Source organism: Mustela lutreola, chromosome 4, assembly GCF_030435805.1.
Source record: "Mustela lutreola isolate mMusLut2 chromosome 4, mMusLut2.pri, whole genome shotgun sequence".
NCBI classification, from domain to species: Eukaryota; Metazoa; Chordata; class Mammalia; order Carnivora; family Mustelidae; genus Mustela; species Mustela lutreola.
This window is the reverse complement of record NC_081293.1, coordinates 184,930,574-185,218,931: the sequence shown is the minus strand read 5'-3', so window position 1 is coordinate 185,218,931 and position 288,358 is coordinate 184,930,574. Positions and strand designations below refer to the sequence as shown.

Below are 288,358 nucleotides of genomic sequence, written 5' to 3'. Positions count from 1 at the left end.
CAAACCAGTTTCTGAGGAGGAAAACAAAGAGACCTCACTACTTCATGAGTAAAGACCCACTGCCTCGGTCTGAGAGAGAGGGGAAACGTTCCACTGAAGGTGTCCCCCCCAGAAAGCAGCAAGGTGTGTTGAGAGGAAGGAGGTGGGGACCAGGGGCTGCTGCACCAACAGAGTCCCCAGTGTCCCTGCCTTCAGTCCAGAATGACTGTATACATTATCAGGATTACTAGCTAACTCTAAAAGATAAGAAAAAAAGTTTCAGTTTGGAAATAGGTCAGGCATTTACTGAGAAAAAAATTATGTCCCTTCTCATACAGTTTTGATGCCCAAATAATTTGAGAATCAGCAAACAGTTCCTATATTGAAAGATTCTCTTAAAGGTCACCATTCAAATTCCCACTGTGATTTCCATTAAGGATACAAGAACAAAGGGAAAGCAGTTTGGCTCGATTGTTGATCAACTTCACCAAGCGCCGTCTTGCTAGAACATATTTCTGGGCAGTGGAGATCTTCTCAACACCAACAGGCATCACAGACTGACACAACTGAGGACCAGAAGCAAAAGCAGCATTAGCGAGAACATAAACTGTAACAAAAACTTCATCAAACTCTATAGATTGGGTCCCTATGACAGACAAGGCGACTAACATTCAAAGAAGTTTAAACATCCTTGCAGACAAGGGTTATTATCTAGTTAGGAAGCTGGTAACTTTAAAAAACTGAGAGCTAAAGTAGTGGAATTCACAAATGCAGATTCATCTGCTGCTTTCTGGAAAAGGTCTTATCTCTGAAACTGACATTTCCAATCTGCTGATGGGCCGACCCACCCTGAATTTCCTGTCAAACTAAAACAAAACACAACAGTAGGTTTTTCAAGCTGCAGGTCTAACAGTGCCATGGAGAATTTCTGTAACAGCTGTCATGTGTCTTCTGAAGAAAATGTAAAGCAGATTTCTACAGCATAAACTAAAATAGGCTCATCAACCCAGAACTGCCCTTCATCACACCTCTGCTTGGCATAAGCACCGTGGGCCGCCTCAAAATTTAGCTGTGGCTTTGACAGAAGGCACCCTGAAGTGCGGCTGGGGGAGCACCATGTCCTTGACGGGAAGGCTGCAGTCCCTCTGACAAGAACCGGCATCGCTCACAAGCTGCATGTGAGGGGGAAGGGCTGCCAGAGGTAAATCACCCGATTTCAGGGATTATCTGAACATCGTCACAGTTACTCCTGCCTCGGGACTCGCTAGCTGTGTGGCTCTGGATAAGTCATTCAACCCTCCAGGACCACCATTTCCTCATCCGAGAAAGCAGGTGTAGTGACAGTCCTCAGTCCTCAAGGACTGAGATAGAACTTGCAGCTGGGGCCCAGCACATCGTCACCACCCACCACAGGTGCCCTGTCATCCTGAGGAGTGGCAAGAGGAAGGAGCTCTGACTGCTCTGTAAAGTGACATGGAGTTTTCCAGGACAGTTGGTGCAAACGAGGAATGGCAACATGGTTCCACCTCCAGACCACCACAGGCCACCAGGAAGCTTCGGCACGTGCCAAGGGATACCTGGCGTGGTTCAGCTGTGCCAAACGGGAAAGACAGCAGCTGCTCAGGAAGCAGGCCTAGCAACTCAGCATCGTTAGCTACAGTAAATATCAGTGAGTGATTCTGGGTCACTGAGGGCAGGCAGTCAGGTCTGAGGTGCCATCCCATTTGTCTGAAAAATTCACCTGAAACCGAAGATGCTGAAGGCACAGAGACATACTTAAGGGATCACTTCTATTGAATAAGCCTTTGCGACAGAAACCCAAGTTTCTCAGCACAGATTTTAAAAGAGCATAAATTACCAAAGCTCTTCTTCACAAGCTAGCTGCCGTCCTACTGGAGGGCAGGTGGTGTTCCTGAACAGGTGTGACTTGCCTGTCTCCCATTCAAGTGTTCCCCTGCTTACCAGGCGTGGTACTCCTGTGAGGGACTCTTCTTCAGGCCACACAGAGCCATCATCTCAAACCCTTTCATCTCACTGCACACGTCATCTTTACGCACAAGTCAAACACCAGGACTGTGGCCCTATCAGGAAAAACAATGGCTTCTCAAAACTCTCCACAGCTCGTTATAAGATTCATACCTCTTTGATCTCATCTGGTGGAAGTTGCTCTACGTTCTGTAGTTTGTTGACACTCCGTCGATGACTGTCGTAATAACTGAAGAAATCATTAGCACTCTGTTTCAGCAGGTAGACAATAATACCCAAACCAGGCAGGCGCCAGTACGGAATCACTGGAGCTTGAGTATCTAACACAGTTGAAAAAAAAAACCACAATGTTCCACCTATAAGACCTGTTTTAAATGAAGGATGGCCGGTAATTGAAGGGCATTTAAGCTATTATTAAAACCAACCCAAGGGACGCCTGGGTGGCTCAGTGGGTTAAAACCAACCCAAGACTACTGGTGTGTACTTCTTACAGTTCAGAGGAACGGCGAGCTACCATGATCAGGAGCTTCTATGCACAAAGCTGGAGCCTAAAGAATATGGCAATCTGGCTGGTGGACTCTGACAGAACTCTCCCTTTATGGGGGGGGAGGGAGACCTCTTTGAGAAATCTGGCACACACCTTTGCATCCAGCTCCCCACCCACATCCCAAACACACACACATACACGCACACACGTGCAAGCCGTACATACGAGTTGGAGTTTCCAGAGCCCAGGGGAAGAAATCCTGCCTCACCTACAGCCCTAGTTATATCGATTCATTTCTGGTCTGCACCTCTCTGGTTGCTGAATTCCCAGCTCACAGTCATTCTCCCAAGAGAAGGAGAACACTGAGATATTGAAAAAATACAATTAAATTTAAACTTCAACAACTCTCTTACCACCATAAGTCCATTTGGGTAGGAAAACAAAATGTGCTACCTTTTACTCAACTAGCTTCTGATGAAGGTGCAAAGGAACCATGAGAAGTTGGGAAAGTAGTTCATGAAGGGAAGAAATGGACGGATTGGTGCAAACACAGCAATTTCCTCTTACAACCGAGTGACCCCTTGGGAAATACCTTAGTAATTTCAAGTATAATTTGGAGATAATCTTTGTTTAATGGCTCTAACTGCCAAGAATACTGTAGGAGAAATGTGCATTTGCTTCCTTCCCCACTATCTCCCTTAACTTGGCTTCAAAGTCAGATTTCATAGGTCTTCATGAGGAGAGGAAGAGAGAGAACAGTTTCTTGTCAGTGGATGCTGCCACCAACCAGGACACCCTAGACTCATCTAAGTTGCCGGGTTTCCCTTTCCCATCTTCAGTGAAGATGTGACAGTCTCTACAATATAGGGCCTTCTTCCTAGGGATCCTGGTGCCCAGGCAACATTTAAATGATCCCTACTCTGGTAGGAAAACATCCAAAAAGAGAATAGTCTAATGCTGACAGGAGTACTTCAAAGCCTATCAGAAGTTCTCACATACTGACATGCTCATAGCCAGAAAATATTAAGGTGTGCAGAAGCCAGCAGACTTAAACAGCAGATGAGGACGGCTCCCGACAAAGCTGACTGCAGAAACAGATTCTGCAGGAAAGAGCGTGAGGTCCAGGCAACAGAAGTGCTACAGGAGAGCACCCTCAACCACAAGTAATAGCACATATACTAAATAGTAATAGTGATGACCCGCAGGAATGAAAATAATTCTACGTCACACTTAGGCAGTGCTAAGGGTCAGACACTGCTCTAAAGCACTTCACATTTGAGTAACATGATAATCCTTCCAGTAATTCACTGGAGAAGAGCCTGCTGTTACTCCCATTTTACAGATGAGGAGGGTGAGGCACAAAGAGACTAAGTTGCTTTTCTAAAGTCCTATCAACAGTCTTTCACAGAACGGGGACTCGAATCTAGGCAGCTCGTCATGAGTCTATGTTCTTCTCCGCTAGGTTAGACCGCCCTCTACAACTGAATGTTCTTGAACCTACCAAACACCTATGCACTCCTGTGTCTACAACTGGCAAAGGTAAGTAGGCTTTTTAAATCTTTAAAAAGTCTGAGGAAAAATGAAGACCAATATGTAAGGCTTCATAAAGTTCATCAAGTATTAAAGATCTAAGAATGACTTCGTATGTGAAAGACTGGCTCAAAGTGGGAAGAAACCGAATGAACTGTTAATAATTACTACTGATACATTATTAGCATATAATTAATGTTTTTGAAGAATAGATAACAAAACTACAATTTCATTTGAAAATGTTAGAGGTTAAATTTGTTTTAAAATTTTGTAAGATTCAAGGGAGAAGAAAAGGGCCTCCTTCGACACTTTATAATGGGAGTCACACAAACAGTTTTTGGCACCATTTACACGAGACAGTGGTTATAAGCTGTTAAGCTAATATGTTTTTCATAACATCATTCTGTTAAATATTTTATGTGATTAAGTAATTTTCAGAGAAAATAAGATCTTAAAGAAGATGAAAATGTGACAAAATGATGTTCAGAAACCTCACACAAAAAGCTTCTGGAAATGAGTAGCAGTGCATTCCATTACCAAGAACCACTAAGATCCGAATGGGCTTTGTCTTCTGAGTCTCCCATGGGATAACAGCTTTCATCAGCCCATAGCCGTCACTTTCCAGATCTCGCCTATTATGTCCTTAGGAAGTCATAGACTGTGTCATCTACATTTACTTAGCATCTACTTAGCACCTACATTTTACTTTGCTGTGGTATAGAAATTTGGGGCTATACTACAGAACCCAATTTAGACACTGCATTCAGCTCAACATGATTTCACACATAAACCGTCTGTTACATTTGTACATTTCTCACCCAGCTAGCTTACTCACCAATCTTAGAGCCTCTTTGGGGTCTCAAATACTATTCAAAACCATACTCTCCCCACAAAGCTTTTCTAAACTTATCCTCAGAAAATCTTGACTTTCTGTCCTCTCGGGCTCTCTAGCTTATGCACGGGACTGACAACACTACCGCCTTACTGAGCCTTCTTAAAGTCATTTACAAATTTTCCCACTAATTACATATAAAGAAAAAAACCTGTGTCTCACTGGAGCCAACTAGATTTTGTCTTAATTACAGAATACAGAAATACAGAAAAAATACAGAATACAGAAGAAAACTTAATCCTCAAATACATAAAGAAAGAAACAGGCCCACCTTGCCGGGGTCCATCTCTGTTAATGGTTTCTGACAGGCTGGGGGTGAAGAGACACACAGCATGTTGAAATGTGGGGGAGATCTGTAGCATGAGTGACTGGCAATATTCCATGACATTGGCACAGATCTACAAAGGAAGAATAACAGTAACAAAAATATTAGTTCTCCAAATGCCCAAATATCATCGAACTCCAGATTTGGAGGAGAACAAAGTTACTGATCATTTTGTAAAATTATAACAAAGTTCTAAATCAATTTGCAAAATTACTCCCATCTACCCATCTGTTATTTTGCTTCTGAAAACACACAAATGTTCAAGAACAGATACACGATGCCCACCCTACTTTCTTACCTGCTGCATGGCCAGTTCGAGCTCATCTTTCTTGCTCACTCGATCTCCTTCCACATTATCATCTTGAAATTTAAACTGACGCAGTCTGTCAGATCCCCCAAAGCGGCTTAGAAGTCCTAAACACTGGCGCTGAGAAAGAGAAAGAGATTTTATTCATATATAATGGGGTATGTCTAAAATTAGTGACCTCTCTTTGAGGGATATAAAAAAGAAAAACTCATCAGGGAGTAAAAATTGCTCTTTAAGGAGTCTGATTTCTTACTTCCAACTGAGGCAACTGAAGTTAGCCCTATTAAAATTAGCCTTTTTGCAGCCTGTATGTGTATCCTTGGACCCAGCGAGACCAGTTAGGTTTATCTAATCTATAGCTCAAAAATTTGTACACAAAAATGCTGACAGCAACTGTTTTCTTTTAGAAACCTGAAAAAAGTTCACGAGAAGAGAACTGGTCAAGAAAATTACCGTATCAAAAACAATGAAACATGAATTCTAATATATAAATACAATTATTCTGAAGCCAATCAAAAGTGAAGCTATTCAGATCAAAGCAGGCCAGGAGGCTCCCACAAAGACAATACATATTTAGTTGACAATATGTTCAAATATATTAAAGGGAGATTATATAACTGGAAGACAGCCTGTGAATAAATTAGAATGAACTATATAAAAACCAAGCAAATAGGGTCGCTGAAGTGGCTCAGTCAGTTAAGTATCTGCCTTCAGCTCAGGTCATGATCCCAGGGTCCTTCCTGGGATGGAGCCCGCATCATCAGGCTCCCTGCTCGGTGGGGAGTCTGCTTCTGCTGCTCCCCCTGCTTGTGCATGCTTGCTCTCTCTTTCTCTGTCAAATAAGTAAATGAAATCTTAAAAAAAAAAAAAAAAAGCCAAGCAAACAAACAAACAAAAAAACCCAACTACTCACTCTAGGGAAAATATAATGTTGCACTTAAAAGTAAACATGGGTGATAACCCATTCTTTTTTTTTTTTTTAAGATTTATTTATTTATTTATTTATTTGACAGAGATTGCAAGTAGGCAGAGAGGCAGGCAGAGAGAGCGGAGGAAGCAGGCTCCCTGCCAAGCAGAGAGCCTATGCGGGGCTCAATTCCAGGACCCTGGGATCATGACCCGAGCTAAAGGGAGAGGCTTTAACCCACTGAGCCACCCAGGCGCCACTTATCACCCATTCTTAATCATAAATGACAAGTGCTGATCTAATTAAAATTATGATATAATTATGTTGCGTTTCAGTGGGGGTGGGGGGACAGTGTTTTGAGAAACGTCCATATTATACAGTGGAAGAAAAGGACAAAAGGGATCTAAGGTCTCATCCTCCTCAATGGAAAATCAACAGATGATTCCTAAAATTGGAAAATAAACACATTATTTTGATACACCACAAAATCAATTAAAACTCATCAAGAGGGTTTGCCCAAATCCAGGAAGCAGAACAGGGAGGATGGATGAGAGGACTGCTGTATTTTACTGTAAGTCTTTTAGGAATTACTCTTTAAAGAAGTCAGAATCAGTTACCTGGAATCTTCCAATATGTCCCTGTAGCTCCATTAGAGATCCTTCATTTACATCAACATCAAGTTCATTTAATATACCTATAAAATTTGGAATGCTTTTAAATACAGTTTTATAATCAACAAAATAAAAACATTAAAAGACCGGGAAGAGTGGTTCTAGCATTTTATATTCCCTATGTATAAGAACAGACAGAGACTTGCCATGAAGGAGCTCTGGGAAATACAACTTCACAAAGACTGGAAGTTCACCACTTGTTCATTTACATGCAACTTAAATCTAGATTGAATTCATAATTTTAAAAGGTACTTTTTAAAGGTTTTGGCATAAATTTCACTTTTTATTTATAACCACAAAAGTTAAAATTTTCTAAACTCAGCAGTAAATTACTTTGTCATGAAATAGTTTAGGACATAAAACGCTGATAATGAAATACATTTCCTTTTTCATTTAACTCTCCTAGGTACTGTATTATTTAATTTTTTTCATTTCCCTTAAACAAAGTACAGTTTGCATATACATAAAAAAGTTCCCATTCAGCTTCTGTTTAGACTTACTACAAAATTCTTTTTTTTTTTTTTTTAAAGATTCTATTTATTTCTTTGACAGACAGAGATCACAAGCAGGCAGAGAGGCAGGCAGAGAGAGGAGGAAGCAGTCTCCCCACCAAGCAGAGAGCCCGATGTGGGGCTCGATCCCAGGACCCTGAGATCATGACCTGAGCTGAAGGCAGAGGCTTCAGGCGCCCCAGTTACTACAAAATTCTTAAATCAGAGTGATCAACCTCTCATAGGAAAAAAACTATGAGAAAAAAAAAAGCTATCAGGAAAAATCCCTTTATTTCTATCAAGGCCTCCGAGCAAAGCCACACTGGCTTCTTCTTTGTTGAGGATCTCTGCTTCTCTGCTGAGGATCACCTGCACCTGTCTCAGTCACCCTAACTTTCTGTTTGCACAATCTCTTTAACTCAGGCCTAACTTCCAAGCATCCACTCCAGAGTATATAACCCAGAACCTTATCCTTTGCTACTCACGATGATAAGACCTCCTCTTTCTAGATTTTTCAGCCCATGACCTCACCGAAACCTACAGAAAATACACATGCCGGCTGGTAATACCTCACCTGTGCCTCATTCTCTGTCCCTTCCTGCCTTTACCTCCTCCGCGAGTCTGCTCCCAGAATCCCCTTCTTTCCCAGCTTACCAAAATCTAGCCTGCCACAGAGGACTTTTCCTCACTATTTGAAAATATGTCCAGGTCTCCTTTGTACTCCAAAACAAAACAAAGACAAGCAAAAACCTCTTTAATATAAAATTCTTGAAATATTTTTGCCACATTTGCTGCTTACAACTCTAAGCCCTTCTCTTCCCATCCTACCCCTTGAAAGCCGGATTGTGTATCTAACCCTGTCATGGAATGCAGGCTTTTTTCTCTTTGTCCTCAAACTTTCTGATCTCTGCAGCATGTGTTGCTATTCCCCAGTTCTTTTTTTCCACCTGCTGCCTCTGTTTAAAAAGACTACTTAGGGCGCCTGGCTGGCTCAGTCAGTGGAACACGCAACTCTTGATCTTGAGGTTGTGAGTTCAAGCCCCACACTGGGTATAGAGATTACTTAAAAGTCAAATCTTAGGGGCACCTGCCTGGGTGGCTCAGTGGGTTAAAGCCTCTGCCTTCGGCTCAGGCCATAATCTCAGGGTTCTGGGATCAAGCCCCGCATCAGGCTCTCTGCTCAGTGGGGAGCCTGCTTCCTCTCACTTTCTGCCTGCCTCTCTGCCTTACTTGTCATCTCGGCTGTCAAATGAATAAATAAACTCTTAAAAAAAAAAAAATCAAATCTTAGGGCACTTGGGTGGCTCAGTCAGTTAAATGTCTGCCTTCCATTCAGGTCATGACCCTGAGTCCCAGGATCAAGTCCCACATCATGCTCCCCACTTGGTGGGTAGCCTCCTTCTCCCTCTGACCCTCCCCGCTCTGGTGCTCTCTCTCTCAAATAAATAAAGTCTTTTAAAAAAATAAGTAAAAATGAAATAAAATAAAAATCTTAAAAAAAAAAAAGACTACCAATTCTCAGTTTCCATAAGACCATTCTACTAAATATCAGTTGAGTCCTCTATGTACCGTTTATATCCGTCTCTACTCCAAAACACTTTTTAGAATATTTGTGGGTCATAGAAAAAAATTAACCTGCTGACAAGTATTTGAGGAGGTATGAAACACCCAGGATAAGGGGACACAGTTATAAATGGGCTTATAATTTAATGGGAGCATTTAAGATAAAAAATATATATAGCAAAATTATGGGAGAATACAAAATAATACATCAAGGGTTAAACTACAGTATAGGGTTGATAGGAGTTAAAATTGTTAGAAGTTTGTTGAAAAAAATTTGGGAGGGTATTTGGCATTATCTTCAAAAAAGTTTTAAGCATATATATTTTCAGACCAAACACTATCGAAATTTTTCAAGCCTACCACCTCAAATCTACAAAAACACATATGTGTACAAAGACACACACACAGTTATTAAATGCCACACTTCTGGAAATTAAAAAAAAAGACTGGCAACAGTCAACATGTTACAGGGATATGCTTAAACAATAAAGATCTGATTAGCTCTCATAACTGGAGAATCATGCAGCCAATTTTTAAAAATGAGGTAGGAACTCTATGTGATGATGAGAAAAGATCTGGAAAAAAGTTACACAGCAGTGTGTATAGTATGATTTCATTTGTGTAGGGAGGTGACAGTTTTATATCATATGCATAGAAATGTCTAGAAAAATAAATTGATTACTGATTCCTTTTAGAGAACAGGAACTGCCAGTCATGGTATTTTCACTCTATTCTTTTATTTTGTTTGAATTTATCATCAGCATGTTAAAAAAAAAAACCTGTTTTTCCAAATACAATCTTAATACCCTAACAGGGTCAAATGATGCTAGTAAGCAAAATACAAAAATTTTAGGCATTTAAAAAAATTAATGACAGGAGAGTTCATGAATATAACGATCTTACCAGAGGATATGATAAATTCTCTCTATCCTATCTCAGCACTTTTGGTGCTGAATGAAGTTGCATCATAGAATGAAGCAGCATCATAGAATGTCCCTTCTGTTGGGGCACCTGGGTGGCTCAGTCAGTTAAGTGTCTGCCTTTGGCTCAGGTCATGATCCCAGGATCCTGGGATCAAGTCCCGCATCAGGCTGCCTGCTCAGCGAGGAATCTGCTTCTCCCTCTCTACCTCTCCCTACTGCTCGCTCTCTCTCTCTCAAATAAATAAAATGTAAAAAAAAAAAAAAAAGAATGTCTCCCCTGTCATCAACCTACAAAATGAATGAAATTCGCCAAAAAGGGGGTGGCGGTGGGGGGACTTATGCCGTAAACACTAAAAAATGGTGATGGCAAAGGACAAAAATAAGAGAAAATTCTGGTGAAGTAAGTAGCATTATTCAGCTTCATGACCCTTATTCCACTCCTCAGATGCAGTGAAGGAAAGAAGATAAACCAAAAACTCTTGCAAATTCTTATGAAGACTCTTCAGTTTGCAGAGAAATCTTTTAGAGTAATTAGGCAAGGCCTAGAGAAATCAAGGGAAACCCGTTAGGAGGAGAACCATTACAAAGCACCGTGGGACCTCAGCAGAGGTAAGAAGGATGACCTGACTGGTTTCATCTGAAGACACTGGGATGATCTGGGGAAATGAGCCTAACAAGCACACAGGACTGAGATACACCACGACTGCGAGGAGTGGAAGCTGCACTCTCATCCGAATAAGCAGGGGCTCCCAGTGCTTCCCCAGGCACCGTACTCTGCCCTGCCAAACACTCTTTCTCTCCCAGTACAAAAGGGCCCAAGCACCGATACCCCATGGAGAGAAAAACATATTGGGGTTGTGGGGAGCAGAATCATGGGCTGGCCTCGGACTTGGCAGCAGGTTAAAAATGGAGGTAGTGTAGCCTACGAGTTCACTGCACGGGCTCAGAAGCCATACTGGCTGGGAAACCACAACACCAGTATTATCCATGTGACTTTGGACAAGGCAACCTCTCTGTGCCTCTCTGTGCCAGGCACCCCAAAACTAAATAGCTTTCTTAAACTGCACGTAAGAGGTAATCTTGTTCTTGTTAGTTGTAAAATGTAGAAAATAAGGCATGTTCTCATAAGCTCTTGTTCTCTTAAGTTGTAAAACGTAGAAAATAATCTCGTCAGGCCGTTGTGAGGAATAAATAAATATACTAAATGTTTAAAATAAGTACTTGGCAGGGGGAGGAGTCAAGATGGCGGAGAAGTAGCAAGCTGAGACTGCTTCAGCTAGCCGGAGATCAGCTAGATAGCTTATCTAAAGATTGCAAACACCTGAAAATCCATCGGCAGATCGAAGAGAAGAAGAACAGCAATTCTGGAAACAGAAAAACAACCACTTTCTGAAAGGTAGGACCGGCGGAGAAGATAGACCAAAGCGACGGGAAGATAGACCCCGGGGGGAGGGGCCGGCTCCCGGCAAGCAGCGGAGCAACCGTGCACAAAATCAGGACTTTTAAAAGTCTGTTCCGCTGAGGGACATCGCTCCAGAGGCTAAACCGGGGCGAAGCCCACGCGGGGTCAGCGTGGCCTCAGGTCCCGCAGGGTCACAGAAGGATCGGGGGTGTCTGAGTGTCGCAGAGCTTGCAGCTATTGGAACGGGAAAGCCGGCTACAGAGACAGAGCCGACAGTAAGCTCACAGGTCGGTGTTACCTTGAACCGGTCGCAGGCTCGGTGAGCTCGGAGCGCGGCCGGAGGTCAGGCAGACGGGAGTAACTGGGCGCTGTTCTCTGAGGGCGCACTGAGGAGTGGGGCCCTGGGCTCTCGGCTCCTCCGGGCCGGAGACCAGGAGGCCGCCATTTGTATTCCCGTCCTCCGGAACTCTACGGAAAGCGCTCAGGGAACAAAAGCTCCTGAAAGCAAACCCGAGCGGATTACTCACCCCGGCCCCGGGTAAGGGCGGTGTAATTCCGCCTGGGGCAAAGACACTTGAGAATCACTACACCAGGCCCCTCCCCCAGAAGATCAACAAGAAATCCAGCCGAGACCAAGTTCACCTACCAAGGAGTGCGGTTTCAATACCAAGGAGAGCAGCAGAATTCCAGAGGAGGAGAAAGCCAAGCACGGAACTCATGGCTTTTTTCCTGTGATTTTTTTTAGTCTTGCAGTTAATTTAATTTTTTCTTTTTCATTTTTTTTTTTTTCTCGCCTTCAGGTAAAATTTTTTTTTTTTAACTGTTACCTTTTTCTTTTTTAACGATTTTTTACTAGTTTATCTAATATATATATTTTTTCTTTTTTACATTTTTCTTAGGTGTTTTCTTTTTTTAAAAATTCTTTTCTTTTCTTTTCTTTTCTTTTTTTTCTTTTCTTTTTGTTTTTTTTTTTTCTTTCTTCCTTTTTGAACCTCTTTTTATCCCCTTTCTCCCCACTCACGATTTTGGATCTCTTCTAATTTGGTTAAAGCATATTTTCCTGGGGTTGTTGCCACCCTTTTAGTATTTTACTTGCCCCTTCATTTACTCTTATCTGGACAAAATGACAAGACATAAAAATTCAACACAAAAAAAAGAACAAGAGGCAGTACCGAAGGCTAGGGACCTAATCAATACAGACATCGGTAATATGTCAGATCTAGAGTTCAGAATGACAATTCTCAAGGTTCTAGCCGGGCTCGAAAAAGGCATGGAAGATATTAGAGAAACCCTCTCGAGAGATATAAAAGCCCTTTCTGGAGAAATAAAAGAACTAAAATCTAACCAAGGTGAAATCAAAAAAGCTATTAATGAGGTGCAATCAAAAATGGAGGCTCTAACTGCTAGGATAAATGAGGCAGAAGAAAGAATTAGTGATATAGAAGACCAAATGACAGAGAATAAAGAAGCTGAGCAAAAGAGGGACAAACAGCTACTGGACCACGAGGGGAGAATTCGAGAGATAAGTGACACCATAAGACGAAACAACATTAGAATAATTGGGATTCCAGAAGAAGAAGAAAATGAGAGGGGAGCAGAAGGTATACTGGAGAGAATTATTGGGGAGAATTTCCCCAATATGGCAAAGGGAACGAGCATCAAAATTCAGGAGGTTCAGAGAACGCCCCTCAAAATCAATAAGAATAGGCCCACACCCCGTCACCTAATAGTAAAATTTACAAGTCTCAATGACAAAGAGAAAATCCTGAAAGCAGCCCGGGAAAAGAAGTCTGTAACATACAATGGTAAAAATATTAGATTGGCAGCTGACTTATCCACAGAGACCTGGCAGGCCAGAAAGAGCTGGCATGATATTTTCAGAGCACTAAACGAGAAAAACATGCAGCCAAGAATACTATATCCAGCTAGGCTATCATTGAAAATAGAAGGAGAGATTAAAAGCTTCCAGGACAAACAACAACTGAAAGAATTTGCAAATACCAAACCAGCTCTACAGGAAATATTGAAAGGGGTCCTCTAAGCAAAGAGAGAGCCTACAAGTGGTAGATCAGAAAGGAACAGAGACCATATACAGTAACAGTCACCTTACAGGCAATACAATGGCACTAAATTCATATCTCTCAATACTTACCCTGAATGTGAATGGGCTAAATGCCCCTGTCAAAAGACACAGGGTATCAGAATGGATTAAAAAACAAAACCCATCTATATGTTGCCTCCAAGAAACACATTTTAAGCCCGAAGACACCTCCAGATTTAAAGTGAGGGGGTGGAAAAGAATTTACCATGCTAATGGACATCAGAAGAAAGCAAGAGTGGCAATCCTTATATCAGATCAATTAGATTTTAAGCCAAAGACTATAATAAGAGATGAGGAAGGACACTATATCATACTCAAAGGGTCTGTCCAACAAGAAGATTTAACAATTTTAAATATCTATGCCCCCAATGTGGGAGCAGCCAACTATATAAACCAATTAATAACAAAATCAAAGAAACACATCAACAATAATACAATAATAGTAGGGGACTTTGCACTCCCCTCACTGAAATAGACAGGTCATCCAAGCAAAAGATCAGCAAGGAAATAAAGGCCTTAAACGACACACTGGACCAGATGGACATCACAGATATATTCAGAGCATTTCATCCCAAAGCAACAGAATACACATTCTTCTCTAGTGCACATGGAACATTCTCCAGAATAGATCACATCCTCGGTCCCAAATCAGGACTCAACCGGTATCAAAAGATTGGGATCATTCCCTGCATATTTTCAGACCACAATGCTCTAAAGCTAGAACTCAACCACAAAAGGAAGTTTGGAAAGAACCCAAATACATGGAGACTAAACAGTATCCTTCTAAAGAATGAATGGGTCAACCGGGAAATTAAAGAAGAATTGAAAAAAATCATGGAAACAAATGATAATGAAAATACAACGGTTCAAAATCTGTGGGACACAACAAAGGCAGTCCTGAGAGGAAAATATATAGCGGTACAAGCCTTTCTCAAGAAACAAGAAAGGTCTCAGGTACACAACCTAACCCTACACCTAAAGGAGCTGGAGAAAGAACAAGAAAGAAACCCTAAGCCCAGCAGGAGAAGAGAAATCATAAAGATCAGAGCAGAAATCAATGAAATAGAAACAAAAAAAACAATAGAACAAATCAACGAAACTAGGAGCTGGTTCTTTGAAAGAATTAATAAAATTGATAAACCCCTGGCCCGACTTATCAAAAAGAAAAGAGAAAGGACCCAAATAAATAAAATCATGAATGAAAGAGGAGAGATCACAACTAACACCAAAGAAATACAAACTATTATAAGAACATACTATGAGCAACTCTACGGCAATAAATTTGACAATCTGGAAGAAATGGATGCATTCCTAGAAACATATAAACTACCACAACTGAACCAGGAAGAAATAGAAAGCCTGAACAGACCCATAACCAGTAAGGAGATTGAAACAGTCATTAAAAATCTCCAAACAAACAAAAGCCCAGGGCCAGACGGCTTCCCGGGGGAATTCTACCAAACATTTAAAGAAGAACTAATTCCTATTCTCCTGAAACTGTTCCAAAAAATAGAAATGGAAGGAAAACTTCCAAACTCATTTTATGAAGCCAGCATCACCTTGATCCCAAAACCAGACAAGGATCCCACCAAAAAAGAGAGCTATAGACCGATATCCTTGATGAACACAGATGCGAAAATACTCAACAAAATACTAGCCAATAGGATTCAACAGTACATTAAAAAGATTATTCACCACGACCAAGTGGGATTTATTCCAGGGCTGCAAGGTTGGTTCAACATCCGCAAATCAGTCAATGTGATACAACACATCAATAAAAGAAAGAACAAGAACCATATGATACTCTCAATAGATGCTGAAAAAGCATTTGACAAAGTACAACATCCCTTCCTGATCAAAACTCTTCAAAGTGTAGGGATAGAGGGCACATACCTCAATATCATCAAAGCCATCTACGAAAAACCCACCGCAAATATCATTCTCAATGGAGAAAAACTGAAAGCTTTTCCGCTAAGGTCAGGAACACGGCAGGGATGTCCATTATCACCACTGCTATTCAACATCGTACTAGAGGTCCTAGCCTCAGCAATCAGACAACAAAAGGAAATTAAAGGCATCCAAATCGGCAAAGAAGAAGTCAAATTATCACTCTTCGCAGATGATATGATACTATATGTGGAAAACCCAAAAGACTCCACTCCAAAACTGCTAGAACTTATACAGGAATTCAGTAAAGTGTCAGGATATAAAATCAATGCACAGAAATCAGTTGCATTTCTCTACACCAACAGCAAGACAGAAGAAAGAGATATTAAGGAGTCAATCCCATTTACAATTGCATCCAAAACCATAAGATACCTAGGAATAAACCTAACCAAAGAGACACAGAATCTATACTCAGAAAACTATAAAGTACTCATGAAAGAAATTGAGGAAGACACAAAGAAATGGAAAAATGTTCCATGCTCCTGGATTGGAAGAATAAATATTGTGAAAATGTCTATGCTACCTAAAGCAATCTACACATTTAATGCAATTCCTATCAAAGTACCATCCATCTTTTTCAAAGAAATGGAACAAATAATGCTAAAATTTATATGGAACCAGAAAAGACCTCGAATAGCCAAAGGGATATTGAAAAAGAAAGCCAACGTTGGTGGCATCACAATTCCAGACTTCAAGCTCTATTACAAAGCTGTCATCATCAAGACAGCATGGTACTGGCACAAAAACAGACACATAGATCAATGGAACAGAATAGAGAGCCCAGAAATAGACCCTCAAATCTATGGTCAACTAATCTTCGACAAAGCAGGAAAGAATGTCCAATGGAAAAAAGACAGCCTTTTCAATAAATGGTGCTGGGAAAATTGGACAGCCACATGCAGAAAAATGAAATTGGACCATTCCCTTACACCACACACAAAAATAGACTCAAAATGGATGAAGGACCTCAATGTACGAAAGGAATCCATCAAAATCCTTGAGGAGAACACGGGCAGCAACCTCTTCGACCTCTGCCGCAGCAACATCTTCCTAGGAACAACGCAAAAGGCAAGGGAAGCAAGGGAAAAAATGAACTACTGGGATTTCATCAAGATCAAAAGCTTTTGCACAGCAAAGGAAACAGTTAACAAAATCAAAAGACAACTGACAGAATGGGAGAAGATATTTGCAAACGACATATCAGATAAAGGACTAGTGTCCAGAATCTATAAAGAACTTAGCAAACTCAACACCCAAAGAACAAATAATCCAATCAAGAAATGGGCAGAGGACATGAACAGACATTTCTGCAAAGAAGACATCCAGATGGCGAACAGACACATGAAAAAGTGCTCCATATCACTCGGCATCAGGGAAATACAAATCAAAACCACAATGAGATATCACCTCACACCAGTCAGAATGGCTAAAATCAACAAGTCAGGAAATGACAGATGCTGGCGAGGATGCGGAGAAAGGGGAACCCTCCTACACTGTTGGTGGGAATGCAAGCTGGTGCAGCCACTCTGGAAAACAGCATGGAGGTTCCTCAAAATGTTGAAAATAGAACTGCCCTATGACCCAGCAATTGCACTATTGGGTATTTACCCTAAAGATACAACTGTAGTGATCCAAAGGGGCACATGCACCCGAATGTTTATAGCAGCAATGTCCACAATAGCCAAACTATGGAAAGAACCTAGATGTCCATCAACAGATGAATGGATCAAGAAGATGTGGTATATATACACAATGGAATACTATGCAGCCATCAAAAGAAATGAAATCTTGCCATTTGCAACAACATGGATGGAACTAGAGCGTATCATGCTTAGCGAAATAAGTCAAGCAGAGAAAGACAACTATCATATAATCTCCCTGATATGAGGAAGTGGTGATGCAACATGGAGGCTTAAGTGGGTAGAAGAAGAATAAATTAAACAAGATGGGATTGGGAGGGAGACAAACCATAAGTGACTCTTAATCTCACAAAACAAACTGAGGGTTGCCGGGGGGAGGGGGTTTGGGAGAAGGGGTTGGGATTATGGACATTGGGGAGGGCATGTGATTTGGTGAGTGCTGTGAAGTGTGTAAACCTGGTGATTCACAGACCTGTACCCCTGGGGATAAAAATATATGTTTATAAAAAAAAAAAAAAAAAAAAAGTACTTGGCACATTATGCTTAGTAAATAAGAGCTACAAGTTCTGAGGTAAATAAAATCATAATCAGCCATGCCATCATTCATGAATAAAGGCAACTTTTAGACATTCATCAACATTAGAGTATTTAGGGAGCATAATATACTTTTCCTTGGGAAAAGGGACCTCAGTACAAATTAAAAATACCAAGAGATAGGGACGCCCGTGTAGCTCAGCCGGTTAAGCGTTCGACTTAGGGTCCTGAGATCTAGCCCAGGCATTGGGCTCCAGCACCAGCTCCGTGCTTAGTGCAGTCGCCTTGCCCCTCCCCCTGCTCACAAGCACTCCCTACCTCTCCCTCACTCTAATTCTTTCTCCAATAAATAAAATCTTTAACAAAAAACAAAACAAAACAAAAAAAGAGCTAATAGCTCTTAGGCTCTCAGAGTGAAGAAACACTTGTCTGGAATTCAGCAATGTTTTCAGAGTCTCTTCAATTAATTCTTTAATCAGTTAAGTTCATGTAAAAATAAATAGTTTCTTGTTTTTTAAAGATTTTATGTATTTATCTGACAGCAAGAGAGAGAGAGCCTGACCTGGGGCTCAATCCCAGGACCTCAGGACCACGTCCTAAGCTGAATGCAAATGCTTAACGACTGAGCCACCCAGGCACCCCAAAACTAAATAGCTTTCTTAAACTGCACATAAGAGGTAATCTTGTTCTCTTAAGTCACCTCAGGATATCCCAGTCTCTCCTGTACGTGCATAATCAAAAAACAATGTCTGAGAAGCCACTCACCAAATGTTAACATGTGGTGATTCTGTGCTTGCTTCAGCAGCACAAGGATTGAAAAAAAACACTTGCTAATTTCCAGGCAGTGAGGTTTTGAGTATTAATTATTTTCTTTAACTTTCTGAATTTTTTGGTATGATCATATATCATCTTATACATATAAACTTACTAATTAAAAAAGAAAAAGAGGCTGGGCGCCTGGGTGACTCGGTTGAGCAACTGCCTTTGGCTCAGGTCATGATCCCAGACTTCCAGGATCAAGTCCTGCATCGGGCTCCACGCTCCTTGGGGAGTCTGCTTCTCCCTCCGACCTTCTCTCTCATGCTCTCTCTCACTCATTCTTCCTCAAATAAATAAATAAAATCTTTAAAAAAAAAAAAAAAAGGCAGTTAACTCCGTTAGTACCAATTTCAATAAGTCCTATGTACTGCAAAGCCATAAAAACCTCATTCTATGAAGTGTACGTCAGTCTGTAGAGAATTATTCAAAGTCCGTTCAACATACTCAACTCACCAGGAAGGGCTGCTTTACTTATAATTCCTGTCAGCAGAGCCAGTTCCTGCAAGGAGCCGGCGCTCACGTCCTGACAGCGCAGGATCGCTTGGATGGTATCCGAATGGGAAATGAGAAACTGCAGCACCTGAGCCGGGCCAAGGGAGGAGAAACAGAAAAAAGGGAGGTCAAGACGAGCACATTTTTTCTACATCTGTAATTCATCTTTTTAATAAAGCCAAAGCACCAAATGTGATGTCATGAATCACAGTGAACGTAATTTAAGTGACTGTCTTCTGCATTTATTGTTTATTTCCTCAAGAAGCAAACATTTACCTAAAATGCAAAAGAAAACCAAAGATGATTTCAGCTTTTAGAAATTACTGTACTCAGAGGCTAGGGTAGAAAAGTATAATATAACTTACAACTACTACATGAAAACTATTACTTGACCCTTATTTTGTTTATTTTTATCTAAATGGAACTAGAATAGGAATTTAGAATGAGTGGGGATAAAAATCCCTGAATTTAAGTTGCTCTGTGAAAATCTGACTAGCCTGACATGGAAACAATCACATAAAAGCTTTTGTTAAATTCTCCATTTGATATAATACAAATACGATAAAAATCCTGACCTCTAAACTCTGCCCTTCCACTGTGGCATTTTCAAGTGAACTTTCATGGAGGAATCCAATTATTTTTACATGTAATGTCTTCTCAACTAGATCATAAATGCCTCGAAGGCTGAACTATGTTAAAACAAGCCAAACATCTGAATCACTCAGGAACTGTGCCCCCTTTTATTTTTTATTCAGATTCCTGGCCTTAGCCTGTAACTATTGGATATAGAACTCTGCAATCTTATTTTTTTTTTTTTTTTTAATGAGGGTTCCATGCTGGGTCCCAATGTGGGGCTTGAACTCACAACAGTGAGATCAAGACCAGAGCTGAGATCAAGAGTTGGATGCTTAGAGAAAGGGGAACCCTCCTACACTGTTGGTGGGAATGCAGGCTGGTGCAGCCACTCTGGAAAACAGTGTAGAGGTTCCTCAAAAAAGTCGAAAATAGAGCTACCCTAGGACCCAGCAATCTCACTACTGGGTATTTACCCCAAAGATACAAATGTATTGATCCAAAGGGGCACGTGCACCGGAATGTTTATAGCAGCAGTGTCCACAATAGCCAAACTATGGAAGGAACCTAGATGTCCATCAACAGATGAATGGATAAAGATGTGGTGTATATATATAATGGCATACTATGCAGCCATCAAAAAACCGAAATCTTGCCATTTGCAACAACATGGATGGAACTAGAGGGTATTAATGCTAAGTGAAGTATGTCAATCAGAGAAAGACAATTATCATATGATCTCTCTGATAGGAGGAATTTGAGAGGCAGGGCAGGGGGTCATGTGGGGAAGGGAGGGAAAAAAATAAAACAAAATGAGATCAGGAGAAAGACAAACCATTAAGAGACTGTTAATCTCATGAAACCAACTGAAGGTTGCTAGGGGGTGGTGGGATAGGGATAGGGTGGCTGGGTTATGGACACTGGGGAGGATATATGCTACAGTTTAAGTGCTGTGAAGTGTGTAAGCCTGATGATTCACAGACCTGTACCCCTGAAGCAAATAATACATTATACGTTAATTAAAAAAAAAAAAAAAGTTGGACACTTAACTGACTGGGCCACCCAGACACTCCTCAGTAATTTCTATTTTTAAAACAAGCTCCTCAGGGGATTCTGCCACAGCCAGTACAAGAGTGCTATTAGAGAATCTTGTATCATCAGAATGTCCCACTTCTAATTAAAAAAAAAAATCTTAATCTCAATAAAGGAGAAGACAAGGAAAGTCTTTTGAGTTTTAAAGAACTGACTCCAAGGCCACATACAGAAGTGGCAGGACGTACTAAAGCAGCATAAAACAAGGGGCCATGCTGGAAAGAGCAGCATTCTACCTCAGTGACATAAGCCTAAAGACTGATGGCAGGGAGGGGCACCTGGGTGGCTCAGTGGGTTAAAGCCTCTGCCTTCGACTCAGGTCATGATCTCAGGGTCCTGGGATCGAGCCCTGCATCGGGCTCTCTGCTCAGCAGGGAGCCTGCTTCCTCCTCTCTCTCTCTGTCTACTTGAGATCTCTGCCTATCAAATAAATAAATAAAATCTTTAAAAAAAAAAAAAAAAAAGACTGATGGCAGGGAGAACACCTAAAATTACCATAAAGTATGACACAGTTCCTGGGGGTGTCACAATAATAGAGCAGTATAATCAAAATCTGCTAGTCATAATGGTAAGTCTCATCAGTGAATGGCTAAACTATACACAGATTATTAGTTTAAAGAAACAAAGTGGGTTTTTTTTTGAAGGTTTCATTGAAAAGGGATGAAAATAAAACTGATTTCTGGTGCTCAATGAAAAAGATTTTTATTAGTTAGAAAATTCACTTATCTCAATTCATTCTCTAAATATCACAACCCAATGGGCCATAATCATCTATCTTCCATATTTTCTGCAAGGCCTAAAATGGTGTACGGCCTCTCAATAAATCTCTGGTTAAATTACATTTTAGAAGCCAGTTTATTCCTATTACAATAACCACTTTCTTTTACAGAAGAACAAATTTAGAGATCTTGCTTTCCATCTCACTATTCTATTCTTCGCTGTGGGGTTTCATTCAAATAAGAGCGGGTCAATGAAGTTCACAGCAAAGTACTAGGGGCTGGCTTTCGACGCCTAGGGCTGTCACAGATAGTATGGTCAAATCACGGATGTGGTCTATGCCTCGGGTTTGTGCAGTGGTAAAATGAGGACCGACACCGTCTATACCAAGGGCTCTTCTCACCTGCCCCGCTGCCTGCAAGTGCTGGGCCGTGCTGGACGTGAGGATGACCTGGCACAAGCGGAGCGCTGGAAGCAGAATCTGCCGGTAGCGGTCCACCGGGGCGGGGATGAACACTGGCGGGTCTCTCATGCCGAACATGCTTCATTCATTTCCACCCAACAAGGAGAGAGCGACAGTCCAAGAGTTAAGGGATGCTAACAGTTCCTGCCCATCTCCATGGCAAGCAATCACAGGTGCCTGATTAAGGTGTGAGGCTACTAAGGAGAACTCGGCATCCCGTATCAACAGTAAAAACGGAGTTATTTCAATTCTGAAAAATCGTGGTAAAGAAAATCTGTATAATTTGAAGACAATGCTTAGAACTTCAATATATTTATTCTACTCTAAATGCTTCTGTGGGCCACAAAAACTACAAACAAGAAACAGATAAAAAACTTTATTTTCTCCACATTTCCTTCTCCTGTACGCAGAGCCACAAATGAGTCCACATTGTCCATTACACTAATAAATCAAGATTTGAAAAAGTTAAAATGAGGGGCACCTTGGTGGCTTAGTTGGTTAAGCAACTGCCTTCGGCTCAGGTCATGATCCTGGAGTCCCGGGATCGAGTCCCACATCGGGTTCCCAGCACCACGGGGAGTCTGCTTCTCCCTCTGACCTCCTCCCCTCTCATGCTCTCTGTCTCACTCTCTCTCTCGCTCAAATAAATAAATGAAATCTTTAAAAAAAAAACTTTAAAAAGTTAAAATGAGGCTGTAAAATTTCACTTTTAAAATAAAGTATTAATAAGCTATCATTTATTATAAATGTTTACATTTAAATTTTTAAACAAAAGAAAATGGTTGCCTGTTGAAGAGAAGGGAATGGAAGCAAAATACAGAAATAAGAAAAAGGCTTTGCACAGACAAGTGATTAGATGCCAATAGCTAAAGAATGTAATTAACTCAATCCTCTTTACATAAAGGGGAAAATAATAATTCTCATGTTTAAGATTTCAGAAAGCAATATAAAAAGAAAAAAAAACATTTCTTTGCTGGAGGTAAAATAGTTCTACAGTTAATCCTGAAATACTCAAATATTCAATTTGGCAATTGATCTTTTGACAAAAATTAGTAAAACTGACCTAAGTGTTATTTACTGCTAAGAGGGTATGCTAACAATATTGTAGCCAGGTAGACAAAAATGAGGGAAAAAAAAAAAACCCATATTCAAAGTGAACTGAGATATCTGTTAAAAAGCTTGAAACCTAAAAATAGTTTGACTAAAAGATTTCAAATGTGCAAAGAGTTGGTAAAATGATACAAGAAAAATATAAAATACTATTCAAATCATCAGGAATAGGAAATCTACAACAAATTATAATTTCACTATAATACTTTAAAGAATCACACTACAACTAAAACTAAATGTTTTTTTTTTTTGAAGACTTTATTTAGAGAAAGAGAGCAAGCACAAGTGGGAGGGGTAGACAGAGAGAGAAAATCTCAAGGAGGTATCGAACTGACCTCTGGGGCCAATGCAGGGCTTGATCTCAGGACCCTGAGATCATGACCCAAGCCAAAATCAAGAGTCAGATACTCAGTCACCTGGGCTACCCAGGCACCCCTAAAAATATATGTTCTATTGAACAGAACACTAAAGTTGGGAAGAAAAACATTTACTAATAAAATCCTCTATTTTCCCCTTAACATTACTGCTCTAAAATGGAAAGGATTAGGTCCCTCCTACTTTTATCCTCACTAGCAACTTCCATTTATTAGTAAATGGCAGGACAGAGGACCCAAAAAGCGTCATCAAGATGAAAGAATACTGCTCAAACAGAATGATAAACCAATGGCAAAATAATGTTTGGAATATTTTTTTTCCTCACTGATCCTTTACAGTGAAGAATTAGTAAGGAAACAGCACCAACGTGTAGGGACACTTACCTCTGTGGGTCCATCTCTGGGCGCATGTCATAGACCTGGCACTGTGCCAGTCTCACTATCACCCCAGACCTCAGCAGCTCTAAAGCACCCTGCTGTATCTTAGCCACTCTTGTAAGAAATGCCTAAGAAGTTACAAAGGGAAAAACATCAGTACAGAAATCATTTCCAAGGGCCTCAGATAAAAATAAGACTCTCTCCCAGCACATTTCTGATCTTCGATCACACTGAAGAGAAACTCTGAGCTACCTATGCAGGGGTACATTAGACTACATTTCTCAGGATTCTGTGAGGACTGAATGGCACCACACATCTCAAGTGCTGCCTCCAGTGCCTTGCATGAAAATAAGTACTCAACTCCACAGGAGTTTCTCTTACCATCATGTGGGCATAGGGAGGGCAGGGAAGACTGTTTTGCCCACAGCTCTATCTCTAGTACCTAGTGCCACACCTGACATGTAATGGGTATTTAATAAATACTTACTGAATAACCAAAGGAAGGGAAAGAACTTCATAAGGAATCTAAACTTCAGTGCTCCTATTATTATGACACGGTAGTGTTTTCAACCAGGAGGGAACAGAGAAAAAAAATTTGGAGGAAAGGAAATGATGGATTATAGGCTGTCCTGAAAATCCTGTGTTAAACTAGAACTAGCACATCAATACTAGAATGTTCACCAGGCAGCTAATGGTCTGAATTTTATTGTGAAGAGAAAATTTTGCTCAGGGCTCTCCTCAGAGGTCTGAGTGTCCAATCATTTGCCATCATCAGCAACCTGACTGAGTAGCGCTTCCATGACCCAACCAACCCCCTCAGGATCACTTCAACTCAACTTCAGCAGCCTAGAAGACGCATTTCTAACACAGTTCCAAATTTCAAACTCCTTAAAATGATTACAGCTTACATGACAGAAATATTCGAAATGGTGGTCACATTAATGTTCTTTAATCTATTTACAGCTCTAAGAGGCAGTGAGCTGTTGACCTAACTTCAAATGAACATAAAGCCTTACCATTTTGGATTCGTAAGTATAAAGCGCTTTTAAAAGGGGAGGTTGTGGAGTTAGTAAGCTTTGCAAAGTATGGTCATCTTCTACCAAGCTGTCCACAAGCACCTTCAAATAGCCACTGTTAGAAAGATACAAAAGCCACTGCTGCTGCTTGTCTACGGAGACAATCCGATCAAGAAGAGCCAGCGCCAGCATCTGAGGGAAGAACAAATCACAGTCTGGCCACCAGAATCATCAACAGAAACTGCCTTCATGTGAAAATACTTAGCACTTTTCTTACAACGGGAATGGTAGCTAACAATAATATTTTCTTATTTTGTGGGTTTGTTTGTTTTTTTTTGAGAAACTGAAAGCTATGCATACAGAATCTCAGTTTATTAATAAAAGGAGGAAAGGGACTTTTTAAAATAGCTTTTTTTTTTTCCTAACTGTGAAGTTTTAATTGCTCATTACAGGAAACCTAGAAAATATAGAAAAGAATATAGAAATACATGGTCTGTTAATCCATTTTTGGTCTCTCTCTCCTCCCAGTCTTTTTTCTTTTCTTTTCCTTGTTTTGTGTGTGTGTGTTTTTTTTTTAAAGATTTTATTTATTTGAGATAGAGAGCGAGCGAGAAAGAGAACACGAGTAGGGACGGGGAGAGAGAGAAGCAGGCTCCCCGCTGAGCAAGTGTCCCAATGCAGGGCTCGATCCCAGGACCCTGGCATCATGACGCAAGTGGAAGGCAGACACCCACCTAACTGAGTCACCCAGGCACCCCAGTCTTTTTTCAATGCATAAGAACACTTACACTTTTTCAACATAATTGAGAACTTACTATATAGTTTATATCTTATCCTATTTCTTAAAATCTCATTTCCCACAGTCTTCAAACACAGTTGACCCTTGAACAACACAGGGGTTAGGAGCACAGTGGAAAATCCACGTATAACTTAAGAATCCCCACTGCCTTACTTACTAACAGTCTACTGTTGACCAGAAGCCTTGCTGGTAATATAAACAGTAGATTAAAACAAAAAACAAAAAACAAAAAAGAGTAGATTAACATATGTTTTCTATGTTCTATGTACCATATACTGTATTATTCCAATAAAGTAAAGCTAGACAAGAGAAAATGTTATTAAGGAAATCATATGAAGGGGGAGCCTGGGTGGCTCAGTCAGTTAAGCGTCTGCCTTCAGCTCAGGTCATGACCCCAGGGTCCTGGGATCAAGCCCAGCATTAGGATCCCTGCTCAGCAGGGAGTCTGCGTCTCCCTCTCTCTCTGCCTCTCCCTCCCTCTGCCTCCTTGTTCCTGCTCATGTGCTCTCTCTGTCTCTCACTCTCTCTGTTAAGATAAATAAATAAAATCTTTTTTAAAAAAATCTTAAAAAGAGAAAATACATTTTCAGTGCTGTACTCTATTTGTCAAAACAAATCTGTGTGTAAGGATGGCCGGGTGGCTCTGGTGGTTAAGCGACTGCCTTCAGCTCAGGTCATGATCCTGGAGTCCAGGATTGAGTCCCCTATCGGGCTCCCTGCTCAGTGGAGAGTCTGCTTCGCCCTCTGACCTCCCCTCTCGCATGCTCTCTGTCTCTCTCAAATAAATGAAATCTTTAAAACAAACAAACAAATCTGTATATAAGTGGACCCATGCAGTTCAAATCCATTGTTGTTCAAGGATCACTTGTATATGATTCAGAGGCTATGAAATTCTCCACTAGCAGGAAGTCATTTTCTCACTGCATTATCACCAGTATGACACAATATTTTAAAAGAACTATAAATGTAAGAAAGACATATTCAGTATAAAAGCTGTGCCTCCAGCATTCTCTTAACCAAAATCTTCCTTAAGCAGCATTTCTAACAGTGTAGGGCCAATCTCACAATCAGCAAAAAGATTATTCTGAGGGAAAATTCTAAAAAAAACTGAGATTCTGAACAGAATTAAAACATACGAATAAACAACAGAAATTCCAAATCATAGCAAGTAAGAAAATTCACTAAAATATATTATAGAAAACAATTCTCAATATGCAACACGCATTTGAAAAGTTGATTCAGTTTATACCTTAGTAAGTCAAAACACTTATTCAATCATTCTGCTAAATAGAGAGTTACTATACCCTTCCAATCTCATGACCATCACAGGCATCTCGACAGACCACTTCCATGAGCGCAGCACCGTAGCTCTCAATGATGGCTATGTTTTCTCGCTGTAATTTACTAAATACATCTTCAGGGGCTGTCAGCCTTTCCCACATGGTTTTCTTGGCTAATAGGGTTATAAAAGAAAACATCGAAAATACTCCAATAAAAAACAGTTTGGTAACTGAGTACACCTCATACAGACGAGAAAAAAATCCCTTCATTATCGCATGTACCCATAGGCCCACCAACCAAAGGGTCCACGCAGGCGAATGTCAAGGACCCAACGCACACATTCCATGTATGTACACTAAGATAACAATGGTATTAGGAGAAGGATAGACTAGTTATTCTTAAAGAAATCAAGATGAATTATAAGAGTACAAGAGAACCAATACCCTGTGTTTATTCTGCTAACCAACCTATTTTCATCCCTTATTGAGATCTATGAGAAATGTGGCTAAAAAAATCAGGTACAACGTAGACCAGTATCTGCTTCCCAAAAAATTAAGATAATTTTATTCTTTTATATTGTGTAATTGAAATACTTATTAAAAGAAAGAGTATACCCTGTATCTTAAAGATATGATCATACATCATATATCTTAAACATGAGATTCACGTAACCTTCCAGAAAAATTTCAAAAGTATATTACATAAAGCCATGACCTGTATTTGAAACCAATCTTGTGATTTTTTTTCCACCTACTACACAGCAGCTGTTTTAAAATTAAAGAAAAGTTCTCGAGATTAACTGATCAGAATAGAGAGTAAAAATGAAGCAGGATTAATCATGAAAAATAAAAAAGCTAACCCTCATTGGGCCTACATTCCATTATAAAGTTTGCAGCAGGCAAACTTTCAGTTTTAATATTTTTTCCCTAAAATATTTTTAGCACTACTATGAATTTTATTTGTTATAGTTATTTTTAATTTCAAATAGTGTCAAAGGAGGGTATGTTTTGACGTTTCTCAATGTCACTCCCTTCGGTCATATGGTCCCATCTTCTCAGCCTCACTTTCCACTCTTTGCCTCTCCCACTAGCTGCCACCACACGAGCCTTTATGTTTCTGAAATTTACCACTTTGGCCTCAGGATCTCGTGCACTTTGATTTCTCATGGTTTTCCTCAGGTCTCAGCATGGCTGCCTCCTCTTCATCATTCCAGCCTCTAATGTCACTTCTCAACTACCTCCAACACTCCCTCCACTACTACACACAGACACATCACAAACTGTCCCTTCTTCAAACATACCTTATAAATTACTGCCATACAAACTTTTCTAAATACCAACTTCGTATAACTTTTCTAAATAATTTAAAATGCCTGGGGCACCTGGGTGGCTCAGTCAGTTAAGCAGGTGCCTTTGGCTCAGGTCATGATCTCAGGGTCCCAGGATTGAGTCCCCATCAGGCTCCCTGCTCAGTGGGAAGTCTGCTTCGAACCTCTGCCTCTGCCGCTGTTCATTGTCTCTCTCTCAAATAAATAAATAAAATCTTCTAAAAAACAAAAAACCACTGTATAGTTTTGGGGCACCTGGGTGGCTCAGCTGTTAAGTGTCTACCTTCGGCTCATTCATGATCCCAGGGATCAAGCCCCACATGGAAATCCCTGCTCAGCAGGGAGTCTGCTTCTCCCTCACTCACTCCCCCTGCTTGTGTTCCCTCTCTGGCCGTCTCTCTTTCTGTCAAATAAATAAATAAAATCTTATAAATAAATAAATAAATAATGAAATAGCTGTCAATGCTTAATCCAACCATCTCTAACACTGCAATTTCATTGTCAAGGTCATTAATAATACGGTCCTACCCTCTCTACTTGACTTTATTTGCCATCAACCTTCTCCCCTACTTATAGGCCACTCTCCTTAGTCTTTACTCCCTCCTAGTCTGGGCTTTGCCTGAAAAGCCCTCCGCCATTTATTCCTGTGTAAATACATCTTTACCTGCAAAGAACAGTGAAAGTCTTGATCTTTTCTTTTATCTCTTACCTCTTATAGATTCATACTTGGGGTTTGAAAACTAAGGACTGTGGGCAAAATCTGACCTGTTTTTAAAAAGCTTAATGAAAATGCAACAAACTCACGGTCCTTCATTTGCAGTCTCTCTGGCTGCTATCACACTATAATGGCAGGGTTGAGTAGCTGCAACACACAGCATATGGCTTGCAAGCCTAAAATACTTACTATCTGGCCCTTTACAGAAAAAGTTTGCTGGCATCTGGACCATATCATCCAATTTAACACTTCCTCTTTTATAAGTACATATATTGTCATTTCTACTAGAATATAATCCTTATGAAAACAAGAACCCAATTAGTATTTTCTGCTTCTTAGATTAAAAATAACCAACCCCACCAAACGATTACTGATTTTTATTTGTATTACAAAAAACTGGAAATGATCCTAATGTCCAAACATGGGTAAGCTAAATAAATTACAGTATTTTCTAAGTGATAAAATGTACAGAGCTATTAAAAACATTACTTAAGAAAAAAGTTCATAAAATATTGAGTGGAGAGAAAAGGGAAATTATAAATAAGTACAAAATGATGGCTGACTCTAACCAAAATCTTGTGGTAGTTCTTAGCAGGGTAAAATGTGTGACCTCTTCTTCCTCTTATTTATTAGTATGTTCTAAACTTCCTACATTCAGTATGTATTTTGAAATAAAAACTAAAAGCTAAAAATGGTTTCTAAATGCCTGATTATTAACTTTTAGTCAGGTTCTCAGGTTTGATTTTTTTGGTTTTTTTTTTGAGAGACAGAGAGAGAATGCATGCCCATGTGTGTGAATTATGGGGGCAGAAGAAAAGGGAGAGAATCTTAAGAAGGCTCCATGCCCAGCTTAGAGCACAAAACAGGGCTCCATCTCACAACCCTGAGATCATGACCTGAGTCAAAATCAAGAGCCAGTCACTTAACAAACTGAGCCACCCAGGCAGCCCAGGTTCTAAACGAACAAATGAGAAATGGACATCTAAATTCACATCAAGCAAAGAGCCTACACGTAACTACAATACATACACATATAGCTACAGCTAGTGTTTTTAAGTCTCTTATTGGAATCAGACTCAAAAGAACAGAGTCAATAGCAGGTACGATTCTCTATGAAATCCTTTTAGTCCCACTATTTTATGAATTATACATGTATTTATACTATAATACCAGATCCCACTAATGCCTAGATCATAAAAACTGAGAATCTCACCAAAGGAGTCTAAAAAATTTAATAATGGCAATAGATTGTCTTTTCTAAACCCTTTTTTACAAAAGATGAATTGATATTATGGTTTCACAAAGAATAATATTCTTGCTCAAAAGTTACAAAAGCCCCCAAAGAATTATGAGCAGAACAGAAAATTCCTTATTCTTATGAAAATTTCTAATGATTACTTATAAATAAAGTATAAAACTGAGTATCATTAACTTGTCAAAATTAAGAGAAAAGAAAAGCCAATTTAAAACTATGAGAACATGGGGTGCCTGGGGGGCTCAGTCAGTTGAGTGTCCAATTCTTGATTTCGGCTCAGGTCATGATTTCATGGCTTATGAGATCAAGCCTTGTGTTGGGCTCTGCACTCAGTGGGGAGTCTGCTTGAAGATTCTCTCTCTCTGCCACCACCCCCCCACACATGAGCATGCATGCACGTGCTCTTTCTCAAATAAATAAATCTTTAAAAAATAAAGAACACATGAGAAAAGCTTATAATAAAGTGTTTAAGATTGCAACAATTTAAACACTTTCAAAATTAAGTAACTGAACCAACATCTTCCATATAGCTGTACCAATCAGCTTATCAAGTTGAATGATAAGCTCCTAGAAAATGAAAAGTTATTAACTTGTTTTAAAAGCAATATAATCCATTTTACTGAGATTACAATAGAACATTCAAACAGGGCTAATCTCATGGAGATAAAACTAAGGCAGATATACTACACTCTCTACGCTGAAGTGTTAGCATAATTTTATAAATAAACTTCTACTGAAAACATTAACCTGATAAAAAAAAAAGTGCTAAAAATGTGTTATCTTTGTAATTATCAATCTGTATTTAAATGGAAAGTATTTTTATAACACTAGAGTTTAGGAAACAAACCAAAAAAGAAATTAGAAATATAACAATGGTGCCTCCTATTAAACATTTAGGCTCTGGTCAAATTATCCATATTTTCTCCTAGTGGTCACTGGTAAAAAAAGAACATAAAAGGTGAAAAGAATACAAAGAGAGATAGTCACGATGTCAACTCTTGTCAACTAACCCCTAGGGATTACACATGCAAAAGCAATGTCATATTTTCACTACCATGTTCTTAACTGGAAAAACATCTAAGAATCTTCCATATAAGAAGACATGTAAGAATTCACTCAGAGAACTTGTGGTTTTGTTCCTCCCCAGATCTGCACTGACAGCTCGAGGTGATGAAATCTACCTGTAGGGATTTTCAGAAAGCTAACTATACACTTAAGAGCCATCTGAATTCCTTTTTCCCTAAACTATATGTTCCTATCCCTTGTCCATTTTTTCTACTGGGTTATTGATTTATAGGTGCTCTTTACACACTAGAAATTAGTCACTTAAAACGTGAGCTACAGGGGCACCTGGGTGGCTCAGTGGGTTAAAGCCTCTGCCTTCAGCTCAGGTCATGAACCCAGGGTCCTGGGATGGAGTCCCACATCAGGCTCTCTGCTCAGCGGGGAGCCTGCTTCCTCCTCTGTCTCTGCCTGCCTGCCTTTCTGCCTACTTGTGATCTCTGTCAAATAAATAAAATCTTTAAAAAAAAAAAAAAAAGTGAGCTACAAATACATTGCTGGCAGATATTATCTATCAAATTAAAAGGAAAAAATTACAAATTGCAAAAAGACAACAACAACAAAAAAGATGAAGATGTGAGATGCTCTGGTCGGGAGAAGGAACATTCTATTACAGATTGAGAAAGCCGAATTCTAATTTCAGATCTATTACAGACAAACAAGTCATTTAGTCTATGTAAATAAGATTCCTTTTACACAAAACAGGGAAAATAACTGCCCAGTATCCTGTATATATAGCTATGTTAAAAATAAAGTAAGGGCACCTGAGTGCTCATTCAGTTAACTGTCCAACCCTCCAGTTTCAACTCAGGTCACGATCGCCATGCTGGGCTAGGTGCTCAGTGTAGAGTGTGCTAGAGATTCTCTCTCTCCCTCTCCCTGCACCCCTTCTTCTGCTTGCAGGTGTGCTATCTCTCTCTAAAATAAATAAACTCTTTAAACAATCAATCGATAAATAAGTAAAGTGAAAATGGTATGGAAAAATAAGTATACAGATATTAAAACATCAGTTTCTGGAAGATGCCTGGGTGGCTCAGTTGGTTAAGCATCTGCCTTTGACTCAGGTCGTGATCCCAGGATCCTGGGATAGAGCCCCACATTGGGCCCCCTACTCAACAGGGAGCCTGCTTTTCCCTCTCCCTCTGCTGCTCTCCCTGCTTGTGTTCTCTCTCTCTCTCTCACAAATAAATAAAATCTTTTTTTTTTTAATCAGTTTTTGTTTTAAAACAAAATAGAAAATAGATACAGTGTCAAAATATATGTATACACACATGTCCTCAATAAATATTTATTGAATTTAATTCTTCTTTTTCTTTTTTTAGTAGGCTCCATGCTCAGAATGGAGCCCAATGTGGGGCTTAAAATGAAGACCCTGAGATCAAGACCTCAGCTAAATCAAGAGTTGGATGCTCAACCGACTGAGCTAATCAGGCACCCCTGAATTTAATATACCTAATTTGAAACTTTAAAACTCTAGTATCTACGGAATAAAATATTCTGCTATTTAAAATAAGTCAAAATAGGGCTGCCTCAGTGGCTCAGTCATTAAGCATCTGCCTTCAGCTCATGATCCCAGGGTCATGATCCCAGGGTCCTAGGATAAAGCCCCACATTGGGCTCCCTGTTCACCGGCAAGCCTGCTTCTCCTCTCCCACTCGCTCTGCTTATATTCCCTCTCTCACTTTCTCTCTCTCTCTCTCTCTGACAAATAAATAAATAAAATATTAAAAAAAAGAAATAAAAATAAAAAATAAAAATAAAATAAGTCAAAATTAGCAGCAATTAAGTGGTTAAAAAAAAAACTAAGGGATGAAATTAAAAACAGATCATTTGAAAATTAAAAACAAAGGAGAATTTTCTTTTGTGGCCACACTACTTTTAACATCTTGATAATCATGCCTTTTATAAAAAGCAAGTTGGCGTGCCACCTAGTGGTTATGTGGGGATTTCGCCATAGTTCTACTAAATAGAATATTAAAAAATTTTAGACAAGAGAAACATGGGGGTGACGTGCTGGGGGAGAGGAGTAGGGAGTAGAAGCTCCATCATTACTGTCTCTCTTTATAAAAGTTCCTATTTGCTTAAAAAACTTCTCTGAACTATTATTTAATGACTTTAAAAATATTTTTGTGCATTTTTTGAGTAAGGCATTTCCATAAACACATCATTTGGTTATTATCTATCTTTCTAAGAAAGATATGTAAAAATATATAGCCAGTAAAGAGTAATATGAGATAATCTGGGTCTTACACACAAAGTGGCTTTTAAAAATCTGTGTACAAAATAGCAAATACTTATAACCATTCTTAGCAGGGTACCAGGAGTCCATTATCAAAAGGTGCTTATGGCAAGTTCTTAAATAGCAGGATAACCCTGGTATAGAGTATTATATACTCATCTGCTGAATTGTTAAAAACATTTTTCATATTCGGAGATCGAAGAATCCACGTTATTACTCTTAATTAAAAATGCTAATATTTTAGAAAGTGGAATTTATCAATATTTGAAACAGGCATTACATTTGACCAAGAAATGCTACTTCTTGGTCACATTAGTACAAAGACACATGTGCACTCCATGTGTCACATGGTCACATTAATACAAAGACACATGTGCACTACTGATGAGACTTCATATAGGAAAAGGCCATTTGGTAGAATCTACTAAAATAAATATGTGCACACTCTTTCACATGGAAATTTTACCATGAAGGATTCTTCGAGAAAAATACATAGGCATATAAAAGAATATCTGATGTAGCACTTTTGTGACAGTAAAAAATCAGAAACAACAGAAGTTTCATAATCCAAGTAGGGAAATAAATGTTTCCATATTACAGAACAACATAGTCATTTGAAAAGACTTCAACTACAGGCACCTGGGTAGCTCAGTCAGTTAAGCAGCTGCCTTCAGCTCAGGTCATGATCCCGGGGTCCTGTCAGGCTCCCTGCTCAGCGGGGAGTCTGCTTCTCCCTCTGCCTGCCACTCCCCCTGCTTGTGCATTTGTGCGCTCTCTCTGTCAAATAAATAATCTTTAAAAAAAAAGAAAAGATTCGACTAGATGTGCACTGTGATGTACTGCAAAAGGAAGAAAGACATGGATACACTAAGTATCACGTATTGTTCAGTGGGACCAGAGACAATAGAGGGAGTTAAAAATATATATAAGCTAAAGTGGTATCTGAGAGTTTGTTTGTTTGTTTTTTATAAAGATTTCTTTTATAATTTATTTGACAGACAGAGATCACAAGGAGGCAGAGAGAGAGAGAGAGAGAAAGAGAGAGAGGAGGAAGCAGGCTCCCCACTGAGCAGAGAGCACGATGCAGGGCTTGATCCCAGGACCCCGGGATCACGACCTGAGCCGAAAGCAGAGGCTTTAACCCACTGAGCCACCCAGGCTATTATGAGAAGATAGTACTCATGTACTATCTTCTTAATTTTAGAAAATTAAACATTCTTCCTTGACTTTAGCGCAGACCTTTAATGATTCCATAAAGACTCATTAAAGATTTGCTTCGCCAAGGGATGGAAAAGGGATTTTTTTTTTAAATTTAAGGTAACCAATCACTAAAACAGAAAAGATGAGAAATCTATCCAGTTCTACCTGCTTCTAATGTGTCTGGTTCATCTGGTCTTTGGGCGATCTGCAAGTAATACAACAGAGAGCCATAGAGGTGTGTCCTCACTCGCTGGAATCCGCCACCTAAGGAGATATATAGTAAAAACCTTTCTTCAGATTAAAGTTAAAACAAACATAAAAATATAATTTATAAGAACTTTAGACGAAAAAAACCTGTCTTCAAAATGAAGTCCAAGAGCTTCTTCAATATGATGTGAAGCGAAGAATCTCCAATAGAAGCAAAACCCACCACTGGGTTCTCTGCTGGAGGAGGGGAGGCGAAAGAACTATCAAGCATAAAAGCACAATGAGTCTCTCCGGATCCCAAGACTAATGGTTGTTTCTGTTCCGTGCGAACGGCTTGGCTTAGGTGAGCAGTCAGGGTGAACACAGCACCTGCCACCACGGGCATTAACTCCTGGGCTGCTTCGTCATCCAGTATCTTAAAGCAGAAAAACAAATCAGAGTGAGGACTCTGCTTTTAGCTACAGTCATTAGCAGGCTTTACATGCATTTAGCTTTTCAACTACCATAAGAATGTAAGAATGGAATGGCACTGTTCAAAGAAAACAAAAACTAAAATACAGAAAGAAATTGAAACACGAAGCTGGTAAACACGTGTTCCTAACCAGAAGGGATTCCTATCAACATTCCTTGGGTTTTTTAATGTACATTCACGTAAATGGCCTCATAACCAGTGACCCATCCAGAATGTCCGGGGTGGGATCTATCCCTGTGTTTCTTTAAAAAGCTCCCTAGATAACTCTGATACACACTTGGGTTGAGAGCCACGACTGTACAGAAGCCTTTTTCAAGGGAAGTCTTAGCAATGGCGGTGTGCGACTCTATTCATTCCTAATAGAAAAGGAGGCAGAAAAGGATGGTGGCAAACTGTGTTCAGATGGTGTACAAATATTTGTTCAGCAATATAGGAAGTAATTATGAAGTAAGAAAGTTTAGGAAGCAATTTAGGAAGTATGTTACCTTGTCATGCACGTCTTGTAAAATATCACGAATAATCAGTTGTCGATCCTCTGCCTGAATGAGGTCCTGGGGACAAGCTGTCAGTATGATTTCTACCAGCTGCCTCCATGACTCTAACACATGCCGTTTTGCATGAAGACACTGCAGCAATTTGTTTCTTCCTACCACATACTGAAGTATAGTGCTGATTTCCTAAAGCCACAGAAATTGAATCACAAGGTTACTGCATGGGCAAATGATACTTTTACCAACCAGAGTCCTTTTTTCTTTTCTTTTCTTTTTTTTTTCTTATTGGGGCACCTGGGTGGCTCAGTTGGTTAAATGTCTAATTTCAGCTCAGGTCATGATCTTGGGGTCCTGGGATCAGGCCCCACATCAAAGTCCTCACGCGGAGGGGAGTCTGCTTCTCCTTCTTCCTCTCCCTCTGCCTCGCCCCCACTCATGCTTGAGGGTGTTTCTCAAATAAATAAAGTCTTTTAAAAAAATAAAATTTATTTATCTTTTTAAAATTATTTTATTTTAAATATTTTTGTAATTTAAATTCAATTAATTCACATACAGTGTATTACTGGTTTCATAGGTACAGGTCTGTGATTCATCAGCCTTATGTGATACCCAGGGCTCATTACAACCCATATCCTCCTTAATGTCCATCACGCAGTTACCCCATCCTTCCTCCCCTCTACCCTCCAGCAACCCTCAGTTCATTTATCTTTTTTAGTAATCTCTATACCCAACATGGGGCCCAAACTTCATGACCCTGAGACCAAGTTGTACACTCCTCCAGCTGAGCTAGGCTGAGTCTCAGTGGAGTCCTATTTTTAACTCTGTCTGTTCCTCTGAATACACTTACAGTATACTTGGGAAACCTTCCACGTACACGTCAAAAAGCTGAGGCAGTATGGGTAGAAATGAGCTTTTTTAACTCCATCTTCTCTTTGTATTATCTACTTACACTTACTGTGGAGCACCAGAGTTGCCTATAACTCAAGGTCAAGGGCATGTTTCCCTGACACGTATTTTATTTCTTTGCCTCTTGCTTTGGCCTAACCAGCAGTGTGTCCATATACATGATTCTTCCCACCTGACCTCTTACCCATTCCTCCCCACCTGTGATGACAAATGACTTTCTCTTCCCTAAATGACAGAGAGCAAGGGAAGTCTAATACGCAATATGGACAGGCTGCAAATCCTTAACTAGTATAGCAGAAAAAGATGTTATTCCCTCTGGCATCCAGATGTTAACTTCAGTTTAGAGTATCAAAGTTTTAAAATCAAAATGAAAGATTCCATGAATGTTTAATTTTAAATAGTTTACTTATTAATCAACTACAAGTCAATTTACTGTTTTGTTTTCAAACTGGCAATTAAGTCATTAAAAAAGGTTAAAACTAACAAATACTCAACAAGGCTTACCTCCATTAGCAGAGGTCGCTGGCCTATGGCTGCCATACCCTGAAGGGCATTTACTTCCGCTACCAGAACCCTATGGAGAAGCTATAGAATTGAGAAAAGAGAAAAATCAGACCACTGCAGACACTGACAGAACAATACCTTTAGCAATTACTATAAACAGCCCTAGAGGGAAAAGTTTTGGATACCATCTTCAAGTGGCACTGTCTAGTTTCTAGTTACAAACTTTAGATATCCCTTACATTACTAAGTGCTACCAAAGAGCCTCTGTAGCAGATCAGTTCATGCAAATGCCCTTGGATATCTTCTTCCTACTAGTGAGGCCATTACCATTCACCTGGTAGAGAATTAAATAGCTAAAACCATTTCACAGCTGGGCAGCATGACTGCTCTCAGGAAGGTGATGGGAAACCTTTTGAAGAGGTCAAGTTAGGGGGCGCCTGGGTGGCTCAGTGGGTTAAGCCTCTGCCCTCAGCTCAGATCGTGATCTCAGGGTCCTGGGATCAAGCCCCGCATTGGACTCTCTGCTCAGCGGGGAGCCTGCTTCTCCCCTCCCTCTCCCTCTGCCTGCATCTCTGCCTGCATCTCTGCCTACTTGTGATCTCTCTCTGTCAAATAAATAAATAAAATCTTAAAAAAAAAAAAAAAAAAGAGGTAAAGTTAGTGTGGCTTATTCAGTTTCATTTCTCAGCTATTTGAAAAATGAAAACCGCAGCCCAATGAACCAAAATCCTTATCAGAAAACAACTATAGCTCTATTTTTCTCCGATGACTCAAAGTCAGAAGCACTTGATACTGCACACACTTCAGACTAATCCTCACCTTGACATTGCAGACTGTCTGTCCCCGTAAATTCTTGTGTTCACAGTTAGCAATAACTTGTTCGATCTGGGCCCGATCAAAGAAATCTAACTGCAAAGGTTCAGGGATCTCCTGACTGAAGTCAATCGAGTCAAGAATACTTAAAATTTTTCGACGTACTAGAAAAAAAATAAAAGTAGTTCAGTTTTACTTGGGACCATCAGGAGAAGAACAAACCATTGTACTCAGCTCACGCACAAAGGCTGTGCTATGTTCAAGCAAGTCCAGCAACAGAAGACAGGGTTGAAATCTAAATTTGACTTTATTTCTAATATACCCATTTACAAGAACATTTTTTCCATTCATTCATCCTAGTTTTAAAAAAAATATTTCTGAATGGCAAATAATCCTTTCCACTTTTCTGTGGCAAATAATCCACTCTTCTATACCAGTTCAGAATTTGCAGATACAGGAGTAATAATTACCTTCTAAATTTTTAAGCAATTTAATATATACCTATAAAGTTGTTACAGATTCAAAGGGCTTTACCTTTTGTAGCAGTGTCAAAGTGAAGGAACCCAGAGACAGACCTATTTTCATCTTCTATTCCTCCTTCACCATCTGTTAGAGCATCAATAATAGCAGATTAGGAAAAGAACAACACACTTGTAACATTTATTTGGAAATAACAAACAAAGTATTTCTTTTCTAGGTCACTGCTGCTAGGTCAAAGAGTCCTCTGCAAAAGGATAATTGAAATGCAGAGATAATGAGAACTTACCAACAACATTCATCTAATTCTTTCCGTTCCTAGGAGATCCACTTCACAATTGTAAAGAGGATAATCAGAACTCCCAAAGAGGCAGGACCCAATCATGCCAGTGAGATGATTAGAAAAGCTTATGCTTAATTTGCATGCATAAGACACATTAAAATATCATGGGTCATGCTGGCTCAGTGTGACACACTCCACTGAATATTTGTGGATATGAATATAGCAGAAAATACATGCTTCAAACAATAATAAAATGACAATTATGGGATGACTTAAAAATTCTGTGTTTTAAGGAAGAAAATTCTAAAGACAGAAGAACTTATTTGGTCTACAATTACATGCTAAGCACAAGACTGTTGTGCTCACATTCACACAGACCAGTCAGCAGCACAATAAAACAAATGCCAACGCATACACACTGACCTGAGTACGGTTTCACGGGCATGTCATCCAGTAAGAGGTGCAAGAGCCTCTGGGTATGTGACCGTTGACGATTCAGAGAAGTTACCCTTAGTTCTATGGAGGCAGTTTTCATTAGCCATGACATCTGGTTCAGCATAGACATTTCATACTCTGCAAGTTACATAGAGATTTGGTTTCAGAGTAGTAACACAGGATTGTAACAGACCTAAATTCTGTAACTCATCAGGTATGTTTCGACGTAACACAGTCAGTAACTTCTGAAACCTGCCATCATAATAATTTATCACTCTAAGGAAATTAAAAAAGCAAAAACAGATGGCTAAGAGAGAAAAAATAAACAAGTATATGTCTATAAAAGATAAGCCAAAGCAAATGAAGAATACAAGATAATCAAGCTTCCATTACCAGAACTTTACAGAGATCTACAGAATTATAAGTCTGTCCTATTTGGACATTAATATGGAACTTCATACTTGAAAAAAATTAATTCTCAAATATATAACTTATTAAAAAAAAGCCCTAACATACAGTTTGACTTTTATTTTCTAAAACAAATATATAACTCATAATTTTATATCTCTTGATATAATCAAGGCCACCTGATTTAACACAGAATTAGCATTCATCTTTACACCATAGCAGTGACTCAAGAGCTACAGCCATGGCCCTGAGCCATCCTATGGCTGTGGGCCTCAATCGGGGCCACAGGGTGACCAAGAACATGAGAAAGCTGAGGCCCAGCCATGACAGGCACCTCATCAAGAACACCAAGTTCATGTAGACACTATCCAAGATATGCTGTGGAGCCACTCAAGGTCTCCAAGAGCAAGGGGCTCTCAAGTTCATCAAGAAAAGGGGGGGGGGCCTTTTTCTTGACACCAAGAAGATGAGACAAATTTCGCAATGTCCTGCCAGCCACGAGGAAAGCTGCTATCAAGAAGGACTGAGCCCCTCCCTACTCTGGGCATACTAAAACCTTTCCAGAAACAAGAACAAAAATGAAACTATATAATTAGGATTGGGAATCACTTAAAGCTTTTGAATCCAATATTCTTAATATGCCTGATCTAAAGTCTTAATTTCTAAAAGTATAAATATAAAATACACCAGGGGCACCTGGGTGACTCAGTGGGTTAAGCCTCTGCCTTCAGCTCAGGTCATGATCTAAGGTCCTGGGATCGAGCCTCGCATTGGGCTCTCTGCTCGGCAGGGAGCCTGCTTCCCCCTCTCTCTGCCTGCCTCTCTGTCCACTTGTGATCTCTCTCTCTCTCCCTCAAATAAATAAATAAAATCTTTAAAATACACCAAATACTACTACTGCCACCAGCTCTACTGCCAACAGGCAAAACTAGATTCACTTTTTAAAAGACAGATACAGTAATAGATAAGACATTAATTTTCTTCCTAATTAGATAGAAAAGAGGGCTTCTTAAAAAGCTTGTTATATAAACAAAATCTTAGGACTAAAAATAAGACATGCTTAATAGGAAAATGAAGTGAAAAATATTTTGCTACTAGGTAATTCCCCAGGGCCTCTCGAACCATCACTCTAAAAAGTAGATTAGTAGCTGATAATTCCTAGTAATAAGAATTTATTATCCAATCTGTGAGCTTGTATTTCCCAAAACATAAAGATGATGCTAAATAATCTTAAAAAAAACTCCACAGACTACACTATCTAGATATAATATGAATTAAGAAAATTGTTACAAAATGATCAAAAAGAAAATTATATAAAGTAGAATCCTATAAAACACAGGTAGCCTGGGATTGTGTTGGCCCCATCAATAAACTCCCCTATGGTTTTCCACCATACTGAGTTTTCCATTTCTCATGTCAAGACCTGAATTGGTTTCAATATATACACAAGAAACAAAAGTAAAACAATAGATTGTAATTAAACACCTTCACTCAGAAAAATCTGAATTTCCAGAATCATCTTATATAAGTACTTTCTTATCTCTTCAACAAAAAAAATTTTTATTTGGTAGAACAAGGATAAACTCTATCCCTGGCAAGCTATTTTTAAATAATTTTATGCCAGCAGCTAGAACATGAGGCTTCTCGAGAACAATTACAGAAGCAATCCAAAGTAACAAAGAAGCAAAGTAACAAAATGAAAGCAGAATTCCACAAATACTGTAACAGCTACCCCCCACCACCAACACTGTACAAACAAAACCAGGCAACAAGGGCTTGACAAATTAGATATTAATGGTATGGGAAAATAATGTCCTACCTTTGTTAGAGAAAGGTAAATGTTGCAACTGAGAAAATAAAAAGTCCTGGCTGGTTCTCAAGTACCTCATGGTGGGACCGGAAGTGTCCGAGCAGGCGCACAACTGATAGATCACCTGAAGGGTTAGAGATGCGCAAAGCCCCAGGTCATTTTCTGTGTGTTCAATATTTTAAGGTAAAAGGTGAACCAGAAACTAACACCCATCGGTAACTCAAGCAAAATAGATAAATACACATAAAACACATGCTCAGGTACAAGCAGTTGTAGGGAAGCCGATGCAAGACAACATACTGGAATATAACTGAGAGTGCTGATGACATCACTACAGAGCTAATCTTGGAGTCAGCCTAAGTGTTTGTTAATACACACAGTTAAGTTTAGTATTTTAGTTATTATTTTTAAAATATTTTTATTTTTTTATTTGAAAGAGAGAGAGAGATCACAAGTAGGCAGAGCAGCAGGCAGAGAGAGAAGGGGAAGCAGGCTCCTCGCCGAACAGAGGGCCCGATGTGGGGCTCGATCCCAGGACCCCGAGACCACGACCTTAGCCAAAGGCAGAGGCTTAAACCACTGAGCCACCCAGGCACCCCTTCAATTATTATTAATAGCAAAATACTCGAAGTAACTTCTAAAAACTGTACTAAATTTATCTGACTCTCAGGAAGATAAAAAATTTACCAGAATTGAAGCAATTTAAAAAAAAATAGAAAGAAGATGCAGATTAAATAACACCTTGCACAGTCTCAGCTGAGGCCGAAGAAGGCAATGCTCTGTCCTGATTTCAGCTTTAATGTTGTAACAGCTGTCCTTTCTATATATTGTATGTGATCTGTTTTTCCTATTTTGTGCCTGTTTTTCATATTTTGTGATTTCGCTATTTAAAATAGCCCCCAAGCATAGGGCTGAAGTAAGTGTTCCTAAGTACAAGAAGGCTAGGACGTGCCTTACAGAGAAAATACAGGGGTTAGGTAAGCTTCATTCAGGCATGAGCTGTAGTGCTACTCGCCTTGAGTTCAATGCTAACGAATCAATGATATGTATTAAGTAAAGTGTCTTTTAACAGAAACACATATCTAACCAGGTTATTGAATTATTGGTTGCCGGGATCCAAGGCTTACAGGCTTAACACTAAGTTTTCCCTAGGAGCAATGACTCAATATTCACCAATTCGGTGTTCATTGTGAATTTATAAAACCAGTAATGACAATCAACTATAAATCCATGTCTGTCCTTATATTCTTAAGAAAAATACAGAAGAGGGGGCACCTAGGTGGCTCAGTGGGTTAAGCCTCTGCCTTCGGCTCAGGTCATGATCTCAGGGTCCTGGGATCGAGCCTCACATCGGGCTCTCTGCTCAGCAGGGAGCCTGCTTCCTCCTCTCTCTCTGCCTGCCTCTCTGCCTACTTGTGATCTCTGTCTGTCAAATAAATAAATAAAACCTTTTAAAAAAATAAATAAATAAATAATTTTAGAAGTAAATAAATAAATAAAAAGAAAAATACAGAAGAACAGGGACACCTGCATGGCTCAGTCAAGCATCTACCTTCGGTTCAGGTCCTGATCCCAGGGTCCTGAAATCGAGCCCACACTGGGCTCCCTGGTCAGCAGGAAGCCTGCTTCTTCCTCTCCCACTCCCCCTGCTTGTGTTCCCTCTCTCTGTCAAATACATAAATAAAATCTTAAAAAAAAAAGAGAGAGAGAAATACAAAAAGTTCTGAAGGTGCCGGCTAGAGCAAAGAACCCGGCAACAGTCTACAGGTAATTTACACTGCAGCAGTGCAGGAAGCTGTCAGCAGAAAGAACTACACAAACCATGTCTACACAAGGAAAAAAACTAAAAATAACACAAGGTAAAACTTGAATTGTGCGGTTGCAGATGTACACTGGTCTTCCAGATAGCTGTGATGTTATTTTTGGTACTCTATAAACAAATAAGCATTTGAGAAGCTAATACTGAACTTCTCCAAACAAAACAAAATCAGTTATCCATATTATGTGGCCACTTGAGAAGATGATCTCAGGGTTCTGGGATTGAGACCCTGCAGCAGGCTCTCTGCTCAGCAGGGAAGATACAAGATCTTCTCTACTAAGAAGATACAAGAACAGATGCTCAAAGATGTGGGAGAGGTCACACTGTCGGAGGAAGGACACAGCAAGTGAGTTCCCGAAACACTACAAGCCATTCTACAAGCGTGTGCCCAATAACCTCCCCAGTTCCCAAGACAAGGCAGGAAAAATCTCCATCCTCAGAGGGAGCACAAAGGAACAGGCTCAGTCTCAACTTCTTCATCCAGAAGGCCTTGTACTGCTAGATGACGAAGATATCAGGAAGGTCCAAACTCTTCCCTTTGCTACAAGGGAAGCAGGATAAAGTATAAACCTATGGGGGAAGGAAGCATCTTCCATTAAAAATGGAGCAGTGCTCCTTGGTTCAGTGCAGATTCTGACTCAGCAGTCTGGAGCAGGACCCGAGCTTCGGCACTAACAAGCTCCTGAGCGGGGCCGGCTGATGAGGCTGGACCCCAGTTTGAGTAGTGAAGTCACAGAGCAGCTGTAAGAAGCTGGCAGACCGCTGGGATAGACACGTTTTCGTTGGTCAGGACGGTGGATACAAACCAGAGCATCTGGGTGAACCAGGGCCCGCACTCTGATGTGGTGAAAATCAGCGGAGCTGAGTAGCAGCGCTTCTGCTTTCCGGTCTGTCAGACTTTCCCCCACTGCCCTCTCCCCACCTCTGTCTTAAATCTGGCTCTGTTCACTTACTTCACCTGCCTAACTCCTCTAGCCTCCTTTAACCTTTAGCCTAACTCCTTTAGATCGAGCCTATCAACTACTTCTACATAAATATGTCGAATTCTAGAGCACTGCTAAAATGCACATCAAGTTCGTTCCCCCATTTTGATTCTGAGGGAGACCAAGCTTACAGGTCTTCCTCACAGGACTCACAGTGAAGGACTATTTGGATAGCTAGAGGACAGAAGAAAATTGTAAAGAACTACAAAAAGAAAAATGGGAGCATAATGAAGAAAAATCTCCAGGTCACTAGAAGCCAACAATGCCTTTCTTACTCTGAAAACGTGAATCAAGGGTGCTACTGAAATTAAGAAACGAGTCACACCTTAAAGAGCCTAGTTTTTCAAACACAAAATGAGTAAGATGAGAAATAATCGTAAGTGAACAAAGGCAAAACAGAAGCTCTCAGGACAGTTTCAACTTGGCACTAATGTGACTTTCCACCACCTTACGTTTGGCTCCAGTGCTGGAGTCACGCGGTTCTTAAACAGCGCTTTCACCCACAGTCCTACATTCTCAGCTAAGTCCCACAATAGCCCACCGCACACACAGACACACACAGACAAGTTCCGCGCCACGCCCAAGCTGACGTAGCTCGTTAAGGGACAGAGATGAGAATCAGAGGTCTTCTGACCCAAATCCACTACTGTCTTCACCAAAAAGAAACAATTTGAAACAGCACCACTGGATACTTTCTACACTACCGGGTCAAAATCCATCTCGAAAATCTAATTTCCCTCATTTCTCAAGGGAGCAACATGTAAGATCTATACATCTATAGGTTCTTGGGGTTTGTGCTCCACGGATTTTATCTATAAATGAAAGACAAGCCAAACTCACAACTCAAGTCTTACTGTTATACTTCCAGATCTGTGATATACTCAAGCATTTCTTAAATCTCTCCTACTAATTGCTATTAAATACAGCCTTCTGTATACCTGGTAACACAGTTCAGCGAGTTGAGGAGATTCTCTCACTGCTACTGGGCCTGTTCTCCCTTCAGTTCCCTTCTCCAAGATGTTTAAAATGGCGTGAAGGCACGTCCGAGGGCAACCCAACACTCCTATGAGAAACCAAGAAGAAACTCAGCTTTTCAAATTTTTGCATTAAAAGCCTAAAAATCCTTTTATAAATATTAAACTCCACAAATATATGCTCCACTGTAAACACATTTTCAAATAATGCCGTAGAAAATTAAATTCTCCAAGGCTTAATTTGTTGACTTAGATCTAATTTCTAAAGACTTATCTACCATCTGACCTCTCACTGCCAGTGAATTATCCCATGAGCCCAGAATTCAACGAGTGACCACTTAGCTACATAAAGATGAACAGAAATCAATGTCTACGTGTCCTCTGGCTATACCTGGATCTTGCAGGTTTGTAGTACTGACAGGTTTCTTCAGTTCAAAGCCCAGAAGGTAGAGAGCAAGGTTGGGGGGGTTACGTTCCAGAGAGGTGATGAGAAGATTCAAGATGTGGATTCTTGTTTCATGACGGATTCCAGCTAATTTCTTTTCAAGTTCTGATCCTTAATGTGGAAATTCATGACACAAAGTTACAAAACAATAAAAAGGTCAAGATAAGTTTAAATATATAAAGCTTGTATTCCAAACCTCCATGTTCTCTTTAAGTTCACTTCATCTGCCATTAGAATGCAGATTTGTTTAAAGCCTTACATGTTTGTGCTAGCAAATTCTCAAACTTCTCTTTTATCACCAACAGACAGTTAACAGTTTTCTTTATATTTATACAGAGTGAAAAAACAATACATGTTAGTAGAAGACATACCCTCTTCTAGACGTACAAATTCTTCTGTGTCTTCACTATCCAAACACTCCACAAATCCAGCCATCAGCTTCTGACTTACACCCTGGGATCATATAAAGATTTTTTTAAAAGACAAGTTATAAACTTCTTAAATATCAGAGAAACTATGATACATTTCTTTATAGACACTTGTTTATAAAGAAAAAAGGCAAATCTCTAAAGTATTTAGGTTTCAATTTCATTTTTAATAGGAAATGCAATTCCTTAAATTGCCATAAGTTAGCTCTCTATAGAAACAAAGAAACAAATATTTCTTATTGGTTTCAAAACTCGCTTCCCTAATTTCCTTTCCCAAAATATCAAACCAGTTTTAAAAAATAACATTAAATTGCCATCTGATGACCTCCTCATTGTATACCCAAGACTATGAGATCTTAACTAAAATATAAAATAAAATTCTCACCTTCTCTCTTTAGAATTTGTTTCTGGGCTGGGCTGAGAGATTAGACATTACCCAGTCTCCTCGAGGACTTAAGCAGGATATTAAAATTGGTAATAATAATTCATACTCAAATGTATATGAATGAGCTAAGAACCCTCACATTCCACATCTCCTCTCATATAGTTTTTGTGGGGTTTGTTACAATTGATTAATGGAACTTTAGTTCAGTATGTGGGTTATACACTGATTATTAGCCCAACAAAGGAGGATTCTGACAACAATACAATCCTCCCTATCATGTAGTTTTCAAGAACCTTATCCAAAAGCTAGATCAGACAGTGGTTCTCAACCTGGGTGGCACTGCCACTCCAGATGGCACTTCGAAATATATGGGGGCATTCTGAGTTGTCACAACTAGAGATTATTACTGACAGACAGTGGCAGGGGACCAGGGATGCTAAGAGTCTTGCAGTATGAGGAAGAGTGATACAAAATGAATATCTGTCCCATCCAAAAGGCCCGAGGAGTCTCAGTTTTGTTTTTTAACAATTTTATTTATTTGAGAGAAAAAGAGAGAGTGAATGAGCAGCGGAGGGACAGAGGGAGAAGGAGAAAGAGAATCTCCCCACTGAGCACAGAGTCTGACATGGGGCTTGATCTCAGGACTGTGAAATCATGACCTGAGCCAAAACGAACACTCAGACACCCAACCAACTGAGCCACTCTGTCACCCCAAGAGTTCCTCTTTTAAAACACTGTACAGGGCACCTGGGTGGCTCAGTGGGTTAAGCCTCTGCCTTTGGCTCAGGTCATGATCTCAGGGTCCTGGGATCAAGTCAAGCATCGGGCTCTCCATTTGGCGGGGAGCCTGCTTCCTCCTCTCTCTCTCTGCTGCCTCTCTGCCTACTTGTGATCTCGTTCTGTCAAATAAATAAATAAAATCTTTAAAAAAAAAAAAACTGTACATAACAAAATTCAGCTACCAAGGAGTACACAACAAAATTCAACTAGCTAAAGTAGTGCTTTCTAATGTGAAGATACAAGGGGACAAATGCTTATAAAGAGGGGAAAAAAGCAGCAAATTCCCCAAAGGTAGCTATTCAGCATAGAAACGAGTTATCCAGGACAGAAAGAGATTATAAATCAGTTTAACAGAATAGCATCTGAAAACTGTCTAAAGTGCAATATCAGATGAAGTGACACAAATGGAAGTTACCAGAAAACCACAACAGTAGACAACTCAATAGTGAGACACATTCACAACTGCACAAGCTCAGACTACAGTCAGAGTGACCGACAGAGTGATACAAAGGATGCAAACACAAGCAGAAGCTACACTAGAAACCTTATCCCCTTAATGTACTCAGAGGAGCAAGAGTCTCACTCCGCCTGCCAGGCACACACCACAGCGTCTGCAGCATCACTGTGGATGGTACACTCTTCAAACACAAATCACAGCCTAGGACACGGATAGGTTTTCACCATCATATACACATACACTTACTTTCAAAGAATTTTTTCATAAACACGAGTAAGAGTCCTCCACAGACACTGTGACTTCCATATGCACTCAGAATGTACCAAAAGAAGTAACAACAACAAAAGCAGTTACCTGGTCATGTGTGAAATCTCCAACCAATTTTATCTGAATATTGGAGTTGCAAGAGATACAGCAGAGGATCTTGGCACTTTCAAAAGCCAATTCCGGATTAGTATTGCCATGATACAGGTATCTTTAAAGCAAAAAAACATTTGAGGAACAATGTGACGAAACTTTTGGCTTTTCACACCTCTCAACAAGGAACATGTAGAACCGGGGCATAGAGCACTCCTGGGTAAATGAGATAAAGGTTTCGGTTCTAACTAGATGCAGTCTGTTGTGGGTTGAATGGCATTCCTCCAAAATTCAATCACGATATCCAAATCCACAGTGACCTTATTTGGAAACAGGGTCTTTGCAGACATAGTCAATCAAGTTAAGGTGAAGTCATTACAGACTACATGCAGCCCTAGTCCAATGATGGCTTATTAAAATTAGGGGGGGGATTCAAAACAGACACACACACAGGGAGAACATCATGTGAAGCTGAAGACAGCAATCAGGGTGATGCCTCTACAAGTCACAGAACAACAAACACTGCCAAGAAAACCACTGGAAGCTAGGATGTATACGTGAGAAGTTTTCTTCCTAGCTCCTAACCGCCAAACTTCCAACTTCCCTAAAGGAAAAAAACTATATATTTATAGTGATATATAGTATATATAATATAATATGTAATATTATATTGTTTCCTGGAGTTGAGCATCTCTCGTGGTTTGCCTCCCTCTTCATTTTCATCTTGTTTTATTTTTCCTTCCCTTCCCCTACACTTATCTGTTTTGTTTCAGCCCTTCTACTGTTCAGCTATTATGGACAATGCAATTATAAAGATTGGGGTTCATGTGCCCCTTCGAGTCACTGAATTTGTATCCTTTGAATAAATACCTACTAGTTCAATTGCTGGGTCATAGGGTAGCTCTATTTTTTAACTTTTTGAGGAAGCTCCATACTGTTTCCCAGAGTGGCTGCATCAGTTTGTATTCCCACCAACAGTGTGAGAGGGTTCCCCTCAAGGAGACAAACAATATTAAGATAATGTCATTTTATACTCAGAAATGTTTAGGATGTGGAACCCATTAGAAAGAAAAAAAGAAACCATAAAGGTCAGAGTAATTAAAATAAGAAGGACTAAAGAAAGCAAGAACAAAATGAGCCCCCCTCCCACCAAGTAATGAATGAAGGAGCTTACCAGATTTGGAAATCAAAGATAGAATGCCCACGTGATTTATTTCATCATTTTTCTACCTACAATTGTAACTTACCTGGCAATATTCACCACATTATCGGCCTTCTTAGTTCTGGGATTGATTCCCTGTAACAGTTGTTCTAAAGGAGAGACGATTAGAGCCAGCTGACTCTCTCTTAGAAGATCCATAAAGAGATTTTCCTTTTGCAGAGTCAGATTGAGAAGTGCAAGGCAATGCTGTACTGCCTTCTCCAAGTGTTTCTTCCCTACAAAAAAACACAAACTGAAGTTAGAAAGTTCTACATGAACCTTAGAAATGCACAGTTCTTAGGAAAACAAGCTAAGGGACAAGTTCTGGACTTAAAAAGCCCTCAAATGTTCACTTGCAACAGCAACTTCATACAACTACTCACCCATGCCAATTCACAGTAATTACCGTTAACTTAAGAATCCCCGTATGCAGTGGCTTCTCAGTCACTTTCCCTTAGTTCTTCCTTAACTATTTGGAGAAATGGTTCCGAGACTGGGGGGTGATTTAGGCCCAAGGGGACACGTAGCAAGACCTAGAGATACTTTTCGTTGTCACAACTGGGAAAGTTCTACAGGCATCTAGTGGTTAGAGGCCTACAGTGCACAGGACAATCCCCACAACAAAGAATTTCATGGCCCAAGATGTCAATGGCACCAAGACTGAGAAACTGATTCGAGTAATACATACTCACTGCAGAAAATGTGTAAATAAATAAACAGAATTTGAACAGGATCATCTGCAATCCCACCATTCAAATTTAAAATACATGGACTCTGGAGCCAAACTGCCTAGGTTCAAATCAGAGTCACAACTTACTGTGGAAAGATACGAAACCACTTTGTTGCATCAATTTCCTTATTTGCAAACCGGAAATAACAGTATCTAGTAAGAGGGCTTTTGTACAGATTAAATGTGTTAAATGTGCTTTTAAAAGCACCAAATGAATATTAAGCACTCAATAAATCATGATAATTAGCAGCAGTAATGATTTTGAATAAAACTTACTGAACACTATGAACCACCAATTACAAAAACTATATGGACAAGAAAACAAAAAGTACATTAGATTTATATTTAGGCATGTTACAGATATTAAAGTGAAAGAAACATGATTCTAACTACTGATTAAAAAAACCATGCAATGAGACACAGTGATAGTGTACTGTACTTTCACTTTTATTTTTTTTTTTTTTTAAAGATTTTATTTATTTATTTGACAGACAGAGATCACAAGTAGGCAGAGAAGCAGGCAGAGAGAGATGAGGAAGCAGGCTACCCGCTGAGCAGAGAGCCCGATGCGGGGCTCGATCCCATGACCCTGGGATCATGACCTGAGCCGAAGGCAGAGGCTTTAACCCACTGAGCCACCCAGGCGCCCCTGTACTTTCACTTTTAGTATGCTTTCATTGCATGACTCACTGGAAACACCTATGAATAATCTCACAGTGAAAAAGAACTTCAGAAATCATCTCTTTCAAACCCTCTGCTTACAAAAAAATAAAAATATGAGAACTGTTTTCATGACATTAAGACATTCAGGCACATACCAGGGAAAGGGGCATAGGTATCCAGCTGCTTAACACCTTCTTCCAGTAAACTAAGGGCAAGCTCCAACATTGGTGACTCATTCAGAAGATGATACATGAGACTAAATCCTGGTGGCTTATAGGCTATGATTTCTTCTCCTAAATAGAACACAACACAATCCAAAAGACGAACAGTTAGTATTTTTGTCAGACCCTTGGTTTATATGAAATGTATGAAACTTGTAAATTAAATGGCATCTAAACAGGCAAGGTTCAATATAGAGACAAGGACACAAACTATATACAGCTATAATTTCCAAAAGGGCTGTTTTGCTCAGAGCAGTTAGTTACCTATAACATGTTAACTATCCAAGAATCTGTAAGGCAGTGTTATCTTTCATTCAGCAAAATTTTACTTTATTTTCTCTTGCTCAGAACAATGAAAATAACTAAAGTAATGTAACAAAAAAGATTACATTCTAACCTAATTCACAAACTTAGAAATAATTTGTATCTTATAATTTATAAATTACAAATAGCTTTACAAATAGCTGACAGCTTATTGGAAAGTGACAGAATTAAATTACCTTGTAATTCCACAAACTGGTCTACAAAATCTTCCAGTTGAGGCTCATAATCTCTGAGCAATTTATAAAACACCTCCAAAACAACCTCAGCAACTTCCCACTACAGAAAGAAATAAACGTGACAGTAACAATAAAACAGTCCAAGGTGATAGCCTTGCTAGGCTTTCCATTCCTCCCACTTTTCTCCAGAACATGAAGAAGCCCCTTCTCTGACGTGTCAAATACTTCCTATTTTCTCTAAAAATCCCAGCTGTAAAGGTTCTGAGACATCATCTAATCACCCTTATTTCACAGAGGAAACAAATGAAGCTCAAAGCATGAGTAACTTCCCCAAAACCATAAAACTTGGTAGCAAAGGTACTGGAAATACAAGGCCTGGACTTCTATTCCCAGACCAGTATTCTACCTTACGGCCCTAGCCAAAAAAGTGAAGAGGACTCAGTCACTGCTGGGCTTGCCCCCTAATGGCCCCATTAACACCTTTCTGTTAAAAAATGTTTTTTAAAGCCGTGTAACAAGTAAAAATATTTATGCCAAAGGAAAAATATACACAACAGTATAGACAGTAAAATTAAAACTTTATTTTAAAAAATCCATCATATAGAATTTATGAAGGCGGAGTTTGCTAAATATAGATAGGGTGTTTTTTTTAATCATCATTTTAAAACCATTTCCACTGCATATAATTTTATCAAGACGGAGTTTGGGAATTGCGACTATACAGTGATTTTTAAAAAATTATTATTTTAAAATTGTCCACTTAGCTATATTTTCCAAAAATTTCAAGATCATTTATTTAAATAAAAAAGGCTTATCACCACATAAGAATGGATTTTAGGATTGAGAAATACACAAACACTGTCTCTAATAATCTATGCTATTTAGATTGAGATCTAAAGCTGTTTTTGTGAGAAGCTAGTGTTCTAAAATAAAAGAAGTTCAACCTGAAGACTTTCAAATCAAAAAATTCACGAAGTTGAGGAACAAAAGTCTGAGGGTTAGTATGCTGGGCCGGAAACACAATCAATGGTAGCTTGGGAAAAGTGTAGGACTGGAAATGTCCATACGTGTGAATGAAAAACAGTAACCTGGAAAGAACGTGGCTGCCTGAAGCTCTAAACACTTAGGGTCATAATGACCTTTTTAAGAAAAGGCAAATAAGCTACCTAAGCCAAGTGCAAAAATGTATCAGAACATCTTGTCGAAGAGACAGCCATTCTTAGCATCCATTATTTGGTTGCTGAGATAATTTGAGGACTTAAATGTAAACCCCTCTCAGTGTTTATTTTTACTATGTGAGAAGGAAAAATTATAAAGCAACTGACAAAAAAATGAATTTCCGGTACTTGAAACTAAATACTAGAAACAAACTGTCCAGTGAAAGGGGAATGAATACATGAATCATGCTAAAAACAAGTAAGGCTCGTGCAGTCGTTAGACTATTTTCAAAGAATCTTTGACGGCATGAAGAAGTGCTCATGATACCGTATTTAGTGGCCAAAAAGAGATGCAAACTAAACTAATTATTTCAATTAAAATATATATGTATAGGAAAAAGTTATCTTCCTTTGGCAGGATTACGGACAATATTACTTCTTATATTGTTCTCTATTTTCCTAACTGTCCCAAATCAGCATAAAAATTTTATAATCCTCATACAATAACAAATAAACCCAACAGGTTAAAAAACAAGAAAATTATACAAATAAAGCAGAAATGTCCCTACAAGATATATTCAAGTGTATTCTGTGAGGTGATAAACAGTATTTATAGACTAAGTGAATTACATCAGAACCTGGAAGGGTCTCTTATATAGCTTAGAGGTTATAAGCTTGAATCTGGAATCACAGTCCTAGGTTCAAATCCTGATCCTGGACCTTAGGCAAGTTCCTTAACCTTGCTAAGCCTCCATCTGTAAAATGGGAATGTTAATAGTACCTGCCTCAGGGTAATATTAGAATTACATAAGATGAAATATATATACGTTCAGTTCTGAGTGTGTTGCAACCAGAGCAAATATGTATGTTAACGTCAATGCTCCCTGAGCCTCCATCACAAACATACCTGACAAACCATAATACGCCTTCCCACTAAGCCAAGACTTCACAACCCAAAAGCACTACTAAATCTATAGAAATTGGTGTGCAAGTTAGGGTTAATTTATTTTAACCCTAAAAGGGACAAATGTGTTTCCAACGGACAATGGTATGACATTTTTGGTTCAATTTTGGCCCAAATTTGTTCAGTGAAGGATCTGAATGACTACGAATTCATATCAACTAAACTACTGATCACTAAAAAGTCAGTGCTTTGGTTTTAATGCCCAGATTTGTTGTTGGGTTTGTTTTTTTTTTTTTAATTTATTTGAGAGAGAGACAGAGAGAGAGCATGAGCGAGGAGAAGGTCAGAGGGAGAAGCAGACTCCCCATGGAGCTGGGAGCCCGATGTGGGACTCGATCCCGAGACTCCGGGATCAGGACCTGAGCCGAAAGCAGTCATCCAACCAACTGAGCCACCCAGGCGTCCCTTGGGGGATTTTTTTAAATGCATATAAACTAATCAGATCATGGATGACACAGTATTAAAGACTATGAATTTTACTGAGTGCCAAAAGCTAATATGAATCTATAGCACCTTATACCTTTCATAAAAGAAAAAGCAGCAATAAATGAGTAAGGACAAAAAACATTTTCTCTGAACATTACCTTTTCAGCAGCTCTCCGGTAAGCTCTTGTACGGAATCGGAGAAACACAGAATCTCTAAGAAACTGCAAATAAGGGTCAAAGCCAGGGGGCCGCAGGCCAGCACCCAAATTAGAAGGAAATGAGCTCTCCACCAGGGTACTAATAAGCTGGCAAAAAGCCCGAGTCAATGGGTATTCTTCACACCGGGATTCTATTTCATTTAGTTCAACCTACCAAAGAAAAATAAAGACATTTAGTAATATAAAACAATCAGCTATAAAGTACAAAACATTTGCAGATATTGACTCATTAATATTGAGCTTATCATCATCACAGCAAAAGAAACCTAACGCATATCACCATTTTTCACTTAGAGGAAAAGACACAAAGTAGTATATAAATCTAGATCAATCAGATGGAAGAATTTTAAATTCCCACATACTGTTCCCAACTGCGAATTAAAAATAGAAATCTTACATGTTTCCTTATGAAAAAGAGAGGGCGAGTGTAGACAGAGAGAAGACAAAAAACTAAAACAAGTAAATTCTCATTTCAGGTTGACTCAAGTAACCTAATTAAATCGAATTTAAAGCAAACTTTCAGCTTGGATGGCTGCCATGTAACATCCTTTACCAACTCTGAAATCTGAAGTATTTTGGTTCCTCTCACGAAAAATTTCATCTCCATTTCAACATGGACTGGACATTTCAAATGAAATATATTAAGTTTGAAAATTATAGGAACCTAACAGGGTAGGAACAATTTTGTTAATTTTCATCATGTGACTGTATGAATAGAGAACATTTAAACAAAAAGGAAAACTTTACCTCAATACCAATAGCTTGCCTCTGGCTTGGAACCCTCACGGTCTGCAGAATCTTAAAATATTAAGAAACAGATGTTAGGAACACTCCCCCCCCACTCCTCGATGAAAAATAGTGGCTCTGCAATATAATAGTCCTATTCCTCCCACACCACATGCGTATATCTTATGCTGATCAGAAAGCACAATTGAAAAGTTTCTGATAGCACTTTCATTAGCAATCATGTGGGATTCAGGTAAAACCTCTGATTATCTGGGCTTCAGAAAACTGGTAGTTTCTAAGAGCACACAAGAAGTATGACAGAAAATTTCCTCTGAGATATTCTAGGAATCATCTTAAGAGGATTTATGGGACGAAATCTCACCAATGCTCAAGACCAGCCCTACAATTAGAACCAGAAAACTAATAATTAAATTTGTTAAGAACAGGTTTGAAAAGGTTTCTTGTGTGGGCAAAAGTTCTGAGTTAAGACGTTCTGACCTGACCTTGCTAGGGACATAAGCAATAAATGGTATAATTAATTTCACTTAATTTTATGTTACTTACCTCTCTTACAAGCTGAAAATATACTATCAGGTAGGATCCTTTAAAAACAAGTCTTGCTCTAAGGGTATCTAAAATGTCTAAACCTAATCATATTTCATTTTCGGTATAAAGCAGCACTAAGCACTTCGAACACTAAGTATGATATATTCACAAATGAAAAAAACTGAAGTATTAATACTAAATCCAAAGTGATTCAGCCTCTCAGCACACACCAGCTCCCTTCATTTTGCTCTTATAAAGTAGCATTACATCTTCAGGACACACGTTAGAAAATAACTAGAATATTTTACTCCTTCAAAATAGTGTTAGAATCACAGACACCTATATGCTTTATTGTTTTTTAGACAAACAAATATTCCACCTAACTATTTTCACAGAGGTATTTCTGTAAAGCACATCCTTACTCTCCTTTTTAATCTTAATGTGTGTGTGTGTGTATATATAGAATAACTATACCTTCACAAAACAATTCCAATAGGCCTTATATCTAAAGAAATAAGTGTTAACAGAGATACTTCGTTCTTCTGGTATGGGATAGGAGGCCAGGGAAGGAAGCAACAGAAAAGAAAAACAGGTATTCCCCACATTTAATGAGTACAAATAATATCTGAAGGCTTCTATCAGCCTGGTCTTAAAGACAGAGTTGAGGAATTCTGTCCATTTATTAATATCTCACAGACACTGAAAAACAAAGTCTTAGGAGAAGAACCCATCTCCAGTAACCTACTGAAGCTGTCAGCTGATCTAAGAGAAAAACCTAAGCCTGTTAATTTCTGATGCTATGCTCGGTACTCAAACCATAACTAACTGGGAAGCTGCAAATTGGATGCCCCTGCTTCTACCATATTATCGAGCCTCACTTTCCAAACTATTACATCAGAGAGCTGATAATACTACCTGAGTGTATTCCAACGACTGCCAGAGGGAAGCAGCAATTTCAGGGGATTTTCCAAAAGCTGCAAGGGTCTTCAGCAGCTCTGCTTTGAGAACGGGGGGAATACTGCATTGCAGGAGTCCCAGAATCACCACAACCGGGGTCCACTGAGGATGTTCACAGAGTGCCAGACGAGCATTTTCACTCTGGGGATCAAACACAAAAGATGAGAGAGACTTTCCCATCTTCAAAACCTAAGAAAAATGACCAGGAATCATCTAAATTGCTAGCACTTATACTGAGTATTCAAGGGCTTAATACATATTAAAACAAAGATAAGCCTATGGCTGATGTTTGAGGGATCAAATCAGATTACAGCTCAGTCAGTGTAAAGAAGGGAGTAGAAACAGCATTTTAGAATTACTTTCAGAGCTCTAAGTTTGGAAAATAATCCATATGAGGGTCACATAAATCTTACCTAAGCATTTTCAATCTTAAACAAATGTAGACTGTTTTTTATTATAATATATGAATGAATACCTTTTAGTTTTTTGAGAAAAAAAAATGAAGATATATATGGTAAAATATACCACTTTCCTTTTTCAGTAGACTCTACACACAGCATAGAGCCCAATGCAGGGCCTGAACTCACAACCCTGAGATAAAAGTTGGATGCTTAGCTGACTAAGCCACCCAGGCACGCCAATACCATTCCATTTTAATTCAACAAGTAATAACTACTAACTTTATGGGGGTTTTTTGTTTTGTTTTGCTTAATATTTTATTTATTTGACAGAGAGAGAGAGGGAACGTGCACAAGTAGAGGGAGCAGCAAAGGGAGAAACAGGCTCACTGCTGACCAGGAACCCCTATATGGGGCTCAATCCCAAGACCACGGGATCATGACCTGTGCAGAAGGCAGATGTTTAACCGACTGAGTCACCTAAGCACCCCCTAACTTTATGTTTTAATGTTTAATAACAAGCATTACTAGAAAAGCCAGAAAGTTAGAAGTCACTATTCCTGTCCTCAAGACAGAATGTCTCACTAAGCAATTTTGTTCTAGGAAATAACAGAACAAGTAGAAGAGGTTTCTGAGTAGAAAGATTATGTAATGAAGCTTGTGTTTTCTTTTTTTTTTTCTTTTTAAAGATTTTATTTATTTACTTGAGAGAGAGACAGTGAGAGAGACCATGAACGAGGAGAAGGTCAGAGAGAGAAGCAGACTCCCTGTGGAGCTGGGAGCCCAATGCGGTCCTCGATCCCAGGACTCCAAGATCATGACCTGAGCCGAAGGCAGTCATCCAACCAACTGAGCCTCCCAGGTGTCCCTTTCTTTTTTTTTTTTTAAAGATTTTATTTATTTATTTGACACACAGAGATCACAAGTAGGCAGAGAGGCAGACAGAGAGAGAGGGGGAAGCAGGCTCCCTGCTGAGCAGAGAGCCTGATGCGGGGCTCGATCCCAGGACTGAGATCATGACCTGAGCTGAAGGCACAGGCTTAACCCACTGAGCCACCCAGGCGCCCCTGAAGCTTGTGATTCTTATAAAGACTAATTTGATAGTGGGGGGTAAGATGGTTTGGTGTAAGGAGAGACTAAAAGAGGATTCAGTAAATAACTTCTCTTAGGTTTTTTTCTTTCTTTCTTAGTAAAAAATATTTCTTTTTAGCTAAAAATATTCTTGGGGTTCCTGGATGTCTCAGTCGGTTAAGAATCCAACTCTTGATCTCAGAGTCAAGAGACTGAGCCCCACTTTGGGCTCTGCACTTGGCATGGAGCCTGCTTGAGTCTCTCCCTTTGTCCCTCTCACGTCCCCTGCACATGCTCTATAATAAAAAAATAAATTTTAAAATAAATTTTAAAAATAACAAATAAAAAAATATATTCTTTATGTATACATAACACCAACACACACACATCCAAACCTATGCTAGGAACTTTCTAAAAGGATGTGCATCTACAACTGATTCTTATTTGCCCTTCTATTTTCTTCTAGGCATATGCTATTACTTTCCCACTAGCTGACAGCAATAAGCTGGGCTACCATTACTACACCCTCTGAAGGTAAAGAAACAGAGCTTAAAAACAGAATTCCATATATGCAGAATTCTATATGTGCAAAACTCATCACTCATAAACTTCAAGCATTTCGTGAAAATTTGCAAGTTCCTTAAAATGCCCCGTGCATTAAAATACACCCTCACATGCTGTGGATAATAATTACCCAAGTAATGATGGTGGAGGTGAGCTGTAAAAAAGCAATCAATCCATCCTGCTCCTTCTGGGTGATGCCGCGTGAAGGGAGGTGACGGTACTGGACACTATCTGCACTCGGAAGATCCTTCCGGAGGTGCTCATGGTAAAGCATTAAGGAGTGAAAGAAATGTTCCCAGGAAACAGGACTGCCACCTGTTCCCTGAATATTTTCAACTGTAAAGAAAGACAGCACAGAATTTCGTTTCAAAAATGTCTAAGCATCTGCTTGGAAATGGAGGGAGAAAATAAATTTAAAGCAATAAACTTTGTCTTTGTCCTAGTTAAGTAGAGTGTGTTGTCTTGTCCAGATTAAGTAGTGTGTTGAAAAAGGGTTAGAATTCCTCTATAAACTAAAACTCTGGATTAATTTTTCCTCGGCTAAGAATGGAAGAATGGGTGGTGCCCATCTAAGCGCAAAGGTAAATTACTTTTGATTTCAGTTATCTACTTTATATCCATAAGAGTTCTCTGTGTTGTGCTATAATTAGGTAAGGCTACTATATACTCCGTTATATACTAACCACTGGGCAAGGCAAGCAGGCCTTGACAGAGTAGCCAGAAAAATGGCCTTGGAGCTGGGCAGATCTCAGTTCCAATCCTGCTCCTCCTCGTGACCTTGGATAAGTTACTTCTCTAAACCTCAGTTTCCTCCCATGTAAAAATGAAAGTAATAATATCTACCTAACTAAACAGGTGCTTAATAACTATTTCTTTCTCTTCTCTTTTGCAGTGTTGCAATGTAACCAGACTCAAGTCTGAAAATTAAATGCGGAAATTGGGAGGATTGACAGAGAAACTGTAAGTACAGAAATTTAGAAAACAAGTACTTACAAACATGAATTGAGAAAATCAAACTCATGTGGCAAGGGAATATATTTTGAGTACCAGATGTGTTCTTGAAAGTTTTTATGTATCAATTCTGATTTCTTAAACCGAATTTTATTGTATATATATATATATATATATATATATATATATATATATATATTTTTTTTTTTTTTTTTTTTTTTTTTAAGATTTTATTTATTGGGGCACCTGGGTGTCTCAGTGGGTTAAAGCCTTGCCTTCGGTTTGGGTCATGATCCCAGGGTCCTGGGATCGAGCCGTACATGGGGCTCTCTGCTCAGTAGGGAGTCTGCTTCCCCCTCTCTCTCTGCCTACCTCTCTGCCTACTTGTGGTCTCTGTCACATAAATAAATAAAATCTTTGAAAAAAAAAAAGATTTTATTTATTTATGACAGAAAGAGATAGCAAGAGAGGAAACACAAGCATGGGGGAGCTGGAAAGGGAGAAGCAGGCTCCCCGCTGAGTGGGGAGCCCAATATGGGATTTGATCCCTGGATGCTGGGATCATGATACAAGCTGAGGGCAGCCACCTAACGACTGAGCCACCCAGGGGCCCCTGAATTCTATTTTATAAAGCAAATAGTAGAGCTGCCCAATCTGTGAGACCATCACTAATGCATGAAGCTACCAATGCACTTCTTTCCCATTATTATAAAAATAATTTATACACTTGGTAGAACCAAGAATATAATCAATATTCTTTAATAGGCAGGGGGATAATGAACTCAAGAATGTCACAACAAACTTAGACAATATCCAGATTTTTCTCACCATGACTACTACCATTGACTTTAAGCAGGCTGAAACAGTAGTGGGCACACTGGGGCCCATTGGCCAATCCCTGGAGCATTTTCAAATAAGGAATGTAAATCGTTGGAGGCAATAGGTCACCCATTTGCCTAACAAACTTTGACAACACAACCTGAAATAGGGAAAAATCAATAGTTTACATAAAGCTTATCTTAATTTTAAGGTAGCATGGACTAGCTAATAAAGACTACATATGAACTAAAACTAAGTGCTCTGATTTAATAATCTGGTATTCTACTTATGAAACATTATTTTTCAAGATCATTAGCAATTTAATGCAATTATAGAATACTTTTGTGAACATGAAGTACAATGTTTTTAAATCATCTCAGTGTCACAGAATATAAGACTACTTACACTTTTCTCTTTTTTTTTTTAAATCAACATATAATGTATTATTTGTCCCAGGGGTACAGGTCTGTGATGCATCAGTCTTATACAATTCACAACACTCACTAGCACCTACCCTCCCCAATGTCCATCACCCAGACACGCCATTCATCCCAGCCCCTGCCCCTCCAGCAACCCTGTGTTTGTTTCCTGAGGTTACAAGTCTCTTATGGTTTGCCCCCCTCTCTGGTTTCGTCTTGTTTCATTGTTCCCTCCCTTCCCCTATGATCTTGTCTTGTTTCTCAAATTCCTCCTATCAGTGAGAATGCGGTAATTGTCTTTCTGATAGACTTTTTCACTTAGCCTAATACCCTTTAGTTCCATCCACATTGTTGCAAATGGCAAGATTTGTTTTTCTGATGGCTGCATAATATTCCATTGTGTGTGTATATATACCACATCTGCTTTATACATTCATCTGCTGATGGACATTTAGGTTCTTTCCATAGTTTGGTTACTGTGGACAAGACTACTTACATGTTAAACAGTAAAGCAATGGAAGAAACTGACTCCTCTAAAATTAACCAGCAAAGTCAGATATACTTGGAAACCAAGGTTCCTGAAACCCAGTCAAATTTAGTATGAAGACCTAGGAACCTGAAAGAATTTTGGATGCTAACCTAAACATACTGTTTTGTGTTCAGCCAATGCCACATTCTTACATTCCTGTTCTGTAAATCTACCTCTTAGTTTTTTCTTTTATCTTGCTTACTCCTTAAATCTAATAACAAACAAAAATACTATTCAGACATTGAGGCTCATTGGCTGGAATTCAGAACTGAAAATGTTACAGATCTCTGGAAATCACTGTAAAATCTATTAGGTATAAGTCATTTTCTAATTAGTTAGAAAAATACCCTTATTTTTACGAGATACTATTTACCCAGGAAAATGGGAAATGCCATGTTGTCTGTAAGTTTAATGTACTCCAGCAAAATCAAAGTAGTAAAAATAGCGGTAGTAGATGAAGCAAACAGGGCAAATGTTAATAGCTATTAAAATGCTGGGTGTTCATTATAATTATTCTCTCTTCCATATGTTTGAAATATTTCATAATATATTTTTTTAATCTTCAAAAAACTTTAATAAGCCCTTCTCAAAAACATTTTTATAAATGGGGAGAAAAACAATAAATGTAAGAAATGCAGTAAAAAGAAAAGGTACCTGATCCCAGACTCTAGCATAACTGAAAATTATTCAACATGAAAGCTTCTAGAAGAGCAAATCCCATATTTGCTACTGCCTATCATACTTAACATAGAATAGAAAATGGGTTTTTTCCATATCATCTTTTGATATGGATGGATCAATATGATATTGATCATAGGCATTTTGTCATCAATTCTAACTTCTAAGCCTTTCCTTCTATTACGTATACCTCTCCTATCTTACCTAACTTGTTAATAATGGTGTATTGATGGCACCCGGCTGGCTCAGTCTGTGGAGCATGAGACTCTTGATCTCAGGGTTGTCAGTTCGAGCCCCACACTGAGTGTAGAGTTTACTTAAAAATAAAATCTTAAAAAATAAAAATAAAAAAAGGAATGATGTATACTGGTTATTGTCATGCCTGCTGAGGAAAGACTAATATTAATACCAAGATTACCAAATAAGTGACACATAGAAAGACTATAGACACCTGTCTACAACTGGACACATACCTAGTATGTTACAAAAGGCTAACTACATAAATGATCAGAACTTAGAGTTTCAAATTTCCTTAAGAAAACAGTGTACATTTTTAAGTTACACAAGTGGTCACTTGTGTTAATGGCAATAACATCAGGAAATAACACTTGTTCATGGTTCAACACTCCCAATTATCATACCAAGGCAGAAAAGCAAGAAAACTAAGAGCTCACCTGGCGTTGAGGGGGTCGCTGATGAGCTACACCAAGGTAAGAACCCATGATCGTGGAAGTCTGAAGAGGCTCTGAGGGACACCAATATTCGAGAGCAAGCTCCAAATTAAAAGGGTTCTTTTTATATAGCTCACCGATCTGCAAAATGTAAGTAAAACTGAGTGAAAATGCCTTTAATTCAACAATTACTTTTAAGTAAAAATTTACATTTTTATGGAATTCACTTGTATATTTAAGACATTAAAACCGAAACTTTTACTTTTTGTATATTTAAGACATTAAAACTGAAACTTTCCACAATTACGGAGTAAGTAATGGAAGGAGGGAGAGATGACCGTTCATCCAGAGTAATGGCTTACCAAGAGCATTAAGTGTTCCAGATCTCTTCTAAGTGAAATGGGAGGTTCATTACCCATCTGCATACTCATATGAATTATTCGAGCATCTTCATCTGCCCGATTCCTCAACTGTTTCACCTATTAAATACATTACAGACAGCTTCATATGGAAATTTAGTATATAGGTCAATAATACTGAAATCCAGCAACTAAGAGTAGTTACGTAATAGAAAAACTGTTTAAACATCTACTCCACTTTAATGACATGAAGAAATATACCAGGAATTGTATGATACCACTATCCATAATTTATAAGATCTTAAAACGTCAAAGCATTTTCCATTACAGAGAGGTCGAGTTTTAAAACTATAGTGTTGCTTGAAAGGAACATTACTGACATTTTGGGCAAGACATTTCCTCCCTGCTTTGGATCATCCTGAATACTGCAGGACAGTTTAGCATCTCTGGACTACCTACTAGCTACCAATAACCCCACCAAAGATATTATAACAAGGAAAAGTGGTGCCACTAATTTCCCAAACATTTTCTGGTGGACATTACTGCACTGGCTAAGAACCATTACCCTGTAACATTTGTGTGAACTAAATGTCAACTGATATAAGAAAATACTCCCTTTTATTTATTTATTTTTTAAGATTTTATTTATTTATTTGAGAGAGAGACAGTGAGAGAGAGCAAGAGAGGAGAGAAGGTCAGAGGGAGAAGCAGACTCCCCATGGAGCTGGGAGCCGGATACAGGACTAGATCCCTGGACTCCGGGATCATGACCTGAGCGGAAGGCAGTTGCTTAATCAACTGAGCCACCAAGGTGCCCAATACTCCCTTTTAAAAACAAAACAAAAAGAGCTAGACAAACCCACAATTAAAGATTTTAATACTCCTCTCTCAAAACTTAATAGAACAAGTATACAAAATCTATAAGGACATGGAAGACTTAACACTATCAACCAAATTTACCTACTGGCATTTACAGAATACTCCACAGAACAGCAGCAGAATATAGATTCCTTTTATGTGTGCACAGAACCTTTCCAAGATATGTCATATTCTAAATCATAAAACAAACCTCAACCAATTTAAAATAAACTGAAATCCTATAAAGTATGTTCTCTGACCATAACAAAAATAAACTAGAAATCAGTTATACTGAGATACCTGGAAAACCCCAAATATCTAGAAATTAAACAATACTTCTAAATAACCCACTGATCAGAGAAGTCTCAAGGAAAATTACAAAATATTAAATTGAACGAAAAAGAAAACACAACGTATCAAAATCTATGTGACACAGCTAAAGCAATAAAGATAAGTGTGTAACATTAAATATTTGCATTTGAAAAAAAGTTTCAAATCAATAATCTAAGCTTCTACCTTAATAAACTGAAATGAGAAATGCAAATGAAGCCCAAAGCAAAAGAAAGAAAATAATGTAGTGCAAGAATCAGTAACAGTGAAACAAAGTATAAGAAAATCAATGAGGCCAGGGGCGCCTGGGTGGCTCAGTGGGTTAATGCCTCTGCCTTCGGCTCGGGTCATGATCTCAGGGTCCTGGGATCGAGCCCCACGTCGGGCTCTCTGCTCAGCTGGGAGCCTGCTCCCCCCCCCTCTCTGCCTGCCTCTCTGCTTCCTTGTGATTTGTCTGTCAAATAAATAAATAAAATCTTTAAAAAAAAAAAAAAAAGAAAAAAGAAAATCAATGAGGCCAAAATCTAGTTGTTTAGAAAGTTCAATAAAATTGATAAACTTCTAGCCAGGTTAATTAAGAAACAAAAAGAGAAGATGCAAAAAAATAAAGAGAGAGAGAGAGAGAGAGCAAGAAGATGCAAATTCCAAAATTAAGAATGAAAAAGGAAACATCATTACAGATCCTACATGCACAAACAATATAAAAAAGGAATATTAGCAATAACTTTATGTTAATCAATCTGAATAAAAAGGACAAATACACTGACACACACAAACCAAAGCTCATTCAAGAAGAGACAGATCACCTAAATAAATAAAATTTAAAAAATCAAAATAAATATTGCTTAAAATCTTATAATTTTAAAATTAAAATATAAATACTAAACATTTAATTTTAATTTTATTAAATTTTTATTAGGTTTATAAGTAAATCTATATCTTATATATTTATATTATATTAGGTATATTATATATTTATAATGTTTTTATTATATTTTTATATTTTATACATTCATTATATAATCAATATATAGTATATATTTTATATAATTAACATATAACACATTATATAATTAAGAAAATTAAATTTTATTAAATTTAATTAAAAATTTAATTTAAAAACTATATATATTGGGGCGCCTGGGTGGCTCAGTGGGTTAAAGCCTCTGCCTTCGGCTTGGGTCATGATCCCGGGGTCCTGGGATCGAGACCCACATCGGGCTCTCTGCTCAGCAGGAAGTCTGCTTCCTCCTCTCTCTGCCTGCCTGCCTCTCTGCCTGGTTGGACGACTGCCTTCGGCTCAGGTCATGATCCCTGAGTCCCGGGATTGAGTCCCACATGAGGCTCCCAGCTCCATGGGGAGTCTGCTTCGCTCTCTGACCTTCTCCTCGCTCATGCTCTCTCTCACTGTCTCTCTCTCAAATAAATAAATAAATAAATCTTTTTTTAAAAAAAATTTTAATATATATTAAAAATGAAAAATTATAAATTTTTTAAAAAATAAAAATATTGGGGGGATGCCTGGGTGGCTCAGTTGGTTAAGCGGCTGCCTTCGACTTGGGTCATGATCCTAGCGTCCTGAGATCAAGTCCTGCGTCGGGCTCCTTGCTCAGCAGGAAGCCTGCTTCTGCCTCTGCCTGCCACTCTGTCTGCCTGTGCTCACTCTCTCTGACAAAAGAAAAAAAAATGTTTAAAAAAATAAATAAATAAAATAAAAATAAAAATATTGGGGTGCCTGGGTGGCTCTCTCTGCTTCAGCAGAGAGCCTGCTTCCCCCACTCTCTCTCTCTCTGCCTGCTTCTCTGCCTACTTGTGATCTCTGTCTGTCAAATAAATAAAATCTTAAAAATAAAAATATTTAAAGTATTTTAAAATAAATAAATAAAATAAATTTTAAAAAAAGAGACAGATAACCTAAATGCTCCTATATCTATCAAAGAAATTCCAGTATCCCCAATTGTGTGAATTCACTCTTTACACGATTCAAGCCATTTATGATCATCTTTCCATAATCAAAGTCCCATCTGGACTACTGATTAGGAAACACTTAAGTCTTAACCTTTCTACAGCCTCGTTTCTGCAAATGTAAAATGAAAGGATTAACACACTTCTACCTATTCCAAAATTCTGTGATGTTACTCTACCAAGTCCTTCTAGGAAGGGTTCAAGTTATCTGTTAAAGTATTCCTCGACTATTCTAATCCAGAGAGAACTATTCTTAGCCTATATAAATCCATAAGTTTACTGTCTATACTTCTCATTTACTTACTGTTACTACCTAATCTCCCCAACTAGATTATAAATTCTTTTTTTTTTTAAGATTTTATTTATTTATTTGACAGAGATCACAAGTAGGCAGAGAGAGAGAGAGAGAGAGAGAAGCAGGCTCCCTGCTGAGCAGAGAGCCCAATGTGGGGCTCAATGCCAGGACCCTGAGATCACAACCTGGGCCAAAGGCAGAGGCTTTAAACCCACTGAGCCACCCAGGTGCCCCTAGATTATAAATTCTTTACTGGTAAAAAATGAGTCTCCTATTTGTCTTCTTCACAACTCCTAGTATAGTACCTGGCACATGGGAGAAACTCAACAAACACTTAATTTATTAAAAAATAAATAAGGGGCGCCTGGGTGGCTCAGTGGGTTAAGTCACTGCCTTCGGCTCAGGTCATGATCTCAGGATCCTGGGATCGAGTCCCGCATCGGGCTCTCTGCTTAGCGGGGAGCCTGCTTCCTCCTCTCTCTCTCTCTCTCTCTGCCTGCCTCTCTGCCTACTTGTGATCTCTGTCTGTCAAATAAAATAAATAAAATCTTTAAAATAAATAAATAAATAAATAAAAATAAAAAATAAATAAGCACTTCACACCTTGATTGTTTGTTGCCACTTGAGGTAATCTTTCCATTTACCTTATGTGCTTCAGGGGAGAGGGTATGAGAGCTTAACTGTACAACAGCATTATTATAAGCATAGATTCTTTAGGGGGGCGTTTTAAAAATATACATACGTAAAAAGTGAGTTCATAGGGATTTTCTCCCTCATTTATTTTCTGACCCCATTTTCATGGCTTCCTTGGCACAAAGCTGCACAAAAAGTATATATTCTGAAGAAACTGTCTGAAATGGCTCTAAGAATTCTTTTTCGATCAAAGTTACAGCTCAAACTTTTAATTCGAAAGTAGTCTTTTCCTGGGGCACCTGGGTGGCTCAGTGGGTTAAAGCCTCTGCCTTCGGCTCAGGTCATGATCCCAGGGTCCTGGGATCGAGCCCCACATTGGGCTCTCTGCTCCACGGAGAGCCTGCTTCCTCCTCTCTCTCTCTTCGCCTGCCTCTCTGCCTACTTGTGATCTGTCAAATAAATAAATTTAAAAATCTTTAAAAAAAAAAAAAAAAGAAAAGAAAGTAGTCTTTTCCTTTGTTTCTTAAATCCATTACATTACCTGTAGCCAATGCAGAAGTCCACTTATACACTGTAATTAAGAGTCTATACAATTATCTATAAAACTGAGATTTTCCACTATGCCTCTTCCAAATCATGTATAAATATATAAGACAATCTGAGCATTGATTTTGGGATATCACGGCATTAATAATTCTCTACCCACAGAAATTTAACTATTACTCTCTCCTTATAAGCTATTCTCAGTATCAAATATTTTGTTCTTTTAGCTTAGTCTCAATTAACAGGTCTTACTTCATTTTCATGAATAACTAATTCAAAAGCTGTAACAAAGTTATTGTCAAATCATAGTCTACAATAAAAAATTTTATTAGTTTCCAAAACAAAGTTAATTTATCAGTTTTATTATTTCATAAAATTTTTCTACTACTTTTTACTTATCTTACATTATTAAACCTACCTTCATTGGCATAAGTGCAAGGAAATCTGTGATGAGATTATGGATTCTACGGATATAAAATTCCTCCTGATAGAAGTTTTCTGATACCACTACCGATTCAGTGAGGAATAAGAAAACATTGTCAGCAATTGCGAGCTCTGCCATTGCTTCATCTGCTTCTGTGAATTCAGCCAGGGCTGGAAATACATTAGGAAAACAGCATGGAGGAAAAGTTATTAAACTAAATTATACTATCTCAGAATACTCTGTTGATGTTTCAAAACTCAGGTATCTTCTCAACCTTCAAGCATGTGCTATGCATAAAATAAGACTGTATTATTGTAACTGCCTCAAAAATTCAAAAGAGCTACTGAAAAAGTACATTAGAAAACCACATGCTCAGGGCACCTGGGTGGCTCAGTCAGTTAAGCATCTGCCTTCAGCTCAGGTCACAATCCCAAGGTCCTGGTAGCAAGTCCCAAAACAGGCTCTCTGCTCAGCAGGAAGTCTGCTTCTCCTTCTCCCTCTGTTCCCCACCACCCTCCACATCTTGTGTACATGCACATTCTCTCTCTGTTTCAAATAAATAAGATCTTTAAAAAAAAAAAAAAAGTGCTCTTCACAGCAACATCATGAGCAATAAAAAATTACTTCAGAGATATATTATGTAACACTGATATACTCAGGGAGTTATTATCAAAACATGAACATATGAAAATGATGCTAAGGCTTTATTCTCAGAGAGATGAACTAGAGCACTCAGAAAAAGTCATCACAGCTCATAAGTGAGACCAAGACCTGAACACAACTACATTAAGTAACTCATCTAATTTGATAACAAAGTAATAAAAATTGAAAAGCTAAACCTTAACCTAAAGACAAACTGGTCTACTTGTAACTTCTTTTAGCTTTTAGTTTAAAAAAATTCAAACAGGTATATGAATATAGACCAATATAATGAACCACCACAAACCCCATTAGCTAACTTCGACGTTACGCATTTATGATCATAAGTAATGTAGACCTCCACGCGTACCCAAAGGAGATTTAAGCAAATGCCAGATAATTTAACACTTCATTTGTTAAGTACTTCAGTATACAACTCAAAAGAATACTTTAAAAACAAAAGAAAAATTGGGTGCCTGGGTGGCTCAGTGGGGTAATCATCTGCCTTCAGCTCAGGTCATGATCCCAGGGTCCTGGGATCGAGCACCGCATCAGGGTCCCTGCTCAGCAGGAAGCCTGCTTCTCCCTTTCCCTCTGCCACTTCCCCTGTTTGTGCTCTCTCTAATAAATAAATAAAATCTTTAAAAAAAGAAAAAGAAAAAGAAACCATTACATACCAATAACATTATACCTTAATACCATTAAATCTTAAAAAAACAATTTCTCAGTATCAAATACCCACAACAGGAATCAAATTTACAACTATCCCATAAATGTTATAAAAGATTTCAGTTTGGTTTTTTGCTTTTTGCCTTTTTGAGCAATTTGCTTAAATCAGGATTCAAATAAGATCTACAGATTATGTTTGAGTGATAAACCTCTAGACTCCTCCTTTATCTTTGTGACACTGCCCTTTATCCACTATAGACACTGGACTTTTATGCTATAGTTTCCACAGTGTGGTTTGATACCCATCCCAGTGGTATAGTTAACATACTCCTCTGTCTGGTTACACTAAAAAATTGGTAGTCTGATTTAAAGACTTGATCTGACTTACATTCAATTTTGTTGGTAAAAGTATGTCACAGGTGCTACTGTGTCCTTCCATCAAGAAATACATTGTTGGTTGCTTCTTTTAAAACATAAAACTGCTAGTTACTTTGAGGTAATCTGGCTTTGGAAAAGAATTACTATGTAGTTCTTTCTACTTGAGCATCATTAAGACCAAATACAGAGTGTGCTACTCAAAGTACACTTTCATTGCCTTGAAAAGGGTCAGGAAAAGATACAAGCCAAGAGTTTCAACCAGAGGAAAACAGATGCGTTTTTATGTTTTATTTTGCATTTTGAAATAAAGGCTGCTCATCTATGGATACCATACCTACCCCTTGAGAATGAAATAGTTTAATTCTTTATGACTAATACTTATTATTAAAATTACTAATTAAATACTAGTAACAATGACTCATTACAAACCTTCACTTGAACTCAGAAATACTGGAATTGAAATCACATGATGATCAATTCTATTTCAATCTAGATCAATTCTATCTAATGTCTATTACTTGAAGACTATTTAAATAAAGCAGCATTAATATATTAATGTAAATTAAGTGTTAATGCCTAAAAAGTTTTTTGAAATGTCGAAGTTTAATAAAGTTTCAAACACTATAAATTAGTGAACGTTTGCTAAATTCTTCAGAAGTCTATGAAGACAGTAGTAACTAATTCTTCAAAATTCCTATTTTATTAAAATTTGTCTGGGGGTGCCTGGGTGGCTGTGGGGTAAGCATCTGCCTTCCGCTCATGCCCAGGATCATGGGATAGACCCCTCACCAGTCCTGCTCCTTGTTCAGCAGAGAGCCTGCTTCTCCCTCTCCCCCTCCCCTTGCTTGTGTTCCCTCTTTCTCTTTCTGTGTCAAATAAATAAATAAATAAAATCTTCAAAATTATTTTTTCAAGATACCACTATTTCAAACTTTACACTCAAGGAAAAAAAAGAAGCCAAAAGAATCACTGGCTCTAAGGGAAATATTTCATAAAAGTTCTTCCGGGAAACAGGGAAAAACTGTGCATTTCACCACATTCCAAAGCTTCATTTAACACAACTCTAGATACCGTCCTGTGCTCATGCTTATATATATCAAAGATAATACCTCTTTCAAAATACCATTAACGTTGATACGTTCTTTCTCGTAACTAAATTACCCACAGTCAATTTACCTGTCACATCAGGTAGCTGAGATATTCCTCTCAATGCCAGTGCCCAGGCAAGTCTAACAGTGGCTTGCAGCCCAGGCAGTTTCCAAAGCTGTGAGTCCTGAAGGCGGGAGTGAATTGTTGCGATGTACTGTCTTTCTGTCAGCAAAGGAAGCTGATGAATCATATCTGAAAACACAAAAATCGAACACTATACTGAAAAGTGGAGAAATTCTCACTTTTTTTTTTTAAAGATTTTATTTATTTATTTATTTGACAGAGAGAGATCACAAGTAGACAGAGAGGTAGGCAGAGAGAGAGAGAGGGAAGCAGGCTCCCTGCTGAGCAAAGAGCCCAATGCGGGACTCGATCCCAGGACCCTGAGATCATGACCTGAGCCGAAGGCAGTGGCTTAACCCACTGAGCCACCCAGGCGCCAGAGAAATTCTCACTTTTGATAGACAAGAATAATGTCTAAAAATCAGAAAATCAGAGTACTCTTATCAAATAACTGTGACTAATTAACATTAATGTTTGACAAACCAAAAAAAAAAAATTCCACCGCAAAAATCATATGCAAACTCAAAGTGGCAATTGACAATATTTCTAAATCTTAGTTCTATTTTTTTCCATTTTTTTAATAAGTATACTACAAAACTTTTAAAAAACAGTTAAAAAGCCACTCATTTCTTCTGTATTTAAATTCTAAAACATATCGGGGCAACTGGCTGGCTCAGTCTTTTGATCTTGGGCTTCTAAGTTCGAGCTCTATATTTGGTGTAGAGATTACTTAAAAATAAAGACTTTAGGGATGCCTGGGTGGCTATGATGGTTAAGCCTCTGCCTTCAGTTCAGGTCATGATCTCAGGGTCCGGAGATCAAGCCCTGCATTGGGCTCTCTGCTCAGCAGGGAGCCTGCTTTCCCAGCTCTCTCTGCCTGCCTCTCTGCCTACTTGTGATCTCTCTTTCTGTCAAATAAATAAAATATTTTTTAAAATAAATAAATACAGACTTTAGCTTGCTCTCTCTCTCTCTCTCTCTCTCTGCCATGTGAGGATACAGCGTGGCCATCGGCAAGCCAGGAAGACAGCCTTCATCAGGACCTGACCATCCATGTTGGCATCTTGATCTTTGACTCTCCAGTCTCCAGAACCACCTGGGTGGCTTAGTGTGTTAAGCAACCGGCTCTTCATTTTGGCTCAGGTCACAATCTCAGAGTCATGAGATCAAGCCACTCTGTGCTGAGCATGGAGCCTGCTTAAGAGTCCCTTCTCTTGGGGCACCTGGGTGGCTCAGTTGTTAAGGGTCTGCCTTCAGCTCAGGTCATGATCCCAGGGTCCTGGGATCAAGCCCCACATCGGGCTCCCTGCTTAGTGGAAGCCTGCTTCTTCCTCTCCCATCCCCGACCCCCTGCTTGTGTTTCCTCTCTCGCTGTGTCTCTCTCTGTCAAATAAATAAAGAAAATCTTAAAAAAAAAAAAAGAGTCCCTTCTTTTCCTCTCCCTCTGTCCCCACCACGGCTTATGCATTCTTTCTAAAAAAAATAAAACATAAAATCTTTAAATCAATAAATAATAAAATACAGGGGCGCCTGGGTGGCTCAGTGGGTTTAGCCGCTGCCTTCGGCTCAGGTCATGATCTCAGGGTCCTGGGATCGAGTCCCGCATCGGGCTCTCTGCTCAGCAGGGAGCCTGCTTCCCTCTCTCTCCCTCTCTGCCTGTCTCTCTGTCTACTTGTGGTTTCTCTCTGTCAAATAAATAAATAAATAAATAATAAAATACAAATCAATGTCATTTAAAGATTAAGAAAGATATAATTTGGGGCACCTGGCTGGCTCAGTTGGAGTATATGACTCTTGATCTCAGGGTTGTGAGCCTGAGCCCCATGTTGGGTACAGGGGTTACTTAAAAATAAAATTTAAAAAATATATATATTTTTTTACTAGATAAATAAATGCCTCAATTTAAAATATCAAGCAAAAACTGGCCAAAACAAAGATCCAAATTGCAAACAAGTATCTATTCTGATTATAACAAATAAAAATGCTAAATAATAATAATTTTCAATTTACAGTTCAATTATATTAGGGTACTTCAAACAAGCACAGGATTCTGAAAAAATACTAGAATGGGAAACACCACTAACACCTAAGAATTCATTTATTTTACTTCATTATTTTCTTGTATTTCCTTCTGATGTCAGTTGTTCCCAACCTTTAACCAAGAACATACTCATTATTTAATTTCCTATATTTTAAATCTTCATCTACAACTATACATGTACTAATAATTCACTTCTCCCATTTATTAATCAAACATATACACAAAAAAACAGCAAGAAATTACAATTAAAATGAGATAATATTAGCATTCTAAATTGATTAAAATTGCAACCTAATACAAAACCTTCCATTTTAGCCTAGGAGACCTTCTAGGCATTTCATTTTACTTTTGAAAGTCCCACTTACCAGCTTCCATTAACACAGTCTACCCCTACTTAATTCTGTGCTTCATTTCATTCAAGACAGGATATCTGACAAATGCAATAACTGGCAGCATTCCTAGATGAGCAAAGGTACCACTAGTCTGTGACAGGCAAAGCATTGTGTGACAGTGTGACTGGAGGAAAGGGGTACTTATGTTTTCCATAAGCCTTTCCCAATGCCTAAGGATGGTCACCAAATATGAGTGGAAAATGTCTATTCTCCTTATATACCTACTGAGAGAACATGCTGATGATACAATCAAAAGTGGACAGGGGATAACTGTTCAAATAAGTACGAGTATCTGTGATGTTAAAAGGCAATAATCTTCCAATAGTCTTGGAGAATCATTTTTAATATCCTCATTTCTAAGCAGTAACTATAATGTCACCAAGTGACAATATAAATTAAAGAGGATATATTACTAAAAATGATAATTATCCTCCGTTAGAATGTTTTCATGAAAGATTTGAAATGTGAATAATATAGAAAGGAAGAGGCAATTAATTAGGAATGCAGAACTCATGACATATATTACCTAACTTTTACCACTCCCCTATTCCAAAACTGAAAGGACAATAGAGATATCTAACAGGGTGCATATTTATAAAATGTGATCTTATATCTAAATATTCAAATACCGATGAATTACACACACAGGAATACAGGAATAAAATACATAATTTTTTATTTTAGTAGTTAAAATCGTTAAAATAATGCCCTACTTAAACGTTACCTCCACAATTTAATCTGATTTTTTAAAAAAACAAAGACAATAGTAGTACAGAATTCAATACCGTCTCGTTCCTCTGTGCTTTGTTCTATAAAACTGATATCAAAGCAGTACAGAAGCGCCATAAGAAGAGCCAGATTCACTGCATCCAACGAGCCATTAGCCTCAACTGTCACTTTTTCCAAATGTCCAATAAGAAGTAGAGTGTCATCTTTGCCTAAAGGTGACTGACAAGCCCAGGCAAAAAGGCTTTCTGCCAGAGACTGCCTGCATTCCTTGATGAGATCAGAAACCTAGAGATAAATTGTACGATTATCAGTATACATAAATCACAGTGAAGCCTGGTCTTATTTCAAAAAGTAAACTACCAAAAAAAAGTAAACTACCTTTTACAAAGCTAACTAACTAACTAAATCCATCTGAATCCACAAGTAACTCTAAAATCTCACGTCTAGAATTCTAAACAAACCCTATTATCAATTCCTTATTTTATATTCCAACCTTCTTTATGCAATGACCAGTTCCTTCAAGAGTTCATTCCAGAAAGAGCAACAATAGCACATAAGAGACTAGAAAGAAGTGGAAACAGTTGTAAGTCAATTTTGGATACAGATACCCACACATTTCAATGGGCATTAGCAATTTTCCTATGTCTGTGTTAGAATGTTCTAAATGCTATGACATTTCTGCCTGAGATCTGACACAGATGACCATGAACTGATGATATTGAACCCTTGCCTCTTTTCGGTGTTTTTCACTGCCCAAACCTCTCTCTCGCTGTAGTTTCTCAAACTCATTGTTCACATCAATCTGTGACACCAGAGTAAGGACTTTGTAAGTCAATCCTTGCTCCATCAGCTCCTCTGTGAAGCGTGTTGTCATGGAAACCAGCTCTGGACTGTAATGAAAAGAAATCAATGGAGAAAGTTACAAGGAATAGTCACGTCTATGCTTCATCACACAGATACAGCCGTTGTTCTTGACAATAATGTTTCATTACTGGAAAAGAAACAGAATGAATTATAACTCCGCTCTTTCCATCCTTGCTATATAATTAGGTGTCAATAAACTTCTAACCATAAATTATTTTTTATTTGTAAACAAAATAAAGCAGCTCTAATCTGTCAATCTTTATGGAATACTCAGTTATATTACTGATTTTATTTAAATTATACACACTAAAAGGAGAAATTTTTGTTATTTCTAATAATTAAAATAATAATCTGTCAAGTAATTTCCAAAAAAGCTCTGAAATCCTAAGAAGCGAACAGACCTGAGTTCGAGGGTCCATGTTTTGCCTCGTCTAGACTGTACCAAGGCTTTCAGGGAGTTTGCGATGCACCGTTTTCCATCCCAGTATAAAAGAACAGCTACTAATCCTCTGGTGAGACCAGGAAAATGTGGCTGTTGGTGCTCTCCTAGAAAAGGGAGTTGAGAAATAATTTGGTAAGTATGTGTTTAGGAGGAGACAAAAATTACCATACCAATGTTCAGTTCAGAGAAATCACAGAATTTCAGGGTTCTAGAGGACAGTAGGGCTCCTCTACTTCAAACACTGTTTTCCTCCTCCCACATCTTCAAGAAGCCATCCAATCTGTGCTGGAACACCAGCACTGACACGGAACTCACTGTTTCCCAAACTCTCAGTTTCACCTTCATCTATGATTTCCACATGCTGGTCTCACTTGGTCCACTGAATCTAATGATATTTAATGCCCATTTCCCCTCTTTCACACGAGATCTTTCAAATGTTTGGAAGGTTTTTCCCCTGAGTTTTCTCTGAAAAGTAAATAATCTATTCCTACGTTTCTAGTTCACTCACCCTTTTAACTGTTCGCCTTTGAATAAGTTCCACTTTTGTCTTTTTTAGTTTCGGTTTCATTTCCTGGGCCTGGTTGTCTTCTCCCCAAAACCCAATCACTCCACTTTCTCCTGTCCCCAAATTCATCTCATGGCTCACACCTCTGTACAGGCCATTTTGTGCCTGGATGCCTTTCGTCCTCCTGAGCACATACATATTCCATGTGATATGTGTCTAGTCAGATTTCAACATCTAGTTCAGTCCTCATGAACTTTGTGAAGACTTCTCTGTACATCCTGAGGTCAATTTAATCCCTCTGCCTCTGGACAGTATGCCTCTGGATACTAAATCTTGCATAAACTGGCATCAAGGCACTTTAGTGTCTAATTACTCGTCTCCATGTTTTTCTCAGTTACTAGACTATGAGCTCCTTTACACTAGTTGAAGTTCCATTTGTGTTTCTATCTCTGGAGTCTTAATGCAGTGCCAAGCCCATGATAAACATAAAATAAATGTTTGTTAATGAAAGTTCTGAGTTAAACTCAAAACTGAAGCCTATCCAGTTAACATTTCTATAATAGAGCGGTAAATTACCTTCCTTCTTCTCAATAACATACTTCTTTTAATGCAGCCTTAGGTCAAAAAGGATTTTGGAAGTCACGTGATAACTTTAAACATATGAGACTTTCTTGGGGCACCTGTGTGGCTCAGTCGGTTAAGTGCCCAACTCAGGTTTCAGCTCAGGTCATGATCTCATGGGTTGTGCGACTGAGCCTCTCGTGGGGCTCCATGCTCAGTGCAGAATCTGCTTGAGATTCTCTCCCTCTGCCCCTCCCCCCACTGACATGCACACACACTCCCTCTTTACATGTAACTACTCTGCTTAAAGTCCCTGTCAGCAACTTCCCACTGCAAATTAGAATAAAATCCTAGTAATTCGCCTTGCCTACAAGACTGAATATAATCAGGGGCGCCTGGGTGGCTCAGTGGGTTAAAGCCTCTGCCTTCAGCTCAGGTCATGATCCCAGGGTCCTGGGATCGAGCCCCACATCGGGCTCTCTGCTCTGCAGGGAGCCTGCTGCCTCCTCTCTCTCTGCCTGCCTCTCTGCCTACTTGTGATCTCTGTCTGTCAAATAAAAAAATAAAATCTTAAAAAAAAAAAAAAAAAAAGACTGAATATAATCAGATTCCTGCTCTCTTCCTTAACTTCCTTCGCTCTCCCCTGTCTTTATGAGGCTCCTTCATCTTTTTACCCACGGTCTCTTTATTCTTTAGTGTGCCTTTGGTGTAACCTCAAGCACCTGCTGTTTGCTCTGCCTGGGTCACCTTCCCCAACAACTCTGGTACCTTGTCATCATTCAGGTCTCAGGTTAAGTGTCCCAGAGAAGACTTCTCTAAGTATCCTATTTAGAGATGCCCCCCCAGAAGCTCCCATATCTCTATATCACCACCTTTTTAAATTTTCTTCCTAGCGCACAGTATTACTAAAATTATCTTATTTCTAACCTATTCATTATCTGAATCACCTTCTCAAAAAGAACTCCAAAAAAGCAGTGAACTTACTTTCTTACTCATTACAGGACAATAAATTCTTTGTGCCATAAAATTTGTGAGATGCAGTCAACAATACTTTGCTAATAAATTACCATGGAAAAGCCTATTTTAAAACAGTTAAATTACCTTTAACAATTCCAATCATTAAAGCCCTCCCATTAGTCAAAGATAAACAGGAGACATTTTGAATATGGTTTTTCAACTAAACTACTTTGGAATCTAAATGATACAACACTTGAAACCCTGAGTGGATGATTTTATAATTTTGTACTACCTTACGACAGATTCAGTTAAATGTCAACCTACCGGCAAGGAGAAGCTCAACAGCTGCCAATTCTCCAATATCAAAAAGGTCACTAAGGATAAAGGCCTCTTTAATGAGCTGTTCAGGAAGAAGTCGGGTTCCCTGTTGACCCTGGATGGCGACTCCCTCTGTACTGGCCTTCTGAACCTTTTCATGCTGTTGGACATTTTTTGGCTACAATGGTAAAAATAAATAAAATCATGGAATGAAAATCGTATACTGGAGACAAGGTCTTAAATTATTACCTAAAGAAGGTAATTCGTGACAGGTAACATGATGGAAGAAGTACTGCTTATCAGACAATCTACCATTAGACCTTTAAGACGTGACACTTCCTATTACCTTCAACACTTATGCTGTTACTATCTTCTTAAAAACTGCTTCTGCTAAACTCTGAAATACAAAATTTTGAGAAAGCAAACCAAATAATACACTATTTTTCAAATTTGTAAAGAACATTTCTGATTATATATTTCATAAATAAAAACAATATGGTCTTCAAGTGAGAAATAACAAATAGATACATGAATTGTTGAATCAATTAGGAAGGCTAAGGATAGTTTATTAATATATTACATAAAATGTAATCTTAGTCCCAAAGGTCTTACTAGGTTCAAATAATTAACAAATGACATATGGTATAGAATTACTTGATGGATCATAAAATTTTAGAAATGTACATCTTATAAAAGGCCATATCAGTCATTTAATCCAACTCCTCTACTAACAGATGGAAAAGCGGGCACCTGGGTGATGCAGTCGGTTAAGCGTCCAACTCCTTAGTTTTGGCTCAGGCTGCAATCTCAGGATCATGAGATCAAGCCCTATACTGTGCTCCAGCCTCCGTGTACCCTCAGTGCGGAGTCTACCTCAGATTCTCTCTCCCCTCCTTCTGCCCCTCCTGCTCATGCTCACTCGCGCGCGCTCTCGCTCTCTCTCTCTCTCTCCTTAAAAAATGAAATAAATCTTTGAAAGAAAAAAAAAAAACAGATGGAAAAGCTGATGCCAAGATAAGTCAGGTGACATCTGGTGCACATACAGCTCTAGTAGTAGAGCCAAGACTAGAACTCAGCTCACATGGACCCCGGCTAGAGCTCTTTCTACTAAAGACATCAAGAAAGGGGGGGAAAAAAAAGCTAAAAAGCAAAAGGCCATTTCTGGTAAGACAAACGGTTCTTAGATAGTCTTGTTAGTCTATAAAAGAAAATTATCAAACAGTAAGAAAAAGAATTTCCAAATATAAATTCCCTCCACTGAAGTACTCCATTCCTGGTTGAAAAGGATTTCAAGGGACGCCTGGGTGGCTCAGTTGGTTGGGCGACTGCCTTTGGCTCAGGTCATGATTCCGGAGTCCTGGGATCAAGTCCCGCATCGGGCTCCCAGCTCCATGGGGAGTCTGCTTCTCCCTCTGACCTTCTCCTCACTCATGCTCTCTCTCTCACAAATAAATAAATAAAATCTTTAAAAAAAAAAAAAAAAAAGAAAAAAAGAAAAGAAAAGGATTTCAAGATGCAGTGATTAATGACACGCGAGAATTAATTAGTTCCCCTAATACAACTTACATAACATTATGAAGAGTTAAAATGTTGAAAGTGTACCTGGAAACAAACAAAATAATCAATCTTACTGAGCTTAGGTATATTAACTATAGGTCAGAAATTCCAAGGAGGCTCATATTTCTGGAATATACTAAACCTTCTAAATTGCATTCAAATATTGCTAAGCTATCTCCCCGCTAGAGATAAGTACAGTATAACATCTGTGGAGAACAAAAAGAAGAGAACAGCTGCTTCTAGGAAAAATTACATTCATAGAGAAAACTTGAGCCAAGGACTATACAAGTTATGTATTTCATTCACATGCATTAAGAATTTACTTCCTTGTCACATTTTTTAAAAAAGCATATCCAAGAAGTAAAAAAGAAAATTTCCTACTGGGTTTCTGAACAGTGAGATGAAGTCAGGTTTGTGTTTCTTCAAAATCATGTCAAGAAGGTGGACGGCTTCAGGTTGTCTTCTCCAAAGAGCATTTCCCACTGTTTGCCAAATGTCTTTGTAAGGACCCCAGAGACTGGCAGCTTCAGGAAAAAATAAATGAAACAAGCATCAAATAAAACATACATGTGGAAAATAGCAAAGTTACTGTCCATACATTTCAATTTGGTCACCATACCTACTTTAAAATATAGAGTTATACATACAAATCAAACATGAATATAAAAGCATACATATCAGCCTTCTCAAGCAACAATAAAAACATCATTCTACTTAACTTAATATAACATAAAGTAAATCCTGACTTTAAATTGGAGTATCTGCTATGGTTTTGCCACTTTATCAGCTGTGTGACAGGGAGCAAGGAAACAATCTCTTTGAACTTCAGTTTCTGTACATAAATAATACAGCTATTACCTACATCATAGGGTTGAACAGATTAAATGATATAAACTAGATGAAACACACAACACAGTGCCTGGCATACTGTAGGCACTCAATAAATACAGTGTTTTCTAGCCTCCCTATCATCCAAATAAAAGCAGGAGTAGAGGCAAAAAAGATTAGATTTTGTAAAACTTAGCAGCTGAAAAAAAGCACTTTATTTTGGTAGGAATACTAGCTATTAAAAATCAACATAGAGGGGCACTTGGGCGGCTCAGTGGGGTAAAGCCTCTGCCTTCAGCTCAGGTCATGATCCCAGGGTCCTGGGATCGAGCCCCCATCGGGCTCTCTGCTTAGCAGGGAGCCTGCTTCTTCCTCTCTCTCTGCCTGCCTCTCTGCCTCCTTGTGATTTCTGTCAAATAAATAAACAAAATTTAAAAAAAAATCAACATAGAAATATGAAACACTTCTATAAATTTATATAAAAAGGATCACATTTTTATTTGTAAAGATAATAATAGGAAGCAATACTGAGCTTCTGCTAGGTGCTACCGAGCATGGTTCTAAGTTTGTCACACATATTATTTTATTTCAGAACACTGTGAGGACAGCACTACGTTTTCCTCCACTTTATAGATACAGAAATTGAGGCAGAGAGGTCAAGAAACTCACCCAAGGCCACACTGGATAGGTGGGTCATGAACCCAGGCAGTTTATCATCAAAATGTGCCTTAACTGCTGAATTATACTGTCTCTATACATAACACTTGGAAAATGAAAAGATTTGGGATAATACAGGTATTTCTGAAACATCCAGTAAGCGAAGAAATTAAAATCACAACATCTAGACATACCTAGGTGAATTCAACTAAACTCAGCCAAATTCACTTATCTAAGCCCTTAAATAATAAAATATTACAGAGAAAAAGAGAAACAATTTGATCTTTAAAAACTCACAATTAAGTTTTACAGACAAAGCATACTTAAGTGAAAAATATCAATAACAATACAAAAAGTGAATATGGTTGTTGCCACAAAAGATCAAAAGATCAAAATGATGGTCAAAAGTTTTTAAGGGATGGCTACACTTGTGCAGCAATTTGGGGAAAATCTGGGTGACAAAGAGTAGCCAAGGGAAAGTAGGAGCTAAGGTTCAAAGACAGATGTGAAAGTGTAAAAGAGAATTCACAGAGCCATAGTGACATTACAGACTGGTGACTTTCAAACTATTTCCACTATAACCCATGGTAAGAAATATTCTATATCTCAATCCAGTACACACTTATAGGCAAAACGAAAAATTGTACATAAAATACTAATATTCACTCACTGTATCAGTGCATTCCAAATTTTTTATCCTGTTCACTATTTTATTCACTATATAAAATCACTATATTTGGGGTGCCTGGGTGGCTCAGTGGGTTAAAGCCTCTGCCTTCAGCTCAGGTCATGATCCTGGGGTCCTGGGATGGAGACCCATGTCAGGCTCTCTGCTTGGCAGGGAGCCTGCTTCCCTTCCTCTCTCTCTACTTGCCTCTCTGCCTACTTGTGATCTCTGTCAAATAAATAAATTTTTTAAAAAATCTAAAATCACTATATTTATTTTAGACCCACTATTTGAATAACACTCCCTGAAGACCCAAGTTTCTGTTTGCAAACAATCAAATATGGTACCTATATGTGTTTATAAAGACTCTGAAAGGGAAACTAGTCAAAACCAATCAGTCACTCCAAAAACGTGGAACTTATCTATAGCCTAAACTATTAAGGGTCGTCTGTAAACATGCTTAACTGCTGTCTGAGAAAAACACAAATCCAAATAAACCTACCAGGGCAGGTAGGGCAGACTCTGCTGAGCACAGAGTCTACTTGAGATTCTCTCTCTCCCTCTCCCTGGCCCTCCCCCCAACTGCCCCCACCTCACGTGCACACACACTCTCTCTCTCAAAAAAAAAAAAAGAAAGAAAGAAAGAGAAAAGAAAAGAATAAATTAAAAAACCGACCAGGGCAGTAAGATGGCATAATAATGTAACCTAATTAAATATGTTAAATGTTCATTGTCCTATGAACAGTGTTATCAGAAAAAGGCAATGCGTTGGGGAAAATTTTTTTTCAGGGGGAATGTGCTGGGAGAGGACAGACTAGTCAAACCAGATCATTCATTCACTCAACAAGTATTTACTGAGGGCTTTCCATGTGCCAGGGACTATCAACCAAGCAAGACAAACAGGATCCCAGTCCTCATGGAACTTTGAGATTGACACAGAGAAAGACGTTAAACATAGAATTCAGAAAACAATTACCAGTATAATAAAAGATGATGAAGTACAGAGTGCTAGGAGAATGTTTAAAAGGGAGAACCTAGCCAAACCTAATCTGAAGATCAGGGCAGGAAGCCATAGGTCATTGGTTCGGGGACCTGGGGGATGAGAATCAGCAGGTCCAGACTTCATATCAACAGCAATCTACTCCCTGCTTTGCTTCCATTTTTGCCAATCTTCTGATTAAAAAAATATACCTTGTCATATAAATTTCTAGAGTAAAAAATGTGCTAACGAACCAACAAGAGTACCAGTGCAGATACACTTCCCATTAAAGATCAATAAATTGAAATACTACTTTACATATCTGTCTTTTCTGAATCTTATTAAAGAAAATCAATTGCTAGGATCCAGCACTCTGGATACACTAAGAGTTCAGGCCTAACAAAATGAGAACCTAACCCCTGGATCCTACTGACAGCCAGTGACGTACTAACTAGTTGGATGGTAACCAGTTAACTTCCCTAGAGGTCATTTTCTTGGCCCTCTCTAATGGCAAAAATAGAGTAGGTTTGAGTCCAAGAGGCAATTTTTCCTATTAGTAAATAGGAAAGTTCCAAGCAGTAGATGAAAAAATGAAATGGGTACTATAGGGCAATGGTGTGGTTTCTGGACTAAATAGAATCACAGAAGTGTCAGGAACCAAGGATGACTGGTAAGTAAGCTGCTAATAAGGTGACAGAACCTAAAGTAGGATGAGGGCAATAAAAGCACAAGAAAAGGCCTGTTAGTAGAAAAGAGCCAGAACTAGCAACTGATTGGCACAGGGTACAAAACAAAGTATCAAGGAGAGTCTGGATGGCTTAGCTCGTAAAGCATGTGACTCCTGATCTCAGGGTTGTCAGTTCGAGCCAGATACTGGGTGTAGAGATTATTTAAAAATAAAATCTTAAAAAAGAAAGAAAGAAAGAAAGAAAGAAAGGCATCAAAAAACAACTTCTAGGGGCGCCTGGGTGGCTCAGTGGGTTAAAGCCTCTGCCTTCGGCTCGGGTCATGATCCCAGGGTCCTGGGATCGAGCCCCACATCAGGCTGTCTGCTCTGCAGGGAGCCTGCTTCCTCTTCTCTCTCTCTCTGCCTGCCTCTCTGCCTACTTGTGATCTCTGTCTGTCAAATAAATAAATAAAATCTTTAAAAAAAAAAAAAACAACTTCTAGGCAAATTTGAAACTTGTCTTATCTCAGGTATTTAAAAATTCTGAGCTGATAAAAGTAAATTCTCTTTTTTAACAGTAACAATATATTGAGACACCTGGGTGGCTCGGTTGGTTATTCATTTGTCTGACTCTTGATTTCAGCTCAGGTCATGATCTCAGAGTGGAGGGACTGAGCCCAGAGTGGAGAGACTGACCCCAGAGTGCAACTCCGCACTCACCAGGGAGTCTGCTTGGGACTGCCTTTCTCCTTCTCTCTCTGCCCCTTCCCACCCACCTCCCTCCAACCAGGGCACACACAGGGCACACAGGCGCACGCTCTCTCTCTCTCTCTAATAAAATTAAATAAATATTTAAAAATAAATAAAGAAATCATTAAAATAATAAAGTAACAATATACAACAGAACCTCTGAAGAACCAATAAATTTCTTTGTATTAAACATACTTAGCATTATAAGCTGAGTTACAGAGAAAAATTCTAACCTCCCCCCTTTTATGAAACCAAGAGGCATCCAGTAACTGGTCAAAAACTACCAAAAACCCCATGCATCCTGGCATCCTTAGTCTATCATTAACATCAACACATCACAGAAGGTAATTGCAACAGAGAGTTTTCATTGGCTTGTCTTTGGCTGGCTAATTTTCATAAACACCTTTCTGTGATTACAAATGTAAAGATGCTATAAATTCTTCCAAATTACTAAATATGTATTGATGTATTTTTAACATAAGTGATTAGTTCATTTGAGAAATAAATCTTTAATGTTTAGGAATACCTCCAACAAATCACATTCATTCACTCATTTACCGTATACTAGTTACTGGTAAGCTGTAATCATACAGCCAGACGTGAGGGTAATATCTAGTTTGACAAGTGCTATGAAGAAGAGATACTCAGGGCAAGAGATTACAGAATCAGGGAATATGATCAACTCAAGGAGGTCAGAAAAGGGAAGGATTCCTTGAGGAAGTGCTCATTAGTTGAAATCTGAAGGATCAAGAATAGAGTTAAATGAAGGGAGGAAGAAAGAACATACATCTAGGAAGAGAGGACAGCATGTGGGTTCCCAAAGTAAGAGGGAACACTGCCCATTTCTCTCTTTCCTCAGGCAACGAACATTCTTTGTTTCTATGAGTTTGACTACTTTAGGTATCAAAATAAGTGGAATGGGGCGCCTGGATGGCTCAGTGGGTTAAGGCTCTGCCTTCAGCTCAGGACATGATCTCAGAGTCCTGGGTTGGAGCCCCACATCGACTCTCTGCTCAGCAGGGAGCCTGCTTCCCCCTCTCTCTCTGCCTATTTGTGATCTCTCTCTGTGTGTCAAATAAATAAATAAAATATTTTTTAAAAAATTTTTTAAGTGAGTGGAATCATTCAGTATTTATCTTTTTGTGACTGGCTTACTTCACTTAACACAATGTCCTCAAGATTTATCTAAGTTGTAGTATATGACAGGATTTCCCTTTTAAGGCCAAATAATATCCCACTGTATGTATATACTACATTTTGCTTAGCCACTCATCCATCCTTGCACATTCAGGCTGCTACCCTAGGATGTTTAACTAAATACAAATATATTCTCCTGACTCAGATGCAAAAAATGTTTCCTTTCTGTGTTATCAATTAAACACTCCTGGCACAAGGCCTTATTATACAATGTATACTCCTTGCAGTTGTTGGTAACTCGCTTTTCTCTGTCCTTTGGTGATTTATGTTTAATGATAGTACCTTGGAATGTGCACTAAAGAACAGTATATAGTGACACATATAAGATCGAAGTCTTGTTTTTAAGATTACATCTGGGGGGGCACCTGGGTGGCTCAGTGGGTTAAAGCCTCTGCTTTCGGCTCAGGTCATGATCCCAGAGTCCTGGGATCGAGCCCCACATCAGGCTCTCTGCTCAGTGGGGAGCCTGCTTCCTCCTCTCTCTCTCTGCCTGCCTCTCAGCCTACTTGTGATCTCTGTCTGTCAAATAAATAAATAAAATCTTTAAAAAAAAAAAAAAAAAGATTACATCTGGGTATGAGAAAGGACAGAAATATTTAGAACCTAACTTCATGACCAGCATTCATATATATGAAAACTCGATGTAATAAAATGCACTTAAGTAGTTTAAGCACCTAAGACTGGTTTACAGTCATTAGGTGTATAACCCTGGGGATGTTACTTAACTACCTTAAGCTTTTACTTCCCCATCTGTAGACTGGGGTACTTAAACAACAGCTACTCCATCGGTGTACAAAGGGGATTAAATGAGATGATGCAAACAGGACACTTAGTCCAATGCCTGGGACATAGCAGATGCTCAATAACATAATCCTTCATTGTCATAAAATAATTTTATTACAGTGTTTCTGAAATGGCTTGATTTGCAAAATTCAGATTTAGACAACTTTACAAGAATATCGGTCCTGTGCAAAGTAGAACCAGCACTTTCACCCCTCCAGAAAAAGATCACATGGGGGGGGGGGGTATGGGTTGGAGCGCCCCTTAAATATTACTCTTGAGTGAGATTCTCTACCAGCATTTACCACTCAGACATGCTCTTATAATTGAATCTAAGAAGCTAACTGCACCTCATTCTGAGCAGGAAATTCTCCGTTTTCAAGACCATTCTACCCTGTGCAAGACTTTTGGCATCCTTGCCCCGCCCATTAGGCTCCAGGAATTGTGACAATCAAAATGCACCTACTCTTTCAAAAGCCTCTGGGAACGGTACTGCCCAAAGATGAGCATCAGCAAAAGAGAACCCACCCCAAATCCTCCAGTGTCCTTCTACTACCTTCTTGGTTCTACCTTGCTACCTCTCCATAGGCAAAGAGGGACGCGCCACAAAGGCAGAGGTCAGAATCCTCTGCTAAGGCAGTGGCACCCCCTCCCCAGCCACCTTCCAGGTTGCAGGCTTCATAATCAAAGACCCTCGCTTCCTACAAGACCGCCCAACATCCATTCATAAGGGGCTGTGCTGGCTACTCTGATGTGGGAGCTTTCGGCCCGCGCTCGTGGCTAAAAATCGTCTCGGGTCCTCTGGCCTCACTGCCAGAGACTTGTCTATCTTGGCGAAATCCGAGCCAAAGACACACAATGGGGTGGGGAGTTGAAGGGACCAAGCTCAGCCCCGGGCTGCAAGAGACTGCACGCGGGGTTCCAGGGGACCAAGCCTCGGTGCCTGCACACTAAACCCCCACTCGAGGGCTGGAGCCGCAGCGCGGACGCGCGCCATTCAAACTGGGGAGGGATGGGACTCTAGGCCCAGAGCTAGGGAAAAGCAAGCACAATACTCAAGTGAAGGCCTGATTGCGAGGAACCTCAGAGTCCGGGTCTTTCCCTAAAGAACCAACCGTCGCCCTGCCCGACTGATTCCTTTCTGCCCCGGCCGCCCTTACCCGAATTTACCGCCAACAGCGTCGCCATCTTGGAGGCGCACTAACGGAGCCCTCCGGCCGCACGAAAGCCCCAGAAAAGGGCGAGGCTGCCCGAAATCATGCCTGAACAGGAAGGTATCACCCTGTCTCGGAATGGCAGTCTCGACGGACTCGAGCGGACAACAACTTGGAAATCTGCTGTAGGTCGCAGACGTAAATTTTGGCCGCGATCTTCTTATTCAAATTAGGCGAGGGCAACCAGCTCGGAAATACGAGGTCCTCGATATGACGTTGGTCGTGCGGTGCATACTGGGCCTTGTAGTTTCTTTTTAATGATGCTTGAAGTTTAAGTGTAACAATAAGAAAACGAGACTAACTATTGAAATTAAGACTATTTATGATATTTTAAAAGCCGTAATTCTAGGTCATTATCTCCATGTCAAATCAAAACTTCCTTGCGTTTCTTTCTTTGAGGAGTGGAGTGTAAGGTGTATAAATCTCAAAAACCATTTATTTATCAGTTATAAACTAAGTTTTTGTTACATTCCAATATACCAAGTGTATTGTGTCAACATAGTTGCACAGACTGAAACAAATCACAGTGAAACAAATCATAACTTTTTATTGTGACATTTTCAAACGTATGCAAAAGTAAAATAATGAATGCTCAGCTTCAATCACATGGCCTCCACCCCTAACAGGGGAGATTATTTTGAAGAAATTTCCAGACATATCCTCTCATAAATACCAAATATTTTTCCTACCTAAACACCCCAAAGAGCTGGATTTTTATTTTTTTTTTTTTTTAAGATTTTTCATTTATTAGGCTCCTGGTTGGCTCAGAGGGTTGAGCCTCTGGCTTTGGCTCAGGTCATGATCTCAGAGTCCTGGAATCAAGCCCCGCATGGGGCTGTCTGCTCCGCAGGGAGCCTGCTTCCCCCTCTCTCTCTGCTTCCCTCTCTGCCTACTTGTGATCTCTGTCCTAAATAAATAAAACCTTTTAAAAAAAGATTTTTCATTGAAAGAGAGAGAGAAAGCAGGAGCAGGGGAGAGGAGCAGAGGGAGAAAGGGAAGCAGACTCTGGCTGAGCAGCGAACTGACATGGGACTTGATTCCAAGACCTGGAGATCATGAGCAGAGCTAAAGGCTCATGCTGAACTGATTGAGCCACCTAGGGCCCCCAGATAGCTGGGCCTTTTCTTTTAGTTACTAAATTTTAGTTTACTAATTTTCAAACTAAAATATAAAGATTACCATTTACTATCTATGCCAGACTTTGATTACAAATCTGACATTATTGAACAATGTAATAATTATTATGTTATCTCATTTAATCCCCAAAACAACTCTATTAGCAAAATGATGTTAATTATAATTATTTATCTCAGAAACGTTACCTGTGCCTTACAATCTCAATTTATCAATTCCAACATTCCACTGAGGCTGGGAGGAGATAAGAGTTTATATTTCTACTTCATTGTTGGAAATCAGAATTAAATAATTTAGACACAATCAGAGCAGGCATGTTCATTCTTTTGAACAAATAGTATTGAGTGACACAATGTACATTCAGTGGAACACAAAAGTCACTGGCGATTTTTTTTTGAAAGTCATTGCTATACAGACACAAATGCCAGACTACCATGAAAGTGGTTTTAAGGAGTGAAGGGGAAGAGAAAATGAAAAGGCAAAATGATATTTCCTGAAGTTTAGCATGAAAGGGAGAAAAATATTCAGCAGAAACTTGGCAGAGGGGGCATTTAAAGATTTTCTTTCTGAGAACAATTCTTACAAGCCCTCCTTCCCTCCACCCCCGCAGGCCCACACACTTCCCTCTCAACAGATCACTTTGCTTTCTGTGAAGGACCACTTCAACTTCCTGCCACTCCCCCTTACCCACCATCACATTTACAAGGATTCTTTCACAGGTTCCTCAATCCATAGCAATTGAGATATTGCCATCATAACTCCTCTAAAACTTTCAGTATGGTCACTAATGACAAATGGTCAACCCTACTGGCACTTTTCTGAATTTCTTTTTTTTTTTAATTTTTATTTATTTGACAGAGATAGTAAGAAGAGCAACAGAAGCAGGGGGAGTGGGAGAGGGAGAAGGAAGCTTCCTGCTGAGCAGGGAGCATGATGCAGGGCTCGATTCCAGGACCCCGGGATCATGACCTGAACCGAAGGCAGATGCTTAATGATGCACCCCACTTTTCTGAATTTCTTAGAAATTATTTCCCCCGTGGCATGTGACACACCATCCCTGTTAGTTTTCTAGTTCTGAAGTTTCCTGTATGGACTTCTCTTCCTCCTCTTGCCCATTAAATGTAGGTCTTTCCTTTGGGTGTCTATTTCCTCATTCTACATGCTTTCTCTAGGAAATCTTACTGCTTCGTACTACCCCACTGTTTGCTGATGAATTCTGTGTTTAAACTCTAGTCTAGGGGCGCCTGGGTGGCTCAGTGGGTTAAGCCGCTGCCTTCAGCTCAGGTCATGATCTCAGGGTCCTAGGATCGAGTCCCGCATCGGGTTCTCTGCTCAGCAGAGAGCCTGCTTCCCTCTCTCTCTGCCTGCCTTTCCGTCTACTTGTGATTTCTCTGTCAAATAAATAAATAAAATCTTCTAATAAATAAATAAATAAATAAATAAATCTCTAGTCTAGTCTTCCTCCTGCGCTTCAGGTTTGCATATCCACATATCTATTGATTGTCACACATTGTCATCTCAGAATCACTTAACCAATTAAATCCAAACTTAAATTAGCATTTTCCTCCTAAAATTCTGTGACCTGTATCCACTCAGTTGCCAAAGTCAGAAATCTGGGATTTCTGCTTCCTTCAATGGCCAAATCTTACTCATTCTATCTCATAGATGTTTCTGGAACCCTTTTTCTTTGTTCTGTGCCCTATGCCCTTGTTTTCTTCAGGTCAAACTTCTTTTAACTTGTATTTTGCAATAACCTCTCACAGGTTTTCCTGATTTCCATTTTATCCTCCTCTCACGGACTCCAAAGTGATTTTTTTTCTTTTTTCTTTTTTTTTAAGATTTATTTATTTGAGAGAGAGCAAAAGAGCACGGGTGTTGGGGGAGAAGCAGAGGGAGAGACTCTCAAGCAGACTTCCCATGCAGGGTCCCATCCCATGAAATCAGGAACAGAGCCAAAATCACAAAAGTAGGAGGCTTACCAGACTGAGTCACCTAGGCACTCCCTTACCCCCACCAAAGTGATTTTTAAATACACAAATCAGATCCTATACTTGCCCTGATCAAAATTCATCAATGAACTATTACCCAAAATAATATCTGAAAACTTCTTAGCAAGGAAATCATGCCACTTCCTGATCTGGTTCAGCCTTCTCACCCTCACTCTTCTCAAGTTCTCTTTTTGGTGATCCTTCTCAACTAGTCTCTATTCCCCAACTACAACTTGCTTTCTTGTACCGTGTATGAATGAATGTCTTTGCACCTGTTGTTCTATACGCCTGGAATGTCCTTCCATCCCTTCTCTATCCTGTTGACCCCCCACTAAATTAACCACCCAAATATAACCCATCTTCCAAATCTGAGGGCCTGTGTTAATGCTGCCTCCCTGATGATTACTCCAACTTGGGAGACAAATTCAAGGGTTACTTTCCCCACATCCCTATTGTACTATTAGCCACTCCGTTACGTCCCTATGTGCTATGATGACTATCTCTCCATCGAAACTGTTAGCTTCCTGTGGTAGACTGTTATTAAAAGGCCCCCAAAGAATCACACACCCCTGAATTCTAGTGTGTCATCATCTGCCACGCTGAATCTGGGCGGGCCTTATGACTTGCTTGGCCCAAAAAAATGCAGTGTAAATGACGATGGGAAAATTCCAAGGACTGAAGAGACATTGCTGCTGCCACTTTTCCTCTTTTGGTGCCCTGAACATCACATGAGGACATCTGAGCTTGCCTCCTTGAAGATGAAGCACCATGCGGAGAGAAGCCTAGCCAGCCTCTAGCTGTTCCTACTCTCCTCGATGAGATGTCAGATATGAACAAGGCCATCTTGGATCCTCCAGTCCTCGCTGAGCCACGGGTTGATGGCAGTGGGGTATGCAAGCCCAGCCCAGATTCCAAAATTGTGATCAAGTGAACAGCTATTGTTTTAAGCTACAGTTTTGTGGTCTGTTATGTTCAATAAACAACTGCTTTGGGGCACCGGGGTGGCTCAGTCGGTTAAGCGTCTGACTCTTCTTGATTGAGGCTCAGGTCATGATCTCAAGGTTGTGAGATCAAAACCCGTGTTGGGCTCCACACTGGGCATGGAGCCCGTTTCCTGTTCCTGCCACATCCCTGGCTTGCAGGTACAATTCAGAAAAAAACATTTGCAGAGTTTGGTGCTTGATACCTGAAAGAAAGAGAGATGGAACATGTCATTATGGCTGACAGTTCAGACCCAGAGCCCAGCTTCCTGGGCTCAAATTCTTTTAACTATGAAACATTCCTTGGCCAATCAATTTCCACATCTCTAAATAGGGATGATAATATTAGTACCCTCATGGAAGAATTTTTAAGAAGCTTTTGTAAAGTGTTTAGAATGTGCCATATGAGTGTTCGTTAAATAAAAATCAATTATTTCTAAGGCAAAATAAGTGTCAAGTGGAAGAGTAGTAAATTACTTAAAACCAAAAGTGCACTGCAGGGGCACCTGGCTGGCTTGGTTGGGAGAACATGCAACTCTTGATCTCGGGGTTGTGAGTTTGACCCCCATGTTGGGTGTAGAGATTACTTAAAAAAATAAAATCTTTAAAAAAAAAAAGTGTACTGCAGGGGCACCTGGATGGCTCAGTTGCTTAAGCATCTGCCTTCAGCTCAGGTCATGATCCCCAGGTCCTGGGACTGAGCCGTATTTCAGGCTCCCTGCCCAGCAGCGAGTCTGCTCCTCCCTCTCCACCTGCCCCTCCCAAGTCTCTCAAATAAATAAATAAATAAAATCTTTTTTTAAAAAGTGTACTGTAAATGTGGAAGCATGCAACAATTAAACAATGTGTGGTTTCTCTGGGATTGGGATAGGGTTCTGCCCCAATCAAACCAATTCATTATTTGAAATTTCCCTCTCTGCCCCTATTAGGTGAGTTTTAAATGTATACACAAAGTGCTTTGAGATCTTAAAATAATGGCAGTTATTTCTTATTTGGAGTTTAGGAAATGAAAATTAGGTAAAGGTACACAATGGAGGTAGCACTTGGATGGTCAGATGGTGGGATTTTACAGGGTCTTAAAAGTGGATGGGAACAGGAAATGGGAGAACAGACCAGTGAAAAAGAAGTGATGAAAAGTCCAAGGTTTAGTATTTATAGAGCTGCAGCACCTTCTCTGGACAAGGTTTAGAAATTCAGGTAAGGGCACCTGGGTGGCTCAGTAGGTTGAGTGTCTGCCTTTGGCTTGGGTCAGAATTCCAGGGTCCTGGGATTGAGCCCCACATTGGGCTCCCTGCTCAGTGGGGAGTCTGCTTCTCCCCCTACCTCTGCCTGCCATTCCCCCTGCTTGTGCTCTCTCTCTTTCTGTCAAATAAATAAGTAAAATCTTAAAAAAGAAAAGAAAGAAAGAGAAGGGAAGGAAATGAAATGAAAAGAAAGGAAAGGAAGAGAGAGAGAAAGAAAGAAAGAAAGAAAGAAAGAAAGAAAGAAAGAAAGAAATGAAATTCAGGTGTGGTGTTTCCTGTTCTATGATTTTCCCTATCCCACCCAGTGGAGGACCGCAGACATGACAGATTCGTCGCTACCTGTATGTGTTGACTCCAGCTAGTGGCCAGTTAAGTTTGTAGTTGCAGAACCACTGGCCTTGGATTACAAGTGGTCTCTGGTGGAACAGGAAACTAATTGGCCCTAGATTTTTCCCTAGAGATCCACAACCACAATGTATCGAGTGGGTTCTGTAGAACTGCTTCCCCTTCACAGGCTGCCTCATCCCAATAGCCTCTTACCTGGTCTTCCTGCTTCTGGTCTCTTCTTTCCAACTGCCACTCCACCCCATAACCAGAGGGATCACTTTGTCCTCTCCACAACACCCTTCACACTCTTGTCACGGGCCTGAGGCGAAATGCATTTCTTAGAGTGGCCTACAAGGCTGTTCAGGAGCTGGCTCCTCTAGGCCTCTTCAGTTGAATCTCACATCTGCTCACTTGGGCTTCCACGACTACTGCAGGTACTAAGACACACATTCTCAAGACCCTTCGTCGGTGCAGGCCCTTTCTTCACAGAATATTCCCTCCAGCTACTGGACCACATCTTCCTTCCCCCCCAATCTTTGCTGGCACTCTCTTCTTTAGTCCCTTCATCTGGTTGGTTCTCTCAGGAAGTCACCTTTTCCCCACAGCACCCTTACCTGAGGCTAGATTAAATACCCTCCTGCAGGAGCACTTACCCTCTGTCGGTTAAGCTGACGCACATGACTTCTGCTCAAGTCGTGATCTTGGGGTCCTGGGATCAAGACCAGCAGCAGGGATTCTGCTTGTCTCTCTCCCCCTCCCTCTCTCTCCGCCCCTCCCCCTACTTGTATGCACTCACTCTCTCTCTTTCTGTCTACCCCTCCGCTAAAAGTTTCACACAGAGGAGTAGCGGTATCAATAGGTACACAATAAATGTTTGCTGAATGACTAAGGGTGAAGAAGGGTCACGCCACTGTCTTCTACTCACTGCCAGGCTGTATTGTGGACTCCTTGAAGATGGATTCATAAACCACCACCTCTCTCACAACCCCCTGAATACTCCTGGATAAGAAAGCCAGGACCATCTTTCTCGGATGTCTGGACTACCAGCAAGGACCTGAGGGGATGGGGTACTCCACATTTCTTCTTGTGAAGAACACCAGGGCTCCAGCTAAGAAACTAATTAGCTCCAGCTAATCCCCTTGAGAGGTTTGTATACCGGTATGTGTGGGAAGTTGGTCATGACAAAAGGTGCCTGACACAGAACAGGAAAACGAAGAGTAGTGGATAAACACTGAAGTTTTGTTTTTTGTCTGTCTGTTTGTTTTGTTTTTGTTTTTGTTTTTAACCTGATCAGGAGTCTGGGTTGGACTCTGAGAATTTGTAGGGCACAAGTGTGTGAAGGATAGTGGGGAGTTACTGAGGAAAGCAGAATTCAGTCTGAGACTAATGACAGAACACAGCATTTATCCCATCAAAAGAACGCTCCAAGAGAAACTGTACACGGAACAAGAAACTATTAATTGAAATAAATTACTGCACTGTTCAAGACATGATGTAAACTCAGAAACAAAGGATAATAGGAAACATTCCCTAGTGCAGACAAATGCAAACTAGATAAATGAGAGAAAAGAGACTTGAAGAAAAATTCCAGATGAACATGAAGCTGTCGTGTGGGGTCATTTGGGGTCATTGCTCTGCTTGCATTTGGCTTAGGGACTTTCTTCCCACTTCCAGGAACCCTTGAGATGCACGAAGAGACTGACACACTATGTAAGTACAGTGTGTTGGCGGAGTAGAGGAGAGACTTTTTTAAGACAGCTTGCCTGGAATCTGGATTTCAGCTCTGCCTGTGACTTCCTGTAGGAGAGTGACCAAGTTATTCAACCCCTTCAGTCTGAGATTCCTCATCTAATAAAATAGAAATACTTTCCTTAGAATGCTGTGAAGAGGGGCACCTGGGTGGCTCAGTCGCTGGGCGTCTGCCTTCAGCTCAGGTCCTGGTCCCAGGGTCCTGGGATCGAGCCCCACATCGGGCTCCCTGCTTGGTGGAGAACCTACTCCTTCTCCTTCTGCCTCTGCCTGCCGCTCTGACTGCTTGTGTTCTCTCTTGCTCTGTCAAATAAATAAATAAAATCTTTAAAAATAAAAAAAAAGAAAGCTGTGAAGATTCAGTGAAATAACGTGGATATTTAACATAAAACACTTAAAAGACATTCTGCTGGAATAAGGACGATCAGACTACAGAGTAATGAGGGTAAGGTATGGGGATTAAAGAAAAGAGAAAGGAACCATGGAATAAGAGTGTCTGATAAAGATGTATGAATCTCGTACTAATAATAGTTAAGCATCAATGAATTCTATTAATGAGGCTCCCACAGTAGTATTCACTCAGCCATGGTACACAACTCTATACCTATTAAATTGCACATTTAATAAGCACATAAGTAGTAATAAGCTAAACGCTTTCAAAATTAGATAGAAAATTGATGTGGCTGCAGGAAATCAGAGTTGAATTTACTGTAATTCTAAGATTTCAATCCCCAGCCACAAGTGTGGCAACGGCAAAGCAAAGTAATCATTTTTTTAAAGGTAATTTATGAAAAAAAATGTTACTGTCCAGCACTGAAATATTTTTGCATCTTGGTTTCTCTAAAGTTACATCTTTATAGTACCTAGAACGAGGCTGGGTACTCATTTTTTTTTTATTTAAATTTTTTTTTAAATAAAAATTTGTTTGCTAGAGAGAAAGAGAGCACACAAACAGGGGGAGCAGCAGGCAGAGGGAGAAGCAGGCTCCCAAGGAGCCTGATGCAGGACTTGATCCCAGGACCCCAGAATCACAACCGGAGCCAAAGACAGACACCTAACCGACTGAGCCACCCAGGCGTCCCTCATTATTTTTTATTGTGATAAAATATACATAACTTAAAATTAACCCTTTTAAGTAGACAGTTCTATATCATTAAGTACCTAGAACCATATGTAATACCCCATGGCAGGTGATCAACAAATATTTGTTTAATGACTCATTGTATAGGAGAAAAAAGTCAGCATACAAGGCAGAGTTAGACTGAGAGAGAATATCGAGAAGTAGCTAGGAAAAAAAAATCACAAACAATATAAAAAGTATTTCAAATTGAATAAAAATTTTGTCTCTTGGAAAAGCAAAGCTAATTAAACACATGGGGAAGGAGAAAACAATAAACAAGTGGAAATCAATCAAATAGAAAAAGAAAGAGAAAGCCAATGAAATCAACCATTTGTACTTTGGAGAAAAAAATAAAACTGATAAATCTTTAACTTGGTTGATCAAGAAAAAAGGGAGAAAAACACAAATCAAACACAGTATCAAGAAGGAGGAAGTGTCACTTCAGATGCCACATGCGTTTAAAAGAGCAATGTCGGGGTGCCTGGGTGGCTCAGTCGGTTAAACATTCAATTCTTGATTTTGTTTAGGTTATGATCTCAGGGTTCTGAGACCAAGCCCCAGGTTGGACTCTGCGCTGGGCATGGAGCCTGTTTAAGATTCTCTCTTTCCATATGGTTTCACTTGTGGAGCATAAGGAATAACACAGAGGACACTGGGAGTTGGAGAGGAGAAGTGAATTGGGAGAAATCAGAGGAGGAGACGAACCATGAGAGACTGTGGACTCTGAGAAACAAACTGAGGGCTCTGGAAGGGAGGGCGGTGGGGGGTTGGGTGAACCTGATGGTGGGTATTGAGGAGGGCCCCGTATTGCATGGAGCACTGGGTGTGGTGCATAAATAGTGAAACTTGGAACACTGAAAAAATAAAATAAAATAAAATTACAAAAAAAAAAAAAGATTCTCTCCCACTCCCTCTGTCCCTTCCCCTTTACTTGTGCGCTCGTGCATATACTCACACACTCTGAAAAAATAAATTGATTATATAAATTTTAAAAACAAAAGATAGTGACAGTGAGGAAATGCTATGAATTACTTCATGCCAATACATCTGACAGCATAAATGAAATAGTCAGTTTTCCCTAACAGACAAATTTCCAAAATAGAAAACCCACGTAGCTTTATATCTGTTAATGAAATCGAGCTTGTAATAATGAGCCAAATCTTTGGATAAGCTAGCCCGGGTGCACTCTCCACAGGACACTGACAGTCACAAATCTAAGTCTTTTGCTCTTCTTTTCCCAAGAAGACAGATCACTCTGTTTCTGTTAACACATTTTTGCTTTGTTTTATTGTTCATTTGTTTCCCCCAGAATTAATTCAAGCAGCAACCTCTTGATGAGATTGGGACAGACTCTTGTCTCTGGATTAGATTCGGTCTTCCAATTTCTAGAACACATTTGTTCTCTGTGTCTTAGGATTTCCTGTGGTCTTAATGTTTGTTTTCCCTCAAATTCATGTATTTAAGTCCTAATTCCCAATGTGATGTATTAGGAGGTGAACAGAATTAATAGCCTTATAAAAGAGGCTCCGGAGAGCTAGCTCACCCTTTCCAGGAGATGAGGATGCAATGAAAAATGTGCAACTTGGAAGAGGACCCTCACCTGACCATGCTGGATGCTGACCTTGAACTTCGAGCCTCCAGAACTGAGAAATTTTGGCCGTTTGTGCATCACTCAATCTATTGTGTATTTCACTGGAACAACCTGAACGGACTGAGACTGGATTTCTTGCAAATGACCATTCCATGCAATCACTATTTTAGTTTTATAATCATGATTAATTTTGCTCTCAGATTAATTATTTGGCAAATTAACTGTTTAATGAAACTCGTTAAGGAGTAAGGGAGAAGAGACCAACTTCCTTTCCAGCTAACTTTCAGCAACTTCCTGAACCATCTGGTTCAAAGGACAGCTGAATGAATGAATTGTGAATTTGCAAGGAAAACTTTTTTTATAAGCTGTTTTCACATTAAATCTCTGTTACATTGCTCAAGAGTTCAAATAAGCTCCAAAGAAAGTCTGATACCAGTGACAACCCACATAAGACAGACTCATCCACTAGACTGAGTCCCCAAAAGAATGAAATAGTAAAACATCCCGACATGCACATTTCTTTCACTTATGAAGTTCTATTTAGCATTGCAAATGCACACAGAATCCAAAATGTCCAGTGCGAACTAAATAGATTTTTGATCAAATATTAAAAAACAATTGCCAGAGACTTCACCCTCTGAGAACGCTAATTTAGGGAGACAAACTGCTTTAGGAAGATCAGTGTCTTTGAATATATTTGACTATCAAGGCATGACATCTTCCTATATAAAATATTACTTTCACATTGCTCCAACGAAATCCAGTCAATACTTTACTTATTGGGTTCGATGAATCCTCAATGATAGAGACACCCGGGAGTGCCAACACCACAAGCTCACCTGTTAAACTTGTTCTTGAACCTTTCTAAGCCACTTTACAGAACAGTTGTACTTGGGAAATCCCAGCAGAGCCTGAGGTCAAAGAATGCAACACAAGAACTGGCCAAAGCCAAGTCTTCAACACGGTATCTGTCATCTTCCAAGCAAACTGGAGAATGCTGGGGCGTGGCTTCAGGCCACAGGTTCTTCAATGGCACCTGGCTCCCCTGCCATCATTCGGGGAAAAGCTAGCTCGGGAGGGCTCTCTCTATAGCAAGACTTGGCGGTGGAGAACACCCTATAGGTGTCTTCGTCCTACATGTTCCAGGATGAGTTCCTGCATTGGACCAAACACAATTCAAAGTGATCTTGGATGCCATGGAGAGGTTCTAGAATGCCGTGGCTCACCGGGCACAGGGAGCGCTCTGGGAGAACACGCAGCCCTCGCAGCTGGGCAGCTTTGTGCCGGGGACGTTGACCTTACAGCAGCCATGTCCTGTCCCAAAAGTAGCCTGGTTGGTCCGAGGTACCAGTTGCTGAGGTACAAGCATGGGTGGCCAGGCCCACTCCTTTCCACTGAAGCTGTACCTTCCTGGAACCTGCAGGAGATTCCAATCCCTCAATGCCCTTTCCTCCAGCTTGACTCAGAAGGGTAAAGAGAAGACAAGGTTAAGAATGGAGGCATTTCACCCAGATACTGCTCATTACCCAGGACCTGGACAGAGACCTGGAAATCGACTTTGAGCTGACAAGGGGGCTGAGATAGAGGACAACAGGGAATGGAGCCTTGGGAGATGATGGCCTAAGGCTGTGAAACATGAAAGCCAGGTTGATGTGGAGGGCAGCCTACAGGTTCACCCTGAGTCTAGGGGTACTACTGTTAAGGCACCATCCCAACCTAGATGATCACAGTGTGATGCTAGCTAGCATTAAGATGAACCGACTCGGGACACCTGGGTGGCTCAGTGGGTTAAAGCCTCTGTATTCGGCTCAGGTCATGATCCCAGTGTCCTTGGAATAGAGCCCCACATGGGGCCTGCTGATCCGCAGGGAGCCTGCCTCCCACGATCTCTCTCTCTGCCTCTCTGCCTGCTTGTGATCTCTGTCAAATAAATAAATAAAATCTTAAAAAAAAAAAAAAAAAAAAGATGAACCAACTCAGGAGCTCCTGGGTGACTCAGTTGGTTAAGCATCCGCTTTCAGCTCAGGTCATGATCTCAGGTTCCTGGGACTGTGCCCCAAGTGGGTTCCCTGCTCCGTGAGGAGCCTGTCTCTCCTTCTCCCTCTGTCCTTCCCCACACTTGTGTTTTCTCTATCTCTGTAATAAATAAATAAGATCTTAAAAAAAATAAAAAGAGTGATTTTGAACTTGCAACTTGTGACCCATTAGTAGATCCTAAATTAAATGTATTGGGCCTACACCTCAACTTTTTTAATTTAAAAAAATATATATAACAGAACATATCAGGGTCTTACAAGTAAAAAGGGTCTGTTCTGATTTGTAAAAATTTTGTTTCAGCTTATTTTGCATAGTGTAAACTAGGTCTTCAGGCAAAATGTATTTCCAACTAGAGGTCATGTAAACAAAGTTCATTACCAGTGGCTCTGATTCCGCTTGCTCTGATTCCTTGCAATCTTATCAAACAATCTACTGATTTGAATTTAGTTCCTCACATAAAGGAGATGGCATTAATCAATGATTATAAGTATTCAGGTTTTTGATAGTTTTATTTCTCACCGTGGATTAATAAATTAACATTTTACTATTATCAATCTCTTATGAATTCTTTTTTTTTAAGTTTTATTTATTTATTTATTAGAGACGGAGGGGTTGCATATAAGCCGGGGAGGGGCAGAGGGAGAGAATCTCAAGCTGACTCCAGACCAAGCGCAGAGCCCACCATGGGGCTTGATCTCACAACCCTGAGATCATGACCTGAGCTGAAACCAAGACTCAGATGCTGACTGAGCCACCCAGGCACCCCTTTATGAATTATTTTTAAGCATCAGTCAATTCCCTACTGCCCACATTCTAATGGGTAATTAACAAAACATATTTCCAAGCCAGCCAGTCTGAAGACTGAGTATCAGAACAGGATTGTTTCAAAACAATGACATCTTTACTGACCTTTTCCTTACTGTATTCATCTGCCTCCCAGCTACCCTCCATGCAGCAGCTGAGGTGGTCTTTTTATAGCATAAATGGTCTTGGCACTCCCCTGCCTAAAACCTTTAACATTAAGTGCGTCACTGTATTAAGTTGAACCAAGTGAAATTACTGGTCAAAATGAAAATCAATGATTTGGGGCGCCTGTGTGGCTCAGTGGGTTGAAGCCTCTGCTTTCGGTTCGGGTCATGATCCCAGGGTCCTGGGATCGAGCCCCACATCGGGCTCTCTGCTCAGGGAGGAGCCTGCTTCCTCCTCTCTCTCTGTCTGCCTCTCTGCCTACTTGTGATCTCTGTCTGTCAAATAAATAAATAAATCTTAAAAAAAAAAAAAAGAAAATCAATGATTTTACATTGATCAACCTAATACTTAAAACAGGAGCTCCTTGTGTATAAGGATGTGTATGAACGGGACCTAATCTCTTCCCTCTTTTACCCATGTTACCTTCATCATGCAATGGCTTCCATTTTTTTTTTTAATGGCAATCCATAATAAAAAATACAAGAAATATATTATAGGGGAGGCTGGATGGTTCAGCCGGTTAAACATCCAACTCTCTTTTTTTATTTTTTTAAAGATTTATTTATTTATTTATTTATTTATTTATTTATTAGTGAGAGAGAGCATGAGTGAGGAGAAGGTCAGAGAGAGAAGCAGACTCCCGGTGGAGCTGGGAGCCCGATGTGGGACTCGATCCCGGGACTCCAGGATCATGACCTGAGCCAAAGGCAGTCATCCAACCAACTGAGTCACCCAGGCATCCCAAGCATCCAACTCTTGATTTCAGCTCAGGTCTTGATCTCAGGATCATGAGTTCAAGCCCCATGTTGAGCTCCACATTGGGTGTGGTATCCACTCAAAAAAAAAAAAAAAAAACATTTTACACTGTGATCCAGAGTCTACATATACACAAGCAAACATAACATGCTTCAGATCTTGACTGATGTATAACTTCCTAAGAGAAGTTTTCTTCAACCAACCTGTGTGGATGGGTCCCATCTCAACCTTGATTCTCTACCATTGCATCCCATTCATTTTTTAATGGTGTGAAGCATAATCTGAAGTTCTACATTCATTCATTCATTCATTCATTTATTTATTTATTTATTTATTTATTTATTTATTTATTTATTTGAAAGAGAAAAGCAGTCCCCTGATATCCAGGAACTGACCTGATGTTATCACTTAGGACTTGGTGTTGCTATGAGCAGCAGGCCGGGCCCTCGCAGCCAGGTCTTGATATATTCCCAGTGAGCATAAACAATAGCACAATAACATACAACATCAACATGAGACAAGGGCACTTTGTGACTGTGATGAATCAAGATCAAAACCAAACCACTCATGGGGCGCCTGGGTGGCTCAGTGGGTTAAAGCCTCTGCCTTTGGCTCGGGCCATAATCCCAGGGTCCTGGGATCGAGCCCTGCATCGGGTTCTCTGCTCAACGGGGAGCCTGCTTCCTCCTCTCTCTGTCTGCCTCTCTGCCTACTTGTGATCTCTGTCAAATAAATAAATAAAATCTTTAAAAAAAAAAAAACCAAACCACTCATAATCATATCTGAACAGAGAAAATATTAACAGTCTCCAAGGTACAAAATACCAAATATTTTCCCTTCAGCTAATATAGTGACTGCTACTTCTTTCCTAATTACAGCTGTAGCCTCCCTATAAATAAGATATACTTATATGCCAGTCATAGAATCACCTCTACTTCCTGTAAGCACCAATACAGACTAAAGCTCTGTTTCCCGAGACCTTTCCCAAAATTACCTAACCTAACCCCAAGTCCTCTAATACCCTCTTACTGAAATGCCCCATGGCTCTCCATGGTGTTCTCCTGCACAGCAATGAATTAATAAATCCAAATTGTTCAGCCTCCAGTGTGGTTCTCGATATACTCTTCACCAGTATATCCCCTGAGACTTGCACAGTGCCCGCCACTTGAGAAGTGCTTAATATCTTGGATAAATAAATAGATGAATGAGAATAAGAATAATTAATTACTAGATAAACCATAAGAGTCTCTTAATCTCAGGAAACAAACTGAGGGTTGCTGGAGGGGAGGGGGCAGAGGGATGGGGTGGCTGGGTTATGGATATTGGAGAGGGTATGTGCTAAGGTGAGTGCTATGGTGAGTGCTGTGAATTGTGTAAGACTGATGATTCACAGACCTGTACCCTGAAGAAAATAATACATATGTTAATTAAAGAAAAGAATAATTAATTACTTAATTTCTACCTTCCTGCACAGAGGTATAGGACTTGTCTGGGTGCCTGGCCAATCTTTGTAGAAGATGGTGTTCTGCCTCTCTGTGCGGCTTCAGAGTCAATAGCTGTTTTTAACACCCTCCTTCGATATTCAGTGATCTCTTCTAGGACCATCTCTCCTGCTAGTTAGCCAAGGTCCCAATTCTTTTGAACATACTCATACCTGATTCTTCTATGAGTTTGGTTTATAGCACTTAAATATTTTCTAGATTACAACTGGCAAAGGTGAACTCTGATCCCTGGATCCTCTGAGATGCTCTTTCCAAGCAAGAATTTCTTAGAAAAACTTCTGACTCTGTCACTCACCCCATCTAACCATGTGTAATATTTCATCCGTATGCTGAGGTTCACTGAGGTTCCATAATTTTCAATGATCTTTTTCTTTTCTTTTTTTTTTTTTTTAAGATTTATTTATTTATTTGATAGAGAGAGATCACAAGCAGGCAGGCAGAGAGAGAAGGAAGCAGGCTCCTGACTGAGCAGAGAGCCCGATGCAGGGCTTAATCCTAGGACCCTGGGGATCATGACCAGAGCAGAAAGCAGAGGCTTAAACCACTGAGCTACCCCGGTGCCCCCTGATCTAGTTTTCAACACATCTGGCCACTCTCATGGCCCATTCCTGTTGCCCATTAAATCTGCAGACATCTGCCCCAAAACTTGGGCTACTTACCTCAATTCCAGATCAATCTAGGAGCCCACCTAAGGGCTTAAATTGCAAGAGGGGTAGGTTTGTAGGTATGGGAAAGAAACTAAACTTCCTTTCTTCTTTTTTCTCCTCTATATCCTGAAAAATCCTTGATCTACCCATTCAACAAAAGGAGTGGAGGTAAGAGGAGTTTTTCTTCCTGTCCCTTCTCTGTATTTTTAGGGTCCTTTAGATCCATCTGTATCACATGGAGAGTCACGGAGCATTACCGTTATGTGTTGATTTCCCTGTTACTCCTACAGACCTCTTTTTAAAAAATTATTTGTTTTTCATGGTGGGTTCTCCATAAATGTTTGTGGGATTGAATTTACCTGAATGGAATGTAACACAATCGAAGCTCTTCAGGGCTCAGAACATATTTCACACACACAGATCAAGTGATTAATTCAAAAAGAGTTTCAAGGGGGTTAAAAATAGAAAGCTGGATCTAGGCAGTTTTGTTCAGAGACTGTTGGAGGGGGTAAAACAGCTCTGGCTGCAGGCTAGGGTCTTTGTTATGAGAAAAATGCAAATACGAAGAATTGCAAAACCCCGCTAGGGAAATGTCTGGGTATTTTTGAACCTTTGGCAAAGATGAATTTCTGTCTGGAGTACACGTCCTTCCGGTCCCTCATCTCTCTAATCTTAGTCATGGCTTAACCCAGGAGCACATAATAAATCATCACGATTTACAGAAATCTTTTTCTAAGCCCTGTTTGTCTTGAAATTATGACCTAGCAGTTTCTTCCCCCACCAATAATTCTGAAATTGACATGGTATATCAATAGGTAAGCAGCGCGTCTTGGCTTTGCTACCGCAGTTTTGCTTTAAAATATTGCCTCTCACTATTAGACTTGAGTCATTTTGGTTCATATTCACGGAGGTCCTCTAAAAAATAGTTTGTCCGTGTGAGAAAACTATTATATAACATTATTTTAAAGGCATAATCCTGGGGCACTTGGGTGGCTCAGTGGGTTAGGCCGCTGCCTTCGGCTCGGGTCATGATCTCAGAGTCCTGGGATCGAGTCCCGCATCGGGCTCTCTGCTCAGCGGGGGGCCTGCTTCCCTTCCTGTCTCTCTGCCTACTTGTCCTACTAGTGATTTCTCTCTGTCAAATAAATAAATAAAATCTTTAAAAAAAAATAAAAATAAAGGCATAATCCTTTGTTTAATTTTATTTTTAAAATAGGATAGAGAGACTATTTGGATTCTTAAAGAAATTTTTTAGAACCATTTCCCGAACTTCACTAGCAATAAAAAAAAAGTAAGTAAAAATTCGATACCATTTAAAAAGAAAATCTTCCTAATAATATATGTTTTAAAATAGTAATAGTTGGGTTGGAGAGTCAGGTACATTCTGTGGCAGAAATGTAAAGTCTTTAAAACAATTTTACTTTATCTATTGAGAGTATTTAAAAAATTCATGCGGGGTTGCCTGGGTGGCCCTGTCCGTTAAGCATCTATCTGCCTTCAGCTCAGGTCATGATCCCAGGATCCGGGATCGAGCCCCGCAACAATATATATTTCTTATATTTTTATATATATTTTATATATTAAATATGCATTTGTATATTTAAATATGTTTATATATTTAAATATATTTATATACATATTTTATGTTTTATATATTTAAATATATATTTTATGTTTTGTATTTTATATATTTTTACATATAAATATATTTTATTATAGTATATAATATATTATATGAAAATATATTTTAATATATAAATAATATATTTTTGTATATCTTAAATCTATATTAGTATCTATGTGTCCAAATTAAATTTGTCCAAATGAATTTGTCCAAATAAAATTTATCCAAATAAAATTAAATCAAGGTGTTGGCTCTAGGATTGTGGCAAATCTCAGTTTTTATTCTTTGCACCATTCTGTCTTTTCTAAATGCTCTTTTATGAGCATGGGTTATTGTTCTCATCAGAAAAAGATCATTGAGGGGCGCCTGGGTGGCTCAGTGGGTTAAGCCGCTGCCTTTGGCTCAGGGTCCCTGGCTCAGTGGGGAGCCTATTTCTCCCTCTCCCCACTGCCTGGTCTCTCTCTTTCCCTATTTCTCTCTCTCAAATAAGTAAATAAATAATTTTAAAAAAAAACCAACAAACTAGATCAGATATTATAAAAAGCAAATGCATGTGCTGCATTTCTAATTTTTTTTTTTACCACTTTATTGAAGTATGACTCACATGCAAAAAGCTGTACATGTTTAGTGTATACGACTTGATGAGGTTGGGGATAGGTATGTATCTGTGAAACCATCAAGGCCATAAATATGTTCATCTCCTCCCAAAGTTTCCTCCTTCCTCCATTATCATTATTATATTGTTACTTGTGTGTTAAGAACACTTAAGAACTACCCTCTTAGCAAATTGTTAGCTAGAGGCACTATACTGTAGAGCAGATCTTCAGAACTTATTTATCTTGCATAATTAAAACTTTGTACACCTCAACCCTTCAGCAACCACTTCTACTCTGTTTCTATGAGTTTGACTGTTTGACATTTCACATATGAGATTAACCGCGTGTCTAACTGCACAGACCTTTGCAGGTTATGAAGTCTTCCTTCCTTCATACATTATCTCATGTGTCTTTATACCACCTAGGTAAATGAGGAATTATTATTCTCTAATTTTATCAGATGAGAAAACTGAAGCTCAGACAAGTTAAGTTACTTGCCCAAGAGCATCCAGAGAGTGACACAGCTCGGCATAAAACCCAAGTCTTCTGACTACCAGTTCAGTGCTCTTTCCAGAAGAGGAATGCCCAAATTATATTATAAGGCATGCTGCTATTATCTGTACATGCAATGGTTTCAGATTCTAGAGTTTTAAGTAAAGTCTACATCCAATGTGGGGTCTCATGACCCCAAGGTCAAGAGTCACATGTTCTACTGACCGAGTCAGCCAAGCACCTCTCCAGCTTAAATGTCCCTTTTCATCCTGTACTCAAAGCCAGACCTAAAAGGAGAGGAAGCACGGAGGACGCTTTTAGTTATACAATTGATTTAGGCAAAAGACGCAGGTAAAACATAATGCTCTAAAATCTTTGCATGTCTCATAAAAAGGGAGGTAAAACTAAAGAGAAGAGCTAGACAAGATGAACTATAAGAGTATCATATTATTATCCTATTTTCATGATGTGATAATTATTAAGTAATAATACCTAACATTCAAGTACTATTTATTATTAATACACTTTAAAAAAAAAGATTTTATGTATTTATTTGACAGAGATCACAAGTAGGCGGGGGCAGGGGGAGAAGCAGGCTCCCTGATGAGCAGAGAGCCCGATGCGGGGCCCTATCCCAGGACCCTGAGATCATGACCTGAGCCGAAGGCAGAGGCTTTAACCCACCTATTAATACACTTCTATAAGCACTTAGAGTGCTTACCATATTTTAGGTACTGTTGAAGTATTTTAAATAAAACTCATTTAATCCTGCCTCTAAGAGGCAGGTACAATTGTGATTTCCATTTTATAGGTGAGAAATCCGAGGTACAGAGAGGTTAAGTAAGTTGTTCAAAGTCACACAAGCAGGAAGTGCTGGAACCATGATACAAAGCCAGAGAGCTGGACTTCCCAGAGCCACTTAACCCCTATATTGTACTGCCTCTTCCAGCCGGACTTTGCTTTGACCTAAGCTAGAGATGTAAAGTGTAACACTTTATACATTCCTTGTCCAAACACTCCTCACGTTTTCTCTAATCACGTTATTTAGTTGTTTTTCTCCATAGCCTCAAAGGTATGGGGGCAGAGGCTGTGACTCCCTCATTTACCACTGTAAATGGACCTGGACCATAGTAGTTGCTCAATGCAGACTTGTTCAAATAATTATTAATCTCACAAGATCTTCTATAATGTTGACCTTGTGCCAGGTACTGTGCAAAGAGCCGATATTTAAAAGTCCTAGGAGGTATGCATGATTTTACACATAAGGAGACTGAGACACAGAGAAGTTGAGTAATTTGAACAAGGTCACATTAGCAATAAGTAACAAAGTCAAGATTATAACTGAGGCTGTCTGACTTTGGAGCCCATGTTCTTTAATGTATGAATGAATGCATGAACTATCTGAATGTACTATGGAATCTGGGATTGCTGTTCCTTAGACTTTTGTGGTCAAGTAGTTTTCCTAGTGGTTTTTTTTTTTTTTAATTTTTTATAAACATATATTTTTATCCCCAGGGGTACAGGTCTGTGAATCACCAGGTTTACACACTTCACAGCACTCACCAAAGCACATAACCTCCCCAATGTCCATAACCCCACCCCCCTTCTCCCAACCCCCCTGCCCCCAGCAACCCTCAATTTGTTTTGTGAGATTAAGAGTCACTTATGGTTTGTCTCCCTCCCAATCCCATCTTGTTTCATTGATTCTTTTCCTAGTGGTTTCTTCATGGCTTTCTTTTTTTTTTTTTTTTTTCTTCATGGCTTTCTTTATGGCTTGGATTTGTTACTTTTCATTGGCCTTTGCATTACAATTGCAACACGGGTGTGTGAAGTACCAGATACTTCTGTCTCAGATGCTCTGCTTTTTATTTAGTCTCTACAAATGTCTCAAGGTGGAAATAGCTGTCTAAATCTTTGGAAAAGATGGGGCGCCTGGGTGGCTCAGTTGGTTAAGCAGCTGCCTTCAACTCAGGTCATGATCCCAGCGTCCTGGGATTGAGTCCCGCTTCGGGCTCCTTGCTCCTCGGGGAACCTGCTTCTCCCTCTGACTCTGCCTTCCACTCTATCTGCCTGTGCTCACTCTCGCTCGTTCTCTCTCTGACAAATAAATCAAATAAATAAATAAGTCTTTGGAAAAGAATTAGAGAACTGAATTCTCACAGCATTGCAAGATGTCAGTAGATGCCATGTGGGGGGAAAAAGGTTAAAAGATTTATTTTATTTCCAATCATGCAGCATTATTTTGCTGATCTCTTCAGATTCCAAGCAAATTGTGAAAACGATTGAAATACAATTAAACATATGTATTTAAATATTTATTTTTTTTTTAAGATTTTATTTATTCATTTGAGAGAGAGACAGTGAGAGAGAACATGAGCGAGGAGAAGGTCAGAGGGAGAAGCAGACTCCCCATGGAGCTGGGAGCCCGATGTGGGACTCGATCCCGGGACTCCCGGATCATGACCTGAGCCGAAGGCAGTCGTCCAACCAACTGAGCCACCCAGGCGCCCCTATGTATTTAAATATTTAAATGGAAACTTCTACTATGACATTATTATAGCTTATTATATACTTGGTTTGTTCTATAAAAGCTTATGCCATGAAAATAGGATCCTCATTTTTTTTTAAAGATTTATTTAGTTACTTATTTATTTGACAGACAGAGAACACAAGTAGGCAGAGAGACAGGCAGAGAGAGGGGGGAAAGAGGCTCCCCACTGAACAGAGAGCCTGATGAAGGGCTTGATTCAGATCATGGATCATGACCTGAGTCAAAGGCAGAGATTTAACCCACTGAGCCACCCAAGTGCCCCAGGATCCTAATTTTTTAAATACTGTTTGCTGCCTATTGGAATACCAGGAGAAAAAATATAATGCACAGTTGAGAAGCAAATGTGCCTAAACATATAAAGATTTTTTGTTTTACTCTTACGTCTCTTTATTGGTATTTCAAGGACTTGGAATGAGAAAAATCACCCAGAAATGTACCCTGAACAATGGAACGAGAATTAATCATGATCAATCAAGTGTATATTTTCTCCCACTTTATTCTCATCAGGGTATGAGACATACAGGCCACTTGAATGTGTGCCACTGGGCCTCATGGGCCTGCTGGTGCTCCATAAATACTTGTTGAAGAGAGAGTAACAGAGAAGGGAAGATGCAGTTCCAATATCCATCCCCTCTGTTCTAGAATGGCTCTTCAAAAATGCAGATCAGCCTCCTCCAAAGAAATAAAGTGAAACCAAAAATCCCGTTTTCCCAAAGTTTTTGTGGCAATCAAACCCAGAGGAGAAATCAGAAAATATTTAAACCACAAACCAAAAGTCTTTAAATGGAGTAGTTTTTCAAAGTCTTCCAGATGAATTATAAATTATTATAGTCTTTGTCTCTGTGTCTGGATTTTCTCCCAGTAGAAGGAATTTATTTTATTTTGGTACCACATTGAGTGTACTGTGCAAAGAATCTCTCCCTCTCATCTTACCTCCTGAGCCAACATATTCCTTCTCCAGAGGGAATCACTATTACTAGTTTCTTGTATATCCATCTGGAGATATTCTTTGCATACATATTTTTTTTCACAAATTATAACATACCATACATAAACTTCTGTTCCTTGCTTTTTTTTTTTTATACCAGGACATGATGGGCAGGGCTCCATACAATTATATATACAGATCTGAATCATTCATTTATGTGACTCTGTAGACTTCCAATATTAATATGTCATAATACCTTTAGCCTGTCCATTACCTTTGGACAGTTGGAACTTATAATTTGCTGTTACAAACAATACTGAAAAGAATACACTTAAACATATAGACCACAGGTGTTTCTTTTTATAGGGAATATAACATTAGGTAAACACTGAAAACGAAGGTTCTTTTTTTTTTTTTGAAATAAAGCTGCTCTTTTTTTTTTTTTTTTAAAGATCTTATTTATTTGAGAGAGACAGAGACAGCATAAGCAGGGGTAGTGAGAGAGGGAGAAGCACACTTCCCGCCGAGCAGGGAACGTTGTGCGGGTCTCGATCCCAGAACCCTGAGATCATGATCTGAGCTGAAGGGAAATGCTTAACTGACTGAGCCACCCAGGTGCCCCAAGAAGATTCTTTGAAACCTTTTTTAGAGTAGTTATTTCCAAAGTTTTTTAAAAAGGGAAAAAATAAATTTCTAGTAGTTGAGGAGAATAATGAACTATAACAGAAATTAGAGGTTTGTAACATGCAAAGGAAAACTGGATTTTTTGGAATGAGTTACTCTATCAGTAGAATGGTTTGCAAATTAAGTGTTTAGATAGCAGAACAGGATGGTTGAAAAGAGATAACCTGAGCTCCAAGTGCACAGATTTTTCCAGTGTACAATGGCCTTAAAGCTGGAAAAAGTACAGAATACAGGACTACAAATTTGAAATGATGAAGGCTACGGGAAGGGTCTTAGTCATGAAAAGAGCAGAATAAATAGGTTCAAATAAGGTTGCAGAGAGATGGGGCAAAGTGAGAGGTGGGAACGAGGGCAAGGGAGCCACATGGAACTAAAAACAGTTACCGAATTAAAAAGAAATGATATCTGAAGGATGGCTATACAATGATGGGCTCAAACAGGGTCAGCACGAAACCCATGGAAGCCTCTTGCCAAATATGATTTTACATCTTGACCTATGACCAGTCCTTCTTGTCCCACTTGGGGGAGCATCAGCCAGGGGAAGCTGAGGGCAACCAATGAATAATACACCATCGGTTTTGCCTGAGTTTCTGGACTGCTAAAGCTCAGGCATGTGACCTAGGCCCTGTAAGGAGATGCTCTTTCTGGGACTCAATGAATGATGCAAGGAGGAGGAATTAGTCAGATTCTACCTGCGGCAGTACGCAACAGATACAACGGTACCATTGGAGCCATGCAGAACAATGGTGATGATATGATGCCTGCCATGTTTGTCCCTTTTTTTTTTTTTTAAATATTTTATTTATTTATTTGACAGACAGAGATCACAAGTAGGCAGAGAGGCAGGCAGAGAGAGAGGGAAGCAGGCTCCCCGCTGAGCAGAGAGCCCGATGAGGGGCTCGATCCCGGGACCCTGGGATCATGACCTGGGCCGAAGGCAGAGGCTTTAACCCACTAAGCCACCCAGGTGCCCCCATGTTTGTCCTTTTAACCAGACTGCTCCAGCTGCCTGGCCCCTGGTTCCTGTGTGTTTTCTAAGCCTGGTTTTCCATTTCCCAGCCAGTTCTGAGTCATCCAATATCCTTCTAATAAATTTATTTCCTACTTATGTTAGCCAGGGTCCAGGGGTGTTCTTGGCACTCAGGAACCCTATACAGTGAAAATGACAAAAACAACCCGAGCTGGAGCCAGTCTCTCACAGAAACAAGAACAGGGCAGAGAGCCCCGGAACCAGGGTGTCCTACATGGGATAACCTCTAACACTGAACTACAGCCTTGGTCTCTTCCTGTAAGATCAGAAAAGACAAAAGCAAAGCAAAGGTACTTAGGGTTACACGGATCTCCTGGGGATTCTCTCTCTCTCTCTTCCATCCCTTCTGATGAAGTTATCTGGGCTGTAGGAGGATAAATGTCTGAACACCCTTCTCTCAGAGAAGGGGAGCAGGAGATGGGAAGGGTAGAGACTCAAGAGGAAGCTTATGGAACTGTTCAGGTCAGTTGCAGATTCCAAACTCAGTTGTTCAAAGGGAGAGCTTGGTGGCAGGTGGCAAGGAGTCTGTAACTTGGAAATAGTAAGACATCACGAGCAGGCTAAATGAATCTCCGTGCTCCCAGTGCAGAATGACTTGGGCCTTGGCACATCTCTCCATTAGTGGTTTGCTTTGCTCATAGCCACATCCTCATGGATGCCTGATACATGGCAGATCCTCAATAAGAATTTCTTTAGGGAATAAAAGAATTGTTAAAGCTCAGACATCTACCAATAGTTGGCATATCAGGGCACCCCATGTTGGTAGGATAGAATGACACGGGGGTTTCAGAACGGACCAGCCTCTGAAGTCCAAATGCCTTTTTTTTTTTTTTTTTTTAAAATCAAGTAGGCTCTATGCCCAGCGAGGTGCCCAGTGAGGGACCTGAGCTGAGATAAAGAGTTAGACACTTAACCAACTGAGCCACCCATGTGCCCAGAAGTCCAAATTCTGAATCATTGGGCTATCTGGTCTACTTCTGAGACACCACCCCCGTCCCCCCGTGGCAGTAAGAGCTGAGGATTTGGCTTCCTGCCAAACCACGTGCATGTGCCCATCACGCTGCTGGTGCTTGCCAAGCTGTCATTTGCTCTTGTTTCCACCTCCTTCCCCAATAAAGATCACTGTGGCAGGGTTGCTGGATTTGCCAAAGGTCCTCTGAATTCTGGGCGAGTGTGCTTTGGATATTCCACTTTATGAATGAGTAGTAAACATGATGCTTGTATACCAATGTCACACAGAGATTTTAGGGAAATTGCTCTTTTATATTTGACTCATAGCTCACATTTCCTCTTCTTCCCAGCACACACACCTGCACTTGGGTTCCCACATTACTCAGATATGAGTTTATAGAGAGGGCCGAACTGGGACACAGATCTGAGTAACAAACATGACTGACTCAGTAATATCCTCTGGCCCTCCAATGTCAAAGGTTTTGTTACAACCTTATATGCCAGGTTCTTCCCCAAAGACTCATTTCTCAGGAAATTTCTTTTTTTTTTTTTTTAAAGATTTTATTTATTTATTTGACAGAGAGAGATCACAAGCAGGCAGAGAGGCAGGCAGAGAGAGAGGAGGAAGCAGGCTCCCTGCTGAGCAGAGAGCCCGATGCGGGGCTCGATCCCAGGACCTCGGGATCACGACCTGAGCCGAAGGCAGCGGCTTAATCCACTGAGCCACCCAGGCGCCCCTCTCAGGAAATTTCTTAAAATCTTCTACAGATAGACTTCTGGTGGCCGTCCCTGTCTCCCAGAGGTGTGAGACTTCCGTGAATCCCAGAGGCAGACACAAATGGGAGTCTCTCTAGGATACTCCTTGGATGAAGTCAACAGTTTCAAGCAGATAAAAGAAATTTCCTTTAACTTCCATGCAATAAAATCAACAAGATGGAAAAAATCAATTAAAATTTCCATTTTATATGAAAATATGTAAAAAGCAAAAAGGTAGTAATAGAAGCAGATCAGTGGTGGCATGAGGTTGAGGGTAGGGAGAGAGAATTGACTGCAAACACACACAAGAAACTTATTAGGGTGAGGGCAGTTTTTTATCTTGATTGTGGTGGGGGTTATGTGATTGTGTAATTGTACTAGGGTTTTTTTTTTTAAGATTTTATTTATTTATTTGAGAGAGAGAGATAAACAGTGAGAGAGAGAAAGAGAGAGCAAGAAGAGTGGCTAGATGGAGAAGCAGGCTCCCCATTAAACAGGGAGCCCGATGTAGCGTTGGACGCCAGGATCACAGGATGAAGACCCAAGCTGAAGGCAGACGCTTAGCCAACAGAGCCACGTAGGTGCCCCAATATTTTTTGTTTGTTTGTTTTTTAAGTTTACTTATTTTATAGAGAGAATGAGAGAATGTGCATGCAAAATGGGGGAGAAGAGGGAAAGAGAGAATCTTAAGCCTGACGCAGGGCTCAATCTCACGATCCTGAGTTCATGACCTGAGCCAAAATCAAGAGTTGGACACTTAACTTACTGAGCCACCCAGGGGCCCCTCTGTTGTACTAGTTTGCAATCCTTCAGAAGCCGACTCGGGTGAAAGTAGTTACATGGGAGATTCAAAGAAGTAATAGGATGTGAGGGAGCATGGGTAGTGAGACCCATAGGTAGAAGAGAGGAAAAAGGGCTCTTTAATGATCAGCTCATTGTGGTGAGCACCTGGGTTTCAATCCTGCATTATCTTTTTTTTTTTTTTTTAAGATTTTATTTATTTATTTGACAGAGAGATCACAAGTAGGCAGAGAAGCAGACATACAGAGAGGAGTAAAGCAGGCTCCCTGCTGAGCAGAAAGCCAGATGCGGGGCTTGATCCCAGGACCCTGGGATCATGACCTGAGCAGAAGGCAGAGGCTTTAACCCACTGAACCACCCAGGAGCCCCTCAATCCTGCATTATCTTGTCCTGAAATGTATTCCATAATTTCTTATTGTTTCTTAGACATTTTAATTAATTAATTAGTTAATTAATTAATTTGTAATTCAAGTAGTCTCCACCCCCAACCTGAGACTCAAACTCACAACTCAAGAGTCACATGCTCCACCAACCAGGCCAGCTAGGTGCCCCTCTTCGACATTTTATTTTAAACACTATTTATAAGAATATTTTAAAAGTTACGATAATGTAGGGTTTCTCCAGAGAACTTTTGTTTCCTTCTACCAAGAACTTGATGGGACTAGCAGCCAAGGGAAGGATCAAGTGACCTCCATGACCTGCCGGAGAGTATCTGCCCTTACCTTCTGAAGTGTGGCATTCCAGGTTCCCAGTCAAGTGCAGAAGGTTAAATTCTAACCCCTATTCCTTTAGCTCCAGGTTCCAGAAGCCGCCCCACTTTTCAGCCGTTCCCCTTAAGTAAACTAATGGCCCTAGGGTAAAAGCAATATTCCTTCAGCATATTTAACAAGAAGGGGATCTTTATCTTTGGCACCCAAAATACTTACCTTTGACCATTGACCAAGGGCAGGCTTGTCTCTTAAATTCTTTTTCGGGGCACCTGGGTGGCTCAGTGGGTTAAAGCCTCTGCCTTCAGCTCAGGTCATGATCCCAGGGTCCTGGGATCATGCCCCACATTGGATTCTCTGCCCAGCAGGGAGCCTGCTTCCTTTCCTCTCTCTTTGCCTGCCTCTCGGCCTACTTGTGATCTTTGTCAAATACATAAAATATTTAAAAAAATAAATTAAATTCTTTTTCTTTTGCATAAGCAAAGGCCCCTTGGACAGAAATGGTCTCAACTCAAAGGAGTTTAAGCTCCAACTCCTTCCCAGGTCAAAGCCCACTATATTATCAGGACTTCAGTGCTTTTTAGTAAACACTCTGGCATTTATCCAAATTCTTTTTTTTTTTTTTTAAAGATTTTATTTATTTACTTGACAGACAGAGACCACAAGTAAGCAGAGAGGCAGGCAGAGAGAGAGAGAGCAAGAGAGAGAAGCAGGCTCCCTGCTGAGCAGAGAGCCCGATGTGGGGCTCGATCCCAGGACCCCGGGATCATGACCTGAGCCGAAAGCAGAGGCTTTAACCCACTAAGCCACCCAGGCACCCTCTTTTTTTTTTTTTTTTTTTTTAAAGATTTTTATTTAGGGATGCTTGGGTGGCTCTGTTGGTTAAACATCTGCCTTCCACTCAGGTCATGATCCTGGAGTCCAGGGATCAAAGCCAGCATCAGGCTCCTTGATCAACAGGGAGCCTGCTTCTCTCTCTCTGCCTGTCACTCCTGTTTTCTCTCTCTCTGACAAATAAATAAAAAAAAATCTTTAAAATAAAATGAAGATTTTATTTATTTATTTGAGAGAGAGAAATTGTGAGAGAGAGCATGAGATCAGTGTGGGACTTGTTCATGACATGATATCCCCAGGGATCATGACCTGAGCTGAAGGCAGATGCTTAGCCAAGTGAGCCCTGTCGTTTGGCACCCAGGTGCCCCTATCAAGATTCTTTTTCATGGTCTTTAGTGAGAGGAAAAAAATAATTTCTATTAAAGAGCCCCCAAGAACCAGAAAGTAGAGCGTAGAGTGAAGAGAGAGAATTCTAGATGGTCCCTCTTTCAGTATCACAGTAAATTGGAGGATGGTTCAGCAAGTATTCACTCCACTCAACCTCCATGAGAGGAATCTACCTCCTGGTTCTTTTGATTGGAACTTGGTCATGTGATTTGCTTTGACTACTGACATGTTGACCAAGTTGTAAAAGGAGGTCCTTTCCATGTGCTTGCGTATTTGGGCCGGCCCCCCGGCATCTCTGCAGTATCCTAAGAAGAACTTTGCTCAGGAAGCTGCTACCCTTCTGCCTGGGCCCCAGAATGAACACGAATGAAAGCAATCCTGAGCTGAACCCGCGGAAGAGACAACCCCAGCTGGATCTGCAGCTTGAAGCAGAGCCACTCCGATAAGCCCAGTTTAGATACGCTGAACTTCAGGCTGACCTGCAGCTGCCTGAGAGAAAACAAATGATAATTCTTTTAAGATACTGCATTTCTGGGGTCATTTGTTACACAGCATTTTTGTGGCAATAGCTGGTCATGCAAGTTGACTAGCAAGAAGCTGGCTCCCCAGATCGGCATTATCACAACACATAAAAGGGCCATTATCAGAACCTGAGCTCCAGAAGCTTTTCTTTGCTGACAGTCATTTCCCAACCAAGAGGTTCTTGTTATACATAATTGCCTAGATGTCTCCTGATCCCATTCTCTGTATATACTTACCACATCACAGGCGTGTGGTCCTGGGGCCACCCTTTCCCCCCTCCTTTTTTTGTAAGGGTATACCAGTCTATGCCAGGCTTAAATTCAGCATATGTCTATGTCGGATAATGAGGAATGATGCTTTGTTGCATCTCTAGTGTGTTCTCCCCACCCAATTTATTTTGCATGTACACTATCCAACACTACGTGGTATGTGTGCAAGGAAAGGCTGGTCAGAATCATCTTTCATGCTATTATGGAAAGCCAGAAATCCCACGGGGTTAAAAAACCCATTCCCCAAACTTAACAAATTTTACTATTTTTTGTCATGTGCATTTTTAAATTGTTTCTGATTGTAATTGCTGATATGTATATAACTGCTATTGATTTTTGTAGGGTGATGATGAAACCAACAACCTTGCTGAAATCTCTTTGGTTTTCATTGTTTCTTCATATATTCTCTGGAATTTCTCCATTGACAATCATACTATCTATATATAATGAGAGTTTTTTTCTTTCTTCCTAGTTGTTGTTCTTGTTTCCTTTTTATGTCTTTTTACATCGGCTACACCCTCCATTACTATGGTAATAGTGAATGTTCTTGTCATGTTTTAAAGAAAATGCTTTTGAAATTCCCCCATTAAGTGTAATTTTTGCTCTAGGTTTCTAGTGGATTAAGGAAGTTCCCTTTTATTCCTAGTTTGCAAAAATGTAAATTTTAATCATTGAGCATTGACTTTTACTGAAAGCTTTTTCTGCATCTATTAGAATGATCATATGTACTTTCTATTTTAATCCATGGATTTGGTAAATTATACTGTATTTATCTCCATAAGTTTAAAAGTTGAATAAGGAAAGTTGAATAAGAGAGATATTATCTATATCTTGAATGAATGCAAAATATTCATGTCTACAAAATATTAGTGTCTTTTAGGACGGGAAACCTGACTACTAATTCAATTCTTTGATAAGTATGTCCTTGAATAATATAATTGCTTTCATTGTGAAACATATCACACAAAGAAGTACAAAATGTATTTGCATCTCTTAAAAATAATACTTAAATGAACACCAGTGTGCCTACAGGATCCATCAAGAAACACACCACACCAAGTTCTCTGCATAACCTTCCCAGATCATGGTCTTTTTGTCCCCATAGAGATAACTGAGTGATGAATTTTGTGTAAAACGTTTCCTTGTTTTTCTTTGTAATTTTAACTCTATGTATCACTGGGCAATATTATTTAGTTCTGCCTATTTTTGAACTCTGTATAAAATGTATCACATTGTTAACCGTTACATGTATTCCTCTGTGACTTTCTTCCTTTGCCCTATATTTTCTTTTGAAAATCATTCTTTGAGGGGCACCTGGCTGGCTCAGTCAGGAAAGTATGTGACTGTTAATCTCAGGGTTATGAGTTCAAGCCCCACAGTAGGCATGGAGCCCATTTAAAAAGAAAATCAGGGGTGCCTAATGGTTCAGTTGTTTGGGCATCTGCCTTCCACTCAGGGCAGATCCCAGGGTCCTGGGATAGAGCCCTGAGTCAGACTCCCTGCTCATTGGGAAGCCTGCTTCTCCTTCTCCTTATGCTGCTTCCCCCTGTTTGTGCTCTCTCTCTCACACTCTCTGTCAAATAAATCAATAAAATTTCAAAAAGTGAGGGGGGGGGATAGGGGTACTGGGTGGCTCAGTGGGTTAAAGCCTCTGCCTTTGGCTCAGGTCATGATCCCAGGGTTCTGGGATGGCGCCTCGCATCAGGTTCTCTGCTCAGCGGGGAGCCTGCTTCCCTCCTCCACATCTTTCTCTGCCTTCCTCTCTTCCTACTTGTGATCTCTGTCCAATAAATTAATAAAATATTTAAGAAAAAAAGAGAGAATATCATTCTCTGAAATTGAAATTGAAGTGTGTAGCTATAGTTCTTTTTTTTTCTTTTTCTTTTCTTTTCCTTTTTTTTTTTTCTGTATAGATTTACACCATATTAAACTACTCTTATGCATTCCACTTTGATTGACGTTTGGGTTGTTTCTAGGGCTTTTGCTACTGAAACTAATGTTGCCTTTGAGTCTCCTGGCATACAGGTGTCAGATTTATACACACTCATTTGTACATATACCGCTCCTGCCCAGGAGTGGAACTGTTTGGTTGTAGGGTAATATATCAATGAGCCATTTGTATTTCCTCTTAAATGAATGATTAAAAAAAAAAAAATTAAGCCAGCAAACTATAGCCTGTGGGCCAGCTACCTATTTTGGTAAATAAAATTTCATTGGAACCAGGGTTAGGGTTAGGGGGAAAGAAGTGAGGCAGCGTTTTCTAAATTTAGGGTTGGATCTTCTACTTTTGATTTTAACATTTTGCTTGTTGTGGAGTTTTTTGCATTAATTTTGATTTTTAAAAATGTTATCTCAAAATATTATTTACCTTGGTTCCTACATGTTTTGGTGCTTGCTTGAATGTTGTGCCCAGGGTGAAGACTTCCCTCGCCTGACCCTAGCCCCAGCCCTGCCCTAGTCTAAGTCATTTATCATCTCCAGGCTGTACTTCTGTATTAACATCCTAACTGGTCTCTCCACTTACACATTTGCGACTTCTCTTTGATGCATTCTCTACAGGGTAGCCACTCTAATATTTGAAAAGATAAATTGATTTACATTACTCCTCTGCTCCAAACTGTTCAAATGTTTCTTATTCTACTTAGAATGGAGTCCAAATTCCATGTAGAACCCCAGATAATCTGGATTTTTGCTTTCTTCCCTAACCTCATCTTCTACCACTCTGTCTCTGAAATGCCGTAGCCTCGCAGGCTAACTTTCCATTTCTGGACATGCTAACTCATTCCTGCCTCCTGGCCTGGCACAGGCCATTTTTTAAATGGGTGATCCTTTCTAAACCTTTTAATTTTAGATTAAGTTCTCTCTTTAGAGAGGCTTTCCAATCTAAAGTAAATCTCCTCCTGATAGTTCCATTACTCTGTTCTTTGTCTTTCCTAATACTTTGCCAACACAGAAGTAGAGTTTTTTTTTTTTTTTTTTTTTTGCTATTAACTTCATTTATTGTTTTCTGTCTTCCCTTTTTAAGCCCAACATCTTTGAGGTGTTTAGTGCTTTCCTCCCTACCAACACTCAATATTTAGCACTCCACTATTCACTAAATAATTAAAATGAAGGAGGAAAGATAAAACTCAGAGTAAATGGGTTTTTGGAAAAAAAGGCCCCCCAAACAAAGTGGTATTGATATCCATTAATATTAAAGCAACCTGGCCATGACAAGGGTCATAAAACTGATCATTTCCTTTAGCCCAGTTTGAGACTATACCCCAAGAGTAACTTGGAAATTTTATTTATTTAAAATATCCATATATTAATAATTTATGAAGGTTGACAAAATTGGAAACAGCCCATAGTGCTGGTTGCCCATTAACCCTTCCCTGTTTGCATTCTCTTCAGCCTAGATAAGCCCATCTATCCACGGCTGCTGTGGTAAAACCCAAGTACATAACCTCTGTTAGAGAAAAATCACTAAGTTGAACAAAATACAATTGCCATCATTTTCAAGTTCTCTAATTTCAAACATGCAATCCTTACTTCCTGCAATCCTGTAGTTCCTCCAATTAAGTTGTTTTCATTCTCTCCAGATGCTGTTTGGAGATGCTTATCAAAGGAGTCACCATCTGCAAGGCCATTTAGGTCAGAAAATCCAAGAGCCATTTATAAGCACACTTCCCTTACCCAGTTCATCACCAAGGCCAAAGATATCTCCCCTCCTCCAAACATGCATTTATTTATTTATGCAAGAGAGAGAGAGAGAGGAAGAGAGAGAGAGCGCAAGCTCACGCACACGTGCGCACAAGCCGGGGGGGGGGGGTGTCAGCTGAGTGAGAGCACAGAGCCCAGTGGGCTCAATCACACAATCCCAAGATCAGACCTGAGCTGAAACCAAGAGTCGAACTGCACCGCCCAAACACCCACAAAGGAGGTCTTGCTAACTTCATTGTCACCCCAACCAGAACCACCACTTTGATAATGAAAATGTTTTTTAAATTACTTGCTCTATTTTCATTCCTGCTTTTCTCCTATCCATTCTCCACATAGTGGAGTGTTCTTCTATTTTTAAAAAAATGCTTAAAAATAATTCATATATATGTGTGTGTGTGTGTGTGTGTGTAACAATCAAGGAATATAGCAATTTATAAAGAAAACGTTGTATTCTACCCCCACCTCTTTCCAGTTGCAATTCCTCAAGGTAAACAACCACACAGCAAATATTTGATGTGTACATATCTTCCCATTCTTTTTCTGTGCTGGATGAAAATGTATTCACATATTTTTGGATACTTTTTTATTTCTAAAAAATGAATTACATTATATAACATTATATATATACATTATATAAATTGTAATTTACTTATTTTTTTAAAGATTTATTTTAGAGAGAGAGAGCCAGAGTACATGCATGCACACGAGCAGTGGTGGGGGAGGGGGATAAAGGGAAAGGGAAAGAGAGAACCTAGGCAGTCTCCAGGCCCGCCCAGAGCCCTGAACACAGGGCTCTGATTCCATGACCCTGAGATCATGACCTGAGCTGAGATCGAGTTGGAGGCTTAAGTGATTGAGCCACCCAGGTATCCCAGCTTACTCATTCTTTTTTTTTTTTTTAATTAATATATTTATTTTCAGCATAACAGTATTCATTACAGCTTACTCATTCTTTACCAAACAATATATCATGGACATTCTTTCAGGCCAATATAGAGTTCTTTCCTTTTCTCTTTTTTATTTTATTTTTTGAAAGATTTTATTTATTTATTTGAAGAGAAGGAAAGTGAGAGACAGAGCATGAGTGGATGGGGAAGGGCAGAGGGAGAGGGAGAAGCAGGCTCCCCACTGAGCAAGGAGCCTGATGTGGGGCTCCATCCCAGGACCCTGGGATCATCACCCAAGATAAAGGCAGACACTCAACTGACTGAGCCACTCAGGCACCCTGAAAGTCAGGTAATAGAATTTAATGTAAATTAACTTTTAAAATGGTATGAGAATCTAAGTGAAATGATATGCATGTATACATACATATATATGAAAACTTGGTAATACAAAGCAGTAAAAGGAGCACGGGCATTAGAGGGTACTAAATAGTTAGTGACCTAGGAAATGGCATTCCTTCGCTGTTAGGTCTCCAGGAGTGAACGACCCTCAGCAGGTGTGGTATTGCCCCCTAGTGTTGGATACTCTAGCAGGTATTATTGGCCTTTAGAGAGCAGAGCCTGGGAACAGAGACTCTAGCAAAACGTTCCTCAATGAAAAATTATTTTGTCCCTCATGACTTTGAAAGGCCCCAGTGTAGATGAAAAACCTGTGTATAACTATCTGTACCTAAAATCTGACCTATTTTTACATATGAACACAGAGCTGTTTTTTATTTTTACATAATTCTAAAAGTGAACATTTTAGAAATTTATCTACAGTGGACACTGAGGATTAGTGTTGTCCACCAGAGGTGGTTGAAACACCATACCTGTGTCGACTATAGCTTTCACATTCATAGGGATTTTACACATAAGGGTAGCCACTTGATTTATGACTTATGTTTTCTAGAATGGTTATGCCTGAGCATTTATAATGGAACAGAAATCACTGCGTTATAAATTACTTTCTTTGTACTTTTTATTTTTATATTTGATTTAAACCAAAACCATGCATATATGCAGGTTATATTATCTATGAATTTCATTTTAGGCTAATAAACGAGACATTATGAAAGTATTTGTCATTTAAAAAAGGTGTGTTGGGTTAAAACAAGGTTGTGAAACATCGGATTAAATAGATGAGGACTAAGATCCCTTTTAGTTTTTAATGCAATGGGTTCTCATCTTTAATAATGGAAAGGATTCCTTTTATTTTGTTCTTTTCATTACTTCGCTTATGTCTCACTATAAAACTAGTAATATAAAAAATAAACACACACTTAAGAAAGGTCTCCTACACTGAATGCTTTTATTTATTTATTTTTTAAAGCTTTTATTTATCAGAGAGGGGGTGAGCGGGCGCGCATGCACGCGCGCGTGTGTACACACACACACACACACACACAAGCAGGGGGAGTGGTAGGCAGAGGGAGAAGCAGGCTCCCCGCAGATCAAGAAGCCCAATGTGGGACTTGATCCCAGGACCCTGTGATCATGACCTGAGTCGGAAGTCAGATATTTTTTTTTTTTAAGATTTTATTTATTTTTTTGACAGAAAGAAAGAGTGAGAGAGGGAATACAAGCAGGGGGTGTGGGAGAGGGAGAAGCAGGATTCCGCACAGCAGAGAGACCAATGTGGTTCTGGATCCCAGGACTCTGGGATCATGACCTGAGCCAAAGGCAGACGCTTAAAGACTGAGCCACCCAGGCGCCCCTGGAAGTCAGACACTTAACCAACTGAGTCATCCAGGCGTCCCTACACTGAATGCCTTTAGAGGGTTACATAAAGGTGAGTCCAAATGATTTCTCAGGTTTCCCTGCTAGATAATAATTTCGTGATTCTAAAATTTCAAATTTATAGCTGTGAGTTTATCCTACGTTTTAAATTTTCACCAAGCAAGTGTTGCCTCTAGGCTTGATAGTGATGAAACTGAAACATAAAGAACCAATGTATTAAAAACAAAAACAAACAAACAAAAGAAACAAAGGCTTCTCACTATGAGATTAGGCTCGCAGATTTTAAAACTGCAACCTCTCCTCTTATTCCCATTCTCTGTTTTAGATTTTCATCTGTTATGATATACTACGCATTTTAATCATATATTTTAAACACTGATTGCCTCCTATCCCTTTTCCTTCACCCTAAGACAGGTAGAATAGGTACAGGCATTCTTAGAATACAAACAGGGAATTTTGTGTTTTACTCACCACCCTCTTCCCGTGTATAGAACACGACAGGCACACAGGAGGAGCTCAGTGAATATTTACCGTATGAATGGGTGCAGAATACACGCCATAATCAAAACTGAGTGCTTCGAGCGCCTCTTTCACCAGAGTTCTAGGAGACAAGCGGGAGTCACCAGGAACTTGATTTTTGTGATTGAGGATGCCTCGGCTCTCGTACAGATTGCGAATACCTTCTTACCTTCTTTAGGATGTGCTGATGTGTGGTGGTTTGTGAACTGCATGCGCAGAGCTGTACAGGTACAACACCGAACTAATCTGCGGCGAAGTCCACGTAATCTCAAATTTGTACCGTCAGAAACCAGTTTTTCTAAGTGCACGGGTCTTTCGTTCTTTTGTGCATCTGTACAGGATAATGCGGGATACTTCTTCACTGGAGATTCACGATGAGGAGGGGCTCCAGGGTGGTGGCTCCGAAATGTGCAATCACGAGAAAGGACTTAGGGCTCACTTGTCCCAGACGCCAATTCAGAATCAAATTCTCACCCTAGATCAAATCCCGCGCTCCTCCTACCGGCAACCTGCCTCTACCCCGCCCCTTTTGCTACCTATGGTGGGCGGAGCACAGAGGAGCCATTCCCAGCTCCCCCCAAATTGGTTAAGCTCGCCCGAGTTCTGGGAACCCATTCCCGAGCAAACACCGAGGACACGGAGCAGCCAACGGAGACCGCCGACGAAATGACAGCGGAGCTTCACACGCGGCCACAGAACGAAGCAAAACACGAAGAAAGGCAGTAATCTAGCTGCCACGTGAGGCGGGCGACCCGGTCCGCCCTCCGAGCAAGAACTTCAACTCCCGGCTTGCAGCTGGGCGGTTATCCTCCGCGGACTATAACTCCCAGGGTGCTGCGGGAGCGACCGCCCGCCTCTCCTCCCGCCCCTCCCCCGCCCCTCCCAGCCGGATCGGCGTGCGCCTGCGCACCGGAGGCCGGAGGAGTCTTACCCTAATGTAAGATGGTGGCCCGTCTGGCTGTGGAACCCACCGAAAGCTGAGAGTCTGTCTCTCAGCCGTAAAGGTCGGACTCGCTGAAGCAATCAGGCCCGGTTCTGAAGAGTTTTTTCCCCGACACTCGTTCAGTGGTCTCTTGTGAGGACGCGGCAGCGCGTGGAGTCGGCTAAGGGAAAAGCGAGGCAAGGCAGGCGGGTGAGTCTATGCGGGGCTGGGCTTAGGGGAAACCCGGGGCTGACCGGCTACGAGAGAGCGGAGGCTTCGCTGGGACTGTGCAGGCCGCACCCCCCTTTCTCCCCACCCCCCGCTTCATCTTCACCCTCCTCTTTCTTGGTCTTCCTCCCTCCTCCTCCTCTTCCTCCCTCTCCCCTCTACGCCACAGCAGTTACCACCAGGAAAAGGGAGCGGGGCAGAAGGCGGCGCGGCGGCGAGCACCGACTCCTTCGAAAATTTCCTCAATTGGGGAGCCGAAGCGGATTCTCGTCTCCAGCTCTCTCCCCTGCGATTCTGTAGGGGCAGAAATCTTGGGTCTCAGTACTCCCTTGTTTTCCCAGCCCTCTCTCCCCTCCCTGACGTCCTTGTCCCAGCAGCCCCCGTCTCCCAGGACCAAAGCCATCACTTCCACTCTGACCCGAGTTGCTGCTGCTCATCAGTCCCACTCCTCATTGCCCACTCGTCCTGCTGTTTGTGTTTTGCTCCACTGCTACCACTCCGGAGTTAGCCTTTGCCCCCCTCTTGCGCTTGCAATCAGCCCCTACTCTATCTGCCACACGAGCGCTTCCGATTTGCAGCCGTTCCTTTAACCACATCTGTCATTTGAAAGCTGCCCCTCAAGTACCTAGATCATGCTGCTGCTCGTTCTTACCCACCTGTTTCACAGCTTTCTTGGGAATATTCCGTTCATTCCCTCTTTTCCATACAGATTCTTTCAACATACACTTCCAGAGGAAAAAAAAAAAAAAAAAGGGATGCCCCGTGGTGGCCCCTGAAAAGTCAAGTTGGGAAGTGAATTGAGTGAGGTAGGATACTGTTAAACGTCATGAGTGAAGATCATTTATTCGGGCTACTCGGGAGAGGAGCGTTTTCTTTTGGCTTTCAGTTGATCTATTTGTGGATTATTCGCTGTGTTGGGACGTGGGTTTTTCTGTGTGTGTGTGTGTGTGTGTGTGTTTTCCTTCCCTTCTATTTTTGACCCGCTTCTCCCTGCTACTAAGCATTCCACTGAATTACCTTTCCCCGGGACACTTAATGTGAACTCTGATTATACCAACAAATATTATCCTTGGCATTTCAAAATAAGATAAATCTGGCATACAACCAAATTAATCTGTGAACTCCACAAGAAAATAAAGAGATTTTGATTATCTGCTGCTTATATGTGGGTTTCAGATCTTTTCCGTATTGAAAATTGATGATTGAGGGTTGGCTTAATTGATGAAATAATTTATGGTTTGGATGGAAATTTCCTTTCCAGCCAATATCAGACTTAGTATTTTTGGATTTGGGAAGTTCTCTTTTAACATTTCTAGAATGGTAGGTATCTGAATAAATTGTTTTTCTCGAAAACTCATTAGGTATGTATGCAAAAGAAAAATTGAATTTTTCTCCCCCAAAAGTAAATCCCCATTTTTTTTTCCACAGAAAAGAAGGGGGCTGGGAAAAGAAATGACAAAGCTGTGCTCTTATATGCAATTGTTGGCACTTACTGTTATTATTATCTACATTAAAAAGCAGAAAACTAGGAGCAAGGGGTGGCTGATGATGTCCATTTTTTGATGAAAGCAAAATTGAAATGCCCTGACCAATGGTATAATGAGCCTGTAATCACACCACTATGAAATAAAGAATTATCAGAAAAGCAAACAGGATTATGTAGATCAGATACATACATTTCAGCATTTTAAGTTTAAACATAAATAAGACACTGTTATATGTAAAAATGTTAAAAGTCACAGTAGCAATCTCATGCATCAGTATAATTCTTATTTGCAAAAGTAAAACCTCAAAATACAAATACATACAGTTACCCTTTTAATCACTTTTGCACATTGCTGTATTGAGATTTTTATAAATTTTACTTATAATACCTGAGGAATCCTCATTTGACATTCTGTTTGATTGTGATAAATGGTCTGCTTTATCAAATGTAAACCAAGGTTAGAAAAGCTGTTTATAAAACTTCCTTCTTCTTTTAGCTACTTACACCCCAATTTGGGGAAACTAAATAAATCCCTACTCAGAATTATAAGCAATTTATATAGTAAGCCTTGCCCTGTGTTATAACTTGAGGTTTTTCTTTAAAAAATTACTTTATATTTAGTTTATTAGTAGGAACGTGTTTAAAACAATTGATCTTCAACTCTAAGTAACAGTATATATCATTTTCTTTTTTCATCACTATTGGAGGAGCTTTCCACTTAGTACCTGTAAATAGTATCAACACACAGGTTTAAGAAATCCTTGGCGGTCATACTTGGCTGATTTGTAAGCAGTGTGTTCTAGGAGAGGACTGTTTGTCTGGCAGAGGAGTGTAAATGATTTTAATACATCTTTTGTTTTGTAAAGATACTTTAGCTAGCTAAATATATTCTCAAGTGATTTTTCTTCACACCATACTTTCCTCCTGCAGTCATCAGATTCTTAGTTTCTGCACTTGGAAGTCAAAATGAATTCATTTGGGATCTTTAGTACATTTGAAAGAGGTATTTAAAATTTTTTGACGTTTTGATAGGAAATCGAAAGCTGTAATTTCAGAATATTTTTGTATGGTTTAAGTTTTTAGATGTAGCTTCAGGAACATTGCAACTTTGTACTTCTGTGGATTTTGTTTCTTTTTTTTGATAGTTTGGAATACTTTGTCAGGTTCAGTAGTTGAATTCTTTAGATGAATACGTGAATTCTATTGCAAGGTTTTTGAACTTGAATTACTTTAACTTATTATATAAAATTGGTTTCCGTAAAATTACATAGGCAATTCTTTAATTTTATTAGGATGAGACAATTATAATCAAATGACAGAATGCAGGAAAAGATAAATTTTGTATTGTCATCTTTACTAGCAGTAACTTTCAACTCATTGCTTTGTAAAGGAGAGTGTTGCTTAAGGATTAACTTCTTTCATTAGGGGAATTTTATTTTAAAAATGATTTTAAGTGGCTTAAGAGAATGAAGAAAACATTTTCTCAATGTAAGCAGTATGATTTTAGTAGGCTTCCCTTTCCTACCCTACGCCTGGTTTTAAGGTGAAACTATGCTCTTCATTTTGTTGTGTGTGTGCACGTGTGTCTTGTACTTGCAAATAATACTCAGTTGAATCTATTTCAACTCATGTTATTATTTTTATAGACCATTCAAGTGAAATAGAAAGTTTTAATTTTTGAAAACTTCAGCCCCTAATGAAAATTTAGCTTTCTGACATTAAGTGTAATACTGTCTTGACTTTTTGTGAAGGAAGATACATTTAGCCCATTTGGTTCCAAAGAAAAACAGTAGGGAAATAGGTTATAGAGATTTTTCATGTTCTAGAAATAGTATAACTAGAATGTACCACATAATTTTCTCAAAGGATTTCTTAATCTAAGTAGAACTTGTAAATGGTTTTTATCCCACTGGAATAGCATGTATTGGATAAAACTTAATACATTCTGAGATTTAAAGAATTTTATGTACTTCAGAGATACTAGGAAAAATCTGCAAATGCCCATCCTTATATATAAATGTGTCAATATGTCAGTATCCCTGGTATTCTAAAGATTATAAATATTTTTTTCCTTGGAAGTTGAGATTAGACAAATTATAAAGATGGCATAATTTACTTAATCATGTAGTGCTGCAAGGAAAGAAGATAAGTAGGACTTTTTAATCACATATTTAGTGGTTTTCTGAAAGAACTTCTTTCCAAATTGCTTTTAATCTTGTTATTATGTGGTCTTTATTAGAAAAGAGTGTGTGGTAAATGTTAACTTTTTTAAGCATAGTAATATAATTCAGTGGATTTTGTCACATTTCTTTTTCATGGTATTATTTTTTTACTTTTTAGTCAGAAATTAGTTTATGGAAGAGAAAATTTCAACACAATTTTGGCCTTTGGATTAGCGTTTTAGCAGGTTTTTCTTTTCTCCCATGAGAAGGGAGAACTTAGATGCTGCCAAAAAAATGATAATTACTTTAACTTGCTAGAAAAAGTTAATTTTCAAGATAGTATAAGTACAGGGGAGTTTGAGGATGAGTTTTTCTCCTAAGAACTGTATTTGTGAGGAAGGTTTCATTCTTACTAAACTCTGTTTATACAAGTGTTGTCCTGTTTTAAACTTTTAATTGCATTGGGTGATGAGATGATATATTGCTATGAAGATAAACCTTGCTATTTGTATATGTGTCTGTGAGATACCATTTCAGAAACAAATAGTTTTCTTGGTTATGGCAGCTAATTACTTCTTGAGTGTTTAGAGACAGTGTAGGGCGGGAAAACCAAAGTAATCATATTTTTTTATTCCTAAAACCAGTCTGGGAAAACAGTAAGTCAAGGCAAAATGAGCATTGTAATTAGAATAAAATGCCAACATTTAAAGGTAGCTGGTGTTGCATTTCTGCTTTTGGAAGAAGTTAATGAATGATGTTGTAGGGAAAATACTGATTGAAATTTGAAAAGTAGCTATAGACTGAAATATCAGGCGTGGAGCATTCCTTAGCAGCAACAAACAGATACATTGTCATTAAGCCAAATATCTGAAATTTCTTAAGCATGTTTTTCAGTCTTTGGAATAAAGAGGAAGTGCTAATTTTTCTGATTATTTAAGAACCTACTAATTCATTCCATGTTGGGCAGTAGGTATCTTCAGATTGTAAATTTCCTGAAATAATACTGGCTGATTTGTGTTATTGAACATTGTAGCAACTTTTTCCCCCTACCTTTTGTATGCTTATGATTTTTTCTTGATGTTTTTTTCTGAGGTTTGGATGGACCTTTTTATGAATGTTGTAACAGAATGAAAATTTGAAATATAAACAGTATCACTTTTGGTAGTAAGATTAATTATTCTTTTGATGGAGACTCTCCCATTTTGATAATATTACTTTCCTTAAACTAATTTTATTAATTCTTAGAATTAGGATGCTGCAAGATCCCTGTTCAATTAGGTATTTTTAGAAAAAAACATTTTTTTTAATGGTTTTATTTATTTTTTTGACAGACACAGTGAGAGAGGGAACACAAGCAGGGGGACCGGGAGAGGGAGAACAGGCTTCCCACAGAACAGGGAACCTGATGTGGGGTTGGATCCGAGGACCCTGGGATCATGACCTGAGCCGAAGGCAGACACTTAACGACTGAGCCACCCAGGCCAGTTAGATCTTTCCAGAAATTTTTTTCTTAGTTTGAATTGGGACTTAGGTATTTGTTGAGTAAAGAAAATGTTATAATGTATCTTGGTTTTGTCATTTAAAATGAAGTAAAGACATTATTGGTACTTTTAAAATAATAAGCATATTGTGAAAAATTTTAAATAAGTATAAAGGTAGACATCAAGTTCTTTGTAGTTGTCACTTGGCTTCAAAGATTATCACCTCATAACCAGTCTGATTTCACTTACACCCCTACTTACTTTACCTCTTATTCTTCTGCTCTTTGACCTAGATTATTTTGAAGCAAATCCTAGTCATCCCATTATTGCATTTGTATTGGAACTCTTTTGATATAATAAAATAAAATATCATGGTATTTTATCAAGAATATTTAATCTGCTTATCAAATAGTGTTTGAGTACTTATAGATCCACTTTCTGTGCTATGACCCAGGCTTTTAAGAGTTTATTAAAGGTTCATAATAATTTGTTAAATGTTCATAATAATTTAACTAGCACTATCCAAAGTGGTATCCAAATAACATGCGGTATACATAGTCTGGGTCCAGTATGTCAGTGTAGGGATATCTTCAGACCGAAGTTCTAGGAGTGAGGCTTCTTAAAGAAGGTGGGACTTGAATAAAAAATACATACCATCTGCATAGGGAGAGCTTTTCCAGAAGGAGAACGTTCCATACATGAGCAAACACTGGCTGTGACCAGCATGATGTGAGAGGGAAGTAAGTAGTCTGACCTCAGTGGAACGTGGAATGAAGTCTTAATTTTTGGGAATGGTGTCAGATAAGTTAGTATACTAGGATGGAGCTGGGTTATGAAAGGTAGATTCAGTGGCAGGTTGAATTTGATCAGTGAAACTCTAAGGAACGATTAGAGTTGGTCAGGAGGCAGGAGATAACATATTAAAGGTGTTTTTTTTTTTTTTTTAAAGAAAAATTGCTTTTCAGTAAGGTGCATCATATTTTGGGGTTGACAGTTAAGTTGAATTTGAAAATTTGATGACTAGGCCACTGAAGTAAGGAGCCATAGAGAGAAGTTGGTGATGAAGTTCTAGAGGATTCTAGATTGATTTCTGCTAATTGATTTCATCTTCTCTTCGGTCTTTATATTTAGAAATAACACCAAGGTTTCAGAGAATCGAAAACTGAAGAAATGTGGTTAATTTATCTTTGATAGTAAACGTCAATTTATTATCCAGGCCTAGCTTTTGGAAGGGAAGTGATGCATGATACTCGATATATAACAACCTTACAAAATTCCTGTAGAAAAAAGCTATCAGTGTTTTAAAATAATTTTAGATATTCTTTCACTGGGGAATGAGAGTTTGGAAAATAAAAGACAGTCTTAATTACATGACTGTAGTGGGGCGCCTGGGTCGCTTGGTGGTTAAGCATCCAATCTTAGCTCAGGTCATGATCTCAGGGTCCTGGGATTGAGCCCCGTGTTGGGCTCCAGACTCAGTGCAGAGTCTCCTTGAGATTCTTTCCTCACTCTGCACCCTCAACCTGTGCTTGAGGGTGCTCTGTCTCTCAAAAAAAGAAAGAAAGAAAAAAAAATCTTATGATAGTAAGAGATGGAACATATCTCACTTGTAACAGAGAAATTTATGCCTCATCCGCTTCTTAAATGTGAATGAGTTCAGAAGGAGTATTAGGAAACTTATCTGAACAGCTTATAACCAGTATATATTATTAAATATCTGTAAAGTTTAATAATGACCTGATGAGAGCTGAAGAAATGGCAGAAAATTCTGATGAAGTAGGGCACTAACTATTGTCAGTTCTAGGCTCCCTTAAGGATGGTTAAGTTTAGGTCAGCAGGCTAGAGAAGAATGTTGGGACAGTATTAAATGGAAACGTGTTCCTTGATTTAATTTGTTATACTCTGCTTTGCAAAGGTATTAATAAAAATAGATCCGGTTAAACAGCCATATTCTTATTTGGAATTTTTCTTGAGTTATGAGAACCTGGAAGTTCTTTTTCTTGTTTTGTTGACTCTTCATTAGACCAGCTTTCTAAATCTGTTCTGTATTGCCATGTTCTGTTCTGTGTTGCCATTTATTCTCTTACTGCTTCCTTCAATATCACATGTAGTCCTTCTCGACAGTATATACGATTGTGGATCTTAAGGATTCTCACAGAGTCTGAAAACACCTCAAGCTGAGGGTGCTTGCAACAACTTCAAAATTAAATTTATCTTTATTCACCAATCTTTTTTGGTCCTGTTATTCTAAAAGGTATAACCTACCATAATGCCATGGACCCTTTAAGTACTTAGGAAATATTGATAAGGGTACAGATGATGATGCAACATAGTACATTATTGGGACATGTATGTTTTTCTCTAACATTCCCTCCATCCTATGATCTCCTTACTCCTGGTAGCATGTCAGAGCTATTTTTGACATTTTTTACTTCTTTATTTAACCGGTCTGTTGTGCTTTCTAATATGGTCAATAGAATGGAAAGCTTTTCCTTTCTTGGGAGTTTAACAGGGGCTTTAATATGTTAATTTTGGATTTAAGATTGAGTTGACATCCCTTCATGCAGGACAATCTTGAGAATTGTATATCTTAATTGCCACCAGTGTATGTGGGAGGAAAGTAAGTATCAAGTACACAGTATGGGAGAACCTTCGTATTTGAGAATATCTTCAGTGGTAACTGCCAATCCATTCTTTTCCCAAGAAATTTTAATTTAGTCCCTTGGAGTGTGGAGCCGTTTATAAAGGTCACAGTGGGTGGTAGGGTGGAGAAAATGGTTCCCTACTCCAAAAAATCTCTCTCAATTTTAATAACCTAAATCTGAAATTATTAATAGTTTGCTTTTTTTCATTCATGCAGTTCTTGGGAAAAAGCTGACTTTGTGTGAGTGGCTTTGGGGTTGCGGTGGGTGGCCAGCAGGATAGGTGTGTTGTAAACTCAGGAAAGGGGAGGGGAGGCAGAAAATAAAGTGAGAAGACTTCAGATTCTAGCAATGGCGACTCTGCATTTTTGACTGAAGCATTGTTCAGCTCCTTTGCTGTCTTTGGTTACATACCTCAGGTTTTTTGTTTTTGTTTTTTTGTTTTAAGGTTTATTTACTTTAGAGAATTAGAATGAGTATGGTGGTAAGGGGCAAAGGGAGAGAGAGAATCCCAAGAAGGCTCCAAGGCCAGCACAGAGCCTGACATGGGGCTTAAAAAAACATTGTGACCTTGAGATTATGACTTGAGCTGAAACCAAGAGTTGGGACACTTAACTGACTGTGCCCCTAAGGTGCTTCAGCATCTTGTTTTCTAAGTTAGCTGTTAGTACGAATTGGGGAGGCTACAGACTGTAGCCTTTTCCATATCAAACTAGTGTCTTTGTCCAGCTTTGTGCATTTTACCCTCTACAGCTCAAAACGTGACAAATTGTGTCTTTTCTCTGCTAGAAGGAAAGGGGAAACAGGAAAGAGAAGAATAACATTGGTATGATACTCCTCATCTGCTTTTATGTTAGTGGTGTACTAAGATTGTTTTGTGGAAAATCCTCTGCCTTTTATTTTTAATTTTATGTATTCAGTTATAAAATAGCTTCATGAATTTGCCAAATGAGTCCTTAGGAACTTTTAAAAAGGTCCATACCATGGAGTTAATGTAGATTGAAGAACATCTATGTAAGTTGATGCTTGGTGGTACTTTTTTGAGATTTCTTACTTCTACTAAAATCTTTCCTGTCATACTGGACACATCTTAGATTTGAATTTTTCTTCCAAAAAGTAAAGCTAGGAATCTCTTTTTAAGGTAGCTACCTTCCCTGCTTTGTATTCAAATCTGTTTTGATCCTGATGAAAGTAAGTATGACAGTAAAATACTTTGAATAAAGCTATGCTAACAAAAGAACATTTGTTAGACATGTGTCACCGTATATTCTTTTGTCATGCCTAGCTAATATTTTTTGCAGCTTTGGTGAACTCTGAATAATACATGATGTGTTTGTGTTTACAGATTGTGTTTTTTTATTTTATATACAACTAAATTCACAATTTTTTAAAAACTTAGCATGATATTAAAGGGTATAATTTTTTCCGTTGGAACAAAGGACTAACTTAAATGATTTTTCATAGTTGAACATAGTTTTTAATAGCTTCTCGTTTTCTGTGTAAGCCCTTCGAATTCTCCCCTATTTTTATTTATTGTTTATAATTGGGAGTATGCAGTGGAGGATGGAGCCAGACTGCCTCAATGTAAATCTTGGTTCTACCATTTATTACTTGTCAGACCTAAGGCAAGTTACTTTACCCTGTGTGGCCCTCAACTTCCTCATTTGTAGCATCGAGATGTGAGGATTATCTGTGGAGTAAATGAGTTAATATAGGTAAAGTGCTTGGAATAGTATTTGGCACGTAGTAAACCCTGTATATAAGTGTTTGCTATTATTACACATCATTATACATTTGAAAAAATCAGAAAACATTCGTTTTTGAAAACTTAATTTTTTAATTCAATACAGTTTTTAATGTTTAGTTACTAGACATATGTTTTCAGTAATTATTTGACAAGCTGGAAACACAAGTAATGTGTTTGAAGGAATAGTCGAAAGACTGGCTTGTCTGGAGTTCTTTTGAATCAGAGGGTATTAGAAAATGAAATTGGATAGGTATGATAGAAAATGACTATGGAGTGTTTTGAACTGAGACAGAGAAATTTAGATGTGGTTGTTAAGTGGGCAATCATTGCAATCATGGTAAGGTTTTTTTTTTTTTTTTTTTAAGTTGGGAGAGTGATGTGTTTAAAATAGTATTTAGGGGAAGGTGGTTTTGAGTGTTCTTGGTAGCATAGAATTATTTGATTTTATGTGGACAGAGGGTTTTTAATTTTTTTTGGTCTGTTTTGTTCAGGGATCTACCTTAAATGGCTTAGACAGTGCCTCATAGATAGTAAGAGCTCAATAAATACTTACCTGATGAATTAATCTTAAGGGAGACTGTGAGTTAACAGAGAGAGAAACACAGAGGACTCAAACTTTTGGAAACTCTGCCGTTAAGAAGTCTAAGTGAAAAAAGTGTTATTAAAGGAATAATTGGAGAGGTGGAAAGAAGATGGAAGAAAGAAAATGGAAAAGTTTAAGTTTAAGCCTAAGTTTAAGTTTCAGAAAACAGAGATTTTTCAGTAGAGAGAAGTCACAAAGATGAGGAATAGGAAAATCCAATATAATATCACTTCTATTTTAAGAGGAAAAGAAAGTGACGTAGTCTGATTGGACATTCAAGGCATTGAGAATAGTGAAAGCCCTTTGGCTTGTGGTGTGATGATCAAGAGCCATCTTAAAGCAATTTTACTTGCATGGGAATGTAAATCAGTTTAGGGGGAAGCTTGAGGAAGGTTTATGTGCAGAGTCTAGGTAAAAACCATTCAGTTGAGAAAAGAACTGTAAAAATGGCAGGAAGACAAATTATAATAGCAGCTTTCGTAGTTCTTGAATGTGTACTATGAGGGATTCTATATATTAAGAGAAAGCTTGGGGCAGTTTGTGCTGAATGTTCTTGTTTCGTAATAGAGAAGACTTACTCCACACCCTGCTTCAGGACTCTGCCACTTCCTAACTCTCTAACTCTCCCTTGTCACATGGAGGCCATGATAGCATGTATTTCATAGATCTGTGATAAGGATTAAGTTATTGACTCTTTTTAAAACACTTAGAACAATGCTTGGTATCTGGTAAATGTTTGATAAATGTTAGCTGTTATCATCATCCACTGTTGAGGTAGAGAGTAGGATTGGAGGTTTGCATTGAAAAAGAAAAAAAGAAATTAAGGAAAATATTGCGAAGTAATGTCAAGAACTAAATGGAAAGGCCTTAGAACCTTTGCTCTGGCTATTCTCTCTGCCTGAAGAACACTTTTCCAAATATCCACATAGCTTCCTCAACTCCTTCAGACCTTTGCTCAAATGATCTCCTTTTCAATAAGGCCTACCCTATTTCTTTTTTTTTTTTTTTCCTAAAGATTTTATTTATTTAATTGACAGAGAGATCACAAGTAGGCAGAGAGGCAGGCAGAGAGAGAGAGAGAGAGGAGGAAGCAGGCTCCTTGTCAAGTAGAGAGCCCGATGTGGGGCTCGATCCCAGGACCCTGGGATCATGACCTGAGCTGAAGACAGAGGCTTAACCCACTGAGCCACCCAGGCGCCCCAGGCCTACCCTATTTCTTTACAGTTAGAACCCAGGCCCCTCTCCCTTAATATTTGCATTTTTTTTAAAGATTTTATTTATTTATTTGACAGACAGAGATCACAAGTAGGCAGAGAGGCAGGCAGAGAGAGAGAGGAGGAAGCAGGCTCCCTGCTGAGCAGAGAACCTGATGCGGGACTCGATCCCAGGACCCTGAGATCATAACGTGAGCCGAAGGCAGCGGCTTAACCCACTGAGCCACTCAGGCGCCCCTGCATTTTTTTTTTTTTTAAGATTTTATTTATTTATCAGAGAGAAAGAGGGGGAGAGAGCTAGCACAGGCAGACAGAATGGCAGGCAGAGGCAGAGGGAGAAGCAGGCTCCCCGCTGAGCAAGGAGCCCTATGTGGGACTCGATCCCAGGACACTGGGACCATGACCTTAGCCGAAGGCAGCTGCTTAACCAACTGAGCCACCCAGGCGTCCCAATATTTGCATTTTTAAATTTTTTGTATATTTATCCTCATACATATCACATAATCCATTTATTCTTTGTATATACTATTTGTTGCTGATTTCCATCTATTAGGGTAGGGGTGTTTGTTCCCTGATGTATCCCAGGTTCTGGGAATAGTAGTTGGTATATTAGTAGTAGGTGCTCAATATATGCTTGCCGAATTAATAAGTTACTCTGCCATTGAGGAGGGTTTTCTGAGATTGGTGAACACTATGTAGAAGTTGACCTCCTCTCCTTTCTGAAATAAGTCCATTTTGGTAGTGGTTTTTGTGGCAGTCATTTGAGAAATCCATTTAGCTGAGGGAAGGAAAATGTAAGATGAATTTCTTTTTTGCTACAATAACTATATTTTACATTTGATTAGGTAAGGAAAGCTTACCTTGAGTGCTTATTAGCTACTAGGTAATGTTCTAACCTCTTTATTAGTTTTTAAAAATCCTACAACCTTACAAGTACATCGTAGTTTTCTTGCAAGCCATTATTAGGGATGAAGGGGAAGCCATTTGCCCTGAGACTAAGCATGCTTCCCAAGACTGTTGTCTTCTTTTGACAGGGAGCTTCTTAGATGTCATTCCTCCCTCCAGCATTCGCAGCCTTGACACTATTACTTCCCTGAAGTGTATCTGGATTAATCTCATTATGTCCTTTATCCCTTTTTATGTCAGTCACCACAAGTCTCGTACTTTAATCCCCACAGGATTTCGTACATTTCTAAGCTTTTCACTCCTCTCCATCATCAGCAAAATTTCTTCTATCCTTGTTTTTTTCCTGAACATTTTCCTCTACTCTCCCCTTTTCTGAAAACACTGCTTCTCCTGCAGTCCTCTAACATGTTGGCTATTAAATTTTTCATTTTTTCTTGCATGCCATCATCAAAGGTCAGTGGGTCAGTCCCATGCACTATGATTGGAAACTATATTTCCCATTCTTACTTCCTCTATATAGGAATTGAAGAGGGAGCCTTGTTCCACTGAGTCTGAAAAATGGGGCGGATACGTTCCATTTACCTTTCCTCTGTGAAATTTGTCTGTTAACAGGTTATGTTGTCCATAAACCCTTGTTTGCTGTCATCTACTGCACTCTGGGTTACATCTTCTCTTTTCTTGACCGTTATAGCTCTTTGCTCACTCGTGGTTGTATCTTATACCTTCTTATTACCTATAACTTGAACCATTCCATGATTTTCAATTCATGCAGCACCTTCTGCCATTTATCTTTTCAGCTCATTTTACCTAATACCCTAACACAACACACTTTTACTGTCATTAGGATCTCCCGTCTACAGACTGTCCTTTGCCCCTTTGCTTTTTTTTCTTCTTACCTATTAAACATTTATTACCTAGTGATTGATCATTATATTAATTCCCTTTCATATGCCCTCTACTCTTTTGCCCCCTTTTTACTTCTTTATACTTACTTGGCAAACCATCAACTCTACCTAAGTCAGATTCTCTTGAGTACTTCACATCTGTACCTGTGTGGCTACAAGTGACTGAAGAACACAACCATGATGAGCACTCTCAACTTTAAATTCATGTAAGAAACCTCAGGTGGCCCTTAATATTGTCTGGCATCATTATCTATTTCCTTAGTCCATTCATTTTTCCCTCTCCCAGATGACTTAGTTATATCCTTGCCTTTCTTCTCAGACTTCCAGCCTTCTTCCTCACACTCACTCTCAGTTGATGGACCTACTTTCTCTTCCACCAAGAGAATAGAAGCCCGTCAGAACATTTACAGACTCCATCACCACATCTCTGGACCTGATGGTCTGACTCACAGACCTTTGCCTTCCTTCTGTTACTATAGATGAACTGTCTTTGCTTCTAATCCAGTTCCTTGGATCAATGCATTCAATCCCATCCCCTTTCATTTACTCTGAACATTGCTCTAAGCAATTCTCCTCCCTCTTTACAGATCATTAATTTTCCCTTTTCTGGGTCATTCCCATTAATGTGCAAACATGCTGTAATTTTATAATTTTTATCCTCATAAAATATCTTTTTTTGCTCTTCTCTATTTCCATTGCAGCAGAATACCCTAAGGTATTATCTAAATGTACTTGTTCTGGTTATTTTCTCATGTGTTCTCTGAAGCCTGTTTTAGTTAGGCTTTGGCCCCTACCACTTACTGTACTTTGATTGTTTTAGTATTAACAATGACAGTGGTAAACCTAGGAGTCATTTCTTTGTATTATGTGATCAGTCTAACTTTGACAAGTTATTTTTTTCTTCCTTTTGATATACTTGTTTCATTTATGTTTTAGGATACCACATCCCCTTGGCTTTCCTTAAAACTTACTGGCTGCTCTTCCTTAGTCTTTCTTAGTAGATCCTCCTCTTTGCCTACTTCTAAACAGTGGAATATCCCAGGGCTCACATTTTACCCTCACTCCCTGGGTGATCTCTGCTAGTTTTGTGGCTTTGAATATCTTCTTTTTTGGGGCGGATTGGGGGTAGGCTTTGAATATCTTCCTAAATGTTGATGGGTCTCCAATTTATTTCTCCAGCCTCGACTACTCTCCTCAACTCCAGATTTGTATATCTAGTTGCCTACTTAATGTCTTCACTGGAATGGCTGTTAACTGTCTCAAACTCAACATGTCCAAAATAGAATTCATGCTCTTTCCCCCCAAATTTGCCCTCCCCTAACTGCTTCACCCACATAGCCTTCCTCATCTCAGAGGTTGGCAGCTTTCACTTGCTCCAGCCAGAAATCTTGGCCTCATTCTTGATTCTCTTGCTCTCACACATTTATTCTATTTATTTCACATTTATTCCATCAGGAAATTTTGGCTCTACCTTTGAAACATGTACGGAATTCAACTAGTTCTTACCATCTCCACAGCTACCATCATTTCTTGCTGGGTAATTGCAGCAGGCTTCTAAGGGATTTCTCTACTTCTACCCTTTTCTCTATAGTTTGTTAATAATATAGCTGTTAGAATGATCTTTTGAAAACATCAGTTAGATGGCAAGAGATTTTGCACCACATCTGAGAAATTTCATTTGAGTTGATAAGATTAAAGATTGTTCTGCTGGTTTTATTTTATCTCATTGGTTTAGATGGCATATTAAATGTAGGCTTTGATTATAACCATTTTTATAGGTAGACAGCTGTCAGAGATGGTTCGTGGTCTTCCTCACTTCTCCTCACTAACCGTCCTTTTTTTTTTTTTTTTAAAGATTTTATTTACTTACTTGAGAGAGAGTGCCCCTGCACCAGTTGGGGGGAGAGGCAGAGGGAGAGGGAGAGAGATAAGTAGACTCCATGCTCAGAGCCAGGCTTGATCCCAGGACCTCAAGATCATGACCTGAGCTTCAGTTGGATGCTTAACCAACAGAGCCACCCAGGTGCCCCACTAACCATCATCTTTTCAGCCCTACACACAGAAAGACTATATCCCTGAAGATATTGGAAAGAGAAGGTCTGAGTTGGTTACTATTTCAGAGAGTTGCTTTGAAAGGAAGAGTGGACCACCCTTTCTTTCTTTTTTTTTTTTAAATTTATTTTATTTTTTTAAGATTTTATTTATTTATTTGACATAGAGATCAAAAGTAGGCAGAGTGGCAGAGGGAGGCAGAGAGGGAGAGAAGGAGAAGCAGGCTCTCCACCCAGGCACTCCTGTTGTTACCCTTCTTAGTATTAATGTTCTCAAGCTAAGTTTTCTTTTAAGCCTCTGATTTTTGCCATACCCTGCTCATAGCACTACATAAACTTAAGTTATTCTTTATCTCCATTGTCTGGAAGAATTTTGAAGGAGGAACTTAAAAAGTATCAGAGTTTATCTTTTTATTTACTCTTTTTAAAAAAAGATTTATTTGACAGATAGAGATCACAAGTAGAGAGAGAGAGAGAGAGAGAGAGAGGAGGAAACAGGCTCCCTGCCGAGGAGAGAGCCAGATGTGGGGCTTGATCCCAGGACTCTGGGATCATGACCTGAGCTGAAGGCAGAGGGTTTAACCCACTGAGCCACCCAAGTGCCCTATTTACTCTTCTTCTTAATATTAGACTATTTAATAGTACAGGTTACAGCCCTTCCATTATTAACATATAACTTTTTTTTTTTTTTTTTTTTTTTTTTGAAAGATTTTATTTATTTATTTGACAGAGAGAAATCACAAGTAGATGGAGAGGCAGGCAGAGAGAGAGAGAGGGAAGCAGGCTCCCTGCTGAGCAGAGAGCCCGATGCGGGACTCGATCCCAGGACCCTGAGATCATGACCTGAGCCGAAGGCAGCGGCTTAACCCACTGAGCCACCCAAGTGCCCTATTTACTCTTCTTCTTAATATTAGACTATTTAATAGTACAGGTTACAGCCCTTCCATTATTAACATATAACTTTAAAGGCAATTTGTGTCTGGTTTAAAAAAAGGATTGGAGAGGGGGAGGGGGGTTTGGGAGAAGGGGGTGGGATTATGGACATTGGGGAGGGTATGTGCTTTGGTGAGTGCTGTGAAGTGTGTAAACCTGGTGATTTACAGACCTGTACCCCTGGGGATAAAATATATGTTTATAAAAAATAAAAAATTAATTAAAAAAAAAGGATTGGAAATTTTACGCATAAGAGAAGAGATTTTGTCTGCTTACACACAAAACCCAGCAGATGAATAAACACCCCCAACCGCTGCTGACTCTAGTCAGCATTACTGCTCTTCTCCCCCCACCCCCATGTTATAATACTTTATAAAGATTTAAGTTCATGGTTTTATTTATATTTTACATCTGTTGAAAAAAAAAGATTTATCTTGGGTTCAGTGAATCTTTTTTACAGAGGTTAAGCTTTGAACTGTCTTTAAGTCCAAGAGGCTTATAGCTTAGATCTGGGTAGTTTTTTAAGTGAGCAGCTGATAATTGGGTAGCTATGGATATGTTGACTTCTGATTTCCAAATATATTTCACTGTAATCCACAATATGTTGTTACCATGAACATATTAACAAAAATGGCTCTGTTAAACATTTGAAAATTTATAGAACTATTATTTTTATTCTCATCCAAAGAGTCCACAGTACCTCCTTAGGTATTGAAAATTATATAAAAGGTGCAAGAAGTAAAGTTGGACCAACAAGCTTGAATCCTTTTTTTAAAGTTTAATCTATTTTTAGTAATCTCTGCACCCAGTGTGGGGCTTGAACTCATAACCCCTAGATCAAGAGTCTCATGCTCTTCTTACTGAGCCAGCCAGGCAGCTCCCTTGAATCTTTTCTTTAAAAAAAAAGACTGGAATTGATTAAAAAAAAAAAAAAAAGATTTTATAAACAAGGACAGTTGGGGAAAAGACGTATGGCGAGAAAAGAAGAGATAATACAGATAATAGGAATTATGGAAAGGAAGAAGGAAAGTGAGCTCTTAAAAGTTAACATTCTTAGATGTGCATTGGAAGGATGACTTTGATAGGCTGAAAAAATTTTGGTGCTTGTCGGTTTTCTGGGTCTTAGAATACTCTGTTAATCTTTTTGTTTCCTCTAAGCTTTGAGCATAGGCCCAATTTCTTTTGGCTATGCAGACTTTGATTTAGATTGATCCATAAGAATAGTTTGAGGGACACCTGGGTGTCTCAGGACGTTAAGTGTCTGCCTTGTGCCCTCGTCCTGGGATTGAGTCCCCTTTCTGGCTCCCTCCAAGTGGGGGGTCTGTTCTCCCTCTGCCCTTCCCCCTACTTGCATGTGCATGTGCTCTCCCTCCCTCAAGTAAATAAATAAAATCTTAAAAAAAAATTTCTGAATCCATCTGTGTTGTGCATATCAACTGTTCTTTTTAATTGCTGAGTAGTATTTCACAGTGTGGGTACACTGCAGTTTGTTTAACCATGCATCTGTTGATGGATGTATTGGTTTTCAGTTTTTTGGCAGTTGCTAATAGAGCTGTTAACGTTAGCATGAACTTGAGTTTTCATTTCTCTGGGATAAGTGCCCAGGAGCACAAATGTTGGGTTGTTAGGTAAGTTCATATTAGTTTTAAAAGAAACTCAGGCCTGTTTTCTAGAATTGCTTTATTTATTTATTTATTTTTTAAAAAGATTTTATTTATTTGTCAGAGAGAGTGAGCGAGAGCGAGCACAGGCAGACAGAGTGGAAGGCAGAGTCAGACGGAGAAGCAGGCTCCCTGCGGAGCAAGGAGCCCAATATGGGACTCGATCCCAGTACGCTGGGATCATGACCTGAGCCGAAGGCAGCTGCTTAACCAACTGAGCCACCCAGGCGTCCCTAGAATTGCTTTATGATTTTGCATTCCCACAAGCATTATGTGACTGATTCGGTTTTTTCTAAATTCTAATGAGATTGGGTATTATCCCTTTTCTTGGTCTGTAGTTCATTCTGATATCTCATAGTTTTAATTTGCATTCCCTGATGGCTAAATATGTAGAATGTTTTTTCATTTGCTTATTGGCCATTCATATGTCATCTTCAGTGACTCGTCTGTTTGTCTTTTGCCCATTTTCTGACTGGATTTTTTTGCTGTTGAGTTTAAGCGTTCTTTATATATTCTGGATATAAATTCTTTACCCAAAATGTGGTTTGCAAATATCTTGTGTTTTCATCCTCTTCATAGGGCCCCTCATAGAGCAAAAGTTTTTAATTTTGATGAGGACAGTATGTCAGTTCTTTCTTTTATGTATTGTGCTTTTTGTGTCAAGTCTAAGAATTCTTTGCCTCATCCTAAGTTTGTAATGTTTTCTGTAAAAGTTTTAGTAATTTTACATTTTAGTGTATGATGCATTTCGAACTAATTTTTGTGTAAGATATGAGGTTAGGTTGAGGTTCTTTTTTCCTTTTTCTTTTAAGTACAGTTGCTCCTGCACCATCTGTTGGAAAGGCTACCTTTATTCCAGTGAATTCCTTGCACATGTGTCAAAAATCAGTTGGGCATATTTGTAAGGATCTGTTTCTGGGTTTTCTGTTCTCTTCCATCCATCTGTAGGTCTTTCTCCATGAATACCACACTGTTTTGATTACTGTAGCTATATAGTAAGCTTTAACATCAGGAAGAGTGATTCCTAACACTTGACTCTTTTTTCAGAATTGCTCTAGGTCTTGTAGGACTTTACCCTTTTCATGTAATTTTTAGAATAAGCTCATCTATTTCTCAAAATCTTTCTGAGGTTTTGTTGGGAGTTGCATTACACCTGTAGATCAATTTGGGGAATGTTGAAATCTTTACTGTGTTGTGACTTCCAGTCAGTAGTCAGTCTCTCCAGTTATTTATTTATTTTCTAAAAATTTATTTATTTATTTATTTGACAGAGACAGTGAGAGAGAAAGAGAGAGAGAGCTCATGCGCACGAGCAGGGGGAGCAGCAGAGAGGGAGAGGGAGATGCAGGCTCTCCACTGAGCAGGGAGCCCAATGTGGGGCCCAATCTGAGGACCCTGGGATCATGACCTGAGCCTAAGGTAGACACTTAAAAACTGATCCACCCAGACACCCCTCTCTCCAGTTATTTAAGTTTTCCTTTATTTCTTTCATCACCGTTTTGTAATTTTCAACATATAGATCCTGCAAGTTTTATTAGGTTTATACCTAAGTATTTCAGGGTTTTTTGGGTATGATTCCCAAATAGCATTGTATTTGTAATTTAGATTTTCACGTGTTTATTGTTAGTGTACAGAAATGTGATTGATCTTTATTGGTTAATCTTGTATCCTGTCATCTTGTAGAACTCAATCTTAGTTTTAGGGGATTTTTTTGTACATTCTTTGGGATTTTCTAGTTAAAATATGTTATCATCTGCAAATAGGAATAGATTTTTTTCTTTTAGTCTATTTGCTTTTTGTATCCTTTTCTTACTTTATTGGCTGGCTGGAGCATCCATAATTATATGGAGTAAGATTGCCATCCTTGCCTTACTTGAGCCTAGAGGGAAAGCGTATGGTTTGCACCATGTAAATGTGGTATTAGTTGTGGGCTTTTTGTAGATGTTCTTTACCAAGTTGAAGAAGTTCCCCTCTATTCCTAGTTTACTGAGAATTTTTATTATGACTATGATGGAATGCTTTTTCTGTCAGTCGGTATGACATGTTTTGTTTTTTCCTTTAGTCTTTTGATATGGTGGATTACATTGATTTTCAAATGTTAAAACAGCTTCACATTCCTACAATAAATCCCAATAATCTTTTTATACATTGCTGTACTTTATTTGCTAATATCTTGTGCAGGGTTTTTACATCTGAGTTCATGAGAAATACTGGTTTGAAGTCTTTGGTTTTTGGTAGTAGGTCTTATTTTGGTCTCAGAGTAATATTGACTTCATAAAATACTGGCTTCTTAAAACTTCATAAAGTTGGGAAATATTTCTTCCTCTTTAAAGGAAAAATATTGTAAAATTAGAATTAGTTCCTTAATTTTTTGGTAAAATTCTCCAGTGAAGCCAACTTAGAGGATTTCTTTTTCCTGGGCTTTTAAACTGTGAGTTTGATTTCTTTAATATTCATAGATCTTTTCAGATTATCTGTTTTATCTTGCTTGAGTTTTAATAATGTGTAGTTTCTGAAGAATTGGTTTATTTTTTCTAAGTTGTTGAATTTATGGGCATTGAGTTGTTCTTAGTATTACCATATTATAGCTGCTAGATCTCATTAATAATCTATTTCATTCTAATATTTGTGATTCTTGTTTTTTCTCTTTTTATATTTATCAATCTTGCTAGAAGTTTGTCAGTCTCCTTCTCCTCCTACCCCCCGAAGAACCAGTTTTCATTTCATTAATTTTTCTCTCTTGTTTTTGTTTGCAATTATTTTGATCTCTGCCCTTTATTATTTCCTTTCTGTTTACTTTGAGTTTACTTTCCCCTTCATTTTGTACTTTCTTGAGGTAGGAGCTCACATCATTGATTTGAGACCTTTCTTGACCTTTTTTTCTAGTGTAAGCAGTTCTATAAAATTTCCTCTGGTTACTGCTTTAGCTGCAGCTCTTAATTTTGATATGCTCCATTTTCATTTTCACTTTGCTCTATTTATATTTTTCTCAACTTATCTGTTTATTTATTTAATTGAGGTAGAGTTGACACACGATAACTCTATTATTTCCTTTGAGATTTCCTCTTTGGCTCATGGATTATTTAGTAGTATGTCGGTATATTTTCAAGTGTGGGAGATTTATTAATTTCTAGTTGGATTTCATTATGATCAGAGAACATACTGTGTGATTTTGAAATTGGTTATGTTTTATGGCCCAGGGTGGTGGTTGGCTGAATGTTCCATGGGCACTTGAAAAGAACGTATGTTCTCCTACTTATTTTTGGCTCTACTTAGTTTTCCTGGAGTATCACCCACCTCTCTCCCTATGCAACTCTCTTCTTACTTTCTGTCTGATTCATTCTATTTGGTTCATGTCCTTTATTACTGGTTTGTATAGCATCATCGACAGTAACTTTCTTTTTATTCTTATTTCCTCCCCTTAGTAAAAATTCTTTATTTCCCATAAATCCTGTATGTCCCATGTCTCATTTAACATTCTCTGTAGTTTTTAACAATATGTAATATTCTTTGTTCTGAATTGTCACTAGTTCTTATATTGGCAGTGTAATTTACATTAATACTAGAGGCAAGTTAGCCTTAAAATATTATTGTTCCAAGGTGAAATATTGCAGTATGTTTTTGTTATTTTTTCAAAAGCCACCCACAAAGTATGATTCTCTGGATAAATTTAGACGGAATTAGGAATTATATGCTAAGTATATTGCTAGGCATTAAATGAGAGGAAAATTTGTGTCCTCATGATACTTTGTGGAACATAAGACAAATGCCTCTGCAGGGGGTTCTAATATATAAGACATTAGACACCAGATGCTTAATGAAGAAATACTATACAAATTCAGAAAAGGAATAATTAAAGAATGTGGACAGGATTAATTTATGTGGTCTTTTGAAAAGGTAATACTTGACCAAATTGTAGGTGGAATGGGAAAGGAAGTTGAAATGAACATTATCTATTTAAGGGGACTGCTCACCCAAAATGAGCATGACCTGTGGGAAGGAGCGTGAGGAAGACATTTTTTGAGGCAGTAGAGTTGTGCAGTAGTAGGAGGGTAGAGAGGATTCCTGAGCACAAGGAGAGAATTTAAATTTGAACAGGAATCTGTAAGCCAAATTAAAAGTAACTAATCTGAAGAGTGACTTGAAGAATGCTGTACATGTAAAGCCTTAGCATAACCTGGATGGTTATTAGAAATGCAGAATTTAATACTCCACCTCAGACCTATAGAATCAAAATCTGCATTTTCAACAAGGTACCCAACTGATTTGTATGTATTATGAAATTTCATAAGCACTGGTCTGACGGGAAGTTAATCAGACAGAACTGTATACAAATTGGATTCTAGAGGAGGGGGATTTAGAAAATGGAGGAAGGTGTTAAATTGAAGATTATGATCCAGTTTTGGCACCAGGCAGTTGAAAATTGGGTGGGCCATTGACAGGAAATAAAAAAACCCTGAGTGGCATAAAAAGCTGTGCTTATTCTTTACTTCTAAGCTTAGAACTTTTTGTTAACAGAAAATCAGCATAATAATAACACTGGAGAAAATTTGGAAAAGGAATGAATAAAAGTATAATTCCAGGATCCAAAAATAAACAGCATTTTCATTTTTTTGCACGTTATCATGATTTCTTATTAATATGAGAACTTGTTTCTACATTCTTGTGTTTCGTGTAGAGCCATTTTGTGTGCCTTAAAAATTTATTATGTAAATATTTTTCATGCTTTTTCATAATTTAATTGCTTTGAAAGGAGTTTTTCCCATTATAAAGTATATACACTCACTTACATTTTTAAAAATGCAAATTAAAAATAACAGTGATTGCTGTATTTACATTTTAGATTGGTAAGGATTAAAATGTTTGGTTCTAATAGGTTTTAGTGAGAATGCAGATTTGTGCAACTTTTTAACAGGCAATTTGGCAATGTTTGTAAAAATGGAAAATTGTATATACCTTGCTTGATCCAGCAATTTCATTTCCAGGAATTTTTTCTATAGATATACTGGCTCTAGGTCACTTAATCTACAGGTCAATTTTGTCATAGTTACCGATTCCTTGAATCAGTGTTTTCAGGAAAATATTTTCCTAGTGAATGTGGACAAAATTAGATTATTTCGTGGGAGGATTTTTCATTTATACTCTGATTTCTTTCCAGTCCTTTGAAAAGTTATTTTAGTTTTTTTCTCAGCATTTTCTGCTTTCTAAAGTCTTCTAAAAAGTTATTTTACTTATTTATTTTAGCATTTTGGTATTTTAGGGTTTCTTTTGTTAAATTTAAAGTGCATATGCCAACCTTGCTTTTTTGTTTTTGATAAAATTTACAGCTATTTATATTGGATGGAATTGGATTTAAACAGCTTTTAAAGTTTTTTTTCTTTAAGATTTTATTTATTTATTTGACAGAGACACAGTGGGAGAGGGAAAACAAGTAGGGGGAGTGGGAGAGGAAGAAGTAGGCTTCCTGCTGAGCAAGGAGCCCGATGATGTGGGACTCGATCCCAGGATCCTGGGATCATGACCTGAGCGAAAGGCAGATGCTTGACGACTGAGCCATGCAGGCGCCCAGCTTTTGAAGATTTTTGATGAGATTTGGTTGACAGTTTTTGTCCTCATAACATTATTTAAGGAATGTTTGACTTGTAAACTAAGGATCATAGCTTTGTTGATTTTTGTGAGTGTATTTTATTTCCCAAAAGACATTTCACAGTTAGTTATCTTCATTTCACTCTTAATCTAACATGTGTTTACTGTAAATATGTACTGAAAAATATCTGGAGCGACCATACCAGTAAGAAATGCTAATATTTTGGCTAATTGCTACAAAACTTAAGAATGATACTAAGGCATTGAGATTAATGAAATTAACTAAAGACTGGAATTATGAAATATTTCATTCAAGCAAGAATTGAGCAAATGAAAAAAGGGACCTAAATCTCATCACAAAAGAGAAATTAAAAATTTTAATGACTAGAGACACAAAATTAACAAATCTGTTTATTAACATAATAATAAATATAAAATATTTGTAGAAATAATATTTACAGGGGTTCCTGGGTGGCACAGTTAGTTAAGCATCCAACTCTTGGTTTCCACTCAGGTTGTTATCTCAGGGTCCTAAGATTGAGCCTGCACCAGGCTCCATGCTCAGCACAGAGTCTGCTTGAGAGTCCCTTGCCTTCTCCCTCAATCACTCCCCCTGCCCTCTCTCTCTCTTTCTGAAATAAATCAATCTTTAAAAAAAGAATACTTACAACATATCTACATTTATTTCCATGATAACAAATATGTAAATATATAAACATCAATACATGTTGTTATTAAATATAAATATATATATATACTATGTTATAAATGCATATAATGATGTGTTAGTGTATCAGTGTAATATGTACTAGTAATACAAAATATAATAGAGTTTGTATGTCTTATTTGTTCAAATCCTTAAGACGAATTTATATATTTGGTAATTTCGGTGAGTTTATTGTTCAACATACTGAAGTTTGGAGAATTGGTTTGTTTCTGAAACACTAAGGCACAGGAACATATGTTTAAGTGTGTGCATTGCATTATTGTAATACCAAAAGACTGAGAACTGTTGAAATTAATGTCAGTAGAATTTGTTAAATTATGTGTGCATTTCTTTGATGGAATATGTTTTAGCCATGAAAAAATGTGGAGTATGTATTAAGATAGTAACATTCTTAGAGTATGTTGAATGATAAAGGGAAACCTCAAAATAGTGTACCTTGATAGTTCAGAACAGTGTACCTTTTCATTTTCGGTTAAAAAAGATATGTTTAGGTGGGGGCAGAATGGGGTAGCTGGGTGAGGGCATTAAGAAAGGCACATGATGGGGCGCCTGGGTGGCTCAGTGGGTTAATAAGCCGCTGCCTTCGGCTCAGGTCATGATCTCAGGGTCCTGGGATCGAGTCCCGCATCGGGCTCTCTGCTCAGCAGAGAGCCTGCTTCCTCCTCTCTCTCTCTGCCCGCCTCTCTGCCTACTTGTGATCTCTGTCTGTCAAATAAATAAATAAAATCTTAAAAAAAAAAAAAAAAAAAAAAGAAAGGCACATGATGTAATGAGCACTGGCTGTTATATGCAGCTGAGAATAACTGAACTCTTCCTCTGAAACTAATGGTACATTATTGTTAATTAATTGAATTTAAATAAAATTTAAAACAAAGATATTTATATGTTTATATATATCTGAAGAATGCACAGGAATTATTTATAGTGGTTGCCATTGGAGTGCTAAAGGATGGAAACAAGAGTTGATATAGGTACACTTGTTGTAATTTGATTTTTATCATTTTTACTAACTAGTAAAAGTAAAATATTTTTAGTATATATTCATTGCAGAACCCTGGAAAATGACATGCAGAACAAAAGTCTCCCAAAGTTAAACTATTTTTTGCAAGTTTTTCTGTGTTTCCTTTCAATCTTATTTTATGTTTTACTTTCTTGTGTTCATTTTACTTACCATGATATTACTATTTTATTTACTGTTTGTCATATATTCTTACCATACTTTCTGAAATAAGATGGGGACATTAAATAAACTCACAATTATCATTTTTATCACTTCTATTTTTCTTAAAGATTTTATTTATTTATTTATTTGTCAGAGAGAGAGAGAGAGAGATTGAGCAAGCACAAGCAGGGGCAACAACAGGCAGAGGGAGAAGCAGGCTCCCCCTGAGCAGTGAGCTCAGTGTGGGACTTGATCCCAGGACCCTGGGACTACAACCTGAGCCAAAGGCAGACTCTTAAACTGAGCCACCCAGGCATCCCTGTCACTTGCTTATTATACCATTAGAATTCTGATACGAAGGTAATAGGTTGTATATTACTCCACTGAGTACGTGGTTGGTGACTGATATTGTGGTTTGGGTGGATGGCCTCCTCCTTCCTCATGACTGCATATATGTGAATTTAATCAGATTATCTTCTGTGAAAATTGTGTTGGATCATTTAAATTTATTGGTCAGATTTCTATGTAGTGACATTATACTTGTCATTTCAGACTTTTTTTTTTTAAGATTTTATTTATTTATTTGACAGAGACACAGCAAGAGAGGGAACACAAGCAGGGAGGGGCAGTGGGAGGGAAGAAGCAGGCTTCCTGCTGAGAAGGGAGCCTAATTGGGGGCTCGGACCCAGGACCCTGAGATCATGACCTGAGCTGAAGGCAGAAGCTTAACAACTGAGCCACCCAGGCATCCCTCAGACTTTTTTTCCCTAACTGAAATTATTTTTACTAGGATCAGTCCTTTGCCTCTTACATTTCACAATAAACAATTTATCGATTAGATATTTGTCCTTACATAATTTTGCAGATTATAGTTGATATTTGCTAGTTTCCTTTCCATCTTGCTTCTACCAAATTGCGTTTTCTTTTTTTTCTTTTTCTTTCTTTCTTTTTTTTTTTTTTTTTAAGATTTTATTTATTTTTTCAGAGAGAGAGAGAGCATGAGGGGGGAGAAGGTTAGAGGAGAAGCAGACTCCCTGTGGATCTGGGAGCCTGATGTGGGTCTTGATCCTAGGACTCCAGGTGCCCCCAAATTGGGTTTTCTTACATATTGTACATTGAAATTTTGTCAAGAAGAGTTAACCTACCAGGTTTTAGGAAGAAGCATATTTAGCAGTACAGTTTTAGTCTGTCTGCTTAATTTTGTTGATTAACTCTGCTATTAGTATTTTTTACCAATTGGGTATAAGATTGATGCTTTATTTTTTAGCTAATCCTTGAGAAAATCGTAAGCAGTTTCTCTTTGATGTTGTAGGACTCCTAATTCTATTGTCATATTCAGTGAGTTTCCCAGTTCTTCTAATTCTTTTGTATTTCAGTTGCCTTTCACCTTAAAGGTACCAGTCATGATGTTGGTCTCTTATTTTGGAGGCTTCCTCTTCCAGTGATGAGATTTTAAAATGCAGAATTCTGTTTTTATGTGACTGACTTATCCATATCTTTGGTAAAGTTTTCTCGTGTAGTTGCCATTGGTTCTGTTACATAGGCAACACCTGTGGAAAACAGCAAAGGCAGTTTGGGTGCTAGAAATACAGATCTTTATAACAGACTTAAACCAGACTGTGTAGCTCCTTTAAATTGACTGCAAGGTGTAATAACTTCACTCTCAAGTGTTAGGTAAGGTTGAAACAGCTTACATTTCTTTTAGTTAAATTATTCACGGGAATATTGCTGGAGCAGAGGATAGTGTCATCATTATAGATTTTGCATTGTATTGATTTTCATAAAGTTGAACCAATTGTAATGCTATATATGTATGTAAGCACCTCGGTTTCAACAAATTTAGAATCGGTATCACTGTTTTAAAATGTTATCTTAACTAGGAGTATAATGGTCTTGTTGCTTTTATTTACATTTTCATTTGCTTTGTGTAGAAATTTAACAGGAACAACAAATCAGAAGCAGGTCGAAAAAAATGTTAACTCTTAACCAGAACATTTGGTTATGTAGCCTTCTAGCACTATGTTAATGTTTTGAATCAAAACCAGTTTAAAAATTAAGATTGGTTATTAACATAATGAAATAGAGTGTCCCTGGAAGGAAAGTCATAAAGAGTACTATTGTACTCTTGAAACAGAGGAGTTCTTCTTTTGTCTGATGTCCCTCTAGTTTCTGAATAGAATAATACACTACTTTTATCCTGCAGTTTGTCAGTAAATACTGTGCTTAATTTGTCTCTCTGTGTCTACTCAGTTCAGTCCATTAAAAAAAAACCTTATTTTTAATTCTTTGCCAAGTTAGTAATGCCATAATATATTTTTCAGGGATGTGAATAAAAAACTACTTTTGTCATGTTTTAATAGTTTTTCTTGTTTATTCTTTTCACTTAGCCAAAAAATATTAATGTAGCCCCATTTCTTCCTTATGATTTTTGAATATAGTTTTTTATACAAATTATATAATATTTAATATAAACTATAAGTTAACTAACAGAAGTTTAGAAATAATCTTTTAAAATAATCTTTAAAATTAACAATATCATAGCTCATTTATCAGAAAACAAGGAATGCTTAAATAGGTTGAGTGAATATTTTTATTTACTTTTCTATTTGTGACACTTTTTAGAACTCTTATTTGTTTAGAATTTTTTATAATTTGTGAGGTATATAATTAAGGTTTTTTTTAAATTTCTTTTGGAACCAATCATTTTAGGGCTACTTTGAGAACATTGCTTAAGTGATGTGAGATGCTTTCTACCATTACCTACTTGGTAGAAAGAGGAACAATTAATATAATATATAGCAGTATCTCATTTGGCTAGTAAATGTGCTGTATAACTCTCTGCTAGGTGAGAAACACTGCCTTCAGGGCACTAGCACAAGTCTAGTTGAGTGACAAGATTATCTCATGTAACATAGGATAGTTATGAGTAATGCAAGTCATTGTGTATTCAGGAACTGAGTATATGGAGTTCACAGAAGGAAAAGAACAATCAATAAGTTACTTTCAAGGCTGTTTTCTACTTGTATCTCTTGATGATTTGTTTCCCAAAACAATCTTACCAGATTTCTTTAAAATTAGCCTTTTCATTTAATTTTTAAAAATTTTATTTATTATTTGCAAGAGCAAGAGAGACAGAGTGCAAGAGAGCATGAACAGGGAGGAGAGGGGGAGTGGAGGGGAGAAGCAAACTCACCGCAGAGCAGGGAGCCTGATGCAGGACTCGATCCCAAGACCCTTAGATTATGACCTGAGCCAAAGGCAGATGCTTAACTGACTGAGCCACCCAGGTGCCCAAAATTTGTCTTTAATTTGTTTTTTTATAGGTACTATTTTGGAAGGTGGTGCTTGTGTCACAATTCTCATACTAATTAATAATTGCAAAATGTTCTGTAGTTTAAGTCATTGTGGCTTGTTTTTGTTTTATTTTAGGAATCATGTTTTATAAGATACCAATTTTCTTTCAGTAGTTTGGTATCTTACTGGATTTGCATGCATAGTGACTTTTATCAACTAGGATCCCCACTTTGTATTCCCAGTTCACTCACTGAAGGTTTGTTGGTCATTTAGGATAATTATTTTGAGTATTTCAGATTTTATACCTCTAGGACATGTACTGGGAGACTTCCCGCCACTTTCCTCTCCTCATCTTCCTACTATGTGCTTTGTTTCCTTCCAAGTCTTTCCTACCAGCTGAATAGTAGAACCAAATTGTAATAGAGTAGGCTTACCCGTAAGGCACAGAGAGCAGATAAGTAAAGATTTTGTTGATTTTTTTTTTAAACAATTTGAGGTATCAGTTACATATAGTGAAATATGTGAGTTGATGTATAAGTGAGTAATAAGTGATGTTATGAATATATAGTAAGTGATGAAATATGTGAGTAATAAGAGATATATTGAGTGTTCAGTTAAGCTGTGATAAATGCTTGCAGCTCTGTAATTCACCCCTCCATTGAGATCTGTAACATTCCAGTCACCCCAGAAAATTCCCTCCTACCCCTTTCTACTCCACAGTCAGTTTTTGTTCTGTTTGTTATCAGAGCTTAGTTTGGCTGTTAATGGAATTTTATATAAGTAGGATAATTTTTTGACTGACTTCTTGTACTTAGCATAATGCTTCTGAGATTTGTCCATGTTACATATATGTCAGCAGTTATTTTTTATTGTGAGTACTATTTACTGTTCCACTGAATGACTATATTTCAGTTTGTTTATCCGTTCACATATTGGTGGACATTTGGTTTGTTCTCATCTTGGCTGTTATGACTAAAGCTGCATAAATTACCCTTCATTTATTCATTCATTTATTTTTGAGAGAGAGAGAGTGCATACTTGTGCATAAGTGAGCAGGGAGGAGTTTGGGGGAGGGACAGAAGGAGAGAGAGGCTCTTAAGCAGGCGCCGTACCCAATGTGAAATCCAACATAGGGCTTGAACTGAGATCATGACCTAAGCCAAAATAAAGAGCCAGATGCTTAACCAACTGAGCCATCCAGGCGCCCCTCACCATACACTTATAAGCCCTTTTGTGGACATATGTTTTTATTTCTCTAGTATCTACAAGTGGAATTGCTAGGTTTTATGATAAGCATATATTTCAACTATTTTCCCAAAAGGGACTGAGGGGTGGAAGTAGCAAAAAAACAAAACAAAACAAAACAAAACACCCACACACAAAAAACACAATTTTCTCAAGGCAGGTGTTTGAAGCATAGTATAGAGGGGAATGGAAGTGAGGTGACTCTAAGGCTATATCATGAATAACTTTATAGTTCATATTCTTTTAAGTACAGTATAAAGCCATGGCAGAGTTTAAGAGAGTAACATCATCAAATGTGTAATTTTATTCTGACTTCTTTTTGAAGAGTAGATTAAAGGTGAGACTAAAGAAGGAAGATCCAAAAAAGACACTCTCTTGTCCCAAAGGACATAAAACTTGACCCAAACTGGCTTAAACAAAAGGAGAACTTTTGGAATACATAAATCAAAGTCCATCATATCATTCAGTTTCAAAGCTTTATTAAATATCTGAGTTAAAAATTTTGGGGCGCCTGGGTGGCTCAGTGGTTAAGCCTCTGCCTTCGGCTCAGGTCATGATCTCAGGGTCCTGGGATCAAGTCCCGCATCGGGCTCTCTGCTCAGCAGGGAGCCTGCTTCCTCCTCTCTCTCTCTGCCTGCCTCTCTGCCTACTTGTGATTTCTCTCTGTCAAATAAATAAATAAAATCTTTAAAAAAAAAATTTATATTTCATCAGCCCTCACAAGTTTTAACTCTAGATATGTTTATTCAAGCGATCCCCATGAAAAGTACCTTTTGCATAGTAGATACTCAATATTTTAAAGAATGAATGAATATCTGTGGGAGTTACATTGAGGGTCATTCTTGAAACTTACTGCTTTTCCTTACTTTAACATCTAGACTATCCCCTGTTAGAAAATTTCTCAAACTTGACCACTTTTCTCAATCTCTAGTCATTATGCTTTTTTACCTCCTACTTTTCCTGGATGATCTTTTGTGGTCTTTACGTGCATTCTTTTTCTCTACTGCAGTCTTTCCAAGGTTGGAATTATTCAGGCCTTGGCACTGTGTCTTTTTCTTTCTCTGTGTCCTTCCCTGGGTAGAAGGGAGATTTTTTTAAAAAAGATTTTTAAAAATATTTATTTATTTGTCAGAGAGAGAGAGGTCCCACGTAGGCAGAGAGGCAGGCAGAGGGGGGGGGGGAACAGGCTCCCCGCCAAGCAGAGAGCCCGATGCGGGGCTCAATCCCAGGACCCTGAGATCACGACCTGAGTCGAAGACAGAGGTTTAACCCACTGAGCCACCCAGGCGCCCTGAGATTTTTTTTTTCTTCAAGATGTATTTATTAGAGAGCATGAGTGGGAGGGGCAGAGGGAGAGGGAGAGAGAATCTGAAGCGGACTCCGTGCTAAGCATGGAGCCTGATGCTGGGCTTATGATCCCAGGACTCTTGAAATCATGACCTAAACTGAAACCAAGAGTTGGATGCTTAGTCAGCTGTACCACCCAGGCCCCCCTAGAAGGGAAATTTTTAGAAAAGGAAGATTAAAGGTATGATACTAGAAGTAAGGCGTGGAGTTTACATGGTTTTGATAAACATACTATTTGTTGTAAGGAGAAAGTAGAAATTATACCAGTGATTACTATAAACTGAAGTTTGGGGAAAGAATACATATGTGAAATTTGAGTAAAAATTTCAGTAGAGTTCTTTCTGGTTTGCTTGAGAATAGAGAAAATACATTATTTCTTTGTTTTCAGAGTCTACAAATTGAGTGCCCAGAATCTTAATGTACACATAGGTAATCTATAGCAATCTTACTTTCTAAGCTAGCAAACGGCTTTAAAATCTGTGAAGGAAAATTTTTTTAAAGAAAGGGTGATGATGTATAATTGAGTTAAAGCACCAGCATTTATATTTTCTTCCTTCTCTTGACTTTATCTTTACTGTTCCACCTTATATTTTTTTCAGACATTCAGATTTTCTGGAAATTTTGTATCTTTACATCACAGACTATTGATTAAAAATGGTTGAACTCAGTGATGATGGGGTAATGTTAGGGGCACCATGGGGTAGTCAGAGTTGCATAGAAATGTTTAGAACTTGACTGATTTATTTTAAAATCTGGAACAACCTGAAATTTGCCCGTGTAAGTACAGTCAAGGTCATTGAGTATATAGTACATTTAGTATCATTGAGTATATAGTACATTTAGTAATCACCAGTTTTTCTCCCTCAAACACCATCACTATCATTATCACCTAGTACTGTTATTGACACATGGTAGCTATCTAAGAGGATTTGCTGTATTGATGGGATATTTAGTTCTCTGGGAAATTCACATGGTGAGGATAAACATTACTAAAAATTACTAAATCCACTTGATGATCTAGAAATGTGTTGAGCGAAGAGTAAGAGTTTGACTTAAATATCTAGTCTGTTGGGCCCTTTTCTTAAAGTTTGAATTTATTTCTTGTCATTTCTCTCTCTCTCTTTTTTTTAAGATATTTCAGTTTACATATAACCCTGTCCCAGTGTTCTTTGTATTATGGTATTTATATGACTTACTTTTTTTTTTTTTTTAAAGATTTTATTTATTTATTTGACAGACAGATCTCAAGTAGGCAGAGAGGTGGGCAGAGAGAGAGAAAGGAGGAAGCAGGCTCTCTGCTGAGCAGAGAGCCCGATGCGGGACTCGATCCCAGGACCCTGAGATCATGACCCGAGCCGAAGGCAGCGGCCTAACCCACTGAGCCACCCAGGCGCCCCAATATGACTTACTTTTGAGTATACTTTTCTTTAATATTTTGTTTTTAAACAAATTTAAATTTACCATTAATCACACAAGTGATATGTTTTTAGAAAAAATTCCAACTGTATGGATAAAGTAAAAGTCCCTATTAATAAAACCTCACTGTTCATTTATTTATTTATAATTCTGGTTAGTTACCTACAGTGTTATATTAGTCTTAGGTGTACAATATAATGATTCAACACTTCCATACATAACCTGGCGCTCATCACAAGCGTACTCCTTAATCCCCATCACCTTTTTAACCCATCATCCCACTCCCTCCCTTCTGGTAGCCTCAGTTTGTTCTCAATAATTAAGGATCTGTTTCTTGATTTTTTTCCCTTTGCTCATTTGTTTTATTTTGTAAATTCCAGGTATGAATGAAGTAATATGGTATTTGTCTTTCTCTAACTTATTTCGCTTAGCATTATACTCTCTAGCTCCATCCATGTCATTGCAAATGGAAAGATTTCATTCTTTTTAATGGCCAAATAATATTCCACTATACCCACAGACACCACAGCTGCTTTAACCATTTGTCAGTCGACAGACATGTGGGCTACTTCCATATCTTGGCTGTCGTAAATAATGCTACTATGAATATCCCTTTGTATTAGTGTTTTGTATTCTTTGGGCAAATACCCAGTAGTACAATTTCTGGATCATAATGTAGTTCTATTTTAACATTCTTCTTTTTTTTTTTTTTTTAAGATTTTAAAAATTTATTTGACAGAGAAAGAGATCCCACATAGGCAGAAGGCAAGCAGGGAGAGAGAGGGGGAAGCCGGCTCCCTGCTGAGCAGAGAGCCCAATATGGGGCTTGCTCTATCCCAGGACCCTGAGACCATGACCTGAGCCGAAGGCAGAGGCTTAACCCACTGAGCCACTCAGGGGCCCCCTATTTTTACCTTCTTGGGTAACTTCCATACTGTTTTCCACAGTGGTTGTGCCAGTTTGCATTCCCCCGATAGTGGAAGGGGGTTACTTTTTTTCCATTTCCTCGCCAACACCTGTTGTTTCTTGTGGTTTTGATTTTAGCTGTTCTGACAGGTGCGAGGTGATAACCTCAGGGTGATTTTCATTAGCATTTTCCTGATGGTGAGTAATGTTGCCCATCTTTTCATGTCTGCTGGCCATCTGTATGTCTTTGAAGAAATGCCTATTTATGTCTTCTGCCTGTATTTTAATTGGATTATCCATTTTTTTGGTGTTGAATTTTATTTTATTTATTTATTTGACAGAGAGAGAGAGCGAGAGAGGGAATATAAGCAGGGGGAATGGGAGAGGGAGAAGCAGGCCTCCTGCCCAGCAGGGCGCCTGCCACCGGGGTTGATCTCAGGACCCTGGAATCCATCAACCCCTGGAATCGCGACAGAAGCTGAAGGCAGACACGCAAAGACTGAGCCTCCCACGTGCCCCTGGGCATTGAATTTTAAAAGTTCCTTATATATTTTGGGTAATAACCCTTCATCAGATATGTTACTTGCAAATATCTCCTTCCATTCTGTAGGTTGCCTTTTTGTTTTGTTGATGGTTTCCTTTGCTTTTTAATTTGATGTCCCAATAGTTTGTTTTTGCTTTTGTTTCCCTTGCCTCAGGAAACTTGCTATGGCAATTTCAAAGAGCTTACTGCCTATGTTCTCTTCCAGGATTTTTATGGGTTCAGGTCTCATAGGTCTTTAGTCCATTTTGAATTTATTTTTGTGTTTGGTGTAAGAAAGTGGTGTAATTTCACTCTCTGCATTTTCCTGTCCAGTTTTCCCAATACCATATGTTGAGGAGAAAGATGTTTTCCATTGGGTATTTTTTCCTGATTTGTCAAAGATCAGTTGGCCATGTAATTGTGGGTTTATTTTGGATTTTCTGATCTGCTCCATTAATTTATGTGTCCATTTTTGTGCCAGTACCATACTGTTTGGATTACTGTAGCTTTATAATAAAACTTGACGTGAGAATTGCGATGCCTCCAGCTTTGTTTTCCTTTTTAAGATTGCTTTGGCTGTTCAGTCATGTGGTTCCATATAAATTTTAGGATTGTTCTAGCTCTCTGACAAATGCTGGTAGTGTTTTGATAGGGATTGCATTGAATGTGTAGACTTCTTTGGGTAGGAGAGACATGCTAACAATATTTATTCTTCCAGTCCATGAGCATAGAATGTCTTTCCATTTCTTTGTGTTATTTTCAGTTTTTTTTTATAAGTGTTTTATAGTTTTCACAGTATAGGGCTTTCACCTTTTTGGTTAGGTTTATTCCTAGATATCTTACTATCGGTGCAGTTGTAAATAGAATTGTTTTCTTAATTTCGCTTCTGCTTCATTATTGGTGTATTAGAAATGCACGATTTCGGCACATCGATTTTATATCCTGCACTTTACCAAATTTATTAGTTCTAGTAGGTTTTTTTTTTTTTTTTAAAGATTTTATGTATTTATTTGAGGGGGTAGGGAGAGAGCATGAGTGGAAGGGAGGAAGCAGAGGGAGAGAGCATGCAACAAATTAACAGGGAGCCCGATGTGGGGCTCAATCCCAGAATCCTGTATTCATCACTCAAGCTGAAGGCAGACACTTAACCGACTGAGCCCCCAAGGTGCCCCATTTCTACCAGTTTTTTGATGGAATCTTTTAGGGTTTTCTATATAGAGTATCATGTCATCTGCCAATATTAAAGTTTTACTTCTTCCTTACCAATCTGGATATATTTCTTTTTGTTGTCTGGTTGCTATGGATAGGACTTCTAGTGCTAATTGGATAAAGGTGGTGAAAGTGGACATCCTTGTGTTGTTCCTGACCTTAGAGGAAAAACTCAAGTTTTTCACTATTAAGGGTATTGTTAGCTGTGGATTTTTCATTTATGAACTTTATTATGTTGAAGTGTGTTCCCTTTAAACCTACTTTGTTGAGGGTTTTTTATCATGAATAGATGTACTTTGTCATGCTTTTTCTTCATCTATTGAAATGATCATATGGTTCTTACCCTTTCTCTTATTGACGTGATATATCACATTGATTTGGGAATGTTGAACCATCCTTGCAACCTAGGAATAAATCCTACTTGATCATAGTTAATGATATTTTTTGTTTTGTTTTGTTTTAAGATTTTATTTATTTATTTGACAGAGAGAGATAGAGCCAGAGAGCACAAGTGAGGGGGGCGGGGAGGAACAGCAGAGGGGACTGGAGAAGCAGGCTCCCCACCAAGTACGGACCAAGCAGGCAGCCCGACAGTGAGGCTCAATCCCAGGACCCTGGGATCATGACCTGAGCTGAAGGCAAGCACTTAATGGACTGCACTGCCCAGGTGCCCTGGTGAATTCTTTTTTTTTTTTTTTTTTAAAGATTTTATTTATTTATTTGAGAGAGAGACAGTGAGAGAGAACATGAGTGAGGAGGTCAGAGGGAGAAGCAGACTCCCCATGGAGCTGGGAGCCCGATGTGGGACTCGATCCCGGGACTCTAGGATCATGACCTGAGCTGAAGGCAGTCGTCCAACCAACTGAGCCACCCAGGCGCCCCTGGTGAATTCTTTTTTAATGCATTGTTGAATTTGGTTTGCTAGTATTTTCTGAGAATTCTTGCACTTTGTTTATCAGGACATTGGCCTGTAGTTCTCTTTTTTAGTAGTGACTTTATTTGGTTTTGTTATTAGGGTAGTACTGGCTCATAGAATGAATTTGTAAATTTTCCTTTCTTTTCTATTTTCTGTGCACTGCCCACTTAGATAACTAGCTCCTCTGGTCAGTTTGGCATACATACTTCTGAGATTTTATACATATACACAAAAATGCACTATTTATTTATTTATTTAAAAAAGATATTTTATTTATTTACTTGATAGACCGAGATCACAAGTAGGCAGAGGCAGGCAGAGAGAGGGGGGAAGCAGGAGGGGGGAAGCAGGCTCCCCGCTGAGCAGAGAGCCTGATGCAGGGCTAGATCCCAGGACCCTGAGATCATGACCCAAGCCAAAGGCAGAAGCTTTAACCCACTGAGCCACCCAGGTGCCCCCCCAAAATGCACTCTTTAAAAATGTTTAAAATTAGAGGTTTTTGTTAAGGAAGTTTTAGGAAGCATTTTGTATTTTCTCATCTAGTTTTATTACTTAAAGGATTCAGCACTCTTGGTACACTTAATGCAGTCCTGTCCTTTTATTTAAAATTACATTAATTTGTTAAAACGAGAGTATCAGCTTAGAAAATAGATCAGATTTATGAAAAATTTGCTTAATAGTTAGCTGTCTTCCAAATCAGTGATTTAGTGCATCAGTAGCAATATGATGTATAAGATACACTGTGTATAAAAGATGTACTCTCCAATTTAGACTCTTCCAGTCCAAATTAGTAAAGCTTTAATATATGTTTCTTAGGCCTTGGGAAAAGCTTATTTAGTATTAACTTCTATTTAGATTTTTCTAAAAATCACTTTATAACACTAAAATGAAGAGCCATCTATTAACATTAAACATTAAAACATTGGACTTTATTAAATAAAACAGAGCTTAAGAATGGTGACAATTTAAAATTTTAAAATCATAGAACGTTGATTATCATTAAATATTTCCTAAGTAGCATTTTATTCCTGTTGCTGGTTATCATATTATTTGATTTTTTTTTTTTGAAGATTTTATTGATTTGACAGAGAGAGAGAAATCACAAGTAGGCAGAGAGAGAGAGGGGAGGAAGCAGGCTCCCTGCTGAGCAGAGAGCCCGATGCGGGGCTCGATCCCTGGACCCTGGGATCATGACCTGAGCCCAAGGCAGAGGCTTTAACCCACTGAGCCAACCAGGCTCTCCTTATTTGATACTTTTAAAAAAGATGCTGTTTTTAAGTACTCTGTGCACCCAATGTGGGGCTCCAGCTCATTACCCCAAGAGCAAGAGTCATACGCTGCACTGACTGAGCCAGCTAGGTGTTCCTATTATTTGATCCTCTTAAAATATTTTGTGCTTAACTGCAGAGATTTAATGTAATCATTTTGCATTTTTAGAATTTTAGAATCAGAAGAGACCTTAGATATTTATCTGATATAGATAGAGAAGCCTCAGGCCCATAGAAAGTCTATTTTATAGACAAAGAAGCCACAGGTCTTTAGAAAGTCAGTAACTTGACCAACTTCTTGAAACTAGTTATTACAACAATTAGAACTATAACCTAGATATCCTGCTCTGCATACCTAATTTTCTGACCCTTTCTAATCTTGAGTCTAATTGAAATAGAGAATGTGTTCAATTTTTGCATGTTTAAAGGTTTTCATTTGGAAGAAATCTTCCAGAACCTGTAAGGACAAAACCATTTGTAGGAAGAGTCCATGTTTTCTTGTGAGAGAGTCTTAGGTCTTTGTCTTAGGGACATGTGGTTGATAATTAGCCAGTCTTTCATTATTCCATCTCTTTTTCTTCTTGCCCTCCTCCTTTGTTTTTGAGTGCAGGTAAGAAGACTGTAAAGTAGACATACAATACTGGACAAAATAAGGAGATTGAATCTAGGCACATAGGGTAAAACTGGAGTAAGTTAATAATTTTTTGTAATTTCCTGTTCTGTTTTTTTTTTTTTTTTTTTTTTTTTTAAAGATTTTTTTTATTTATTTATTTGACGGAGAGAGATCACAAGTAGGTAGAGAGGCAGGCAGAGAGAGAGAGGAGGAGGAAACAGGCTCCCTGCTGAGCAGAGAGCCCGATGCGGGACTCGATCCCAGGACCCTGAGATCATGACCTGAGCCGAAGGCAGGGGCTTAACCCACTGAGCCACCCAGGCGCCCTCCTGTTCTGTTTTAATCCAGTCACTGGAAACCAAAGGAACCAACCCAGTAGATTTTAATTTTATTTATTTATTTTTTATTTTTGAGAGAGAGTGAGTGGAGGGGAGGTAAAAAGCAGAGAGAGGAAGAGAGAATATTAAGCAGACTTCATTCCTAGTGTGGAGTCAATGTAGGGCTCAGTCTCACGACCCTGAGATCATCACCTGAGCCAAAATCAAGAGTTGGACACTTACCCAACTGAGCTACGCAGGCTCCCTGAGATACATTCATTCATTCATTCATTCATTCATTTATTTATGTGTGTGTTTGTTTATTTATTAAAAGATTTTATTTTTATTTGAGAGAGTGAGAGAGAGCATGAGAGTGGAGAAGGTCAGAGGGAGAAGCAGACTCCCCATGGATTTGGGAACTGGATGCGAGACTCGATCCCGAGAGTCCGGGATCATGATCTGAGCCGAAGGTAGTTGCTTAACCACCTGAGCCACCCGGGTGCCCTGAGATACATTTTTTAATATTATCTTTGTTGCATTTCTTCCACCTGTTATTTCTAAAGATTTTCTAGATAAAGCAAGGACAGGATGTGGAATAAGATGAGAACATTTAGGTGATAATATTTATTCCTTTAGCTGTGAATCATGATGTTAGCCACAGTTGCATGTACAGTGTTTGTTAGCAGTAGCCTTTCAAAGATTATCTTCTGAATATTTGACAAAAGTAGTTGAAGAGTTGCAAACATTAGCAAAAGTATTTACTCTGATAAACATTTTAAAATCATTCATGGGGCGCCTGGGTGGCTCAGAGGGTTAAAGCCTCTGCATTCGGCCCGGGTCATGATCCCAGGGTTCTGGGATTGAGCCCCACGTCGGGCTCTCTGCTTGGCGGGGAGCCTGTTTCCTCCTCTCTCTCTGCCTGCTTCTCTGCCTACTTGTGATCTCTGTTTGTCAAATAAATAAATAACATCTTTAAAAAAATAAAATCAGGGACGCCTGGGTGGCTCAGTTGGTTAAGCAGCTGCCTTCGGCTCAGGTTGTGATCCCAGCGTCCTGGGATCGAGTCCCGCATTGGGCTCCTTGCTGGGCAGGGAGCCTGCAATCTTTAAAAAAAATAAATAAAATCATTCATGTCCTTTTGTATACTAGCCTTTATAATTTTAAAAATTAAAATTTTTTATCTAGTCAGGATGGGGTTGGGTAGTCTTATGGGAGTTAAAAGAAGGGTTCTTATGAAAAATAAATTTCTTCCTTAAAACTCACTAAGACTTGGGCGCCTGGGTGTCTCAGTGGGTTAAGCCGCTGCCTTCGGCTCAGGTCATGATCTCAGGGTCCTGGGATCGAGTCCCGCATCGGGCTCTCTGCTCCGCAGGGAGCCTGCTTCCCTCTCTCTCTCTCTGTCTGCCTCTCCATCTACTTGTGATTTCTCTGTCAAATAAATAAATAAAATCTTTAAAAAAAAAAAAAACTCACTAAGACTCAAACTTACTTCATTAGACTGTCCAATAAACTACAGTGACTGGCACACACCACCCAGAATTCTAGGGTAACTTCCTATCTTCATGGGTCTTTAGAGAACATAATCTTTGTCAGGGGTCAGCAGATTGTAGCCTGCAGACCAAATCCTGCCCATGGACTATTTTTGGAAGGTCTATGAGCTAAGAGTGGCTTTTACTTTTTTTAAAGGTTGTAAAAATTAAAAAAAGAATATGCAGCATAGATAGTTTGTGGCCCTCAGAGCCTGAAATATTTACTGTCTGGTCATTGAAGAAAAAATCTGGCCATTTCTGATCAGAGTCAGATCAAATGGCAAAGGTTCTAAATGGCCAAAGAGAACCATGTCAGCACATTTAGAGTTACAGTGAAAATAATCCAAATGAAGAAAATCAACACAGGTGTAATGTTTGTTACAATATTGTTTATAGTAGGAAGAAAATTTAGAAGTGTTTTATAATGGGACTAATTAAATAAATTACAGGACATGTGTAGTAGAATATTATGCACTGGGAATCATCACCCGTGATTTATGCAAAGGAAAGCTGTTAATTGCATTAAGCAGGGGGCAGGATTCCAGAATAGTGTGTAGCATGGTCTTTGTTTTTTTTAAGATTTTATTTTTAAGTAATCTCTGTACCCTGTATGGGGCTCAAAGCCACAGCCCCAAGATCAAGAGTTGCATGCTCCACTGACTGAGATAGCCAGGTGCCCCTTACCCTTTTTGTTTTAAACAAACATGTAATAGATGTCCGCGTAGATACAGAAAACCTTATACATTAGAATACGGGAATGTGTGTGACTTAAACATTTTTTTCTAATTGTTGCTTTTTTGTTATTGCTGATTGTCGTATGGTGAAGTTAAGTAATTGACCTTTTGCTATGGAAAAATTAAATTTGAACAGAGTTTGAAATCACAAACAGGTAATATATTAATATGTAAAATTGTATTAGAAGTATGGATACCCTATTGAAATTTAAAAGTCTTTGGACGGGGGCGCCTGGGTGGCTCAGTGGGTTAAAGCCTCTGCCTTCGGCTCAGGTCATGATCCCAGGGTACTGGGATCGAGCCCCGCATCGAGCTCTCTCTGCTCAGCAGGGAGCCTGCTTCCCTTCCTCTCTCTGCCTACTTGTGATCTCTGTCTGTCAAATAAATAAATAAATAAAATCTAAAAAAAAAAAGTCTTTGGACAAATTAAAGAAAATAGAACTGTTAAACTCCTCTTCCAGTTACAGTTTTTTTGTTTGTTTGTTTGTTTATTTTTTAAGTAGGCTCCACTGGAGCCCAGTGCAGGGCTTGAATTCATGACTCTGAGATCAAGACTTTAGCTGAGATCAAGAGTTGGATGTTTAACCAACTGAGCCACCCAGGTGCCCCAGACCATGAAATTTAAAGTGTCATTTCTTCCTTCCCTTTCTTTTTCCCTTCATCTTCTTTCCTTTTTTAAAAACATTCCACAGTATGGTATTGAAGTGTAATTGATATAAAGTAGAATATTGACCTTTTATGTATGTATATATACTTGTCTCCAAAATCCAGATCAACATATGGAACATTTTTATCACTCCAGATCATTTACTTGTGTCCCTTTCAGTTAGTGTCCCAGTTAGTATCACAGCCTGCCCTAGGAGGTGACCAATCTGTAATTTTGATTAGCTTGGCTTGTTTAAAACTTTATATAATGGACTCATATATACTTTTTTGTTTATGACTCCTTGCTCTTAACATAATAATATATTTCAGATTTATCAAAATAGTTATTTATATCCATTTCTTTTCCATTGTGAAGTAGTATTCCATCGTGTGAACATAGCAAAATTTATCCACTCTGCTATTGATGGACATTTGAATAATTTGCTTTTTTGCTGGGAGAGGAAAGAGACTGTTACGAAAAATGCTTCTGTTGACCTTTTTTGTGCAAGTCTTTTTGTAGGCATATGCACTCATTTCACTTGGGTATATATCTAGGAGAGGAATTTCTGGGTTATAGGGTGTGTGAATAACTTTATTAGAAACTGCTGGTTTCCAAAAGTAGTTGTCCCATTTACACCCTAATCAAAATGTGGCAGTTCTAGTTGCTTCCTTCTCTCACTAATACTTGGAATTGCTAGATTTATTGATTGTAGCTATTTTCGTGGTTGTGTAGTGATGTTTCTGTGTAGTTTTGATGTGCTTTTCCGTGATGACCAGTAGTGTTAGACACATGAAGTGCTTATTGGCTGTTTGTGTAAATCGTATCATCTTTTATTATTGATTTGTAGGAGGTTTTTAAAATATATTTTGGATATGAATATTTTGTCAGATATATATTTTGTGAATGTTTTCTTGCAGTATGTAACTTTTCCTTTCATTAATGGTGTTTAATGTGTAGAAGGTTTTAATCTTGATGAAGTCCATTTTATTAATTTTTAATTTTGTACTTATTTTCTTTTATATGCTGAGAAATCTTTTCCCTTGGCCAAAGTCATGAAGATATTCTCCTAAGTATTCTGAAAGCTTTATATATTTTCTCATTTATTTTTTTAAATTGAATTATTTGTCCTTTTTTTTCCCCCAGGGTTCTTCATGTATTTGAGGTATGAGTCTTTGTCAGCGGAATATAATTTGGCACTCAGATTTAACTCTGATTGATCTGAATTAATTATGTATATTAGGTAGATTCACTTTTTTTCGACATAGGTGCTCTGTGTCCTTACCTCTCTTTCTTCATTGAATTTTATTGGTGTCTATCCAAAAATTAAGTACCACAAATGCCAGCACTGTTTTAATTACTGTAATTTTATAGTAAGCTTTGAAATTTGATTGTGTAAGTTCTCCAGGTTTGTTTTTCAAGAATGCTTTTGTATTCTGAGTCCTTTACATTTCCATAAAAATTTTAGAATCACCTTGCTTATTTCAAGTTAAAAAGCCCATTTGGATTTGGATTTGGATTGCATTGAATGTATACGTTAATTTGAGGGTAACTGATATCTTAAAAATACCAAGTTTTTCAATTCATAAACATTGTGTATCTCTCCATTTATCTTTTTGATTTCTCTCTGCAAAAATCTGTGATTTAATGTAAATGCACCTCACATCCTCTTATTAAGTTTATTTCTAGGTATTTGGTATTTTATTTGATGCTATTACTAATGGTATTGTGGCTTTACTTTCTGTCTCCATTGTATATTACTAATACTTAGAAATACAGTGGTTTTTTCACATGTTGCTTCTGTATGCATTGATCTTGCTAAATTTATCTAGTTCTAATAGATTCCCCCCCTTTGGAATTTCTGTGTATGAAGTTGTGTCATATGCAAATAAGGACTCATTTTAATTCTTTTCCGATTTTTTTAAAAAAAGATTTTATTTATTTATTTGACAGAAATCACAGGTAGGCAGAAAGGCAGGCAGAGAAGGGTGGGGGGAAGCAGGCTCCTGCTGAGCAGAGAGCCCGATGTGGGACTTGATCTTAGGAACCTGAGATCAAGACCTGAGCTGAAGACAGAGGCTTTAACCCACTGAGAAACCTAGGCACCCCTCTTTTCTGATCTTTATATCTTTATTTTTCTTGTGTTATACTGCACTGACTAGGATGTCTAGTAAAGTGTTGAATAGGTAAGTTGAAAGCAGATAGTTTTGACTTGTTTTTGATTTCAGGGGAGGTGTTTAGTAGTTCGCCAGTAGGTATGATATTAGCTGTGGGCTTTTTATAGACTCTTTATCTATAAAGAGTCTATAGAGTCATAAAGATTGGGGAAGATTCCTTTTGTTTCTAATTTGCTGGGAGTTTTTATTATAAATAGATGTTAAATTTTGTCAGATGCTTTTTCCACGTTTTTTGAGATGATCAGGATTCTTTTTTATTCTGTTAATGTAGTGGATTCCACTGACTTTTTTTAAGTTGTTAAATCAACTTTGCATTCCTGATATAATCACAGTCATGATATTATTTCTTTTAATATAATTGCTGTATTTTGTTAGTTTTTAAAGGATTTTTATGTCTATGAAGGTTTAGTAATTTTCATACAATATTTTTGTCAGGTTATGCCAACAATGTAGCTGCCTTATAAAATGCCTTGGGAAATGTTTCATTTTCCCATGTTCTCTGAGTTTGTCAAAGTTTGGTTGGTCTGATTTATTTATTTATTTATTTATTTATTGGAGATTTTATTTATTTATTTGACAGACAGAGATCACAAGTAGGCAGAGAGGCAGGCAGAGAGAGAGAGGAGGAAGCAGGCTTCCCGCTGATCAGAGAGCCCGATGTGGGACTCGATCCCAGGACCCTGGGATCATGACCTGAGCTGAAGGCAGAGGCTTTAACCCACTGAGCCACCCAGGCGCCCCTATTTATTTTTTTAAATATCTGAAAAATTCACCCATGAAGCCTCTGGAAAGGTTTTAAAAAAATAAATTACATTAACATCTAGAGGACAATCAAGATTTTCTGTACTTGGGTTAGTTTTAAAAACTTGTGTCTTTTGGAATACCTGGGTGGCTTAGTCAGTTACGCGTCTGCCTTCCGCCCAGGTCGTGATCCCAGAGCTCTGGGATTGAGTCCTGCATCAGGCTCTTTGCTCAGCAGGGAGCTCATGTGCTCCTTCTCTCTCTCTCTCTCTCTGTCTCTGAGATAGATAAATAAATAAAATCTTTAAAATAAGTAAATAAATAAATCTTTAAAGAAATAATAAAAACTTGTGGTTTTGTGGAATCTGGGGATTTCCTTTTAGTTGTTAAATGTATTGGCATAAAGTTGCTTCTCATGTTCTCTTTTATGCTTTTTACTATTTATGATATCTATAATTACCCTTTTTATTATGACACTGGTAATTTGTGTTTGTTTTATACATTGTCTGTTTTGAACACTCTTTATGTATACATATATTGCCTGACTTAAAAATGTTGTCTAACATTCTGGAATAATGTTGATATAATGATAACATTCTATATTATTCCTGATTTTAGTGGAAATCCCATTAATGTCTCATCATTAGAATGTATTGGAGTATGTATCCATTATTGTTGTAAGAGAAGTTTCTCTTCCTAGTTTATTAAGTGATTTTTTATAAGGACAAGATAATTGGATTTTATTAAATGATTTTTTAGCATTCTTGAGATGGACAGTTTTTTCTTTTGATCTTTTGAAGTGATAATTTCCTATTATAATGTCCTTGCACTTCTGGAAAAACTCTACTTAGTTTAATATTGTTGATGTGATTTTGCTGATATTTAGGATTTTTGTATTTGTTTTCATGGGAATGATCTATAGGTTTCCTATCTCAAATTTTGCTATTAAGTTTATGATGTTTTGTGTTTTCCCCCCTCTTTGCCTCCCTATTTTTCTCTCTCATCCTTCTGTATAATTATTAAGCACCTACAAAGTACAAAGCACCTTATACTTATCCTTGTTCCTTACTGTAAGGTTAATTTATTTATTAAATAGTCTTTGGGAGACATAGTCTTATAAATCTAATTTTGCTAGTTAAGTGTATCTTTTCACCTAATAGGTTGTAGTCTGGGTTGTTAACTCAGAAACACTTGAGGCTAGCTAGTTCTTCTGTGGTTCTTTGTTTGATGTAGATTGCTGCTTGGTTAATGTATTCTTATACATGCTTGTTGCTTTAACACAGAATTCTCTCATTTAAAAAATTCCTGTTTTGTGCATTAAAGCTTCTAGAAGCATTGGAGTTGTTACAGTTTACCATAATTTGCCTAGTTCCAGGAAATTGGTGAAATGGTAACTGCTGAAGTTATAGCTACTGTCAAAGTTTAGACACTTTTACATGTGTAAGTATACTAACATTGTTTACATGTATCTATCACATGCTGTTATACATGTATATTGTCAGTACCAGAGGTCTGATTCTTTAACTTTCCTCCCATTAATAGATACACTGTAGTTCTTATAATAACTAATGGTTGCATACTTCATATAAAAAGACTATAGCTATATTGCAAAAAATCCCATACTCTGGGGTGGGGAGGGGGATTATAACTAGATAGTAAAGATATTTAGTAAATATAACTTTATTTAGTAATATTTAGTAAAGATATTTAGTATTTAGTAAATAACAAATATTAGATATTAAGTATTTAGTATTTAGTAAAGATAACTTTACTAAATGGTGACCTAATTTTAATGTTGTTTTGTTTTATTTTAAAGATTTTATTTATTTGTCAGAGAGAAAGTAAGTGAGTGCACAAGCAAGAGGAGTAGCAGGCAGAGAGAGAAGCAGGCTCAGCAAGGAGCCCAATGTGGGACTCGATCCCAGGACCTTGGGAACATGACCTGAGCCCAAGATAGGCACTTAACTGACTGAGCCTCCCACATGTCCCTTAATTTTAATTTTTTTATTTTAGTTATTTGCTCTTTTATTCCCCCTTCTCCTTTAATCTCTCACCACCATTTTTCATATAAGCTGTTTTCTCTTCAATTAAAACCCAGCTGCTTCTCTTGTGATACCAGTCATTAGTTTACCTTTAGCTGTTTTCCTTTTTTCTTAAAACTTAACTTAGACTCTATTATTTTATCCCTCTCCATGTCTTTACTTTTTTTGCTTTTGCATTTTTCAGTACTCATATTTTACTTTCATTATTCCTTTTTGCATCTTCATCTGAATTTCTTCCTTCTATGAAATACAAAACTGCACCCAATTCTGAACTTGTAGGTAATTTTCTCACTCTTGTATTTTGTATACAAAGACTTTGATTATTTTGAACTTACTGAGGCTCCCAACATTGGAGACATTTTCTAAACATTTTGTAAGTATTGATTAACATCATTCAGGACAGTTTTACTTAATGTTTCAATGTGTTAATCAGAATGGTCTTGGATTTAATGTAGCTGTGTATGATAGGTAAATATTTCATGTCAGTGTTTCTCAGGTACTGTATTTGTTTTCTGAATTTAATTGGGAAGCAAGGCTTTATCTACAGATTATTTTGGAGTCTGATAAAGTAAATGCTTGGAGTGGTGAGAAACTGTTACGCTTAATATAATACTAAAAAAGATTGCCTCAGAAAGAAGGTTAAGAGAAATAGATTTGAAAGATTTGTCCAAGACTTAGGCTTATGCTCGGATTTTGAGGTTTCCCTGTAGGTTTGGATCAGGGGTCCCTGCTGCTTGTTTTCCTAAGGCCCAAGGGAGTGGTTTTTACATTTTCAAGTGTTTGAAAAAATAATCAAAAGAGTAATATTTTGTGATATGGGAAAATTAAGTGAAATTAAAATTTCAGTGCCCATAAATAAGTTTTATGGGAATGCAGCCACACTTTTTTTTTTTTTTTTAATTTTTATTTACTCATTTGACACGGAGAGAGAGAGAGCGCACAAGCAGGCTGAGTAGCAGGCAGAGGGAGAGGGAGAAGCAGGCTCTCTCCTGAGTAAGGAGCCTGACATGGGGCTCGGTCCTAGGACCCTGGGATCGTGACCCGAGCCAAAGGCAGTTGCTTAACCAACTGAGCCACCCAGGCGCCCCTACACTCAATTCTTTATGTGTTGTCTGCAGCTGTCTTTGTACTTGAGCAACAGTTGAGTGAATGTAGGTCTGTATGGCTCATGAAGAATAAAATAGTATTCAGCCCTTCACAGAAAGTATTTGGAACCTCTTTTCTTTTAGTGAGTGTTAGATTTTTTTTTTTTTAATGGGGCTTTTAGGTTCTTTCTTTCTTTTTTCTTTTTTTAAGATTTTAAAGATTGATTGATTGATTTCTAGAGATGAGGGAGTGGGACAGAGGGAGAAGGGAGAGAATCACAAACAGATTCCTTGCTGAGTGGGGAGCCCCACTTGGGCTGACTCTCACAACCCTGAGATTATGACCTGAGCCAAAATAACAGTCGGATGCTTAACCAGCTGAGCCACACAGGCGCCCCTGGGGCTTTTAATTTCTAAAACGGCAGTGGTATGGATGAGTTAGTATATTTTTTATTCCACCATTAGATAAATCATATCTTCCATTTCCTCAGAATTGTGTTTTTAGTAATTTTTTTTTTAAACTATAGGCTTAAATTCCATGGTACTATTTGAAATGTATAATTACTTAAATAGATCATTTTGGGTACAAGAAATGAATATAATTTTAAAAATATGTATATATATTTTAAAAACGTATTTTAAAAAATATTTTAAGTATATTTTTACTTAGCATTTTTTTTTTTAAGATTTTTATTTATTTGACAGGCAGAGAGGCAGGTGGAGAGAGAGAGGTGGAAGCAGAATCTCCGATGAGCAGAGAGCCCAATCCAGGGCTTGATCCCAGGACCCTGGGATCATGACCTGAGCTGAAGGCAGAGGCTTTAACCCACTGAGCCACGCAGGTGCCCCTAAAAAATATATTCTTTATAAATTGCCTCACTCATTGATCATGAACTTTTACTTTTTGAATGTTTTTAAAGTATGTGTATAGATTATACCTTTATGCAATTTAAAGATTAATAAAACTAGCACATTGGAGTGTGTCCAACCTAGCCAAAAAATTGAAAGGATGAGCTTCCTCATTAGTTATTGTTTGCCGTGAAGAGGAAAGACCAAAGTGGTGGCAAGATGAAAGAATTTGGGATGGATGAATTGGAACTGATCTCTTGGTGGAAGAGGAACATGCAGCATGCGACCTGGGGATCAGAATTTAGGTGTTAGAATCTAAATGACTGGGTGACATATAAATATGACTAAAGAAGAGGTTCCCCTTAACCGTTCTAATAAACATTTTTGTTTGTCTTTTAATACTGAGAGGATGAGAATGGCTCTTGTACTTCAGTTTAGTGTTTTTGCTGGACTGATGTTTTTCTTACCTGTTTCTCCTGGTATGCTATAAACTGATGTACAGACACATCTCTAAAAGGACTAATATATGTTCAGAGTGACCAGGAGGGTTTTGAATTTTTGATGCTTTGATTCATTTTTTTCAAACAGTTCTTTGGGTCAGTCCTTAAAGACTTTAAAATGGGCATACCCTTCTACCAGGTGCTGTCCCCCCCAAATAGATCTGGGGATTTTTTGTGGGGTGTTTTTGTTTTGTTTTGTTTTTCTGAATGGAAAATGTACTGGTATAGGCAACTCCTTTTGTTGACAATCTGTGTGAGTATGGTAGAGAACTAATTAGCACACTAATTAGTCTCTGCTTTGATTTTATGCAGATTTGATTTTATCTTATTAATAACACTTTCATCAGGCTTAGCCTTTAATTTTTTTTTTAACTCCTAGCTTTCTTCTGAGAGAACATTAAGCTAATAGGAAGCATATTGATTCTGATTCTCTAATTATACATTTAAAAGTTCTTCATCTCATCACTTTGTGTCTTTCTGTCAGATACACTTAATTTTTAATTTAAAATAGTTTTTCCCTTTATAAATGTAAATGTTTAGAGAGGAAACCAAACATAGTTACCCTGCTATTTTGGCATTTTCACTTTCAGTCATTCTATGTAACCCCCTGCTCCTTGTGGGAACCTATAATTTGTTATACATTTGCCTGTGGCACAGTGTTGAACACAATAGATGTGATCTTCGCACTTAAAGGATTCAAACTTTAATACTTTGAAGTTATTTAAAAAAATTAATGTATTATTATGTAAGAAATGCATTAATAGTCTGTTTATAAGACTTATACACAAGGCTTGTTTCCAATCCATCCCATTTCTTTCATTGTTTCTATAGATGTAGTTACTATTACCAGCTTGTATATAATTTTTTCTATGATTTTGTAATGTAAAAAAGTTGTACAGTACCTGCAGTTTAAATTTTTGCATTCAGTATGTTTGTATGTGTAGATCTGCTTTAGTCTTTTGAATTGTTGAATAGTGTTTTTATTGGTTTACTGTAATTTTGTCATATGGTATTGATGGACATTTAGGTTTCCCATTTTTTGCTATTATGAAAAAGTGCTGGAAGTGTTTGTGTATGCCTTAGTATATGTGCAGCTCTTTCTGTGTGGAAGATACAGGGAGGTGGGATTAGTAGATGATAGAGAATGAGTGGTTACCCTTGAAATTTTACTGTTCATATTCCTCTTAAAGTTGGAGCTTACTGGAGCTTATCTCACACCACTCTTCTCCTAACTGACATGTTGTTATTGCTTAATATTTTATTTTATCCTTGTTAAATCCAACAGATGATACTATTCTGTATAGAAGTACATGATTTAATATGCATATATTTTTACTATATTTTCTCACCATCCCTTCTTTAATATCTGACTGGCCTTGTGAGATCATTTTCCTTCTTCCTGAAGAACATCTTCACAATTTCCTTTAGTGGAGGTCTCTTACTGGTAAAATGTTTCTATTTTCATTTATTTGTTTTAATTTTTAATTTAGTCTCCTTATATTATCAGTTTAGTGCTTTATCATGGAAATTTGTAAGCATATATGAAAGTTGACCGTAGTGTAATGAAACCCAGTTACTTCTGTTGTACAGTTTCTGCACTTACATTTTACTGTTCTACTTTCATCTCTTCGCCATTCTGTTTCTTCTTTCCTGCTGAAATACTGTATCATGAAGTCTGTAAATACTTCAGAGTAGATCTCCCGTAAAAGAGCTTTAAAAAAAATAAACGTAATACTACTACTATACTTAACTCACAGTACTTCCTTAATATCCTCTAGTATCGAGTCCATATGATTATCTCAAAAAATGTTTTTATGATTTTACTCTCATTCTTGAGGGTTATTCTCCTCAGGAGCACAGTTGTAGGTTGCTAATAATTTTCTTTCAATATCTATGTATGTCTCTTCTAACTTCAGTTGTTGCTGTTGAGAAGTCAGCTCTAATTCTAATTATCATTGCATTGGGTGAGAGGTCCTTTTTAAAAGTCTGCTTTTAAGATTTTTGTTGCTGTTGGTGTTCTGCAGTTTTGCTGTCTGGTAGCTGGTTGTCCATTTGTTGATCCTACTTAGGTATATTGTGCTCTCTGGATCTGTGGATTATTTTTAACCATTGTGGAATCTGCAGCTGTTTTCTTTTAAGACTGAAAAAATTGGGGCGCCTGGGTGGCTCAGTGGGTTAAAGCCTCTGCCTTCAGCTCAGGTCATGATCCCAGGGTCCTGGGATCAAGCCTGGAATCGGGCTCTCTGCTCAGCGGGGAGCCTGCTTCCTCCTCTCTCTCTCTCTCTCTCTCTCCTCTCTGCCTACCTGTGATCTCTGTCTGTCAAATAAATAAATAAAAATCTTAAAAAAAAAAAAAGACAAAAAATTGAGGAATATAGAGAAATATATAAAACATGTACAGTTTAATTCTAAAGCAAACATCTTTACAACCTGGGTCAAAAATAGAGTATTCCAAGTAGCCTCAGAGTTACCCACCCTTTCCCCATTCCAGATACATCTCTTCCCATTCATAACGATCTCCCTTCCATTCAGAGGCACTTATACTCTGACTTTTATTACCTTATGTGCATCCCTAAAATATATTTTCTTTTGTTTGTTGAAATGTATATGACCAGTCGTCTTGCTTCCTTTGCTCAATATTATGTTTGTGAGATTCATCTGTCTTGTGTAGCTATAGTTCATTTTCTTTTCTTTTCTTTTTTTTTTTTTTTAAGATGTTATTTATTTGAGCAAGAAAGAGAGCAGCAGTAGAGAAGTAGCAGAAGCAGGCTCCCCACTGAGCAGGAAACACGATGTGGGGCTTGATCCCAGGATCCTGAGCTGATCACCTGAGCTAAAGGCAGGTGCTTAACTGACTGAGCCACACAGATGCCCCACTGTAGCTCATTTCCATATGGCCATTATTTCTTCAAGTATATTTTTTTCTTATCCTTCTCTCTTCCTTTTGTACCCGGTATGAGTATGCTGATGCACTTAATGGTGTTTTACTTTTCTCTGAGGGTCTGTTCTGTTTTCTTTTTTCTTTTCCCTTGCTATTCCTTGGATTGCATAATCTTTAATCTTTATTAATCTGTCTTTGATTTTGCCATCTTATTCTTCTGCCAATTGAAATGCACTGTTCAGCCCCTCTAATGACTATTTAATTTCAGTTATTGTACTTTTGAACTCCAGAATTTCATTGTTTATTTTTAATAATACTTATCTCTCTATTGACACTCTGTTTGATATGATGTCATCATACAGTCCTTTACTACTTTTTTTTTTTATTTTTATTTTTTAAGATTTTATTTATTTGACAGAGAGAAATCACAAGTAGACAGAGGGGCAGGCAGAGAGAGAGAGGGAAGCAGGCTCCCTGCTGAGCAGAGAGCCCGATGCGGGACTCGATCCCAGGAGCCTGAGATCATGACCTGAGCCGAAGGCAGCAGCTTAACCCACTGAGCCACCCAGGCGCCCAGTCCTTTACTACTTTAATTATGGTTTTCTTTAGTTCTTTGAATATATGTAAATGACTCTTTGAAGTCTTTGTTAAATCTGACTTCTGGTGGCTCACACAGGCAGTTTCTGTGGTTGCTTTTCTCCTTCTGTATGGGTTAAACTTTCCTATTTCTTTCTATGGCTTGTAATTTCTGGTTGGAAACTGGACATCTGATACAATATCGTAGCAGCTCTTGATAATGGTCTCCCGTGCCCTTCTCAGGGCTTCTGATTGTTACTTGCTTATTTGTTTAGTTACTGAGTGGATTATTTTAGTGACTTCTCTTTCTCTCTTGGCATGTTAAGCATCTGGTGTTGTTCCTAGGGGGTGCAGATTTGGATATGCCCACATTCACCCAGGAATTTTTCACAGGGCTCCCTTTCACTGCCTCTTTTCTTGACTACACCCAGATGTTAAGCTCCATTAATTGCCGTCTGCTTGCTCCATTGTTTTCAACAATGCCTTAGGACATGAATTGTTTCCCAGCTTGATCCAAAAAATTGGAGCTCACTAGAAGGGATAGTTCTTGGGTCAGAGCTTGAAATTTGTTCTGACCCCAGGAGGGTTCAGCCCAGCTGGTTTACAGGTTAGCCGGTATCTGAATCTCCTCCTGTTTGCCCTTCACTACAATGCCCTAGGTTTTGAGATGGCCCTTAGGCTTGAACTTCACACTCTGTTGTAGACATAGTCAGCATTGGAACAATGTTGGATTGAACAGTCTTCTTGGAAGAAATTCAAGGGTTATTGGTTTTAAGGCCTGCTTCATCTTTCTGGCAAAATCTTTGGCTCTGGAATTGTGTAGTAGAGACAGTGATGTGCTCTTCTCTCTGTGTGTCATCCCCAGTTTAGGAACTGAGCACTTCTCGGAAGCGTATATGGTGGCAGTCTCAGGTCATCTAGTCTTGCCTGTCTTGGTGTGGGACTTCTGCTTTCCAAAGTAGCTGGGTGAAGGACAGTCTGGGTCCTAGTATTTTCAGCCTGCAGCCTACAGCAGCAACATAGGACCTCTTTCCTGGGAATTGCTATTTTTAGCAATTTTTTAGCTATTTTTCCAGTTAAGTGGAAGAGAGAGAGATGCCCTTACCTGCACTTACTTGGAACTTAGCTTTAGCATCAGGTAGCTTTGAGCAGAATGAGAAACGCTGATGTCCTGCCCCTCCTGGGAGATTGCTCTTGAACTGGTAGCTGTGGCGAGAGGGCACTCTTTGTTCCTGGCTACACCAGGCTGAAGTTTCAGCCTTCCTTAGCCGGAAGGAGGAAGGAAAGAGAGGAAGTAAGTAGATTTTGGTTCAGATACTACATAATCTTGCTGTTTTTCCCGAGTTTCAGATTTTCTTGAGAAAATGTTTCTTCATTTGCCTCATAACTTAGGGTCATTTTTGCTTATTGGGGTCAATAATGTATCCCAAAGACATAGACTAGAATTTGAAACACAAGAAGAGCTGAATAACTATTTATTGAATCACTCAGTAAATTAAGATAAAAAAGAACTGTTGGAATGCAGAAAGTACATTGGTCAGCTATCAAACTTTTCTAATAAAGTGAGAACCTTTTTGAGGAGAAGGAATTAGTGTTATGATGTACTGGATACAGTTAGAACAACGAGTTAGCTTTCTTGATAAGAGAGCCTAAATGTGCTTTTTTACCTTTTGTTTTTTAAACTCCCCCTTTAAAAGATACTCATTGTTAAGTTCTGCCCACTTTAAGTAGTGGTAGAAGTCTACACCCAAGTGGTTTAAGTTAAATCTTTCTTACTTGAATCATTTTCAATGTGTATGGAAACTTTTTTTTACAGGACAGAAACTTGTAGCAAATCCTTTTTTTCCCTTTAAATTGATACTACACATAAGTGATCAGTTTTTAAATACATTTTAATTTTCATATTGTTAGATTTTTAGAAATATATTTGTATGCAAAGATTGCATTTTCTTATTGCTTTGATTTAAGTGATTTGTCATCTTGTCTCTCTTTGATTTCTTCAGCTGATAAATTGGTGGTAATTTTAATAAGAACTCTCCCAAAATCAATGATCATATTCCTCTACCTGCAAATGAATGCATCCAAATTAGCAAATTACTTTTTTTTAGTATTGAATATTGCATCATAAGTAAATTAAAAACAAACAACCTTGCTTTTTCAGCGAGATGTTCAGAGAAGTCTGTTATTATGTCTAATATGTGTTTGCTGCATATGGACTTCAAAAGACTAGCATTTTTGTTCATTGTCTCTTCTAATAGGTGCTTACACATTTATGGATGAATAAATAGATACTTCTCTTCCATTTCCTTCACTTCCCTTCCCTTTCCCATCCATCCTTCCTTCCATCCATCCATCCCTTCTTTGTTGATGTCCTTCTTCTTACAAATAGTTTCATGATACCAGCTGTTCTGAGGTTTTTGGATATGCTAATAAATAAGACAGTGTCTTCCCTCCTAAGAGTTCATTTCTACTGGAAAAAGATTCTGTTCATCTTCTCCTACCCTTATCTACCTCTTCTTCCCTAGCAAATGCTTAGGGGACATGTTACAGAGTGTTTGAGATGACTTGGGTACTGATTTTGATTTATATCTTCTGCAAGTAAAATAATTTACTAAATGAGGAGCGCATTGGTGGAGAGGTTGAAAGCAGTCCCATGTAATTGATTCTTTTATGTATAATGAATCTTAACCTTTATGAAGGAGACTTTAAATTCTTAGGTAGGTATTTTTCTAAAACATAAATAAGCTTTCCTCCTGTTCTAAAGGTAAAACAGACAATCTTGAGTTCCGTAGTATATGTATATTCATGATATATGTATACTGGTACTTTGGTACTGAATTTAAAATGGTGATATCTGGGCACCTGGGTGGCTCAGTGGGTTAAGCCTCTGCCTTTCGATTGGGTCATGGTCTTGGGGTCCTGGGATCCGCCCACGTTGGGCTCTCTGCTCAGCGGGGAGCCTGTTTCCTCCTCTCTCTCTGCCTGCCTCTCTGCCTTCTTGTGATCTCTCTCTCTGTCAAATAAATAAATAAAATCTTAAAAAAATAAATAAAATGGTGAAGTATTGTTGTTGATATTTAGGCAATCAGCTTACCTTGCCTTTTAAAAAAAATTTTTTTTTTTTTTTTTAATTTGACAGAGAGATCACAAGTAGGTCGAGAGGCAGGCAGAGGGAGAGGGAGAACAGGCTCCCTGCTGAGCAGAAAGCCGGATGCAGGGCTCAATCCCAGGACCCCTGAGATCATGACCTGAGTGGAAAGCAGAGGCTTTAACCCACTGAGCCACCCAGGCACCCCTTACCTTGCTTTTTTATTTAGCAAATTGTCCATAGCTAGTGTTCAGTCTCTTTTTGCTTTTGTGTAGTTTATTATATAAGTAACATGCTTTGTGCAATAGGTGCCTAATATAGAAACGGTGGATAACTTAGTGTTGTTTCCTATTTTTGAAGAGAGTTGTCAGTCATAAATGATATATAACAAATAATGTGTTCCCATTTTTTATTATTATTCATTCATCAACTAAGTGAGTACTTGCTGTTTGCCACAGGCCATGTTGTAGCTGCTTGGTGTACACTATCATAAAGGTTATATACCAGGTAATTCCTCTGCTCTCCTACTAAAATTTCCACTCTAGTGAGACTGGACTGGTTGTTAAATAAGAATTTTATAGTTCTAAACAGTGATTAAGTAAGCTGTAAGTGGTGTGGGATTATACTTAAAGGTTTTAAAAAATGTTAGTTTATAGTTCTGTGTATATATATCTCGTATATTTTTTATGGACACTTAAGATGCTATTCTGGATGCTTTTCAAAGCCTGTGTGTGTGTGTGTGTGTGTGTGTATTTCATATCTATAAACAGCTCTCTATTACGTGTTGTTACAGTGTATTTTGGTTATGTAGTATATCCAGGAGTATAATTTGCAGTGCAGTGGAGTTACATCATATGCACATTTACCTTATGACAAAATCAGCCATGAGATTGGCAAAAATTAAAGGATTAATGACTAAGGAACCAAATACTTAAAAAGTTTTCTCAAAAGTGCTGTTTATACCCCATTTAACTGTGTCTAGTTTATATTTTTCTTTTATTGATTTTTTAAATAAAATGTATCCTAAACTTTGTCATTTTAAGTATCTTGAAGTGTACAAGTTCAGTGGCATTAAGAACATTCACAATGTTGTCTAACTACTACCACTTTCTGTTTCTAAAACCTTTTTTATCATCCCAACCAGAAACTCTGTATTTATTAAGCAGTAACTCCCCATTCTCCCTCTCCCCAACCCCCTGGTAACCTCTATTCTTCTTTCTGTGTCAGTGAATTTGCCTATTCTAGATACCTCATGTCAGTGGGGTCATATAATACTTGTCTTTTTGTGACTGGCTTATTTCACTTAGTGCAGTGTTTTCGAGGTTCATCCACATTGTGGCGTGTATCAGAATTTTACTCTTTTTATGGCCAGATATTGTCTATATGTACACTACATTTTCCATTCATCTGTTGATGGACACTTGGGTTCTTTCCATCTTCAGCTGTTGTGAATAATACTGCTGTGAGCATTGCTGTACAAGTATCTCTTCAAGTCCCTGCTTTCAGTTTTTGGGGTATATATCCAGAAGTGGATCATAATGCTAATTCTGTATTTAACTTTTTGAGGAACCACCAAACTGTTCTCCACAGTGGCTGCAGTACTTCACATTTTACAGTAAATTTTTATACAAATGTTTTCAGCAGTGTCCTAAGCGCAAAATCACGTATGTAGCACTTTGTGAGTGATTTTTGAGCATGGTTTTGAGTTCAGGATTTAAAAAATATATATATATTAGGGGCGCCTGGGTGGCTCAGTGGGTTAAGCCGCTGCCTTCGGCTCAGGTCATGATCTCAGAGTGCTGGGATCGAGTCCCGCATCGGGCTCTCTGCTCAGCGGAGAGCCTGCTTCCCTCTCTCTCTCTCTGCCTGCCTCTCCATCTACTTGTGATTTCTCTCTGTCAAATAAATAAATAAAATCTTAAAAAATATATATATATATATTTTTTTTATTTATTTATTTGACAGACAGAGATCACAAACAGGCAGAGAGGCAGGGGGATGCAGGCTTCCTGCTGAGCAGAGAGCCTGATGTGGGGGCTCGATCCCAGGACCCTGAGATCATGACCTGAGCGGAAGGCAGAGGCTTTAACCCACTGAGCCACCCAGGCACCCCGAGTATAGGATTTTAATTTTGTGTACTTCACTACTCTTTGGTGTTCTAGGAGCATTATATTTGTGTCGGAATTTATACTATGTTGTGGTATTAGTTGCAGTTGATATACAGAATAAGAACTTAGGTAATGAGGTAGAGATTTTCTGTATTATTGACTCTTTTGAGAAAATAATACCATTTTCACTTTTTGGAAACATGGCATTTCATACACAAAGATATGCAGCTGCAACTTCAGTGATGATTATTTCTGTCTTATCATGCTGTAAAGGGGATGGGTTCTGAAGCTGGTGGTCTTACTTTTGATTTGTGTGTTTTAACCCTTAAGAGTTTCCCGTGTGGCCTCACTTTCACCTTTTATAAAGGATATAATGTGTTCTTACCAAGTTACTGTGAGGATTAGATAGTATATGTGAAAATGAACTCTTTTTCAAAATTAATTAGTGAATCAAAAACTAATCACTTCTGTCCTAAGAACCCCCCCACACCTCCTCCAGGAAGTCATTGACTTTACTTTCCTTTTTCATTTAAAAACATCTTTTCTTTTTGTGTCTTATACCTTTATAAATCTTATTGTTTTAACTCATTTTGTTTTATTTTTATTTTAATATACTGCAAATATAAATATATAATTTATATAATATACAATTTTAATATAAATACTAATATTTATGAAATAAAATTATTCTTCCTTAAATGAAAATTTGGGCTAAGGTAATTGGAGAAGAGAGAGTTTATTTCAAAGCTTATTTTAAAGCTTGATTTAGTGGTGTTATATAAAGGAAATTCCTCTATATTTGAATTTTCATTTAATTTTGCATGTCTTAGCATTTCCAGATAAATAAATTGAGTCCTAGAGCTTTAATTGTCTTTTCCAAGATTATGTAGCTATTTAGTGGAGGCATGAGGCAGAAATCAGCTCTTTTACCTTGTATTCCAGTGTTCTACCACATTAGACTTCCCTCCTACATTTTACCAGTTCTATGATTTCCTTTGGCAACAGGTTTGCATGGCGTCTCTCCATGGTACTAGAAATGTACAGAGTGCACTTGCACTTCTATTAACCACCTTAAGGGATTTCTTGCTCTTGTTCCTTTTACTCCCTCTAAACTGGGAAATAACTCTTGCAGACCTTTTAAAAGATTTTCCTAGGGGTGCCTGTGTGGCTCGGTCAATTAAGCATCTGCCTTCGGCTTGGGTCATGATCTCCAGGCCCCATGTTTGGCTCCCTGCTCAGCAGAGAGGTGGCTTCTCCTTTCCCTTCTTCCTCTGCCCCTCTCTCTGCTTGTGGTCTCTGTCTCTCTCAAATAAATAAAATCTTTTAAGAAGTTTTTTTTTTTTTTAAACAGGCAATCAAAAAGCAAGATTTCAATATGTCATCTTTTGTTTATGGTAATTTAGTTTTTGGAAAGCTTTTCAATTCGTAAGTCCCAGCTGTTTACCTTCCAGCATCCCATAAATAGCCTCACTAAAACTCAAGCAAGCTATTGTGGAGGTAACATCATGTAATCTAAAGTATGTTGGAAGTGTAGATAGCACCTCTCAATTAGTTTCCTGTTGTTGGAAATTATGTTTGAGTTTGCTTTTTCTGCAGGTATAGTTTGGGATATTCAAGTTAGAGGAGCTATTAGAAATCAGCTCTAATTTTAATATATGAAGAAACTGATAGTAGCAAAATTGAGTCTGCAAACCAGGATTCCTGAATATATATACCATGTCTTTAAAAAATTTTATTATATGCCATTATATATTATGGTATATAATATATATACCATGTCTTTAAAAAGATTTATTTTGAAATAATTATAGAGTCATAGGAAGATATTTTCTTTTTCTTCTAATTATTAAAAGCAGATTTATGGGATGCCTAGGTGGCTCAATTGGTTAAGCGTCTGCCTTTGACTCGGGTCATGATCCCAGGGTACTGGGATTGAGTCCCACATCGGGCTCCTTACTCAGTGGGGTGCCTGCTTCTCTCTCTGCCTTTTTTTCCCACTGTTTGTGCTCTCTTTTTCTCTCTCTGACATAATAAATAAATAAAATCTTAAAAAAAGAAAGATTTAACTTAATTTTTCAAAAGATGAAAATAATTCATAAGGTTTGCTGTTTTAAATACAAAAAGAATATTTTGTAACAAATCAGATAATACAGATTATTCTAAAATAAAATTAATTCCAAAAGTAAAATCTACTTACCTCCATTTTGTCTTTTTTGATAAGGTAACATTTTAGTGTGTAACCTTTTATGTGCTTTATTATCTTAGAGAAACAAATAAAATATATATACATACAGGATTTAGATATTTATGTGGAAGTAATTGAGTTGGTCTCCAGCTTGATTTATTTATTTAATTCTAAAGATAGATTTATTTATTTATTTATTTATTTGCCCACACTGAGCAGGGAGCCTGATGTGGGACTCAATCCCAGGATCCTGGGATCATGACCTGACTTAAAGGGAGATGCTTAACCGACTGAGCCACTCAGGCATCCTCAGCTTGATTTATTTACTTTTTAAATTTTTAATCTATTTTTAAGATTTTTATTTATTTACTTGAAAGAGAGTGCAAGCGATGGGGTATGAAGAGGGAGGAGCAGAGGGAGGGGGCGTAGCAGACTCTGCAGTGAGTGGGGAGCTTGTTGTGGACCTGGAGATCACAGCCTGAGCCAAAATCAAGAATCAGATGCTTAACCGACTTTAAGTGCCCCAGGTGCCCCTCCAGCTTGCTTTAAAACAAAACCAAAAACAAAAACCTGACAACTATATAATAGACATCTTCTGATTCAAGACATCCAGTTTATGGCTCTATCATTATTTATTTAATGATTTCCCAACTGATGGACAGTGACTTTGCAGTTTTATACGCTAGGAACAGTGCTGCCAAACAGAGTAAAGTACCTGGTGCACAGGTGTGAGTATTTATGTGGGATAGATTCTAAGGTGGTATAAAGGCCTGGTTAACAGCACAGATTCAGGGGCGAAGACTTGCTGGAATGAATCCAGGCTGTACCATTTGAGAGCCAGGCAACTTAAGGCAAGATATTTTTTGTGCTCTCATTTTCTCTGAAAGAGGAATTAGATCAGTAATAATCTTTACTTTCTGGGGAGACTAACTTCTTTGATAGGCTAATGGGGGACAAATGCTTTCTCCCTGTTTACTGACCAAAGAGGTTGATCACCTTTTCATGTGTTGTAATTATTTGTAATTCTGTGAGTTACACATTGTCTTGTGTTCTCATTTTGACTTAATTGCCTTTTTAAAATTGCTTTGTGAGATTTGTTTGTATACTCGACCTTAACTCTTCATTATAGTGAATATATCCTTTACTCTGCTGCTTGCCTTTAGTTTTGTGTTTTCTTCTTTCCACATTACTGAGTTGACCATATCTTTCTATGCAGATCTGTCATTAAAGTAGGTAGACCAGAATTTTATTATTGCTTATAAACTGGCCTATGCGTACCATATTGATTTGTAAATGTCACTGTTACTAAATATTAAAACCTCATAAATTCATGGTTCTGTTTCTAGAGTATTTAGGTTCTTTAATAGTTTGTCTATTTTTGTACCCATGTCAAATGTGTATATTATTTATTCTCCTAAAATGTACTATGATTAAGTACTAGGTTAGTATTAAATATTTTACACATTTTTTGTCAGTATGTTTCCTGATGGTTGAAATGCCATTTTTTTCTCCAGTAGTAAATAGTATACTTTGTTTCTTCTCATGCAGGTCTTTGAAGTTCTACAGTTTAGTTCTCAGTGCTGAACTTCCTTCTCCCTTAAGTTATTATAAACTTTTGCTGCTGTTTAATAAACGTGAAGATGTCTCGCAGTCCTGATGCGAAGGAAGACCCTGTGGAATGTCCTCTTTGCATGGAGCCTTTGGAGATAGATGATATCAACTTTTTCCCTTGCACCTGTGGCTATCAGATTTGCCGATTTTGTTGGCATCGAATTCGCACTGATGAAAATGGGCTTTGTCCTGCGTGTAGAAAGGTAAATACTCTAGAGTAACTTTGTATACGGTTTTTTTGTCCCAAACATACAAGTAAGTAGATTTAAAAGAATCTACAAACCTCAGGTGATTTCATGTGTAGCATTTTTAAGATAATAATGAAGTAGAAAGATATTGTATGACCTTGGTAAAGTCATATAACCTCTCTAGTTGACCTTTAGCTCTCTTATCTGGAGAGATTTGCAGGATCAGTGGTGCTGGATATTTAAGAGAATTACGCCAGTGGAGAGGCAGTGGATTAGATAGGATAGTGTGAATTTGGAAAAACACATTCAGCTGAGAGGATAATCACTTTAATTTTCTAGTACAAAATAGAATAAAAGTTTTGATATTTATTAAGAGAGGTCATGGGTTAAAATGACAGAAATACTGCTTCAGAAGATAATAGGTACTCATTTGTTGAGTCTTCACAACGACTCTAGGCTGTAATGCTATCCCCAGTGTACATGAAACTAGGGCTTTCAAGTAACTTAACCACAGGCATCAGCTATTGGGTAGTAGGTTTGGGATTCAAACATAAATCTTTTGAGTCTTTTCTAACTCTAAATAGTTCTATGATTTTTAATATTCCTGGGTCCTGCGTAAATAAGCAGGCCCAACAGTTACAATATAGTGAGTGACTCAATAGAGTGAGTAGGATTGCTGCATTTGTATTTTGAAGGACTTTGTGATCCAGAGGTTAATGCAAATACCTTTTTTTTTTTTGTCTTTGGTTTTCAGTGTCTCTTGGTATGGTTTAAACTTTTCTGTTGACTCATTTCAAAGAGCTCTTATGTTCATTACTACAGATTTTGAGAAAGCAGGAATGTGTTTTAGATACCTAGAATATTTAAATTTCATCTCTCAATTTCCTCATCAGAGAGATTATATCTTAGAAGGCAATGCATTATCCAGTTGTTGTTTTTTTTAATCTAGTGGGCATGTAATATATATTACATGAATCAAAAAAGGTTAGATCTACTTAAGTGTTGAGTTTGTATATAGTATATGTAGTATATATAACATGTAATAGATATTTATAATGTATATGTATTATCTTTTTATAAGGTTAATGTATATAGTTTTGGTATTAATGTATTTTAGGAATGTGAATGAAAACTAAATGAAAATCTTAATATTAGCTTTGGTCAAAATTTGTAATAAATTTGTGTTAGTGGATTTGGAGCATTCAGTCGTATTTTAAAAATTGGCTCCTGGCCATTCCATAAGAAGACAATTATATTGAACTATTTTGTTGAAAGTCGTAATTCTCATTATAGCCAGAAACTATAAGGCTTGCAAAGTTGTTTTACTTAATAAGTTTATCTCTTTTTTTCCTTTTTGTGTGCTATGAAGAGGAATCAATAAAAAGACCACTTATTAAATAGTCATTAGAGAAAAATCAATTATTTGGGGAAATGGCAAAAAAATTCACTTCACTTTTAGGAGATTACCTAGAATCACCTTAAATTCTTAGGAAGTAGAGAAAAAAAAGTAGAAAAATTTTAAGGATAAAGCAAAATAATTTTAGCAGAGCTGGTTATGAATAAAAGTGTGCTTTTCTGGGAAGACAAGCAAGTATGAAGAATCGGAAAGGCAGTAGGCCATTGGGATCAATTTTAGGGAAGAAGCGTTAGCTTAAACATGCTGAGGATAAGGATGCTGAGAGAAGAGTAGTGGTGCTTTTAAGATCCTAAGGAAAATATCAGTGTGGTTGCTTCAGTGTTGCATTGGAACAGGATATGGATCCAGCCTAACTTTTATGCCATGTAGCAGAGACAGATGCTCTCTAGCTGAAACACTGGTTATAAATTTGGGTCAGAGCCTTAAGTTGGGTGGAGATACCCTGGAGGAACTAGGACCTCCTATGCTCAGAAGATGAATTATTGTTATACTCTGCCCACCAGTTTGTCCTCTTTGCAATCACAAAAGAGCATCCTGCAGTAGACAGGAATAGCATTTATAGACTAGTTGACAGAGTTCTTTCATGTAAAAACATGTTAAGAACAAAGAATTAGCAGACATTTCAGGAATACCAGCATCAGTACCAAAAATCAGTAAATAAAAGAACCTAACAGAAGTAAGCAAACAGAAAGAAACATTTAAAAGTGTCATTGGTGCTTCTCAAATGAAAAGAGAGTGGCATATCTATGTTGTAGAAGGAATATATTTTAAAGAGCAGATTAGAGATCTTGCAAATGAGCAGTCTTATGGGTGGGCTGAGGAACAGAATGTATAAAGTTCAAGAATTGTGTTGTGAGGTAATTTCAACATTTGGAGGAGATTTGGTGGTTGAATTAGTAAGAAACATATACAGATCTAATCAGACAGTTAACTCTAGGGGAAACACAAAGTAATCATATTATGCTGCAATGGCTCAGATATGTTTTAGGGGTTGAGGTTTTTTTTTTTCTTCCATACAGATATATTAGAGCATCATTTGTAGAAAAGACTCTTTTTTTTTAAGGTTTTATTTATTTATTTTTATTTTTATTTTTTAAAGATTTTATTTATTTATTTGACACACAGAGAGAGAGATCACAAGTAGGCAGAGAGGCAGGCAGAGAAAGAGCGGGGAAGCAGGCTCCCTGCTGAGCAGAGAGCCTGATATGGGGTTTGATGCCAGGACCCTAAGATCATGACCTGAGCTGAAGGCAGAGGCTTAACCCACTGAGCCACCCAGGTGCCCTGGTTTTATTTATTTATGTGTGTGAGAGAGAGAGAGAATGAGAGAGAGAGAAAGAAAGAGTGCATGAGAGGGGAGAAGGTCAGAGGGAGAAGCCCACTCCCTGCTGAGAGGGAGCCTGTGGGGAGAATCCATCCTAGGACTCCAGAATCATAACCTGCACTGAAGGCACAGGTGTCTCAATCAACTGAGACACCCAGGCGCCCTAGAAAAGAGTCTTTACTATTGAATGGTTTTGAACTCTTTCTTAAAAATCAGTTGCTCATAAATGTGTAAGTTCATTTCTAGAATCCATCCATGTCCATCTGCAGACGATTGTTTCTATCCTTATGCCAATACCACACTGTCTTGATTACTCTAAGTCTTAAATCACTTTAATCTAAGTGATAAATCTTTCAACTTTGTTATTCTTTATAGAATTTATTTTGGGCCTCTTAAGACTTTAGCATTTCCACATAAGCTTTTTAATTAGTTTGTAATTTTGTGCAAAATACCTACTGGGCTTTTGATTGAACTTGTATAAACCAATCAATTTGAAAAAATGACATCTTGAAAATGTTGGCTTATCTAGTTCATAAATAAGGTTTATCTTTCCAGTTTTCTAGGTTTTAAACAGTTATAAAGCAATGTTCTGTAGTTTTCAGCATATGGAGTAGTATAGCATGTTTTGTTATATTTATCTGTAACTATTTTATGTTTTCTGAGTTTCAGCATGTGATATTTAAAAAATTCCATTTTCAGTTCATATATAGAATACTTGATTTTGTTAAATAGATTCCTTAGGTTTTTCTACATAAATGATCATGTCTTCTGTGAATAAAGACAATTTTACTTCTTCTTTTCCGACCTTTATGTTTTTAAATGATTTTTCTTGCCTTATTGCACTGGGTAAGCCCTTTAGTAGAACATTGGAATAAAAGTGTTAAGAACAATTATCTTTCTTCCCACTTTAATAGAAAGGCATTGAGTATTTTACAATTAAGTATGTTATTAAGCTGTGAGGTTTTTTGTTTTTGATTTTTTAAAAGATTTTATTTATTTTATTTGAAAGACAGATTACAAGTAGACATAGAGGCAGGCAGAGAGAGGAGGAAGCAGGCTCCCTGCTGAGCAGAGAGCCCGATGTGGGGCTCGATCCCAGGACCCTGGGATCATGATCTGAGCCGAAGGCAGAGGCTTTGACCCACTGAGCCACCCAGGTGCCCCTAGCTGTGAGTTTTTTGTAGATTTTTAAAAATCAGGTTGAGGACATTTTCCTTGCTGAGGGTTTGGGTTTTTAATCACAAGTGTGCGTTGCATTTTGTCAAATGCCTTTTCTGTTTCTTTTGAAATGATTATGTGTTTTCTTCTTCATTCTGTTGAAATGGTGTTTTAGGTTGATTGATTTTTGAGTCAACCTTCCCTTCCAAGGATAAACCTCATTTGATCATGATATGGTACCCCTTTTCTTTTCAATTTGCTAATGTTTTCAGAAAGATTTTTATTATATATTTGAGGGAGTTTTTGTTTTGCTTTGGCAGCAGATCATGTATTTGTTTAAACAGATAAGCATTATTATTACATGTGTCCAGTAGTTCCAGTAGCTTCAGTGTGTGAGGAATGTTTTTACTTGTTATTGTTGATGTCGTTTTCTTTCTTTATGTGCTTGGTTATATCTGTGCCTGCTTCCTGGCTGTTGTCACTGAATTATTTGTAGGGTTGTCCAGAGCCCAAGGTATATTTGCCCTCCTCTAGAGAAATTTTGATTTGGCTTCTGCTGGACCCTATAAACAGTGCCATTGGGGATTCCTCAAGCATAATAGTCGCAGGTGAGGCCAGTGAGGCCAAGTATTAAGGTCTTAGGTCTCTAGGATGCAAATCTTCCATGAGATTGGTTTCAGCAACTTCTTCAGGATGTTTTTCTTCTTGTTTTTTTTTTTTTTTTTTTTTAATCTTATTCTGACCTCTCTGTAGTTTGTTCTTATCCTGACACTGAAAGAGCCTTTTGGGGACAGGGCTGGGTTTCAGCTTAACATGGGATTGAGTCCCCCAAAGACTTGTCACCTTGGGCTGACCCTAGGCTTTGAATGCTGACCCTCCCTCCCCATTTGTTGTTACACAGACTTTACACTTATCTCTCTGGATTTTGACTTTTATACAGAAATTGGCTTGGGACTTCCCCACTGCAGATCATTATTGTTTCTAAGATACTGGTTAAAAAACAAACATTATATAGTATTTTTCATTGTTTCTAGGAGAAGGAAAAGTTAAAGCTATGAATGCATTTATTGGAAAACAAAGAACAAAAAATGAATTTCTAGCTTATTTCTAGGTTAAGAAACCAAAAAAGAATAGTAAACATTGTGTCAGTAGAAGCAGGGATTAAGCAGAATTTGCTGAAATAGAAAATAAGTAGTATTTCAATAGAAGTTAGATCCGATTCTTTGAATAAAATAATATAAACAATATGATATAAACAATAAAATAATCAAACTCTTGGCAAGTTTGATCAGAAAATAAAGAGAAAAGACAAAGATACATTAGAAATGAAATGAAATGGAAGTGGGAGGGACACCTGGGTGGCTCAGTGGGTTAAGCCTCTGCCTTCAGCTCAGCTCATGATCTCAGGGTCCTGGGATCCAGCCCCCAGGCTCTCTGCTCCGTGGGAGGCCTGCTCCACTGCCCCCCCCCACCTGCCTCTCTGCCTACTTGTGATCTATCAAATAAATAAATAAAATATTTTAAAAAGAAATGAAAGTGGGACCATAACTACACACATGGAAAAAAATTAAGTGATTACACTAGAGACTGTAAACCATCATAATTAATAGTTTGGCAATTTATCATCAAATTAACACTATTAAAATATTTTATACATTAAAACTGGTTCTTCACAGTTGTCATATTTTGTATTAGTTTGATATATAATACACAATAATATATTTAAAGAAAAATTTCCTGCTTGTACTTTTTCATTTGATGCTGTATTCCTGGAAAATTAAGTTTAATATATGTGTTTCAGTCAAAAAGTAAACCATATGTATTTTTTCATCTCCCAGTTTTAGTCTTCCTCCCTTGCTCATTGCTTTGTATCAGCTTGTTAATTTTCTGTCATTGGGTTTGTAAAGTAGCTATTTATGATGGTATGTGTGTGGTGGAGAAGCTGTCATGGAATGCATGCTTTCCAACTTTTTCTGGAACCTTGAAAAGTTAAGGTTTTTTTTAAAAGGAAAATTAACCATGCTGAATTAAATTCTCCATTCTATAGAGTAGCTTGGCGTTCATTTGGTAGATATTTATTGAGTACCTAAAATATGCACTACTAGCTTTATATTTCATCCTGGAGAAAGACTTAAGGTCATGCAAAAGTCACAGCAGTTACCAGGTCAGCTGTTTTATATGCCTCCTACTCAGAATTCAGTTGCGGTATGCCAGATAGGACCAGTTAGCTAGAAGGTTCAGATTTTTATTTTATTATTTTTATTCAGACTTAAAAAGATTTTATTTATTTATTTGACAGAGAGAGAGAGAGAAGGAAGGAGAGTTCAAGCAAGGGGAGTGGCAGGCAGAGGCAGAGGGAGAGGGAGAAGCAGGCTCCCAGCCTGATGGTAGGGCTCGATTCCAGGACCCAGGGACCATAACCCAAGCCCGGGGCAGACACTTAGCCGACTGAGCCACTCAGGTGTCTCTATTCAGATTTTTATTTTTATTTATTATTATTATTATTTTTTAAAGATTTTATTTATGTATTTGACAGAGAGATCACAAGCAGGCAGAGAGGCAGGCAGAGAGAGAGGAAGAAGCAGGCTCCCCGCTGAGCAGAGAGCCTGATGTGGGGCTCGATCCCAGGTCCCCGAGATCATGACCTGAGCCGAAGGCAGCGGCCCAACCACTGAGCCACCCAGGCGCCCCTCTATTCAGATTTTTAAATGTGGAAATCAAATGGTCTGGGTGCTTGCGTCCTCCAGGACCACTAAGAATTATGTCTGAATATTTAAGAACAGGATTTTTGGAGACCTTATGACATTACCAGTAGAAGCTGAGGAATATAAAGAGAGGTCTCACTTTTTTAATTGCCTTCATCATTAATCTTAGTGTGTCCACAAATTTGAGGGGTTTTGTTTTTGTGTTTTACTTACGTATGTAAAGATTAAAGTACCTTTATGTTAAAAGCATAGCAAGATTTCAGGCTTTTGAATACTGTCTCCACTCTACCTTGTTCCTTCTTTTTTTCTTGACAACATCACTGTTAATCCCTACTCCTATATTCTGATAGGCACAATTTCCTATTTCTGGGATCTATTCATATACACTTAGATATGATTATATTTAATGTGTCCCCATCTTTCATTTATTATTAACTATTTCTTAGTGGGGAGGGGCAGAGGGAGAGGGAGAATCTTAAGCAGGTTCCACAACCAGCATGGAGCCCAATGCAGTACTCAGTTTCACAACCCTGAGATCATAACCTGAGGTAAAATCAAGAATTGGATATTTAGCGAACTAAGCCACCTACGTACCCCTGTTTTTTATTAGTAGTAATAATAAGTGACTTATTGAATGCTTAAGTGTAGGAAACAGTTTTAATCACTTTATAAATATATATCTTTTCTAACTCTTACAGGAACCCTCTTAATAATGTACTGTGATTCCTCTTTTACAGAAGAGATGACCGAGGCAGGCAGGTCACAACTTATGGCCAAGGTCTCTCAGATAGTAAAGAGAAGCCAAGATTCAAAGCCAGGCAGTAGATTCCACAGCTCTCATTCAGGCCACCAGTACCCTTGGCATTAGTAGTAGGAATGCAAACAGTATTGTAATGACAAGAAGGGGGGGGGGATTGCAACAGTGTAATTGCTAATGTTTATTGAGGGATTACTGTGTGCTATTCACGATAATAATGGCTTTATGAGAGTTATATAACTGTTAAATCAGACTTTAAGATCATTTTCATCTTGAGGATGCTGACTTTCATTAACTTGCTTAAGTCCATGTGGCTAGTAATTGTTGGAAATTAAAGTCAAGCTCCTGAGCCAGAGTATCTATGGATTGTTGCTTATTTGCCCATTTCTGTTCCTTTTAGATGAACAATGAATTAAAGAATAAATACATCATTAATCTTCTAGTGCACAGAATGTTTTCAAGAAGTATTTGTGGATTGTAATATATAAACCTATGTTTGGATGAGATAACTTACACTCTTTGCCTCTTACACGGGACCCTGGAAGCTTGCTTTTCCTGTCAACTCTGCTAGACACTATGGGGAATACCATGATTGTATTTTTTAAAAAATATTTTATTTATTTATTTGACAGAAAGAGAGCACGAGTAGGCAGAGGGAGAGGGAGAAGCAGACTTCCTGTCCAGCAGATAGCCTGATGCAGGACTCGATCCCAGGACCTTGGGATCATGACCTGAGCTGAAGGCAGACGCTTAACTGACGGAGCCACCCAGGCGCCCCACGATTTTTTATTTTATTTTTTTAAATTATAGAACTTTTGGTGGTGTTTTAAGTGTTAATACTAAAAGTAGTCTGTGCTAAACTCTAAAAAAATAAGTGTTTTAAAAACTATTTTATCTTTAATCTATTAAATAAAAATATTTCAGGCAATTACAAGATTTAGAAAAAGGGAGGTGAAACAACCACATACCAATAATCCAGAATGATAATGGTTATTCATATATCTTATTTCTTTCCTTATTTAATGGTGAGTTCTGTGTTTTGTGCTTAAAGCCATATCCAGAAGACCCAGCAGTTTATAAACCACTTTCCCAGGAAGAATTGCAAAGGATAAAGAATGAGAAAAAACAGAAACAGAACGAGAGAAAACAGAAAATATCAGAAAACCGCAAACATTTGGCTAGTGTACGTGTTGTACAAAAAAACCTCGTCTTTGTTGTAGGTCTGTCTCAGCGCCTAGCAGACCCAGAGGTAAGTCCTCTTCCGTTTTCTTTGTCACCTTGACATTTTTTTCTTTTTTGCCTATCCTATTTGGAAATAACAGCTGACCTTGCCTATTTGCAGGATTCCCCTGAAATTATTAAAACTTAGGAGAGAATGGGAAAAGATTTTTTAATTATCTCTAAGGATCCAATGACCAGTTTTGATCTTAGGCAAGTGTCTTAATCTTTCTTGGCCTCATTTTCTTTAGTTGTAAAACGAGGCAGTTGAACTAGACCTCTGAAATCTCCTTTAGTGCTCATAATCTATGAAAGTTGGATAATGGTTGTTTTGCTATTCAGGCTAACATGTGACATGAGTACTCAGGTTCTTTTTTTCTGTAGCTATATAAGGGGTTCACAGTGGACATGCAGTTACGTAGTGCAATCCCACTAGAGATCTGTACTTTTTTAAAAATCCTGTCCACATAGTGATTCTTGGTTATTAAACAGTTAGAGACCTGCTGCTACACTGTACCATCATTCTATATTCATTCATTTTAATCCAATTTTGGGGAAAGATTTGATGATTTCTTTGTCATTTGTTTGGAGGCAGGGGAGGCCTTAACACTTTTGTTCATTTCTTCTTTTTTCTTTTTCTCCTTTCACCACCTGCATTGTAAGGGTAATGTTGAGCTCATAATATTCCCTGGTGCCCTTGGATGTACATCTGCTAATTGTCAGTTTCTGATTAGGAGGCGCTAACTAGATTGATAGGAGAGCAGGTAGAAGCCGATTGACAGCTAGAGTGTTTCCTTCAGCAGGAGAGAGTTGGATTTGGGAGAGCTTCCAGAAGTACTCCTTGAAAAGGGTTTGGAGTAACGCTTGTCGTCATGGTACCCATAAGAGGGAGGATTATAGTGAATATGCTTAGGGAGGTGGTAATCTTCAGACTTGGCTAAGTGGGCAAAGACCCCAGAGGAAGGAAATTTAAGGACTCTAAAAATTGATTTTCTAACAGTCAATATAGATAAATAATGCATATTTACAAATGATGAGTTTACTATGTAATTGAGACTGTGAAGGGGTCAGAATCAGTAGAAGAGAAAGTCAGGGAGACCTTACTAAGAAGCCTTTATCATTGATCATTGGCAATAATATCACCGGCACTTCCAGAATTGCTTAGAATTAAGTCCAGGGATACTGGTATTAGTGGGTGACATTAATCCTTCAGGAGACCAGGTTCTTTCCAAAACCAAAGGGGGCTGATCTAGAGTTCTACAAGAAAAGACTTCAGTAAGAGCTGTTAAGGATGAGAGCTCATTTTAGGCCTGTGACTGAACCTCAGCAGCCAGTTCTTTCTTTTTGTTTTTAATTCCTCAGGCAGGCAGATCCCAGTTCCCCTGTGACCATTTTCTTGAATACCACAACTTTATACACTAGTCCTTCTGTTCTCCCCTTTCAACTCTGCCTTTTTTCTAATCAGAGGGCATTTCTTGCCTTTGCAAGTTTTTTATTTTATCTGTCTCTGTTTACTCCTTCTAATCTTATTGATTAGAACCTACTTTGGCATTTCTGAAACTGCTGTTCCAGTAAACTAGTGGAACTTTTGATTTCACAACTCCTAGGTATGCATGTACTTGATTTTGTTAATACATCCTGCCTGGATCCTGTCACCCATAGTACTGGAGGCATATGGGGAGCAGCACCTGAAAGCTGGCTAAAATCGAGCTCTAGTCTCAGTCTGGTGTCTCCTGTCTCCTCTTCAGATTCCGTGATTTGTTCTTACTTACATAGAGGCTTCTTTCTTCCACTTCAAATGACATGACTCCAGTAACATTAATCTGAAGAAGTATTACACAGAAAATAATTAATCTAGGTGGTGACTAGTGAGAGAGGGTACTTTATCTTGAATTTAAACGTGCCCTTAAAAAACATTCTACTTTTTTTATACTTTTGAAATCATTGTTGCTTGTTGAGAGGATAGGCAATTTTTTAAAACATTGGTTTCTCTCATTTATTTCTCTTAAAACTCTAGAAGACCAGTGTTTTATTTATTCAGTCTTAATACTTCTAAAACATAATATAACAAATTCTCTTAATTTATTGCATAGTCTTTTCAGCTTGGAAAATTTGAAGTTGGCTTTATTAGAAAACTTGGTTTCAAGTTGTTAGTGTAACTTTCAGGTCAGAGAAGATCCCAATTTACTTATTTTTGGATGATGAACAATTTGATATTTGAGTGAATTCCTTTTAGAAAAACAGAAGAGTTGAGGAAAAATTCAGGCTTATTTTGAAAATGACTTTTGTGGGGCGCCTGGGTGGCTCATTAGCTTAAACCTCTGCCTTCTGCTCAGGTCATGATCTCAGGGTCCTGGGATGGAGCCCCACATCGGGCTCTCTGCTCAGCAGGGTGCCTGCTTCTCTCTCTCTCTCTGTCTGCCTCTCTGCCTACTTGTGATCTCTGTCAAATAAATAAATCAAATCTTTAAAAAAAAAAAAGACTTTTGTACATCAGAAAACTTAATACCAGGATTGATGGTCAAATGTATTCATTTATCAATCAATAAAAAAACCTATTTTACTTATTTTTTAATATTTTTATTTGAGCGAGAGAGCAAGCGTGAATGAGGAATAGAGGGAGAGGAAGTAGCAAACTCCCCACTGAGCAGGGAGCCCACCATGGAACTTGATCCCAGGATTCCAGGATCATGACCTGAGTGGAAGACAGATGCTTAACCGACTGAGCCACCTGGGGGCCCCCCCCTAAAAAACTATTTTAGAAGATATGGTAGGTAGTTAGAGGCAGTGATTAGGGGTAATTATCTTCCAAATCCTGAAATTGCAATTTGCTGGAACCTAATTCATTCATTTTATAAATTAACTATTGAATACTTATCATGTTTTAGGTACTTTGATGTTGGAAATAAAATAATTTAGCAAGCCAGACACAGTCTGTACCTAAACTAACAGACTATTGGTAAGACAAGATTTAAGTACTTTTTTTTTTTTTTTAAGATTTTTATTTATTTGAGAGACAGAGAGCACAAGTGTGGAGGAGAGGGAGAAGCATGCTCTCTGTTAAGCAGGGAGCCCAATATGGGGCTTGATCCCAGAACTCTGGGATCATGACCTGAGCTGAAGGCAGACGCTTAACCAACTGAGCCACCCAGGTGCCCTGAATTGAGGTACTTGTAAGTGTGCTGGGGATTTATAATCAGGGAAGTACAAAAAGTTTTTTGGGGAACATTTAACAGTAGGAAACTTGGCTAGTATAGAAATCCACAAAAAGCCTCCCAGAGGAAAGGATAATTAAGAATTACTACAGAGGCAGCCTGGGTGGCTCAGTGGGTTAAACCTCTGCCTTGGCTCAGTTCATGATCTCAGGGTCCTGGGATCGAGTGCTGTATTGGGCTCTCTGCTCAGCAGGGTGCCTGCTTCCTCCTCTCTCTCTCTCTCTGCCTGCCTCTCTGCCTACTTGTGATCTCTGTCTGTCAAATAAATAAATAAAATCTTAAAAAAAAAAAGAAAAAGAGAGAAAATTACTAGAGATTGGCTAGGCAGCAAATAAGGACAGGAGTGTCCCATGTATGTGGTGGTCCAAGAGAGCAGGTTGTTTGAGGAACTAAAAGACTTTATAAAGACAGAACCATGTTATTTTACAAATCAGAAATTGAGGCATAGGGAAATTAAGTGACTTCATTATGTGACCTGAAATCATGCAGCTATTTCATAGCAGAGCCAGGACTAAGAACCACCCCTCTTCCCAACCCACCAGTTCTTTAAAGGTCCTGTTCCAGTATATTTTACACTGATAATTGGTCTTTTGTTCATCCATTCACCTAATTCATCCATTCATCCCTTCTTTCTCTGCTGACCAAATTTTTATTTTCTCTGTAGTATCCATGAACACTTGACTGTGTTCCCAAAGAATATATAGGAAGACATATTAAACATTAGACATGCAATTGGGCATTTATAATTCTGTCATGTGGCCTTTTGTATTCTATATTAGTATTAAAGCCAGCTCACTGAAGTAAATATATAATATTGAATATATGGATATTCAATATCCATATATATGAATATGATATTGGATATATGAATATATGGATATACATATCCATATATATATATATATATATATATATATATGAATATATGGATAATGTGGATATGAAGGGTGCTTTACCTACTCCCCATACTTCTTAATAACTAGAATGCTCTTTTGCTAGTTGTATGTTTAGGTAGAATTTGGAGTATTTAACTTAATATAGGAAGTTTAAATTATTTGAATTTCCCTTGCTGGGACAAGCTATTTCTTATCAGCCATAGGCCATTTGCTAATACTTTGAGGCCCACCAATGTTCTTTATCCATGTAATTCTTTTTGTTCAGTGCTAAAACAAATTATTTTTCGGTTAACATTTATTGAGTACCTACAGTGTGCTGGGCAGTATGTAAGACACCGAGTATACACTGACCAATACAAAAGTAGCCCTTGCTTATTTTCAAACTAACCATTTAACATAACATGAGAAGTACTCTGTGCTATGGAAGCACAAGAGAGAGCACCCGATCTTGTTGGGGAGGTATGTACTCTCTTGCTGTCTTTGGGGCAAAGTGCTTCTGGTCCAGGAACTGTACAGATTCTTCAGGATGAGAAAGATCTCAGTCTGCAAGTGATTTGTTTGGAAGATTAGAGTGCAGTGGTGAGAGATGAGGCTGGTGAGGTAAGTAGTAACACACTATGAAGGGCTTTCTAACTGTGCGAAGGAGTTTGTACTTTATTCTAAAGGCAGTGGGAACCTATTGAATGTTCTTTCTTTCTTTTTTTTAAAGATTTTATTTATATATTTGACTCAGAGAGACACAGTGAGAGACATAGGGGAGTGGGAGCGGGAGAAGCGGCCTTCCTGCTAAGCAGGGAGCCTGATGTGGGACTTGATCCCAGGACCTTGGGGTCCTGACATGAACAGAAGGCAGCCGCTTCAGGACTGAGCCACCCAGGCGCTCCCCTGTTGAATGTTCTTTAGATCAATGACATGAATAGATTTGTGCCTTGAAAATAATCATTCTGGCTCCACTGTTACATGTCAGTATAATTATATACAAGTTATTATGTTGTATTGAAGATGTTATACCCAGATACTGGCTAGAAACTATTTCCATAAGTGAGTGGTTTTCAACCTTATCAGAGCTAGTACCTGTTTTTAAAAATATTTTGTAACACTCTTTGACTTTTATGAAGTGATTTCATGAGATAAAGAAATAAAAAGAATAAAAAGGAAATAATTTATAAAAAGACTGTTTCTACATGTAGAATTTGGGTACCAGTACTCTAGTACTCTACCTTGCTACGCAAGGTGTGGTTTCTGAGCTGGTAGATTAGTATCCCGTGGGTGCTTATTTTGTAAACTCAGGCCCTGCTTCAGAGCTACTGGATCTGAATATGCAATTTAACTAGATCCTCAAATGATTTGTATGCATATTCACGTTTGGGAAGTACTGTTTTTAAATACACAATAAAGTAGTAAGATGCTTGCAAAATCACTTTGAATGTGATACCTAGAAAGGCAGATTGTTATAGGTGTATGTATTGGCAATCCAGATAGTAGGAAGAGCCAGTGATGTGATTTTTCTGGAATAACTCTTGATATAATTCTGAACAAATCACCTGTAGTCTTCCCTTTATTATGTATTATTTGCTTTCTTATAAATACAACATATGGCGGAACTGTAGGGAACTACTTTTGAGTTTATATATAATGTGGAATTTGTTTCTAGGTTCACATAATTATAAATAGGCTTCTCAGCTATATGAATGTCTTGTAGGATATTCAAAAGTTCTACAGGACAATTCTTTATTGTGCAGGGCGAGCCAGAGCATTGTAAGCCATTCCTGGCTCCCATCCACTGAACATAAGTATCACCTCCCAGTCACTTTGACAACCTCCCCCAATAAAAGCTCCCACAGATTTTTAAAAATGCTCCCTTGAATGGTGCCTTCATTGAGAGCTACTACCATAAACTCACAGGGGATTTGAGATGCTGATGCAGCACAGCATATGACCAGCCTTAATTCTTGAAGCAGATACTTTGACTCTGAAGCCCTGTGCTGAATTGGTGTGCATCTACTTGGAATATTGAGTGCAGTTCTCAACTCTATTAGCCAGGAAGCTTTTGAACAGAAACTCTTCCCTACTCATCAGCCCTGAGACTTCGCTGTGTACAACCTGGGAGTCATTGCTTTTGCCATTAACAGTCTCATTTGTCTTGGGGGATTTGGTGGAAAAAAGATTAAAAACAAATACAGTCACCTCATCTTATAATCCATTAAAATTGGCTATAGAAAACATAACAGCTTTATGCTTATAAGAACCTAAAATAAAATGTGGTAAAAATAATTATGTTAATTAATTTGAAAACAGTTAAGAATTGATGGTACCTCAGCCAGACAGTTCAAATCCTTGATTCTGTCAAGTGCAGAACATAGTAGCTAAGTTGTAAGTATGTGAGAATGTTATCAAATTAAAGTGTTTGAAAAGAATACTTTGCACACACGTGGATGGCAACACACAGAAAGGTCTATAGGTAATATAGGTCTATAGGTAAATTCTAGGAAAAGTACAGAATTTAATTTTGAAGTAGCAAATTACAGGAGAGGTTTTTGTATCAAGGTATGTAGTAGTCAAATAAACTAAGGTCAAGTAAGTTTTTAAGAGAAGTTAAATGAGTACATGAAGTGATCACAAAGGAAGTGACACAGGTACGAGGGGGAATAACCACCAAGAAGTAACCAAGTAATGGAGAAAGAAATGTATAAATTTGTTTCCTAATATTTTTTCCATCCATCACCACATATATGTCATTTACCAGGAAAAAGGAGGAAAAAAACAGGAGATAATCAAGAAGTGGTAAAATTAACACAAAGAAACTTAAGTACACACACACACATACACACACACACACACACACAGTGATAAATCATGAAGGGTAAGGTTGAGCAATATTGTTACCATATTTGCAATTTGTAGCTTTAACGGAATATATCAAATGTTTTATACAATAGATTTATGACTAAAGACTCTAATATGTCTGTTCTTGAATTTCTGTCTCTGTTTAATACATGATTATTTTGGTCATTGTTTTGAAAATTACTTTTTTATAAGGATTATCTATTAATGAAAATATGGTTAAGATATTTGATCTGTTTGGTGTATCTTCACACTATGAAGATAAGATCCCATGGATTATTGGTGCAGATATGAGAACATAGTACACAATACCAAACTTAGTGTGTCTTAGTTTCCATATAGTGGGTCAATAAGAAATAGCTTTTAGACTGTTGATGATTTCCTGTAGGTTAATCACACAAATTGTAATTAGAAAGTGTCACATTTATTAGAAAACTTTAAAAGTTATTTTCCTTTCACTGAAGAGGGATGGTGTATGTCCCCATTATAAGGATAACATTGATGAAAATGGGGACACATTATACCTTATTTCTTCTTCTTTTATAGGTTTTAAAACGACCAGAATATTTTGGGAAGTTTGGTAAAATACATAAAGTTGTCATCAATAATAGCACATCATATGCAGGCTCACAGGTAACTAATTATAGGGATTTTTGCCTTTCCTCCCTGTGGTCTAGGCTTGACCTGGGCTATTCAGAAGGAAAATCTGCTTTCTGGGAGTAGAAAAGCCTGAGGGTCAAGGATTTAAGCAGTGTTAGTGACCTCTACTGGTGGGGTGGGGGAATTTCTGGTGCTTATTTGACTTCAGGACTTAACAGTGAATTGATTGTAGTAAGAAATGGTAAAACAAAGATTAAGTGATGGTTTGAGGGGGAGGGGGAGTTGAGTCTATTATCAGGCAGTGTAATAATTAGATGATGATTTCTAATAAACTTAATAGAGCATCTTTGTTATGCTGGTATTAGGAGACAGAATAGTCTTGCAAATTGGATTTATTTTGGGGAGAACATAATTTGACACAGTGTCTTGAAGTTTTTTTTTTTTAAATCTAACTTTCAAAGTTTGTTGTAACCTAGACGAGCCTGTCAAATGACTTTAGAAAAATAAATACCAAGCCAGAGATGATATTTTATCCATATTATATTTTAATCTACTTAAAATCAGATAAGTATGATTGTTTTAAGATGAGCTATTACATGGTTTAATCAAAGCTACTACTATTTCTGATTATGGTCATTATTATTAATGATAATAGTAGTAAAGACTTTTAGAATTCCCTAGGCAGGGTGCAAAGGAATTGTTTTTTTCTTGAATTTGAAATTAGTAACCGTGTGTTTTCACTTTAGGGTCCAAGTGCCAGTGCTTATGTAACCTATATCCGGTCAGAAGATGCTCTCAGAGCCATACAGTGTGTCAACAATGTGGTAGTAGATGGCAGAACACTTAAGGTAATCTGGCCTCTTGATTGTTTTTAAGGGGGAAGAGATTAAATGTAGTAAAAAGGGGAGACTCTTAGCATTTGCTCATTACATTTGGAGGGAGTCTGTTTGAAGATTGCTTCTTAAACATCCGTACTAACTTATGACCGCTAATTTGTTTACTTCCAGCTTATGTAGGGTCTTGTTTTACCAGGTAGGAATAAACACATTCATTATTAGGTGATAATCTTTAAAAATCTGTATTTACACATAGTCTTATTTTGTGAAAATAGGATCTATTATTCTTATCAGAAATAGATAATGATTCTAATTTGTCATCCTTAAAGATTTGGCCATTGATCAGTTAAGGTTTGAGTAAAGGGTTGCACTAAGCCATGCTTGATATGAATGGAGAGAGGATGGCCTAACTAGAAAAAAGAATTTGCTTAGGTGCCTAACTTCTGTAACATGGAATAGGTTTTGTATGTCTTCTCTAGGGAATATGATTTGGGTACTCAAGTTCTGGAAAACCTAACTGAGGTGCTTTCTTTAGTTCTCCCAAAGAAGCATCATTTTTAATAGATGCTGCTAGCAGCAATAGTTTAGTTCTCCAGTGTTCAGAGTCATACTTCTCTTCTTGTTTTGTCATGTCTGTGCCTCATTTGAGGTGAAGTGAAAATACCAATTCACATTTTGGGTCCTTCCCCTCCCCCTCTTTCTGCAGGCATCTCTAGGTACAACAAAATACTGCAGTTACTTCTTAAAGAATATGCAGTGTCCAAAGCCTGACTGCATGTATCTACATGAATTGGGGGATGAGGCGGCCAGCTTCACGAAAGAGGAAATGCAGGTAGTAAATTAATGTGAATTCTAAACTTTGCAGAAAAGGAAGTATTGTTCTTTATAAATTAAAATTTCAAAAGCAAAAACTGGGGATTAAAAAAAAATTATTATTAAAGTAGCATTTTCCAAATAGTGTTCCATGGAATGTCAGTTCTACAGAATATTATTCTATTAAAAATGGATCTGTAATCCATTAAGTTTGAAAATGCTAGATTAATGAAGATAAATAGTTTTCTTTCCTGCAGGACTTCTCAGAGTCTTTAATATGCTAATACATATCCAAGAAGGGAATGTACAGTCAGAACTTAATTGACCAAGGAAAGCATTTTGGTAAATGCTACTTTAGGGGGAATATCAACAAATTGGAAGCTAAGTGGGTTACTGTAATTATGAGAGTTTTTCCTTCCCAGTTTCCACTCTTTATAGAACATGCTAGAAGATAATAACCTATCAAATATTGCTGATAACCTAACATTTTTATAAAATGATTCTCCTCATGAAAGTGTACAATGAGTCAGTGTCCTGTGAAGGTGGATTGAAGGTTTATTATCCTGTGTTCTTTTTTATATTTTCTATTCTCTGGTCTCCTTTCAACTTGTAGTATTATAAACATGATTTTACAAGTAAAATTGTTGACCATATGCATATTAAATAAGGATTATACCAAAGCACAATGCTGCACTTCCCTATTATAGATGAGGACATCAGATTGTTGCTGTGGACTTTTGCTGTAATACTTCTCATTTAGAAGATAGAGGGCCGTTGATTGCTACCTTGGGCTCTCCAGGTCAAACTAGAGAGAGTCTGGTAGGGTCTCTGTTAAGAGCATATTGTTAAAATGAAATCTTTCCCTTTTTTCACTTGGAGTTATTTCAAACTTAAATCCCATTATAATTGATTCATTGGAATTTCTCGATCGTGTTTCTTTATGGTCTAAAAACAATGTTAAAATAAGGTCTCTGTGATATTTAATGGGGAGAGATGACTTCTTATTTAATAAATGCTTCTTGATTTTTTTTTTCTTTTTTTGGGTGAAACGTTGTGAGTAGAATCTAAGGTCACATCATTCCAGAATAAATTTTGACATGTAGAGAACATGCATTACTCATGCTACTGTTATACTGAAAATTTCTGCCAAAGAATTTCTAAGCCCTAGTCGATCTCATTTTTGAGTAATCCTGAATTATAAACGAAAATGGACAGACAGTCCCATGGAACTGACTTGTAATGGGATTTAACCTGTCTTTCTGGACTGCCCCTGTAAAATCATTTGATTATTAGTTTTAGTGCTTAGTTGCTAATGAAAGCCATAAGTCTCCTGAAGTATTGATTGCAGAAAATAATTTCAAGGCTTTTCATGTTTTAAAGATGTAACATCCACATCTCCTATATTTTTTTCTTAATAATTTAAAATTCATATTGTGATGAATTCATCTGCTCTTTATGTGAGTTTAAAATTAATTTGAAAAGAGGTTTCTTTATTGAAACGGTTCCTCTTATATAGAAAGGAAATTTGAACAAATTATGTCATGGCAAAAATCAGAAGATCTTTCCTTGTTATTGCATAATTAAAAATTTGGTACCATATGAAATATTTATAGATCCATTTGAAACAGGCAGGAGCCCCCTTGGAACAGGGCACAGTGCGCTGTGCAGTGTATATAACACAGTTCTACTTGATTAGGTGACGTTGGCCTTGCTTGTTTTTACTGTCTTGTGTTTTTTTGATCTGTCCCATTCTGGGTTTGGTTTTCCTGTAACATCTAGTTAGACCACACTTTAAAATAATTAAACAATCCTGAAGGTAAGTAAAAATGTCATTTCAGTCATGATTTACATGCGAGTAGTAAAAAGTTTTTCAAAGTAATTTCACTGTAATTGATTTAAGATTTTATTTATTTATTTTTGAGAGCTAGGGAGAGAGCACAAGCATGAGTGGGGGGCAGAGGGGCAGAGGGAGAAGCAGACTCCCCAGTGAGCAGGGAGTCCAGTAAGGGGCTCCATCCCAGGACCCTGGGATCATGACCTGAGCCGAAGGCAGATGCTTAACCCACTGAGCCACCCAGGCACCCCTCATTGTAACTTCTTTTTGTGTAAGACTAATTTCCAGAGGCAGTCTTTGCCTAATTTTCCCGATAATGTTTGTGATACTGTCTTCTGATATGTAGCAACCGACTATAGTAAATACAGATTTCTCTCTTTGTATAGAGCAGTGATCTGTAAACTTTCTGTAAAGAGCCAGTTAGTAAATATTTTAGGCTTTCTGGGCCTATGGTCTTTTTAGTAAATACTCAGTTCTTCTGTTGTAGCAGAGACCAGCCATAGACAGCAAGTAAATGAATGAGCATGACTGTTCCAATAAAACTTCACTTATAAAAACAAAGGGGCTGGGGACACCTGGGTGGCTTGGTTTGGTGTCTGCCTTTGGCACAGATCATGATCCCAGGGTCCGGGGATTGAGTTCTGCTTTGGGGTTCCTGCTCAGTGGGAAGTCTGCTTCTCCCTCTCCCTCTGCCTGCTGCTCCCCGTAATTGTGCATGTGTGCTCTCTCTCTCTCTCTCTATCAAATAAGTAAATAAAATCTTAAAAAACACACACACAAGAGAAACAAAGGGGCTGGCTGTAAACTGCCAGCTCCAGTTTTGGAGTTTAAAATAACATTAATTTTTATATAAAAACAAAGTAATGGAATTTTTACTTTGTGTCAAGATAATGAAAAAGGTTATTAATACTCTTCATCTGTGTACAATTTACAACATGTTTTTCTTATTTATTTAAAAGATTATTTATTTGACAGAAAGCAAGAGAGAGAGAGAGAGAGCAAGCAATAGAGGGAACACAGGCAGGGGGAGTGGGAGAGGAAGAAGAGAAGCAGGCTTCCTGCTGAGCAAGGAGCCTGATGTGGGGCTCTATTCCGGGACTCTGGGATCATGACCTGAGCTGAAGGCAGAGGCTTAACGACTGAGCCACCATCTAGGTGCCCTGTTCGTCTCTTTTAAAAAGAGAAATTAAATATTTTTGGTGATCTTCAGAAAATTCTGTAATGGCCCTGTTAGAAGGCTTCATTCTTAAATGAAAGATGGAGGAATAAGTTGAAAAGGGCCTCTATTGTTATTTTCCTTTTTTGTTTTTCCCTTTCCTCCTTCTTTCCTTCCTTCCTTCCTTCCTGGATTTATTTATTTAGTTGACAGAGAAAGAGAGAAAGCACAGCAGGGGGAGTGGGAGAGGGAGAAGCAGGCTTCCTGCCAAGCAAGGAGCCCAATGTGGGACTCAGTCCCAGGACCCCGGGATCATGACCTGAACCAAAGGCAGATGCTTAGCAGACTGAGACACCCAGGTGCTCTGGACCTCTAGTTTTTTGAGCTGGCAAAAAAGTTGTCTGTAATTATGCTTTCTGCACAATAAAATGGTTGATGAAATCCTTAATGAATGGATTTGTTGGAAGAACTTTCATTGGTCTGGCAGTTCTGTGACATCCTTACAGGGTTCTCTAATGCCATGAAAAACCCTTATATGTTTTATTTAGGATATCTTTAATAATTCAGAAAGTAAGTCATTACTTTATACCACCCATTTTGTGAACCCCACTGCAGTTTTAATTTCTTCTTCCATTAGGCGGGTAAGCACCAAGAATATGAACAGAAACTACTTCAAGAATTATATAAGTTAAACCCCAATTTTCTTCAACTATCTACGGGTTCAGTTGATAAGAATAAGAACAAAGTGACACCACTGCAGAGGTATGATACGTAAGTACCGATATTAGTATAATCGGACACCTTACCTTCATGTCTGTCTATCTTCTCTTCTCATTTTACATCTTCTTCAGGCAAAATTCTTGACAGTGTCTATCATTTGTGCAGAATCATTGCATTGTATAGGAAATGTTGAGTCACACTTTCTGGGTTTGAAAGTTTGCTGCCTCCTGCTCCCTGGTAATACTTCAAATGAGCCTCTTGGTGGCTACCCCTTTGCATTGGTTTGCAGACTGCCCTGGACCCTGGGAACACCCTCCTTGAAAAAAAAGGAATTTAAGGGATGTTGGTTATTGAAGGGCTCTTATTGCCTAATTAGGGTTCCCCCTCCCCCGATACAGTTGAGGGGTAAAATATTGTAAAAGGGGAAGTGGGAGTTATCTGAAGCATTGTATGTTGGGGACACAAATAATTGTGGTTTTCTAGTCACAGGAATCATTAAAGTCTTATATCCTCTGAATGAGGAGGATTCAGAATTTTCATCTCAAGAAACAAATTATTTTTGTGTAGACCTGTATTATGTCAATGTTTAAATAAATTTATAGTCTAAGGTATTGAGTCTCATTCTGATATGGTGATCTTCACATTTTGGGTTATATTTGGTTATGGCCTGTCAGAAAATGGTATGGTTAATAAAAACAGTAATTTGGGGTTGTACTCTATCCTGAATGTTCCTTAAGTTTCATGTGTTAGGAACTTGTAATTTTTTTTAAATTTGGTAAGTTTAATTTTTATAAAATGAATTCATTTAAATATATAGTTATAATTAATTTAGGTATGTTGATTTTCTTTTTTAAAAAACTTAGTCCAAAGTTAAATTTGTTTAAAGTGATATTCTAAATGTCTGGTTGTTACTTGTTACAGTCCAGCATTTAGCACTAAAGTAATATAAGGGCCATTTTTCAAATACAGCTTATAATAACTACATACATTGTCATCAGGTCTGTTTCTTCAACTGCCTATTCTTGTGTTTAAATTCTTGAAGTCCTTAAGTTTATTCACTTTGGTGGTAAAGATTATTTATAAGGCTATTAAAATTTATTTATGTATGCACACACTTATACACATATGCACATGTACATACGTGTGTATATAAAGATATATAAAAGAGGCCACAGAGCAAAGCATAAAATTACTATATAGTAAACTGTGTAAAATTTGTTTATATCAAAGCTAAGAATTAAAGCTAAGTCCAACAGAAATCTTTTGGGATGGGAAGCTTTGACCCTTTCCATTGATCTTTTTGTACCTACTCCTTTCTACTCCTGGATGTTTATTTTATTATGAACCATATTCTATTCCTTACTTCATTGGTTGCTAACTCAATAGTGCTTCATATAAGAATGGGGTTATTGTAGTAAAAATTTATTTCCGATGCTTTTAACATTTATATACATCACTGTTTCATTAAAAATATCATTCTAATTAAAACCATAATCTGGGTTTATAGCCCCTAGAGAATTCAGACCAGAAATTTAAAATTTAGATAATCCCTTTGAGATAATGTTCTTTATTTCCTGAATATGAAAGTAATATGTTTCTACTTAAAGAAATTTGAAAAATATATAAAAGCAAACGGAAGAAAGTAAATATTGTCTGTGATCTCAGTGCTCAAGATGTTTCCCTGAAAATTATTTGATGTGTTTCCTGCAGTGTGTATTTCTTTGTAGTCTTTTTCCTTCTTGTGAATGTATATATACACAAAATACATTGGTTTGTTATGTTTTAAAACTTAATATTCATTATTATGAATATTTTCCTTTGTCATGAAAACATAATTTTTTATGGCTGCATGGTATTTCATTATACATGACCATTTGAAATTTATTAAAACAACCTCCTGCTGGTGTATATTATTTTCATTTTGGTGCTCTTATTTATGACACTGTGATGAACATTTTTTTCATATAAACATTTTGGTTGTAGCTTTGATTCTCTTTGAAGTAGAACTGCTGAGTCAAAGATGATTATCTATTTCCTTGAATTGAATATTTTTTCTGCACATTTGCCAATTGGATAAAAACTGTCTCATTTTAATTTGTATTTGACTAATAGACTGAACTTCTTATAGATTGTGAATTCATATCTGTTTGTTATGTTTTATTGATGTATTTAAGTGTTGTATGTGCATTATACAGAACTAACTTCCCCAATTAGTTGACCAGTCTATTTGTGTTTCAAAATACTTGAATTTATAAATCAATTTTGGAAGAAATTCTGTTCTGCAATATAATACTGAGTGTTCTGAACCATTAACATGATATATCTCTCCAAGTCTTCTGTATCTCTTAGAAAAGAATTTGTTGCTGTCTTTCCCCTGCTTTATTGTATTGCATCTCCCACTACCACCTCTTCCTATCTGAGAACTCCGAGGCTAAAAATTAAAGACCAGTGTTAGAAAGTGGGGCTATCAGGCATCCTTGTCTCATTTTTTTAATAGGGTTATATCCCTGTTTTATAAGGCTGTCTCTGGTGTTTTATTCACTTGTAAATGTGATTTTAATCATTTATTTGAGAGAAGTATTTTTAATCACAGTATTGAGAATACCTTGTTATTGTTAATTTTTTTTTTTTTAGATTGAAGGTGAAAATTGACACTTACCAAATGTCCTTTTGGTGTTTATAACAAGTATTTAGTTTTTCTTTATTTTTTTGTGATCAGTTATTATTAGATTTACTAATATGTTATTGCCTTTGCCTTCATATAAAGTATAGTCAGAACACATAACTGTTTCAGTAGCAAGAGGGGAATGTCCTGGATACCACAGAGTAAAAGGAAGAGAAAGGGAGATTTAAATTAAAACAATGTACTCAATTAAATAACTGCCCAAAGCCAGTGTTACTAAACCTCACCTGGGATCAGAATAAATTTTAACATGGTTAGCAGTGCTTTGCATAAGTACACAATATAGGAAGGTTTCCTTGGGGAAGAAGAAGGGTTATTTTTTGTTGGTTTAATTCAGGTCCCCCAAATTTAAGGACAGTTGATGGCCCAAGGTACAGAGAGTTCTTGTTTTGGCAAGCTCCTGTAGCTTGTTTTCTTCACATGCCAACCCCTGCAAAAGATTAAATTCAATTGATTGTCATTACTACTGAAGGTTTGCTTTGGTCTTCATTTCCACATTGTCACTGTACAGGATATAGTGGTAGGGATGAATCTGTAGATAATTTTCCTTTTTCCCATAGGGAAGACTTGTCAAGTTAGAAAGGTGAACAATATGACCCTTTCCAAAAAATAAAAAATAAAATAAACATGACCCTTTCCATGGTCCTACCCAGCAGATAAGTTTTTCTTAGTCAAGATAAGTTGAGAATTAAGCTTTCTAGGGAAGAAAGAAAAAGAATGGTTTCTTTCTGTCTCTTCTTGTCATTCACATGTAGTGAATATCAGTTTTGCAAGAATCGCAGGAAAACAAAATGTGGAACCATATGAATTGACACTAAACCTAAAATGCAGTTTCCTCTTATTTCTGATTAAGCCAGAGTACAAATGTTCAGAGTATCATAGCTACTGAATCCTCACTGAACCCTGACATGGGTTCATATGTAAGTGAGGTTCCTGTAATGTGTCTTATTCCTGTTTCGCTTAAATGAACATTAAATTATAAAAGGGTATATGTCATTTGTTCTCACCACCCTTCATTATGATGCATTCCAGAGTTTATCAGTCAGATGGAGTATAGATGTGCTACTTTTCTATATTAATCAGTTACTTTGAAATGATGAATACAAATGAGAGAATGGGGAATAAGGAAGCCATGCATTAGTGATGCTTTGAAATACCTTAATTTCAGTTGAGACACTGTTTGTGTCCCAGTTGAGAACTGTGAAGGGAATAGCAGCTAGATGGGCTATTGTGCCCAGGGACAGTGAGTAGGCCTACGTAAGAATTTGGGGAGCAAATTATTGGGTCTATAGATCCCTCAAGGTAAGTGGTTATGACTTGATATTGTGGCTTAGGGAAGCCACAGTTGAAAGATTAGGATGTTTGTCTTCAGACTTAGGTGTGAGGAGGTGTTGGTGTCTTTTGGGTGCCTTCAGTTTCAGTTGTCCTGTGTGGTAGATATCACTGGCAAGGAAAACTGAAACTGGCAAGTCTCAGAGAGTTTAAATAATTCACCAGTAAGTACCCTACACAAATAAGTGATAGACCAGATTCTGACCAAAGTTGCTGTCACTTTTACGCCCAGGCTCATTCTTCCACTCTGCCACAGCTCAGTCTAGAGGAGGTAAAATTCTTTTAAGAGACTTTAGCCTGAATCAAAACTCTAACATGAATCAAACTTACTGACTTAACGAAGACTATGTCACAACTAATATGTAGTTTGACTTTGAAGAACTCAGGTCTGAAAGGCTTATTATCTTCAGGATAAATCAGATATACTATACATCCAAGAAATTAATGGTATTTTAAGCAAAAGCTTTCCTAAACCTCAGTTTGGTGGCTATAGAGGAAAAACTAAAGAAAGGAACATGACTATAGGAATTTGTTAGTTTTTATCACATTGAAAGAAAATGCATGTCTTTTTAAAAACATGGCTGTATCTTTATTGAAAATCAAGTATAAGCTTTGATAAACTGCAAGCATAGTCAGAGTGCCTTATTTATTCAGCGGAATGGGAGCGGTCACCGCATTAATCTTGTTCTCCTACCCTGACATCATGTAGTCTGGTATGATTTAGAAAAAGTATAGTCCAGAGACTTGTTGAAAATAGTCTTGGGTAGGGCTTGTTAAATCACAAATAGGCTTTAGCACATCTGTGAACTCTCTGAAATTTTATCAGATTGTGTGTGTGTGTGTGTGTGTGTGTGTGTGTGTACATTTTTCTGGAGAGAGGACTCATGACCTAATAATAATTATAAATTACACCAGCATGTGCTGGTACTTAGAGGTGATTTTAGCAGTGATTTTCAAACCATGGACAGGAGCCATGAGAGATGGCCTACTTTTCTTTTCTTTTTTTTTTTTTTTTTGTAAAATGGATCCCCAGAAAGGGATTTCCCCTTTTATAATAGACAAATGATTTGCAGTTTCATACTTTTTTTGTTTTAGCATGAAACTCAGGGCTACTTATTAGTAAACTAAGTAGATGCGTTAGTAAGATTTACTAAAATTGGGTGTATATATTAAAATTAGTGAGCTATGAAATTTTTCTGACCGTTGTTCTCAGAGTCTTTTTTCTTATTTCTTTTAAGAAATTTTATTCCCCTTCTGTATTTGGAAATATAAAGTTACCGCACATGTGCACATACATACTAAAAAACTAGTAAGCGAGTTCTGGTGTCTTGTTCCACCTTCGTAGAATATTTTCAAAAAAGTTAGAGAGCTCCGATACTTTTTTTCCCAGAGGGTGGGGCATAATGAGTGTGGGGGATGGATAGTTAAGTGAGCAATTGTGTGTTTAAATTCTACTTAAGTATATAGTATCTTTTAAAAGATCAACCTTTATTACTGAAGTGCAAAATGAAAAAGAAGAGATGGAGACGGTTTTACTTGCTGGTTTTGAAAGCTGGCCACAGCCTACATGTTTAGGATGGTGGTTGTTGATCTTTCAACTTTAATATTAAGAATTATTGAATTTTTTAATTACTAGTAATCAAAACATTTATTTTCACTCATGTTCAGTACATCCTGGAGTTCTTGAGAAAGTTTCAGTTAAAATCATATTTGCCAAACTATAATCAGCCCAGATGATTGATGCATTTTTCCTTACCATGCTAGCAACTCATTGTGCCACATTATGTAAGAGGTGGCCATATTTTAGTAGTAAAGTAATACTTGAAATGTTCATGTATATTTGAAGCCTGTATCAAATAAACTCTGTAAAGGCACGCTACCTGTCTGTAATTTAAATTTGTCCTTTGCAGTAGCAAATGTTGATCTCAGTTGTTGAAGATGGGCGAGCGCAAATAATTAAAATGAACTCTTCTAAATGAATATGGAGTATTCAATATAGGAGCAGTGTGCGTATGTATTTGTATATACAGTAACATGACAGTGAAATTTGGAATGTCCATGGCTTGATATAAATTATACCTTATTTTTGAAATGCGACTTTAATTAGCACAATCATGAAGACTTTGTCTTTTCAATGTGATGAAAAGGAGAACTAGACCTTCTCAGTATTTTTTCTGTCCCACTCCCAGTCTGGAAAATGGTCTTTTCTTTGATTCTTCTCCTATGTAACAACTTGTCTTATGTTACAAGAGACTGTTTTCAGGAATTTGGTGGCATTGCTACAAAATTCCTAGAAAGGAAGTCACATTTGAGCACTGACTTTGGGGTGACTTAGAAACTAGCATGTCTGGATGCAAACATAGGTATAGCTGCTTAAACTGCCTGCTTGCAGATAGCTGTAGAGCATGGTTTCTTTGTAAAATCTTTTGAATTTGATATTAATAATTCCTTCTACTCTACAATCTGATAACAGTACTCCACTTCACTTCCAGTAGTGTAGTAATCATCAAATACCAGATGTTGCAGTTTAGACTAAATAAATCAGTATCTCGAGAGACAGATTCTGGATATGCACTGTATATTTTTATATTTCAAAAAAAAATGAACATATTTACATATTATGTCCCATAGCACTGGATTCCAATTTTAGGGTTAGTTTAAAAATATTTACTCTTGAGAAATCTATAATCTCATCATAGATTTCAGAACTATTTAGGACTAGAACTTAACAAAAAAACTCAGCAGGACTCTGTATATGAAGATATTACATGTTTACAAATTTTTGTTTACAGACATTTATACACACAGCATTGCCTGCTGGAAATATCTTGTGTTATGAGACCCACCTACTTTTTAGAATTGTTTAGTCTCACTTGAGTCCAGTACTTTTCAGTCAGTTGTGTGGTATTTAAAGACTTTAGGTGTTCTGATTTCTCTTCCTCTCAGCATTATTACTGGGCAACGATGATTCAAAGGCTAACATGCCATTCCTTCAGTTCTTGGACCAAATGAACTCTGAGTGTGCCTGCTGCAGCTAGGACCCTGAGTGCTTGTTGCCACAGCAGAACTTGTGAAAATTCTATTGGGACAGTCAGGCCTTTCCGCAGGGCCCTACCAGTTGGCTGAGATGATGTTTAATCTATTTAATTCTGATTCAGGCTCAGAGGGCTCAGTCGGAGCAAGGAGAGACAGACCTCAAAGAACCTGTGGAGAGCCAGCAGCAGGAGACTGAATCCTGGAACCTGGAATTAAGGGCTAAATTGGAGAAGCTGGTGAAATCCATCAACTTGGAATTAAGGGCTAAAACGGAGAAGCTGGTGAAATCCATCAGCCAACTGAAAGACCACAAGGATGTCTTCTACTCCCAGTAGAATCAGTGAGAATGTCATCTTAAGACCCCCATCAGACTAGACATTAGCAGCTTCTGGAGGAAACCACGTGAATTGGACGAAAAGGAAAAAGGAGGTGCTGGATACCTTTAAAGCTACTGCTAATACTGCTAAGCCACTTACCTATCCTAATCAAGCTTAAGTCCAGCAGTGAAATGCCTGCATCGGAGCCCACTTGGACCACAGTTGCAACAGTTGCAGAAGTGTTCATGGCTGGAGGAAAGTTGTTTTTCATCTGTATCAGCTGCTAGTGGAGCTGAAGGGCCTGAGTTACCTGGTTAGCTATCAGGATGACTCTAACCAAAGAGGTGAACCTGTGGAAGGTCCTATTCACAGAGTTGCTTTAAGTGTCTGCTCACAAAGCTGTTGTGGTAGAAACCCAACCTTGCATCCCCCAAACTTTCTACCGGCCCTTCATCTGCAAGAGCGGGAGGAAGTCTACTGTCCTACAAGGCTGCTGGCGAATTTCCAGGAAGGCAGTGGGTCCCTGACTACACAAGTCCCCATGGACAGGAATCCTCCAATCCTCCCTCCTCAGTTACAGGGTCTCTAGAAGTTCAACATTCTGACTTCAAACAAGAAAACTTTGACCCATGAGAAGGGGCAAGAGCCAGAGTTTAATGCGTAATTTTGGCTACTTGACTCTGGTTGGTTCCTGAAAGGGCAGCATTAGGGGCTTCAGAGGAATTGCACATTATCAGGGTCATGGTTGGATACATCTACCAGGGCCTGAAGCAGGAGTTGAAAACAGATAGCCTTTGTGTGATTATTTTTAACATGAAGCTACTCAGTTGCTTTGGCGTTGGTTCTCTGGTTCAGTCTGCTCAGCATAAGCCCTCAGAATCAGTAGTTCTTTTCTAGCCCCCCACCCAAAGCCCTCCTGGAGCTTGCTGGGCCCTGTTCTTAGTTGGCAGTTCTTGTCCTGTGTTGGCTGAGACCTTGACCTAGAGCAGCTGAGCATGCTGAGGTACAAGCTCTTTGGGCAGAACTCTAGGATTAAGGGTACATTGTTGTCCTGGGCTGACTTCACTAAACAGGCGAACCCCCCCCCCCCCGCCCTCCCCGCTGCTTTATGCAAGCTACCATTCTGGACATGGTTGCACAAAAATCTGGGCCTGGTACATGATCACCTGAGGAATCTGTGGAATGATGGCCATATCATGGGCTTTGTGAGCTGGAGTCAGAAGTACCAGCTGCTGAAGAAGATCCATTTCTGGAGCCTTTCTACTACATTTCAGTGAATCACTGGAAGGGGACATGACCTGCTCCAGGGTGGATCATCAGGACAGTGATTAGGTGATCTACTCTGTGCCTCCCAAGAGCAGGGAAGTACTGCAGTCACTCCTGCTGACTGAACTCTTCCAGCACTATCAAATGCTTACTGAGGGAGAACATACCTGAGAATATGCTGTATTTCCTCTACCCCTAAATTTCCTGGAGTGAGGCTTTTGGGTATTACCACCAGAAGAAAGTTAATCTTGAGGAACAGAGGAAATACCTGAAACATAGGCTCCTTGGGCTGTCTGTAGACAGGTGGATGAACTGCAACAGCTGCTGGAGCTTTAGCAGGAGCCAGAATTGGATTCATTAGAGCTGGAGCCCAGGATGGCTTAAGGGCCAGAGCTAGGCCTGGAGTTAGAGCTACTGCTGGAGGCAGTTGGATCTGGGGCAGCACTGGAGCTGGAGCCCATACTAGGCATGGTGGCACCAAGAGTGCCAGAGCCAATCCTGGGACCAGAACGGAAGCTGGAGCCTGTTCTGGAGCCATTCCCAAGGAACCCCACAAGACAACTACTGTTGCTCTGTGATAGGCTTCTAGTGTAACTTGAGATACAAATGAAAGTGGGGCCCCTGTGCATGTTGGTGTTTCTTGGTTATGTTAGAGGACCAGACTTGTTCAGAAGGAGGCATTTCTAAACAGAAGTCGCTAATAAACTTTGTGTTGACCTAGAAAAGAAAAGAAAAAGAAAACTTGTAGATTTTTTGTTTGCTTATTTTTAAATAAAGAAGCCCTGTGCAGTTTATCTTAGTGTACCCAATCTTCTTTCATCTGATATCATGAGGACTTGGCAGTTTTTTACCAGAGACTAGTCCATTTCATAGAGTAGGTGTCTTTGTTCCTTATTAAATGTGGTATTTATTAAAGTTTATTTTCCTTTCTTAACCTTTATGGTGTAACAGTGGGTTGGTGGATGTTGAATGTAAAACAACAGGTATTTAATACAACTATAGTTTAAGCAGATACAGAGCTTGATGAAGAAGGAAGTCCACATCCAGTACTAGGGAAGTTGTTAGTCTGACCTGTTAGTAGTAACCTTGGGAAAGTGTTACCTGTCCAGCCAGTAGAGGTCCAAGGAGTTCACATTTATTGGAATTAGAATTTGTAAATATATATTTTTCCTGTTGAGATTATACATGCATTTGCAGGCATTCTCCCATCTGTATTTTCTTTTGCACTGATAAAGTTGCATTTACAATGGTAGGTTTAACTATAATTGACTTTTTACAACCCACGTAGGAAATAAAAACAATTTCTAGTTGTATCTTTATTCTTAAAGCTTTTCATTTATTATTCCTTGAGTAGTTAATTTAAAAATTGAGTGGAGCATAAGCTTACTGATACCTTGCCCAATCTAGCTTTTTTAGCAGCTGTCTTTGGTTTGATGATCCTGATCTAGAAATTTTTAAGCATCTTTGGTAAAGTTTTACCAAAATTTACTGTGTAAACCATCAAATGTTATGAATCAGTAGTTATGAAACCTCAGCATAGTGGACTAGATGATATAAATTGTTCTAATTAGTTGTAATCCAGAAACATTATCAAGGTTTATTCTGAGTGCAATATTTTCAGATATTGCCATCGACACTAGAAAGACTAACCTCACCTGTATTGAAAATTATTACTTAATGCTCTTTAATGGTGGTGGCTGAGAACCTGAACTGAGCTAGAGACACTGCAGTTCTTCTTTTGTAATGTCTTGCTTTCATCCTTTTGTTTCCATTGTTTCTGTTTCCTCTCACCTTTAAGCCTTAAGTTTGGGGAAGATGGTGGAGTAGTTAGCACCAGGAATCTGTCTCCCCACCTGGACAGAATCTGAGTTGCACCGGCAGAATCTGAGTGATACACCTGTTTTGGAATTCTGAAATCTGTTGAAGGATTGCAAATTTCATGGAAAGACTTGGGTTAATTTTGGTCAATTTCAGCTCTTAGGCCAAAGCGGCTATCCTCTACCCCCAGCCATGGGTCAGGCAGCTGTGCACATGCTCCTGGAGTGGCTTGCATGTAGCTAGCAGGAGCCAGGGTGGGCAAAAACAGCCCTGTCTTTCATGTATTGAGGATCTTTGCTGTAATTGCTGATTACTGCTTCTGATCACAAGAGATGCAGACAAAGCGCAGGCAACCATTGTTGTGGGCCCTTCCCCTTCTGGCTGAAATGATACCCTGGGGATTTAAAGGACTAGTGTCCTTACCCTCTTTTCCCCTTTCTGTTTTTCCTTTTTCTCTTTTTGGTTGCTAGATTTTAAAGACTAGGAGGTTCAAAAACAACTGCACATATGGGGAAAGATGTAGGGTTTGTGCATGGCCAGAGAAAGGATCAGAAAAGACCTTGAGAAGACTTCAAATTTATATCTAGGACTGACCTTTTGTACGGAGACAGACTGCAAAAAAGTAAACAAATAACAAAAAAAGCTAATAGGAAGAAAGAATCTGATTTCTAGAGGTACTGTGTTACTAGACTCAAAGGGCCAGTGTTGAATAATAAATCACTGTTATGCATATAAAAGAAACATAAAAGTATGGCTCATTCAGAAGAAAAGAATGATCAACAGAAACTGTCCCTGAAAAAAACCCAGTAGCAGATATAGTAGACAAAGGCTTTTAAAACAACTCTTTTAAAGATTACTAAGGAACAAAAGATGTGGAGAAAGTAAGAAAAAAAAAAGTATGAACAAAAGTGAAATGTCAATAAAAAAAGTAGGAAAGCAAAAAGAAATTCTGGATCTGAAAAGTACAGTAATTTAAATGAAAAATTCACTAGAGGATTCAAAGGCAGATTTGATTAGGTAGCAAAATCTGTGAACTTCAAGAAAAGACAATGGATATATTACAATGTGTTTGAGGAACACAAAGAGAAAAGACTGAAGAAAAGCAAACAGAGCCAAAGGAACTTGTGGGACACCATCAAGCAGACCAGTACATACATTGTCAGAGTCCCAGAAGGAGAAGAGAGAAAGATGCAGAGAGAATATTTGGGGGGAAGAAAAAATGGCTGAAAACTTTACAAATTCAATGAAAGAAATGAATATAAATATGGGACAACCTTAAGGAACTCTAATTAAAATGAACTCAGACAAACATTGATACAAACTGTTACCAAACCAAAATCCAGTCAAAATTTCATAATCTAAAATAAAGTCAAATAAAGTCCAACCAAAATTTTATTAAAAAGCCAACAACAAGGAGAATCTCGAAAGCAACAGGAGATGTGAATCATCATGTAGACAGAATCTTCAACAAGATTATTGTATATTTCTCATGAGAAGCTTTGGAGGCCAGAAGGCAATGGCTAATATATTCAGAGTACTAAGATACAAAAACTATCAACAAAGAATTTTCTATCCAGCACAACTTTCCTTAGAGTGAGGGAGAAATTCAGACATTCCCAGATTAACAAAAACTGAGGGAGTTGGTGATCTCTAGACCTGCCCTGTAAGAAATGCTCAAGGGAGTCCTGCAAGGTGAACTGAAAGGAAACTAGTAAAGGTAAATAAATGGGCAAACATAAAAACTAGTGTGATTGTAACAATGATTTGTAACTGTACTTTTTGTTACCTACATGATTTGAGAGACCAATATATTTAAGGTTCAATATATTAGTGTAAAAGCTGAAAGGGGTTGGGATTGAGCTGTAAAGGAGTAGTTTTTGTATGTTACTGAAATCAAGTTGATATAAATTTTGAGTGTTGTTAACTTTAGGATGTTAAATATAACTCCCATGATAACAAGGAAAGTAGCTCTAAGATATACACAAAAGGAGATGAAAAAGGAATTTGAACATTTCACTAGAAAAATGTCAGCTGAAGATAAATAAAACCAGTAATGTAGGATGGGGGGAAAACTATAAGGCATGTAGAGAACAAAAGGCATAAAGGGCATAATCACTGCTTTCTTATCAGTAATTACTTTAAATATAAATGGATTCAATTCTAATCAAAAGACAGATTGGTAAAATGGATAAAAATACATGATCCAACTATACGCAGTCTACTGGAGACTCACATTAGACCCAGAGACACAAACAGGTTGAAAGTGAAAAGATGAGAAAAGATAATCCATGAAAATAGTATACAAAAGAGATCAGGGGTTCTACTATCAAACAAAATGAACTTTAAATCAAGAGAGACGAAGGCCTTTGTATATTAATACAGCAAGAAGATAAAACAATTTTAAACCTTTATGCACCTAATGACATCATCAAAATATATGAAGCAAAAACTCACAATATTGAAGGGAAAAATAGTTATACAATAATAGTTGAAGACTTCAATATCCTATTCACAATAATGGTTATAATAACCAGACAGAAGACCAGTAAGGAGATAATTTATTTTAAAATAATATTTTTTATTAACTTATTTGGCTGAGAGAGAATGAGCACACAAACTGGGGGAGAGGAAGAAGCAGACTCCCTGCTGAGCAGGGAGCCTGACATGGGGGCTTGGTCCTGGAACTCTGGGATCGTGATCTGAGCTAAAGGTGAACACTTAACCAACTGAGCCACCCAGGTTCTCTAGTAAAGAGAGAATTTAAACAATATAATAGCCTAGCTGAATCTGACAGACACACATAACACTCTCCCTAACAGCAGAATACACATTATTCTCCATTTACATAGAAATTTTCCAGGATAAGATTATATGTTAGGCCGCAAATTAAGTCTCAGTAGATTTAAAAATCTAGATACCATACTGAGTATCTTTTCTGACTGTGGTAGGATAAAGTTAGAAATCATTATCAAAAGGAGATCTGGAAAATTCAAAAAACTTTGGGAATTAACACTTTTGAACAACTAATGGGTTAAAGAAAAAAAATCTCAAGGGAAATTGGAAAATACTTAGAAATGAATGAAAATGAGAACAAAACATCAAAACTATGGGAAATAGCTAAGAGGATGCAAAGGGGGAAATTTATAGCTATAAATGCTTATATTAAAAAACAAGAAAGACCCAAAGTCAACAAACTTACTTTACAATTTAAGAAAATAGAAAAAAAAATTAGAACAAACTACACCCAAAGCTTGCAGAAGGAAAGAAGTAAAGATTAAAGCAGAGGAAGATGAAATAGTGAGTAGAAAAACAGTAGAGGAAAACAATGAAACTAAAAGTTGGTTCTTTGAGAAGATCAACAAAGTTGACAAACCTTTAGTGTGTCATGTAGACTGTGGAAAACCACAGAAAAGGCTCAAATTATTAAAATCATAAATGAAAGTAGGGACATTACTTCAGATTCTACAGAAATAAAAAGAATTATAAGAGAGTACTGTGAACATTTGTATGTGAACACACTGGATAACCTTGATGAAATAGACAAATCCCTAGAAACAAAACCTACCAAAACTGTATTATGAAGAAATTTTAAAAATATGAATAGATACATAATTAGTAAGGTTATCAAATCACTAATCAAAAATTTTCCAATAAAGAAAGTGTGAATTCTGCCAAACATTTAAAGAGGAACTAATTATAGTCTTTCTCAAAGTTTTCCAAGAAATTGAGGAGGAGGGACCATTTCCTAACTCATTCTGTAAGGTCAGCATAACTCTGGTATCAATGCTGAAGACACTGTGAGAACACGACAGACCAATACCCCTTTTTTACATTGATGCAAACATCCTTAACAAAATACTATCAAACAGAATCCAGCACTTTTAAATAATTAGAAACCATGATAAAGTAGGGGCTACATTCCTGGAATGCAAGGATGGTTTAACAAAAACTAGAGCACTTTGATGTATCCTATCAAAAGAATGTAGGATTAAAAAAAACATGATACCCCAGTTGATGCAGAAAAAGCATTTGACAAAATTTAACATTTCATGACAAAAACAATTACTCTAGGAAGGAAACTACCTCAACATAATAAAAGCTGTTTATGAAGAACTCAGCAGTGAATATCATACTCAGTGGTGAAAGACTGAAAGCTTTTCCATGAGGAACAAGGCAGATGCCCGCTTTTACCACTTCTGTTTAACACATTATTGAATGTTCAAGCCATAGCAATTAGCCAAGAAAAAGAAAAGACATCTAAATAGAAAAAGGATAATATTATCTTTTTTTATAGAAAATATGGTATTAATATCTAGAAGGTCCTAGGGATTCCACTCACACAAAAAACAAATGGTTAGAACTAATGAATTCAGTACAGAATACAGAGTCAACACAGAAATCATTTGTATTCTAAATGTGAACAATGAGTAGTTGAAGTTACAAAAACAATTTTATTCATAATAGTGTCAAGAAAAATAAAGTATGTAGGAATTTGTAAGCAAGGAAGTTAAAGACTTATACAAAGAAAATACAGACCATTGCTGAAAGATACATAATTAAGTGAAAACTCATCCTACATTCATGGATTGGAAGACAATATTATTAAAGTAGTGCTTTTGCCCAAAGCTGTCTACACATTCAGTGCATCCCATATCAAAATCCCAGTAATTTTTTCTTAAAGCTTATTTTAAAGAGAGAGAATAAGCAGAAGGGAAGAGGAGAGAATCTCAAGCAGACTCTGTACTGAGCACAGAGCCTAACACAGGGCTTGGTCTTACCACCTTCAGGTCATGATCTGAGCTGAAACCAAGAGTTGGCTGCTTACCCAACAATGCTACCCAGCTGCCCCAGTGATGGTTTTTGTTTGTTTGTGGGGTTTTTTTGCAGATTGAAAAACCCATCCTAAAATTCATATTGAATCTCAAAGGGCCCCAAATAGCCAAAATAATCTTGAAATAATAGAACTAGAGGGCCCGCAGTTCCTAATTTCAAAACATAACTGCAAATCTGCGGTAACATAAACAACATGGGATTGGCATGAAGACAGATACATAGCCCAGTAGGACAGAAAAGAGAACCCTGAAATTAACCATCACATGTAGGGTCAAATTATTTTTAACAAGAGTACCAAGACCCTTTCCTCTCCGAGGGAAAGATAAGGCTTTTCAACAAATGGTGCTGGGAAAACTGGGTATCTACATGCAAAAGAATGAAGTTGGACCCTTACCTAACACTATATTCAAAAATTCAAAATGGATCAATGACCTAAATGTAAGATCTAAAATAATTATTGACTATAAATTAAGTTAGAAGCCTAGGCAAGCTCAAGAAGAAAAGTTTATTCAGGAATAGCAGAGGAACTACAATTTGGAACAGGCAAACTGTCTCATGCCGTAGGGGAATTCACTGAAGGTTTTTGGTAGGTTGTATTTATGAGCAGGGAATGGAGTCACAAACAGGAAAATCAAAACCAGGAAACTAGCCTTGAAAAATTTCCTGAGCAAACAAAATCCTCTCAGTCACACAAACGAAGCTCAAGTCATCCCATTATGTGAGATCAACCCAATTTGAGCTATGTTCCATTAATACCTCTGGCAAAACGTCCCAAGGTCAATATAAGACAACTCTTATTATCCTCCCACCCAAGAAAATTTCACTATCCACTTCCCTGTAAATCAGACATTTTGGAGGACTCAGTCTCTTAGTCCTTAGATTTACCATCCTGGGGGCACATATGTGAGATTCTCCATCTTATATTCTCCAGGTCTGTATTAGATTGAAATTCTTACACACAACAAAACCCTTAAAAGAAAACATATGACTAAAGCTTGACAACATTGGATTTGGCAGTGATTTCTTGGCTAGGACACCAAAGGCACAGGTAACCAAAAAAATAGACAAATTGGACTTAATGAAAATTTTAAAATTTTGTGACTCAAAAGAGATTGTCCGTAGTAAAAAGGCAACTCACAGAATGGGAGCAAATACTTGCAAATCATATATCTGAGAAAGGGCTAATATATAGAGATATATATATTATCTCTATATAATATATAGAGAACTCCTAAAATTCAAAAAGAGTAACAAAAATACCCTAATTCAAAAATAAGTGGGGGCGCCTGGGTGGCTCAGTGAATTAAGCCGCTGCCTTCGGCTCAGGTCATGATCTCAGGGTCCTGGGATCGAGTTCCACATTGGGCTCTCTACTCAGCAGGGAGTCAGCTTCCTCCTCTCTCTTTCTGCCTGCCTCTCTGCCTGCTTGTGATCTCTCTCTGTCAAATAAATAAATAAAATCTTTAAAAAAAAAAAAAAAGCAAAGGACTTTAATAAACATTTCTGCAAAGAAGATAGATAGTGATTGAGCACATGAGAAGATGCTGAATATCACTAATTGTTTGGGAAATGCAAATCAAAACTACAATGAGATAGCTCCTTACACTCATTAGTGTGGCTACTATCAAAAAAGCAGAAAAAGTAATCACTAAATTCTGAAACTAACATTATACTATATGTTAACTAACTAGAACATAAATAAAAACTTGAAACGTTAAAAAGAGGAAAACAGCAGTAAAACAGAAAACAGTGAGAGTTGGAAGGGATGTGGAAAAATTGGAAACCTTATGCTCTGTGGGTGGGCATGAAAAATGGTATAGCCACTCTGGAAAACAATATGGTGGTTCCTCAAAAATTAGAATTACCAAATGATCCATCAATTCCATGTCTGGGCATACAGCAAAAAGAATTGAAAGCAGTACCTTGAAGAGATCATTTGTGCACTTATGTCTTAGCTCACAGTAGCTTAAACACGGAAGCAGTCCAAGTGTCCGTTGTCAGATGCATGGATAAGCAAAATGTATAAATACAGAGTAATATTATTCAGCTTTAGAAAGAAAGGAAAAGAAATAGTCTATGATTCCACTTATGTGAGGTATTTAGAGGAGTCAAAATTATAATGACTGGGAGGGAGGAGAAAATGGGGAGTTTAGTGGTATATATATTTCATTTTTATAAGATGAAAAGAGATACGGGGATAGATGGTGGTGGTGGTTATACAACAGGTGGAATGTATTTAGTGCTGCTGAGCTGTGCACTTTCAAGTGGTTAAGCCAGTAATTTTATGTTAAGTCTGCTTTACCACAATAAAAATTTAAAGAAAATATTAGAAGTTCCTCTTATGTCATCTGTATTATGTTCCAGTCTATTCTTCATGCCACCCCCAAATTAATTTTTCTAAAACTGCTTTGTTTATATCATTTCTGTTCTCAACAATTTCTGTTGGCCTCTGGTGTCTACCCTTTGTCTATCTTTATCTCCCACTGTTGTCAGAATCATCCCTAATACTTAACTAATTACTTAACTTTTACCCCAAAACCATCTGTGGCTTTTTGATGCGTGATATACTTGCTATTCCTACCTTTAATGTTCTTTCCTCCTTTCCCCCTTCCCTCAGCTAATGTGTAAATCTTTTTAAGGGCCTACATAAATTTGAACTCCCCTAGGAAATGTTTCTTAATTGCCCCACTTATGGTGGCTTCTCTTTCTTTTAAAGATCTATGACATTTATGGTTTAAACAGATCATTCAGTAATCAGCACCGGTTGATACTTGTTGGTGTACACCTGTCTCACTGACCTAAATGTCTCCAAATGTAGTGGCCTCTAAGCTATATCTTGAAATTATTTGTAATACCCACTTGACCATAAAATGAATTGATTTATTGCTATTTTGTAAAAATACTAACTAAAGGTGCCATTCAGTGAATTCCAGACCTGTCAAGGTGATGTTTATGCAGAAGATAGACTGGGTATACTGATGGGATACTAACCCTTGTTAAATTTTTCTAGAGCAATTAAATGTGGTACCAGTAAGGTGTCTGGGTATCAGGGTAACTTTGTATGTATTTACAACCAATAAAAGAATTCAGAGAAATTTGGAATCTTACTTCGTTTTGCTGTAATTCTCTGTAATATTAGTATCTGGGTACTGATACTTATCTTTTATTCATGTGCTAGGTTAAATACAGTTAGTTATGGAAATGCCTTGCTAGGTCACGGTTGTATTGCTTGTAAAGATCTTGTTTTGTTTCTAAGTCAGCAATTCTGTGTTACTCTACTGTTGTACTGCATTTTCCCTATATGGAAATCAAGTTTTATGTCTTTGTTTGAGAGTGAATAGTTTACACAAAAGTTTCTATTTTGTATGTGTACATTCGTACATACACATATGCCTCTCTAGGGTTCTAAGTAGGATATTGAAATAGTAAAGGAAATTTATTGCTCTTAAGAACCTGTAGAGGACATTTGAGTGACTTTTATGCCCTCTGTTAAACACCTGGAAAAAATAGGTGAGTAGTATTTCAAGAATTTTAATGGGGAATTTATTTATTATGTGCACAAAACTGAACAATGAATTAAATTTTTGACCTACTACAGTAATACTCATTTTAAGCAGTATCTTTTTTTTCTTTGTAAGTTATTATTTCACCCATTGTTTTTGGAGAATCTTACTAGAATGTACATTGCTCAAGGATAGGGGTTTAATCTTACATTTCTTTGTATCCTCAACATCTCAGCTAATATCTTTACATCATATCTTTACATCAGTGTTATGATAATAAAATGTCTATTTTTCTGGCTTTGGGGAAGTTTGTTTTTATTTTGTGAGAATGACTTTACTCTGATTTTCTCTGATGTGTTTTCTTTTTACAGCCCCATTGACAAACCTTCAGATTCTCTCAGTATAGGGAATGGTGATAATTCCCAGCAGGTAAGATTTTGATTCTGTATCGCTTCATTTATCTTCCATTCCCTGAAATGGCATTCTATGCAAGTAAATTTTCTGGGTGGTGGAAAATACTTTAAATACAGAAACAATTTAAAAATACTGTTAGTGGATATTTTAAAGTCTGTTATAATTAGTCCTCCTTTCTTCCACAGAATATACTGTTAGGGTATAATTTAACCCTTTCTTGATGACTCAGAATTATCCTTATGACCACATGTTTACTGTACTGTGTGGCAATATATTAGTGTCCTAAGAATCTACTGATACTATTGGTCTTTTTGACCCTACTCCAAAATGGTTTCAAACTAGCATGCCTTCTTCATTCTTGATTTCAAGAGTCATTTTTCTGTTACATGCTCCCCGTTTTGCGTCTTGTCAGCTTTAATTTTCTGTTTCTCACAGTGTCCTTGCCCCCAGCAGTTTTCTCTTTCCCCCAAATGACTATGGGCTTTGAAATAATAAACCAAATAGTTCAAAGTTGTATCTGCATTGATAGTGATCCACATTGAGTGAGGTCCTGAACTTTGTATACTGCTTTGTATCATCTTGTCTAGGTGCTAGTTTTTCACTGTGTAAGTTCCTATATACCTTCCTGCATTGGTACAGAAAAATGTAGTTCTAATCTGTTCCATAAGGAATGTCCAGTTCCCCACAGTGTTTGTGAGAAACTTAGGGATCTAAAATACACTGCTTTTCCAAAATTTTTGCTCATAGGTTCTATGAAAGAATTTGCAAATCAATATGTCCTTTGTATATTTTAGGTTAACATTAAAGATTTTTTCATATTAACTTAAGAATCATGTAATTTTCAGGGTATTGTAGATATTGGTATTTTTAAATAAAAGCACTACATTGCTTTTTAATAAGTATCTAAGAGATTCAAATATCAAATATTTTGTTGCTCTGTCATTTTAAGAATTTATACTTTTTAAAAAAATATATTTTATGTATTCATTTGACAGAGAGGGATCACAAGTAGGCAGAGCAGCAGGCAGAGAGAGAGGGGGAAGCAGGCTACCTGCTGAGCAGAGAGCCTGATGAACGGGGCTCAATCCCAGGACCCTGAGATCATGACCTGAGCTGAAGGCAGAGGCTTAACCTACTGAGCCACCCAAGCGCCCCAGAATTTATTCCTTTTTTTAAACAATCAAATTTTACATCATTCCATGTTCTTCTTGAACTCATTCTACTCATTCTACTTCTGCGTTTACAGAATTTTAATACAGTGTGTATATATATATATATATATATATATATATATATATATATTTATTTATTTATTTAAGATTTATTTATTTAAAAGAAGGAACATGCTCATGAGAGAGCGGGCATGAGCAGGGAGGAGGGGCAGAGGGAGAAGCAGACTCCATGCTGAGCCTGGAGCCTGATGCAGGGCTCGATCCCAGGGCCCTGAGTTATGACCTGAGCCGAAGGCAGACACTTAACTGACCAAGCCACCGAAGCGCCTCAGCAATATAGTTTATTCTTGACAGGCGTATACCTCTCTCAAAAATATACATGAATTTTTAAGTGGAAACAGTATTTTTTTTCTGACACAAGGCTTTAAATGCCAATTTTCTTTCTTTTAAAATTTTTTTTAAAAAGATGTATTTACTAGGGTGCCTGGATGGCTCAGTGGGTTGGGCCTCTGCCTTCGACTCGGGTCATGATCTCAGAGTCCTGGGATCGAGCGGGCATCGGGCTCTCTGTTTGGTGGCCTCTCTCTGCCTGCCTTTCTGCCTACTTGTGATCTCTGTCTGTCAAATAAATAAATAAAATCTAAAAAAAACCCAAAACCAACCAAACAATAAAGGTGTATTTACTTATTTGAGAGAGAGAAAAACTTAAGCAGACTTCCCACTGAGTGCAGAGCCCATTAGGGGGCTCAGTCTCCGGACGCTGAGATCATGATCTGAGCGGAAACGGAGTCGGATACTTAACTGACTTCACCACCTAGGGGTCCCCCAACTTACTTTCTTCTGAATTTTTATTCATAGTTCTGATTTGATCAAAGCAACTTACATAAATAGAAATTTTGATAAAATTAATCATTAAACACAAACACTAAAATTGTATTAGAAATTCATTTTTAATGAGATGGATAGGTCTCTGTTATAATTGCTTTTCATGGGGCACCTGGGTGGCTCAGTTGGTTAAGCATCTGCCTTCAGCTTAAGTCATGGTGCCAGAGTCCTGGGATCAAGCTCTGCATCAGGCTTCTGCTCAGTGGGAAGTCAGCTTCTCCCTCTCTCTCTGCCCCACCCTCCTTGCATGTGCACGTGCATTCTCTCTCTCTCAATAAGTAAAATCTTTAAAAAATATATAAATAAATAAAATTGGTTTTCATGTATCCATGGGTGAATATTACCTGTTGGTACAAGGAAACAAGTTTCAGCACCGTTAGTCATGTTTTCATTTTTGTAAATGTCAGTGCTGAGTGTCTTATTCATGTAAGTGGATGGAAGAAAGAGTATTATCATATCATACTTTTGAACTTCTGAATTAAATACCTAAGAATCATATGAAGAATCATCACAAAAAAATATTTATTTATTTTAAGATTCTATTTATTTATTTGTCAGAGAGAGAAAGACAGCAAGAGAGGGAACACGAGCAGGGGGAGTGAGAGAGGGAGAAGCAGGTTTCCTGCTGAGCAAGCAGCCTGATGTGGGGCTCAATCGTAGGACCCTCTGGGATCATGACCTGAGCTGAAGGCAGATGCTTAATGACTGAGCCACGTAGGCGCCCCACAAAAATTATTTTTAATGATGTGTTTAGAAATAACATGATAAGATCTTTTTTCCATTTTGTTTAAAACTTAAGTATTAGGCACCTGGGTGGCTTAGTTGGTTGAGTGTCTGCCTTCAGCTCAAGTCATGATCCCAGAGTCCTGGGCTCCCTGCTTGTTGGGAGCCTGCTTCCTCTGCCTGCTGCTCCTCGTGCTTATACTCTCTCTCTCTGTCAAATAAATAGACAAAATCTTAAGAAAAAAACAAACTTAAGTATTGGGAATCATTTAGTTTGCAAAACAATCTAGTCATTAGTCACTTTTATCACCAACCTGAGTTTTCCTAATAATATATTTGGTGCTCTCAGAAAGTTTTCACTCCTGGTCAGATTACTATAGTTAGATCCCAAAGAGTGAGCAGTAATAGTCTTTTCTTTGTAAAGTGAGAAGATAGATTCTGAAAGGAGAGGAGACTGACTTAGTCTTCTCAAGGAGGAGTCAATTTTAGAAAAGAGTACATATGTAACTGATGGATTTTTTGCAAGTTCATGTTCTCATACAAAAGTCTTTAAGCACCCCAGTTTGAAGACCACTGTTGTAATGCCGTTTGTTCCAAGCTTTTTTAACGGCAGCTTATTAAACTGTATAAACTTCTATTGATTATTCTTTTCTTTTCCTATTTAGATATCTAACAGTGATACGCCTTCACCACCACCTGGTTTATCAAAATCCAATCCAGTCATCCCCATCAGTTCATCCAATCACAGTGCACGGTCTCCTTTTGAAGGGGCAGTAACTGAGTCACAGTCGTTATTCTCAGATAACTTTCGCCATCCCAACCCAATCCCAAGTGGGCTTCCTCCTTTCCCCAGCTCCCCACAGACATCCAGTGACTGGCCTACAGCACCAGAGCCACAGAGTCTCTTCACATCAGGTATACAGCAGTACTACTGCATGTTAATATTTTTACTCAGGCTGAAATGAGAGCTTGCTTGATGTGCTTTTACCACTTTAAGCACCCCCACTCCATTTTTCATAAGTTGTAAACATTTAAACTGCATGGAGTAAGATGGTTGGATAAGTAGTTAAATGACCTAGAACTTACCGTGTTAACAGATTTCTCTAGAAATCAAGGGATAGATCATTTCTCTGATAATAAAATGGTTATTCCTCTAAGAATTTTTAAGGGCTTACATTTTTTTATTGTATTTGTGTTTAGATAGTTAAATTTTTGTTTTTTTCTCCAGCTGATGAAGAGGTTTGTTAATATTGAAAATTATATTTTGGCATTTTTGAGCCGTTTTTATTTTTATTCATTCTAAATTTTCTAATTACTATGAAGGATGGCATAAAATTAACATTGAAAATATAGCACCTATTATCAGTGGAGCAGACAATTTTAAAAAATACGTAAAGTTTTAAGTAGGTTTTTTTCATTGTTAACAATTTTTCCCCTAGCATTATATAAAGCATATATTCAAAATTACTTAGACTTTGTCTTTGATAAGTGCATTTTTAAAAATAAACTTTATTAATTGAAGTCTGTCACATCGTATTTATTACCTTATTTCACTGAACTTTTTCCAGGTTTTGTTTATGAATAGCTTAAGGTATAATTTGGGTTTCAAGTACTTTGTTTTTTTGATTACCAAAATCAGTCTATATCATTCAGTTTTTTGAACTTGGTAACTTAAAATGAAATCATTGCTAGAAGTATATGAGACCTTTTATAACATTATAATCTTTAAAAAATAATTTTTTTTATTAACATATAGTATATTTGCCCCAGGGGTACAGGTCTGTGAATCATCAGGCTTACATACTTCACAGCACTCACCATAGCACATACCCTCCCCAGTGTCCGTAACCCAACCACCCTCTTCTTAACCCCTCCCCCCGGCAACCCTCAGTTTATTTTGTGAAATTAAGAGTCTCTTATGGTTTGTCTCCCTCCCGATCCCATCTTGTTTCATTTTTTCCTTCCCTACCCTCCAAACCCCCCACTCTGCCTCTCAAATTCCTCATATCAGGGAGATCATATGATAATTGTCTTTCTCTGATTGACTTATTTCACTCAGCATAATACACTCTAGTTCCATCCACGTTGTTGGAAATGGCAAGATTCCATTCTTTTTGATGACTGAATAATATTCCATTGTAGATATATACCACAGCTTCTTTATCCATTGTGTATATATATATATATATATATACCCACCATATCTTCTTTATCCATTCATCTGTTGATGGACATCTAGGTTCTTTATAATATTATAATTTAATATGCTAAGAAATCATACAGATTTTGGATATATTTGCCTTTATCTTGTAATACGATGTGTTTAACTTTCACTGGTATGGACACCAGTTAGGTGTACAAGTGAGCTATGTATTTTAAATTTATCACTGATTGTCTTCCCAACAGAAACAATCCCAGTATCATCCTCTACAGACTGGCAAGCAGCATTTGGCTTTGGTTCTTCTAAACAACCAGAGGATGACTTGGGTTTTGATCCCTTTGATGTCACTCGAAAAGCCTTAGCAGACCTGATTGAAAAGGAACTGTCAGTCCAAGACCAGCCTTCCCTTTCGCCCACATCTCTTCAGAACTCCTCTTCACACACTACAACTGCCAAAGGTCCGGGCTCTGGATTCCTGCATCCTGCTGCACCGACAAATGCCAACTCTCTCAATAGTACCTTTTCAGTCTTGCCACAGAGGTTCCCTCAATTTCAGCAGCACCGAGCAGTTTATAATTCATTCAGTTTTCCAGGCCAGGCAGCCCGCTATCCTTGGATGGCCTTTCCACGCAATAGCATCATGCACTTGAACCACACAGCAAACCCCACCTCAAATAGTAATTTCTTGGACTTGAATCTCCCGCCACAGCACAACACAGGTCTGGGAGGGATCCCTATAGCAGGTAGGTTCGTTTATAGCCTTTGAAAATTTGTGAATAACTCATGCCTTCAGGTTGTTGGGTGGGTAGGGAGGGAATTTTTGAGTAACAGAGAGTACTTATTATTCTTGGAAATTTCTGTGGGGAAAAAAAGTCCTTATCATAATCTAAAAAAATTTTAATTGGATGGATGCCTTGTAATATTGAGCTTTATAAGGATGGTGGAGTATTATACCTACTTACAACTTGGAAGCATTTTATTTAACAGGGTAGTTACTAAACTTTCATATGGAATATAAATGCACAAAGAAAAAGAAAAAAAATGTGCTCTGAAATTATGGTGCTGGGAAGTCCAACACCATGGTACAAATTCCAATTATACATTCTGAAAGTAAATTGATTCAAAAAATTTTTTTGAAATGGTAATTAGTGAGAGCATGAGGGATAAAGCCACTCTCTACTTTTGGCAGTTACTTATTTTGACTGATAACACATGCGCAAACACACACACAAAAACTGTGCTATATGTTAATAAAATACTTAATATTTGAGAACTCTGATTATTAATGTTTCACAGACATATGTGTATACTTTCTGTGAAAAAGCTTTTGTTCAAGGAGAGCTACTTTCCCTTTTGGTCTGTCATGTTTTTATTTCTGGGGAAAACATTAGGTTCCTCGTAAGTGATGCCAGACTACTTCTGGTTTTGTACTGCTACCCTTGAAGGTTTCAGAACTTTGGGGTTTTAAGGTCCCATATGACATTTATTAGATTGAGTGACTTCTATATCTACAGGAATTCTTCTTATTAATAGCTTTTTAAAAAGTTTACTTAATTTGGATTTTAGAGATGACTGGTAAAAGGGAGAATTTGTCTCTCTCCTGATTTTCTGAAGTAGGATGGAATAGTCCCTACTCTGTTAACATAATTAAAATAAATAAAATTTATTGTTATCCCTTGTCATGGCCTTTAAGATATGGCATGGCACAGTCTTAACTGTAATCATGTTACCAGCAAGTCGTTTGTTCTCTTGTGTTTAGCAAGGTTGATAGGTGAATTCGAAGAGATCCATCAGAGTTCTTTGGCTCTGTTCTCTTTGTGACCAACCACATTTCATTTTCAAGACAAATAGATGGGTTAAGAGAATATGGTTTGTGGCTTTTGATATAGTGAATTTAACAGGTGATACAGTGAAGTTAATTTACATAAGCATGTTACACCAATGTAGCTGTTTGTATATTAGTGGGACTCATGATATTTGTTCATTTGATTATGGTAGTTAGTAGGTAATTCAGAGTGACACGTTTCAGTCTTCTCATTCTATGTGATATTCACTTGTGAAACACTTAAGTACTCAGTTCCTGATACTGCTTTTTTTTTCTTCCATTCAAGACAGTATATTAGAGTGTGATTTTGTTTTGTTTTGCTTTAATCATTTAGAAACGTGGCATTTTAATGACTGGTAGTGCATCTCATAACTCATTATAACATTAAGAGTTTAAGTTCCCCTAAATATCCTAAACATTTAAAAATAAAATAATAAACCAATTACAATATTTGGGTTCCTGTTTGCCCAGCAATGAACTAGGCCATGTGGGTAATATAAAAGAACTATAAGATATGGGTACTATTTCCAGGTATTTTGCAGTGTAGTTGAAGAAATAAATTTAATATTATGTATGAGAGTGGTAACTATATGGTAACTGGAATCTAAGAGCCTATAATTATTGGGGAGGCTTCACTGAAGAAGTAGGAATTGATCTGTACTATGGTATCTTGGATTTGGGTTAGTGGGGAAAAGAGAAAGACCTTTATACTAATGGGAACTCCTGAGTTAAGGGGTGGAGGCAGGAATTAGTATGTCATTTCATTAAGAAGCAATGGAACTGCCTTCAGTAATGGGAAGTGCTTCATGTATTGTATAAATAGGACGGACGAGAACATGGGGAGCTCTGACAGTGAGGCAACACAGTGTGGACTTGATATTATAGGAAGAAGGGTGCCTTTGTGGGACTTCAGTTCTTAGTTGTCTTCATTGTATACTTTTATTTGACTTATTACATGACTGTCTTCAGTAAGTTATCTGTTCTTCTGATTTCACAGTTACCATATTTTCCATTAGCACAGAAAGAATAATTTTAACCCAAATATTTCAAGTCAGTATATATTGTGAGAGTGCCACAGCAGTAATGAATAATTACTGATTTGTGAGTGTAGTTGTCCAGATGTTAGTCATTTGAAATCTTCATCTAAACTAGATACTTTATGAAAAAAATGTGGCATTAAATTGTGGTCTTACCTTTGTGGGTTTTCCTTTTAACATATACTCAACTGTAGAGCCTAAAATACTTTTTTTTCCCAGAAATTCTAAGAATGAAGTCACCAACTTGTAGGTTCTGAATCATTGTCATATTTTGTGGGAGGTTGGGAGAGTTTGTTATTTCAGATTTTCAGTTTTTGACTCTGCATACTTGTTTGGTATTTAAATGGTGACTTATGATTAAACTTTATTATTAGATCATTTTTAAATCTCTGATGACAAGAGAAATTGTAGTTTAATGCAACAAAATATTTAAAATTGTTATTAAGAGTTACACAGAATACTCTCATGTCCTATAAATATTTGGCAAATATTTCAGGAAGATGAATGTGCTAAACCTCAAAACAGAATAATTACATATTTGTAGCTGGATCATTTAGGATTTTCAGTAACAATTAGAAATGACAGAAAGTAAAATTCTAGAAAACTATGTTCATTTTAACTGTGTCTGATTTGAAGCAATTTAATACCTAAGCAATATCTGCTTCCCCCACCCCTAGTTGTAAATCAGTTGTACTTGAGTTGAACCCTTCAAATAGGTTCAACTTTGTATCCTGAAATGAATATCATGGTATCTTAACCAGGGTAGCTGTTGGTGAAGTGCTTCAAAATGGAGAGTACCTTCTATTTCTATGATACCTGCCACTATAAGATATGCTTAGACAGTATTCAACACTGGAAAAGGCATGTATATTTATTTATTCTTTAGCTATGTAGAGCAAAACACAGTAGGGTCCCTGGCCTTTAGGAGCAAATACTCAGGTGTCAGTCACCTGTATATCCTACAGATACCATGTCTGTATTTATTATATATTTGTATTTAAATTTTTAGTTTTGGTTTGTTTCAGTTAAATTATTAAAAATTGGTATGTCTGAAACCTATCATGGGAAGGACAGTTGCCAGAGGCTTGACAGAAATGCGGCTTCCATTTCTTACGCCTACATGAAAACTTTTTTTGTTTGTTTAAAATTAGTTATTTTCTTAATTAGGTAAAATCCTTTTAGCAGCATTTTCTTGGCTGCTCATCCAGTTTGCTAAGCCTGGAAGGATTTTTGAAATAAATATTCTTGGGGGAAAACTTTGATTAGTGGACAATTATAGTAGGTCCATTCAGATCTTTTTTGTTATTGGAACCATGTGCTTTTGTTTAAGAAGTAACTTTTCATAAAAAAGTGACTTATCTTGTTCAACTAGTTCTTTTAGAAAAAGCAAAGCTGTGTTTCAGAAAGTTAAATAATTTATTAAAGGTCAAACATTCAATTAGTAGTAGAATTAGGACAAGGATCCAGATTCCACATTCAAACTGAAGTGTTTTTCCAGTACGATGTTGTTCACCTTCACAAATGAAGATCACTGGCATGTACTTTAACTTGGCTTTCTTCCCATAGTAATTGATTGTTGCTCTCACACACTTTCAGGTCCCTTTTCATCAACAGTAACTATTGATGAGACAATTGGCCCAGCTCAGGGATATGGCCTATAACTTACAAAGTAGAATGAAGTTTATTGACTTGATAAAAATTAATCTCTTGCGTAGTCCTTATCAGTACCATGTTCTCACCAAGAACTGTAGTCTAGAATTTCCTCTACACAACTTTCTTGCTATGTACTTGGAGTTTATAGAATTTTGGCCAATTTACTGAAAAATTAGGAAATAACCTGTTCTAAAGGCTGAGAGTCTTCCTTCATTGTGTTAGTTAAATCTGTCAGTTAAATATTTCCAAATGTAATTTTTCAGATTTGTTTTTCAAAGAACTCTCTGCCAAGATGTTTTTTATTCTATGATGCTAAAAATTATTTGGAAAACAAATAATATTAAGTCTCAGTCTATTAAGCATTGTTGGTTTAAGATATTCTTAGAGAAATACTTGAAACTGTTTAGGATTGGATTTTTTTCATGTTTTTGTTCATTCAAATTTTACTTATAAGAGGACATTTTTCTTTAAATTTTATTACCGAATTAGCTATTTTAACAGTGACTTGATTGGATTTTGAGTCATATGTGAAACAAGTCACTTGTAGTCCAGTAATTATCAATTATAATTAGGAGAACTGATCTCATTTCGTGTATTTCTCTGACCTAGAAGTAGTCATCTCGCTTTCAGTCAATTGGATCGTTGTACCATTAGCATTTATTCTTTTCTAATTCCTTCAGAGTACACAGTGAATTATCAGATGCTGTGTGGTAATTTGCTGAATTGATATTTATATCTTTTTGTTTATTTTTTATGGACATAATTTCTGCCTTTAAAACATGAATTTGTCATTTTTCCTTTTAAAAAACATATTTTCACATCTGTGAACTTCTTTTTAATTTTTTTCACAAAATACTATTAACTGTTAGTATCTGAATTTAAAAGGGGTCCAATTGGCTTGGAAAAGAATGGCTTTCCTGGTCTCTCTCTTTTTTTTCTTTTTGTCTATTTATAATCCTAAATCTATTATATTTGTTCTTATATCTGACATAGTATTAAATTGAAGGGTGTGTTTATAGTGTAACTACTTTCTAGGTACTTGATAAGTTTATATTTTAAAATTCATGTCTTGTTTCACACCCAGATTCCAGCCATTTAAGCATGTATTTTATATATGTATCAGTATTCCAAATATTGAAATCATTTTTAAAGGGACTGTTAACAAATCTAGTCACCCATAACTAGACCATGACTGACTTTTCCACAGGGGAAGAAGAGGTGAAGGTTTCGACCATGCCACTGTCAGCCTCTTCCCATTCATTACAACAAGGACAGCAGCCTACAAGTCTCCACACTACTGTGGCCTGACAACAGAACTGAGAGGAGAGGATTAGACTCTGGGGTGCTTGCATGGGCAACCGGATTTTTGCATGATTCCTTTCTGATTTCGCATTTAATGTATACACCCAAAAGAGCCAATATAAACGTTCCTCATGCCTACAACTAGTGTGTTACCTCATAGTTGCTAAAGTATTTCTTCATTAGGCCTTCAACACGATTTATTAGCATAATAATTTTGGCATTGTTTCTCATGAGTGATACTATTTTTAACTCACACAAATAAACTTGTAGTACTAATTAAGATCCCAGATGAGATTAGCTAGAATTGTTCTTATTTTGGCTCTATTACTGAAATTATGCAAAGATAATGGTAGTTCCTTGTTTTCTGATTTGTGAAAAAAAATGGTAATATCCTAATATACTCATGAAAAAATTGAAAATTAAGATAATGTCTATTGCATTTCTTTGAATACTTGAGAAGAAAGAAAACATATAAAACAATTGGTGGTGTTGTTTAATGCTCAGAAGGATGTTGTCAGCAATTATTTTTAGTTGTATGGATTTATAGCCTATATTAATGCATTACATGTTTAGAAACTGTTTTTGTTGTCTCTCATTTGCACATTTGCACTTTCTTTTTGAATGGTTGTTAATTATATTTAGAAGGTTAATTATTATAGACTAAATGCAATATCTCTTTTCTAATGCACTGCCTAGTATACCAGGAAATGCCTCAGAAACAGAATTTCAACTTACAGTTGATTTATCAGAAACTTGAATATGGGGTAAACATTGTATGTGAGAAGCAACCATAGTAGTGTAACACTTTTATGGAATGAACGGTAGTTCTGTGAGATACCTGTTTGGAAACGTCATTGTTTAAAAATTGAAATGTGATAATAAAGCTATATTACAAGTACCTGGCCAGAATGAGACTAAGGTGGAGGAGAAGAGATTGGGGATCCTCTAAAATTAGGCCATGTAAGTTGTTGTAGGTAATTTTGATCACAGAAGATAGTGAAGTACTTTATTAGGGCATGATATACAGTGATGTTTTTGGATAATACACAGTTTTTTCAAAAATAGTTTTAAAGCTGATAAACTGAATGGAGTTCTGAGCAGTGGACAAAAGCTGATTCAGAAAAACATGACCATATTCTGCCTGATTAAATATCTGGGAAGAATGGGGAAAGTCAGATCTCTTCTTGACGTTTTCAAAAAACAATTACGATAAAAGATATGCCTTTATTTGTTAAAAATATTAAAAGAGTAATGTGAATACCAAAAAAGGAATCCTAAGGATTTTAAAATAATAATTATTTAAAAAACACATTAGGAGATGAGATAATATCATGTTGGCATTTTTCAAGATTACCTCTCTATATGAAGTCTGGTTATTTTCTGTTAGGTATAATACAGCAAATGGAATAGCTTTGTCCTCAGGTATAGTGGGTAAACTAAAATCTGTTCTTTGATGTCCTTTGATTTGGTTAACTGAGGTATAGGAACAGGTAATCATCTAGCCATTTAAATATTTTTGTAAGATTCTGCATAAGTGACAATCTCTAATTTCTATTCAAAACTGACTTTAGGGCAGCATTACAAGAAATTTAGAAAATACAAGTAAAACACTGTCGACTTATTAGACAGAAGCCTTTGATCATGGTTTAATTACAGTTTCATTTTTGCTGTAAGAAGCCAAGACATCCACTTAATGTCTTCTGTGGTGCTAGGGTTCCTAGGCTTTGGGCTCCCTGTAGTGAAGCTTACTAATAGATAGCTTTCTCTAGCTATCAGTGCAAGCCTTTCATCACCTGGATCTGCTTACCAAGACAGATGGTTTCTTTACTTTACTTCTTTGTGTTGAGAGAGCGATCCGCCTGTTAAACAAGGCTTCTTTCCTGTGGTCGCTTTCTCTCTCCTTTTTCCTTCCTTGCCAAGGCCAAAAAATTGTCAGGTATTTTATCTATACTTGCTAGAACCCAAAACTCTCTCCCTGCCTACTTCTTTATTCTTCACACTTTTGACACACACCAAACATCAGGAAAATGCATCTTGGGCACTTAGGTTTCAGTTTAATTATTTTCACATTGAAAAGCTAAAGATTATCCTTTAACTTTGTAATTTTGAGCCCTTGTAAGCCTAGAATAATAAGTCTCACCATTTTGCTTACCTAATATTTCGATAGTATAGTTTTTTTAAAAAGTTAAGTCTTGAAATCATGTTGGTAATTAATTATATTAAAGCACAGAAGAAATTACACAACACGTAAAAGAAAGTACCACTTCATATAGCAAGTAAGTTGATGAAGCCAAATGATGGTAAAGAATGAAAAATTCTAAAAAATTTCAGAATAGTTTTTGTTAAATGAATGTCTCATGCACAAGGGAAACTTTTTATGCTTTTACATCCCAACTTTTTAAAAAAGTAACTAGTCTGTTTCTTAAATCAGAAACTGTAAACGCCAGAATTCAGAACCCTTTGGATGGACTAGCGAAGTTTTGTACGTATGTACAGCTGTCCATATTTTTCTGTGGAGAAAATCCATAGCTATTAGATTTATAAAGAGCTTGGTGGTACCCCACCCCACCCCCCACCCCAGGAAGAGAATTTAAAAACTGCTACCCTGAAATGACTTTAGTGCCACTGTAGGAAATAGAGAACTGGAGTGAATGATTTAAGTCATGATGAATGTAAAGTGCCTCTTTTTTTATTTTCTTAAAGATTCCATTAGAAAATATTTTCTGATTAATGATATTTTCCTTTTCATTCTACTGTCACATGTTTTTCCAGGTGGTGCTTTTGTATACTGCCCTTATTACAACAAAATATTAGTCAAATATTTGAGAGCCTATTCTGTATGGTGACCTTTAGTTAGGTCTTGAGGGCTGAATAAAGCGTAGATCCTGTCATTAAGTATAACAGTCTAGTGACAGTTTTATTTCAGGTTGTTTCTGTAGGGTCAGCTCTTAATATATTTTAACAAAAACCGTTGCAGTGGTCTAGACTCATTACTCATTGCTCTGACGGTGGCAACATAGGGTATTAAATATTGATACCTGAAAATTAAAATATGTGATAATTTGGAGGGAGTGATAAAAATCTTAATAGGGAAGACATACATTCACAATTTTGACTTGAGTATCTTAGTCATGTGTTTATGCTCATGTCTCTAACTCTTAGTGTTCTAGGTGTTAAATAGAATTTTCTCTATATATGTTCTTTTATTTTTTTTTTTTTTTTTTTTTTTTTAAAGATTTTATTTATTTATTTGACAGAGAGAAATTACAAGTAAGCAGAGAGGCAGGCAGAGAGAGGAGGAAGCAGGCTCCCTGCTGAGCAGAGAGCCCGATGCGGGACTCGATCCCAGGACCCCGAGATCACGACCTGAGCCGAAGGCAGCGGCTTAACCCACTGAGCCACCCAGGCGCCCTATATATGTTCTTTTAAAGAAAATACTTGAATGCATTGTGTCTGTGCACATTTTTTATTGACATTTTTCCTATTCGTATGGCGTTCCAAGCACCTTCAAGATTGCCAGAGCTCTTTTCTGCTGTGACACACGTCCATAAGGTAGCTACTCCCACAGAGACGTTGGCTTAGAAAGCCAAGAAAAAGGAGGAATGAATTGCAGGTGCATAGAAGTCTTACAAAATGATAACCATTGTGTTATTTATGCATACATTAAAAACTAGAGGATGTTTTATCTTTTTGAGTTACAAGGTTTTTAGACTTTTCTGTTTACTTGATCTTTGAGGTAGTCCCAAATTTGTGTAATTGGCTTAGGGATGGATATCATACAGTTGGAAACACAATAATGTTTTTAAAAAGGTTATCTTATAAAGAGGTGATAACCCAAAACAATGATACGTCTTTTTCTATAAAATATAGACCAAAGTCAGTTATCCAGTGTCAAGCTAGTCCTTCTGCCCTTAGTGCTGTATCTTTCTCCTCTGAGTATTTTTTTAATCTGAGTGAGTACCTACTGCTTGTCTCCTTATGTTGAGTAAATGGCAGTAATATACGCAGGTATTTCCACATGAAATGTCTAGCGAACTAATCAAACGCTATGGTGATACAAAAGTAAAAATAGGAATTAAAGAAGTTAATGTAAGGTGGGGCAGGGAAAGGCTTCATAAAGTATGGGGCTTTTCGATGTCGAAGGATGGCTGATTCAAGGGGAAAATAGAATAAAGAGAACAGACGGAACAAAGAACCAGAGACCGAGATTGGAGTGGTCTCTAGTGATTAGGAGAGAAGGACAGTGAGGAGATGGACTCATTTGAGGTATACATGTCATACAGAAAAGTAGAATAAGTATGCAAAAGCCTTGAAAACTGGGAAGGATAGTTTAATCTTGATATGGATGTGGTCAGTGATAGAGAACTCTAGGTTCTTTGCTGAAGATGTAACTTGATTGTAGCATTTTAAAAAGATTAGTTTGATGATGTGTTTGCTTGAAACTGGGACCACTTCGAAAGAAACTTACAAATTTCCATTATGTATATTGCTGGGCAGTGCAAATAAAATGGCCTGGATTAGAACAGTAATAGTAGGAATAGAGAAGAAATGATGAATTAGAAGCCAGAAAATACGAGATCTAGAAAAAAGCCTAGGTGTCTGGTGACCTTTAAAAATTTAACTTTCATAAAGGTACAGATGGAAACCAGATTTCTAGGATTCATGAGAAAAAGTCAAGGATATGGCTACAGCAACCATTGATTACTTAAGATATTTGGCAACTAAGGGAAAGAGAAAGACAAGACGCTTACCAGATGGGTGGTAGATCTTAGAATGCATTGCTTTAAGGTCGGGTGGGTATTTAAATATTTAAAAGCAGAACTTACAGAGCTATTTGAGAGGAAGAAATGGACAGTGCTAAAGAGAAGGTAGGCTAATCCAGTAGGGTAATGGATTTCTCTAATGCTAGGAGGAGATAAGCTCCGGAGACAAGGTTAAGTTAGGGACTTAGCTTTAGAGAAGAGGGCACTGTTCTTTTCAAGGACACCCAGAAAATCTAGGAAAGAGAAGGTGAAATTAGAGAAAATGAGAACACAGGAAGGGACTCACATCAGTTATTATTGAATGCATATTGTGTGAGAATGGGGGTGAAGAGTGAAGTTGGGACTCAGTAAAGAAAGGTGATTAAATAAACCTGTGAAATAAGCCTAGAAGTACATCAGAAAGAAATTCAAGAATTGCTGAGTGAAGATAAGGATCAAATTAAAAACTTCTAGAGTCCAAATGTATATGGTTTTATATATTTCTCTGGTTCTGCACAAAACATCAAGGGTAGACAAAGCAAATATTGAGAGTTTGGTTAGAAGGTGAAAAAGAAAGGGATACAAAAATATGCAGGAAGACAACATTGAAATACCTAATCTGTGGTCAAGAAGAGTCAGTCAGTCCACTAAGGCAGGAAAGAATCAATGGTGTGAGTGTGTTGAAGGGAGTTCAGTGACTTTAGGTTTTGGTGAGGTCACAGAGCAGGAATAGTGTTGTTAAGGGAATGACAGATTAGGAGGCTGTGGTCAGCATGATGACGGTTAGTGCTGAGTGATGAGTGAGAACCAGAGAAAGGATGGCATCTAAATGCCTAACTTCAGGGCTGGAGGTTGGAAAGGCACCTGGCTTTCGTAACCCCTGTGTTTCTTCTCCACTCACTTACCTTCCAGCCATTTCTTGAGAGTAAGAAAGAGAATTATAGAAAGCATGATACTGCTTAGGGAATCCTGGGTCAGGTTTTTTGTAAGTTGAAGACCAAGGAAAACGCCCTGTGGGATGAACGTTCCTGCAGAATGCAGGGGAAGGCTTGGGAAGAGCCAGGGATGAGACTGGACAGGTGTAGGTAAGCCCAGTGAGAGGGGTGGTGGACATGTTACTTATGATGTAGAAGACTTAGAGGCAGTAGGTCTGGTAGTTGAAGAGCCTGTATTACAAGTAGGAGCTAGTTTCTCCCAAGCACACTTGGGAGAACCAGCCCTTCTTATTTAGGTGTACTGGGTCATTCTGCTTTATTTCTATAGCACATTGGAATTAAAAGTAGTAGATTAGTGAAGAGTAGAAGAGAGAGAAATTCAGAATTTTATTATAACATGTTATAAAAATGTTTTGACAGTTTGTCCCCAAAGAGAATGTGTCATGTGAATAGATAGATATAAACCTACAAGTTAATGAACTAATCTATACTTACATTTTATATACTTAGATATGACCTTTAGGGAAAATTGCTGAAGGTAAAGTGAAACAGGGATAAAGATATAGATAAATAAAATTTTTTCTTTATTTAGTTAATAGCAAATATGCCTACTTTGGAAGTACTCTTAGTTTATTGACACTAACATATTTTTATTAGACTTTTTTATTAACATATAATGTATTATTAGCCCCAGGGGTACAGGTCTGTGAATCGTCAGACTTACACACTTGACAGCACTCACCATAGCACATACCCTCCCCAATGGACATTAACACATTTTTAAACTCACTGGACTTGATCCATATGTGTACGATCCATGTATGATATGTCAGCTGACATATCAACTATGATACTTAAAAGTGATAATACTTCAAAGTACAAGTCATTGCTCAAGAATGCTCTTTGTGAAACCATGCTGATGGATCGAAAAGCCACTGCTCCTTCCATCTCCTTTCTGCCCTGTGATTTGCTGCCATGAGTATTATTCTTACCAACCCTATAATGCTGGGCATACCAGCCTTTAATACCGGCTTCCTTAGTCGGGATCTTTTCCCAAGGAATCATTCTTGAGAATCCAGGATTCACAAAGAGAATCTGTTCTATTCCATAATGTTTCAGAGAGTCTGCCCTGGGTTTGAGTTATATGAAAATCTAGTTTATACCTGTTGGGCACCTAGAACTGAAAGAAAGCCTAAGCAATCTAAGCTGCTTCAGAATTGAACTGAAGTACTTAGAAATTCCATGAAACAGCTGGAAGTTGTACTTAAAGAACCAATCCGTTCTCTCCAGGCTCCTTCAGACTGTACTTCCTAAGGCAGCTACTGACTTGACTTCGTTCTTAGGCCACTTCATGTGTGCAATTATTCTGAGGGTTCCTGGAAGTTCCCACCTGACTCAGGAGCGCACTGTGCTTATTGTTGTTCAGGCTCACTATTGTGCTCTCTTAAAAAGCAACACTACGAAAGCTTTCCCCTCCTCCCCGCCTCCATAAAATGTATAAAGCCTCTAGAGCACCTAGTACCTTTTTTTGTTGTTGAATAGAAGGGAAGTTCATGTAACATACAAATAACTAAAGTGTGGTGTAGTCCTGTTTTTTAATTATCTCACTGTTACAATAGCAAAATAAAAAACTCACTCCAGCTGTGAGAATTTGGGCCTATTTTTTGTTGAGGCTGTGTGCATCTGGACTTGGTGTTTTACCTTGTAGGGTGCCATGCTTCTTCACAACAATGTAGTTTAAGATTATGGGTGAAGCAACTTTTATATACTACCCTTTAAAAAAAGGGAGGAAGGCAAGGAGCTGTAGGTAAAAAAGGTTTAGGATACATGTTTTCCTGAGTAGGTAAAAGTGTTTGAAACAACCATCTGAATAGTTTTTGAAATAGCAATAATAGTCTTTCTGTCTTTGTGACATTTGATTAGCATCATGGAAGAAAGGTTTGCTTAGCAGAGATATATACTATAAGTGTAGTGCTCTCCATGGGTGTGAGGGTGAATGTGTGTGCGTGCACGTGTGTTGGTTTATGCTTAGTAATTTTCATTTAAGTCCTCCACTTAACATAGCAGAGGAAAAACCCTCTGGCCACTTTTCTGCGACGTTTCATGTATTTATTCCTGCTATGTTCTGCTTAACTCATATGTTCAGGACAAATGATGCATTTATATATAGTCTGTTTCTAAACTTTTTTTTTTTTTAAAGAAATAAAGACCCTTTGAAACGCAGCAAGGCTTATCTGAACAAATATTTTTGTAGCCTTTTCTCATCAGATTTTAGTCTCACTAGTAGGCATATCCACCCCGTGTCATACTCTTTGGAAAAACCTAAGGGAAGGATAATAAGAAAACTTCTGTCGGAATAAATTTCAGAGCTTTGAAATCTATAACATACTCTAACAGCCTGACTTTTAAAGACCAAGTAATAATGATAATAATAAACATGGCACAGAAGGAATATGATTTGCCCACAATCCCATTCTAACAATATAAAGTTCTCCTTAGCTCTCACCATCTGAATTTGCCTTCCTACATGTAACTCACGGAGAAGGAAACTTGAAGATCCAGAATATATCTCTTCTGTAAACTTTGTTGTATCTTACAGCTTGATTATTGTAGTAGTTCTTGCAAGTCAAGGGCTTTCAACTGTGAATATCAGTGCAAATAATGAAGGCTTTCAAAGTGTCTATCTGCTGATGACTGTTAATACAGATCCTGTAAGTTTTGGAAACTGATATTTAATGTGACCTAGTGATCTTGGAGTAACATTAGTGACAGGTGGAAGAGGATGTAACCTAGCAGGTATTAGTACATAATGTAGACTTAAACTAAATACCAATGTCAGAACTAAATAAAGAATAAAACAGAGGTGGAATTAAATTTGCCCAAGAATTTTCTGCAGTGCCAAAGAGCATTTAAGGACCAGCATGCACGATCACTAGACTGGTGACATCTCTAAAAGAATGAAAAAAATATATATAATAGTAATGGTACCAAGATGTACTACCCTCACACTAAAGCTGTCATCTCAGATTCATCTTGAAGAACTATATGCTACACCATGTAAAACAATAGCATATCTGCTGATAATGTTTCAAAGAAGGAGGTTGTTGTTTTCAGCATAATGAAACAGAGAGAAAGCTCCACAAGGATTTAAAGATGATAATACCATCACCATCTCCAAGAAGAAATGCAGGAAAGCTGACTGCAATCAACTTTTGTAGCCTAGTGCTGTTTCCTTATATGGTGAGATCTTATCCTAAGGACTGTGCTAACATTTACACTCTGTTATCAGTCTTGCATATTGAAATCATATGTATATGGAGCAGAATATAGTGATCTGAAACATTACTGGGATGTTTTTTAAGTATCATCATTTTATATGTTGGCATTTGTGAGAAGACCGATACCCTGAAGCTGCTTATTTTTTCCTTTATTACATCTATCAATTGGGTATCCAGCTAAAGGTAAAGGAGGACCAGTGTTATGACTTCATCAACCAAAGTAGGAAGTTTTATTATTGGCTTTAAGCAGAATGTTGGGCTCCATACCATTGTTCCATTAGAAAAATGAGTTTTAATTGAAACTTATAAATATGGATTACTGATCTATATGCCAAAGCAGGCACCCCCTAATCCCCAATTTAGGGTAAGATTTGCTATCAGATATGTTTCATTTTACTTCTAAACCATTAATTAATGTAACTGTGGTCTTCCCCAGACCCAGATAGGTATAACAAATCTTGAGTTTTAGTGTAGTCAGTGCTGTTACGTGTAAACTCCCAAGACCTCACCTGTATTTTAAGTAATACTTGATTGGAATAAGCCTATTACTAATATAAGCAAAGGTCTCATAATCTCCAAATACACACATATATCCCTGCATTTTATAAACACACTTTCAGGTTTTAATTCTTAACCACCATGAGTCATCCTAATACCTTGTGTTTACTTCTCTGTGTGTTTTTTTTTTCCCTTTCTTTGGATAGAGAAGAAAATCATCTTTCCCCATATAACTTTTCATAGCTAGAGAGGAGTTCTCTGCTAGATAACGTGCACTCCCTGTGTGATTCCCCTACACCATCCCTGACAGGCCTGGATTTCCCTTTTCAGAGAAGCAGCTCTCCCTCTCAGGCTGTGGAGTGTTTATTTGAGGTTCTGTGATCATTTACTTCCCAGTTACCTCCCCAGTCACCAGTCTGCCATCTTTCAGCTTATTTCCAAACTGGCATTTAGTTTTAGGTGACCTTTTTTTTCCCTTCTCTCTTAAAACAGCACATTTAAACAGTAAGTACACTTTGAGTTTTGAAGTAGATTAACAACCACTGCAACTCTTAAATGTTGAATTGATAAAGATTTTTGACATGGTAAGCTGGTATTATCCCCTTTCCCCAACTTCTGATTTATTTAGTTTAGCTCTTTTAAAAATTATTTAATATTCTAGACAATATGACTAAAATTCAGTGTTTTAGAAATATGTATAATTTTTAATAGAATTAATTTTTTTCCACTGACATGTTAATTCTAGTTCGGTGTAAAGCTCCAGGATATGGTGAAATAAGAATTGTTGTTTCTAATTTGAATTTGAGAATGTATTCATTCACCTGGTGTTCTTTCCTTCTTTCCTTCCTGCCTGCCTTCTCAGTAGGGCCCAACATTGATTAAGAATTGGTTCTGTCAAGAATATCTTTGGCAGTCCTTTTCAAATCCAACTTTAATAAATCATAGCTAAGGATGAACACTTAAATAAATGTGTATTTTAAGTGATTTTTAAACTAAGGCCGCTTAGTGGACTGGTGGTGAGCATTTAAGTCTTTGAATTCATCAAGGTTCTTTTTGAAATGCTAATCTCTACAGGAGTATTATCTTTTGTAGGTCTGGAAAGGATGCATTCTTGTTAGGACTAATTCTTTTTAAATTGAGACATCATTTGAGAATTGGAAGCAGAAAAGTTTATTTATTTTCCCTAGTATGTGAATAAGTAGTATAGAGAAAGAAACAAGCAAATAGTCTTATTTTTTTTAATCAGACATTTCATATAGCTAAAATAGCTAAATTTCACAATATACATGCTTGTTTTGAAAATCAAACATTTATTTGTAAAAGAATCCCAAACTATAACAAATATATCTCTTTGGTTTGTAACTAGTACAAGGAGAAAGAGCTCCTAAAGATATGTGCTTGCTTTGTCTGTTGGGTTGGAAATGTTTACCACCATATACATCACCATGATTATACCCATGTCTGTTTGATTTAGTTTTAGTATAAGATAATGAGAAAACTCTTTCATTTCCTGAAATTTTTTTTTTCTGAAATTGAGAAATAAAGCAAATTATTGTTTTAATGTCTGAAATGGTATTTTCTAAGAATGAAGCTCATAGCTGGGTTATGAAGAATTTGTCAATTAAAGTCATATTTCAGAACATGGATAATTTTAGTCTTTTGGGGGAATTTTTCTGACTTTGATTTAAATCCATAAGATAAGAGCCATCTTTCAGAAAAAGATGAGACTGATCTTCAATGTTAAAATAAAAGTAAGCTGTTTAATTAAATGAAGTAAAAAACTGGGTTTGGTGTTTTTTAATAACTTTAAAAATTTGGAAATCTTTTAATTTAGAAAATTGTGAACTTCAGAAATCTTAGGAATTTCAGTAGACACATAACTGTACAAGGATTTGCTGGATAGGTAGCAAAATACGTTGGTTATGAATACAAGCTTGAAGAGGAACTTATACTCCATAAAAGCATTTTATTGGCACTGAACAGTCAAAAGCTATCACTGGCTTTGCTCACAGTGGCCAGCCTCTAGTGAACCACTAAAGACAAAACAACAAACAGAACAGCATCACTTTTAGGAAAGAAGATACAGAGTAGACATTCCGAAAATGTTTGTTCAATGAAATCTGATGGTTGAGAGAGTGATATTGATATCTGATTACTTCTGGAGGCTGCAAAACCTGGGTGTGCTTTGTGTTGCATCTAGACTTCGGAACCACTTATTCAGATTCCTTAGAACATGAGTCACAGCTTTCCTCTTGGTTGTCCTGCGGCTTTCAGTGTTGGCTCCCCTCTCCACTGCGCGATCAGACCTTCTCTTCTGTCTTATCTCCGAACTCTGGAAACCTCAGCTCTTGACATTCACTTATTTCTTCAGTACTATCTCCCCAAAACACTCTCACCATTTTTAGAATGTCACCTAATAATGCTCTTCTTAACCTCTAGTTTCTCATTTGTGATACTCATAAATAAATATGTAAATACATAAATGAATATACGTACATGTGTGTGAATGTGTGTACGTCTTCCCCTAAAACACAGACACACAATTCAGAAAGTCTTTCAAGGGCAACTAGTAATTATAAAAGTTTTTTTTCTTTTTTGGTGAAACCAAAATCTATTTCCCATTTATACTTCTTGTGAAATATGTGAAGGCAGTTACCACTTGTCTAGTAACTTCTAGAGGTTGATGAAGCTTCCTTAGGTCTTCCAGCCATTCTACGGTTAGCATGGATCCTAGTTCTCTCTACATGCCTAGTCTAGTTCTCCTCTACATGTATTTTGATTGGACAGTGAATGCTTTTCTTAAAATATAAAGCTCACACTTTAATAATCCTGATGTGGTCAGAAAATAGATCTATTTTTCATTAAAACTGTTCTTATTCTGTATATTTATAAATTCCTTTACAGTTTACAGAGTCCTTTTATAAAACCATCCTATGGGGTAGATATTACCCCCATTTTGTAAGTGACTGAGGCTCAGAGTGGTATCACTTGAGGTTTGCCCATTGTCCTACAATAGCTAATGTAGACATTGCATATCTGTTTACCTGGTCTTAATGTTACCATTTTACAAATTCCATTACCCATTTGTCATATTAAAAAGCCTGTTGAGTAATACCACTAGACCCCTTTTTCACATGTATTACTGGTTAGATTTCTTTCATACTGTACTTTCCTAATACATTAAAAAAAATCTGAATATATATACCTCTTCATGCTTCAATTTGATGAGGTTAGGGTATACTGTTTGTGTATCACATCTTACAAGTTTGTCTTATGAAAGAGCTATGTGATTGTAAAGAGATAGATAAATGTAAAGAGATAGATAAAGAGATAGATAAACATTATTAACATTTGTGTGAAGAGTTCAATGATTTTTAATTGAGTAGCTGTAATTTTAATTACGGATTCTGTCATCTCTAGAGTTGGCTTCCGCTTGCATATTTAAATTAACTTTGTAGGTTTTGCTGAGCTTGATAAAAATTACGGAGTCAAAGATAAAGGAAGCAGTATCACAGAAACTTACTCATTTTTGTAATTTTATTTAAATTCCAGTAAACTTACAGTGTGATATTCATTTCAGGTGTGTAATGTAGTGATTCATCACTTCCATACATCACCCAGTCCTCATCACAAGTGCACTCCTTAGTCCCCGTCACCCATTTAACTCATCTCGCCAGCCCATCTCTCTTCTATTGGTGACCATCAGTTTGTTCTCTAAAGTTAGGAGTCTGTTTCTTGTTTAGTCTCTTTCTTTTTTCCTTTTGCTCATTTGTTTTGCTTCTTAAATTCCACATATCAGTGAAATCATATGGTATTTGTCTTTGACTTATTTCACTTAGCATAACGTTCTAGCTCCATCCATGTCTTTGCAAATGGCAAGATTTTATTATACTTATACCACGTCTTCTTTACCCATTTGTCATTCAGTGGACGCTTAGGCTGCTTCCATATCTTGGCTGTTGTAGATAATGCTGCTATATATCCTTTGGGTAAATACTCAGCAGTGTGACTGCTAGATGGTAGGGTAGTTCTATTTTTAACTTTTTGAGGAAACTTGATACTGTTTTCCACAGTCGCTGTACCAGTTTGCATTCCCCTAACAGTGCAGGAGTTTCCTTTTTCTCCACCTCTTCGCCAACACCTGTTGTTTCTTTTTGTGTTTTTGATTTTAGCCATTCTGACAGATGTGAAGTGGTATCTGATTAACATTTCCCTGATGATGAGTGATGTTAAGCTTCTTCTGTTGGCCATCTGTATGTCTTCTTTAGAAAAATGTCTGTTCATGTCTTCTGCCCATTTTTTAATTGGGTTATTTGGTTTTTGGTTGTTGAGTTTCGTAAGTTCCCTATGAATTTTGGTTAATAATCCTTCATAATGTCTGTTACTTGCAAATATCTTCTCCCATTCTGTAGCTTGCCTTTTTGTTTTGTTGATTACTTCCTTTGCTGTGCAGAAGCTTTTTATTTTGATGTAGTCCCAACAGTTTATTTTTGCTTTTATTTCCGTTGCCTCAGGAGTTATATCGAGAAGGAAGTTGCTATGGCTGATATCAAAGAAGTTACTGCCTGTGCTCTCTTCTAGGATTTTTATGGATTCAGGTTTCAGAGGTCTTTAATCCATTTTGAATTTATTTGTGTGTTTGGTATAAGAATGTGGCCCAGTTTCATCTTTTGTTTGTTGCTGTCCAGTTTTCCCAACACCATTTGAATAGATGGTCTTTTTTCCATTGGCTATTCTTTCCAGCTTTGTCAAAGATTAATTAACCAGGGGCGCCTGGGTGGCTCAGTGGGTTAAAGCCTCTGCCTTCGGCTCAGGTCATGGTCCCAGGGTCCTGGGATCGAGCCCCACATTGGGCGCTCTGCTCAGCAGGGAGCCTGCTTCTTCCTCACTGTCTGCCTGCTTCTCTACCTGCTTGTGATCTCTGTCTGTCAAATAACATCTTTAAAAAAAAAAAGATTAATTAACCATATAATGTTGGGTTCATTCCTGGGTTTTCTATTCTGTTCTATTGATGTGTGTGTCCATTTTTGTGCCAGTACCATACTTTGTGGTTACTGTAGCTTTGTAATTATAACCTGAAGTCAGAATTGTGACACCTCCAGCTTTGCTCTCCTTTTTCAGGATTGCTTTGGCTATTCGGGGTCTTCTGTGGTTCCATACAAATTTTAAGAGTGTTTGTTCTAGCTCTGAGAAAAATGCTGTTGGTATTTTGATAGGGATCAAATTAAATATGTAGATTGCTTTGGGTAATATAGACATTTTAACAATATTTGTTTTTCTAGTCTATGAACATGGAATATCTTTGCATTTCTTTATTTCATCTTCAGTTTCTTTTCATTAGTGTTTCATAGTTTTCAGAGTATAGATTTTTTTCACTCTTTGGTTAGGTTTATCCCTAGATATCTTACCAGTTTTGGTGCAGTTGTAAATGAGTATCACAGAAACTTTTAAGCTGACACATAGTACCTTAAATTCCGTAAAAATTCATCTAAACACTGCTGTTACCCAATGCTACACTTTACATCCTATTCCAAAAGATTACCATCAGACTTAACAGAACCTGCTCAATTGAAGATATAGTATACTTAGGATATCCCAGAAAGCCCATCCAGAGAATAAATTATTTTGATATGTCTGTTTCTTTGTAGAAATACATTTTGGCTCTCATTGATCACTCTTTTCCATTTGTTTTATGGAGCTGATGTGTCAGTGGGATAGGCAAGTAGCTGGTTTCAAAGTCTTGAATTTGGGCAGGCAGCAGAGGAAAGGAAAGGACTGTGATGTAAAGAAAAAGGACATTTCCAGTGGATAACAATTGTCAAGAGAAGCTTCATGACTACCTGTTCCACTTCAGTATTAAATTTAACTTCCTGTGTAATTCAAATGGAAGGGAGCTAAGATTCTAGACAAAACGCTGCATATTATTTTCCATGAAAAATGCCCCAGATGCAAGCAATAGAGCCAGCAGTCCTTGCTAAGCCTGTCACTCATTTCTGAAGAAATCATCTAGCTCCTAATCCATTTCAGATTTTCCCAAGAACTAATTACAAGCGTGTAGCTTCTAGAGTCTGCCATTTTCTCCTTTTCCAGCACTTATCTTAAAAGTGGTTTTGTGATCACATCTGCAAGGATTCATTCCCTGAAATAGAGTTCATTTTGCACCTAAAGATTTCAAACTCATTTAAATTGAGTGGATGTTCTTTTACTGTCTTTGCACCTTTACTGACAGCTCTCTCCACATTGCTTCCTCTGTCCATTCTGGTTTGAGGATCATGCTCTTTTTATAAAGAAGATGGAAGAAAGTCAAATGAAGACGGAACTGCATAGGCCTGCCTTCTCTTGGGGCTTAGCATTATGACACCAGGCTGCCCAGTGGCTTTTCTAAATTTTCTCCTATTCCAAACTTAGCTTTTTCTTGCCTTCAACATTGTCCACAAGCTTCAGATCAATATGTGTTCTGATTTTAGTCCTCAAGGATTATGACACTCTTACAGGTAGGTTTGTGTTTTTTTTTTTAACCTCCATCCATCTTTTCTAAATGTTCTTTCTTTAGATTTCTCCCCAGTTTCTTTTCTTTGTTAAGAATCATTTATTCTTGCGTAATTAGAAGTCATAGTTTAGCATCTTCTGTGGTCTATGAATCACTGTCTCCTATAACTATGGGACCACCCTGAATCATAGTTTTGTTATTGTTGATGAGTTTTTTTTTTTACACCTTTTTTGGAAAGCTGTTTTTCTCCAAAAATCTGGAAATAGATGTTCAGGGCTCTTTGTTTAGGAAACATTATATACCTGTTGAGATCCAGGTTTGGGAACTGTTCACAATACATGAAGAGGATTAAATCAAGGTCCCTTTTCCTGGAGGAGCTCATAGTCTAGTAGACAAAAGCTAACACATAAACAAGTATTTGTAATGCACTGTGGTAATTGCAGAAATAGCCAGGATACCTGCCATCCAAGGGCTCCAATCTAAGTCATTCCCATTTCTTGCTTCTGTAAATCCTAAAATTATGCCACAAACTCTTAGGCTTCTGTTATGTTTGCAACAGCCAAACAGTTCTTTTTTGGTCAGAAGTCCAGGATAAAAGTTTCCCTTCTTGTTTCCACCTTGGGGAAGGGAGATGTCAGCAAGTCACTTTTGCTAGGGTTATCTTCTTCTAGCGGATTCAGACCTCAGAGATTTAGGGTGGCTGAAAACCCCCATGTCTGTGTACTTTTGTTGTTTGTCATGGTGAAACCATATTCTGGTGACTTCTATATGCTCCCATGGATAATAAGCGCCCCCCCACCCCCAGTTGTCTTTGGGTCACCTCACAGTGCTTTGTTCATAGTGCTCAGTTTTGTGTTCACTGGAATGCTTTCCTTTGCACTTCCAATTTCGGATTTTGTAGATGTCTTTTATTTGATTTTTGCACCTCGCGTCCTTTAGCTCTGTTGCTTCTGTATTCTGGTTCAGGTTCCATCTATTCAAGTCTGTAATGCTTCTGAGATGTACTTATCTTTCACATTAACTTTTCAGTGTACTTTTCCCTCACAGTCTATATAGCTTTATATATAGACATCTTTTCATAAGTATTTTTCCATTTTTAAAAAACAGATTCTGCTTCCTTAGATCCTTCATAAGACAGACATCTGGATGTTTTTCTGGTTCTCATTGGATGATCTGTTTCTCCCCTAAAACAGACTTGTAGGAACATTCTAGAAGAAAAAGGTACATATGCAAACAAAACAAAACAAAACTATATTTTGAAATACTTCTGCCATATTTTAGATCAGCTACCTCTGCTACTCTCTTTTCTGTATGGAATGCCCATGTCCTCTTCAATATCAGCTTCTCGAGTTACCACTTAAACTGCAGGCAGAATGGCAGAACAGTTCATTTTCTTCTTTATGCCCAAAGGACTTTGTTCATACCAGAAGAGCATTTAGTATCACTCAAGCATTCCTTATTTAATTTTGGTGCATTGGATTTTAAAAAAGTGTACACACATCTCAAACACTATTGAAAACATTATCATTATAGTGGCTCTTTTCCCTCCGTTTGCATGCAGACAAGCCTTTTGGCACCCTCAAACATAGCTGATTCCTGCTTCCAGAAAGATTTTTGTGTCTTTGGAAAGAACGATTTGACTCATAGCATTATACAAATATGAATTAAATAGGCTTTTTAGGGGAAAGTGATTTTTCAGGTCTTCTCAAGCTGGATCTTTGATTCAGTAGATATCTTGAGGCACAAGATACACCCGCACGGGCCTTGCAGTAGAGTTTGAGAGATGTGAGTAAGGGTGAGCAGCAAACTTAGTGGGGTCATAGCAGTTTGCTGCCCAGTGGGTATGGTTTGGGCCACAAGTACTGTTCTAGAATGATCTGAGTGGAAAAGAAAAGACTTCAACTTTTGGAATATTGAATAAAAATTAATTAGAAGAAATCAGGAAAGCATTCTAGAGAGGGGGGAATAAAAGCACGAAGTTAAGGCAGAGTCCAGGAAGCCCAGGCCATATTTAGCTGACCCTCATGGCCTCTCTTTTCCTGTTTATGTCAGTTCAACCTTATATTAGTAAAGACAAATTTTGGTTGTTTTTTGTTACTACTTTTTTTCAAGTTCTTCTCACAACTTTTTTTTTTTTTTTTTTCCACTTGGGTTCTTAGGGTTTTTAACTTAGTTTAATTTCTATTTTCAAATCTATTAAGTCCTAAACATTTTGGGTCCCAGTAAATCTGCTCTGTAGTACTGGCCTGTCTTGATTTATAATAAGCATAATCCTAGAAATTTGAGTGTCATTTCTTTTTGTTTTAAGTAGAATAACATTTTTTAATAAACCTGAAGGAATTTGTTCACAAGACATTTTTCCAGCAAATTTTAGTTTATAAATTGAAATTATTTCTGAGGCTAACCTAAAAAGTACAGCATGCCAATACGATAAAGCTTGCTTTTGAGTTCTGGTAGGAGAAATTTTGTATGCTCTTTAAAGTTTGGTTTAACATCTAAGGACAAACATAATTCATTTATATTTGAGTTGCTTAGAGATATGTTGTTGAAGTTTGGAGAAGGTTTAGGATTTCTTAAAATCCTGTGCTGTTGGAAATGCACTCCATCCAAAACTGACAGGAAATCGTATATATAACAGCATGAGGTGGGGTAGGGGAGATGCTATAGAGAGGGGTACAGACTGAGACAGGATGACTGTCCTAAAAATGCACAAATATTTGAGAGTCTTAACTGGCAAGAAGTAACCATAATGGGAACTAAATTTCAAACGCACAGCGGCTCATACCAAGAAAGATTTGTTTCACTAAGTAACCTAGCCACTGGAGGGAGCCTTTGACTTTGAACTATCCAGGACAGTGGTAAAGGCAAGGAAGATAAAAGCTTTTGGAAAACAAGATCAGGTTGCCAACTGAAACTTTGAGGAGTAACCATTAGACAAGGCTTAGAAACTGAGGAGCAGAATAAACTCTTCTAGACATATTTGGGACTACTGCCCAGTTGGGAAGGGTTTGAGCACTGATAGAAATTTAACTTGAAACTCAAGAGGCCTCTGTCCTAGGGACTGCAGATAAGAATGGAGTGGCCTACAGCTGAACATGTGGGCCCGTCGTACCTAGCAAACATGAAAGTAGAGAAATTGGTGGTTTATGAATTTAGCTGTATCTGGTCCGTTTAGTTAATAAGGCCTATGTGTTTGTCACTAAAAGACCTTGCAGAGATGGTGCCAAAAAGTAGGTAGAGAAGGGCATCCAAGAGGAGACAGAAAAGCCTGACTGGATGGTACAGATTGTGTTAGAGGAAGCAAATACTTGGGATGGCCTTTTGTTTTCAGGGTCCCCTTATGTGCGATTTACCTCCCGATGTTGTCATTACACACAAGTCTGGCTTCACACTGAGCAGCAGGTACTGTTTTCCATGGCCCCGTGGTCTGTGGCACAGATGAGAGCAGGATGGAGGAGGCTGTGCTGTCCCAGGGCCCGTCCCGCAGCTTCACCCCCAGGGGCTCCTGAGATGGTTTTGCAGTCTGAAACCAATTTGCAAATCACTCTTTCAGGGGAAGCTTTTATGCAGACTGGAAAAACCCATTCGCTTGTCACCAGTGACAACTTACAAAGAGCAGGTTTTCCCACAATTTTGCTATCATCAGTAGCAAAGTTTTGCATTTCATAATGATGAACACATCGCAGTTCATCTGAGGAACAGAAAGGAGAGAAATCCACTTAGCTGCTGTAATGCTGTGTGTTCTTGTGTAAGCCGTTCATCTGCTCCTGCTTTAGGATTTTTCTGTCAAAGATCTGATGTCAGAATACAGCTTAATTTTATCTTCTAATACAGTTGACCCTTAAACAATGCAGGAGTTCGAGGCACAGAAAAGATATATTTAATATAAATAATTGAAATACATTTCATAGTGCTGTACTGGAAAATATCCACATGGAAATGAACCTGTGCAGTTCAAGCCCATGTTGTGTCAGGGTCAACTGTGGAGCGAGCCATTGCTTAGAAAACGTGTCTTCCTCTATACATCCTACTTAGTAGTTGGACTAGCCTAGTGTTGTGGGCGTTTGAGGCTCAGGGTGTCCGTGGAGTAAGTAAAACCACTCTGTGAATGAATGATTGCTCCTGTCCTTTTACCCCCCATTCCCAGACATTTCCACATGTCTGCCTCCCTGGCATCTCGTTTTACGAAACTCTACTAAACTTTTCATTTATCAATCACATGCAAGCCGGTGGCATTTCCTCTGTTGCTCATTCAGACTTCAGTTGATGAACTTCTCCTATATTTACTTTGTCTTACTGTCTCAATTTTAAACTCCTTGAGAACAGGAGACAGAGTTGAAGTTGTTCCCTTGGTACACTGTACGCCTTCAGTAAATAGTTGCTTTGACTTTGATTTTGGCAGTTTTTATACATACATTTAAAAATTTTTGTTGTTACTAAAAAACAAATTTGTCAACTTGCTTCCTGTGCTGTGACCAACGTGTTATAGACAGGCTATTCGGTAAAGGGCAAGCTGGCCGAATTTTAGACATAATTTCTTCCCTGTGGTGTTCTGATCCAGGGAAACTGAAAGTGTACTGATGATTCTTACCCAGCGGCAAATATGAATGTGATATCTGGCACCTTTGAAGGTATTTTGAATTTCATGTCTTTGAGTTCTATGCTGAAAAATAAAGCTACTACAAACAACTTGGCCTGCTTTCCTGCCCTCAAATTATTTAGACCCGAAAATAGTATTTTGTTGTAGATATCTGAAAATTATAAATTAAAATTGGGGTTTTTTTTAGCATTATAAAACATTTAAACATTATTTGCAATCCTTTAAAAATATACAGTTCTGGGATGCCTGGGTGGCTCAGTCAGTTAAGCCACTGCTTCCAGCTCATGTCATGATCCCAGGATCCTGGGATTAAGCCCCAAATCGGGCTCCCTGCTCAGTGAGGAGTCTGTTTTTCCTTCTGCCCCTCCTGCTGCTTGTCCTCTCTCTCCTCCTCTCTCTCTGTCAAATAAATAAAGTCTTAAGGAAAAAATACTCAGCTCTTCCTGAATATATTATGCTACAAATAATTAAATACTTTAAAAATCGAAATCGTTTCATGTCTAACATAAAATATGTTTGGTAACTTGATTTTCATTGTGCTTTGCTTGTGGAAAGTTTAAGGAGATTTCCTATATCTTATTTGTCTTTGCAGTATTTTGGTAGTAGCAAGGCTTATATTTGAATCAACTACATAGTCCCTCTGTGAAGATGCTGAGTGTTACCCCTACATTCCCTAGGAGAAGACTGTACGGAGCCAGTTTCTGGCAAGTGAGGGGTCCTCTGCCTTGGCCTTTTGGAAAGTTTAGTGTCTATTCAGTATTGAATACTGATAAAAAACAATTATTAGGTGCTCATCAAATAATAAATGGACTCCAGATTGCTTTTCTCTTCTCTCTTTTTATCCCTACAAGAGACGAAAGCAGATGTTACTCCTACTTACGAAATAGGGCCCTGGGATATTGAGAGACTTACTTAGATACCTTAGATTGTAATAATTACCAGTGTAGAGCTAACTTATACAGTCCATCTGCAATTTTCAGCCCAGTATTTTTTCCATTAGGCCCACTGACTTGTACATTCTGAATTGCACCCCAGTATGAAGTCCTGTATCAAGAAAGGGAAATGAAGTTGCATCAAGTTGAGTCCAGTGATCAAAGTTCTGGTACTATCTTAAGGGGAAATACATATTTGAGTGGGATTTTTCAGAGCCCTAGATACAAAAAAAAAAAACGGACTTCCTTTGTGTTAGTGGTTCTCAGCGAGAAATCATTTTGGCTCCCTCAGCAGTCACTTGGCAATGTCTGGAGACATTTTTGATTGTCAGAACTGGGGTTTGTGAGCTCCTGGCATCTGGTGGGTGGAGGCCAGAGATGCTACCAGACATCCTGTAATGCATAGAGCAACCACCCCCCCACCCAGAGCAATGAATTATGTAGTCCAAAATCCTCGGTAGTGTTGAGGTTAATAACCCATGCTGTTGGGTATTACAAGGATTGGACTACCAGAAGCCCTTGTTGCCAGAACAAATTTGAGTCAGAGGCAATGGGGGAAGGGGAGGTAAAGAAGGTGATTTCGAGTATGGCTGGACTGAGAGAGCTGTTTTGATGGAGGTAGGCTTTAGTTAATTTCACTTCATTTGCCCTTCCTTTGTGCCAATGCTTGGCATAGCCACAGTGGAGAAAGCTGAAGAACATTTCTCCTCTTGTTCTAAGCTACTTGGAATTAGTGTTCCCATTCCAAGAGCTCAAGATGTCAGTCCCATTTCCCTATGACACTCGCAGTTTCACTGCAAACCAGTCATCCATTCTGTCAGGGTCCCAAGATGTCTAGGTACATGACTTTGTTTTTTAGCAAGATTGTAAGAATTATAAACTAGCTAATTGATTTCTCAAGGTATCTTATAATCGTAGTTCACGTGGGATGATCTGAGTTTCTCACTGTTTCTGTATCATGTGCCATATGTGAGTTTATTTGGCCAACATAGAGTTGACCCTTAAGCAACTTGGGGTTAGGGGCACTGACCCCCTGCCCAGCAAAAATCCACATAAAACTTTTGACTCCCCAAAACCTTAACTACTAATAGCCTACCATTGACCGGGGTGCCTTACCAATAACTTAAACAGTCAACTAACACATATTTTGTATATGTATTCTTACAAAAAGTTAAGCTAGAGAAAAGAAAATGCTACTAAGAAAATCATAAGGAAGAGAAAGTACATTAGCAGGACTGTACTATATTAACCGGAAAAAAAAGTCCCTGTACGTTGACCCACACAGCTCAAATCTGTGTTGTTTAAGAGTCAGCTGTACTCTTGACTTGATTTCATTAGTCTAAAATCAGAGAAACATCCTTTTAAAAAATGTTTTGGTTTTTAGAGTGTTTTAAGTTTATAGCAAAACTGAGTGGAAATTGCAGAGTTCCTATATATCCCCTCTCTGTGCCCAAGTGTCTTTTGACTTCATTGCAATACTAATTTTCAAATAAACTTTATACAAATGCAGATATTATTATGTTAATGCAAAATTAGGGGTTCCTTAGTTCCAGTTCTCACCAAATATAAAGCAAAAGTAGGGAGAAAATTGTATTACTACGTTATGCGGTATTTTCTTCTTCTTGATTCCATGGAAAAGAGGGACTCAAATCATCTGCATAGGCGTCTTATTGACTTGGGCTATGGCATTGATCAATGGCATTGATCTTCCTCAGAATTTTCCCTTGTAGTTATACATCATCTTTTTATATCGGGGGATTTCATTTCCTTGCTGAGAAGCTTTCCTTGTTTAGAGTTCAGTCTCTGGCTGATGGAAAACCATTTTAAGTTATTTGGTCCAACAGTTTGACCACTTTAAAGGTTCAAACGTGCATAGCCACCAAACCTTCCTGTAATCGACAGTGTTTTGGAACTTTGTGGTGTGATCTTGTTAGTGTCTCATGCAGTCGGATGATTGCACTGTTGATCAGAAACCAGCCCCCCAAGCCCCCTGACTTGTTCCTTCAGTCAAAATATATCTCTATCCTGCTAATCATGGCCCGTGGGTATACTGTCATGTTGCCGTGTTTCTTTTTTGCTTCCTTTTAGTCATGGATCTTATAGACTCCTGGGTTTTCCCTTAAATATTTGGCCCATTAAAAAGTCAGCTGATAGTCTGTACCATGTAGATCAAGAGAGAGAGCTTGGTGGTATTAAAAAAACAACTCAGATAAGGTCTGGGTTCAAGTCCTTGTTATACCAATGATGTGACCTTGAGCAAATTATTCTGGAGTGTGTTTCTTTATCTGTTAAATGGAGAGGATTCTCTCTGCTCTGCCTACCTCACAACGTGAGGGTCAAATGAAATAATAATTGACTATGAGGGGGCCTTGCGAATTGTACAACTCAATGCACATGTAAAGTGGGATGCAGACAGAAGGATGAGCCTTAGGAAACTGCACTGAAAGGAAAGTGGGTTTGAAGAATTTATTTGCCCTTATCTTGGCTTGTCTGTATGGCATAGATGGCCTCTTCTTCATCTTAGTAATTCAGGGATGACTTTTGTTGGGTTTGATTGTAGCTTGTTTTTTTCTTTTTATAAATAAGGTCAGTAGGGTTAAATGCTTCACTTACTGAAATATGATACCATTTGGCATAGAACAGTAATTGGTGCAAAGCAGAATTAGAAAATTCTGAATTCACCAAATAGCATAGACCGCCTGATAGAGTATCATCATCGTCGTCGTCATCGTCATCATCATCCGTGCTGATTGCTAATCAATTCTCTATGCTCTTCTCAAAAACCTCAGTGATAGTTTGACCTACATTCCTATTTCCCATAAAACAACTACTCCGGTAGCCCTGCTTCACCTTTTCCCCTCCAACCAATCAGAGTTTGTGGATTCTGGATGGTAGTAGATCCAGTTAGTTTAGCCACAATTTATAAAAAGCCTTTTTACATTGATAGTTTCTTGTAGTGTATGACACTGTTCATAAATAGAGCCAGCGAACTAGCTGTAAGCACTCCAGGACTGGATTTTAAATGCTCAGTAGAACTGTTGGAACAGAGTAGGTAGACTGTGCTGGAAATAATCCCATCTGAAAGGTAGCTCAGCCCCTGCCTGCTCGGCCTTGATGATTACGGAAATACACTCTTTTCAAATTCAAAAAGCCTATTCGTTCCTGCCTTTCTCCTCTGAAATGCATTACCAGTTTTATCATCAGGAAGAACTTAATTATTTGTCCTTTTCTGTTGGCTTATGTTTACTCTTCATAAAATGACTTTTCTTCCATTTAACGGGCTCAGAAATGAGCTCCTATATTGAACTTCGCAGGCTTGATAGCGTAAATCAGCTCAGCCGGCTAAACGCCTCAGTGACTCAAACTTCATAATGTAGCTGGAACTTAGTTGTGCTCCGGAGCAAGGAGTCTTTTTAATCCGGATTATTGACTTACAAGTGCAAGATGGTGAAGTGTCTGTAAGGAAGGATAAGACGCTCCCTCTCCCGATCCTTGAGCAAGTCTTTCCTCGCTGATTTCAGGGGCTCCCAGCTCACGAGCAAAATCCTAACCACGTTTATCTTGCTAGGACAACCCATCTTAAGTGCTCAGTAAAGAAAGAATAATTCTTCTCCCGCTTAACCACTAAAGAACAACATATGTTTCTAACGTCAGCTTTTTATTTTTTTTTTTTTTATCTTTCATTTTTTTGTTGGTAAATCTCCCAGACAACAGCAGTTCTGTAGAGAGTTTAAATATGAAGGAATGGCAGGACGGGCTAAGGGCACTTCTACCCAACATTAACATCAACTTTGGTGGACTGCCCAATTCCTCCTCCCCCTCCAACGCCAACCACAGTGCACCAACATCCAACCCTGCCACCACCGACAGCCTGAGTTGGGACAGCCCTGGCAGCTGGACAGACCCAGCCATCATCACAGGTAACTTTCTCACTCCTTCAGCTCCACTGACTGCCATCCGTTCGGTTTTTAGCACCGATGAGATTAAAAAAGAACAGGTCTCTTCGATACTAACTTCTTCTCACCAAGCCACAAACGTGGCGTGGCCGGTTTTGTGGTCTGGGGTCGTGCAGTCTTGGTTAACTCTGGCGGCCTTGTTGTATAAGGCACTTGGCACCTAGGTTGGTTCTTTGGGTGCAAGGAGGTGCTCACGTCTGATAACGTGTGTGTATTTTTCAGGTCTCAAAGTACAAAAGTATCTAATTTATCATTTTAAAGGAACATACTCCACTCTTTAAAATAAAGCTCTCTATTATAAGGCTCTCTTGTGTACGTATCCCTGTCAGAGAAGGAGAAGCGCAATTGGGGAATGATGGCGTACAACTCTGGGGACTTGGGGACAGTGGGGGATGGTGTCTGTGTAGTGGAAGAGGGGACACGGGTTTCTGTCACAACGAATCGTCCTTGGGGGGCGGAGGATCAAAAAGAACGTGAGATTAAAAAGGTCTTATTTGGAAGGAATTGAAGACTGTAATTTTTCTGTTTCTTTATGGGTAAACTAATCATACCTTAAAAATTCTCTGTTGGATGGCTTTCTGGTTCTTTCTGCCCAGACTCACCATTTTCCCCTCTTGTTTTCTTTTCTCTCCTCAGGTATTCCAGCAACTTCAGGAAACAGTTTAGACTCTCTTCAAGATGACAATCCTCCACACTGGCTAAAATCCCTTCAGGCCCTCACAGAGATGGACGGCCCCAGTGCTGCTCCGTCACAGACCCACCACAGCGCCCCCTTCAGCACACAGATCCCTCTGCACAGAGCCAGTTGGAATCCCTACCCCCCTCCTTCAAACCCTTCCAGCTTCCACTCCCCACCCCCAGGCTTTCAGACAGCCTTCAGACCCCCCAGCAAAACCCCCACAGATTTACTACAGAGTTCAACACTGGACCGCCATTAGGGAAAGAGGAGAAACCATTAGAAAATGCAGGATTTGTCGCACCCTGTTTTCTCCCCCTCAGCCCGCCCACCGCTCCCTTCTCATCTCTTACGTTCTGAAGAATCCAGTTCCTGATCAATTTTTTTTCTCCCCGCCCCCCAGATGCGATGCGATCACAGGGTCATTACCATCTTCTTTTTTTTTTTTTAATCGTAAAAGTTTCTGTTGATCCAGCATTTGAGTGACACTGTTGAATGTTTCCTGAAAAATGCCTTTTTTAAGGAGGGGAAAAAAAAAAATCAAAGGGCAGTCTCAATACTTAGAAAATTACTGTCTGTCTGTTGCGCATAATAATGACATAATCTGCTTAGCAGAAAATGACGATTAATCTTTAGGAAAGGTCAAGTAAATGCATTATCAACTGCAAAAGTTTGAAAACCAGGTTAATTGAAGTGAGATTGCTAAGTGCATGGGGGAAAGCAGTGGTCCTGGCATCCATCTTGTATTCAGCTTATCACTATTGCAGGGGAAAATGCTTTTAATTTAATTCAATTTTTAATTCTTTCGGCAAGTTGATGGAGAGGACTTGATTGTGTCATTAAGCAAAAGGATTTATTGGAAGTTGATAGAAAGACAAATCGATGTGTAGTGGTAACGGGCCTATCGCTAAAGAGTTTACGAGGAGGGGAGAAGTGATTTTTTTTAAAGGAGAAAAAAATTTGGGGCTTTAGATTTAAAGTAAATTGAAATGTTTTAAAGAAGAAAAGTATTCACAGATTTAATACCTATGCATAACGTAAGAGCTGAAATATAAGTGATTTCTTCAGTCTTTCTCCTCTGTCAGAATCTTTTTTTCTTTTACCTTAAATTTGCCTGATTAGGGCGTTATCTCTGAGATAGCACTGCTCTGGGGCCATCTGATCACCATCAGGAGCAATTCTCTGACCTCCTTGCCTGCAGCTTTTACTTAACCCTGTAGTTTCTGGACGTTTGTGCAGTATTGAAAAGACAGGAGAAAAGAAAACAGAAACCTGGTTATAACCTGACGCTAAAACTAAAAACAAGGAAATGTACCTCTTTCTTCAGAATTAAAACTAAAATCTTAAATAAAACAGAAAACTTGATGATGACCCTTGGGTTTTCTTGTTTTTGTTTTTCCATTTTGTTGTATGTGAGTTTGAGACATTTTGTGACAGCAGTCATCAGATGTTTCCATTGGTTTTCATGTTCAACGCTAGGAAAAATGGTACAGAAGAAGAAATGAGAAAAGGAATTCATCTTCTTGTCTGTCTTGACCGTCTTGAAGATCAGCCCACCTTGTCCTCAAGAGTTCCTCTTCCTGCGGCTTTGGGTAGAAGATACCTCCCTGTGCTATCGTGTTATGTAGACCCAGCCTTTCCAGCTGAGAAGCCTCATGTGCCAGACAGGAGCAGATGAGCTGTTGGTGTGCTGAGATGTTGGTTGGCTTGGGAGGCCTGGAGGGACTAGCCGGTGTGGCATCCACGTAGCAGTGCTGTGTGTGAGGGCTGTGCTGGGGAAGAGCTTGGGAGACCACAATGTCTCTGACAAAGACATCCCATGGGCAGATCTTCTATGGCCAGCCTATTCTAGGGAGTACCTAACAGTGGGAAGATGGTCACGGCCCTGATGGGAAGAGGGTGGGGGCCAGAACGAAGCGCTCCCTACCAGATTTCTAAGATCTGCATAGTTTGCATTTCCTGGCTTGGATTACATTCCCAAGTCCAAAGCTGGAGTTTGCACCTTTTCAGCCATATCCAGTAATGGAATCATTGTCGAATGAATCAAGTTGATCTTCTAAATCATGCATTCTGTGCTTTCAGATTGATTTCTTTTTCTTACCTATACTTTGTACTTCAATTTGCTGCAAAACCCGAAATGCAACCAAAAACAATTTCAGCACGGTTATTGGAAAACATAAACAGGCTAGTCTCAAATGTCACTGCAAATAGACGTTACCTCATGAATAGTAAATTGAGTTTTTTTTTGTTTTGTTTTGTTTTGTTTTAATCGAAATGTTCGTGTGGGAGAGGACTAGGAACTGCAGATTCTTTTTGCCCTGTGAACTTGGCTTCGGTCTTCGGAATTTTCACATTGTACTACAAAGTGATGGGTTAACACAGAGATAATATTCAGGTAGCAGTGAATTGTAATCAAGGCTTTTGGGAAAGGGGGCCTTGAATATTCCTGAGGTATGGATATGTCAATAAAAATGTTGCTTGTTTCTGTAAAAGAAGGGAAATTCGACCTTGCAGTCTGTGCTGTGATTGTATGTATGTTCAATGAATCATATACAACGTAAATGTCATTTAAAGAATAATCATAAAACAATAAACACCTGTTGCCTACCACCCAAGTTAAACGTAGAACCTGCACTATCTTAAGGACTCCCTCCCTGCCCCTCTCCACTTACACTCCCTTTTCTCTTCTCACCGTGCACAAACAACCACTATCTCGATTCCGTGTTGACTGTTCTTTTCTTGAGAGTCTTGACACTTAACCTATGTCTCCCTGAACGATTGTTGGGAGTGGAAAAGCTGAGCTGTAAACTACAACCTAGCCGTGCAAGGAAAGGGCAGTACTGTCGTTGTTAGATCAAGGCGTTTAGGAGAAGATCAACAAAACCTTCTCTGGGTCATAGTTTGGTTTTAGCTTCCCTGATAATTCATAAAAGTCAGTTCTGGGACAGTGCACAGGGTCCCAAGTGCATCCTGGAAATCAGGGTCCACCACAGTCAGTGCACATGGAGGGGCTTGTACGTGGGTCCAGACTGGACTGGCAGAGACAGAGTCTCAAGAAGCAGTCTGCTGCCTTGTTTTCTGTGTGTCAGCTCAGAACACCCCACCTTGCTTCTCTCCAGTCCTCTGGAGTGCTGAAGCATAACCCATGGGATTGGGGCGTTTAACTTGGGCTGATTTATTCACCCTCTGGGGCATGGTGGACAGAACAGAAATGCCACTAAGTTTGGTCAAAATCAGATAAGTACCAAAAAGAACCCGACAGGCAGTCTTGATGTAAGAGTAGTGGGAATCTTAGTATTGACAGCCTTCGGTGTGTCTCTCCTGGGTCATCATTCCTGCTGCTACTATTGCCTCGCTCCTTTCTTGGGTCTCCCCCGCAACCCCCAGCAATCTTCCATATATATATTCCATCCTACTCTTTTTTTTTTTTTTTTTTTGTCTTTTGTCTCTAGTTTTGGGAGGAGCAACATCCTTCACTAACTTCTTGAGAAAAGAATGGTGTGTGGGAGATAAATATTTCAGTAATTTGCATGCACGGAAATATTCTCAGTTGATAGTTTAGTGGATACAGGTTTCTAAGTTGTAGATATTTTCCCCTTCAGAACTTCACAGGTGTTAGTCTACTGGCTTCTTGCTATCGGTATTGCTGTTAAAAAGCCCAAAGCCGTTCTGGTCCCTTATGTGTAATCTTTTTTTCTCCCTCTCTGAAAGTTTATAAAAATTGTCTTCCCTGTTCTGGAATTTCACAATGGAGTTCTTTGATATGGCTAAATTTTAATTCATTGTGCTGCACACGATGGGCATGCAGATTTTTAAGATCTAGTGACTCATGTCCTTCCTTTCCGGGAAATTTTCTTATTTCCCTAGTGAATTTCTTGCTATTATCTTCCCTCTTCTCCCTGTCTAGAAATCCCATTATTCAAGTATCAGACCCTCTGGACTTTCTCTGCTTTTTTTTTTTTTTTTTTTCCAATTTTCCATCTCTGTCTTTTGCTCCTCTTTCTAGGAAATTTTATTTGAATGTTACTGTTTATATTTGTAGTTTTGTGTTTGTAGAGTTGGTTTTATCTATTTGCTTTGATCTCTGTCTTCCATATCAGAGACTTCTCCTATTATCTGCTCATGAATAAGACTATAATAAGCTGATAGGAAGTTTTGGAAGCATGAAGGCTTGCCAACTTTGAACTGTACTGTTGGAAGATCTGGATGGGTTTTGAGAATCTGGATGGGTGCTGGAGAATCCCTACTGTCAAGGTCTTTAGGCCTTTTCTTCTGGGCTGGTCAGTTCCATGGAGAGTCATATGATGGCTGGCCTAGAAGGTAAGGGTCTGACTGCCACAGCTGTATTGGTAGTCTCTGTATACATTATGCATCTATTCCCTTAATCCCTGTTTTGAGTTTCCTTTCCAGGGATCAAGTCTTCAGATACCTGCCCACTTAGGGGACATGTGGTTGCACCATGGTGTGGGTTGGGAAATGAATCTAGGGAGCTAACATATTGCAACAGCTTTCTCCATTGTCTTTATTTTAGCATCACTCTGCACATTTTATCTTTCATTCTAGGAGCACATGGACTATCAGTTTCCGTGTCCTTGAAGATTCTGTGGTGTAAATTGCTATGGGTCTCAGTTTCCCCAATCTCAGCTTGTGGCTTCCCAGAGCAGCTGAGTTCACTCAACCCATCTACTTTCTAGGTTGCCAGTTTTGTTCTGCTGTCTCTTCTCACTATCTCCCTGTTTTGTTTTGTTTTTTAATTCTAATTTCAGTAGGCCTTTAGGAAGAAATTAATTTAAATATGTAGGTTTAATCTACAATCTTAGTCCAGATTTGTGCTCTGATTTTATAAGTTACGAGGCATAATTTGTGAAGTGATAAGATAGGGGGAGCTTCTTGCTATTGGCCAATGAGCACTAGCCGCCATGTTGTCTATGGCTTGCTGTAAATGGCACTTGCCCACACTTCGTTTTGTTGATCTTGAAGTGGTTTCTCCAAACAGGATTTTTAACATCCTCTTTTCCGGTGAAGCTCTTGATTTATAGTCAGTAGTTTGCTTTCCAAAAGCTCATCATACTACTTAAATGGTTGAAATATTAGTCTGGATGTTAAAGGCAAGTTTTTACTGTCGTTTGGAGGGGAGGGTGTTGCAAGTCAGGTGGATGTGGGTCATTTTCTAGGCTACATTGAATTAGAACAACTCTAGAAATTGCAGAGGAGGAAAGAATACCCTATCCTTAACTGTATATGAATTGTAACTTGTGAATAGGTAATAACTGTCAACAATGTCTCTCTGCAAGGATTATGCCACGAAAGCCAATATGGAGCAGAATGCATGTAGTGCTCTCCCACACAATGGCCTGAACCCGAAGACATGGCACACACTGCACACACTATTTGAGTTTTCTAGCTAATTTTTACCAACATCGTTTGACTTAAGGTCCTTATTATATTTAGGGTATGTAAACTTTAAAAAAATTAGCTTCTATACCTTAAACATGTCAGGAAATATACCCTGTCAGTTGTAACTATTTCTACCCAAGTGGCTTATCCAAGTGAAAGATGACTCAAGTCATTAGCGTGAATTCTTTAAAAAACCAAATACTTGTTTTGTGGCAAAAAGCGGTACTCCTTTGTGCTTAACACATTGCTAATTTAGTCCTGATACAGCCTCCAGATACTCAGGCAGTTTCCCCATCAGGAAGAGCTGCCTTCAAAAACACATTTCTAAAATTATTTTTGAACCAATCAATTTAAAGAAATGGATATATAATTAGAAAAATCCCCTTAAAGGGTAAAATCATTATGTTATTAGGGGTAACCCAAAAAAGTTGGGAAAGAACATTAACATCAGCCCAAATGTTTAGGGCACATCTGAAAAGAAAGAGTTGGACACTGTAAAGAATGTATGTCGCATTTGATCCATCCCTGAGGGCAAATGAGTGCGTTAGGTGGATGTCTGCTCTAAGTGTACTCATGGCACCTCCTTCCATAACATCCCTTCATCATTGAAGGAAGTAGGTATACAAGAGCAATGGAAACTAATTGGCCAAATAGAATTTAGGGGGGCGGCGCTGGGGAATTTAAAAACCCTGGGGCTTATAAATAAGAGCATTTAAAGAGAAATACTGATCTGCAGCTTTCTTATTTTCACCTTTATTATTCGCAAAACTAAAATGCTGTTATAAAACTGCTATGCAGTCCAGAAAAGTTTTTTTTATTTCATTCCGGTAGCATGCATTCCTCAGCTTTTATCAATCTCTATAATACGCAAAAAGTGGGTGAATAAGCCCAAAGTTGGGTTTTTGTCCCGATCACAGATCTAACAGAAGAACTAGAGCTACTTGTCACCCATCCTCAGCCACATCTATCCATGACGTTGGTCATACTCCCTTTCTGTTCCAAAGCTACAAGTGCTTTGTGCAATTTCTTGCTTGTAGTTATCGAATGACTATGATAAGGTGGGATTATCTGTTTCTCCTGTAATGTTACTAAGTGGTGGTGGAAGAAAAGGGTTTGAAGAGATACTCTTTGTCCCAAATCATAGAGTGTGAGTCAAAAGTTGGTTGGGAAATAGGACGCTTGTGGACCTCTTAACTGTTTTGTGCTTATATTGCATTTTGTTCACATTAAAGTGGACTACCAAGTTAGCCAGTGGCTTCTGGATTTTGTACAGCTAAGGAACAAAGACAAGGTAATTGTCTTCAAATACTTAAAGGACAGTTATGTAGGAGAGGGCATAGGAAGAAGACACAACTGAAACTAAAACATGAGAAAGAGATTGGATTTAATTTAGTCTAACTTTTTTTTCAAACATCTAGCATGGCCCAGGCATAATGCCAGGTTCCTCAGGCGGTACAAAGATAAGATGATCCCCATTCTCATAATCTGAAAAAGTGGGTCTGGTCGGCTCTAGAACAAGACTGAATATGAGTGTCTAAAGTACAAAATGTCAAAGTAGCTCAAAGAATGGAAAGCTTTAGATAAGCGGAGACTTGGGGGTGGGGAATACAGTCTGAGCAAAGAAAGACTTGGGTTGAGATCACACAGGCAATGTTTGGGGATGGCATCTCGGTTCAGAAGAAACCTAGGGTTTGTGTAGGGGACTTGTGAGAGAGAAAGCCCGAGGGTGGATTGGGCACTGATTTTGTTGGAAATGAGCCACTGCCAATTTCTATTTCAGGGGAGAGACATGAGAAGATTGTGCTTTAGGAATATAAAACCCTAGATGGAAATGAGGAAGACGGGAGAGGCAACGGAGGGGTTTTTTTGGGTAAATGAATGAACCTAAAGGACGTAGGGTTTGGCCTCAAAGGGACGATTTTTTTTTTAATTAAAGATTTATTTATTTGACAGTATCGCAAGTAGGCAGAGAGAGAGGAGGAAGCAGGATCCCTGTGGAGCAGAGAGCCCGATGCGGGGCTCCATCCCAGGACCCTGAGATCATGACCTGAGCTGAAGGCAGAGGCTTTAACGCACTGAGCCACCCAGGCGCCCCTCAAAGGGACTATTGATGACTCCCTGAAATTGCCTGCAAAATATAGTATGTGTATGTGTGTTTTATCAAAACATAAAAAAGGGGGTGCCTTGTGGCTCTGTTGGTTAAGCATCCAACTCTTGGTTTCAGCTGAGGTCATGAGATTCAGCCCCTCAGGTTCCTGCTCAGCAGGGGGTCTGCTTCTCTCCCTCTCCCTCTGCCCTGCCCGCTTTCTTGTGCATGCATGTGCACACTCGCTCTCACATACTCTCTAAGAAATAAATCTTAAAAAACAAAACAAAACATAAAAAAGGCCCATGATACCATAAAAAGTCTGGCTAGTAAGCTAAAGAAATAGTCCAGGTAGAGGTTATTGGTTGATCAGGGGGTTGTAAATGGAAAGGTGAAAGAATTCAAGAGGGATTTCAGAATCTTGAATTTTTGCACGTTACTGGACGCAGGTAAAGGATAAAAGAAAAACAACTTCAGAACTTTCTTAGGTTTCTTCTAGATCCTCTGCTAGACTGTAAGCTCTTTGAGAGCAAGAAATCATCTGCTTGTTAACCTGTCTAGCCTCAGCTCTTAACCAAAGGTCCAACACATAATAAAATCTTATTTATATTTAATATAAGTATTTACTTGGGTGAAGGTGAAATAGGCTATGGCTGTGGTTTTGAGCCAGATAACTGCCAAGAATCATAGTGTTGGGCTTACAAAAGGAAATGTGGACTCACGAAAAGGAACTAGTTCTGTCAGGAAGCCGGGGTCCCATCCATACCCCCTGGAAAGGCTGGGAGAGGGAAAGTCAAGAGGGGCTCTACTGGCTTTCAGGAGATCTGGACGTGCAGGAGTCAGAAGAACCTTCACCGAGGAGCTCTCGGCTGCCCGTGGCACCCACTTGGTGATTCTCAGGAGGTCTCGGAGAAGCAGCTACCCAAACCTCACGTTTGCCAGCAGCCGCCTACCTGCTGCCACCTCTCGAAAAGTAGCTACTTCTCTCTGACCTTTCACGTTTGACCTCTGTGCCTCTCATCAGCAGGACCTAACCTGGGATCCTGATGGAAGGAACCAGAACTGTGAGAACGACAGAGGGGAGGAGAGCAGGCGGGGGGTGGAGGGCAGATGACAAGCGGTCAACAGACAAACTGGCTCCCGTGGTTTAGAGCATCTAGAAGGAGTCATGTCACCTCCCTGTCAAAACTCTCTAAAACCTCCCCCAGCCCCGGTACTTTCATAATGAAATTTAAGTTTTGCTGGTGTGGCACCCAGTGCCGCCCCCCTAGCAGACAGAATGATGTTCTCTACTTCATGAGACTATGCACCTGTTCCTTGACTGTCTGTTCTGTCAACCCAGAATGCACACATTATTCATGGCCCCGTCATGGTAGCCTGCTCCTTGAAGCCTTCTCTTGCACTCCTGGGCAAACTTAGGTGGTCCCACCTTCCTTAGTACCTTATAGGTACCTTTACTGATAAAGGGATGATTCTTCTTGTCTCCATATCCCCAGGGCTTAGCATACTTCCTGACATTCAGTTCAAGTAAATGAGGGAGGGAAGGAAAGAAATTTTGGAGGCTGTGGTGCTGTTACATTTTATTGGCAGGAGATCAGTAATCTTCAAGGGATTGGTTTTAATCCAGTGGCGGTACTAAAAGCCAATTGCAGTAGATTGAAGAATGAAGAATGACTAGGAATTAAAGAATCGGAAATAAAACTGCAAAGAAGTCTGATAAAGGGATAATGACAACACAGTTTGAGAGGCAAAACCAGAGTAAAGGACGCAGCCTCCACCCTGAGGGAAATCACAAACTGATTAGAAGTCAGAGAAGACAAAGAATTTGAAAAAGTGAAAATTAAAAAAAAATTTTTTTAGAAGATTTTATTTATTTATTTGATAGACAAAAAGAGAGAGATCACAAGTTGGTAGAGAGAAGAGAAGAGAGAGGTGGGAGCAGGCTCCCTGCTAAGCAGAGAGCCTGATGTGGGGCTCGATCCCAGGAGCCTGAGATCATGACCTGAGCTGAAGGCAGAGGCTTAACCCACTGAGCCATCTAGGCACCCGAAAAAGTGAATTTTTAAAGAAGACTTATTTATTTGGGAGACCGAGAGAAAGTGTGAAATAGAGTGCGCACACGTGTGCACACACACACACACACACACACACACAGAGGCAGAGGGAGAGAATCTCAAGAAGACTTCCTGCTGAGCAGGGAGCCTGATGCAGGGGTTCCAGCTCATGTCTTTGACTGGGATCATGACCTGAGCCAAAACCAAGAGTCCGATGCTTAACCTACTGAGCCACCCAGGTACCCCCCAAAAGTAAATTTGAACAAGAAAACAACCGAACAGAATCAAGAGTGCAAGTGGAGGTTTACTCTTAGTAAGAGGGATACTTTTCCCTGAAATGGACCCAATCAGAATAATTTAATATTGCCCAGAAATGCGCTTTAGTCTTAGAGTAAAAGAAAGGAAAGGAGGTGGTGCACAAGACCTTACATAGACAGGACAGAAAATCTGATGGTGGGACTTTGGGGGTGGGGGACAGGAAGGAATCAAGGTGCTTTCCATAAGGTTTGGGCCCACAGAAGGCCAACAGTAGGGGGTGTTCTTAGAACATACTTCAGTCTCCCAGAAGAGGAATTGGGGTCTGAGCAACTGTGCCCACAACAGCCTATAACTGGGGACAGAGCCTTGTGAAGGAAGGACCCACCAACCAAGATGCAGGAGCCCTCCACAATCCCTAACCTTTCTTCCCAAACTCGGGATTTTATAATTCTCTGGGGATTACCGCAGAACTGAGCAATAGCCAGAATTCAACATGGAGGGTAAAACTTAACAGAATGTACACAGAATATTATAAAATTCACAACACCCCAAATTCCTATATTGACTTTCTTCCAGGGATATCTGCATTCTCTTGTTAATAAAACCCACATCATTTTTAAAAAAGATTTAGTTATTTATTTGAGAGAGCAAATGAGCATAAGTGGGGAGGGGCAGAGAGAGAGAGAGAGAGAGAATCCGAAGCTAAGCTTGTAGCCCTACGTGAGGCTCAATGTCACTGACCTTGAGATCATGACCTGAGGTGAAACCAAGAACTGGACACTCAACTCACTGAGCCACCCAGGGACCCCTCTTTTTTTTTTTTTTTTTTTTTTAAGTCTAAACATGTATTAAACACGGAAGGACCAGGCTGTGACAGGCTGTATGGATACAGCTGACAACAAAAGATATGACTATTTCTTAGGGTTCCTATTTGGGTGACAGAGATCACCATTAGGCAAATGGTCCAGCAGTGAATAATACGGTCCTATCAAAAATGAGGAGAAACATGTTTATAGTCGTGGGGTAAGGAAAACATTGTAAGTAAAACTCAAAGTACAGGACCCTAAAGGCAAAATCTTGATCAGTTTACCAAACTGAAATTTTAAGAATTTTAAAAACAAAACACCATAACTGAAATCAGATCAACAATGGACTGGGACAAAGGACTTGTGAGCTCTGTATTAAAAACCTTCAATAACCTCAAGATACCCAGGCTCTGGCTGGAAGGTGTCACTCTACTGCCACGGCCTTGGGAAGACCACAGCACCCAGGCTAGCTTGTTTCTTCATCGACGCATCGGGATCATCGTATGCAGATGGCGGTGAAGCTAAATGAAATGTTGTGAATGACCGTGCTTTGAAGCTGAGGTGCCCCACAAATACAAAGAATGTCTGATTGCTGCGAAATGCTCTCTTCTCATGAAATCCTGCTGCCTAGGTTCAGGCTGAGTAGAGGGGCTTACATTGTTAGCCGTCTGGACGTCTCTGGTGTCAGTGAAGGACCCCCTGGGCAGCCCCCACAGGCCACACTGTACTCTGCATATCACTCCCCGCCCCAGGGAATGGCACCCACAGTTTCCCATCAGGAAGACCTGCTGTTCGAGTGGTTTCTACATTTGAATTCTGCTACCAACCCTCCTGGGGGAAGCTTTGGGTCTGATTGCCTCAGGCTATCAAGATGACAACTTTGAGTAATTGCCCTTATTATGTTTGACACTTAAAGAGCTACTAATCATAACCAGATGTTGTGAGAGCAACTGTTATCCCGGCTTTTCGTTTCTGGAGAAGATACTCCTGTGCCGTGTGTGCAGGGTATCGAAAGTGTATGTTGGAATCCCGTATCTCAGAAGTCTCATAGGGACCAGCTAATGTGTTCTTATCTATCATTTTAACCCAGTATAGATGGATGAATATTTTAATTTGTCCCTTGAACAAACATTCATTGAGTACCCAGTGAGAATACCAAGGATAAAAAGATGTGTTCCTGACCACCAGGAAATCACAACCTCAAAGAGGAGACTGACATCAATATTTCTTCAAGCTTTTTGATTGGAAAACACAAGACAAAATGAAAAGTATGTAAATCCTATATATACAAATGATGTAGTAACATAGTGGAGGAAAGGTTCAGTTCAGTAATGAAAGATCAAGGCCAACTTCCCAGGGGAAGGAAAATGGAAGCTGGGCTCCAAAGGATGAGTAGAGTTTGCTGAGTGAAGCCTGGGGATTCGGCTGAGGGCTCAGAGGATGGAAAGCAAATGGCATTCCAAGCAGGGAGGTGGCAGGTGCAGGACAGTGAGGAAGGCATGAAGGGACGTACCAGGTAGCGTGGTGTGATTGGGGGATTGTTGGAGGAAAAGCCAGAGGTGAAGCTGGAGAGGTAAGTTGTGGCCAGATTTCAAAAGGTCTTGACCACCAAGTTGAGGAGCATGTGCTTTTCCTTGTAGTCAACATGGACTTTTCATATCTTACAAAGACACCATGTCTTACAAAGATATGTAGATTTTACTCCACACATCGGTTGGGGAAGAATAAAAACGAGATGTAAGGAAACCAGTTAAAAAGCTACTGAGAATAAGCCAGACACAAAAGGACAACTACTATAAGATTCCAATTATATGAGGTACCTAAAATAGTCAAATCCACGGAGAAGGAATGAATAGTGGGAGAAGAGCAAATTAGGAGTTTCTATTTAATGAGCCCAGAGTTTAAGTTTAGCAGTTTTGGGATGATAGAAAAGCTCTGAGATGGGTAGCACAACGATGACTGTGTTTAACGCCACTGAACTGTACCCTGAAAAAAGGTTAAAACTGTAAATTTTATGTTACGTGTATTTTATCACAGTAAAACAACAACAACAACAAACCAAAGCCACCGCGGTCATCCCGGTAAGAAAGTGTGCATGAGTCCAAATTGAGATAATGAGGATAAAGAGGAAAAAAGCAATTCTTTTTTTCTCTTTTTTTCCCCCTTCAATAAGAGCAATTTTAATTCAAGAGACATTGCTGATGGGTAATTGGCGGGACTTACATCTGGAGGAAGAGGTCAGGTAAGAGAAGAAGACAGATGGCTGAGGTCTTTGGCTTGGACGACTGTGTACATGTTGGTTCAGGGAGAAGAGAACAAGGAGTTGGATTTGGGGGGTCTGCTGTGTGGTGAAAACGTGTATGTACACACACACACACACACACACACACACAACAGTGGAGCTCAAGTAGGAAGACAGAGCCAGAGAGAACCATGTAGGGCTTGTTAGTGTGTGGGTCGTAGTATGGAACCAAAATCATTTAGGAAGGAGTGAGGGGGAAAAGAGCCATAAATGGGATCTTGAAGAACTGATGTCAGCTTATGAGACTGAGAAGAAATAGGAAAGAACCAGGAAACAACAACCACAACATGGACGCTAAGAGAGGAAAGAGTGTCATGGTCAGTCCCAGTTGGGATGAAGACAAGACAGTTGGTAGGTCTGGAAACTGGGAGGTAAAAGGGACCTTCTCCGGAGGGAGGGAGGCCGTGTGATCCTAGTGGGTGAAGTGAATGGGAAGTGAGGAAGTGGTAATCGTCACTGGAGACTACTTGGTTGTTTTGTTTCGGTTTTTTGTTTTTTTAAGATGTATTTATTTATTTATGGAGGGGTTGGGGGAGGGGCAGAGGAAGCCAGAGAATCTCGAGCAGGTTCCACACCCAGTGCAGAGCCCGATTTCGAGCTCCACCTCATGACCCTGAGATCCTGACTTGAGACAAAATCAAGAGTCACGTGGTTAGCCAACTGAGCCACCAGGCGGCCTTAATGTTTTTTAAAAATATGAGATTCTTGGGGCGCCTGGGTGGCTCAGTGGGTTAAAGTCTCTGCCTCCGGCTCAGGTCATGGTCCCAGGGTCCTAGGATCGAGCCCCGCATCGGGCTCTCTGCTCAGCGGGGAGCCCGCTTCCTCCTCTCTCTCTGCCTGCCTCTCTGACTACTTGTGATCTGTGTCTGTCAAATAAATAAATAAAATCTTAAAAATATGAGATTCTTCCCCTCCTTTGCAAAGAGCACTAGAAGTTTTATGATTAATCCTCATTCTTAATCTCTTGTTTACTCTTGTAATTCCAATTAAAGCCCAGTCTTACCTGTTGACCACGGGCTGTCACCATCTTCAGTGACACCTCCCGTCTCTGGGAAACCCTCGAGGCCTCTTCTCTGTCTAACTGTGAGGGCCTTAAACTGAAGACAGAAAAACCTCTTTTGTAATTACAAATGACACTGCAAAGACAGTGAGTGGGAAATTGGGGCTTCTGGTGACCTTTGAGAGAATCTCTTCAACAACTCGGCTTTGGGAACTCATAGGCTAGGACGGTTTTCTTGATTCTCGAACAGGACCTAAGCTCACGTACCCAGTGCTGTGATATTCATGGCTGACATGGGACCTGGTGGGTGTTAGAAAATCTGGATCCTGGTTCTGTTGGCCTCTAACTCCCTGTGTGACACTGTTCTGGATCACTTTGCTCATCTGTAAAATGAAGGGTTTGGATTAAGTGATTCTGAAAATTCTTCCCCGTTCTGATACATTCCCACTCTCTTCCCTTTGTGACTGTGGTCCCCGTTTTCCAGATGACTGGCCAGCGCCAGGATGCTGTGTATGACTGGGGGATACGGCAAAACTCAAGGTTCTTCCTGGGACTTGGTTTTTATGACTCACTGTCCCCAGGTATCACTCAGTCCCCTCCAAGGCCTCATGGCTTATCTGGTTTCTGGTTTCCTTGGCCTAATCCACTCACCCTTTCTCCTGGGCTGGCTTCTTAGGGCCCTGGTATTGGCAGATGGCTTCGTTTAGGGCCAGGAGCCGATCTAGAGAGTCTGGGCTGGAGGAGGTGGAAAGAAGATCCGGGCCAGAAAGCTCTTAGGAAGTGAGATGAGATTCTCCCCCATGTGGCCAGTGGTGCGTGAGGTCATGTGTGAGGACAGACTGGCTGAGGTGCCAGTGGCTTCCTCGTACAAGAGGCTAAAAATAGTGGCATTAGGGCAGCCCTCAAAGGTGTGACAGTAGGCGTGACATTGAGAAACCTGCCAGTCAGGATGAGGGAGCTAGCCCGTTTCCCATCCAGGCCAACACTGTCCAGATGAGCCCAGCGCATGCTTGCTGGGGGGCCGAGCTCAGTCTCAGACTGAGGGAAAGCTCCCCAGAGCAGGCTTCTTGTCAGACATCCAGAAAAATTCCCTTCTCGCTGGGGCAGGTGCTCTCGGGTGAGAGGACCCTTCTGTGGGGAGCCGTGTGGGGTGTCCATGTAGGCCCCCAGCTTCACAGCCCGCTTGGGTCATGCCGTATAACGGATTTAGCCCGTCGAAGCGGGATGATGTTTCATGTTGAAGCTGGTCCTTGTAGGTCGTTGTTCAGTTTTAGATGAACCAAGGGCAAGGCAGTAGCCTTCTCAGTCCTCTGATGGAAAGAAAAAGGCACAATACGGGGGCAAGTTGCTAGCAAGACGTGAGGGCAAGAAACCGGTTCTGAAGGCCGAAGAGAACAGCCCTCCAGGACTGTGGCAGAAAGCCCCAGCAGGGACTCCATCTCCGAGCGTCCCAAATGATCTCACTGAAGTCCCTCCGTCGTCCCCGCTGTCCTCGAGCTGGAATACGGATCCGTGTCACCTTCTGTTGGTCAGGCCTGCAGTTGCGTGAAGAAACCCTCTCAGCTCTGTGCCAGGAAACCGTGGTGGGAGAAGGTGCATCATCAAATATAAAATCAACAGAAGTGCCCTCCACTGGACCGTGATGTGGTTTCACCTTCTCATGGGAGCCACTTTCATGGGCACCCAGAGAGGAGAGCCCTGAGGAGAGCCGGCCTTTAGCCTCCCGAGTCCTCGGCCCCACCACGCCCCCAGTTCTTCCATTTCCAGCCTCCCTCCTCTTCTTTCCTGCCCACCTCCTACAGGAAGCCTGCCCTGACTGAAAGAGATCCAAGTGCTTATAAATGTGGCCCTTGCCACAGGACACCTTTCTTTGTCTCCTCTGGGAATCATATTTGTCAGATTCCTGTCACCTTCCATTCTCTAATGTGTTAAGGGCCCTATCTGGGATCCCAGAGTGGTTGCTGGTCTGGGAACACGTTTTAAGGTAATGATTAGAGGCTTAGTGACAATTCTTAGAGCCGGGGCTAGTCATCTTTCCACATTCAGAGGCAGGAGGCTCTGTTGCATTAAAACAGGGGACTCTGGGGGCCCTCGGCTGGCTCAGTAGGTAGCGCATGTGACTCTTGATCTTTGGGTTGTGGGTTCGAGCCCCACATTAGGTGCAGAGATGACTTAAAATTAAAATCTTTAGGGAAAGACCAAAAAAGGACCAAGATCAGGAGCTAATGGGGCCGGGACCTCACCTGGGGAAGGGGGTTGTCCCGGCCTCTGTCCTGCCTTAGTCCCATGATTCTGCTGGTGACTTCATCATTTCAATGCCGTGACAATTTACTTCTAATTCCTAAGCCTTGTAAACCCACAACTCCACTTACGCAGTACCTGATTTCCACCTAAAATTTAACATGACTGCGAAAAACACCTAGAGAGGAACTTAATCAGGTGCCTTTGGCTGTCTGCTCGCCCTGGTCCCATGATCTCCTTCCTTTCCATAAGCCCAAGCGACTAAGTCTGATCCGGCCGGCTGCTCTGACACTGGCCGTGTCCCCCTACCCGCAGCCCCTCCGGGCTCTCTGCACACCTTGATTCGACCCTTGATTCTGTGGGAGGCCGGGAGACATCCTTGAGGACTGCCTCTTGGGACTGGCCAGTTGGATGCTCAGACCAAAAGCCAAGTGACTCAGAAGCAGGTGACCCAAGGCCATGTGACTCCACTGACCTCTAAGCTACTGGGCACCCCCTGTCCCCTGAGGTCGTTGGCACCCCCTCTCCCTTCTTTCCCAGCTCTGACATTGGTTGACTTCTTTTTCACCCTGCTACGAAGCCTATTCAGGAAGAACGAGGAAAGTTTTATCGAACCCTCTCACTTCTGTCTCCCAGAAGTCTTCCTTTGCTCTTTCATGGATGAAGGGACTCGGGTTCTTACAACGTGGACGGTGGCAAAGGTGAGGCCACGGGGCAGCTTCTCTGGTGGGCGGTGTGCCCGTGAGAGGCTCTCCCATCTGGCACTGTATCAACTATATTTTCTGTATTCCTGGCCTTCTGGCATTCAGGGCTCACTGAGCAAGGAAAGACTGAGCTAGCTGGTTCCTAGACACCGCAGACAACGCCTCTGTGAGGGGGACTTTCATATGCCAACCAGCCAATCCAGAGTCTAAACCCTCAACCAGCACCTCTACTGCCTTAACTGGTCAAACCATTACCTCCTGCATTACTCATTCCAGAGTGGGACACCAGCCAACGAGAGACGGCACCTAAGTCCTGGAGATGGCCAGAACGAGGCAAACCAGCCAGTCCTAAGCCTGGTCAGCTATTTTATTCGGCTTCCTTCACTCCTCCTGGCAAAAACACACAATACAGGCTGTTGCTCATGCTTCCCCCACCCCCGCTTTTCTCTCTCTTTTTAAGGATTTTATGTATTTATTTGACAGACAGAGATCACAAGTAGGCAGAGATGCAGGCAGAGAGAGAGGGGGAAGCAGGCTCCCTGCTGAGCAGCGAGCCCAGTGCGAGCAGAGCCCAGCGAGGCTCTTCCTGTGTGGTCTGGCAAGGCCTGCCACTCCCATCCTCTTGAGACCTGTGAGTGACAGATTACCTCCTCAATGGCAGTCATCTTCCAATCTGTTGACCCCCCCATTCCTTAAAGAGACCAAAATCCCTGGTACAGTCTTTTCTTTTTTCAAGACCTAATTGGCTTATTAAGGGGTCCACGAATCAAGCAGTGGTTGGACATAATGGAAGGTGTTTAAAGGAAGGAGGCGGGGCAAGGAAGTTATTAGCCAAAGAAAAGAAAAGATTATTTCAGGCCAGGTCAACTTTGGGCATGGGGGTGGGGTAAGAAAATGGCAGGGGTTTTAATCCTACAGATTTCCTCACTAGTGCTCGGCAGGAAATTTCATATTAATCCTTTTTATCCCCCCCCCCCCCCAGGTACATTTTAAACCCAGCATGGAGGCCAAAGATCTTAGTTAAGCTCTGTCCCTCCTGAAGGGGCTGTATCACTCTCTGAAATGGAGATTGAGATTTCTAAAGTTTTAGAGAAAAGCCAGCCCTGTGCCTGCCCTCATGGCAATGACAGCAGCATCTCTAGCCTTGAGAGTCTGCCCCGCAAACGCTCAGCCCCATATTGTCCTTCCCGGGCTGAGCCAGAGGAGCCCAGAACCTGGTCTTACAGACATTCCCTGTTGTTGTGTAGCCAGAACCTTGGGCAGTGAAAGGGGAGGCATTGAAGTCAGTCTACATCTTTCTGGACGAAGACCTAGGCCGAGTTCAGCGTCACAAGTTAAAGACTCAGACAGACTGACTGAACTTGGATCATTTGATTTAACCCAACTCTTGTTAACGGAGGACCTGCTGTGTGTGCACCAGACACCGTGTGATGGGCTCGGTGAGCCATGGGGCTCAAGGGAGCCAAGTCGTGAGGGACATCATAGACCATGCTAAGGGTTAGTTTTACTACATCCTCAGGGCACAGGATGCAGCAGGAGTTTTAAAGAGGGGAATGGCATGCCAAGATTGATGATTTTAAGTTTATCCAGATTGCTGTGCATAAAATCATAGGGATGACGACGTAGACTTGAAAGAAGGAGATGAAGTTAATATATTTGCTGGCACTAGAGAGAATGGGACACGCACAAGACATCTCTAGGAGGTAGATTTGGCAGAACTTGGGAAGAATCGCATAGGGTGGACCAAGCTCAGATTTGGATGTTTGGTGGATGGTGACGTCATTCACTGAGACGAGGGACATCTCTGGGACTTCGTTTTTTCCTATGGTTCTTTGCAGCTTTCATAATCTTGAGTTCTACTTTCCAGAGAGAAGATTTCTCAGCAAGAAGATGGAGGCAAAAAGAAGAGGGAAGGGAAGTTTACACGAATGGGCACCAGAGTCAGCCTTTGAACATTATGCCAGGCTGGCGTTCAGTGGAGGACTGAGGGTGTGTAGGTCTTGGCCAGAAACTACCCATGACGGCCGCCTTGTGTGCTTCTTGGGAGAAGCATCTTTAAGATGTAGCCCAAGCTCCATTGCTACTGAGCCCCCGTGGAAGTGATCGAAGGGAAGATGAACACCGTGTGCAAGAAATATTTAGGTCAAACTCCTATTAGGAGAGATTGAGCAAAGAAAAGGCCAGAGTCCAAAACCACTATTTTCTTCTCATAAAGCCAGTCACAAGGGAATTCCACACATGCCAGATTGTCTTAATCTGTTTGGGTTGTTATGATAAAATACCATAGGCGGGGTAGCTTTGGCAACAAACATTTATTTTTCAAGGTTGTAGACAGCCATCTTCTCTCTGTGTCCTCCCATGGCAGATGGGCCAAGAGCGGTCTCTGGGGTCTCTTATAAGGGCATTAATTCCATATATGAGGGTTCCAACACTTTCAACTGAATCACCTCCCAAAGTCCCCCTCTCCAAATACCATTACATTGGGCAGTAGGATTTAACATGAATTTTGGAGAGACCAGTCTATAGCACAGGTGTTCGGTAGTGTCTGGTCCTGGACTCCCACACCTCCCAGCTGCAGCTCATTCATAAAGAGGAGCTAGTGCTTACATTAGCAGGGGAGGGCTTGTAGGAGCTGGGGAGTGTCATCAGACCCGGGATCCCACCAGCTCCGCTGCGGTCAAGCCCTGGAGGGCAGAGAATCTTCAAGGACCCCAGTGCCAGACGCACCTCGGTAAGTACAACATCGGGGATGGTGCGGTGAGGGGCCAATCATGGGCACCCTCCTTGATGACTGGGCCCCAATTTAAGCATCTGATGGAGGTGGTGTGTGGGAAGGACAGATGCTGATTCTGCTTTGTCTGTAGCCCAACAACCACAGCTGCTACCCCTGGAGACATTTTCTGGTGACTCAGATGCTCAGCCCTCCTTCTTCTTTAAGATGTTCATAACACGTGTGAATTTCAATCCCCAAATGCAGGTGGACCAAAAGGAGAACACATTAATTTTTACTGTCCTCCCCCATTCTACTGGGCTGGTGGACATTCAACCTTCTGGTTGGGGTTCTCCCCCTTTTTGGGAGTTTGAGGTTAAATTTGGGAGCACTTGGGTGGTGCCAGGGCTTGGGGAGCACCCCTTCTGGGCCCGAGTCACTTGTGCTCACAGGTGTCCCCTGAGGAGTCCATTGTAGGTCTAGACTATGTTGGTCAATTCACGTGTGTCCCACTAAGAAGGCCTTGTCTTTCAGATCTGTGGGTTGGCTTGACCACCTCTGATTCTCCTGGGGTTGTTATCTGTGGTCCAAGGAGCAGGGCATCCATACCAATGGTCCTTCTGTGGGGTCTTGTTGGCCTCTTGGTGGTCTATCCCTGAGAACGTGGCACACGGCCGCCTCTTGGAGACCCCCAATACCCTTGCTTTTCCATTTCCCCTCACGGGTGACTCCCTCAGCTACCTGCCTGCTGAAATCTCTCCGTCCATAAGTGGTGATTATTTTTGCCAGAAGAACTTAACACTATTATTATTCCCAGAATATTATTCTTCCACGGTGTCTTCCTAATAAGTTTCTGTGTCCTCACAAAGAAGGCGACACCGGGCTCTGCCCCCACACATACTGTGCCTCGCAGAGTCACTCACTCCCCAGAGTCATCAGGGAGAGCTAGCCAAGACTGAACAGTGGGCAAAGACCCTTCCTCCCTCCTCCTGGTACTGTGCCTACCCCTGATGGGAACGCTGGGTTCTCCCCCACTAGGGGCCCAACAGAACTTTTCTTGAATTTGGATTAGCCTCTGAACATCTCATCCAAGTGGGGAGGCGTTCCCTGTAGACTTCGCTGCAGGAAATATCCACTGTGTCCTGCCCCTGGTCTCCAGCCACGTCGGCCCCTGGTCTCCAGCCACGTCTGGTTTTTCCTCGGTCCTTGTTCCATCGCTGAGCCTCGGCTGCCTGGCATGGCGGGCGTGTGGGGTCAGCTGGGTCTAGAATCTTGTTGGACCTTCATGGGTTCTGCCCGGCTCTCTCCGGTCACCTGAGATCTCCCCAAGCACACTTCACTTTAACACTTTTGGCTGAGAGTTCTGGGTTTATGCATCAAGTCTTCCATGAAATGTCAATGAATCCTAGAAGACCACCAAAAAGGACACTTAGAGGCCCTAAATCCTCAAGAACGATCTTAGAGCTACACCTTGTTCATTTGAGCTTTGCTGTAGGCTCAGGTACCTGCCCTGACCTCAGTTTCTGCACTGAGCCCTCCGACCATTTGGAGGGCACTGGGGCCCCTCTGTCTCACCTGCCTCAGGTAGAGATGCCCCTGCCTGCCGGACATAACACCCGGCAAATGCCAGCCGGGACTGCTGGTGCTCATAAAAATCCCTCTGCTCTAGAGGCAGACCCCTGGCAGGTGCTTTTGGAACTGCCCGTTCCCTCTCCAGAAAGAGGGTCAGTTCTTTAAGAAATTCCAAGTCTGGCACAGGGGACTTCAAATTCACCTTCTATGTCCCCTCTGTTTCAAGTGTTCTGCGAATCCGAAAGTAATCTGGCTTCAAACAGTCCCTACCACCTGCTTTCTTCGTCCTACAGATGGTCCTGGGTCTGCCCCAGCCATTTAGTGTTCTGTGGGCCCCTCCCCGACAAAGCTTGGCGAGGCACCCCGAAGCGCTACCTCGGAGAGACTCCAGGTCCCCAGGATGTGACCCAGCCACCCAGAGCCTCACAGGAGTGGTTCTCCCTCTTGGATCTGTGATCAGTCCGGAAAACATACATTAACAGTTCGAGAACAGTCTGCCTGCTAAGCCCACCTCCTGTTTGCGTTGCAAGGGGGCTGGGCAGCTAGACGATCACCTTCCAGGCTTGCGCTCAGTAGGGGAAGGGGGTGGTGGAAAGCGCTCCTGGGGTAGCCGGTGAGGCCTACGAAGCAGGCTCACTGTTGTACCTCCTGACCGCATGGCTGGTTTGCTCGCCGTAATAGCACAGAACGAGCGTGGGGAAAACACGCGGGGCTCCCACACCGGACGCTCCCCCATGGAAACAGAGGGGAACAGCTACCTCCTTCCTATGGCTTCCTCCTGCCTTTCTTCCCCTTCATTCAGAAAAATTGCCCTTTCCCTGTTCTGTGTGCCTCCCAGAGAGTTGCCGGGGGCAGGACCCAGCCTCTCCCCGAGTCCGGGCTGGCTGCCCGTGGGGATGGACATGCCGATCAGATCTTGTCCCCTTGGAATTTGACTTCTGAGTGATGGCACGAGGAAGAGAAGGTGTGTGGAGTCACTGACAGTCCTACCTTGAGAGAGAAAGTCCCAGGATTTCTGTCCCCAGAGTCACTCTTGCTACCCTTCCCAGTGCCTGCTTGTTCAAATCTTCACTCCCTGAGCCACCAGTGGGTTTCAAATATTACCCCTTTTAAGTTGGTCAGTGGCAGTTTCTGTTGCTTGAGCCTAAGAAAGCTAACTCACAGTTTCTGGTTTACACTCATCAGGCATCTAGTGATTTCCCAGATTCTCAAATGGCCATGAAGCAAGAGGGTGAGTCATGGGTCTCCGAGAAGGACTCTGGAATATTGTCCCTTGGGTACATGGGTCCCAAGGTGGCACAGAAGGCTGACAACTGGTGCTCAGAATCAGGTGAGAGGTCAGTTGGGGCACTCCAACAGACAGCTTCAAGGTGAGGGTTGTCTGTACGTGTAGGACCTCTCATGGCAGACGTGTCTCTGCATGAAAATCCATTAGTCCTGCACTGGTCCCTTTTGTCCAGACTACTGAAGCTCACCCTCCTCTCATAGCCTCCCCCTTGGCCCAGCCTGGGGAAACACAGTGCACAATCAGAAGAACAGGAATTACAGAGACACCAGAGCTGGCTGGCTGACCGCCTGACGCTATTAGAGTAGTGGTTTTCAGCCCTACTCTTCATAAGCTGGTTCCGATCTCAGTTCCGTGGTTGGCAGCCTCCAGGTCAGTTCTGTCCCATCGAGGTGTCCAGTCCCGGCTCCCGGATCCCCGCTGTTTGTCCAAGAGTGGTTGGGACACTGAAAGACAAAGATAAGCAGGAACATGTAGAGAAAAGGGTTTTATTATGACTTCTGGTAACTGGCCCTGAAATCCTGCTGTTGTTTACAGGAGCGAACTCAAAGAAAAGTTGGTAATATGTGGAACTCTGGAAGAGAAAGGCAGGATTCCACTGAAAAGGAAGAAATAATATGTTTTTTAAATTATTTATTTATTTATTTGACAAAGAGAGACACAGAGTGAGAGAGAGGGAACACAAGCCATGGGAGCGGGAGAGGGAGAAGCTGCTCCTGATGTGGGGCTCGATCCCAGGACCAGACCTGACCAGGACCCTGGGATCATGACCTGAGCTGAAGACAGCAGCTTAACAACGGAGCCACCCAGGAGCCCTGGAAATAGGGTTTTTAAAAAAGTAGTTAGGTATACTCTGTTTAAATGACTTATTCAAATCATACTTACATTGCATAATTAAAGGTGAAAACTTATATGCTGAAGACTTTCGAAGTTGAATGATTAAAAATCAACTTTTTGGATCAGTGTTCTACAGCAGGAGCCCACAAATTTTTCTGTGAAGAGCCAGGTAGCAGATTGTTTTAGACTTTGCAGGCTGTCACAACTATTCAACTCTGCCATTGTGACACAAAAGCAGCTTTTGAGAGCATCTGAGCGAATGGGCAGCGATATGTTCCAATACAACTGTTTACATAAATAGGCAATGGGCAAGACTTGGCCTGAGTCACAGTTTGCCAATCCCTGTTTTGTAAACTGAGAATCAATTAAGCATGAGCGTGGGAATTATTTAGACCATGAAGTCATAAATCAAAAGCCATAATCCACTGGAGGTGGCTTTCCCAAGCTGAACGTACCAAATTTGAAGTAAATATTTTGCGAATCCAAGCCTAAAAGTTTACAACTCCAAAATTTCCAGTTAAAAAAAAAAAAGTCGGGTTTCAGTAAAGCTGTAGAAAACCCATCGTCCATGGTGAAGTTTGGCTTCTTGACCTTTCAGATCAAGAGTATATGAAATTAGGTATTCACGTGAGTAAAGCATCTCATAGACAAGTAGCCTTGAAATTGCTTTACTAATGCTCTCTTGGATTAGTTTTGCCACATTTTAGGCAATCAATTCTGTTGTGTAAAAATATGTTGAGGCTGTTAGCATTAGGATAGATGTTTAAGTTATTTTTAATGATCTTGAAATTAAACAATCGTTGTTAGTTGAAGATTTAAAAATTAACAAATCTTGTGCAAGTAATTCTAGAAAAAGAACTGATCTGTGACTGGAAGGGTTAAGTTTGTGATTGTTTTCTTGTTTTCAAATGACAGAAAACCCAAATCAGATTGGTTTAAACCAAAAGAGAAGTTGCTAGCAGAGGTGTGTGGCTTAATATATAGATTCAATATCACTGGGACCCAGTCTCTCTCCATCTTAGCTCTGTTCTCCATGTCGGCTTCCTTTGTAGGTTCTATAAAGTCATGAGATGGCTGCCAACACCTAGAGAGAAACATCTTTTAGGTTCCAGACCGGTGAAAAAGAGAACACCTCTCTTCCCAAAGTCCCAGTAAGTCTCACACCTCTCATTGACTCTAGCTGGGTCCCACACCCCTGGCTAGCCCAAGACTGTGGCCAGGGATTTGCAAGGCTCCCAAATGGCCCTCACCCTCAACCAGGTAGCCACAGGGCAGAGGAAACTCTGCTTGAAGCATGTGGTCTGCTTGCTGTGGATCACAACGGTTCACTGAGGAAAATGAGGGAAGGCTAGATGGGATCCAAATGGCAAAACCAAGAGCTACACCTTTAGTTTTTTTTTTTTGTTTGTTTGTTTTTTTTTTTTTTAATCTTCTCTTGAGAAACTTCATTGGCCTCCTTCATTCTTAGTGTCAGGTGTGATTTGCCTTACAGCTGTCTCTTAGCATATTCCTTCCTACCATAGCGAACTTCTAATTTATCTGTAGTGGTGCAAGTGTCCAGGTCAAGCCTTCCTGTATAGCCTACTCCACATACAAAATGGTGCATCCAGTTGGGACCACCGTGCATTATCTTTGGAGAGGCCCAGTGCTTTTCTCCTTCCAAAGTACCTGGGGCCGGAGGAGCTGCTTCAAATTTGGAATTAGATGTTTAGATGTGAAAATGTAATGGAAGAGTTTTTAATCCTTCATGTGTCTGGGGAAAGATCATGGGTTCCCAGAGAAGCCCTATATTCTTAAATTCCTCTCATTGTCTGAGCTAATTATTAGAACTTGATTTCCCTAACTTGAAACACAAGGGTTATAAATAATTATGTGTAAATGTGCTGTGTATGGAGACCCTCAAGCTGGTGTGTGTATGGGTTGGCAGGATGGTTCCAGCGGGTGAGGGAGAGAAAGGCCACCAGCTGTGGCAGCTGAGATTGTGGAAGAGTTGTGTAATACCAGTCACTTTTGGGTAAGAGATGGCAGCAGAAGCCAGGCCAGGCCAATGATGAGTGCAGGGATCATGGTCTATGGGAGTGACTTCTAAGGGGTGGAAGGTAGAAGAAACGGAGAGTGATGGCTTGGCTCCTCGTTTGAGCTACTGAGGCGGGTGAGGACTACATGGGAAGCAGAAGTGGTCACAAGCTAAAGCACTTATCAAGGAACCATATGAGACAAGTGTGTCAGGCCCAGAGGAGAAGACTTAA

The 288,358-nt window shown here is 38.7% G+C and overlaps 2 protein-coding genes and 1 pseudogene across 7 annotated transcripts in view; 2 read left to right on the top strand and 1 right to left on the bottom strand.

Annotated features, from left to right (window-relative positions):
• NUP205 (nucleoporin 205) overlaps window positions 1-86,917 on the bottom strand; it is an 89,755-nt gene extending 2,838 nt beyond the window's left edge. Inside the window, exons 1-40 of the mRNA XM_059171941.1 lie at window positions 86,797-86,917; window positions 79,493-79,635; window positions 77,561-77,732; window positions 75,173-75,317; window positions 74,638-74,797; window positions 73,964-74,192; window positions 70,710-70,874; window positions 67,842-68,017; window positions 62,803-62,919; window positions 62,444-62,581; window positions 60,153-60,303; window positions 58,504-58,709; window positions 56,299-56,481; window positions 54,859-54,909; window positions 54,052-54,261; window positions 51,347-51,446; window positions 50,781-50,918; window positions 49,279-49,468; window positions 48,029-48,149; window positions 45,996-46,077; window positions 45,571-45,735; window positions 45,144-45,268; window positions 41,413-41,527; window positions 39,174-39,323; window positions 38,525-38,596; window positions 37,997-38,154; window positions 37,178-37,258; window positions 35,762-35,953; window positions 34,952-35,219; window positions 34,763-34,861; window positions 26,823-26,971; window positions 24,720-24,911; window positions 23,710-23,831; window positions 21,782-21,920; window positions 18,958-19,084; window positions 7,031-7,107; window positions 5,498-5,626; window positions 5,146-5,272; window positions 2,119-2,285; window positions 422-545 (exon numbers count right to left, since the gene is read on the bottom strand). Coding sequence (XP_059027924.1) covers window positions 422-545; window positions 2,119-2,285; window positions 5,146-5,272; window positions 5,498-5,626; window positions 7,031-7,107; window positions 18,958-19,084; window positions 21,782-21,920; window positions 23,710-23,831; window positions 24,720-24,911; window positions 26,823-26,971; window positions 34,763-34,861; window positions 34,952-35,219; window positions 35,762-35,953; window positions 37,178-37,258; window positions 37,997-38,154; window positions 38,525-38,596; window positions 39,174-39,323; window positions 41,413-41,527; window positions 45,144-45,268; window positions 45,571-45,735; window positions 45,996-46,077; window positions 48,029-48,149; window positions 49,279-49,468; window positions 50,781-50,918; window positions 51,347-51,446; window positions 54,052-54,261; window positions 54,859-54,909; window positions 56,299-56,481; window positions 58,504-58,709; window positions 60,153-60,303; window positions 62,444-62,581; window positions 62,803-62,919; window positions 67,842-68,017; window positions 70,710-70,874; window positions 73,964-74,192; window positions 74,638-74,797; window positions 75,173-75,317; window positions 77,561-77,732; window positions 79,493-79,635; window positions 86,797-86,824 — 5,683 coding nt within the window. The 5' untranslated portion in view covers window positions 86,825-86,917. The remainder of the gene's footprint in view (window positions 1-421; window positions 546-2,118; window positions 2,286-5,145; window positions 5,273-5,497; window positions 5,627-7,030; window positions 7,108-18,957; window positions 19,085-21,781; window positions 21,921-23,709; window positions 23,832-24,719; window positions 24,912-26,822; window positions 26,972-34,762; window positions 34,862-34,951; window positions 35,220-35,761; window positions 35,954-37,177; window positions 37,259-37,996; window positions 38,155-38,524; window positions 38,597-39,173; window positions 39,324-41,412; window positions 41,528-45,143; window positions 45,269-45,570; window positions 45,736-45,995; window positions 46,078-48,028; window positions 48,150-49,278; window positions 49,469-50,780; window positions 50,919-51,346; window positions 51,447-54,051; window positions 54,262-54,858; window positions 54,910-56,298; window positions 56,482-58,503; window positions 58,710-60,152; window positions 60,304-62,443; window positions 62,582-62,802; window positions 62,920-67,841; window positions 68,018-70,709; window positions 70,875-73,963; window positions 74,193-74,637; window positions 74,798-75,172; window positions 75,318-77,560; window positions 77,733-79,492; window positions 79,636-86,796) is intronic.
• Window positions 86,918-123,805: 36,888 nt separating this feature from the next.
• CNOT4 (CCR4-NOT transcription complex subunit 4) lies at window positions 123,806-264,222 on the top strand. Of its 6 annotated transcripts, none has more exons than XM_059171935.1 (12): window positions 123,806-124,042; window positions 185,047-185,312; window positions 193,710-193,907; window positions 201,378-201,464; window positions 202,178-202,279; window positions 202,974-203,099; window positions 206,708-206,841; window positions 225,950-226,007; window positions 229,438-229,687; window positions 231,179-231,676; window positions 261,933-262,145; window positions 262,818-264,222. In XM_059171935.1, exons 2-12 carry the CDS (start codon window positions 185,139-185,141, stop codon window positions 263,117-263,119), a joined length of 2,142 nt encoding a protein of 713 aa, XP_059027918.1. In that variant the 5' UTR covers window positions 123,806-124,042; window positions 185,047-185,138; the 3' UTR covers window positions 263,120-264,222. The 6 variants fall into 6 exon arrangements, with proteins under 6 accessions (XP_059027918.1, XP_059027919.1, XP_059027921.1 ...); XM_059171936.1 differs by having other exon boundaries at window positions 123,807-124,042; window positions 206,708-206,832; XM_059171938.1 differs by lacking the exon at window positions 261,933-262,145 and having other exon boundaries at window positions 123,807-124,042; window positions 206,708-206,832.
• On the top strand, window positions 213,736-216,218 carry LOC131830036 (signal transducer and activator of transcription 2-like; annotated as a pseudogene).
• Window positions 264,223-288,358: the final 24,136 nt, after the last annotated feature.

What these genes read in the sequence shown, in the direction of transcription:
- CNOT4 (XM_059171935.1), top strand. Translation starts at nt 185,139, where the DNA reads ATGTCTCGCAGTCCTGATGCGAAGGAAGACCCTGTGGAATGTCCTCTT. An exon ending in GGGAGGGATCCCTATAGCAG is followed by an intron (nt 231,677 to 261,932) that starts GTAGGTTCGTTT and finishes TAAATCTCCCAG; the next exon opens with ACAACAGCAGTTCTGTAGAG. An exon ending in AGACCCAGCCATCATCACAG is followed by an intron (nt 262,146 to 262,817) that starts GTAACTTTCTCA and finishes TTCTCTCCTCAG; the next exon opens with GTATTCCAGCAACTTCAGGA.